This window comes from Cryptomeria japonica, chromosome 9 (genome assembly GCF_030272615.1).
Source record: "Cryptomeria japonica chromosome 9, Sugi_1.0, whole genome shotgun sequence".
Taxonomy (NCBI): domain Eukaryota; kingdom Viridiplantae; phylum Streptophyta; class Pinopsida; order Cupressales; family Cupressaceae; genus Cryptomeria; species Cryptomeria japonica.
The window spans coordinates 299,169,579-299,457,936 of NC_081413.1; the positions used below are offsets into that span (position 1 = coordinate 299,169,579).

At 38.0% G+C, this 288,358-nt stretch overlaps 1 protein-coding gene across 2 annotated transcripts; it reads left to right on the forward strand.

Moving 5' to 3' along the window:
- The first annotated feature begins 35,655 nt into the window (after positions 1-35,655).
- LOC131079581 (uncharacterized) lies at positions 35,656-226,979 on the forward strand. 2 transcript variants are annotated; one of them, XM_058017570.2, is made up of 17 exons: positions 35,656-35,943; positions 37,859-38,018; positions 80,459-80,536; positions 80,627-80,694; positions 80,824-80,898; positions 81,077-81,179; positions 81,304-81,383; positions 81,557-81,650; positions 81,738-81,854; positions 82,152-82,265; positions 113,608-113,775; positions 114,294-114,373; positions 138,283-138,322; positions 138,482-138,589; positions 197,389-197,469; positions 226,496-226,618; positions 226,701-226,979. In XM_058017570.2, exons 1-17 carry the CDS (start codon positions 35,723-35,725, stop codon positions 226,764-226,766), a joined length of 1,776 nt encoding a protein of 591 aa, XP_057873553.2. In that variant the 5' UTR covers positions 35,656-35,722; the 3' UTR covers positions 226,767-226,979. The 2 variants fall into 2 exon arrangements, with proteins under 2 accessions (XP_057873553.2, XP_059067043.1); XM_059211060.1 differs by lacking the exon at positions 197,389-197,469.
- The last annotated feature ends 61,379 nt before the right edge of the window (positions 226,980-288,358 follow it).

Genomic DNA, 288,358 nt, shown 5'->3' on the forward strand with positions numbered 1-288,358 from the left:
AAAACAATAATCACCAAAAAGCAAATATCAAAAATTTCTTTCGAAGGCAATTTACAAACATTGGTGAACCCCTTGGATCCGCATTAAAAATGCTTCTTGCAAACAAATTGATTACTTTACCAGAAGAAAGAAACTTTGAACCAAAGGTAAAACCTGCGTGGTGGAATGACAACCATTATTGTGATTTCCATCAAAACGAAGGACACCAAATAGATGCTCGTCATTTATTAAAACATGCCATCCAAGATTTGATTGATAATGGAGTGATAACTATGGATGGACATACAACAAATGAATCTCACACAACTTTCAAAAGTCTGCTTCCTAACTATGAGAGGGGTGAATCATCAACAGGGCAGAATGGCAAAGGTAAAGCAAAGGTAAACTATGCTCATGCATATGACAATGTGGTAAATGTGATCGTGGTTAAAGAGCAACAACATCAAGAACCCACTCATGTTATCACACAAAGAAAAGCCAAAGTGGTTTTATCAGGTTGTACAATGAACACGTCATCCACTACAAAACAATACAATCTAGTGGATCAATTATCTGCACAAATATGCATCTTATAACTTTTAAAGCTTTCACCTGCACACAAAGAAATTCTAGAAAGAGCATTACTCGATACAACAGTGTCCAAAGATCTTGATATACATCAATTCCAAACCATGGTGGGACACCTCACAACCCCTCATTGCTTATCATTTACCAACGAAGATGACATGTCCTTGCAACATCCCCATAACGCTCCCTTGCATATTGAAGTCCTCATTCACAAGATGCACATTAAATGTGTCCTAATAGATGGTGGAGTTGGCTTAAATATTTGCTCATTGAGTCTTGTCTGTGCTCTAGGTTATTCAGAAGATGCTGTTGATCCTCAAAAAAAGATCACCATCAAAGTATATAATGAAGAAGAGTGTTCCTCTAAAGGAATTGTGATATTACCCATTAAAGTGGGACCTTTGCAAAAAGACACAACATGCCAAGTTCTTGACATGGACTTATCATACAACATACTCTTGGGAAGACCATGGATACATGACATACAAGTTGTTCCATCCACATATCATCAGTGCCTAAAATTTCCCTACAATGGGCAGGAAATCTCGATCTCGACAGATTCAAATCCATTTCAATATTGTAGTAATCTCAAACCAGCTCAAGAAGTCATTGTTCCTCATAATAGGGAGGCATCATCTTCAAACACACAAACTAAAGAAAAATCATTTGCCTCAATTTTGTCAAGTATGGAAAAACAAATGCAGCTAAGAGATCAAGGGAACGAAGAATATTCAATATCCCAATTACCACTTTCTCCTAAATCCTATGGAAAACCATCAAAATCTAAACAACAACCAATTGTGAAACATCTTCCAATATTTGATGGAGCATTTGTTAGTGCTGGAACCTTATTAGAGGAAACATAAGACAAACATGTGCTATAGTGGCTATACAAAGATGAAGAAGTCCAACAAAACATCAACAATGTCAAAATACCCACAGAGGAAAAGGATTTAACATTCTTCAAAAAATGGGATACACTAGAATAGGTCCTATAGGAAAAAGAAAAGAAGGTATCTCAGAACCTATCCAACCTCATACTCAGCAGGCTATAGACAAAGCAGGCTTAGGGTATGGACAAGTTACCTTACCAGAAGACACATCATCTAACCAACAACAACAAGAATATGAAAATAGACAAGAACAACTTGCAATTGAAAGGGAAGAAGCATCTGGAAAGCAACAAGCACAAGAAAACATGAAATGGAAAAAGAAGCAATCTCCTAATCAACAAGACAAACAAACCAATGATACCTCCCAATCAGCCTTAAATCTCAATCAAAACAAGCATGAACCTAGTACTAGTCAAGGAGAGCTCATATCAAAGTTGACAGAACTCAATCTCAATCCAGAAGAAGTTGAATATGAAAGAAGAAAAGATATAGGAAGAAAAATAGAATAAACACATCAAAAGCTAAATGAACAAATTTGTAGATTGCAAGCTGCAAGTGAGACAGATTCTATTGAACGGGAATGGGATTCCTATCATTCTGAATAATTAGCTGAAGAAAATTGCTTTGAAGGAGATGTAGGAGTTGATGTAGTTCACACGTATGCAAAGAAAATGTTAGGAACTAGCCCACTTGAAATAGAATCACATTCAACTGACTTGGACTAAATTGAGGATGATTAGGAACTCCTTATGCGAGGTCATTCTGATGAGGGTACCATTCTAGACATTGATATAAATATCGAAAACTTTGACATATCTATCATGACCCTTGATACCCTCAAAACATCTCAACCGAAGGATCCCTTGCCTCTAATCCATCCTGAACTTATTGATTGGGAAAATGAAGAGCATACTGCCATTGATACCTTTCCGAATGACCATACCATATCTGTATATCTTAATGCAATCGAACCCGCAATAACTTTCACCAGGAATTTCAGCAACGCATCTTCTAGTCAAGTGGGTGCCAAATCTCCCCGTCACAAAAAGGAAAATAAAGAAAAAAATATCAGGTCTAATGTTGAAAAATATTTCTTGGCAACATTAGATCAAGAAAGAGTAAAAAGAAAGGACGCATCTAACAGTGAAAACCTCCTCGAGGTGCCGAAAGATGGGAGATTGGACACTTTACCTGAGTACTTTCAAGAAAGGTCATCAATCTTGATCGAAACAAAAGAGGTAGTTAACATTGGGACAATAGAACAACCAAAGATCCTACATCCAACAACTTCTCTGTCAGAAGAAGAAATGCAACAATCTATAGAATTCTTCAAACGATGACAAATCAATTTCACCTAGTCATATGCAGACATGCCAGGATTGGATCCAGAGCTTATTATGCACCACTTAAATGTTAGTCCAGAAGCTAAACCAGTCAAACGGAAATTAAGGAAGATGCATCCACATATCTCTCTCCTGGTCAAAGCAGAACTAAAGAAATTACTGGATGTAGGATTCATCAGACCTGTAGCATATCCTTAATGGGTATCAAACATCATTCTTGTTTCAAAACCAAACAAAAGTATCAGAGTATGCACAAACTTCAAAGACTTAATAATGCATGTCCAAAGGATGACTTTCCTTTGCCTGACATTGACATCATTGTAGATTTAACAACTAGACACTCCATGTTTTCTCTAATGGATGGTTTCTCCAGATACAATCAGATTAAAATAGCACTTGAAGATCAAGAAAAGACAGCCTTCACATGTCTGTGGGGTACTTTCTGCTGGAACGTCATGCCTTTTGGACTAAAGAACGTAGGTGCCACATATCAGAGAGCTATGACAATGATATTCCATGACATGATGCATACATTCATGGAAGACTATGTTGATGACATCTTGGCCAAATCATACAACAAAGAAGAACATATAGAGATACTGGAAAAGATCTTTGACCGGTTAGAATAGTACAAGCTATGATTAAATCCTAAGAAATGTGCCTTTGGTGTCACTTCAGGAAAGTTATTAGGATACATTGTTTCAGCTAGAGGTATCAAAGTAGATCCAACTAAGGTCAAAGAAATCATGGAAATGGCATCTCCCAAGAATATAAGTCAACTCAGATCACTCCAAGGAAGACTCTAGTCAATCAGAAGATTTGTTGCTCAACTAGCAGATAAATGTCAACCATTTACTCATCTATTGCATAAAAATGTTCATTTCAAGTGGGACCATCAATGTGAGGACGCATTCAACAAGATCAAGGCATATCTCATGCAACCACCCGTCCTAATGTCACCAATTCTAGGAAATTTGTTGTTACTCTATGTATCAACCACTGAAGTATCATTAGGATTCATGCTCTCACAACAGGATAATGAAGGAAAAGAGTAGGCCATCTACTACATCAGCAAAACACTAGTGGGATACGAGCTCAACTAGTCCCCAACAGAAAAAGCATGTGTGGTGGTGGTTTTTGCTTCTCAAAAATTAAGACACTATCTACTATCTCACTCCATCAAGTTGACAGCTAAAATCGATCCATTGAAGTATTTGCTCAGCAAGGCAACATTGATAGGACGATTAGCAAAATGGATCATGATCCTGAGTGAGTTTGATATTGAGTATGTGGATAGAAAAGCTATCAAGAGACAAGTCATTGCAGACCAACTAGCTAAGGCACCACTTCAAGATAATCGTCCTTTACACATTGAGTTTCCTGATGCTGATATCCTAATAGTCACCACAAAAACATGGCAATTATACTTTGATGGTTCATATACACATCATGGATCAAGAGAAGGTATTCTATTCATCACACCACAAGGTCATACAATTCTGAAAACATACAAATTAAGCTTCCCATGCACCAACAACACAACAGAATATTAAGCTTTGGTTACAGGTATCAAAATGGCTATAGAATGGAACATTAGACAACTCCAAGTCTTTGGAGACTCTCACCTCATCATCAATCAAATTAATGACGATTACCAAATAAAGGATGACAAATTAATGCCTTACAAAAAGATGGTAGATGATTTCAAGAATTATTTTGTCGAAATAACTTTTGAGCAAATTCTAAGGAATGACAACAAAGTAGCAGATGCCATGGCAACACTTGCTTCTCTACTTCAGACACAGGAAAATCAAGAGCGTTATGAATTCCTGGTGGAAGAGTTGTTTTACCCTGCTCATAATTATTATGATTCGCAAACTATCTGTCACCTTGTTGGGCATGATTCCTCCCGCTATGGCCAAACTTACACATCCCTGAAAGATAACACCCTACCTCCTGATTTATCAAAGAACCAAAAGAGACTTTATTCACCAATCCTCCCATTATATTCTTGTCATGGATACCCTATTTAAATGAGGTATAGATGGTACTATTTTAAGATGTCTCGAACAAGAAGAATCTGAGAAGACCTTAAATGAAGTCCATAACTGCATTTGTGGCACTCATTCAAGTGGGCTTACCCTTTTGAAAAAACTCATACGCTTGGGCTATTATTGGCCAACTATGGAACGAGATTCTTTTCAGATAGCTAGAACATGCAAACAATGTCAGATCCATGGGAATTTGATTCATGCACCAGCACAAGAGCTTCATGCTTTGGCAACATCTTGGCCTTTCTGCCAATGAGGTCTTGATCTAGTGGGAAAGATAAATCCTTCTTCATCCAATGGTCACAAATTCATCCTTGTAGCTACAAAATATTTCACGAAATGGATTGAGGTAGTACCTCTCACAAATATCACAGGAAAACAAATTGCTGCATTTATCTTGAACTACATCATCTATCGCAATGGAATACCCATGACCATTATCACTGATAATGGGTGACCGTTCAATAATCAGGATGTACAAGAGCTATGTGAGAAATTCAAGATCCAACACAGATTTTACACACCCTATTATCCACAAGGGAATGGGCAAGCAGAAGCATCAAACAAAACTATTTTGAAAATCCTCAAAAAGACAGTGAATGATGTTGGCAGAGATTGGCATATTCAATTGAACCCTACTCTATGGGCCTACCGTACTAGTATCCACACACCAACAAGTGCCACACCTTTCTCTCTTGTTTATGGATTAGAAGCAATACTGCCAATCGAAGTAGAGATACCTTCTCTATGAGTATCATTAAAAGGTCTTATCCCAGATGAAGAACAACGAGTATCTAGATTGCAGGAGTTAGAGTTGATCCATGAACGAAGACAAAATGTCTTTGATCATTTAAAGGTATATCAGCAAAGAATGTGCTGAAGTTATAATCACAGGGTCAAACCACGAGTCTTTCAAGTTGGGGAACTAGTACTAAAGGAAAATCCATGAAATCAGTCAGATCGAGAAAAGAAAGGAAAGTTTGAACCAAACTGGTAAGGTTTGTTTGTGGTCAGAGTAGTATTTGGGTCAGGAGTGTATCGGCTATCAACACAGGATGGGGATCAGCTCGACGAACCCATCAATAGCATGCATCTAAAGAAATTTTATGCCTAAAAAAGAAGAAAAATCAAAAAACGATGAAAAAGTAGAAAAATCCAAAAACAATGAAAAAACAGAAAAATCCAAAAACAATGAAAAAGCATAAAAATGCAAAAACAGTGAAAAAGGAAAAAATCCCAAAACAGTGAAAAAGCAGAAAAATCCAAAAACAGTGAAAAAGTAGAAAATACAAAAACAGTGAAAAACAATGAAAAATACAAACAAAAAAAAATCAAATATGAGAAAAAGTGCAATCAAAATAGATGGTGAAAACCTGGCAAACAGACGCTATCTGTCAGCTAGCTCTTCCATCTATTGGTTCATGCATCCTTCTACTTGCATTCTTTTCTATCAATGTTGTTCATATCCATCATAAAGCCTTTGTACATACGCAGGCATCCCAGGTGATTTCTCACCATGGTTTGGATCATTGTATATATCATAATAAGGTTTGTTTCTAGACTGGGGGCAAAAGTTTTGATCATTTTGACCTTAATCAAACAGGTAGAACAACAGTTAGAAAACACTTGTCAAGCGAAAAAACTGAGACACATCGAACGTTGAACATAAGATCACATTGTCAACCATTAACTATCACATATAAATATAAACATGACAAAACACATATCAATGGATGATATATCTTGACTCATGATTTTAACACTTTGACAATAATGGTTCAACTATGTTATTTTGATTTTCGCTATCATGATTTCTGAGTAACTCTAGGATGTCTTTGAATAGAGGAACAAGGAAGGAACATGATATTTTTCTTGTCTGCTGTCTGTAAATTAATCGCTAATATGTGCAAAGTTGTCTCAGGACATGATCATCAGAGTATCATGGAAGGCATTTTGGACTTGCATATAGGAATGGTTAATACTGCCTGTTTTGCACAAGCAACTTTCAGATCATCTTGGTTCAATTATACCTCAATGCTTGTGCTAACTTGCAATATCAAAACCCAGGAAAGTAGTGCTCAGGTCATCATGGTTCAATTATACCATTGATGTTTGCACTCACTTCCCACATTTTAAAGGCTCAATGATGAAACAAAGCAATGACTCCATGACCGGTCCGATCGCCACATTGCATTTCATTTTGCATTTGCATTTTTAAAGTAGATTTGCATTTCATTTTGCATGGGATCACAACGCTCATATTTTCCAAGGCCAAAGACAAACATGGTGTTATCTCTCTTATTACGTGATTGAGTACATTGGACAATAACAAAAATAATCAATTCATTTATCTTGAATGATAAGTTAGTTCATCTCATGTAACCATTGCATACTAAGGCATCATTCATATAAAGCATCCAATCATTCATTCATTTAGTTAGATCATTGCATAGCATTTATCTAATCTCAAATCATATAAAGTAGCATCATTGCATTGCATTGCATCCATCTCATATTAACACGCATGAGAAAATTAAAAAAAAATCATAAACATAGAAAGCATTGCATTGCGCATACATCACATAGTGCTTATAAGCAACACCATACATATTTGCATTTGCATACCATCATGTAAATACTGCATCATCATATATCCATCATATAGAATCCATAAGCATGTAGAAAATAAAGCATACATCATGAAAGTAACTGCACAACATAATCATATATCAAATAGAATGCATCCGTCATCTCATAGGTCATGTAGAGCAAATAGGATCGACTACATATCATATCATCAAAACAAAATCAATGTCCAAGGTACAATGATATCACAAAATATATGAGATATATCACAAATATACATCGCGGGAATCATCAATATCTCATCACAAAAATGTATGTACATGAATGGATCAATGTCCCATATCAGTGTGACCACTAGGACGTAGAGCGGAACTCTGTCCTGATGTGGCAGGTATAGTAACAAAGCTGGTACCCCTATACCTGGGTCCCCACCGGGGGGATCTCTCTGAAGTGGCCCCATCACTCCTTGACTCTCAGTCTAGCTCTATCTCGATCTCTTGCTCAATTGTGAAAATCCTAGAACCCTCCGATTAGAAGGAACAATAGTAAAGTATAAGGTCCTGTAATACTCAGCCTCTCGGATCCCCTGGCACAACATCTTCAGAGCAGTCTTCCCTGAAATAGACTCTCCTGACAACTGTACCTGTGTCTCGACCTGCCAACACCTATCCCTAGCTGCATCTCTCTCGACTATGAGAGAAGACATCTGAACCTCTAGTTGGGCCATATGAAAGTCCCTCTCTGCTAATCGACTCTCTAGTTGTTGAACCTAAGCCTGTAACTCTGTAATCTGAGCCTATTGTTGATGAGATGACATCCTAATGAAGATATGTTGAGGTGCCTCTGCCTATGGCTGCTCAACCTGTGATACTGTCATAGGTACCTACTCAACCTGGGGAATCTCCTACTCTGGGACCTGATGCCCCTGATCCCCTGAACCTGATCTCCTCCGTCTAACCACCCGGGCCATCCAATCTGTATATACATCTCTGGCATATCTAGAACTACTAGCTCCTGGTATGCCTGTCACTACCACTGCCACTGCTCGACCATCTCCCCCATCATCATCTCCCCCATCCGCCCCATCATCATCTCCTCCATCGTCATCTCCAACACCATGATCTCTTACATCTCCTCCATATCAATCTCCATCTCCACCATCATCTCCGCCTCCACCTCCTCCTCCCCCATCATCCCTCCATCATGTGGGAGCTCTGCGTCGTAGCCTCTCATCATCCTCATCTAAAACTGGCTCTGGGTCATCTAGACATGTCAGCCTCAGAAACTTGTGTACAATATAGTGCACGACGTACTCATTTGTCATCCCGCTATCCATCACACCTGGAAGATAATCCCAATCCAGTGGCCCCAATGATTGATACTTTACACATGCCTGGTCATATAAAGTAGAGGACCCCCTAGCCACATCCAGTCTCTTGCGAGCATAGTGAGTTGTACCCTATAGTATCCCCTGTATCCTGTCATATTGTCTCAACACCCTCGTACAAAGGAATCACTCGATGACATAGGGTGTTGATCCAATCAGATATCACATCATGAATACATACGACATCTCCATTGCATCCTTAGACCAAATCTCACAATCCTTGTATGGTCTCCATATCACAGTATCCAGATCATCCAAGGTCCGTCGTCAGTACTCCAATTTGCCCAGCTTTCGTTGGATAATGATACCTGGATACCCGTCAGCATAAGGCCTACCTACAAGTCTATCTTTGTCAGTCAATGGTTGTGTGATAGGAAGGTGCTCCCAGGCCCATATTTGAAGCATGGTCACCCATGCTGATAATGCAGCTGATCTCTGGTACACAACTCAGTGCAGGTCATGATACAAGTGCGCCAGTATGCATGACCCCCATGCAAATTGGGTCCCTTGTGTCACCATCTTCTCAAGAAGACAACCCCATCCAATAGATAATCCCTTTGACCTATGATCAGGACAAAGGAAACCTCCAATGAATCCGGCGAGAACAGTGGGTAATGTGGCATAACCTAGCACTAGCATCTCCTTCCACACAATGTCATATCCACCTATCTCATCATCCTCGAACACTCGACAAAGTGCATCTGTCCCACCTCGCTCACTGAGATCATAATACACTAGCTCGCCCATCATAGGGATGCGCAGTATCTGGTATACATCCCCGGGTGTCACCGTCATCTCGCCCGTCGGCAAATGAAAAGTGTTGTGCTCACTATGCCAACACTCTGCTAAGGCTATCAATAATCCCCGATTTATCAAGGGTCAGGGCATGTCAAGAAGGGAAGATAAACCACACCTGCCAATGTGGTCTCACTCCACCTAGCTGAGGCGGGGTATCAACATCCATGTCTTCGGGAAGCGCTCTCGAGACTGGAGAACACTAAAGTGCTCCTGCAATCAAATCATTTCATCATATCAATTTCTTGATTTATCTATCTATCAAATCAATTTATCTATCGATCTATCTTGCTCAATTGAGATTTTTATCAAATCTCGTTGGGTCCCTCTCAATGACGCTCATCTATCATGAGGTCATTATCAATCCTATCTCATCTTGTGCAGACATCAAGATAATCAGAATTGGTCATCAAATTTATCAATCAGGAGCGTCTAATTTTATCAATTAGATAGCTAATCAAATCTTACCCTATCGAAATCAAAAATCAAATCAAATTGATAGCAAATCCAACCTCTTTATCAAATCAATTCATCAATTATCCAAATTTCAATAAATGGCAAAAAATCGACAAATCAAATCATTTTCTCAAAATCACCCAAATCGAAAAAATGCAAAAATTCTCAATAATCGAAAAAATCATCAAATAATCAAAAAATCACAAAAATCAAATGAAATCATCAACAAATCGCAAAATCTCGAACAAATCAGCAAATGGAAAAAAAAAATCACCAAATAAATTCCAAAAATCGTCAAAAACTCGAAAAATCAAAAACTTCGAAAAAAAAATAAATTTTTTTTTTTGGGTTGGGTCTCCCACCGCCCTGCCCGCGACACTGTCGGCACCTACGGTGGTGCCGCCCACGGTGGGCACCTCCACTCTCCAAAAAATATTTTTTTTGAAAAATGGAATTTTTTTTCAAAAACACGATGAATGCATAAGTAAAATAAATTTTTTGGGGGGGATACGATGAATTTTTTTGAAAAATCCTACGAACCCATTTTGTAAATCAAAAAACCCATCTCAAAAATGTAATTTTTTTACAGACCCATCTGGTGAAAAAGCTAAAAAATGATTTTTTATATAACTAGCTAAATTTTTTCAAAAATCAACTAAAAATTCACAAAGCTAGGTTTTCTCAAACTACGTACCAGTGGACTGTATGCCGGAGGACGCTCGTGTCGTCGAACTCGCTCGAACCTATGCTGGTGGTACGGGATAACCATTTCTTCCTCTAGAGCAAATTTTCTCAAACAACTGAAGTGCACAAATGAAGAGTGGTAAAAGGAATTCACCTTTTTAAACTCACAACGGGGCATTTAAGTGGGATTTTTATTCCACTGATTTTTAATCATCTAATCAACTAATCAACTTGGTAGAGTAGTGTTTTCAAATTTCTTATCGGGAAATGAATCAGATTGACTCTGAAAATCTCTAAAAATCATAAAATCATTAAAAATCGAAAAATTTCAAAATTTTTAAAAAAATCGTGAAAAATTCAAAAACATTCAAAAATTATCTGATTCATCTCCCAAGGGGGCATCCTCGCATCAATATCTATCAGTCAGCGTCTGGGGCATCATATCGAGATTTATCATCTTAAAAAATCGAAACTGCATCAAATCTGCATCATATCAAGATGTATCATCTCAAATCAAATCAGTATCATATCGAAACCAAATCCATGTCAAATCAAGATCAAATCTGCATCTTATCAAAATCAATATCAAAAACATCATCAATCGAGTTTTCTTTGAACCAACGTGTCATCACACATCGCTTCAAAGAGGGGCAAAATGTATACACCTAAAAATGGTTTGAAGATGGTTAATTAAATACACAGTGATTTGATTAATTCCCCTTCCCAATTAATTGAATTCACAAACAATTTGATTAATTTCTCTATTCATCTACTACTAAATAAATCTACATGATTTATTTATATAGTTCATTTCATATCCCCCTTTGATTAATTAATTCTAAAATAATTAATGTCTCCCCATATTAATCAATTCTTCTAATCCCTAATTAAGATTAACAAACTCAAGTTTGTTGAGATTAATTATCATTTTTCAATTATTTGAATTTTTAAATTCAAATGAGCACATGGCTCCTAACTTCTAACCACCTAACTTAACCATCCCCTAACCTTACCCATTCCACCTAACCCTAGGTTTAACTAAGCCTATCCTATCTTGCACATTTTAACCTCCCATGGTGTGGATATTTTCCCCTTGAGACACATGGCACTTTTGCCACATGTCTCCTCCCTTAGACACTTTCCCTCCAATGAGCAAGGCTTCTTGACACTTGTCACCATAGAGATGACAAGTGTCTCTTCTTCCAACCTCTTCTTCAACTTCCTCAATCTTGGCCCTTGATATCTTCATATCAGATCTGGACCATCGATTCCTGCCACCTCAGCTTTGGCCTTGGAATTCCTATAAATATCCCCCATTTTGGAGCAATAAGGATCCCTTGCATTCATATTGTTAGCATCATTACTATAGGCATTTTCATTTCAATCACCTAGTAATTAGCATTTTGGATTAATCATAGCATTGCATTTTATATCATTTGCATAATCAATCATGATCAAGTAGCTATTAAACTCTTGAGTTGCCACTTTAGAGGTCATTGCTCCGCTGAGAGCCAATCAATTCAACACCTTCAAGGTCCTCAAGAATAGAGGAAAATGGGACATTTCAAGGAAGGCTTATGGTTTGCATTTTTAATCTAGTTTTCAATTAAGCTTTTCATTTATGTTTTATTGTCTCATTATATGTGTATGCCTTCTTATATACCACATTTTTAGCATCACACCTGTAAATGTATTTTCGCATCGATTCTTATGTAAGTTTATTTGTTCTTCCAATTTGTGTTATTAATCTCGAGATAACACTTTCATTAAATATATATGTATGCATGTGTGGTTCATGGTTGCAGGAGATTGTAGGTACAGTACCGCATAGGTATGAGGTTCGTCTCCACCTGGATTTGCAGGTTTGAGTGTACCTCATTGGTCCTAAGGAATTGGATTAGGTTGTCATAAGACCCTCATTTTACCCTAGTCATGCTCAAGTGAGCATCGTCTGTCGTCTGTCAGTTTCCCCTTGGGTTGGGTATGCAGGTCGTGTATCTAGTTGGCTTTCTTGGGTTGCATGTTTTGCATGTGGTAAAATTGAGTATTTAATCCTTAGTATTTAATTTAATTAAATGTGTTCTTTTACGCATTAGTAAATTAAGGGACTAAATTAAATAGGACCCCTTTTTGTGTGATTAATCATTAATTAGAATTGCTCGATTCCTGTTTGTAGTAAATTCGATTAAATGGTTATTTAAAATGATGAATTAATTAAGTTTGTGCATTTTGAAAGGAAATGTTAAATTGTATTCGAAAATAGAAATAATTTACCCTCTTTGGCATTTTGAAATAAAAATGTCAGTTTTAATTAAATTAAGAAAAATAATTTTTAGAAGAAAAGCAAGTCTTTGCATATTTGAATTGTTGGGAAAAATAATTTTTCATTTTATTTGGGAAAAAGTATTTTAAATTCAAAAATATGAATTTTTGGTCAAAACATTTCCATTTAACCTAGGTTTGGAAAATATTTTTGGGGAGATTATTTTTGGGAATGAAAATTTTGGGCATTTGGAGGAGAAGGGTTTTCTTGAGCTTGCAGGTTGGGCTCTTCATCAAATCTTTCCAGGATTGCTCAGTAAGGTAGCATTCTTGTTTATCTCTTTGGTTTCTTTGTTTAATAGAGATTGTTTGGTTTTTGAAGAAATCCAGTTTTGTATGTTGATAGTCTCTTATGTTTTGTGGAAAATGGAAGAGTGGTAGTTAAATCACAAACTCAAACCCTCCTTGCTTCTTTCCCAACCTCCAGATCGAATTTGGGTTGCTCAAACTAATTTTTTAAAATAAAAAATTGGGTTTGATTGTTTTCAATAAATTTTTGTTTAAACTCCATTGAATGTTTTCAGATTCAAGTTTTAATTTAAGAAATTAGTTTGTTTTCGGCAAGATTGGTTGAATGGATTGGATAAATGTGTGTAAATCAATCTTATTTGCCAAATATGGTGTTTGGTTGGAAAAATTTACCTTTTCTGGGTCTGGCTATTCTGAAAATGTAAATATTTTGAAAACCATGAAGTTCTGAAAATTGTTTTTTGGGGCTCAGTCTGTGACTGTGCATTATTTGGGGGTATTCTATTTTAAATTTTTTTAATAAAAATAAATAAATATAATTACCCTCACGTGGGATGGTAGTAGTGCTACCAATGGTAGCGGATTGCTACCGTATGGTAGTAGCGCACGCTACCAAGGGTAGCGGACTACTACTGTATGGTAGCAGCTCCCTCCCCCACTAAATCTTTTTGTTGTGAACCAATTTGTCCACGTCAACAGCGTGAACATCGAAAAAAAAATAAAGAAAGATATTTTAATATATACTTTTTAATTTTAATTTAAAATATTTTTAAATTGATATTAAATTTGTATATTTTAAATATAGCTTGTAAAAAAATAAAATAACATATGTTTTTGATGAATTTTGCAAAGTGAATTAATTTATGTTATTTAGTAAATTTTAGAGAAATGAAATGATATATTTATATTATTTGGAAAATCTTAAGAAAGGAAATAGTATAGTATTTGAATATTAGAAAAAAAAATAGTATATTATTGGTTAATTCTTGGAAATTAAAACAATATATTAGTTGGAAATTTCTGGGTTTTAATGATATGTTAATTGGAGAATTTTGAAGATAGATGGATAGAGTTAGAGAATTGATGACATTTTCTCCTAACGAAATATGGATATTAGATGAGAGAATATATTTAATTTAATTTTTTTTTTATGTATTGGATTATAGGCACGATCATATGATTGCTATTTTGGTATTGAAATTGTTATGTAATGGTGATTTTGTCTAAAACTGTATATGGAAATTAGAACTATTAGAAAATTGGGTCGATTGTTGTGTTTAAACAATATGGAGGAAGATTTTCATTTCTGATTTATGCCTATGCATGTTTAATTTCTTGTATTTGCATTTGATTAAGAAATGGCAAGTCCTTGATTGTGAATGTTGGATATTGTCGTATGTTGATTTGGGTACTTGCTTATGTCCTTGATCTCGAGTATTTACTGTTTTCATGTGATGGTTTTGTATTCGGTCATGTCCTTTATGCGAGTGTTGAAATGTTGGTATGTGGTTGACCATAGTTGGTCATGTCTCTAGTCAGAGTACCGTCAGTCAGTGCACCTTGCATGAAGACTTGTTTAACCATGTGGGTATTCCTACCGTATTGAACTTCGTATGCTTGTCCTAGTGTATTCCTTGGTTTAGGAGTTCATATGATTATGGTCTAGTGTTATATGAGAAAGTGGCTTTCGAGTGGGGGTCACGTCCAAAGTGGTTGCAGGGTAACCCATCGAAAGTGTGTCTAAATAAGTGATAACCTAATCGTATATTAGAGAGTTTAGTTAATGAAAACACTAAGTAAGATAATTGTGCCTCACGCATGGGATGAGTGCTAGTACAAACTTGACATGCAGTGAGAAGACTTGAAATGGCAAACCAACAACCTTGTCTTCACGAAAGGATGTGTTGGGTCCACATGATACTTGGATGGTCTGGAGGTTCGGGAAATGTTGACAGGGTAACCTAATAGATGAGGTCGGAACCTATGGAGGCCTACCATGGTAACCATACCAAGTTATGTGATGACACTTGTCCCTTATGTTCGCTAGTGTGTTGTTTGTGTTGTCTTTGATAGGAGCATTATTGTGGACTCGTATCTTGTTGTTTATGCCCTTGTGAGAACCTGTTATTCATGTTAGACCATGGGTTGCTTATGATGGGTTGCGAAGACCTAATCTCGTGGGTGCTCCAGTTGATCTTTTGTAATTGCTTCTTATCATGTTCAGTTGGATCCTTTTCCTATTCAGGGATCATTCAGGTATCTATTAGACCGATATGGTCGTATGCATTATTGGTTTATGTATGCCTTAATGGCAAGATGTAAATGATGTGAACCCTATGTATTCTTGACCCTATTATTTATCAGAGGGGTCTTGCAATTGAGCAGACCCAACAATGTAGCCCACTAGGGGTGAACTCCGATATCGTTTCGATGTTATGTGGTGTTTGTGTTCTTCTATTCCCTCTTTATTTAGCATGTATGGATGACATTATGGTTAAAATGTATAATATGGATTAGATGATGTTAATCTTAAATGCATGTATGTAGTCATCTTATTAAATGCAGTAATTGGGATCATGAAGCATGTAGGTTGGTATAATGGAAAGTATTCATTAGTTTTTAATGCAATTAAAGTATATAAGGAAATTAGATGCATGACATATGTTTTATTGTAAGTTTGAACAAAATGTATGGTTAAATTGTAATGGATGAACTTAATCATGTTATCTATATTTTTAACCTACCGAACAAATTTATCCTTTGTTAGTATTATCATGTCATTAAGTTAATCAACTTAATTGGATTAATTAATTGGTAGTTAAATCACAAACTCAAACCCTCCTTGCTTCTTTCCTAGCCTCCAGATCAAATTTTGGTTGCTCAAACTGATTTTTTAAAATAAAAAATAGGGTTTGGTTGTTTTCAATAAATTTTTGTTTAAGCTCCATTGAATGTTTTCAGATTCAAGTTTTAATTTAGAAATTAGTTTGTTTTGGGCAAGATTGGTTGAATGGATTGGATAAATGTGTGTAAATCAATCTTATTTGCCAAATATGGTGTTTGGTTGGAAAATTTTACCTTTTCTAGGTTTGGTTATTCTGAAAATGTAAATATTTTGAAAACCATGAAGTTCTGAAAATTGTTTTTTTGGGGCTCAGTCTATGACTGTGCATTATTTGGGGGTATTCTATTTTAAAAGTTTTTAATAAAAATAAATAAATAAATAAATATAATTACCCCCACGTGGGATGGTAGTAGTGCTACCAATGGTAGCGGACTACTACCATATGGTAGCAGCTCCCTCCCCCGCTAAATCTTTTTGCCGTGAACCAATTTGTCCACATCAGCAGCGTGAACATTGAAAAAAAAAATAAAGAAAGATATTTTAATATATACTCTTTAATTTTAATTTAAAATATTTTTAAATTGATATTAAATTTGTATATTTTCAATAGAGCTTGTAAAAAAATAAAATAACATATGTTTTTGATGAATTTTGCAAAGTGAATTAATTTATGTTATTTAGCAAATTTCAAAGAAATGAAATGATATATTTATATTATTTGGAAAATCTTAAGAAAGGAAATAGTATAGTATTTGAATACTAGAAAAAAAAAAAGTATATTATTGGTTAATTCTTGGAAATTAAAATAATATATTAGTTGGAAATTTCTGAGTTTTAATGATATGTTAATTGGAGAATTTTGAAGATAGATGGATAGAGTTAGAGAATTGATGACATTTTCTCCTAATGAAATATGGATATTAGATGAGAAAATATATATATATATATATATTGGATTATAGGCACGATCATATGATTGCTATTTTGGTATTGAAATTGTTATGTAATGGTGATTTTGTCTAAAACTGTATATGGAAATTAGAACTATTAGAAAACTGGATCGATTGTAGTGTTTAAACAATATGGGGGAAGATTGTCATTTCCGATTTATGCCTATGCATGTTTAATTTCTTGTATTCACATTTGATTAAGAAATGGCAAGTCCTTGATTGTGCGTGTTGGATATTGTCGTATGTTGATTTGGGTACTTGCTTATGTCCTTGATCTCGAGTATTTACTGTTTTCATGTGAAGGTTTTGTATTCGGTCATGTCCTTTATGTGAGTGTTGAAATGTTGGTATGTGGTTGACTATAGCTAGTCATGTCTCTAGTCAGAGTACCGTCAGTTAGTGCACCTTGTATAAAGACTTGTTTAACCATGTGGGTATTCCTACCGTATTGAACTTCGTATGCTTGTCTTGGTGTATTCCTTGGTTTAGGAGTTCGTATGATTATGGTCTAGTGTTATATGAGAAAGTGGCTTTCGAGTGGGGGTCGCGCCAAAGTGGTTGTAGGGTAACCCATCGAAAGTGTGTCTAAATAAGTGATAACCTAATCGTATATTAGAGAGTTTAGTTAATGAAAACACTAAGTAAGATAATTGTGCCTCACGCATGGGATGAGTGCTAGTACAAACTCGACATGCAGTGAGAAGACTTGAAATGGCAAACCAACAACCTTGTCTTCACGAAAGGATGTGTTGGGTCCACATGATACTTGGATGGTCTGGAGGTTCGGGAAATGTTGACAGGGTAACCCAGTAGATGGGGTCGGAACCTATGGAGGCCTACCATGGTAACCATACCAAGTGATGTGATGACACTTGTCCCTTATGTTCGCTAGTGTGTTGTTTGTATTGTCTTTGATAGGAGCATTGTTGTGGACTCGTATCTTGTAATTTATGCCCTTGTGAGAACCTGTTATTCATGTTAGACCATGGGTTGCTTATGATGGGTTGCGAAGACCTAATCTCATGGGTGCTCCAATTGATCTTTTGTAATTGCTTCTTATCATGTTCAGTTGGATCCTTTTCCTATTTAGGGATCATTCATGTATCTATTGGACCGATATGGTTGTATGCATTATTGGTTTATGTACGCCTTAATGGCAAGATGTAAATGATGTGAACCTTATGTATTCTTGACCCTATTATTTATCAGAGGGGTCTTGTAGTTGAGAAGACCCAAAGATGTAGCCCACTAGGGGTGAACTCCGATATCATTTCAGTGTTATGCGGTGTTTGTATTCTTCTATTCCCTCTTTATTTAGCATGTATGGATGACATTATGGTTAAAATGTATAATGTGGATTAGATGATGTTAATCTTAAATGCATGTATGTAGTCATCTTATTAAATGCAGTAATTGGGATCATGAAGCATGTAGGTTGGTATAATGGAAAGTATTCATTAGTTTTTAATGCAATTAAAGTATATAAGGAAATTAGATGCATGACATATGTTTTATTGCAAGTTTGAACAAAATGTATGGTTAAATTGTAATTGATGAACTTAATCATGTTATCTATATTTTTAACCTACCGAACGAATTTATCCTTTGTTAGTATTATCATGTCATTAAGTTTATCAACTTAATTGGATTAATTAGCATGAGTTGAGTAAGTGTTGAATCAAGTAATCATGTTGGGAAACTCTTTAGGTGTTGTTTAAGTCTTCTGTTGTGTAATCTAAACTTATGATAACTCATTGTATCATTATGTTGTGTTTAATTTTAAAATATATATATTTGCACTCTATTCTTGTGTTTTAGCTTAATCCCTTCGGGGTTTCCTAGCGGGGCATTACACCGATTGTTCCTGCTTCTAGTGCAGGACCTGATGGCTCCACCGATTGTTCTTGTCGATTGTGTGTCTGATCTCCTTACCCATCTTTTCTCATGTTGTTTTTTTATATCTTCTACCTTTGCCTTTCCCTTCTCATCTACTTTTCCATTAGTTACCGGTGGGTTCTTACTCTAGCAATATTTAGCAATATGTCTGATCTTGTTGCATGCATAACAAACAATACTGTTCTTCTGAATTGCTTTATTAAACCCTTGATTTCCTTTATTTTCCTTTGATTTACATTGGTTAGCCATATGTCCAAATCTACCACATGCATGACATCTTACATTTCCAAGACCAATGACTGATGCATTGTTCTGATTATTCCTATTTCTGCACTGACTTGCTATATGACCATATTTATTGCAAACAAAGCATGTACCATTGATATTTGTGAGCATTAGGTTGTCTTACCGGTGATTTCTAGTTCTGATTGTTGGCATGATTCTTCTTTTGACCGGATGATTGATCTTGTTGTGCAGTACCAAAGCTTTCTCCTTCTTCATAATCAAGACCTCTCTTGTCATTAGCATCTCTTTGACTCTTCAGTAATTCATCAAGTTTGGAAGAGCTAGCTTTGAATTTGTCCTTGTACTCATTTATAGTGACTAAGTCATCTCTCATGATTATGATCTGTCTCTCAAGTTCCTATTCATTATTCTGGGACTAGATCAAATCAAGTCTCAACATGTCATTCTCATGTGTCAATCTGTTGCATTCATCAGATCTATCCTTCAATGCTTGAGCTAGGTTTTCTTCATTCTTCTTTCTGTCTTCAATCTCCTTGCACATTCTCATGGTTAAGGATTGCATCTCATTCTTCAAGATAGTGTTCTCCTGAGTGAGTTTCTGACATTGATCCTTCATAACATCTTCCTCATCACTATTTTGATTTTGCAATTGATCACTGAGTTCCTTCCTCTTAGCTTTAACAACTAAAAGTTTTCCCTGTAATGAGATGATGTGTTCTCTGGCTTGCATTAGTTCATTCTTTAGTTTACTGTTCTCCATCTTCTCATTATCAAGATCCTCAAGAGCAAGTTGAAGTTGTTGCTACATACCAGTTTCCATTGATTCCAAGTTTCAAATCTTCCTCAAGTGGTTAAACTTGTTCCAAGGAACTGGGCTCTGATACCAATTGTTGGAATCCAAGAACATTGAGAGGGGGGGGGGGGAGTGAGTCAGTGTTCTATCGGTAAAACTAATTTTGAACTTATTGCTTATGAACTGGTTAACAATAAAAAAAATTAAAGTGCATAAACCAAATAACACATAAAGAAGCAACACCATAACACCAATATTTATATGTGGAAAACCCTGCAAAGGGAAAAACCATGGTGGGGTTGATACCCACAATATCTATATACTTGATCAAGGTATACAAATATTACATGGAGGGGATTGCACATGCAATCAGGTTCACTACTCAATCAGAAGTCTCACTGACTTACACAACAATATACAATGATTACAAATAAAAATGAGCTCATAAGATGCATCTGACCATGCTGGATAAGTTCTAGTTTAAGCTCTGTTAACCCTCTCTGTGTACCGGTTTATTGATACTTTGCTTTGCTACCTGTTGAGACTGCACACATGAAACTGAGCACAAAAGCTTCCTAATGCTGACCAAAAATCATACCACCAATTTATGACTTATTCGCAACCAAAATCGCATTCCCACTCTTATTGAATCCATCGCTAAAAGATCTCCTTAAATACCCTTTTAACTTGTTGAACATGTCGGCCTCGATGAAGAATTATAAAGCTATCGACTTCCAGATCACAAGGTATATCATGCATAATCTTGATGACCATGTCGTCCTTGACACACTACCAAAAATTCCATGAAATAAATTATCGGGGTCACAAGATATCTTAGCCAAGTCCTATCCTTAACCGGGTTCCAAATACACGTTACCGGGACCAAGACTTAGTCAGTTGTAAAGCAAAGTGTATATATCAGTTGTGTGTAGTGAATACAGATTGACCCAATCAAAGAAAAATGATAAATCAATGAATCCTGATAGAAAATATTTACACTTGAAGATGAGTTGCCATCAATGACAACCCTAAATGATGTTTGCCTTGTCGGATGAGTGTCAATTGCCAACAGCTTCGATAATCATGTTGAAGAAATGATTCAAAGATATTTGGCTAGGTAATTCTTAATGATTATGTGTTATGTTTCCTTGGTTTGACCTTTGTCCTTGATTCCAAAGGGGAAGGAGGATACAGAAAAATATCTTTATATTTGTGTTGGAGATGTTGTTGTTAGTGAGTTATTATTCAAAAGTTAATTGTGAAAACAGTTTTGGTTGTTTGTCATCAATGACAGAGGGGGAGATTGTTACAGATGTGTGTTTTTTTGTCATTGATGTCAACAATGTGGTCCAAATAACTTCTGGTCTGAACATCAACAAAGTTAAGCTATAGTGTTGGAGTATTTGCAGTTATGTTTTGGACTGGAGGTTGCTATGATTGGTTCTATGGTTTAATTGTATTGGTAGTTGATATCAATTTGATAGTGAGTATAGTTGGAAGCTTTATCTTTGTGGTCTGGATGTTATTTGTTTTGGTTCAAACTCATTCATAACATGATTGGTACATGCATTAGGTTATATTATCAAAGTTAGAAGTGTTGGCAATTTGGAGGAGTTGTTATGTGTTGCATTGATGTCAACACTAGTTGTTTTGTTGTCTACCGGGTTCTGGTAGAGTGGTTGGTTTATAATGTTGATCTAGAGATCTTCTCTGGTATGTTCCAGCTTGTGGAATTGGTTTGGATTGGTTATTCATGTGTTCCTGATGTGTATCACATTCAGTTGGTTCAAGATTTGATGATTCAAAATCTATCATTTGTTCTAGTAAGCCTTTTGGTTACTGGTAAGGGTTTTACCAGAAGAGCTTTATTGAAGATATTTTGATGAATTCGATAAGTGGTGTTGGTGCGGCTTCTAGAAGGTTATCAAGATGTTGATGATTATCTTGTTCATGTTCCAGTTGATCAGTGGTGTTTCATTTGGCTTATGGCGACCTATTTTAGGTTCGGTGTTATTCTGCTAGGTTATGGACCGATTTATGTAACGTGTTGGTTGATGCTCTCGATGCGTTACGGGTAGGATTTATTGATTGGGTTATGTTGTTTTGGTCTTAGGCTAACTTGGTTTATCATTGGTTTGTGAGATTATGTAACAGATTTATTGTATTATCTTTTAGGTGGTCGACCTAATTATTTAGGTCTCAGGTTGGTATAAATATGATGTAAGATCTCTTTGTAGATTGTGGTATGTGGGTTATGTGATTATCTATGTGCGAATAAAGTTGTAATCATATGCAGAGGTTTTGGTCGATCGTAGGTGATCGAATTGGGTTTGTGTAAGAGGTTTAAGACCTCTGGTATTGAGCTTAACTGAAACTGTACTCAAGCATATGAGATGTTATTCTTGCAGTTTATTCATCTTTTCGGATTGCAGTCTGGATTTCTTTTGTAGACAGTGAGGCTCCTTTTGTGATGAGAAGTGTGCTCTAGGTTGTTGGCCTTCCTGCATGTGCAAGCCCCTCTTATTGTAATCACATACTTACTATAGAAGTATTATCTGACTGTGGGCAGGCTTCCCACCGTGTTTTTTCCCTTTACCGAGATTTCCACGTACAAATCTCGGTGTTATGTGTTGTGGATGGATGGTAATTGTTCTGTGATTTATGTTTGTGCTTAATTGATATATCTATTATTTTGGTAAAAGGTTTTGTGTGCTTAAAGTTTCATAATCTATTGACAACTGATTCACCCCCCCCCCCCCCCTCTCAGTTGTCAATCGGTTATCCTAACAAGATGTAATCATATTTCTTGGTCCATTGATTGTGTGTGAAGTATTCTTTTGGTCTGGTGTTGCTTGTTTAGGTTCAACTTATGTTCTATGCACTTTATATTTTGGTATGCTGGTACATCTTGGGTAAAAAATATGCATACATGTTTTAATATTTCTTTTGGGCCAACTTCATGAGGACATTTTATTTCATATTGGTATATATATGTGATGATTTGTTGAAAAGAAATAGAGGAAGTCCATGAAATGTGTATGTAGAATTCAATAGTGACTTGATGTAAGGATGTCGATATGTTTGCAGTTGCTATATCAAAAGGGTTTGTAGTGTAGAGGTGATAGTTGATATCAAAGCAGAGATTTAGAGACTTGGAGGTTCGGATATATGAGTAAGGTCAAAGACTATGCTATAACAGAGACTATAATCGGCATAATGAGATTCTTTTATTCATATAGCTCTATTTCTAAAAGTGGTAATTTTGTATCTTGCCCTGTTGGAGGTTTGCAAGTCCTCTTGTTGTAAATTTCCCTATTGTAGTTAGCTTCAGGTTTAAAATTCCTCTTTTTGTATCTTGCTCCAAGACAAGTTACCCTTGGTTTGCAATTCTAGAGTAGTGAGCTCCATCTTCTATTCAATATGGAAGAGACCAAAAGAGATCTCAATGCTTTGCATCATCCCCAAGTAGACAACACAAGGGACAACAAATAGAAGAATTGAGAAACAAATAGAAGAATGTCACAATAGATTTGACCTCTTTATTACTTTGCACCAACGAAGTGACAAGGGTCATCCAAAGAGAACCTAACATAACAAAAAAACATCACGAGGGAAACAAATTATGAACAAGCAAGAGACGAGAGAGAAAATCTACAACACTAATGAAGGTAATCAAGCAAATCATCCACCTCCCAATCTTGGTGAACTTTTTTTTCGAAAAATGGACAAGATGCAAGAGGAGAAACTTCAAGAATGATATATGGAGCTACTGCAAGTTCCAAACAAGGACCGTGCTTTAATGATGAGTCACTTTGTCTGTCACTAGGAGCTAGGATTAATGCTTTTGAAAATTGTTTACATAAATCATTGTCAATATCAACAAGCTCATACAAATCATCATAATCATTATCATCAACATTGTTATCACGAACAACATTTTCATCCATTTCTTCATCAAGATTAATAAAAATAGGATCTCTAATACAAATAGAACATGAACCATCATCTTTCTTAATCATTTTTAATCTTGGTAATTTAGGTTGAACTTCCTCCCTAGGGTTAGGCGAAGGCTCGACAAATGGGACTAAGTAAATATTTGGTGTGTTTGGAGAGTAAATGGGTTGAGAATAAAGTTCACAAGCCTTAACACGATGTATATGTCAGTGTTCTCTCCCACAATGGTTTCTTTTAGTTTTAGCCAAGGGTTGTGAAGGTTTAGGATCAATGGACATAGACTTATTTTCTTCCTTTAAAGGAGGAGGAATGGGAAAAGGTTTACTAGATTGAAAAATAGGAGATGTTGGACGCTTCCCTTTGTAAGATGTAGGAGGTAAAACAAAGACATATATAGGAGGAGTAGAAGGTGTTGGAAGGATACCAAGTCCATCATGAGGAGGAGGAACAGGTCCAGGATCTCTAGGCTTACTCGAAGATAAGATCATCTCATACTTCCTCTTTTGATAAGATTGAAAAAGAGAATCACTTTGAGGCTTAAGAGGCTCAAATTGTTTAAGAGAAAAGTAATCAAGGGTGACATCTCCACGCCTCACCAAGGGTTGATACATATCATGATTAATTGTTATGATTTTTTCATTATGAATAAATTTTAGAAATTTATGAATAGTAGAAGGAATTGCTTTCATGGAAGAGATCCAAGGATGTCTCAACTTCACACGAAACTGATCCTATGTAAGAATGATAGCAAAAATTACTTCTAAGTACTTAGTACCAACCTCAACGGGAAGAGAAATAGAAACAATAGTAGGGCAATAGAAACCATCATACACCTTAACCACTACACCAAATTTATCATATGTTATTTGATGCAATTGTAAAGTACAAAGGTATTCCTCAATGATCACAATCACCATACATGTTGGATCAATGAGCACCCCTTGTGAGAGTTTGTCTTTAATATTCACAATAATATATAGTGGGCCATCAGGGGCAACGATAGTCCCACTAGGACCAAAGGTAATGCACAGGTTCTTAGGACGTGTAGGTTTATCAACAAGATTAACCAAATTATTAGACTCAACACCAAGGTCATCGGTAGAATATATGAGAGGCTCAAATTCAACCACATTAGTATAATGGGAAGGTAAATGATTAGTAAATATTTGAAGGTTTTGATTAAGAGGAGCTACAAAAAAATTTACTTTGTCATTCATACCAGCTATGGATATGGTATTGCTATCAATAAAGTCTTGAATTCTACTCCTTAAGGTATAACATTTCTCAATATCATGATCGATAAATTGGCAAAAGGATATGGGATCATGATAAGGTGGCAAAGGTTTGGAGGTATCAATTGGCTTGATGGGAGGAAGTTTCAACATATTTTTATTTATTAATCATGTCATTATACTATGCAAAGACTCGGAAAGAGAATTTGATGTCATGGCTGCCACTTGGGTATTGATGTTGTCATTGATCTTGATGTATCCCTTGTCCGGTTTAAACTTCACAAAATATTGTTGAGCACTCTCACTCTTATCAACCGAATCCATTGAAGGAGATGATTCAAATTGATTCACTTGAAGTTGATAATTATGAAGAACTATGCACAATTGCGTAAAGGAAGTAAACTTTGAAAAGAGAAGAATATCCCTAATGTATTTTTGTAAATTAAAAATAAAAATTATTTAAACATCTTGATCAAGCATATGATAAGCAATTTGAGAATAAAAATGTTTATATCTACCAATAAAATAAGTCACTTTTTCTTTAACACTACAGTGAATCAAATTAGTCAAAGTAATTTTAGGACCAATATTATTGTGAAATTGTTGAATGAACGCATTAGCTAATTTTTGTAATGATGTAATAGAATAAAGAGGCAAAGAACAATACTACTGTAAATCTTTATCCCTAAAGGTTCGAGTAAACAATTCAACCACAAGTCTTTGATTATGAGCAAAGTCACTACACAAGGTTTGAAATGTTTTTGCATGAGTCAAGGGATCACTTTTTCCATTGTAAATCTCTAATTGAGGGACTTACATATGTTTAGGAGGGACAACATGAAAAATTTCATTGGATAATGGGCTCGCTACATCAAATCTGGGCACATCAAACTTGGATTGGGTAATGGAAACTAATCATCATTGTAAGGATGAGACAATTTGAGCTAAGTTATTGATGGTTGCTTCGGTGTTGAATTGGAATTGGACATATTGGATCATGATGGAGGAGTAAAATTGTTGTATGTAGGTTTAGATTGAGAGTAAGGAGGTGGAACACTATGATATGTAGGTATGGGAGATGATTGGGTTACAAATGGAGGACTCACGAAATGAGGTATAAAAGAATTTTGATTAACAAAGTTACCCCATTGACTAAAATGTGCATGATTAACATTTTTTGTGGAAGTAGTCATGATAGAAGATGTGAATGTAGGCACACTAGGCATAGGAATGGAATGATTGACTTGACTAGTGATTTGAGTGTAACCAAGGACTTCGACACAACTTTTTATAGGCATGATATTAGTGTCAACAATATGAGCAAGGCCACACAACAAATCAACACCAATTTTGTCACTTTGAACCATTCTTTTTATTCCTTCAATCAATGGGATTGCCTCATTTTCTGAGTATTGTTGACTCATCCAATGTTGAAGATTTTCAAATTCATTATCAATCTTCTCCATTTTGTCAATTGAAACTCTAGTTAGTGATTCATCCACATGATGAGAATTATGAAAAGAATGAGGATAAATGACATCATTTGTTGGGTTAGAGGAACAACCAACATTCTCATGAAATAAGTTATCCAAATTAGGCTCCACATCCTTAGTAATTAAAAATTGTGAAACCTTAATTCTACAACTTCTTCTTGTGGGACTATTGTAGGTAGGGCTAATGGTAACAAAACTCATGCACAAAGGAGGAAAATTTGAATTTGAAATTGAAAATTATGATTAAACAATGTAAAATTTTGTAAAAATGATTGATTAACCAATTAATTAAGCAATTTGATTTGTGAATTTAAAAGATAAATGTCTCTAAATCATAGCATAACATATCATAAAGATCAGATCTAAAAAATAATGCAACCCACAAGTAAATTTGAGAATTATAAATTAGTGTTTTTATAAATTCAACCACTAAATTTATGCACGATTCAATTAAAAATGAGTTCTATGAGTGCAAATTTGAATTTTAAATTGCATAAATAATCAAATCTAAAATAATTAATCCAAATTAAGTAACTCACAAGTTCAATTTTAGAATTAAAAATTAGGTTTTTCTTGTGAATTTAACCTCTAAATTTATGTAATTCAATTGAAAATAAAACTTGCATATTCAAATTTGAATTTGAAAATGCATGAACAATTAGATTTGAGAACATAAATAAAAAATTAAGGTGTAAGATGTCAAGTTTACCATTACATGTAATAAGACCACTAATTTTTGCTTAGGGACCACTGCATTAGGGAAAAATGGAATTTGATAGATGTAAGCCTAAAAGACCAAGATTTTGATCATATTCCAAGGGTTTTATATGTGCCTCTTCTTTCCCTTTAAATTGAATTTATTTAAATAATAGAGCTAAAACTAGGTTAAATGTGTGTTATTCGAGGCAATTATGCATAAATAGTGAGCTACATTCATCAAATAGAGCCACAAACTTGGATATGAGCAATATGTGAATGTTCAGATCTATTCCCAAAAGGTTGACCTGAATTGTCAGGACTAGAATGTCAATCACTCTGGTCCTCTGAAATTTTCATCGTCTAAAAGGGAACCTGTTTGTCTCTGCGAATAATGTTGATCCTGAAAATTACAGCTTTGTACCTGTCCTGCACACAATAGAGAAGAGAAAATGGTTGGAAATAAGGGGTTGCCTTAGGTCAAGCCCTAGTTTTGGAATTAACCATGAAATAAAATTGAAATATAAATGCAACACTGTAATGGAAATGCTTTCCTTTTGAGGGAAAGACTGAAAAAAGTCCGAAACACTAATGATATACCTTTTAATAAAGTTTTATTTGTCTTCGCAAGGAATTAGGGTTTCATGTGGATAGTCTTCATAAAATATAGAACATGAATGTCATCTCCAATGCTTGAATCTTGACTTTACTTCTGCTTCAATGCTTGAAAGAAGATTGATTGCTTGCTCACATGAATTTGTTGGATGTAATTGAGAACTTGAATTTTTCAGATTGATTATCAAAATGAGAGGGGTAAACCTCCTTTTATACATGCTAGTCAAAAAACAAATTAATTTTCCAACATGAGCTGACATAGGATCTAGGTTCTCACTCAAATCATGTTACCATTATGAGGCCCCAAAATGGGCCCTTTTGGAGAGGACCAAAGCACTGGGTGCCCTGGTACTGGACATCAGGGTCCCAAGATCTTGGGGAAGGAAATGCAAATTATGAATATTTGAGCGAAATACATAGTGCGAGTAGAATTAGGGCTTCAATTAGACCTTAGGAGACAAACACCAAAGTGATGGCCCAAGTGAGGACACAATTGTAAAGGAGTACAATTTAGGATGCTACACCTTTATCTCTACTTTATCTTCACACCTTGTAACAATGATATACTCGCTAAAGTGGGAGCAAAATGTAACATTGTAATTTGCACCTCGTGCAATTAAATGCTAGCTTTATGCTGATCGGGGATTATCTTCACCTTTTTGTCCTTTTTGCTCGCTTGTCTTTCCTGGTCGGCTTTCACCCTAACCTTTTCTTGTCTTCTTTGATTTTTGACTTGTGGACACTAGAGCATTGTGGAGACATTCGTGTGTTGTGCTAGTGTTGCATGAATCTATAGAGTGAAAGTGGTTGTTTGAGCATTACGCTTGGGATTAGTAGGGTTTGTAATGAATTTATATGCACCCACTGACGTTGGATTCAAACCTGGCTAGTTTATCTTCCCTTGAGAGCTTCATTTTTCTCTCTCTAGCAACATATTAGACTCTCCTTGAACATTTTGAAACTCTCTGCAACTTCTTAATTATTATTCTTGTATTCCACCATCGTCACACACCATTTTATTTCATCACCATCTTTGCAGCTATGTATCAGAGGACTCTTGGCAATTGCCTTCATGCCAACAACCTCTTGTTCTCTTGGTGTTGAAGAGGAGTTGCTTTCTCTCTATTCCCATCGTTGCATCTCCATAGCATATCTCTTGTTATCTTGCCTTCAGAGTTTACTTTATCATTTATCAATCTATCATCTTGGTTGTCCATGGAGGTGGAAACATTAAAACAGGGGTTTGATTGTGGCAGACCTTTATATAGCACCAACATTTTTTTCTCTATTTTGTGTGCAGGTTTTCAAGATAAGCTTAGGAGTTCGCTGGAGGCTTCAATCATGGACCAATTGTGAGGCATTTGTTCTTGATTCTCCCTTTCAGTACTTAATATTATAGTCATTTTTACTTTTTGATACTCTTTTATTAGTTTAAAAGTTCATTTATTATATCCACACGTTTCTTTGTACTTTTTGTGTGAGTTTCTATGTTTCTATCCATACGAGACGTTAGCGCACTACATTATGGTCTTCAACCTGTGCACGTGTCCTGAAACAAAGACTGTGTAGAGACCACCAAAGAGTCTCTATGACCTGTGTTTTCAAGTTCGGTAGTTCAACATACCTTCTAACAAGTAAAACTCCACCTTAGGTTTGGTTAGTTAAGTACTATGTATCTCCTAGCTTACCAGAGTGCTAGTTTAATGAGGTGGAGAAGAATTATTTACTCCTTTGAAATTTCATCACCTAGAGGGTGTCGAATTTCCTCCTCCACACATACTAACGAAGATATTTTGTGTAGTGTGAAATTTCTAACACTACAATATTTAAAAATTGTTTTTTTATAATATTAACATAAGGGGAAAGGTTGAGACAACATTTCTCATTAATCAATCTAAATTTCTCTATAATAACTTCCAAGGTTTTTGGTTTAAATATGCGAACACAATTATTAATATGGCATTCAAACCTCTCACAAAGCATTGCACAAGAATCCCCCCATCCTTAACTAAACTCACATACTACTTAAGTTTTAATAAGAAGTTCTCATATTAATTCATAGTCGTGCTGAGCTACCTAAATTAATGAAACTCATTTGTATGTCTCTAGCTATAATGGTTGGAAAAGTAATGTGAACAAAATATCTCTAGAAATATCTCACAAGATATCATGACAATATATAAGTGATTATTTTTCTCCTAATGCTAATAGGTAGAAGATAAACCACATAGGTGTATGTTGGCACATCAAGCATTGGTATTTCTACCATAGGGATGCATCGTAAAAAAATTTTGAGGCCCAAGAGCCAATTTTAAATATCATAACCTCTTGTAGAATCCTCAAGGACAAGTGGATTCAATCAAATAAGGTCTCTCATATGCCCTACCAACATATTATCTGCATTCACTACATACCTAGCCCCTTGATGGTAAGAATCTTGTAAGGATACATACTCCAATTTAAAACAATGAGAGCTACTAGAATGCTCTATCTCCAAGATGGGGCTACTTCTCCTTTCTTGAAAGGGATATAAATGAACTAAACATGATAGATTTTGATGAGGATGAAACTTAGCTATAATCTTTTGAAGAAGAAGAACAACATACAATGCACTAGAGGATCTTCAGTTTGAACCTGTCTAGCAATAGTGGATATCAAGAAACCAATAATTAATACTTGTGTTTCTAATATAACAATTGTGATAGGGTATATGATGCATATTCCTTCATAAATAATTGTGTGGGTTAGCAGACACACACACACACACATAACTATTTACGATACCACAATAAGGCACATAAGTCGGGAAATTTAAAAAATGTTATAGAATAGTAAGCACTTAAACATCCATGCTTCAAGAACACATAAAGCACACATCAATCACATGAGAAAGAACATAAAATAGAGATCTCAATATTTAAACATGTTTTCTAATACCAAGTGTAATGCCTAAAACCTCACACCTAGGATATTGGCCAAGAAAATATATTTTTTAAATAAAAATACAAAATTGGCTCTTAGAAAAAGAGACATGACATTGAAATGTCACACTACATACAAATGTGCACGCCAAGTTTTGTTTTAAGAACAATGACACACAAGAATTCAAAAACTCTAGTAAGACATCACCATTGTTCCAAGCAAGGTGGAACTTGGGAAGAATTTTCTATTGTGTGACAAAGACACCATGACAAATCCGAGAATGGAATTGTGACAACATGATGATTGGATACTAACCCATGGTCATGTTTTCTCATGAGCACAACACAAGGGTATGATGAGGGAACCATCAACCTCAAATCCACTCCCTAAAAATACTTGACGTTACTTGCAACATAAAGGTAAATCTATACAAGAGGTGGGATAGATAGAAGATATCACATCTAAATATATGATGTTCACAAATTTACTACAAGAATGTTCACACTTAACAATACAAAGGTAGGATATCTACTAATCAAGATACCCACACATAAGTGATAAACCTTCACAAGAGGTTATCCCACTAGGAGGTACAAACCCTTCATCAAATGGAATGATTAGTCATTTTTGTGTAAAGGCACACTTTCTAATACAAAATGTATCATCACCTCTATGAGTGATGACATTGGAAGACTTATAAGACCAAGGGGAACAACTTTTATTTACAAAGTCTCACTTGGAGATGCTTACTATTTAACAAAATGGAGGACTACAATGCACTAGAGGACCATAACACTAAAAAAATAGACTAGTACATTATTACTTAGGTATCCTAATTTTGTGTTGAAGTCCAATTTTTTTGCTAAAGTCCAAGTATTAAGAGTCCAAAAATTGTTATGGTCCTATTTTTGCATTATAGTCCTTTCAACACATTGTAGTCTTGACCATAGACTAAATTGATGGTTGTTTCTACTTCTTGTAGTTAGGGACAACACCTAGGATTCACAACTAATTCTTGTAAAAAATAGTGATAAAATTGGTCATTTTCTTTCTTTATGATTTTGTGAAATTTTGACTATACCCTGGATTGAATGCTTGACTATACTTTTTAAAAAGAAAAAAGAAAAAATCTCACAAGTTTAGATAGATTATTCAAAGAGTGGATATTTTTCTTTATTCAGTAGATAAAGTAGAGAGGTATGAGAAACATTTGTTGAGCCTTATCTTGGAAGAGGGTATTGTAACAAGAGAGTGGCCATGTGAAGCCTTATGGTAAGAAAGAGAGATGGGGTATAGGAGTGGCCACAACCACTGTACTATATTATAATTTTACATGCAAGCTGTAATTAGCTAGATAAAGTTGATAAGTTTATAATTTTACCTCTATTTGCTTCTATTTGTGTGGGTGGTGTGAAATGTTTATGTGGGTTTTCCTTCATTGGAGCCTTAGTCTAGTTTGCATTAGATGCAATCGATGTTATTTTTCTCACTAGATATTTGAGGAGAGTGATTCAAGTTATAAAGGAGATGCTATGGATGATGGATTGTGTTTAGGAAGGGATTTAGAATTTTATTGTAGGTGTAAGGAAAAGTCTTGTAACTAAAGGTATGGTGTGTGTGTGTGAGAGAGAGTAAACAACCTCAATAAGAAAGTGTCATGTGCTAGAGTGTATTGGTTGTCCTTCAATAAAAATAGTGCTAGGTTGAAGGTGTAGGAACATTTTTCACTATATGGAAATTGGGTAGATGGAGTTATAAGGTACATCTTCTAGTGTTATTATTGGGTAGAGGATATGTGCAAGTTATTAAGAAAATTGGGTATTGTTTGTGAGAGTGTCATTGTGAGTCAAGTTGTGTGAGTTTTTTGGATAGTGTGTGTAGGTGTAAGAACATAGGAGTATCCTTAGGAAGGATCATAAAAAGTTTTCCTTTAAAAAGATAAGAGAAAGATCTGCTTAGGAAAGTAGTTCAAAAAATATTGAAATCATGTATGCTAATTTAATTTTTGAGATGTTAGGACTTGCGAAGGAGTGAAGAGCTAAGATGAGTAAGAAGAGAGAAGATGAAAATAAGATGGAAGATGTTGAGTCCCATTATTTATCTAAAATTATTTTTTCATGTAGGTAGAGATGAAAAAGATGGAGCAAGGTGTCAAGTAGATGATATAAAAGAAGAGATACTCATGCAAGAGGAAAACGAAGGGAATATGAGTAATTATTTGGTTGGGTGATGGGAGAGGTTAGTGAAGGAAGATGAGTTATAGTAGAAGATAGGAGTGAGATATTAGCCATTGAAACATGTCTTTTTTAGGATATACAAGTGTTGAATAATATAAATGTATGTGTGGATAAAGTTGTAGTGGAGGAGAAAAAAGAGTTTGTTGCAATTATATTTTATTTGGAGGGCATGGTAGTGTTGTAGATGAAATGAAATGTAATAGAGCATATGTAGATTTTTTGGCATGTAGGTTAAAAGGAGTGTGAGAAAGTGGTGAATGCAAAGGGCATGGTGATGGAATTTCATTATTTTTGTAATATCGATAGTGCTAATTTGTGTATAGATGAAGTGGAGAGTGAAGGATGACGAAGTGACTTTTGGTGGAGGAGGAAAGGCATTGGTGGATTAAATCCCACAAAATAATTAGAAGAATAAGGGATATTTTTGGGGATAGATGGTTAGTGGAACATTGAAACCCATAAGAGGAGAGAGAAGGCAGAGAAATATTTGGAGGAGGTTGATTTACGAGAGATAGAGGTCCACAATAGGAAAGAAGATTAACCAAGCATGGTGAAAGAGGATGAGAGATGTCCTAGCTAAGTGTTTGAAAAGGTGTAGGAATAAAGTTTTAAATATGTTTGTTACAATGATGGATTTTTGTTGTTGATTGTTTGCACTATAGAAGGGTGATTCTAACCTCACTCAACTTCATTTTGGGAGGTCACGAGCTCACAAAATTTTCTCACCCACTATGTATGATATAGGAGAATTATGTCTACATGCTATCTTGCATCATAAAAACTAGGAGTTAGTGATTTTATCTTTAGTTTCTTGTTCGTCTCAACACATTTTTTTACTTTGCAGCTTTCATCAACTTGCTTCCTTGGGAAAGTGTTACATGAAGGATATCAATTCCCACTGGTTCTTTAGACTTGTAGTATGCTACATGTTGCTTTACGCATTCTCTTAATAATCATAAGATGATTTATGGTATTTTTAATTTGCCTTGGAAAGCGAAATATTGATTGTGCAGTTTGACTACATGACAAGTGTGTTTTAAAGTGCTTATACCTTGGTGTTAGGTGACAACACGAATTTTAAGAAGGGATACTTTGGGGTACTAATGCATGCTAAATTGTATATTTACTATGCTCATAAGATGATTTTTTTTTACTTTATCAAATATATTCATACATAATGGGGATATGTTTGAGCTCTTCCAATCACAAACCATTAACTTCTAAACTAAGGGGTTGTTGCCTTTTTAGTCACTAAGTTGGGTTATTCAAAGTGACTAAACTATTGATTTCAATAATATAGTCGATTTAAAGACTTCGTTCTTCTAATTATTTATATTTTTGCACTTGGTGGATGATTATGTGGGGTCATGCTTTTCTTATTTCCCTCTAGTTTAGTGTGGCAACTAATTTTGGGTTTTTTTGCTTGATTTTTCCCTATTGGGGTGATTGATTATATGGAATGATTTTCTATAGTGTGACAATATTCTAACTTTCTCTTGGTTGCCTTGTTCCTCACTATAGGCCGATGATTTATCCTTTCTACATTTCTATTGTTACATCAAAGTTGTATGCCTATTCCTTGGCCACTTTTATATTCCTTTCCTACATTTTGCTATTGGAATGTCTTTTAACTGTATAGTACCATAGCTATTTCTTACTTCTAGAAGCTTAGTTTTACTCCATGGTTGCATTGCTCATTTCTTTCCTAGATCATTATTCTTATCTATTATTGCTCGTGATGTTTGTCTCTTAAGCGTTAACATGGCATAATTATAATCGGCCTTCTCTTGACTATATCATTCTTTTGGTGTGGGTAGTTACTTCTCCAAGAGACAACTATTGCTCGTGGCAAATTGGCAACAAGATTGGTTATTATCTTTCTTTCTAATTGTATCATGAATGAACAACCATCCCTTGGAATATATGGTTTCATTCCTTCTCACCATGTTTGGTTCTTAGATCTTGGTGGTAATTACTCTCTAAGGTTATGTGATTTTTTTCCTTTACAATTAGTGATAGGAAACTAAAATTCTTTTGGTTAAGTTGTAGTCATATTATATATGACTTTTTTTTTTGAAAAAAAAGAACTCTTACAAATTTAGAAAGAGTTATTCATAAAAAAGGAGATTACTCTTTATTTAACAAAGAAAGTAGAAAGATTATTCACAAAAGAAGATATTATTGTTTATTAAAAAAAAAGATTATTCAAGAAAGGAGGTTATTCTTTATTCAATAACAAATGAGAAATCATTATTATTGAATATACAGTAGTTTCACAATAAAACATTCATAAAATAATATTAAATATAAACCAATTTAAATTTTATATATGATAATTATTAATAAAATTATAAATATTTTTTAATAATAAAAATAAAATTAAAACGATTCGTCCATTGACCATAACATAAAAACTTCGAAATATTTATTAATTCCTCATAATTTTGAAAGAAAATTTTGCTTCTGTAGTATAATAACGATAGCCTTTTTCTGGTAGAGCATGTGAAAACATGGAGGTGGCAGAGGAGGTAGGGGAGTATGAGAACGTGTTGCAGAAAATAATGGATGCTCTGTTAAAGGGAGGATATTTCCGGGCGAGAATTTCTTCCCTTTCTCCTTTCGATAAATTAACAGGGGGGTTGGCCTGGTGCATCATCGCTTCCAACGCTGACATTCACATTCCTTACGATCTCCTCTTCTACAGTGACGAAGCTACTCTTGGTGAAAAGATGTATGTACGACTAGGCTTCCTCCCCCTGTTTGTTATACTTTAATCCTCTATGGATTAATTATAATTTGAAAATTGAGGGATAGAATCAATGGCTAGTTTAGTTCGGGGTTTGGTTTTACATTCTCAATAATAATGCAACCAAATAATTGAAAGTAGACGCTTTGCCTGCTCATATAAGTAGAATTTATTCAGAAGCCAGTATACATTCATTACAATGTAAGGTAAGGATAGCTTTTAGGTTCCCCTCCAGCTAGAAATCAACTTAGTCTGTGAGATGAAGCTCATAAGGAATCTGGCTTTCCATTTACCGTATATTTTGTTTTAGGTAGGTCTAAAATTCTACCCCACTTTGGATTCGAACCTTTGACCTCTTTTGTAGACTACACACGCCGTCAACATCAGGTCCACTGTGGTATACAGTCATAAATACAGGTTTGATTTGGGTGCCTGTGCAGGAGGGCCTTCAAAATAGGAAGTGGGGATTTGGCTACACGTAGAAGTTATCAAAGATACAGTTGGAGAAAATTACTTATAAATTGAAAACAGTGAAATGAAAACCTAATTTCTTGAAATTTAAAACTCTTACATGTTCAAACAGTAAAAACCTGATTTCTTGAAGATTGAGACACTCACATACTGAACCAAAAAAATACAAACTTGAAAAATAAATACATCACTGATCACAGGATGATCAATTCAGTCTGCTACAGCGATGAGCAAGTCTATTCAAACTTATTGTTTTGCATATTCTTCAAGACTTTAACTGGCCATTAAAAAGAGGCCAGAAATCCCCTTTATAATCTCATTTGAACTCGTTTCCAAGTGAATAGATCACATCCGTACATGACATGAAAAACAACAAAGGTCACCATATATACTGCTTGTATATTGCATTTTCTGTAGTGAGTGCATTGCAACTCTTTTTACCGTTTCTCTAAATGAACATAGAAATTGGGTGCATTTTGGATTTTTCGAGAGGCAAGTCAGGTGAGTACTGAGAGTTCAGAGTGTCCAAGAATATCTGGGTGCTGAGCTGCAAATCCTCGGAGAAGAATCTGGTGACACTGTCTTCAAGCAGTTTGGAAATTTTTGAGAATGCCCTTACAGCGATTCTGCTATATATATAGCTGTTCATCTTTCAGAATGAGTTGTAAGGGTTACAAGGCTCTTTTTGTCTAAAGTGATTTTTGGACATTGCACCAATGTCCAGAACTACATCATTTTGTAAAGAAACAGCTATGCCTACATAAATAAGGTCTGGGCAATGGCAAAAAATCACTTTTAACAGAAAGGGCCATGTAACCCTTACAATTCATTCTGAGAATGGACAGCTAAGGTAAGAAAATAGCACCCAGCTATCTGATAGGAGCCTAAAAAGTAAATGATTTGTGATGGACTGTAAAACAATCTCCTTTTTTGATACAACATTTGGATGAGAATCCACAACCCCTGAGTATTGTTATATGGCTACTATCAGAACTGCCACGCTATGGATTTCTGCGATGATCCAAATGGAAATTATTAGCATAACACCAATTTGAATGGGCACATAACACCATTGTTTTCAAGATACATGGATTGAAATTAACAAAATTATAGTACGTCAGTTTTTTGCAAGCATTAATGATCATATTATCTTTGTACTTAAATGAGAAAATTATACTTTTCTTGGGTATGGTTGAAAAGTATTTTCGTTTGAATAAACACAAGAAAGGCAGTTATTAAATTATGCCCATCTTTAGTATGTCTCACTTCTTATGTTTGGAGGAAGAATGTTTATAAATTTTGAGTTGCATCAGTGTTCAAGAATCAAGAGTTCATTTTAAATGTCTGAATGCAATTGACAAATTTGGAGGGTCTTAAAATGCATAAATTGACTACTGTGCCTAAATTGTATTTGGTTCTAAGAATGCAGAATAGTTGGAGAGTCTATAGAAGCAGCTTTGAAGAATATGGAATGCCCTTACCCTCTTCAAGCACATCAGATTCAAGGTCTAGATTACCAAGCTGTATATCCTGTCGTCCAATGGCTTGTTAAGAGAGTTTTAGCGATGCGGGAAGCTCTTGGAGATGAGGTATTCATTTTTTATATCAATATTTTAATCTTTTACATTGAAACAACGAGTGTAAATTTTGTTCTGGTCAAGTAACTGGTTTTGTAATTAATGAAGGTTAACAGTAATTTTATACATAAGCTCTAAGTTACCGATTCGGGTACGGATTCATGGATTCAGCAAATTTTTTTTTTCTTGGGTACGGGTACGGGGACGTCCGTACACACACACACACACACACACATATATATATATTTTAATTATATATATATATATATATATATTATATATATGCATATGTCATATATTATATATATGTTCAAACATCAAAATTATATATGTTCACAGTTCAAACATACAAATATGAAACATACAATGTAACTTTCTCATACAATGATACATAAATGATAACAGATAAATCATAAGTCATAAATCCATAATTGCCAATGCAATAAATAATCTGTATTCATACATCGTAAATGTAATATCATATTCATAATTTGCAAAAAAGATAATATTCAAGTTTGAAGTTTCAAACTGATTCAAGTTTGTTCATACTTTTTTGAATTTTTTGACCTATAATTTTCATGTTTGGTTATAATTTTTTGACTTTTATGACCCGTGGGCCCCGTTTTTGGGAACCCATGGGCCTTGGTTCTCCCGGGTCCGCCTGGGTTCTCCTTGTGTTCCACCCGGGTCCTGCCCAGGTGGCCGGGTTCTCTGGACCCACAGAGAACCCAGCCACCTGGGCAGGACCCAGGTGAAACACAAGGAGAAGCAGGCTCGGACCAGGACCCGGACCCAGCCTTTTTCCCCAAGAACTGGTATCTGAGCATAAGCTTATTGTAGAATAGAATAGACGAATTTTAATGACCATGAGGCTAAAGATAGCCTAGGGGACAGAGTCCAAGTGGGATTAAGTTTCATTTGTTGTAGTGGAAGCAAAATATCTAGAAAGCTTTTCAAGTTGCGATGACATCTATAAGACTATAACAGATTTGACATATAGGTGGTTAGTGAAAACTTGGAGCTTTTCTATTCAAATACTAGTAGGAGTGATTATTTCTTGGGAAGTATTTGGGTTGTTTCTGATACTAGTAGGAAATCATTGGGCAATGTAAACCATTTGATTTAAAGCCTGCATCTTTTGTAATTCAAATAGTTCAATTGAGTCACTGATGCCCATTTGATGCCGAAATTTTACTGACACTGGTTTACTGTTGCCAGCTTATCATCACTGGTTGAATGACACTAGTTTGTTGCCTTTCTAACATAAAGTTGTAGCTGATATTGGCCCTGCTGTGAGTCGTTTCAAAATTTTGCTTGGCATGTTATGGTTCCCAACAACATTCAATTATGGATAAAGCCTATTTCATTTAGGGGTTTATGGTCCCTTATAAACTGTATTCAACTCCTTTAGATGTCATCATGGATTTTTTCTTGCAACCTAATCTGATAAATACATATTACTTGTGGCATCTATTTCTTTGTTGTGCTGGATTGTGAGGTTTGTTGCTCCCTTTACTCCTATTCATATACACGAGTAACTTCTTTCTTGATTATGATCTCCATGTTGAATTCTCCCAATTGCTGTATGAGTAGTAGTTAAGCTAAATATAAGTATTAAGCCTCAACCAGTGATCACTGCTAACATGTTAAACATATTGCTTAGACAGCAGAGTAAGCAGACATTTCTATTAGTACTCAATCTAAGTATAACTTCCAAGCATCAATCAGGGATCATCACTAAGATGTCAAAACAGTTCTCATTGATGGCTTATACCTGTGGTAGATTTGCTTTTGAGGGTAGTAACTTGAGCATATCTGTGTTTTTTGTTTTATCTGTTTTGTACTTCCTTCTGTTAAGTTTGGAGATGGGTTCTGGTGTTTTAAAACTATTCATCTTTCTCTTCATATTATCTGTTGGATTCTTTTTTGTTATCAGGATTTCTGATTGCCACATCTTCAACATTGCAAATTTTCAATTTGGATGTATTTTTCTATGTCCTTTAAAATCAATTTCATTTTTAATTGATTAAAGCAGAAATTTGTTTTCCCTCCATCCCCATTTGTAGGTTTCATTTGAAAATTTTGTTTATTATGTACATTGATCTAGTGTTCTGCATGATCACATTTGCTTGAAGAACTAATTTACCACTCCTGGCACTCCAATGTAGTGATTCTGCCAGACAGTGTCAATTTAAACTTTCATTGTACTCTTGGAAGAAACTCTTACATGTGCAAAGATAATTGAAATAGCTATATAATCCTTATATTATTAGGGAATTTATTTTTTGGTTTGAGTATTTTCATATCTGGTATAATAGCTGATATGGAATATGTTGAAATTCTGATAGAACAATCCTTCTGTTGAATGATTTAATGATTGAAACACTATTATTCTCTTTCATATGGCTGGAAATTATGTTTCTTGCTTCCAAAGTTGCAATCTGGTACTAATCCCAAATTAATTTAATTAAAGGTTCAAACTTCAAACTGGGTTCATTTTTATTTATTTTTTGTTTAACTTTTTCCTTATTTGTCTCTCCTCGCTAGTCGTGCAGCTCCTTCCCACTTAAACCAACTCTTTTTAATCTCTTAGATCTGCGACAGTCTATCTTTCTATTTCTTGAGTATTCTTTCATCCCGATGATGGATCACAGAGTGTGATCTGAAACATTGATGCAAAAAATCACACACAATCTAAACCAGAAACAACAATAAGAACTATTATTCTCTTTTGTGTGGCTGGAGATTATGTTTCTTTCTTCCATATTTGCAACCTAAACCGTGTTCAGTACCTTGTTATTAATAACTATGTTACTAGATTTTACTATGGTATCTCTTAACGGTAAATAAATACGCAGTTTAGAAATAATAGAAATATAGGATATCAAATAAACACTCAGATTGTATACAAATTTGCACAGATATCTGCTACCGAATTAGGAGGTTCCCATGAATTTATATGACATAATGCTCATGATACATGGAAGAACTAGTTCTTATTGTCAATGGGATGGCTGAACACATAGACTACAATGCATATTCAGATCTATGCTATGCTGTGAATCTAAATATACAAATCAGTTACATTTTCCAACTGACATGTCAGTTTTCTATCCTTAATTTCATGCCAAGAATTTATCTGAATTTTTGGATTTTTTTTTGACTGATAATTCTGAAGAATTTCTAGGCTGGATTGAACCTGTTGAAGTCACAAAGGGGGCACCTCATCCTCTAAATTAGCACAAGTTGTTTAAACCTGTGAACTCAATGGCCCAGTGGGGGCACAAAGCCTGTGAACTCAATGGCGCAGTGGGGCCACAAAACCTGTGAGCTCAATGGCCCCACTGGGGTTTGAACCTTGGTGGGAATAACAACAGCAATGCCAAATTATAACCAACACACCATGCCCTTAATTACAATTTCTGGATTATTTTTATTGCATAACTCCCAGATTATAATAATTGCATAACTCTCATAATCTAATGATTACATAATATAGGCCTTCCATTATATTTATGACTTTTATGCCTACTTCCACGATACTGATTCTCACAATATTCCAGCCATCGATTCTATCTATCTTGTGTCTCAGTACAGAAAATCTGAAAGATGAATCCATTGCACTGTTCTATTGTGCAAATCTGGATTTACAGCTATAAGAATCGGCATCAAAGTCTGTTTTTTATAGCACACATCCCATCATATCAGACTGCATGCATGACCAAGCTGTTGATTTTAGTAATGAGATTTAAAGTAAATAACAGAAACTGAAAATGCAACACATTATGGCACAAAACAACACAAGAACAACACAGCAGTACCCTGGGAAAACCTCCCTCTTGGAGGAAAAACCCAGCATCAAAGATCCAGATCAAATCTTTTATTCATAAGTGTTGTGCGAATCGCACACCCATCCCCGTCTTGGACAGGGACCCCCTAGTTTGTGCCTTTTGTCTTTGCGGAAGAGGAAGGGGATATGAAGGGTCAAGTGCCGCTAAATCCAAATTTGGCCTCTAAGGGCTGTTGTGACGTATTCACACATCGCCCCATAAATGGGACCCCTGCTTTTTGCTTTCTGGGGTTTTTTTTTTTTTTTTTTAAGGTTTTGTCTGTTAGCCTTTGCATGATGAGTGCTGTCAAGGGAGTCGCTGGGATGGCAGGCTCTGCTTGAGCCAGGGTGAGTCAATAGGGCCCCAGAATTAGGGTTTCTTTGAGAGTCTTCCTTAGGGCCTGGTTTTGCTCTTGTTGCTCATTGTGTCTTGCTTGGTGAGTGAATATCATCCTTGAAGGTCTGAGTTAGGTCAAGTTGGCGAGTGATGGAGTCTGGAATGTCATCTTGATCTCCAAATGCCCTGAAATTTGACTAAGTCTAGAATGTCCTGATCCTGAAATTTGGCTAAGTCTGGAATGTCCTGATCTTGAAATTTGACTAAGTCTGGAAAACTGAGGAATCCTCCAAAAACTAGAATTTGCAATATAACTCTTGGAGGTCCGAAACCACTCTCAAAAATCCTGAAAGTATATATGGAATATAACTTAAAGTATCACTTATACTTAAATGTTATATTCCATAACATGATCCTTCGGCGAGATCTTGACAAACTCGCCCAAGTGCCCAAGCTCGCACTTCTTGAGGAAAAAGTTTAAAATCCCCAAATGCCCAAAGGGGCGAATTTCGGACCCTGGGGCAAAAATTGGAAACTGCGAAATATTGCAAAAAGCCCCTAGAGGTCCGAATTTCACTTAAGTCCTCCAATTTCGAACCCTAGGGCCAAAATTTAAAAATGCTTGGAAAGTTGCCAAAAGACCCTTTAGGTCCGAATTTCACTTAAAATGCCCAATTTCGGACCCTGGGGCAAAAACTGGAAAAGGTTCAAAAGTTGCCAAAAGACCCTTTAGGTCTGAATTTCACTTAAAATGCCCAATTTCGGACCCTGGGGCAAAAACTGGAAAAGGTTCAAATGTTGCAAAAAGACCCTTTAGGTCCGAATTTCACTTAAAATGCCCAATTTTGGACCCTGGGGCCGAAATTCAAAGTTGTATAAATTTGCAAAAAGGTGGTCTAGGTCCGAAAATGCCTCTAGTTCACTAAAAACGCTTAAAACTCCGAAATTCGCCAAAAGGCGTTAAAGGTCCGAAAACTCCAAAATGGGCAAAAATCGCGAAAACTCTGAATTTGCAAACATGTTTAATGGTCTGAAATTTCTCCGATTTTTCAAAAATGTGCTAAGGGTCCAAAGTTTTCTTTAAGTTGTGAAAGGCGTTAAATGGTCCAAAAATTACCCTTCAACTTGCAAAACTCCCCAGGGTCCGAAATATATCCAATCGCAAAAGGCGTTCATGGTCTGAAGTTTGTTTTAAATTGGCGAAAATCGCAAAAACTCCGAAGTTCTGGTAAAAACGCCAAAGTCGCAAAGGGCGCCCAATGGTCCAAAGTTCACCCTTAGGGTTAGAAAACATAGTTTAAAGTTTGCAAAACAGCGCCATAGCTCCGAAATCCAGAAAGGGGATGAGTGTTAGGATTTTCAAATTTGCAGGAGCTCTTCAAACCTCCAGAATCGCGCTATAAGAAGTTTTCAAACGCCATAAACCCATTCAAAACGCCCAAGACTCCAAAGGTAAAATCACGGAGAAGTAAATCACCCAAACACTATCAAGACCAAGGATCAGATTTCACATTCGAAGAGAAAGGAGAAGCATTTTCAAGATACATCTCACAAAGAGCTTCTCAAGCCAGATGTCGTAATTAAACTTAATGTTTGTTAAATTAAATTATTTAATTTTTCAAATTGATTTATTAAAATGAAATTGATCATTCGCAGGTCGCGGGATGTCATTGAAGAACCAGGAGAAAGACCTGAAACACAAATCGAAGAAGGATCGCAATCAAGGCCAGGCGCTGAAGACTGGAAAAGAAAAGGATGTGCGAACACGCTACAGGAGCGCGAGAGCAACCAAACATTGGGAACCGTGCCGCTGAACAAAGATGAAGTCCACCATCGGGACCAAAGACCAAAGAACAAAGACAACTCTGAATGCTGCAAGTTTATGCCTTCTCAAGAAAAGGCACACAGTTGGATTTAAGTCCAGAAGTTCAGTTTTATAACTGAAACGACTTTATTGTAAACTGCCCATGGGTCCCGCGCAAGATATTTTTGTGGATAACTATTCCCAACCACCAAGAAGATTGGATAGACCTGAATTAAAGACAAATAGTGGCAGGTAGTTGAGATAGTTGTTGGTTGGATAACTGAGAATTAATTCGGCATGGGTTAAAGCTGCCAGCTTCTGGAAGGCAGACCAGGACCCTTGGATGCAGTCCATCCTAGCCTTCGATTCAAAATTGTAATATCTATAAAAGGCAGAGGCCTTTCTTTTGTAAAGGGTTAGATAGTCGGATGGTTAGATAGTTAGAGATTGTTAGATAGTTAGATTTAAGAGTTAGAATAGGTTAGATCTTAGCGGTAGCATAGAGATGTTGCAGAAATTGTTGTAATAGGTAGCTGAAATCAATATATAGACATTGAATTGGTGTTTATTGTCTTGTTTTCATCTTGTTTGCATGGTTTCTCTCAGCATTTTAGATAGATCTTTCTATTTTGGGTGTGCAGGTATTTGATAGATTCAAGCTCATACCACTGAGGATATACTGATTGTGTATCCTTTTGTGTGGTTAACCTGAGCCTTCGATTGTGCTTAGTTCAATTGCAGGTGTCCATCTGAGCTGCGCCAGAATTGGGTGCTTAGCCGTGCGTCGCCAGTCTGAAAATCTTCCAAGTCCCTTTGAAGATTGCACCGTTCCTGCAAGGTTGTGAGCTATTCTGGTCAAGCAGGAATTGGTTATGTTGAATCTGTCTACTCGCATACCCGTGTTGTTAGTTTTAGATCTCCTAACCCTTTCCTTTTGCTCTTTATTGCGTAATTCGAGAATCACAGCAGACCAGTTTGTTGCAAATCGTAAGTCCCCTTGTATTTCCAGCGTAAACACATCAGACCACTAAGAGATCCCGCAGTCAAGACCTGACAAAAGAAACCTTGAGGTTGCCCCCTTTGATCAAATATAAAAAATAGCATTAGGGACTTCCTTATCTCAAGAGAGGATAGGATACTCAGCTGGTTATTCTATTCTGTGTTGGCCGTATGGAGTTTGCAGCAATGCGATTTCAGACACGTCAACAATAAGCAGATTACATGAACAGTATAGATCAGATTACTTATCTGATTGTGGTATCAACCTAGGGCAGATTCACAGAGACTTGGCCCAACTCAAATCAATGCATATGCTGATGTAGAATATCAATCTTGCTGTCTCAGAGGGGGCAGAATATCGGCGCTACTTGGAGAGGGAGATCGCAGCAGTATGAAGACACCAATTCGCCCAGCAAGATGCCTAACAAGTTCGCTCAAACTGATTATGCTTGTCGTGGATCAGATTCGCTCAAGATGACAACTTGAATGATAGGAGATTTAGTTCGCATAAGGCACATGAGAAATTCGCTTAAATGAAAATGTTATGTTTGATGCATGAAATGAATCTTGTTTATATACAAGATTCATACTCATGATTTATTGAAGTTGGCTGGGCAAGATTGCCGCCCTTTTACATAATTTTGCAATTTGCCTTTTAGCGCTCAATTTGGGGCCTACATAAATATTACAAGTTATAATGCGTTCAATTTTGGGCCCAGCCCAATAGTACATGCAATCGCTCATGTTATTACAATATGATTAAATTTTGATTGCCACAAGGCAACATTAAAATATAATCCGAACTAGCTATCCATTTCAACACAAGCAACTGCCAAGTCTATAGGGAATGGCACTGTGTATGTGAGTATTCACATCCAATCCTTATTTTGTCACTTTCCTTGATTGACTTCTTTCTGTTTGTACACAAATGCACATAACGGGCCAATATGCAATCAGAGTTATTGCTAACTCTATATCCAATATGTTCCCTTATCAAACTCACTCAATTACCAACCTCAAACCACCCTGCTACTTCCACCTGTCTGCAACCTATTCATTCCTCAATCATCTGTGCCATCTTAATAAGCCGCTATAACTAACCTTTTACTATGTTACAATGAAGTAAAATATATAGGTCTGTAGTGTCAACTTCTTGCTGTAAAACTGAAATTTCATCTCTTTGTTTTTCTACAGGTTCACAGGCTTTTCTAATCAAGCAATCTCTCCAGGACCATCTAATTAGATGGACTCAACACAAAGCATGCAGACCAAGACACCCAACAGAAAAAACAACTCACAAGTCAAAAAAAGAAAAAAAAAGAAAACACCACTAAAAATGAAAAATGAAAAGCAAATCCACAATCACCACACACACACTAAGCAAGGAGACGAAGATCACCAATAGGACTAGATCTCATGAGGAAGGAGGATGCTTATAAAGCTATCATTGAGGATGACTTTTTGTCTTCCTCAACTGGCTCCACCTCACTATCTGTTTTCCTTCCAAAACCTATCGATAGCAGGTTGGAATCTTGCTGGTGCATTAGTGTTGATGTGTGTTTTGTTACACTTCACAACATAGAATAAAATATTAAGTATTCTATCCTCTCTTGAATAAGGAAACCTCAAATGCTAAAGATATGTTTAAATAAGGTTACCTCAAGGTTCCTATTGTCAGGTTTTGACGTGCAATGGATAGTCTCAGTGAGATGACGTGATTGCTGTTTACACAAAGGGACTTATGCTTTTCACTTCTACAAAGCTTAAACTTTGAACATCTGATATATCAATTCAATTGACGCTTTCTTCCTAAACTAACTTAAACTTCTACCAAACAAAGATCAAAAGGATAAAGGTTAAAGAAACTAAGTTGAGAACTATGAACAATGACGATGATGGATAGTGCTTTAGATAAATGGATTCCTTGAATCAAGCTTTGCTTCGCCATGATAACAACAATTACACAAAACTGATGCAATCTCCAAAGGTAGTGAAAGATTTTCATATTGCAAACATCCATCTAAATACCCAATGCTGGTGCAATCCAAACGAACACCCACAATCGAACTAGGATCATAATAAGGTTTAGACTAACTATACATTGCAATTTGCAATCAACAAACTACAAATGGTATGAACCAAGGACATCAAATATCTTATCTCCACATTTCTCCATTAAAATCAATGGACTTCGAGTAAAACTTGATAAGTAGAAACCATGCAAAATGTTGAAACATCACACTAAGATCCACCATATCTTCAATGAAAATTATGTATTTATTTCGACATAGTGTTGGCAACAATTTCTAATCTCCTCCTCCTCCTCCTACTTGCTAACACTATTCTTTACTTCTAACCCTTTACAAATGAAAAGGCCAAACGTTATAGAGACTTTGAGTTACAAAATGAAGGGCCCAAATTGATTCTAAATCAACAGCCAAGATAATTCAATGAAACCCTAAGGTGAGGTTAGTTATAATTAACACCTCTTACATTTAATGCCATCCAATGAGAAAATTATACAACTTTGAATGCATGTCCTTATAGGGAAAGGACCAATGAAAAATGAGTTGTGCAATCATATTAAATGTAATTCCACATGCCAATTTCCTTCTTTGTAGGAGTCATGTTCGATGAATCTGGACATGTTGACCCTAAATAATTTGATTGTTTGAGATGAGTAGACACCACCTCAGCTCTTACATGCCTTGTAAAGTTTCTTCTTTCTCAACTCCACCTCTATATCATCATAAAGAAGTCTTCGCATCTCTAACTTTGATTAACTCTTCTAAAACTTCAAAATGCTCTCCTTGATCTTTCCTTTCGCATTGCATCTTCATTTTTGCCATCCTTTGTCATCTTCCTCTTGGATATCTTTGACCTTGATCTCTTGTCGCAGTTGTATTATCCATTTTTTAATGTTCTTCCTTATCATCATCTTGAAGTGTGTTTCTTTGTGTTTCACCATCCTCCTTTCTGGATATCTTTGACCTTGAGCTCCTTCAAATTGTTGTCTTTTCATCCTATTCCATTTGCTTCCTTGCATCAATCTTGAAAAAAGAGGAAATTTCTTGGATTACAATTATGAATGAAACCCTAGGTTAAATTTGGGAATTCCTTAAATGAAATGCAAGTTGTTCATGATAAGAAAATGGAAGCTCAATGTAATGTCCCCTAATTAGTTATACTTGAAATTAACCTAAATTTGCCCAAATCTAAAAATAGGTAATTAAGTTTATGGGAGTACCTTTGCATACTGTTTTCCCGCAACACAAAATTAGGGAACACATATGAAATAAAACAATACTTATAAACTGAAACATATGCTAATGAATTAGATTGAATGACATACATTTTAATGTATTAATTACCATTAGTACTATATTTGTTAGATGAGATCAGATTGTAGGTTAGTTGCCATTCTTTATTATCCAATTCTTAGTGCATTGGGTTAGGCTAGTTGGATAGGGTGTCCAAGAGACCCTCCAGCCTAGGCCTAAGAGCAGATGCTACATCCCTCTTGGCTCCATGTGGTAGGTGTAAGGGGCTGCTGTCTCGGGGAGACCAGTATGCTTCTGGGGTTGTAAGTCCCTTGTTATTCTCAGCAGGTGGAAGTTGTGGTGACGGACATATGGATATGGCCAAGCTACAGATGTGTGAGAACTGGACGAAAAACTTATATAGGGGGAAGCAGAGTACCCCGACCGTTCACGAGAGAACGTATCTACATTGTGCTTTACTTTCCCACAGGCGAAGGTTCATGGTGGAGAAATCCAAGGAGGACCAAAACAGCATTCCAGCGAGCAAAGGTGTTCAGAGCGATTGCAGAGCAGAGGTGAAGTAGGAGCAGCAGCAGAGTAGCAGAGCGACTTGGAGTCCCCTTTTAGGGAGGGGGCCTAGGTCTTGTACTAGGTAAGTCGTCGCGGGCTCACGAGAGAGTCAGTGGTGCGCCAGGTTGAGTTCCAAAGGAGACAGGGCCTTTGTGGATCAGGAGTTTACGTGAGAAGCTACAGCCAGGGGCGAGGTGCAGTGGTATTTGTACCGGTGTTTCAAGAGTGGACGTTGATCCAGGGGCGGGAACTTGTAATCGGGTGCTGGGGAAGTACTCGGGGTAGTGACCAACGACATAGTTGGAATTGTTTGTAGACCGGGCCAGGGGCCATTCTTCAGATCAATAAAGCTATCTTATTGCCCCAACATTGTGTTATTGTGTAAGGATTCCGCTGTGCAAGTTTGTATGTGTTGTGCAAGTGTGTGTGTGCAGGTTCTGGAGCTTGGGAGTGCTTATAGGCGTAGTCCGAGTTCTTGGAAGTGCTTGGATCTCACAGACAAGTACCTAAAAGATTGTCAGTGCCACACGGGAAAACCTAGCCCCGTGACAGTTGGTATCAAAGCACAAGGTTTTGATACCCCAAGCTAGCACACTAAAAGGGAGTTCAGTTTACAACAGTCATGACGAAGTCAAGAGCGGGGGATGCTGACGAGGAGTCAGAGGGGGAGCAGGGCTCGCCCCATATTCATGTCACTGAGAGGTCCAAGACAAAGGAGCGACTTCTTGAAGTGAGAAACCGGTTGGAGGCTTTGGAAGAGATGGAGTTGCCGGCGCGCGCGGAGGCCGCCGAGGTAAGACTGGACGTTGCTGAAGGCGAGATCAAGGATCTCCAGGTCCTGTATGGACATGAACAGCAAGAACGAGTTAGACTCGAAGATGAGTTGAAGAAGGATCTTCGGGAGATCGAGTTTGTCAAGAGTTGTGTTTCTCAAGCAGGGATTACCAAGGGTGCAAGAGTGACACCACCTGAAAAGTATGAGGGTGATCGAGATGACAAGATCATGGAGAATTTCTTCTTCGACATGGGTAGGTACCTGAAATCCATGAGGGGATTGACGGACGAAGAAAAGGTGGAGACGGCCACAGGATTCCTCATTGGAGCAGCAAAGCTTTGGTGGACTAGACTTCAGGACATGGAGGCTGGTAGGTCGGTAGTCAAGGTAGACACATGGGATGAGTTGCGGGACGCACTCAAGGAGCAGTTCAAGCCAGAGAATGCAGGTTGGACCTCCTTCAAACAGCTTTCAAACCTGAAGCAAACAGGGAAGATCCGAGATTATATCAAAGCTTTCCGGGTCCTTATGTTGGAATTTCCAAATATGGATCAAGATTTCAAGTTGTACCACTTCTTGAAGGGTCTAGCATCGTGGGCTCAGAACGAGCTACAGAAGCTGAAGGTTCCAAATGTCGAGGAGGTCATTTCAGTCGTGGATCGATTGGTTGACTACAAGGATTTGCCGAAGGCACCGGGTGCATCGGGTGGATCCTATCCGCCGAAGAAAGACAAGAAGCAGTTCCAACCCAAGGATGATGGAAAGTCTAAGGGAAAGGGGGACTCTTCTAGCAGCAGACAGAGCGGGACAGGGAAGTCCTCATCTGGTAAAGGTTCCAGCAAAGGTTCGAGAGACGCCGAGTCAAAGACTGACAAGAGAGGGTGTGGGTGTTTCATCTGTGGAGGCTCAGATCATTGGGCGAGAGAATGTCCGCAGCGGCAGAGGTTGAACTCTACACAGATGTCAGCAGAACAGGATGGTCAGATTGCAGCGATGGGTGTGATCCAGCGTTTGGGTGCAATCAATGCTACCGAGCAGCCTAGGGCAACGGCTGCTGAACCTGAGAACCGTAATAAGTTGTGCTACGTGGAGGCCCAGTTGAGTGGGAAGTACACAGTGGCTATGGTGGATACAGGAGCTACTCACAACTTTATCTCAGCCGGGAGAGCTAGAGATTTGGGGTTGAAGGTGCAAGTAGGTGCATGCTCTTTCAAGGCGGTGAATTCCCCATTCAAAAGATACATGGTATTGTCCGGGACATACCACTGAAAGTCGGCTTGTGGCAGGGTCGCATGGATCTGACAGTGATCGAAATGGACGATTTCGAGTTGATTTTAGGTCAAGAGTTTTTGAAGATCGGCAAGGTTGCGGTGATACCTCACCTAGATTCATTGGTGTTTTTAGATCCGAAGCAGACATGCTTGGTGAAGATGACAGAGAGGCGACAGTTTGGGAAGGCTCCGATGATTTTAGCATTGGGAATGAAAAAGGCGGCCAAGAAGCATGGTAAGGAACCGATGTTTTTGGCAGCGCTACTTGGAGGTTGGGATGAACTTGAAGATGTGCAGGAGACACCCATTCCACCTGAAGTAGAGGAAGTCATTCTGGAGTTTGAGGACACTATGCCAGTCAAACTACCCGCCCAACTCCCAAAGAGGAGAACTGTAGATCACAAGATTGAATTGGTACCAGGGGCGAAGCCACCAGCATAGGCTCCGTACAGGTTATCTGGTCCCGAGATGGTAGAACTGAAGAGGCAGTTGGAGGAGCTGCTTGAGGCGGGTTACATCAAGCCATCCCGTTCTCCGTATGGGGCACTCGTGTTGTTCCAGAAGAAGAAAGATGGAACATTGAGGTTATGTATCGACTTCAAGGCCCTGAACAAGTTGACCATCAAAAATAAGTATCCGCTTCCTCTTATTGCTGATTGTTTCGATCGATTGTCTGGGGCAAAGGTCTTCAGTAAGCTTGATCTTAAGCAGGGCTACTATCAAGTGAGGATTGCAGCGGGAGATGAGGAGAAGGTTGCATGTGTGACCAGGTATGGGTCATACGAGTTCATGGTGATGCCATTTGGGCTATGCAATGCACCTGCAACATTTTGTACACTCATGAACGACGTGTTCCGACCTCTGTTGGATAAGTCTGTGGTGGTGTATTTGGACGATATACTAGTCTACGGTAAGAACATGGAGGAGCACAAGCAAAACTTGGCAGAAGTATTTCAGTTGCTCCGGGAGAACAAACTTTTTGTCAAGAAGGAGAAATGTGCGTTTGCTCAGGAAGAGGTGCACTTCTTGGGGCATATCACTGGAAAAGGTTTCATTCATCCAGATCCAGAGAAATTGAGAGCAATCCGGGATTGGGAACCCTTGCAGAATATTCATGAAGTGAGGTCATTTCTTGGTTTGGCGAATTATTACAGGAGGTTTGTTGAAGGGTTTTCTAGATGTGCTGCGCCCTTAACAGAACTTCTAAAGAAGGACCGGAAGTGGAAGTGGTCAGACAAGTGTCAGACGGCCTTTGAGACACTCAAGGAGAGACTCACGTCGGCGCCAGTGTTGGCATTGCCTGATTTCACGAGGCCATTCGAGGTTCAAAGTGATGCTTCGGACTTTGCAATCGGAGGGGTGTTGATGCAGGATGGACATCCAGTGGCTACGAGTCAAGAAAGTTGCAGGATAGGGAGAGGAATTACCCTGCCCATGAGAAGGAGATGACCGGGATCATTCATTGTCTTCGAACTTGGAGGCACTATCTCTTGGGAACACAGTTTGTGGTGAAGACAGACAATGTTTCCTCAACATATTTTAAGACTCAGGCGAAGCTCACTCCAAAGCAAGCCAGGTGGCAAGAGTTCTTAGCAGAGTTTGATTTTGAGATTCTCTACAACCCAGGAAAGAAGAATGTTGTAGCGGATGCTCTGAGCAGGAAGGGACAATTAGCTGCTATTGAAGGGGACCAAGAGGCATGGCCCGGGGCTAGCCGAGTGGAACTATCTAGCGAGGTGTTGGAGTCTATCAAGGAGGGGTACCTGATGGATCTTTAGGCGGCGGAGCTGTACAAGCAGGCTAAGGAGGGTAGGACTCGGAAGTTCAGCATCAAGGATGGGTTGTTGTTGTTCACCCAGGATCGAGTTTACCTTCCGAAGTGGAAGAATGTGAGGAGGGAAGTTCTTAACGAATGTCATGATAGTCTATGGGCAGGCCATCCAGGACAGAAAAAAACCCTTGCATTGGTTGAGAGAGGCTTCTACTGGCAGAACATGAGGAAAGATGTGGATGAGTATGTCAGGAGTTGTCTCATATGTCAACAGGATAAGGCGGTGACTAAATCTCCGGGAGGTTTGTTGTAGCCCTTACCCGTACCAGTAAGACCGTGGGCGAGCGTGAGTATGGATTTCATCACAGGGTTGCCAGAAGTGGACGGGTATAGTAGTATCATGGTCGTGGTTGACAGGTTCTCGAAGTATGCTGTTTTTGTACCGTGCAGAGCCGAGGACGTTGCCGACTACTTCAAGAATGTTGTGAAGTATTGGGGTGTTTTGTTGAGTATCATTAGTGATAGGGATGCTCGCTTTACCAGCAATTTCTGGAAGGAGATGTTCAAGCTAATAGGGACAAAGTTGCTCATGTTGACGAGTCATCACCCAGAGACAGATGGACAGATCGAAAGGATTAATGGGGTCCTGGAGGACTATCTGAGGCACTTTGTTTGGTCGGACCAATCCAACTGGCCAAAGTTGTTGGACCTAGCGCAGTTTAGCTACAACATGCAGAAGAGTGCATCGAGTCAGTATTCACCTTTTGAATTGGCTACAGGTCAGCAGCCATTGACTCCTCATACTGTTTTGAGTGGATATGTTGGGGACTGTCCGGATGCAAAAGATAGGTTGAAGGAGTGGCAAGATCGAGTGGATCATGCAAGGCATAACTTGGTCAAGGCCGCAGAAAGAATGAAGCATTATGCAGACTCAAGGAGGAGCAATGTGGAGTTCAAAGTTGGTGACAAGGTCTTTCTCAGGATGGACCCAGTTCAGTTTAAGACATCCAAGGGGTTGAGTGCATCACTTGGTCGCAGGTTTGACGGACCATTCACAATCGCAGGGCGGATTGGGAAAGTTGCATACAAGCTGAAGTTACCAGCGCATCTTAGAGTCCACAATGTTTTCCATGTTAGCCAACTCCGTCCGTATCATCATGATAAAGAGGACAACAACAGGAACATACCAACCCGAGGACCAGCATTTGTCAAGGACAGGCCGGGACTAGATGTGGAGGAAGTGATCGCTGTAAAGGAGCGAGGATTTGGAAACAGGAAGTGGAAGGAGTTCTTAGTTCATTGGCAGGGCCAGTCCCGAGAAGAGGCGACTTGGGAGAAGGCTGAGAACCTCTGGAAATATGAAGCCAAGGTTTTGGAGTTCTTGGAGAGGAACTCGAGCCTCCCCTTCTAAGTGTAAACAAAGTTGGGGGCCTCTGCAGCATAATCGGGACTGTGTTGCCGACGTCGAGGACGTCGCCTATTTTAAGTGGGGGAGGATGTAAGGGGTTGCTGTCTCGGGGAGACCAGTATGCTTCTGGGGTTGTAAGTCCCTTATTATTCTCAGTAGGTGGAAGTTGTGGTGACGGACATATGGATATGGCCAAGCTACAGATGTGTGAGAACTGGACGAAAAACTTATATAGGGGGAAGCAGAGTACCCCGACCGTTCATGAGAGAACGTATCTACATTGTGCTTTACTTTCCCACAGGCAAAGGTTCATGGTGGAGAAATCCAAGGAGGACCAAAACAGCATTCCAGCGAGAAAAAGTGTTCAGAGCGATTGCAGAGCAGAGGTGAAGTAGGAGCAACAACAGAGTAGCAGAGCGACTTGGAGTCCCCGTTTAGGGAGGGGGCCTGGGTCTTGTACTGGGTAAGTCGTCGCGGGCTCACGAGAGAGTCAGTGGTGCGCCAGGTTGAGTTCCAAAGGAGACAGGGTCTTTGTGGATCAGGAGTTTACGTGAGAAGCTACAGCTAGGGGCGAGGTGCAGTGGTATTTGTATCGGTGTTTCAAGAGTGGACGTTGATCCAGGGGCGGGAACTTGTAATCGGGTGCTAGGGAAGTACTCAGGGTAGTGACCAACGACATAGTTGGAATTGTTTGTAGACCGGGCCAAGGGCCATTCTTCAGATCAATAAAGCTATCTTATTGCCCCAACATTGTGTTATTGTGTAAGGATTCCGCTGTGCAAGTTTGTACGTGTTGTGCAAATGTGTGTGTGCAGGTTCTGGAGCTTGGGAGTGCTTATAGGCGTAGTCCGAGTTCTTGGAAGTGCTTGGATCTCACAGACAAGAACCTAAAAGATCGTCGGTGCTGCACGGGAAAACCTAGCCCCGTGACAGTAGGTGTTAAGCATCCATCATGGAGTGGCATACCTAGTGAGGTCTCTTATCGCCGTTCCCCCTCATCACAACCACCTCCTCTCTTAAGCCCAAGAGCAGATGCTTCATCCCTCTTGGCTCCATGTGGTAGGGGTTAGGCATCCACTATGGAGTGGCATACCTAAGAGAGGGTCCCTAATATACAATGATCCATTTGTGATATTCTAATGAAGTTGTATTTGTTATTCGATTCATCTCATTATGATAATCAATTATATTTGACATAATTATCATATTTCATTATATTACATTAGTGCCTTGTATTAGATTGTCATCAATGCTTTCTGTTAGTATTATGTTGTATCAGTATTAATAATTTATTGTCATTATTCCATTAAAATCAATAAATTATTCCTTATATTATTAGCATTATATGAATTTGCAGTATTGCAATAATTTGTACAAATTGAATTTGATTGCATTATGTATTCTTGGATTTATGTGCATATATATATATATATTGCTGACTGTTATATTCTAATATTAAATCAGAAGTTAGTCTTGTACATACCTGTCACTGCTGGCTCCTATTTATCTCTGCTGGCAGCCTTGAAGATTCCTTGCTTCCTTATCTCCCTAATTGGCACGGGAGGGTATTTATCCTACCCCCCCCAATTGTGGTGGAAAGCCAAGATGCTTCTTATGTGGTAGCGCCCCTTTTTGAAGGGTCACTACCCTATTACCTACGGAACTATCCATGAAACGATTTTGGAGATCATTCAAACAAGCCACTGTTTCATATGAGAGATTATTGGGCCTTTGGGGAATTTGGTCAGCAAATATAATATATATTTTAATACAATGGCATCATTTTAATATAATGTATATTGTTAATATAATAACATCATTCAATATATAAAAATGTAAATTAATGTACATTGTTCATATAATAGCATTATTCAATATTTAAAAATGTAAATTGATAATATGATATCATTTTTATATCAATGCAATATAAATAATGTAATTTTAGCAGACTTTATGGCAAAATTTACACTAATTATCTCTGCTATAAATGGGGGGACATGACAGTCCTCCCTTCCGGAGACTGCTTGCCCTCAAGCAGTTTCAAATTAGGATGGTCAAATATTTCAGGCCCCTCCCAAGTTGCATCCTCCATTGGTAATCCTTTCCATTTGACTAGGTATTTTTCAATAGTTTTGTTTCTTAGCTTTTTTTCTCGTACATTGAGGATAGTTTCTGGTTCCAAGATCAACTTCCCTTCATCGTCGAAGGGTGGCAATTCGGGACATGGGACAGTGTGCTGCCCGAACACCCCTTTGAGGCGGGATATTGTGAATTTTGCTATTGGGAGAGAGTTCCAATTCATAAGTCACTTCTCCTATCTTCAGTATCTTGTAGGGCCCATAAAATCAGGGTTTATGTTTTTCAGCTCCATTGACCTTGATGGATGATTGCTTATATGGCTGTAATCTCAAAAAGACCATATCTCCAATCTCAAATGTACGTTCAGTCCTTTTCCCGTCAGTGTACACCTTCTGCTGATTCTGAGCTTGATGAAGGTTGTCCTTGAGTGAGTTCATGATATCCACATTTTGTTGTATGAAGTCCTTGGCTCCTGAGGCACGACTCTCTGTTCGAAACAAATCTCCAAAAGATGTGGCCTGATATCCGTATAGTGCTCGAAAAGGGCTCATCCCTATAGACATATGGTGGGTAGTATTATAGCAATACCCTCCAAAGTGTAACCATTTAACCCAACCATTCTGCTGCCCTGTGCCATAATTTATCAAATATCCTTCCAACCATTTGTTCACAATCTCATTCTGCCCATCTGTTAGGGGATGATAATTGGTACTCGGGGTTAATTCTGTCCCTGCTAATTTGAATAATTCTTGCCAAAAGATGCTAAAGAAGCGGCTATCTCAATCACTAACAATATTCCAGGGAAGACCATGTAGCCTGAAAACCTCCTTAAAGAATATCTCAGCCACTAGGGGAGCTCTGAAATCCATCGGTATAGCCATAAAGTGTGCATATTTGGTGAGGCGGTCTACCACCACGTAAATGCAATCCTTGCCCTGCACCTTGGGCAACTCGGTGATGAAGTCCATAGAGACGCACTCCCATTTTTGGTCTGGTATGGGCAAGGGTTGGAGTAGACCTGTTGGGAAAGTGTGCTCTTCTTTGTTCTTCTAACACACAAGACACTCATTGGTGTGTTTTAACACATCTCTCTTAAGTCCCTTCCATGTGAATCTTTCCTTGATTTGCTTGTAGGTTTTGAAATATCCCTGATGCCCAGATAAGGGATTGCCATCTTAGGTTTTCAAAATCTCCTGCTTTAGTTGAGACCTTGGGGTGATGTAATTCTCCCCTTGTAGAGGATGAGACCCTTAACGATTTGGTATTTGTCATCTTGAATTTTCCCTTCTATCAGATCACTTAAGAACTGTTCCTTGGCATATTTAGTAATCAGAGATGTTTTCCATTCTACGGATATTGCTGACATGGAACCAAGATATGGTCTTTGTGATAATGCATTGGCTACTACATTGTTCTTACCCTTCATGTACTCAATGTCGAAATCATATGCCTGCAACTTGCTCACCCACTTTTGTGTTGATTATAGTTAGGTAGGAATGGTGGATTCCAATTGCCTTGGGCAACATTGGAATCCGCCCAAAGGGCTAGCCCCTCCTTCAATGTATAGGGCTAGGCCCTCTCTCACGGCACCTCTAAAACCTCACGCTACATTCAAGGTAACGTGCTCCCATGAATAAGGCCGACCCTATAAAGCATTTCGGTAAAAGAGACATAAATAAATTAAAGGTTATTAATTTATTAAAAGCCGACATTCCTAGATCTTGCACCACATATAAATAAAGTCATCTTCACCTCATTCAAACACAACACAATATATCAATTCGCGCAAAATATATATCTGCCTAATGCTAAGTCAGAAGAAGGAATGCATGCGAGTTATACCTGCCATTGAAGGTGCTAATATCAAGTACTTACCATCATAAAGGAGTGCGAACTGCTCCAGTTTCAAGGCGCTGTTGTTACAGACCAGTTTCAAGCATAAGAGCAGACTTAAGATGCACTAAAAGTGCAGATCTAGTGCATGAACCTGATTGCTGGTTGGTGTGCTAAAGGGGCAGATCTAGTGCTCATGAAAGTGCAGACTTGTTGAAGATTTCATCAGCCCTAAAGAGTAAACATCTCAGACCTCTACAAATACTTGAGATAAGTATTGTAATCAGAATATTGAATCTAATACATAATCAGATTTGAGGATCTTTTCAGGCTGGGTTTTTCCTCCTAGGAGGTTTTCCCAGGGTAATTGTGTTTTGTTCTTATTTGTTCATTTTTATGTTATGCCTAATCTCTAAATTCTACAACAAAACATCTAATTAGAAGCTAAATTCTGATTTCTGAGTTTTACATTAATCTGAAAGTATAAAATTCAATATTTTGTTGCCCGTCATTCAAATCCTTTTGACTTAAGAAGAATCTAAGGCTGTTGTGATCTGATTTCACAATGAACCTCCCACAGATTAAATATTGCCTGAATTTTTCTAGGGCATGCATTATAGCTAACATTTCCTTGTCATCTACATCTTTGAGTTTCCTGCTTTTGAAAGCTATGGGATGCCTATTCTGCATCAATATTGCTCCAATGCCTTCTCCAGAAGGGTCACCATATAATTCAAAGGGTGAGTTGAAATCAGGAATTGAAAAATAGTTGAATAATTTATTGAACGATATACACGTATATATAGAGTTTACAAGACGACGTTCTAAATTAAGAACCAGTTGTTTAAGTGAAAACTAAAAAGCTAAAAAACTTAAAATAATAAATAAAGCTTAAAAAGCTAAATAATAAAAAGCTAACTATGCGTCTTTATTAAAGAAGCAATAGTTTCACTTAATAAACTAAAAAAGCTAAAAAGCTAAATGACCATTAATAAAAGAATAAATATAACTAAGTAAAATATAATTAAATATTCTAATACCCTCCCTTAATGGTCATTCTATCTACTACACCAAGTTGCCCTCTAAATTTGAGAAACTTTGCCGGGCTGAGAGACTTGGTAAGGATATCTGCAGTCTGATCTTCTGTAGGAATGAACTGCAATATCACTGATCCATCTTCAACATGCTTGCGGATAAAATGACAATGAATCTCCACATGCTTTGTGCGCTCATGGAAGATCTGGATTTTTGGCTAATTTCAGAACCCCTTGATTATTACAACACAAGGGAGTAGGTCCTAGTTGAGACATGTGCATGTCCACAAGCATCCTACATAGCCAAATTGCTTCACATGCTGCCTTAACAGTTCCTCGAAACTTTGCTTCAGTCGAGGAAAGAGCTATTGCCTGCTGTTTCTTGCTGGTCCATGTGACTGCACCTATGCCCAAGCTGAAAACATACCCAGAAGTTGACTTTCTGTCATCAACACAACTTGCCCAATCTAAGTCTGTGAAACCAACCAGCCTAGGATCTTTGCTTCTGCTGTACAAAATGCCAAAATAAGGAGTGCCCTTCACATATCTTAGCACGCGCTTCGCTGCAACCCAATGTTCAGCTTTTGGGGCTGACATGAAGCGAGAAATATAGCTCACAGCATAATTGATGTCAGGTCTAGTGGCAGTGAGATAGATGAGGCTACCCACTAGTTACCTGAATGAAGACTCATCCACTACAGGTGAATCTGATTTGGCTAATAATTTCAGCCCTATCTCCATAGGTGTAGATGCAAGTTTGCAATCTTGCATTCGAAACTTATCCAGTAGGCTCTTGGCATACTTTGACTGAGAAATGAATATGTGGCTATCAGTCTGCCAAACCTCTACACCAAGACAATAATGGAGAAGTCCCAAATCTGTCATATCAAAATGCTTGCACAAATTTTGTTTGACCTGCATGATCAAATGTGCTGTACTGCCAGTACTGATGAGATCATCAACATAGACTACTAGAAATAGAATATCATCACTAGTATTCTTGACATACAAATTGGGATCAAAAGGACTCCTTTGAAAGCCTTGATCAAGCTTATCATCACTTATCAATTTTTATGTACCATGCACAAGGAGCCTGTTTGAGGCCATAGAGTGCTTTGACTAGTCTACATACCTGGTGTTCCTTACCGGCAACCTTGAAACTTGGAGGCTGCGTCATGTAGACTTCTTGCAAATCACCATTGAGAAAGGCACTCTTGACGTCCATTTGATGGACTTTCCATCCAAATTGAGCTGAGAGAGCAAGGGCAAGACGAATGGTACTCATCTTGGCTGTGGGAGCAAATGTCTCCTCATAGTCGATGCCCTCCTTTTGTGAAAACCCTTTTGCTACTAACCGAGCCTTGTACTTATCAAGGGTTCCATCAGCTTTATACTTGACTTTAAACACCCAATTGCAGCAAATGGGCTTCTTCCCTGGAGGAAGATTTGACAATACCCAAGTGTTGTTTCTTAGAAGATTATGTTGCTCAGCTGCCGTAGCCTGTTCCCACTCAGGTACACCTTTAGCCTCTGTATATGTTTGAGGCTCATAAATACTGTGAATGTTGGCCATAAGAGAAAAATTAACTGTGTTTTGCTTGTTCTTCCCTCTAGCTGATCTACCCTCAATGAGCTCATCATTATGAAGATCACCAATGGTCTTGGCCCACCACTTAGGCCGGAGAGTAGAAGTACCAACATCTATTGCAGGATGAAGAATATTACCTGGAATGTCTGGAGCAAGCTCCTTTGGATGTGGATCTGGAAGGTCCTGAGGAAAGTCGGGTGGTGCAATGTCATGCCTGGGAGACTCCACAACTGTAGAGTCAACTAAATCCCTCCCATCACGTGGAGCTAAGGGAAGGCAAACACCCAAATCTGAAGCCTCTGGAGGCTGATCCTCAATGCTCAAATCAGGAGAAGGTTGAAAAGGCCCTCGTTCTTCATCAAATACTACGTCATGACTGAATATGAGACGATCAGTGTCTACATCAATCAGTTGATAAGCCTTATGGTTGTCATTGTAGCCGGTGAACATCAATTTCTGACTTTTGGAATCCAGTTTGGTGTGCTTGGCATTTGGAATCCAAACATAAGCTGTAGAAAAACTTTCAAATGACTGATTTTGGGCTTCTTGCTAGACCAAGCTTCCTCTGGAGTCATCTTCTTAATGACCTTTGTGGGAGACGGGTTTAGAAGGTAGATTGCAGTGAAGACAGCTTCCGCCCAAAACTACTTTGGAACATTTCTATGCTCCAACATAGACTGAGCTATCTCAGTGATTGTACGGTTCTTGCGCTCAACAACACCGTTCTGTTGAGGAGTGTAAGGTGTGGTAAGCTGATGCTTAATGCCATGTGAGGCACAAAAGTTGGTGAACTTTGTAGATCAAAATTCCCCTCCATTGTCGGATCGAAGAGTGACTATGTGACAGCCATACTTTTTTTCCACTAAGGCCTTAAACTTCTGAAACGTGCTAAACACCTCTGATTTTTGCTTGAGAAAATACACTCACATGCGTATTCTGAAATCATCAACAAACAATAGAAAATACCTGCATCCAATGACTGATGGTGTGTGCATGGGACCACAAATATCTGCATGAATGAGCTGCAAGACCTTGGATGCTTGCCAAGTGTCTCCATCTAAAAACGTAGTCCTATGCTGCTTTCTAGCTTGACAAGCTTTGCAAACTCCGTGATTCTGAGTTTGAATCTCAAGTAATCCTACACCTAGATCCTCCCGAACCAACTAAGAGAGATAGTGAACATTCAGGTGCCCATATCACCGATGCCAAAGAGTGCTGATGGAAGTACTCCTTGCTGCCATGGTGAGCTCCTGAGAACTAGTAGAATCAACAAGTCTATAAAGGCCATGATCCTCAATGCCAATTGCAATTGTAGTGCGAGTCTCTCTATCAAAAATGCTGCACTTATGCAACCCAAAGACGACATCCAACTGTGGTGAATGCTCCATAATTTGACTGACTAACAGTAGATTGAGCTTCATACTAGGTACAAAGTATACATTGATGAATATCAAATCCCTCCCACTAGATGAAATCTGAACGTTGCCCTTGCCGACAACAGTATTCTCTTCGTCGCCTCCAAATATCACTGAATCAATGAAAGGCATGTACTTTGTAAACTAATCCCGACGATGGGTAAAATGCCGAGAGGCTCTAGAGTCAATGTACCATGCTAATGATTGAACATCATCAGATGGGGTTTGGGCCATGAACGCATAGAACGCAGATTCCTTTTGATCAAGGATGCGTGGTAGAATTGGCTTTCTACTTGGACCCTCCTTGTTTGGATTGCTGGGATGCTATCAATTTCTTGCAATCTTTCACCAAATGGCCAAACATATGACAATAGTTACACTGTAAGCTCTTCTTCGAAGACTGCTGAGGTTGACCTTGACCTTGTCCGTTCTGCTGGAAGGACGGAGCTTTACCCTTGTTCTTATTCTAAGTTGTGGCTGTGAAGGCCTGTTCAGTGGACGAACTAGCGCTGTGTTGACGTGTTTTTTATGACTACGTTGAACACAGAATAAAGTTGCTTAACGGTCACTTCACTCTCTCTTGATCAAAATACGATTGCACGCTAAGGTTGCAAGAAGTTCAAACAATCGACTCCAAGGTTCCTTTATGCTATGGACGTGACTCAGTCGACTGATGTGATTGCTGGTAATCCAAGGGGCCTTACCTTTGCATCGTTCTTTCACTTCTTTGCTATGGCTGGAACTCCATCATCAGATATGGCAATTCTACGATGCTGCTGCTTTGAACGGACTAAAATGAATTGAAAGTAAAAGGGAAAGGGTTTAGAAGGATCTAAATCTACTCCTAAGGGCAGTGATAACAATGAATAGTGCTTTGGTGGACAAATTCCAAATAAACCAAGCTCTGCTTCGCCAAGATCAACTACAACTCCGCAAGAACCGTTGCAATCTTCTGGGGATGGTAGAGGATTTTCAAATCGAGAAAGTACATTTGAATACCCAAAAACGACGCAATCCAAATGACTATCCACAATCGAACTCAGCACAAATTTAGGGGGCTCAGACTAACTTTACATTGCAACTTACAATCAACAAGATGCAAAAAGTATGAACCATGGAAATTCATCAGACACCATTACATTCTCCATTGAAATCAAAGCACTATACTACTACTCTAAGTGAGGAATGTGAAACCATGCAAGCTTTGAAAAAATAATTTAAGTGGACACCATCAGAGAACAATGTTTCACTGTTATTATCTCAAAACTAATCACAACAATTTCATACAAGGCTCCCTCCCCTTTACAATGAGGGGGTCACCCCTTTATATAGGCCTCAGGGCATGCAAACCTTAATTAGGGTTTGCCCTAAAAGATTCTCCACTCAAGATGCAACAAGGTGCGAATCTCCAATTAATAACCCATCATGCCCATATACAATTAATTCAAAAGTACCCAAAATAGCATCCATTGCTATTAATTACATTCCATAAGTGCCCACTATGCAATGAATGTACCCTCATGCAAAAATCGCCCGTGATGTCATAAATGCACCATCATCTTCTGAATGTGACGAATGCATGCAGAAGGAATATGTCATAATGCCATAAATGTGACGGCTGCATGCATAGAGATGCTTCATTAATTCAACGTCCGTTGACTTGGCTGCCACTTGGCGAGAAAACCTTGGAGAGAGAAAACTTTAGGTGAGAAGAATTTGATCCATGAAGAATTTTTTCTTGAAGTTTCTCGAACTCTCCTTGCTCTGGAGGAGATTTTCAACAGTTCTCCACCATCTCCTATTTTTTAGGAATTTCCACAATTTTAGGCTTTTGGTCCAGGAGAGAGAGAATTCTCTCACGTATCCATATCTTCAAAAATTTCTAAATTTGGAGGTCATTTGAGCCCTGAAAATGGATTTTTCAAATTTTTCCCGGGGGGGGAAATTTCTTGTTCAGTTCATCCATGATTCCTTCCTTGCCTTATAAATTTTATCTTCAATTCATCCTTGGGTGTGATTTCTTGTTGTGGAGGAATTCTCCTTTGGAAGGGAATTTGTTCCTTACCCCGAGGAAGGAAATTCTTCATGCCTTAGCCAATTTTCATGATTTCCAAGAGCTATATGTCCTAAAGGAAGAAATTTCAAACACTTAGTCAATTTTTTTACCTTTCCTGGAATTCTGTCTTGAAGGAAGGAATTTCCCAGGTGTTAGGGTGGAATTCTGCATAGGTGGTGGATTCTCACAATTTATCCATTTCTCCTTGCCTTCTCCATTCTGGTGCCCAATCACTTCCTGGGGCGGAATTTTCACTATGTGAAGGATTCATGGAATTTTTTGTGAATCCTTGAGACCCTCATTTTGGCGCCCAATTGCATCCTTGGGCGGAATTTTCACTATGCCATGGATTCATTGAATTGTCCATCTATCCTTGCCTGACCCATTTTGGCGCCCAACTGCATCCTTGGGCGGAATTTTCACTATGCCATGGATTCATGGAATTTGTCCATCTGTCCTTGCCTGACCCATTTTGGCGCCCAACTGCATCCTTGGGCGGAATTTTCACTATGCCATGGATTCATGGAATTTGTCCATCTATCCTTGCCTGACCCATTTTGGTGCCCAACTGCATCCTTGGGCGGAATTTTCCTTATGCCATGGATTCATGGAATTTGTCAATCTATCCTTGCCTGACCCATTTTGGTGCCCAAGTCCACATCTGGGCAGATTTTCACCTGGGCTGAGGATTCATGAAATTTGTAGTTCGATTTTCCAGACCTAGGACAATTTGACCCCTTTGCAATTTTGGAATGACTTCCTGAACCTTGGTGAATTTCTGAGCTTTCCATTTTAGGTATAGGCTTCCAGCACTCGATCAATTTCTGGCTTTCTCTGTCTGCTGTCTGACTTTCCGGAATTAGAAAAGTCTGCGAACGTCTAATCCTTGTTGCCTTATCTAACTGACCGTGCCAGTACTGACTTTCCAAAAATAGAAACATTCAAAATGTCAGTGTTAGACCCCTAGATAGGGTGCATGAATGGCTTACTATAAATAGAAACTTACTAAAAATAGAAATTACTAAAAATAGTATGCTTGATTTTCGGCAAAATTAGACCAATCCGGGACTCAGTAAAATCCCTAAAAAATAGGAACTTTCTAAAAATAGAAAGTTGCTCCGTTTTGGCTCAAATTTTACTGGGAGGTTCCTTGAAGGGTCCTAATTCCAGTTGTATGTTTAGTTTCTTCAAAACCCTAACCGAAACCCCTAAAATCTAGGACAAAAGGCATAAACCCCCAAAAAAGACAAAACAGGCCCTAGACTTCACCAAACTCGCTCAAATGAAAAGCAGATTTAATCAATAGGACCCTCAAACACTTGCAAAGAGAAGAGACTGACGAGACTGCTGCGAAAAGACCCCAAAAAATGCAAGCCAAAAGACCGAGAGGGCCTAAGAAGTAGGGGGTCCCCATTTGGAATGGGGCAATGTGTGAAAACATCACAACACGCTGCTTGCAAACTGCTGCTTCGATTGATCCTGCTGTAGAAGCTTGTTGCAGAGATCAGGAAACTTCAGATCAACACTAGTAGATGGGATATTAAGCGTATCAATGAAATGCTTGTAGGATCTAGGAAGGCTTTTTAGCGTGATCACTACCATATCCTCTTCCACCATGGTTTGACCTATAGCTTCCAACTTGTCACAGATGTCCTTGATCTTCGTAAGATGTGCATGGATAGATGACTTCTCATCCATCATAATAGAAAACAACATATTCTTCAAAAAGAAAGCTTGGCTCTTGTTGGACGTTTCATGAAGATCCTTCAAGAGATCTCTGATCTCTGTAGTTGTTTTACCTGAAGGCACTTGAGGGAGTTGATCATCTATGACTGAAAGTTTGATAAGCATGACATCCTCTCGATTTTCGCATCATGTTTGTCTTGATCTTCACTCGTTGCTTTAGGATGAGATTCCTTGCCCAAAACAATCTGATCAAGGCAACGATACTCAAAAATGGTCAACATGCGCTGTTTCCAGGTGTTGTAGTTGCGGCCGTTGAACTTCTGACTGTGTTTCAACATGATGTTGGTCAAAGATGCCATCACAAAAACCGAGGTTGAACGAGGTCAATTGAGTGAAAGCAAGAGACAAAAGAATTTGATTAAAAAAAATCATAATAGTAGCAAAAAAAATTTGAAACCCTGGAGCGGAATTAGAGGCACGAACCCCAATGCACGAATTTCTAGGTTTGGGAGAAACCCAAAAATTAAAATTTTCTGCAAATTTGAACTCTGAATGTTTTTGCTGAAAAAACCAGAAAATAATAATCTGCAAAAAAATATTGATTTTTTTTATTTTATAAAAAAACTAGTAAAAAAAAATATTGATTTAAAAAAAAAAATCAATAAAAAAACTGTAAAAAAAAGGGGCAAAGAACAAGCCCATGAATTCTACCAAAACCCACAAAATTTGCAAACAACAGAAAATCACCTATGCCCCAAAAAATCCTCCCGTGTAGACTCTAGCAGATCGACGGAAATTCACGGAGGTAGCCGAACAAAAATAAACGCGAACATAAAAAAGGTGATGCCGCCACCAAAAATCTGTATAAAACGCGAAAAAATCTCAACTATGCCAAAATGCAGAAAAAAGTCCGTGAAATCGCGGAAAAGATGCGTGCAGTCGCGAAAATCGTAGAAAACCTAAAAAACTTCCACCCCCCAAAAAATCTACCTAGTAAAAAAAACTCGCGATTTTTTAAGACATGAAAGTAGGAAACCCTCATGACCCAGCAAAAAAATTTCTGCCAATCTCTGTAAACTTCACGCCCAGAAACCCTAGTCGGATTCAATTTGCCCAAGATAAAAACTTCAGAAAAATTTCACTAAAAAAATTCCAATAAGAAATTATTTTAGAATTATAAATTTTTCAATTTTTTTAAATCATGCTCTGATACCATGAAAAGTAATTGAATAATTTATTGAACGACATACACATGTATATATAGAGTTAACAAGACGACGTTCTAAATTAAGAACCAGTCGTTCAAGTGAAAACTAAAAAGCTAAAAAGCTTAAAATAATAAATAAAGCTTAAAAAACTAAATAATAAAAACCTAACTATGCATCTTTAATAAAGAAGCAATAGTTTTACTTAATAAACTAAAAAAGCTAAAAAGCTAAATGACCATTAATAAAAGAATAAATATAACTAAGTAAAATATAATTAAATATTCTAATAGGAATTGCCAATACAAGGCATGAACTCATCACTTCCTTCAATCTTTCAAAAGTTGCTTGTGCCTTTTCATTCCAAGAGAAAGCTCCCTTTTTGGTTAGATCAATGAGTGGTGAGGTTAGTTTTGAGAATCCTTTCACAAACCTCCTGAAATAACTGCATAGTCCCAAGAATCCTTTGAGGTGAGTTAGGGTTTTGGGTTTTGGCCAACTTCAAATAGCCTCAATCTTCTCCTCATCATCCTTTACTCCTCGAGCACTGGTTTTATGGCCTAAGTACAAAATTTCCTTCATGCCAAATTCGCACTTGGATTGTTTAGCAAATAAGGAATGTTGCTCTAGTATGCTTAGCACCTCATCTATATGCTTCAAGTGTTCTTCCCAGGTTCTGCTGTAGATCAATATATCATCGAAGAAAACCACCAAGAATTTTCTCAGCTGTCCTTTGAAAATTTGGTTCATACAAGATTGGAAAGTTGCTGGGGCATTAGTTAAACCAAAAGGTAGGACAAGAAACTCAAAATGTCCATAGTGGCACCGAAAAGCTGTTTTTGGTATGTCCTCCTCCCTTAGCGTGATTTTGTGGTAACTTGATCTTAGATCAATTTTTGAGAAGTAGACTGCCCCATGGAGTTCATCTACTCGAGGATTGGGATATCTATTCTTAATTGTCTTTTTGTTTAATGCTCTGTAGTCGATACACATCCTCACAGTGCCATCCTTCTTTTTCAAGAGCACAATTGATGATGCAAAGGGGCTGGAGTTGGGTTGAATGTGCCCCATCTTTAACAGTTCTTTTATGGTTTTCTCAATTTCTTCCTTATACTTACGAGGATGACAGTAAGGAGTGGTAACAACTGGTTTTGTTCCTTCTTCTAGTTCGATGGAGTGCTCAAAGCCCCTTTTTGGGGGAAGTTCGGGTGGGATATCATTGAAGATCTTTTTATGTTTCCTTAATATTGGTTGTATGTCAATGTGGGCTGCTTTCCCCTTGGGAATTGTTCTATCCAAAATCAGACACTGAGCCACCCATTCAACTTGATTATGTCTAAGGGCCTTCTCCATTTTTTTTTGATGAAATCACTGTAGGTAATCCGTTAGACATTTCGTGTAAAGTAACCTTCTTTCCTTCATGTACAAAGCATATTTCTAGTTTTGGGTGGTAAAAAATAAAATGCTCCAAGGAATGTATCCATAGAGTTCCTAAGATTACATCTGTGTCACTTGTATCTACAATGTAAAAAATGTCTTTAATTGAATGCCTTCCCAAAGTGATATTGAGTTGAGAAATCTTCTTCCTGCTAGAAGTGGTGGATCCATCGGCTAATGTCACATTAAATCCCTTGAAATCTTCAGTTTCAAGACCCAATTTTGCAACTAAGTTTTGATCAATAAAATTATGAGTTGCTCCACTGTCAACTAGGGCTGTTACCTTTTGTTCTTTAATTGTCCCTCGGATCCTAAAAGGATAATGTTTGGATGCTTTTGAAATGCAAGCTAGGGTTCCTTCTTCATCATTCATCCTTGTCCTTTTGCATGGATTCACTTCTTCTCCTGTTTCTTGGAGCATGGCCTCAATATTGTCAACTTGACTTCTTTTCCCACCCCTGTGTCCTGGTTCTCATTTTTCTTTGCACTTGAAGCATAAGTTTTTCTTCCTAAGATCCTTTTGGTTACAAACATGTCCCGGACCCCATGGTTCTTTGCACTTAAAACATCTTTCCCTCTCCTGTCCTTCCTTTTGCTTACACAAATGACCTGGTTTCCACTTTTCTTTGCAGTCAAAACATAGACCCTTTCTTCGTAGTTCCTCCCGATCTTTTATAGGAAGGTATGGCTTTTTCTGTTTGTCCTTCTCATGGAGGTGTTTGTTCTTAGTTGATGCCTTACTTGAGTGGGATTTTCCATTTGCTTGGGCGACATCTAGGCGGGTGGTTTTTAGGATTGCCTCTTGGAGTGAAGAAGGATCTAAGGCACTTACCAGGCCACAAGTGCTATTGGATAAACCTTCTACAAAGAGGTAGGTAAGTCTTTCTTTGGATGTTCCCAGAACCATAATTGCTAGTTTTTGAAATTTGGAAATATACTCTTTAAGGGTCCCTCTTTTCCTTATTTTAGTTAGCTCCCTAAAACATTTTTGGGGGTGTTTGATCAAACTGTTCAATAAGTTTCTTTTTGAAGGTCTCGTAGGTTTTTACGTTTTTATGATCTTGTGTGATCAGCCCATGATGCCACCAATGATGGTGTTGTGATGTATTCACACATCGCCCCATTGCAAATGGGGACCCCTACTTTTTGCTTTCTAGGGTTAGTTTTCTTGGTCTTCTAGGTTCTTGTCTATTAGCCTTTGCATTTTGAGAGTTGTTAGAGAGATCATTAAGATAACAGGCTCTGCTTGAGTTAAGGTGGGTTAGTAGGTGTTCCAGGTTAGGGTCTTTTGAAAGCCCTCCCCAGATCAAGTTTTGTTTTTGTTGCTAGGTTATGTCATGTTGGAGTTTGAGGAGGTCAGTGAAGCCTTGTGAGTGAATATCATCTTTGAGGGTCTGAGATTGGTCAAATTGACGAATGATGGAGTCCTGGGTATTGATTGATGGGAAGCTAACCTATTTATCCTTTGGGGACGCCTTCGACAAGTTTGGACTTGGAGATTTGATGAAAAGGTCAAAATTTGAGCCTAAAAGATGGATTTCGCTCCTGACCCTTCCAAAGGGTCTAAAGCGAAATCCTTGGAAAAGACCTAATTTGTCATTAAAAAAAAACATTGAATTGATATCACCTTGAAGGTGAATGGACCTGATTAAGATGAAGGAACGATCTAGCAACCAAGTCAGAGGGCAAAGTTGAGGGGAAAATGAGAAAATTTAGCCCAATCCATGAATTTCGCTCTTGACCCTTCCAAAGGGTCTAGAGCAAAATTCTGGGATAGGTCCTGTCCTTCTAGGGGTACTTGGGTGAAATGGTTAAGACGTCCTTGTAATCCAATTCTTTTGAGCCAGGAACTCTTCAAGGTAATTTGTTAAATGGATGGCAAATTGACTTGATTGTGGTGAGAAGAAATTGGATAAATCAAGTTTGAAGTGAGTTGACGAGATAAGTGTGGAATCAACCCAAATCATGAATTTCGCTCCTGACCCTTCCAAAGGGTCTAGAGCAAAATCCTCAACTTGACTCTCTTTTTTGCCTAATGCATTAAAAAGACCTTTTTTTGAGTTAAATGGATGGCAAATTGACTTGATTGTGGTGAGAAGAAATTGGATAAATCAAGTTTGAAGTGAGTTGACGAGAGAAGAAGTGTGGAATCAACCCAAATCATGAATTTCGCTCCTGACCCTTCCAAAGGGTCTAGAGCGAAATTCCTCAAAACACCTATTTTCTCCTTGTGTGAGGTCAAAACCTTAGTTCCTATGGCGTGGTTGAAGGTAGATTGGTGTATTTTTGCCTTGCAAGGTGGATTGGAGTTAGAGAAATGAAGGATTTTGGCCAAAAACTTGAATTTCGCTCTTGACCCTTCCAAATGGTCCAGAGCGAAGTTCTTTATAGATCCTGTCCTTGGCCATGGTCTGGAGCGAAATCCTCTTTTTAGGCCTTCCTGGGGGTCAAATAAATGTTGTCTTCATGAGAAAGGGATCCAAAGGTGAGAGTCAAAGGAAAACAAAGTAAGAAGGAAGAATTCAACCTAAGGGATGAATTTTGCTCCTGACCCTTCCAAAGGGTCCTGAGCGAAATTCTTGAAAACATCTAAATTACCCATATTTGAGATCTAGATTTGGTTTCCTAAGGCATTGGTGGAGCAAAGATTAATGTACACTTGCCTTGAGAAGCAATTTGGAGCAAGGAAGGGATGGAATTGTGTCTTAATCATGAATTTCGCTCCTGACCCTTCCAAAGGGTCCAGAGCGAAATCCTTTGAAATCCCTATTTTCACCTCGTTTGAGCTGGGCAAAGGGCTAGTTGTGAGATCATGGTGGTAAGAGGATTGAAGGGTTAAGTTCAAGATCGTGAAATGATGAAAATGTGAGGTCTAATTGAGCAAAATGACAAAAATCGCTCCTGACCCTTCCAAAGGGTCCAAAGCAATTTTCCTATAGGGCCTGTCCCTGGAGAGGATCCTGAACATATTTCATTCTAATGCCTTCTTATTGATGATTTAAGGTAAGAAATGCCATGTTAGGATAAACATATTATGTATACTTAATCATCTTTTTGTTTGTTTTGCAGATGGAGAAAGATCAAGCCAGGACAAGGATAACCTATTCTGGTTCCATCATCATCAAGGATACTTCAAATGCATAAAGGAGGACTCAAGGTGTTTTGAAGCGTTGGAAGGCTACAAGTGTTCGAGGAGTTGCAAGCTATCTTCAAAACCTTCATTTTGCCACACAAAGGAACCACATGATGACAAAAAAGAAAGAAAGACTCGACCGTGTAGAAGCCTCATCAAACTCACATGGGAGTCAAGGAGGTATGCTATTCATCAGGTACATCAAATTGAGTATCAAAGAGATCAACCAAACAAAAACATCAGACAAGGTGGCATCCCAGTCACTGTTCCTCTAACCAGATTGGTCCACCTCAGCATGTCCAGATTCAATGTACTTGACTCACCAACGATGGCACAAACTTTGAGGCACCTACCCCTGCTTCCTATTGGTTCTCAAATTTTGAATGTAATTTTATCATTGGCTAAAGGAGTTTGTTGTAACAAACCCTAATTAGGGTTTCCATCTTGTAATCCTAGCCATTGATTCTAAATCAATCAGAGCCATTGAAATGTAAAGAGCTCTCTATATAAAGCTCTGGCTCTTCATTTGTAAAGGTTAATAGTTAGTTCATAGAAGTTAGAGTAGCTAATGTTTAATAGCAAATAGAATAGCAATTAGAGTAGATTAGGAGGAGAAGGCAAGAAATTGTTGCCTAAATTGTAAATGAACTCCATTTTCATTGAAGTTAAGGTGAAATGTGTTCTTTCTTGCAATATGCATGGTTTCTTGTTGAATCTTCAATTTTAAATGGTAGATAATTAGATTGAATGGAGAAAAATTGTTGAATGCACTCGTGTGGAATTTGCCTAGTCCAAACCACTAGCCTCTTACTAATTGTAAGGGCGCCCTATGTAGTCAACTGGCATCGAATGAGCTTAATCTCAAGTCGTTACGTGTCTATTGTTCATGCATTAACTTGAATGATGATCAGTGTTTGCCAGTGATGATTTGAACATCTTCAGAACTACCCTAGAAGATTGCACTGAGCTGGTGTCGAATTGTTCAGTTTGATGGTAAGACCTAGCCCAGTAGGACTCCACCTAGTCGTCCATCCATCTTCTCGCATTCTAGGTCTCGGAGTAGACTTTCTGAGCCCTGTATCTTTTGATATTTCTTTATCTTCCAGCCAATAGATAGGATTTGAGTTCCAATAGATTAAACACTTAGGCTATCAAACGTAAGTCCCCTTGTGATTCCAGCATAATCATATCAAACCAAATTGAGCTTATTCACACGTAGAGACCCTACATATAAGAACCTTGGAGTTATTTCGATTGATCCTTAGGCAAATCTTCAGCATTCGGATAACTTTGTTCAAGAGAGGATAAGATACCTTGGTATTTTATTTTGTGTTCGCATGTGCATAAAAAGAACATCAACAGATGGGCAACCCCATCTAAGTGCAATATGGCAAATGTTATGGCATCTTCTTATGTCATGGGGCTAAGGGTTAAATAGGTTTCCAATTTTTGGATCCATGCATGTGTTGTGGTTTTCCCTGTCCCATCAAAATTTGGAATGCTCAATTTCCCTATCTTGTTTTGGATCTCCCGGTTTGGGTGGTGGTCCCTTCCCCTTTGGGTCATCTTCATTTTAGCCTCACAGTAGGCTGGGAAGGGGATGCTCCTTTTGATTTCTGGTTCAAGCCTCGCATATTCTACGACAAGTGTTTCCAAATTTAGGTTATTAATCTCTTCGTACTCTTGAGAATCTTTCCCTGGCTATAAAAGGAGGCACAGTTTTCTCAGGGGTGGTTCCATTGTCACTTACTGATTGGCTGGAATTTTAATCCCTATTGTTTTCTTGATTTGGTCTTAAGTTACGCATGTTATTGCTTATGTTTTGCAAGGCAAGGAGCATGGCTTGGTTTGTTTGTTCATTTTTCTCCATAAATGTTCTTAATTCTTGCTCTGTGATCCTCTTTCTTTCTCTTTCAAGTGCCCTTAAGGTTCTTTGACTTGGTTGCATCAACTATTGACCCCCCCTAGGCTGGCAGGATGATGCTCTGATACCACTATAATTTCCCCTAATTAGTTATAGTTTAAATTAACCTAAATTTGCCCAAATCTAAAATAAGGTAAATAAGTTAATGGGAGTACCTTTGTATATTGTTTTTTGTGCAACACAAAATTTGGGAACACACATGAAACAATACTTATAAACTGGAACATATGCTAATGAATTAGATTGAATTTTTAATGTATTAATTACCATTAGTACTATATTTGTTAGATGAGATCAGATTGTAGGTTAGTTGCCATTCTTTATTATCCAATTCTTAGTGCATTAGGGTAGGCTAGCTGGATAGGGTGTCCAAGAGACCCTCCACCCTAGGTCCAAGAGGAGATGCTACATCCCTCTTGGCTCCATGTGGCAGGTGTTAAGCATCCATCATGGAGTAGCATACCAAGTGAGGTGTCCTATCGCCGTTCCCCCTCATCACAACCACCTCCTCTCTTAAGTCGAAGAGCAGATGCTTCATCCCTCTTGGCTCCATGTGGTAGGGGTTAGGCATCCACTATGGAGTGGCGTACCTAAGAGAGGGCCCCTAACATACACTGATCCATTTGTGATATTCTAATGAAGTTGTATTTGTTATTCAATTCATCTCATTATTATAATCAATTATATCTGACATAATTATCATATTTCATTATATTACATTAGTGCCTTGTATTAGATTGTCATCAATGCTTTCTGTTAGTATCACGTTGTATCAGTATTAATCATTTATTGTCATTATTCCATTAAAATCAATAAATTATTCCTTATATTATCAGAATTATATGATTTTGCAGTATTGCAATAATTTGTGCAAACTGAATTTGATTGCATTATGTATTCTTGGATATATATATATATATATGTTATGTCTGACAGTATTGTAATTTTAATGTTGTTTGAATAATTACATATAATTTGCCTCTCAAATTAATATCATATTAATGCCACCCATTTGATTAAGATTATACACAACAGTTATATTTAATGATATACAAATAAGATTTTAATATATTTATAAATTGCTGACTGTTATATTCTAACATCAAATCAGAAGTTAGTCTTATACATACCTGTCACTGCTGGCTCCTATTTATCTCTGCTGGCAGCCTTGAAGATTCCTTGCTTCCTTATCTCCCAAATTGGCATGGGAGGGTATTTATCCTAACCCCATTGTGGTGGAAAGCCATGATGCTTCTTATGTGTAGCGCCCCTTTTTGAAGGGTCACTACCCTATCACCTACGGAACTCTCCATGAAATGATTTTGGAGATCATTCAAACAAGCCACTGTTTCATATGAGAGATTATCGGGCCTTTGGGGAATTTGGTCAGCAAATGTAATATATATTTTAATACAATGGCATCATTTTAATATAATAACATCATTCAATATATAAAAATGTAAATTAATGTACATGGTTCATATAACAGCATTATTTAATATATAAAAATGTAAATTGATAATATGATATCATTTTTATATCAATGTAATATAATATAATATATTTTTAACACGATTTTAACATATTGTATGGCAAAATTTACACTAATTATTTCTACTATAAATGGTGGGACATGACACTCAACCTCGCATTTCTAATTTATGTTGAAGAATTCTGAAAGAATTTTCATGATAATCAATCTTTAAACAGAGTAGCCGAATACTCCTCCCTTCCCTTGGCATCTGTATCCCCATATCCAAAACGGATACATATCTGATACGGCCCAGATACATGTTGAATACTATGCCCACGTGTGCCCAAAAAACCTTGATTTTCCAACCGTGCCACATACTATGTGATTTGATTTTTTAAAAATTTGATGTAAATCTTCGTAAATTTAATTTAAAAAAACTTCGTTCATGCAATTAATAAAAAACAAAAATTGGTATATACAAAACCTACAATAAATGAGAAAGACAAATGAAATGTTTTTCTATTTCAGCGACCCATTTTTTTGGGTTATCTTCCAATACAACTCTACTATTTTTGCATATTGTAAATTGTTAAATCAATTTATAATATTTATGTAGCAATTATGTGTCTATTGCTTTTGAAGTAATGAAAATCTCTTCTACTAACCTAGAAAATTGTGTTGAAGTTATGTGTATGTTTTTTTTATGAATGTCGTATCCAGCTGTATCCATATTGGGGGTCTTAAAAGATGGCTGTATCCGTATCGGATACCGTATCCATAATTGCATCCGTATACATGTCCATGCAACTTTGTCTTTAAATGAAACAAACCTATCCTAAAACAACATCAATAATTTTAAGAAATGCTTCACAAAATGACTTACAAACCCTTGCTTTCACCTCTTTTTCAGAAAAATGAATCTCAATAAATTCTGATTTTACCCTTAACTTGGAAATTCTGGAAATGAGGTTTCAGTTCTGGAAATGCATAAAACTGTGAAGGAAAATACTCAAATCTGGATGTGAATAAAGATATAGAAATAAACTTGCCAAGAAAGTTATCAATACTCTTCAACAAAGATGGTAGCCAAAAATGCAAGGGGAGGTTAAGCAACCTAACCCAAACTGGAAGCACATAGAAGGATTTAGACATGTTTTAAATCTGGATACCAAGGCTTCACAAAGAGAGAACCCTCCCTCCAAAACCAAGGACCCTTTAAAAGAGTTAATTCCCAATTCACAACCAACTCACAAACAATTATGAAAACACCTCGAGGATAGGGATAGATGACAATTGCTTTAGAGAGGAAAGGCTTCCATTTGTAGGATACCCAAGCATGTAAATTTGGAAAATGTCCCTCATCCCCAAAATGTCTCATATAGGGGATAGGGGCTTGAAATGTAGGGGACACCTCCCTTGGATACATAGCATCATATACAAAATCAATAATGACTAACACAAACATCTATTTAAGTATCATTATATAAAGCAAAATAGTTTCACAATGTCTAAATAGGTACATGGTTTGCGTTAGGGACCTTACATCCCCCTCCCCTTAAATTAGGTTCCCTATTTAGAAGCCCTCAAAGAGGTGGGGATAAAGAATCTGCAGTTGATTAACATCCCTTCAAGTGGTTTAGTCTCATTGTACCATTTTTGTTGGACGTTGACCTGGTGTTGTTCTCATTATCGAAAATCTGTCCTCCAATGTGCCTAGATGTGAAGAAACTCCAGAGCTAATTGCCTTCTTGCCTCTACCTATTATGCATTCAATCCAAGAGGTGGGAAATATCATGAATATTTCACCTAAAAATATAAATATGAAAAAAGTCTTTGATTTGAGACAATCTAGGTGGCAAGGGTAGATGGTAGGTGGTAAGATTAGATGGTAGGTTAATGGTCCCACTCACTCCAAAATATTCAAAGGCCCCACAAAACAAGGTGTGAGAGAAAATATTTTGTAATGGATTGAGCACTTATATGTTCCTACTCTCAAAACACTTTATTGCTCATTGGGAAGTGTTGATCCAATCCCTTGATATCATCATGCTTCTTTTGGCAATGGTATGCCTTCTAAAGGAGTTATCAAATCAATATCACTTGCTTTTCTATATCTTGTAATATTGTAGGGCCGATCGTGACATTGTCCTAGATTTATTCCCTATTCAGTGGTGTTCTACATAGTTGACCATGCAAGGCTAGAAATGGTGCTTTCCTCAAGGCATTGTGGTGATTGTGATTTGTTGTTGTATGCAATGGCCATAAAATTGAGGTAATCCTCCCACCTAGATTGTTGGTCCATCACACACATGTGCAATATATCTCACAAAACTTGTTTCACTCTCTGTGTCTTGCCATCTATTTCAAGATGATAATTTGCATTGAAGTTGAGCTAGGAGCTCTATGCCTATTGCAAAGTAGTCCAAAACGTGGATGTGAAAACAAGATCCCGATTTCATATCATTATACAAGGAATTAGGTGCAATTTGATGTCGTCCAGTAAGATGCTTACCATTGTTGTGGCAATGTAAGTGGTCTTTGTGGGAGAGAAGTGTGCAACTTTGGTCATTTGTCAACCATCACCATGGTGGCATCGTGGTGTGTCATGTCCCCTCCATCCAAGGGATATAACATTAATTTAATCATAGTGTTTTCTAAACACTATAAACAATAATATATGAAATATGATAATTATAATATTAATATTGTTAATAATAAAAATAAATTTGGCTCCCAGCAGGTTGGTGCCAAGATGAATTTAAATTTAAAAATCAAGGTTGGCCTATTTTGGTAAAATTGGAATAGGTATTAATAGGGGCACTGAAGGTTCATGTGGGGCAGGAAGGGAGATTTCGAATGAAATTTCAAGTGACAGCACCCACAGCATGAAAACCTTGTTGGTATGATCAGGTTGGAATGAAAACTCTAACCTGTTTGACACATTCGTTTATCTCTGCAAACTGTTAATTATTCCTTTCAAACTGTGTAGGGTTTGGATAATTGTGAGTAGAATTTATTTGGTCAGACAAGCTGGTAGAGGGCAGATTGTTACCACTAGGCGGCACAATTGTTAAATACTCCTATCATACCAATCATTGGAGGAACTGTGAGCCAAATTCTGTAGTTTGCAACATTGAAGGAAAGAAATATTAGATCCAATTATTATAGTATCATTTAACCTGGGTGCCAACTGTTCCATTTTGTAGTCTATCAGCAGCTTCAAGCAGGATGTCTTTTACCCTTCAGGGTTGAGTGCACCATTATAGAGCTACTTTGAGGCAGCAGATCACCAGGGGCAGCAACAAGAGTTATTGAGTACCAGATCTGGGCTGAACTCTTTCAAGGACCTAGGTGGCAAAATAAATCAGTCTTCACAGGAAAAACTGCACACCAGCATTTTACCTACATCTCCCCACATCAGCAAGTGGGCTAGGAAACCCTAATCATGGGGCCTACACTGTGATACAGAAGTGAAAACAAAGATTAATTACTAGTAATTTTGTTGCTGATACTAAAAAACCCTAGGGATATTACATGGGGACACACTGACATAGGAAGACTAACAATAAAGTCTATGAAAACGATGTCCTATTTCCACTCTCAAATCTTATGATAGTTAGAATTCTCGTTGAATATTGGTGCTTGGCCTTGACCCTTGGACACTCAATAATTGACAAACTTGCAATGCCTCTTCTCAAACCTGCCCAATGATACAATTGTGAAAGGTTTGCGTGCATCTTCTTCACCTCTCGATGTGTTGCATTGGGTGCTTAGTGTGCCTTTGTCAGAACCATTGTCTGAAGGTCCCCTATAACTGATACAATATTGTGCCTATTGTGTTACAAACTTATATCTAACTTTAAAGTGTACCCCAAGAACTTTTCCTTGAGATCCCTTTGTGAGGGAAAGGAGATCCATATTTCAATTGGATTGCCAAGGATATGTACGCCATGTTTCATGTGGAGATCACTGTTTTTATAAGGAAGTGACATAATGGGCAGAGAATGTATAAGCATAGGTGCTCGCAAAGGTGGAAGTGCCAAGAAGGGTGTCATTACATGATGATCATGCTATTCATGAGGATGCTATTGTTCTCGAGGAGGAATTATTGCCATCTAGTTTGTCCTTCGGTGAAGGAAATTTTTTTAAATTTTTTTGTTGATTTTTAATCTTCTATGATCATGTCAGCTAATCAATTGTCATATCGTATATGATGTATATTGTATACCTTTTTTGTTCTAAAACCACTACAAAGTACAAACACTACTTATGAATTCTTGATATTTAGTTTTTTCAATTTTACATGTCATTTAAGTTTGTTTTGCAAATTTTTTTTTTTTAATATGCTAAGTTTTGGTCAAGTCCAGTCTGAGTGTAAATTTTTGGCTTGCTGAGTCTCGAGTTCTTATAGACATCTGATATCAAAATCTTGTCTATATCTTGTTTTTTTTTTTAATTGAAACAATGTACATGATGCTACTATACAGGGGAAAAAGAAAAGAAGTATAAGAAGTCACAGAGTCATGTATTGCTGGTATAACAGTCATCTTATTATGCATCTGCTGCTATCATTTGTCCATTGATTAATGCAGTTGTCTTTTGTTACGAATAGAGCATATACAGCCCCACAGTATCTTCAATGTGAAATTATTCATAATGAAATGCTCTTAATGGTTGTAACCCTTCTAAATTCATTCTCAGTCACATGGTACAATCCACGGTCCCATGAGCTTGAAATAATTTTCCACTACAGATTTGTCTCCATCAACTTAATATTCATTGCATCATTTGTCCACTCTCATCTAATTTGAGCATTGAACTCTTGAACTCTCACAACTTTGTAAGTTCACAATTTGCCCTTAATGAGCTACCTTTGCATGGAGGAGAGAGACAGGTGTGAAGGTGGGTTACCTTAATGGCCCTTGAATGAGGGTGCTATGTTGCCATTATCAACTATTTGACACAAATACCAAATATATTTAGCACTACAAGAAATAGGTGGGCCACACATTAAACAAGGTGGCAGCACTCATACAAATTTGTATTCAAAACATGTACAATATATAGTACAATGGATATCAACTACCAACCAACTGATTTAAACCTCTATATGATTAAAACAATAACTGAGATATATATAAGATAACCGAGGAACATTTATAATATCTAATTTAATATATGTTTTAGGTGGAATGTGGTATAAGTTAGATTAAGACTAGAATAAGGCAGTCACATAGTGTTAAGACTTCTTAGTTTTAGTAACAATGGATCTATCTTTTGACACATCGATTTTTATTAGGTTTCTTTATAACAACAGTTGTTTCCTGTTAGTTACATATTAGAGTTATTTTCTTATCTATTGAGGTTGTAATAGGATCATATAGCTATCCATTAGAAATTGGAAGAAGCAGAAATTATCTAACTTTGATGGTTAAAACATTCAGGCATAAATGCAATTAAATTCTATTCTTTTTCTATCGTAATCACTAATCAACTTCATGTCACCTTTATTTATGCTTTCTCTGTCGCATCTATAATTTTGTTCTTATTGTTTTATGCTTCAGCTACACAGGTTTTCACATCTACAGTTTGAAAAGCATTATCAGCTACCTACAGAGACTGCTTTCAAACAGGCATTGGAGGTACTTGTTCAAGTTGCTGTAGGGATGAAAAATGAATGTTTACATGAATGAGGACTTTGAATTTGGCAGCTTCATCCACATTTTTGACAGGAAAGACTCAAGGGACTTAGTAGCATAAAAATATTACAGCAGCCCAAGCGACTTTATCGACGATCAAGGTAATTTTGATGTCTTTATGCAATTTTGTTCCATAACCCTTGCATAAGAAATGTCTGCCATTGCTAATAAAATAGTTTTGGGTATTGTTTCTTACTGTGCTTTTATGTTGACCATGGGGGTCATTGCAGAACTGCTACCATTGAACAAGACCCAGCTGACAGTGTCCACGGCACGCTGCTGGAATATGGAATCGATATTAGCAAGTTTGCATTATAAATTTATAATACATCGTTCTTTTTTAGTGATTTCATATTTAATAGATGAAAGTGATGGTTCATGGTTTATTAGTTCTTTAATATTTTGTAAACACTGCCTTTGAACTAAATTATGTTGCTTCTGTTAAGATATTATAGAAATAGAGAATATTTTATTGTGAAACAGGTCTGTTTGCCCGGCTGTTCAGGAGGATACCGTGATTTCACATGATTCAACTTCCCTTGGAATTCACAATTCTCCCAAAGAAGAAAAGAGTGCAGGAAGACCTGTAAATCTAATTCCCACTATATTTCTATTTTTCTTTTCTTACATTGGGATCTAAACTCATAGAAAAGTACAGAATGGTACATTTGTTCATACACATCATATCATTTGACATTTTCTGATCTCAGGGTTCTTACTTTTTAAACACTATAATATCAGATTTGGTATTTTCTGAAGTAGATGATGGCTTCATGTCCAAATCAAAAGTGTGAGATTCTCTGTTAATACTTGTTACTTTGAACTGCAATTTGCCTGTCATATCTTTTGCAATTGCTGATCATTGTTCTTCAAAGGTAGATGTTGGTTAAATAAGCTTTAACTATAACCATAGGAAGGATCAAAGTCCATGCACCTTATGAGAGATGATTTTGTGGAAAACAGTCGCCAGCTATTTGATTTATGTGGAGAAGAGATTCAAAGTGCAAGCGCAAATTATACACTTAGTCATGATAATCATGTGACTTGGAAGCAAAAGGTAGCATTTTTTAATCTCAAGTTATGTAGACTGGTGAACATAACATTAGGAAGTTCTAGAGAAGTTCTGACATACTTCTCACTTTAGGCTGCTGCTCTTCTAAAGAAGATTGAGAAGCAGGAAATAACTATAGAGAAATGTGAGGGTGAATTGAATATGGCTAAAAGTTCATTAGAGACACTTGATCGGAGCATCATGGAACAGGTTGGTGTTATCTTTATCTTCTATCTTTCAGATTGGATCATATCAAAATATTTTTCTTTCTTTTCTTCTAATGTGTCATTTTCTAGTGTCAAGGTATGCTGTTTATTTTCTGTTAGTGACTTTTATTCTTTGTAAATTTCATTGTTGGCTAAAACAAAATGTCTTTATGTTTCTCAATGCCATATAATGATATAACCTTTCACTGTTTCAGTAGTTTTCCCTCTTTATTGGTACTTCCTTTTGTAAATGTTCTCCTGCATTATACTTATTCCTGATGAAATTGTTTGTATGTTTTAGGATCTTAAGTTTGGACAGGTAAAAATCGAATTGAATCATCTGAATGAAAAGGTTGAAATGGGAGGTGCTGCTTCAATTGTAGAGACACTGCTATCTCTGTTGCAGAAGTTGAAGGTGATTCTTTATAATTAGATAGTATGTTGACCACGGATCTTTATATTTTGAAATTTTGTACATGCTGTCTAGAAATATTTCAATACAATACCTGTAGGCTGCATGTATACAGCTCATAGAAATATCTTAGTACCTGGTAAATCTTTTCAATTTCAAACTAAATTAATAAGTGTTTGTAGGTCCTCAACAAATGTATTCTATTCATTGTAGATATTTGCATTGGTAGTCCCTTTGCATTTATTTTCTTTTAGTTTAACTGCCTGATTGCAGGTAATTGCCTATTTTTTATTCAGCTATTTGTTATTGGTTTGATTTAACATTTGATATATTATTGCCACATGGTTTCTTATTAACATATAACAGGAGGATAAATTTCATTGTTGATGATTATTATTATTCTAGCAAGGCCCTGCTGTTTTAAGCGCTAAATCCTCTTAAAGATCTAAAATATAAGTTACAAATATCTTTATATAGGTGGTATTTTTGTAGTGTATCAAAATATGTGATGATTTATTGGGATTCAGGTGTATCGTTTCAAGTCAATCTTCCTTGACCCATATTTTATGAGTGTTGGTTCACAAGAATTCATCTTCAATGAACAAGGATGCTCCACTTAGCACAGATCTCTTAGTAACCTGCCTAGAAATTTTGATGGTTATTGCTTCATTTGGAGTGACTAGAGGCGACCCTTGAGAGTACTATTGGAGGAATCCTCTAGGATGGAGGAAACATGACCTGGTCTATTATTAAAGAATAGACTTAAGCACCAATAGTTGTGCTGAGACCATAGCAGTGATCAAAGGCACACATTTAAATACTAAGCTTCGATTCCCCTATCTATTGTTTCAATGAGATTCTCTCTTAATGCTTAATGAGGTTAACAAATTATGTGAAGACTCAAATGAATGTGGTCCTATATCTAACTGGACACTACATCCTATCACCAAGTGAATATGTACCCTTCTTTTTAACTTTTGAGAAGTGCAAGTTCAAGATGTTCCTCATGGTAGTGTTCTGAGTTGTAATTCCCAAATACCTAAGGTTGGAGTCTTCTAGGTGCCATGGGTGTCAATATTGGGAAGAATACCGCAAAACCTATGTTCAAGTTGGGCAACTGAGGACCAATTGTTGAGGTAGGTAGGACTTCCTTCACTTTTGGTTTTGCATGATCACTGGAGTTTTCCCTAAGGTGCTGAATTATATGATATTACTAAGACTGAGCAATTATCTTGTCATAAACTATACCCATTGCATGGTGTACCCTTATTTTGGCTGTCACAACATACCTACGTGCTGATTGAGAAATGCAAAGCTATACACCTTCATATAGTAGAAAAGGATTATCATGTAGAGTGTGTAAACTCTTGGTAAAGAAACCCTAGTGCTGTTGTGCACTCGCATATGGAGCCATGGACAAACTATCACAACACACTCACACATAGAATCATGGACGAACTAACACAACACAATTTAAATAAATTGGTTATGGTTTAATTGTTTTAGTGTGTTGGGGTGATGAGAAGTGGAGTTGAGCAGACAGGTGCCATTTTTAATAGGGCAACAGAGTCATGGGTTCATTCAAAACATGTAATGACTGAAATCTTGGTGTGATTCCGTATTGAAGGTCTCACTGAAGACTCCGTTAGAATACACAAGTAAACTAGGTTCTATACATACATTCATATAAATAACTGAATTTTCAGAATATTAAATGATTCTACTTAGTAATCCATGGACAAACCTAAACATGTACTTTGTTATTGTGAAAAGACTCCATAAAGCATTGACAAATCTAACACTTAGCCAATTTTTCTTCTTTTGATTGTTGGTGAAACCTGTCAGAGGTTGAATCAATTTCAGTTATGTCATGCCCTGCCATGAAAAACAGAAATTGCAGCCATTAGCAAGCACTTAGAAATCACAGCTTCTATTTATACTGAAACTGGGCAATAACAAATTAACGGAGGCTGACCTCATTCAAGGAAATGAAAGCAAGGCTGACTGGTGAAAGGAAAATATAATTTTTAATTTAAGGTAATGATAGCAACGTGTTTAAGGCCAACCCAGAATAAAAAGAATTAAAAATGGCAGTGATTATTTCGAGAGAGCTGACTGGGATTAATCAAGGATTATTAAGGGGCATCAAACAACATATAAAAGTCAGTGATTAATAGTTAAGGGATGTATCCCTTGTAAAGGATGTGATGTTAATAAAAGGTGTGACTTTTCCCCTCCCACAATGAAGGATATAAAAGGGAAGATGGGACTCTTATGGGGGCTTGAAGGAATAAATGATTCCAATAGAAATAAGAATAAATATCAATGAAGTGAAAATTCAAAACTAAAAAAGGAAAAATTAATATAGGCAGAAATAAATATTATCATCAGCAATAAAATATTGTGAGATGAGTTTAAGAATAGAAATAGATTATAAATATATAGATGCATAGATATACCTTGGAAAAATTAAGTAATTGCTCATAGCAAGTAAATTAATTGCATTTCCTCTTAACAATAATTAATAGCAAATTCATATAGCTAATTGGGTTTGAATTTATTAGGAATGGCTTGCAAATAAGAAGGATAATTGGCCTTTCAAGTTCATGAGAGGCGAAGAACCGACAATTCCTTCATCAAGTACGCCACCCCAAGTTCAACGCTCATGGAGTAGGAGGCATATGAGTGCTCCCAAGCTTGGTAAGGAAGGCAATCTTCATGCTTCTTATCAAGCACACCACCTTGAGATGGACGTATGGAAGATCTTGCAATGCTCGTGGGTTGGGAGGCGAATGAGTGCTCCTAGGTTTGATCTAGGCGGATGGTGTGCCTCAAAGGTGGATTGAGGGATGGAGTGGATTGAGATCCTGCCATATTCGTGGGCCAGGAGGCAAATGAGTGCTCTTGGGCTTGAGGGAATTTCAAATACGCTGCCTTGAAATGCAACGCTCGTGGGTTTGGAGGTGTATGAGTGCTCCTGGGCTTGAGTATCTTCCCAAGTATGCCATCTCGAGATGGATGGATGAGGATCCACCCATGCTATCGCAATACCAAGACAACCATCTTTGGGATTGCGGTTTGCTAACGTTTCTAACAAATTCCATATACAGTTATTATAGGAATATGCCTTGGAATAATTATTTTTTTTGGTCAGACCTTGGAATAATTATTAATGCTGATAAGGTATTTTGAATTAAATATGAATGATTTTTATATGGATGCATATGTTATCATGAAATCTTGATATTTATGTTAATGCTTTAGATGTTATCATATTTTCTTATTCGTTAATGATTATTAATATTGTTGTAGAACCTAAACCAGGATTATTGTAATTGGTGTATCGCATTTGACAATATTTTTATTATAGTTATAAATGAATTACCTTCTTAGACTTAAGTGGAAATTGTTATTCTAGGGTAAAAATCAGGAAGATCCCAAGAAGAGACATTACAAGTAATCTAGGGTGGTTCTAGAACCATGCCCAATCTCTATGAAAACCAAATCACCTTTTTCTTCTTTCCAAAAGTTTCAAAAAGCTCAGTAGGCTCCAACAAGGTTAGGAAAACCTTGTCGAGAGCTGGAAAAGGTTCCGAAATCCATACAAGTCATCGACTCTACTAGAAATGTTCTCTTTCATGTTCAACAAGCTTAGAAAAACCTTGTCGGGCCTTAACACAACTTTTAGAACCTCTTCAAATTGCTGACACACAGAGTTGTAAGCTTTTCCTTTGAAAAACAAAGAGGTTAGATAAGTACCATTGGGCTTTGGCAAGGCTTTCAAAAACCTTGTCGGCTCTCGACACTAATTTTAGAACCTTTTTAGTGTGTTGACAATCTTTAAACAGAACACCTGCAAATTGAGCCAAAACTAAAGGTTTTTAATCTGTGGACAAAATGCTGATGCACGAAGGCATTCACTCAACATAACTACATAAGATGCCAAACATGGGAGATAAGAACAAAATGCAATGACTTGCGGAATAGAAAAAAGCAAAGAGACTTAACAAATTGGGGTGCCAACACCTCACATATTCAACCAATGGTGTAGCCAGCAATGCTTTGTACACCCCTCATGAATAAAATGGCATCCTCACTTAGGTTCATTAGTACTCACTCCCAACCAAGGTTAAGCATCCGGTTTAATGGAACTAGTCACCATGGCTGAGCTCCATGTTCCAAATATAGTTGTGTTGATGGTGTTTTGATGCACTATCGAACACAGAATAAAGTCTTGAATACTCTATCCTCTCTTGAGTAAAAACTCTCAAATGCTGAAGATTCGCATAAGGATCATTTGAGATGACTCCAAGGTTCTCTTATGTTAGGTCTTAACGTGTTGGATAGCTTCAATGGTATTGATGTGATTTGTTGTACTTGCGAGGGGACTTACGTTGAACATCTGAATGCTCAAATGATTGCTGGAACGTGGGATTTCAATTGACTTGATTAAAAAAAAAGTAAAAAAGGATAAGGGTTGAGAGAGATTTAGTCTAACTCTAAGAATGTAGGAGCAATGAATGATCTTTGATGAAACTCTAGTGTGATCTTCTAAGGATAGCTTTATGATTTTCAAATCATCACCGAAAGCATAGACAACATCATGTTGATGCATATCAATGAAGGAATGATAATTGAAGTTAAGTATGGGCTAATATGGATCCAGTTGACCACGCGAGGCACTTTACCATCGACAAAGTGTTAGTAGTATGGATTTACGAATTTCACCATTGATCATACAAATTTCTTCCATTCATCTAGTAACATGAAAATTAAATTGAGAAGTATAGAGACCATGCAAATTGTTGAATCAACACATAGAATTCACCATTTCTTCAATGAAGTTTACATGTCTTTTGCAACAATGTTTTGGCAACAATCTTTGCCTTCTCTTTCTACTCTACTCTAATAGTTCTTGAAATACTAACTATTTTCTAACTATTGACTTTTGACTATTAACTATTAACTATACAAATGAAGAAGTGAGGCCTTATATAGTGCTTCTCATTACATTAAGTGGCTCAAATCAATTTGAGATCAATGGCCAAGATTACAAGATAGAAACCCTAATTAGGGTTTGTTGAACCCATTACAAAACATTTAATGCTTGACCAATGATATGTTTACATTTGATAGGACACATGTCCCTTTTAGAAAATTTGACCAATAGATGACGAGGGTAAGTAACATCGAACTTTGCGCCCTTGTAGTAGTCATCTAGATGAGCTAGGTACATTGAATCTAGACGTCTTCCCTTGAAATAATGTGATTGGATGTAATGATGAATAGGCGCCACCTCAACTTGCTTGATCTCTGTAACTCATCACAAGTGTGTAATTGAATGCGACATCTCTCTTGATACTCAACTTTTCCAAGTGCTTGATGTGATGATGACTTCGCTCATGTCAACCTTCTAACTTTGATTAACTCTTCTAAAACAATCACATGTCTTGATCATCATTATTCATGAGCTTTTATCTGACCATACTGGCAATGATTCTTGGATTTCCAAAGGAAATTCAAGATTGTAAAAATTTCTTTGAGTACTTGATGTTGATAGTTGATCCTCACGCCTTGATGTAGACCTTGCCTTGCCATAGTCCTCCTTTACCTGTGAGAGATGCTTAAATTAGTTTTGTAAAATGACAATAATGTTTACAAGTAAAAGCTGATGTTTTAAGTTACAACATCTCTACATTAAAGCGGAAATCTTTTCAAAACCTAAGCCTTAAGTCAAAACTTAATGCTTTGTAAATTTTATTCTTGACTAAATGCTTCTATCCACACCCTTGACATGAAACGAAACGATCACCTCTACAAATAATGAACCCCTATAGATGATCAAAAGATATTCGGAATTCACTGAAGGCAATTCTATGTTGATCAATTTGCCAGTGTTTGGAAGAAAAAAATTCATTACCCTCTTCAAAATCGCAGGTCACACTCAAATGTCTTCACTGTATCCTTGGTATAATCGTCCTTTTCTCTGCTCAGATTGTTATTTCCAGTTTGAGTCGCTGTCAAAGTAATGTATCAATTTGGAATTACCTAAGTAAGAATCGCACCCATAGTGTATGCGTTGTGACTGTGTAAGTGATGCAACTTGTGGCAGAATCGTACTCTCAAAATGAACTCGTTGTTGCTTACTATAGCTGGCAGAATTCATTGATATATGACAATAACAAAGTCGCCACCTTCAAAGACCAGTTCACTGTGATTCAAATTGATTAGTTTGCTGTAGTCGTTGATGATTGATGAAGTTGCTGATGCTAAACAATTACAAGATCGCCACCTTGGATGGGAGAGTTACTTCACCTTGGGCCAAATCGGTGTTGAATGATGATCGACTTTCCTAATCATGATCAAAATCGTGATTAATAATGAATGAACTCTCTGTCAAATTTGTTGATAGTGCAAGTGGAAGTTGAATCACTTCCTTAAGGAGACCAATTGCCACATCGATCTTGTGCCAAAATCGCCCCCTTGGCGAAGTAATTTGCTGACCAAAGAAAGTGAGTTCGCTGTAACTCAGGGTGCAGTTGAACATGATCAATCATTACTGAATGAAGTCGCTGCCTATTCAGATGACTTTGCTGTGGATCAAGATGCAATCGCTGTAGGTGAAATATAAACTTGTTGTCCTTGATGATGATCAGCTCAAAGTGCAATCGCTACGGATGGTAGATGAAATCGCTGAACATGAAGTGTAATCGCTGAGTTGAATTGCTGATGTCTGGAATCAAAATCGCTACTTTGATGCTTGCCTCCAATTGAAATCGGTGATATCAGATTAGAGTCGCTTGCCTTTACATGGCCAAAATATGATCAAAACTTGATCGCTAATGTCTTTGCTGAGTATCAAGGCGAAATCGTTGATATTCAATCAGACCCTAGTTGCCTTTTGCCAAAATAAGACCAGTGACTATAATCGCTGCCTCATAGTTCAATCAGAATTGTAAATCGTAGCTGTGTGTGATCCGATCTCAAATAGATAAGAGCAAATCGGTTACAAATTGATCAAATGAAATGATCAATTTGAAGGTAATCGATAAGTCATCACATCCTTGGGCGAAATGTATTTAAGGAATTCAAATTGGGGAAACAAACATATCGACCACTCCCAATTCAATGCCAAATCGCATAAATTAAATGACATATATTGTTTCTTGAAAATCGACGGGCATCATGCATTAAATGTCATTTGGTCAAATTGTAACATTCTTAAGAATCGATTAATTAAATTTGGCTCTCCAAGCATCATCTATTAAATGCGACCCAATGTCAATTGTATCGTTGCTAAGCTCACCATCTTTCTTAAAGTTCCAATTGTCATGTCGTGGCATTCTTTATTGCAATCACTTAGTCACCCATTATTTGACATCTAATTGCCACCTTTGATACTTGTCTTATTCGTTGTTATTACTCTCCTCAATCACTCCAATCACTTCATTTGTTGCAAAAGATGTATTGAATTTATCCTTCATTGTGCAATTGAAACTCTCAAAATCTTTTTTTATTAAATGATCAACAGTTATCAACATGCAAACTAATATCGACCCTTTTTATTTGATTTAAATGAAAAGATCTCGTCCTTGGGTCTTATTCATATATTCTAAAGTGATCATTAAATGTCTTCTGGACTTGCATCATGGGAATTTTTGTTGGTTGAAAATTTTGTACACTTGGGGAAATATACAAAATTGTAGTTTCAACCACAAAACACGAGTAAAAACTCTCCTAATTCAGGGAAGGCTCCCCCTATCTAACTAAAACTGAAAATAAAAACAGGATGGTACAACAGTCATCCTTCTTTCTTCAAGAAAGACAATATCCTTTTCTCTTCACAGAAAAGGATAGTAATTGAATATGAACAGCAGTAACTACTTTCAAGTGAAATGAGAGAAAGGAAATGAAGTTTCCTGAAAGCGCAAAGACTTCCGTCACTTCCTTTGGGACGGGACAACAATATCAAGCTCAAAGACTTGACTATTGGAAGTCCTATCTACCCTTTGCTATACTAAATTTTACAATGAATAAAAGATAACAGCTCAAAGACTAGAATAATCTATTCTTTCAACACAAAGACAAGAACTAATGCGAGCTCAAAGACTTGCTGCTATTTCTTATCAAACAGTAATTTTTCCTCAAGAATAGACGCAAGCTCAAAGACTTGCTGCTCCTTCTAAAGATTTTCCTATTTTAATTAATCTTCTCTACTTGTAGCTCAAAAACTTCAAATCAGATTGGACTAAGCTCCTTTAGAAACACTTTGCATAGAAGAAATAAAAAGATTCAAACTCAAACATGTAGCTCAAAGACTCAAAATTTGAGTAATCCTTCTTTATTATTCTTCAAAACCTTCAATTCACATACATAAGCTCAAAGACTTCTTGCTGTAAATTTGGCAGAGTTTTTGCTTGCTTTCCAAAAGATAAAAATTACAATGGACCCTCTCTTCTATTTATAGGAGAGGAGCCTTGAGAAAAAGGTGGGAGGATCCTAACTAACTTGAGAGATTCTCTCAACTACCAAGACTCATTTAATAACTAATTGAGACTTCAATAACTAAGACTTATTCCAACTACAATCCTAATTGGACACAACTTGTAGTTGCCTTACATGTAATTACAAAAGTGCAAGTAAGGTGTAACTTGCATTTTATAAAAAATACTTTTACATGTAACTTGTCAAAACTAAATTACAACTAAAGATTACAAGAGGGAAAATTCAACTAAGTATTGAAAAACACTTAAGTTGCATTTTGTGAAGACACAAATCCTTGAAATTTCCGGATGCTCGCTTGTAGTTCCTCGGGATTCGGTTTACGAGTGTTCTTGGCAACAACCATAGTCTTCACAATAGTGTCGTGACAGCGGAGGAGCCCAGAATTGTTTTTATCCAGGATTGTCTGGATTTCATGTAGAAAGGCTTGGTGTTTTATCAATGCTTGAATCGAAGCTGCCGAGAATTGTTCGCTCCTCCATTCATTATGAATCCTCATCTGTAAATCAGCAGGAACTTCTTCTTCTGGAATCAACTCTCCATCCTGACTTACTATGTTGCAAGTGGCCCTTTCACAATGTGAGACAATATCTCGGTAAACTTCGCTCCGAAATCTCTTTGCATCACCGATTTCCTCAATGAGAGATTTAAGAACAAGGGTCTTGTTTTCCAGGAGTTCTTCAAATTCCAAGTACATGACCCTGGAAGAGATGATGGCGTGCTCCTGTAGAACACTCAGCTGTTGTTGGGGTATGGTATGCCAAATTGTCAACTTTCTTCAACACTTTCCAAATTCTTTTTGAAAGTATTAGAAGTTTGATCTAGTTTCTCCTCAACAGTTTCCAATTTAGACATAATTTGAAAAATGTCTTTCATTACCTGTACACATTGATCATGAAGTTGATCAACCCAGGAATCCAGTGCTTGTACTTTCTGATCAGCCCTTTCCACTCCATGAATTGATTCTTGGGAACCAGAAGAACCTATGGAGTTACTCCCTTCAGTAGCAGGTTTTGTAATTTTATGAATGACCGCCATAAGTTGTCGGTTTTCCTCTTCTAGCTTGTCTTTCTTTGCTAGAAGGTCATCACACCTTTGCACCAGTGAAGCAACAGAAAACTGAGCATCATGTTTAATAACCTCATGCGTTTGCTTGCCCAACTCTATCCTTGTAACCTTATAATCAGCAGCTGACATTTCTTCAAGTGGCTTATCTGCAATAGGTTCCACAATTTCAGCTACCTTCATCTTGTTGCTATCAACAGTTACCCTAGAGATAGTCTTGGCCTTCTTAGCAACTTTGGATCTGGACTGTTTGACTTGCTAGTAATCAAAGGCATTAGGTGAGATTTCTTGCTTCTTCCTTTTCGGGGTAAAAGAACTAAGCCATGGAGGCAAAGTCATCAACTCTCTTCCAGTAGTAGCCGTAGGCAAAGGAGAAGCAATTTTTGTTTGTATCACCATGGTCATCCTGGGAGGAATATTTGTTTGGACAGCGACCACAGTTTGTTCAGTTACCAATGGGCATGAAGATTGCCTCATGAATTTTTCAAAACCAGAAGTGGAAGTATCAATTTCTGATAACTGGATGCAATTAGGAATATCTTCAGGAACTTTCAACACACTTTCTTGTTGATGATCAGGAGATGGCTTGTATGCTGAAATGGGAATTGCATTATGAGGAAACTTATCCACAAGCAAATCAGGAGGAGAAAGAGGCGTCTCAATGGAAACTGGAGGAATGACCTCATGAGGCGAGTTTGAAACTGGAGACTTAGGAGCATCATCAGATTGCTGTCCCTCTTTTGGATTATCCAGATCAATTACCTGTACATGGAATCATGATTTTTCCTTCCCACGAACAGTCGTCTCCTCAGGAGGAAGCACTACTGCACGACTGACTCGTAACTTGATCCTTGTGCCTGAAGATGAAGCACCCTCCTTGCTGTCAATCTGAATCTTAGACTTCCGTCCAAGAGGCCTCGTAGAATCATCTTCTTTACCAACTTTGATTTTGATAAGTCTAACAACATTACTTTTCAGCCATGAGTTAGTGTTGGCCAAGATAGGCTGAAATCTGTCAAGGATGGAGATGCACTCTTTGTGCGACCATTGGATCAAAGGAAGTGGAGCTTCCTCAACCCTCCGTGAAGTGTATTCAGGATCAAGTATATGCCCGTCATCAATCATCCCTTGTGGGATATCCACTAAGTTCAAATCAACAATTTGCTCAACAGTGAGCCTGTAGTAATCCATCTTGAGGACTTCGGCTTCTGTGCGGATATCTACCCAGATGTCTTCATTGCGATGAACATGCACAAAGGATTTCTTGATCTTCTCCTTCATACCTCTATAATCAAAATCAGCTCTAGGTTTAAACCTTTTGAGCTTGATTTCCTGCAATTCAACCTCCATTGCCTTAGCCTTCACAGATGTGACAAGGGAGTACCGACCAATTTTCAATGGGTTTGTGGTAGAGATCCCCATTCCAACCTTGTGCTTAGCAGATTGAAAAGTGTGAACAACCATGATCTGTCTTCCCAACTCCATAAGAATTATCTTATCGGTTGGGTATCTCGGAAGCATGTATAGCTGACTATCATAGCATCCTATCCTCATATAGGTGAAGGTGGGAAATTGTAGAAACAAACACCCATACTCAGACACCTTGACCCATGCCTCATCTAATACTCTTTTGTTCCTGAGATTTCTGTCAAACTGACACATGAAATATCCGAAGAATGCATCTTTGATCCTTCTAAAATGCAGTTTGCTGGGTCTCAATGGCAACTGGTCATAATATTCCCAAACTGGTATAAGCGAGCGATCACCCTTGGTAGAAAGATCTAGAAAGTGTCTAGGTGATGCTGCTAAATATACCAAATAAGAATTCATGAAGAAGGTCATGGTGGTAGGAACTGCTGCAAGTCGTTCGCACAAGGCATCGCTGATGACTTCCCCCATGAAATGTGATGTGACTGCCGTATGAACATAATGAACTGATACATCCATGGCTCAAAGACATTGGAATGCTCAAGGCCCATCATCCTGCTGAGAAGAGTGATGGTGTCTCCTATCTCGCATTTGAAATCGCAGCGGTACAACTTCGCCCACCTTGAGAAGGAAGGTCGTGGTTCTTGAATCCACCTATTGATGTGTCGTTTGCAATCTTTTTCCCTTTTCACACAATACTTTGCTGCACTTTCTTTGGAGATTTCCATATAAACAGGTGCAGGAGGTATTCTGAAGACCTCATTGTATCCGCATCGAGACGAATTATAGCTTCACCATCATCATTTTTGATGACTCTTGACTCTTTGTCAAAATGATGGGCGCATGCAAGAACGAACTCAGGTTCTAGGGCTGCCACTGGGAAGGAAGATGCATGATGGATATGGCTGTCCAACAGCCGCTGCAAGTTATTATCCTATGGATCTTCTACCCTGTTGACGAATTCTGCCATATCAATGTGCCCTATCTCCGTGTCTTTGATGCGATCCAAAGGAGAAGAAACCTGGGAAGGTGCAATTTCATTCTGATATTTGTCATATTTGTATTTCATTTTCTTTGGAGTTGGAGATGCCGACAAATCTGTCATTGATTGTGAACCTAGAATACTGTGATGAAGACTTAAAAGGGTTAAGGCAACATCATAGTCAGCTGCAAATATCATTCTTCCTTCTCCAAATGGGTAAAACTTTGATTCTCGAACTTTACGATTTTGTGAGAGGAAGAGGGGAAATATGTAGAAATGGGAAAATCTTGACTTTGACCAATTTCGGATCTTGGGAGAATTTTCTCATGTATACAAGTTGGAAAGGACATACATGTAATCGGGGTTTTAAAACCCGAATACAAGTACACTTGTAAATTCGAAAATGGAGAAATAGACGAAAAATGAGATTTTGACTTGCGGGAAATGACGGAAATGGAAAGTATGGATATGGGGAACATGAATGGATAGAAATGGGAAAATTCGGGAAAGTCATTTTCATGAAAATGGGAAGAACTCTTCAACATGTAATCCGGTTTTCAAAACCCGAATTTGCAAGGGAGGGGTATTTCACACTTTTTAACTTGGAATTTTAACCAAAAATGGTTAAATTCCTTAACCGTAGGGGAAGAACAAGAATTTCCAGCGAACTTGTAATCGAGATTAAAATCCCGAATACAAGTAAAGAGGGAATTTTGGGAAGAACAATGCAATTCGAAAATTGCATTACCAAGGAGAAAAATCCTCTCACAAAAACTGATTTTTGGGGGAAGAACAATAGATATTTACAAAAATGCAACAAAGAAAGCAAGAGAATAATAAAATGAAGGAGAGAAAGGAAAGAAGCCATACCTTTCTTGAAAATGCAAATGCTTCTCCAAAAATGCAACAATCCTTGGAATGAAGAAGCAAAGCCAATCATAAACCCAAACCGTAATGCCAAAACCTTAACACGTTTTTGCAAAAAACGTCTTATATGGAAAAACGTGGCAGCAAACAAGAGCAAAATGTCATAGAAAATACTTGAATACTTCTTAACCCTCAACGCCTTGGTACTCCAAGCCAAAACGATTCATGTCCTTGAAGATTCATGGTATTAAACACTTCCAATATGCAGCCATAATGATTCACGTGGAGGAAAAAACATGGCAACTATTGCGTATTGGAGGGCATCATTAAATAGCTTGAAACTCCTCCCAAACTCCACGCCTAGGTGAGAGAGGGCAAAACGATTTAGGAGTTTGCAGTTTGTTGAAGATTTAATCCCTCAAAATGTGGCATTAAAGAAAAACGTGGTTGCTGATTTAGGGCAAAAAACCAATCAATGCATCCTCCAAATGTCATGAAAGGTGTACAAGAATGCATGAAAATAGGATGCAAACCAAAACGCCTCCTTCCTCCAACAATCTCTCCACAAAATTTGCCTTGAAATGGTCAAAAATCTTTTTTCCTTGCATTTCGGGTTTTTTGGAGCAAAAGACAAGTTCGAATTTGCATAAGGGAATGCAAATCGGGTTTTTGGGAGATAATGACAAGTTTTAATTTCACTTTTTTCACTTGCCAAGCCAAATTCGGGTTTTTTGGAGCAAACTACAAGTTTTATTTTTGCTTTTTCACTTGCCAAGCCAAAATCAGGTTTTTTTAGACAAACTGCAAGTTTTAATATTGTCAAAATGCACTTGCAAGGCAAAATCGGGTTTTTTGGAGAGGAATACAAGTTTTATTTACTTGTAAAAGGGAAATAAAATCCCTACAACAAGTTAGAAATACTTGCACATATGTAATGGGGATTTAAAATCCCTATTACATGTAAAAACCATTAAAGTAGGGGTTTTTAGACCAAACTGCAAGTTTACTTGTAATTGAGTGAAAAAATCCCTATTTTAACTAAACATGACCAAAAAACAATTAAAAATAACAAAAGAAGGAAGGAAAATTTAAAACCAATTGCAAGTAACATCTTTTAATAAAAATGCACATGTGATAAGCTAAAAATTCCCCTACAACAACCAAAACAATGAATATCATTAAAACTTGTAGTTTGAAGAAAATTCTCCACCTGCAGTCGAGGTTTTAAAACCCGAAATTGAAGGAAAGACATAGCAAACGAACCCAAAATTTGATGAAATTTGAAACGTAGTTCGAGGATAGACTGAAGATTAAGCCAATCCAAGGATTAGTCAAAATTTTGCCTCGGGAAGCATGCCATAGAGTAATTTTTTTCATTTTTTCACAAAAATTTCTTGTAGTGGTCCTTCATTTTTGGAAACAAAAATGAGGACAACAATTTTTGAAGGCATTGTTGCTCAAGCATTCGTATTGCGTACTTTTGCCACCTTCAGTTATCCACTTGAACTTACGCTTTGCTCATTGTGCAAACGGATATTAAATTTTGAGCGACTTTACATTGCTAGAACCAATGATGAGCAATACACGAAGCGTGCAATGCTTTCAAAAAGCAGTAAAGATGCAAATAAGCACCACTGAAAAGCAACAGTGTTACCTCTGCTAAGCAGTAGTGGCATCGCTGGGAGGCAGCAGTAGCAGTGCTGGGAAGCAGCAATGGCATCACTGGGAAGCAACAGTGGGAGTGCTACTAAGTAGCAGTGGCATCGTTGGGAAGCAGCAGTTCTACTGAAAGGCATTGCTTATTTTCCATGCCTTAGCCAAAATTTCATGATTTTCAAAAAAATATATTTTTCACATTTTTTTAATTTGTTTTTAATTTTTAATTTGACATTTTTTTGGATTTTTTAAAATTTTAAATGTTTTTTGGATTTTTTGGATTTTGAATTTAAGAGACACACATTAAGCTATACTAAACTATGGCACCTATTTACAACTATGCTAAGAAAAGAGGGATCCCCATTTGCGATGGGGCTATGTGTGATTTGGTCACAACAAGTTGACCATGGTTAGAATCAGTTATGATATACATGCTCCTGCCCACTTTAAAAGGAGACTTTGTTTACTGTTACATATTTTTTCCCAGCCTTCTTTCTAACCTTTGTTAGATGAAATGAATGCACAAAGATCAAGAGAGATTTTGTGTGCTACACACTCAAATGTGGGTATACTTTATTTATTAATGTATTGGGAAACTTACATTGGTGGTTGTAACTTGGATAGTATAAGTTGTCTTATTGGTTGGATATGATTTATGTGTGTTATTACTCATCATCATCATCATCATCATCATCATCATCATCATCATTCAATAAATGCCTGTTTACATATTAATTTTAATAGCATATTACAAGGAAGCAATAATCATTTGGGGAATTAATCGACAAAACAAAAGTATAAGATTTTTTCAAAAAATCGGGAAAAAATCGGATTTACAAAAAAATGTAAAAAATTGCAGAAAAACAATCGAAAACTACTTTTTATATATATTTTAGGGCATTTCCATAGCATAGAGATATTGTAGGCAAATAAAATAGACACTTGAACACATGAATTGCAGGAAATTATGTTCTAATTGAGATTAAGTTTTTTTCACATGTTGGGTTCTCTAAATCAGAAACTATGTTCTAATCAGCATAATGTCAGATGTGAGATGTTTTAATCAGAAATTATGTTTAATCAAAAATCTGTGTTAGGTGATAGATTACCTACATTACCTGTTATTGTATTGTTTTTTAAAATCTGAAAATTACTGCACAAGAGAGGTTTTATGTGAGGCCATTGAAGGAGGAAGGGATTGTTGAAACTCCAGGTTATTGTCAAAATCCCGAACAAATTGGCAATTTTTCTCAAATTATGCTTCCTAGGCATTTTGTCAAACAGTTTGTATGCAACCTCTTTTGTTGAATTTTCTAACCATAATTGTTATTCAAATATTCTTAATGGTTTGGGAATGTACCTGCATTACAAAGTCATCTTAATCATCCGTAACATTTAATTCATAATCCCAAACAATGACCATTCAACATATACATACATAAAAATATTAGTTTCATACATACATAAAATAAAACATACATGTGCAATAATGGCAAACTTCTTAAAACATATACATACATAACAATGGCAAACTCATATTAGTTTCTTAATTTATACATAAAGAGGTTTAATATTAAAACTAAAACATATATCAATTTTAATCTTAATTTATACCTAATCTTAATATATCATTTACCATATAATAAGATAGCATTTACCATAGCAAACAAACTGAGACATATATTAAAAATCTATGTTTTAACATATATTAATTTATAACTAATCTTAAAACATATATTAAAAAATATATGTTTTAATCTTAATTTATACCTAATCTTAAAACATATATCAATAATCTTAATTTTATTAAAACTAAAACATATATTAAAACATACATTAACAATGGCAAACATATTAGAGAGTGTTGGCAGCATTATTGTACACGAAAGTAAGACTAGTTAATTATGTGTAATTGTCTTGGTTAGTTGGCAACCGAAGGGTGGCAGTTGTGGTGCGACAGTTGGCGCTCGCACCCCCTCGGTATCTTTATATACTTCGGAATGTAACTTGCAACACACAATTATGAATGGAATAACATCTCTTATTTGATATCTATGGCATTATTATTTTGCATATTGGGCTTTATGTTTTAAGTTATTCACCCGAGAGGGCAAACATTTGGCGCCGTTGCCTAGACCTACTCGGGAACGGAAGACGCGGATGGCGCATGGACACGATGAGCCTACCCGTTGGATAAGGCCAAAGTCGGCACATGGCCTGACCTGAAGGAGTTTGGGATAGAGTTCCGCTTCCTGAGAGATGACAACGAAATAGTCGCCGAAATCAATGGAACAAAGCAAAACAAGAACGAGACTGTTCGAGCCTATAGTTGGCGGCTGAAGGAACTATTGGGAAAAATGGAGAGTCAATCAGCGGATGGGTTGAAAAAGAGATGGTTTGTGGAGGGACTGAAACACTCCCTCCGAAAGAAGATGAAAATTGTCCCACCGACATCGTACGAAGACGCATACAATAGAGCGATGGATCTTGAGAGTGAGACCAAGACATCGAAGAAAAAAAAGGAGGATAGCTCGGTCGAGAAGGATGACTCTTCACAGGAAAGCAACAGTGACGACGACGCTGGCAAGCGGGTGCAAGCGCTCCAGAAAGACATGGAGCGAATGAGGAGAGAGTTCAAAACAATGAGAAACACCGGTCGGACTGAAGGGGACATATGGTGCACTGAGTGCAAAGAGGAGGGGCATACAAAGGGTACTTGCCTGAAGAAAGCATTCTGCGAGATTTGCCAAGTGATGGGACACTCCACCAAGGAGTGCCCATACAACATGAAAACCCGAAGTACGCAAATGAACTAGGTGCTATTCATGGAGCAAGCCACGAAATCCGCACCAGCGGGTACGGGCCAACAAACTAACACAACGACATCATTTGGAGGATACCGGGATAATAGACGCGGCGGCGGAAGAAATAACAACAATAATAATAATAGAAACCGGATCCAGTATGATGCCAAGGGCCGACCAATGATCCAGTGTAGGGCATGCAATCAGTGGGGACACTTCGCCCGCGATTGCACAAAGGAAGCCAACCTTAGCACCTCTGCCGATGGTGCGGCCAAGCGACCATGAGGACGCAAATTGCCCGAAACCTGGTGTAAACCTCCTAAACATAGAACCCACGAAAGCAGAAGTGTTGGCAATCACAAGGGCGCAGGCCAAAAAGGGTGCATACCCAAATCCCCACACGAAGACAGCGAGAGTGTGGGAAGCAAGAGACGAGATCACAAAGGAAATGGCCGCACAAGGACAGAACAGCCACCAGACCTCAAATCTGCCATGAACGAGGGGAGAAGAGGAATTCTTACGGCAAATATTGTAGATGGAGGTACCCGTGAGAATACAAGACCTCCTGGAGACCATGCCACAGTTAAAAACGGCTATCTTAAACTCTGTACCCTCATAGGTGAAAATGAGGGAGGTCGTGAGCCCCATAGCCGACCTGCATTAAGGGAGGTCCTAAGCCCCATGGTTGACCCCATGTTGTTGGTAGTCAACAGCGGACGCCAACCGGCGGTGGTAGAAATGAGCATACTGGGGAATACCTTGACAGACACTATTGTGGACGGAGGGTCAGTTTTAAATGTGCTCCCAGAAGCCACATGGAAAAAACTGGGAAAGCCTACGTTGTGGCCCCCCACGTTCAACCTACCAGGGGCAGATCAACATGGGATTAAACCCCTTGGTACCCTCATGGGCCAGCAAGTGATGATTGGCATGTAGCCATTCGTATTGGATTTCGTAGTAATTCCCCTAAAGCAGAAAGGGTATGACGCCATTCTCGGGCGTGGGTGGCTCATTGCAACAAAAGCAAACCATAACTGGAAGCGGAATACTCTTTCCTTGGAAAAGATGGGGAGGAAATACGTGATCGATCTTCGTACGCAGATGGTGAGTGAGGAGTTGGCATCCTCCTCCGACTCGGAATCGGAGGGAGACTAGTTGGGGGAGGGCGGAGACGGACGCCGCATGGATCCTAGTGACGAAGGGGTGTTAGAATTGGAGGCATGCTCAGGGGACAACGGGGACTCCTTGAATGGCCTCTTCCATTGGCAAATGGGAGATTATGAATTATTTACACCCTCGTGCAATGTATTGAGCATCGAGGAAGAACTGGATATATTTCCCCCAGAATATGGCGAGTACAAGGAAGGGGAGGCCTCGGTGAATGAGACGTCGACACACCAATTTCCGAAGGGGGAGCCCATTAAATATCAGGAAGCCAATTTAAAGGAGACAAATCTCGGGGGGACGAGTGACCCCAAGATCATCCTTGTCGGAGATGACTGGAATCCAGTGTTGAAAGCGGCGGCCTTCAAAATTTTCCTGGAATACAAGGATGTCTTTGCATGGATGTACAAGGACTTGAAGGGCGTGCCCCCAGAGTTGTGTGTACACCGAATAACATTGGTACCAGGAGCCCAGTCGGTAAGGAAGCGGCCTTACCGTATGAACAAGAATTATGCTGCATGGGTGAACGACGAAATTGAGCGGATGTTGGAAGCGGGCATAATCTTCAAAGTTTAGACAAGCGAATGGGTGTCTCCCATTGTGATTTCCCTCAAGAAAGAGGCCAATCAGATCCGGACCTGTGTAGACTTCCGGTGTCTGAACGCTGTCACTATTAAAGACCCGTTTCCCATACCCTTCACGGACAACATCTTGGAGGAAGTAGTTGGACATGAAATCTATTCCTTCATGGATGGGTTCTCTGGGTACAACCAAATATCCATCGCGGAGGAAGATAAGTTGAAAACAACCTTCGTGGTGGAGGACGGTGTGTATGCATACAACCGAATGCCCTTCGGTCTATGCAATGCACCTGCCACCTTTCAGCGCATCATCTTGCACATCTTCGACAAGATGTCGGTGGGGAACTTCAAAGCCTTCCTGGACGATTGGTCTATTTATAGCGGACAGGACATCCACCTAAAAACCCTCGGGGAGTGCCTAGAGAGATGTTGGAGGGCACGGTTGGCCCTCAACCCGAAGAAATGTAGATTCATGGTACCACAGGGAAGATTGTTGGGACACATTGTGTGTAAAGAAGGATTGAAAACGGACCCGGACAAGATTCGGGTAATAGTAGAAATGGAACCTCCTACGGATGTCATGGGGATAAAGTCCTTCCTTTGTCATGTGGGGTACTACAGGAGGTTCATCAAGAACTTCGCTGAGGTGTCCCACCCGTTGGATAAGTTGACACGGAAAGGGGAACCATACATCTGGACAGAGCCACAGAGCAAGGCCTTTGAAGAGCTAAAGACAAGGTTGATGGGAGTATCCATACTGGCATACCCGAATTGGGATAAGGAATTCCACGTTCACGTGGATGCCTCAAACTATGCCATCGGGGCTACATTAGCCCAAGTAGGAGGACACGGGTTGGACCACCCCGTTTATTTTGCCAGCAGGTTGCTCTCGAAGGCGGAAAAGAACTACAGTACCACAGAACGCGAAGCCCTCGGTATGGTCTATGCCATACATAAATTCCGTCATTACCTCCTGGCCACACCATTCACATTTTATGTAGACCACCAGGCACTCATGTACTTGGTAAACAAGCCTATTATTCAGGGAAGGATAAGCCGTTGGCTATTGCTGCTACAGGAGTTCACATTTTCAATTGTGGTAAGACCGGGGCGAAGCCATGTCATAGCCGACCAGCTGTCTCGGATTAAGTCGGGGGAACCTCCAAAGGGAGTAAATGATGATTTTTCGGATGCGCACTTGTTCCAAATAGCCGTACTTCCTTCGTGGTACAAGAAGATTGGAGAGTACCTATCGACGTCCCGATTTCCGGAGGGTATGCCCCTAGGGGAACGGAGAAAGCTTGTATTAAGGAGCAGGACTTTTTCGCTCATCAACGGGTTACTCTACAAAATGTGGCCAGACCAGGTATTAAGGCGTTGTGTCATGGAAGAAGAAGTCTCGAGTGTATTAAGGGAGGCACGCGAAGGACCTGCAGGTGGACATATGGGCCCAGACACTACAGCTCGGAAGGTGCTTCTGGCAGGACTATGGTGGCCAACCGTACATCACGACGCCAAGGAGTGGGTCGTGGGGTGCGATACTTGCCAACGGGCGGGCAAACCTCTGAAGTGGGACTTCATGCCCCTCAACCCGTCGCACGCACAGGAACTCTTTGAACGATGGGGACTCGACTTTGTAGGTCCTCTTAAGGCCAGCCGCACACGACGGTGCCGGTACATTGTGGTTGCGACAAAATACTTGACTAAGTGGGTGGAGGCGAGGGCTCTCTCGGATAACTCGGCAGTAAGCACGGCAAAATTTATTTACGAACAAATCATTACACGATATGGTATACCTATTCAGTTGACCAGTGACCGGGGGGGCCACTTCGTGAACCATGTCATACGGCTGTTGACCTCAGAGTTTAAGATTTTTCACTCATTATCGAGCCTGTACTACCCACATGCCAATGGCCAGGCCGAGGCCACAAACAAAATATTGGTATCGGTAATTTACAAGTTCTGCAGGGTAGAAAAGGAAGATTGGGAGGAGAAGTTACCCTCTGTACTATGGGCCTACAGAACGACCTACAAGGTGACCACGGGTCAGACTCCGTTCCAACTCATGTACGGGCAGGAAGCGGTGGTGCCAGCGGAATTCATGGTGCCAAGCCTTCACATTGCGGTAGAGAACAGACTCAGGGATATGGAGAGCCTAAGAGAGAGACTGTATGGCTTAAGCAAGTTGGACGAAAAAGGAATGATGGCACAATGGGCCACAGAGACAGCCTAGCAAAGACGGAAGGTCTGGCACGACAAGCATCTTCGACAAATGAAGTTTATTCTTGGGCAATTAGTGTTGAAATTCAACGGGAAGAACGAAATCAAACCAGGAAAATTTAAAGTGCGATGGCTAGGGCCCTTCAAGGTACGCCAGGTCAATGCCAACAGGGCGATCAAGTTATGGACGTTGGACGGGAAGGAGATACCAGACACTGTCAATGGGTCAAAATTAAAGGTTTATCACGAACGGAGGGAACCTGGACCCTCCAGTCAGGATGTTTGTCAGTCTATTAAAAAGTAATGAAAAAAAAAATAAAAAAATATAAAACAAACGGGGGCCACCGTACGGTGGACCACCGATGGTGGAACCACCGTGCGGTGCTAACACCGGTGGTGGACCATCGACGGTGGAGCCACCGTGCGGTGGGACCACTGATGGTGGAGCCACCGTGTGGTGACCATCAACGGTGAAGCCACCGTGCAGTGGCACCACCGTAAGGTGGGACCATCGACGGAGGATACCACCGTGCGGTGGCACTCGCACTTTAAAAGCCCCGCAAAAACAAAAAATGCAAACAAAAAAAAAACCTCGCAGCACAGCCACACTAGGAAAAAAAAGAGAAGGAGAAGGAAACCCACAGCCGCCATGCACGAAGAAAGACACGCAGCCCAGCTTGCACAACAATGCAGCCATATACAACAACCATACACAACAGAAGGTGGTCGTTATGAAGGTGTCCAACGACCGTACGATTTTTAACCAAAAATCAGTTATACCAAAGATTAATGGATTCAGTGGGGAAACGAAGTTGGAAAAAACAGCTGCAGGCTTTGTCCAGTAGCAGCCAGAGTGATAGCAATACTAGGGTATTATCGTCAGGCGTACGTGTTGCAGGCAGCACCATGGATGCCAGCGCTCGATAGAAGCAAAAGCAGAAAGCACCACAGGCTGCCATAAGTGGGAAAAATACATTAACACCCTAGAATATGACCTTTGAAGGCCTAAATGGGTCGGAATGCCGAAAATGGTGGCAGGACACTCCTGACAATGATCTGGTGAAGCAAAACCTCCGTAAGGCAGAAGTGGAGTGGGCTATTTGGATGCCCGTGTTTCCTATCCACGAGTATGAGGGTGCCCTATGGTTCATGGTGGACACCTTCGACAGACACACACGCACCAGTACTTTTGAATACCTCGGGAGGGATGTTACCATATCCTTCAAAGCGGTGGACTTCATGAGAGTATTTGGCATTCCAGGCAGGCAGGGCAGAAAAATAGAGTTGAAGGCTAAAAAGATGAAGCGGGAGGAGAAGGAGCGGTGGATTAAATTAATCTCCAGGAACTTGATGGCAGCAGAGCTGGACAGCGTGGCTAATGCCACGAAGGGTCGAGGGATCCGTAAGACCTTTGTTGTAGAGGGCCACTGGCGGTGCATTATGGATGTCATTAAGAGCAGATTGACAGGATCGGGTAGGGCGTTGGACATCGCCCTCCCTCAGATTATGCTCATGAATGGGTTGATGAATGGCATTGTGTATGATTGGGCCGCGTTACTAGCGGAGCGCATGTATGAGTTCTTGACGATGCAGCATCGCACATTCTATATGCCCCACTATGCTATAGGGTTGTTCCTTGAGGCCACGTGGGAAGGAGTGCTGGAGGCAGAGTTGGAGGTTCGGCCACATTGACCGTTGGCAGCGGGTGAGCCTCCTATCATGTATTGGAGACACTTGGACATTGGGCACTGTTCCGCGAAGCGGAAACGGGTGGTAGATACGGCCTCGGGGGAACCTGACAGCGAGAGGGATTCCAGTAGTACAGTGGATTCAGAAGCGGAAGATGAGGAGGATGATAGCAGCAGGGCGACGGAGGAGTGGGTCCTTTTTGCCCCACCCCTGCTACCGATGGGCACGCCTATGATATCATCTGGAGTGGGCGGCACCTTTATTCCGGCCTTTGGGCAGAGCCGCACGCCAATTACACTTGGCCCCATCCAGCAACAGGTAGCATCATCGTGATCGGGCCCAACCACGGCGGCACTTACCGAGGACATGGCCGAGTCAGGGATGGAGGAGTCACCGCATCGGGTGGTGGTCGCTGAGGAGCAAGGGTTGAAGGAGGTGGTGGATATGGAGCCTCAGGTGCGGTTGGACGTTGTGGGGACTGAGGCAGTGGTGATTGTTTCTGTGTCTTTGTTGGAGGAGCCGATGACAGCGACCCATCCCCCGGTTGTAGAGATGCGTACCGAACCGTCGATCGTGGCTATGGAGAGTTGGCTGACACAGCGATTTCAGATGACATTGGTACAACCTGAGGGAGCTGTTGTATTCTCACCTTGTCGGGAGACTAGAGCAGAGGTAGTCGACTTGGAGGATTCCTCTCGCGAGACTCATGCACCAGTAGTTGGGCACGTGGTAGGAGAGGTCGTCTCTGCCATCCAGGAGTAGGAGGAGCAGGGGGATGTGTTGTGACGTTTTCACACATCGCCCCATTGCAAATGGGGATCCCCTCTTTTTGCTTTTGTTTTGCCTGTTCTTCTCTCTGCTTTTAGGGTTTTGAATGAGTGAGTTGTCTGTCTGGGCTAGGGCTAAACCTTAGGGGTTTCTTTTGGATATTTTTCAAGCTGAGTCCAGTCAAATTTTGAAAGTTATTAAGCGTCCTCCCGAGGATTGAGATTGAGTCGATAAGGTGAGTCTGTCAGGAAGTCAGATATGTCCCAGGTTAGGTCTAGATTCGGGAATTTTTTGGGGTAAAATTCAAATTTTGTTTAAGTGTTAGCATTTTGAAGATGAAATTGTATATTCTTGCCTAGGTAAATTTTGATCAAATTTCGGAGGCAAGATGATGCCTGAAACAGAGAAAGTACTCCTGTCCTTCACTGGAGGTCCAGGGCGTATTTCATTCCAAGTACAATTTCTTGTTTTGTGAGGGCTTGCTAACTGATTCCGGGCCTTGAAGATGACCTAACTCTGCCTTGTGAAATGATTGGAGACCTAAATTTTGAATATTTTAGCCAGAAAGGACAAAAGTGCTCCCGTCCCTCTCCAAGGGACCAGAGCACAAATGTTATTTTATGCATATTTGTCACTGACTTTTCTATTTTGTTTTGTGCAAGGTCTTCCGGAATGATAATTGGACATGACTTGATACTTTTGAAGATTTTGAAGGCACAAAAATGGTGAATTTTGAAGGTTGAAGGAAAAAGTGGTCCCATCCCTCTCCAAGGGACCAAGGCAAAGTGCTCCCATCCCTCACTGAAGGACAAAGGCGAAAAGGCTTATTTGAGCCATTCTTGGCCTTGTTTGGTTAAATTGAGACATCATAGGCATGGTGGAGGACGAAATGAACATGATAAAGCATCCAGACTTGATTGAAGACAATGAAATGATGAAGTTTTTGCCTAGAAGGTAAAAAGTGCTCCCGTCCCTCACTGAAGGACCAGAGCACTGTTCTTTATATGCACAATTTTAGACCTTTATTGGACATTAACTTCTATTCATAGCATGAAGTAAGATGAAATCTTCCCCAGCAAAGAAATTTCGAGGTGAAAAGTGAGACAATTTGGCTTAGAACGCAAAAAGTGCTCCCGTCCCTCACTGAAGGACCGTGCCACTTTTTTCAAATTTGCACTATCTTTGCAAGGTTAAGGCGATTTTATGATTTGAAGAGGTTAAGGGAAGCATGTTTTGTCCATTGAATATAATTTAAGCAGTCTACAAAGGAGTAAATCAACCTAAATGACAAAAGTGCTCCCGTCCCTCACTGAAGGACCATGCCACTTTTTCAAAGTGCTCCCGTCCCTCACTGAAGGACCGTGCCACTTTTTCAAGTTTCTCTTCATTGTTCGATATTTCATGATAAAACTTGACTTGGATGGGAAAAACGAATGATGTTTTATGCCTTGGACGCAATTGAGAGGTTTAAAGAGCAAAAAGTGTGCCAAAATGACAAAAAAGTGCTTCCGTCCCTCACCAAGGGACCAAGACAAAGTGCTCCCGTCCCTCATTGAAGGACCATCCCACTTTTCTAAAAATACAAATTTCTTGCAAAGGCAAGGCAAGTTGCGTGATTGAAATGAATGAGAGAAGGCAAGATTCATCCATTGAAGATAATTTCGAAGGCTAGCAAAGGATAGATAAGCTTGTAATTGCAAAAGTGCTCCCGTCCCTCACTGAAGGACCATGCCACTTTTTCAAAGTGCTCCCGTCCCTCACTTAAGGACCATGCCACTTAATATGTTATCTTCCCTTTCTCACCAATTTTGGACAAATTGAGACCAAGGCGCAAGTTTGAAAAAGTGTTTAAAATGCCTTGAAGTTGAATTGAGATGCGAGAGTTGCAAATTTTGACGACAACTGGCAAAAGTGCTCCCGTCCCTCACTGAAGGACCGTGCCACTTTTTCCAAATATGACCTTTTACCTTGCATTTTGAAATAATATTTTTATTACCAAGGCTCAAGATGGTATGAAATGTGATATTCTACGCCTTGAGGGTAAATTGAAGATTAATATGATCAAGAATTCATGCAATGGACTCAAAAGTGCTCCCGTCCCTCACTGAAGGACCGTCCCACTTTTTTTGAAAACAACAAATTCCCTCCGAGATTATGCTAAGGCAACGTTGTATGAGATGGGAAGAATCTTCTAAAGCATGGTGAACAAAGGTTTGACTTCAAAAAATTGAGAATCCTAGCCTAAAAATAGAAAAGTGCTCCTGTCCCTCTCCAAGGGACTAGAGCGCTTAATATTGGCATTCTTTATTTTTGCCATATCCCAACGTTGACATCCTCCAAATCGCATGAAATGCCAAAATCATTAACTTTGAAATATTTGAAAAAATTAAATTAAATTGGCATTTAATAAATTAATTTTTAGCCTAAAAAAAAATTGATTTTTTTATTAGAAAGGCATTTAAATTAATTTTTATTAAATTAAAATTGAAAAAGGAGCGCTTGAGGTATTATTTTTATCCATTTTATTAGGTCGGCCTCATGGGTAAGTGGAAGGTGAGCGCTCTATATATTGGAGGTATTGTTTCACAATTCAAATCATTCACTCATTACTTCAAGTGCGAATTTGGAGAGCAAGAAGAAGGTGCGAAATCTAGCTGGAGTGGAGCGAATTTCTACTAAGTGTGAAGACTAAGGAGGGCGAAATTCATCTTGAAGGCTATTGGAGAGGCGAATTTCTTGCTAGATTGGAGGATAATTTCCAGATTTTTTGAAGACATTTGAAGGCAAATTTCCAGATCTTGAAGAAGCTAGTGGAAGGTGGAGTTCTTTTCCAAGCTAAAGGAGGCGCATTTTATCCAAGGGAGGCTATGATCTACACTTTGCCTAGCGAAATTCATCTATTTTTGCATCATTTCTTAGAGTTTAATACTCAAGGGAAGGTATGAAGAATTACTTTTTTGAAGATCTCATTCAAGACTTATTGTGATCCCATTGCAATTTTGTAAAATCTAAGTCTTGAGAATCCAATTTCCATTCATGATTAATTTGAAAATGTATAATTCTTGATTTATTGTGACTTTTTTCAAATTAATATCTTAAGTTTTACCTTTGAAAGGTCTTAAATTTCATGCTTTGAGGTTTGATGCTCAAAAGACTAACTTTAATATTTTGTGTAGGCATCAAATGGAGATCCCGGAGTTGTAAAATCAAGCCAGATCAAGGACGGTCTCCTCCAAGAAGATCAAGCAAGGACAAGGGCAACCTCCTCCAGTCTAGCATCGACAAGGACGACCTTCTTCGATCAAACATCAACAAGGGCGACTTCTCCAATCCAGCATTCTAGGGCGAGGTACATCAACATCTTGCACATCAAGGACACAAGAAGTCAGAGCAAGGGTTCGTTGAAGAAGCAGATAGTTCCAAATGAGTTAATTAAAGCTAGCTTCTCAACAACATCAAGTTGAATATCTACCAAGTTACAAGTGTCAGATGAGGTGGCATCCCAGTCATCACTTCTCCAGTCGGATTGGTCCACCTCAGCATGTCCAGATTCAATGTACCTAACTCATGGAAGGTGGCACAAACTTTGATGTACCTACCCCGGCTATCCATTGGTGGAATTTTCTAGAGAGGACATGTGTCCAAGCAATACAATTATTTCATTGGTCGAGCATTAAATGTTATGTAATGGTTGTAACAAACCCTAATTAGGGTTTTCATTATTGAATCTTGGCCATTGATCTCAAATTGATCTTAGCCATCGAATTGTATTGTGGGCACTATATAAGCCCTGACATTTCATTTGTAAAGGTAATAGTAAGTTGGAAGCAGTTAGAAGACAGATAGAGAGTAGATAGAAGGTGATTAGCTAGTTGATAGAATAGCAATTAGAGTAGAGTAGAGAGAGAAGGCAAAGATTGTTGCCAAGATGTTGTTGTAAAAGACTTGTAACTTCATTGAAGAAATGGTGAAATTTATGGGTCGATTCGACAATTTGCATGGTCTTTATACTTCTCATATTTGATTTCATGTTATTAGATGAGTGGAAGAAATGTGCTTGATTGATGGTGAAATTCGTATATCCATACTACTAGCAGTTTGTTGATTGCAGACTTGCCTTGCGTAGTCAACTGGAATCGTTCAGCTTAAGCCTAACTTCAATTATCGCTTCTTCATTGATATGCATCAACTTGATGGTGTCTATGCCTGTAGTGATGATTTGAACATCATAAAGCTTTCCTTCGAAGATCGCACTAACCTTGTGGAGATGTTCTTGTGATGTCAAAACAAGACTTAGTTAGAATTTCATCAAAGATCATTCATTGCTCCTACATTCTTAGTATTAGGATTAGATCCTTTCCTCACCCTCCTCTTTTTTCTTTTTTTTCAAATCAAAGCTAGTAAGAGCCTGTGTTCCAGCAATATTCAAAGCAAATCAGAAGTTCAGTCATCAAGTGTAAGTCCCCTTGTGATTCCAGCAAATCACATCATACCACAGAGAGCTTATCCACACGTAGAGATCCTACAACGAAGAACCTTGGAGTCATCCTGATTGATCCTTTTTCGCGATATCTTCAGCAATCAGAGGCTTTACTCAAGAGAGGATAAGGTACCCTTGGGTATTTTATTCTGTGTTTGATAGTGTACAAAATACACGTCAACAGGATGGTACACCTCTAGTGATGGAGGAGGTACCTTCATACCCGCAGGATGCGGTTGTGTCAGTTCCGCCAGAGACTTCACAGCCTTCGGAGCAGGAGGGGGAGGATATTGAGACCTATCTAGCTAACATGGTGACGAGGGGTAGGCAGGTGGTGGCCACTGCCCAGACGCGAGCATTGCAGCAGGTTGTGGTGGAGTTGGAGAGGGCCCTACGGTTTATGCAGGTGGGCTGCCCCGCAGTCTTTACTACATGCTTTGAGTCTCGGGGATGGCGGACTACTGAGATGGAGGAGATGCTCCAGGCTTGGATGGTGCGTCAGCCTGTTGTGGAGAGTCGGGTGACGACAGTTGTCCGAGAGATTGAGCAGGTCTATCGGGACGCCTACTATGCACTACGACGTACACAGCATGAGTCTGCGGTCCGCGAGGCTGCTAGAGTCGCATTGGAGAGGGATGTGGCCACTCAGTAGGCCTCCTGGGCAGCAAAGAGGGCCCAGTTGTTGGCTCACCTAGAGATGACCCGCGCAGAGAAGGCGTAGGTAGAGACTCGCCTATCAGCAGAGCAGAGTGCGAGGAGCCTCGTGCAGCAGGAGTTAGAGGCAGTCACTATCGAGAGGAGCCTGTTGTAGAGTTGGTTGGTCGGTATGATAGCGACAACGGATACCAAAGAGGAGGAGCTGCTGGAAGCTGCGCATATGGTGAAGACAGCTTTGGAGAAAGTATTGGTGGCGGAGCGGGATGTGATTGCACGTACTCAACAGGTCTATGAGCTCCGCGCCCACTTGGCGGCCCAGACACTAGCGTCTCAGCCTTCTACTGCAGGGACGCTTCCCCAGCCCCCTCAGTTTTTTCTGATGTATATATTGTATAGGTTGCATTGTCTCCGTTTTTGTTGTTAGTCGTCGAGAGACGACTTTTCTTTTTTGGGGGATGACGTTGGCGGCATTGTTGTACATGAAAGTAAGACTAGTTAATTATGTGTAATTGTCTTGGTTAGTTGGCAACTGAGGGGTGGCAGTTGCGGTGCGACGGTTGGCGCTCGCACCCCCTCGGTATCTTTATATACTTCGGAATGTAACTTGCAACACACAATTATGAATGGAATAACATCTCTTATACTTGTCTGATATCTATGGCTTTTTTATTTTGTATATCGGGCTTTATGTTTTAAGTTATTCACCCGAGAGGGCAAACAGAGAGGTTTTAATATTAGGTTTCCCACAAGTCTCCATTCTTAAAAACCCTCTCTTGTGGAGTCTCATATTAGTTTTAATATGAGTTTCCCGCAAACATATACATACATAACAATGGCAAACATACAGAAAATTCAGACATGTAGCAATTGTTTCCCGCAAGTCTCCATGGTCAAGGAATTTACAGTTTAGAATCTTTGGAACTAGTATAGGAAGAATCGTAAATACGAAATAGAAATACCTGAAAATTTGAAGTCGCCGGTAATGCCCTGTCGTGCGACCAAAAAAAACCTTCTAATTGCTTCCTTTCGTCTTCAACTTTGTCTATTTATCAATTTTTGTGGACATTCTAGTGTTTTCGCGGTGAGTTTTTTTGGTGGGATTTCGCGCAGTGATTAATCGCGTTTTTTTTGGCGATTTAAAATGGAAAAAATCGTTGAAAATCGAAAAAAAATCGATCAACGATTTTTCCGATTTTTTGGGGGAATTGATCGGGAACAGTCCCGATTGCCAATTAATCGGGTTTTTTTCCCGACTATTGCTTATATTATATATAATGCCCCCGTAATGACTAAACTAGAGACAACACCGAGTTTGTCCCAAATTTTCACAAACAACATATAACCAGTAGGTTTAGTCATTATCTTAGTAGATTGCTCCTAGGATTTGTAGTATTGTTGGAAAGTAAATTGGTCGTTGTGGTTAGATTGTTTTGCTGACTTTCTCAATGGGCAGCAACATGCACTTGCAATAGTGGAAGAAGTCACCATGTGATGGGTGATTTTTTTGTGTGTTTGTTTTTTTTGGTTTTTGTGCACTTTAAAATGGAAAATACAAAGGAAATGAAAAACAGGAAAAATAATGGCAAAGCAAAAAGGAGAATACTCTGAATGGAATAAATGTAGAGAACCATTAGGGTTCATAAAAAGGAAAAAGGAAGGGTATATGCAGATTCAAATAGAAATTCATAGTTCAATTCTTACATACACAATTAATAGATGAATATGGATTGACTAGTTTGCTTTCACACAAAAATGTGAGGAAAACTAAAGAAATGATTTCATACAACATACAAATATGACCACATCCACAACAAAGGTCCTGTTTTAGGAAATTGTACTCTATAAAAATGTGACAGTTTTTATCTTTTTATTATCGGTTAATCTGGAGGCTTATGGCCTTCATCAAGCTACATGTTACACCAACTTGAACATTCTTGTTGTAAAGGTATTTATGGATTTCAGTCTCAACTTCTGCCACTTGCCCTTTCATGGTAAATACAATGCCACCTCTTACGCCCTAGCTCCATCGAACTGGTTTTCATGTCCTAGTTTCTGAAGGCTTAGCCAGTATGGTCAGCAAAGGTCATCAGGATTGCTCCAGCCTGGAGGCAAGACTTTTTCCCATTAAAAATTGAAGCATCACCACATATGCATGTCTTTAGTTTTATGATCTTGGTTCTCACATTCATTTCTCTGGGAATGAATTATTTTCCTGGTCAATTTAATTGATTTTCCTTTACATGATGAATATACTTGATCATAAATCAAGAATTCTTCTTATATTTACCTTCTCTCTCAGTAAGTTTCATCTAAATCCATTGGATCTTTACATTCTGTTCTGCCATCCCTGATTATGATTTTTATATAAAAAAATTAGATTTATGCCCATTTACAATATTGTTTCTCTTGCTTATGATGTAATGAAGTGAAATACTTTTCAGATCATATCATAGTAAAACTTTTCAAAAATTTATTGCAACAGTCTCTAGAAAGGGAAGAATCGGACTTTAACAATCAGACAAGTGAACAGATGGAAGTTGAAATTATCAAGCTGACAAGCCAAACTTTGAAGCCAGAAAAGAATGTTGAATATGAAGAACTTAAAAGCATTCTAAATTCTGACATATCAAAGTTGGAGGCTCTGAAGACTGTAAGTGTCATTTCTCCTTTCTTTCTTTGTGTGCATTGATTATATACTAACATAAAAAGTAGAGATTTGTCTGGCCGATTAATTTTCATTTGTAGTCTTTTGTTAAGATCTTATGATTATTATGGAACAATGCATAGTTGTAACTTGTGACAATTAGTGTGTGGCAAACAAGAAGATGCCCTGCAGAATGACAAGTATGCTCTACCACCAGGACATTAGATAGATAATTTTGAAACATCAAACTTGCCTTTGGTTTGCCTCCATTGAGAATTTCTAGAGACTTGTATTTATCTTCAAATTTCATAGCACTTTCCAATAATAGAAATATATGCAGCCACATTAGTTGTTTGCTTCTGAGCCTATCACAACAATTTTATGCTGTTTCTTCTGTTAATCAATTTGAGCAGTATTACCAAGTTCATTTTATGTTTTACATTGAAGTTTAAGCTCTCAATGACCGTTTTCTTCTCTCCTTCATTTGTTTTCATTGCTAATAATGTAGATTGTTGGTTTTGTAGGAGCTTGCAAAGAAACACCGAGCAGTAGCATTGCTTCAGCGCCGGCTTGATGACATACCAACTCAGACTGAATTAGTACAGTATGTATATTTAATGAGTAATTTTTCCTATGTGATAATTTTTTAGGAAAGGATACATAACAGAGTTTTGTAAATATTTATAAAGCACGAACCTAATTTATTTTTTCAAGCTTTTGAAGTCCTTGAATCATTTCATATATAGATTTGGTATGCAGATTGATGCAATTCCAATAAAACCGTATCACTTCAGTATGTACAATTTATTGGATCCATTCTTATGCAATCATGATGTAGGAAGAGTTTGTCATCATTTTTTAAAAATGAAATAAAAAATAGTAAAACATAAATTGTAATGTCCCCTTCCTTGTGATGTTGCATTCAGTGGTCCATTGGCTTATTCCGGAGACCCGTAGGCTATGTGGAAAGGTGAATTAAGGGTTCCCATATTCCTTGGAGTTCCGACCAGACTTTTCAGGGGTGGAATGTGAACTTACTATTTTTAGTAAGTTAGGGTTTGGCCATCGAGATGGTACAAAGTTGCTAAGCTCGCCAAGCTCTTTCTTTGGTTGCGAAGATAACGATTTTCGGAGCATTATTTCATGACTTACTATTTTTAGTAAGTGGCAGTTTGGGACATTCTATTTTTGGTAGTCCTGGATTTGGTCTTGTTCCAGCACAATTCAGTGATCCTCATTGCTCAGCCTCATCCGGATTCTGTTGATAATCAGTACTGGAGTTATAAGCAATTTAATTAAATATTATTCCTTATCCTAAGGTTATTATTTAATTATTTTATTACTGATTGATGTTATGAGGAATTGTGTAGAAATTGATATTTTTCCTAAGTCTTGCCTAGGCAAATTATTTAACGGATATAAGGAGACTTTATTTTCAATATACTCCAAAGTTATATCATGTCAAAATCGTGGTCTTCTTCCTAGGCACGATTTTTGGACTTGGGAAGTGGGCGCCACTTTGGGTCCACCACATGAAATGAAACGCAGTTGAATGAGGTGAATTTGGAGGCAGTTTCATTTGAATTTCAGAGTTGAAAAGCTATATAAACAGGTGTTTGGCTCTTCATTTGTTCATCCAGAGAAAATATATCATTATGCTGTTGGAATGAGACTAGACTTCTTCGAGGGTGAATACCTCCTAGATCTTTCCTTCCGGTTTCGAGTGTGAGATATCACTCCTAGCTGTGGTTCGTAGTTGTGAACTATTTGGTGACTTTTGGGTGTGTTGGTGAAGAGTTGTGTGCTGCTGGTTTTTTTGGTGTTGCCGGTGTGTGCCGACTGGAAGTGTATTTTGCTCGTAGCCACCTGTGTGTTGAGTGCATCATTCTAGGTGAGGGCTTGTTGGAAGCGTATCAGAGAGACAATAATTCTCCTACATTGGTGTGGCATTTGGAGAACTCTCCAATTTACAGTTGCAGATCGAACTATTAAGCCAAAACGCCATTTGTAGAATTGCCTTGGGTTGCGTGCATTGCTGTTGTTGCTCTCCAGTTGCAGTTTCAAGGTATTGTTTTGTTTGCTTATGTCATATGCTTCATTTGTTTTTGGTTTGGCATGATTCTATCCGATTTTGAGAGAGTTACAAGCATTTTAGTGGGTTTCGGGATGGTTGGTTCTGCGTTTTCCTTGTATCTGATTTCAAAACAGCAAGTAGTGTTTATGGTGGGAGTGTGTTATTGAATTCTTGAGATATGTGCTTCTTTCTATCTTCTTTCACATCTCTATCTTTGTAAGAATTGCTTCAGTAGTACTGACCAATTCATTCTATGCTGCATTCCCCCCTGAACAAGTGGAAGAGGATGGCTTAGCCGCCTGTATGTTTGTAATTCAGTTTTGTCCTCCCACTGAGCAAGTGGTTGAGTAATATTGTCCTCCTGCTGAAATATGCGGTTGAGTGATAGTTTTATGTAAAAGTCCTCCTGTTGCATAAGCGGTGGAGTGATTTGGTTCTGTTATGCTCTTGTTCTTCATCCCGCTGAAAAGTGGAAGGGGCTGGCTTGCCACCCAACATTGTATTTGCTTTGTAAATTCCAACGGATTAGTGAGCTAACGAACCCCTTATCACCGTATACTCTCACCTTCCCACATTGGGCTCTTGGTGATCAGAAAGTGGAAGGGTCACTTTTCTATAGCATTTGGATTATATTTCCTAACTTTAACGGGTGCATTGTAATATTTGTTGTGCTTGAAAATCGAAAAAATAAGTGGGAATATTACATAAATCTATTTTCATGCTAAAGAAGGATTTCTCTTGGATCTCTTCACATTTGAATTTGGTATTGTTAGGCAAGTTTATGACAATTGATCACCATTGGATTGGATCCACCTGAGTGATATTTACTCTTTAGTGGACACAGTTTTTTCGAAAACAAAAATGAATTATTTCTATTTTAGATAGATGATTGTGTTTATGAGAAAACCCAATGTCGAGGAGCAATCCGTGGTTGTATGGATCTGTTACCAGTTGATTTAAGAGATGAGTAGATGCCTCCTCAATGTTGCAGCATAGACATCCTTTTCATTTGGGCTTACACACTAGCATGATTTGGGTGAGGCATGTCGATTTGGTATCATTGGATGCCTCCAACTTTGAGTTATAGAAATTAGAAATGTCTGCTTCATTTTTAGTGAAATCTGCTACCAATGTGTAGAAGTGTAATATTTTTTTAAGGTAATAAGGAACAAGGAATCTGCTCTCAACTGTAAATTCCAACAAATTATCCAAGCATCATGCTTGACCCAATAATTTTGTAGTAGTTGGAATGAACACTCTTTTTGTTTCAATAAGATTGGCTCTACAAAATGCTTTTCATTGACTATCGCTACAAAATTCTTTTCATTGACTATAATAGGTCACTAAGACTTTTTAACTTTGAATCTTAAACAAGGTTTGGTGTAATATATATAAAATGATAAGTTATATTGAAAGATTAACTTACTGATTTGGTATTGGAGGATGGGCAAGTAGTGAGCTAGTTCATGATGATGGCTACCCCATCTGTGGGTCTTTTGACTTTTGAGTGTGGCATACGGGTTATCTCTTTGTTATAAACATAGAAACGAGACTCGGACTTGGCTCGGACTTGGCAAGGGTGACTCGGCTCGGGAATCAGCAAAAAATCTCGGCAAGACTCAACAAAGTGAAAAACCCAAGAAATTTAGAGATTTTTAAGGATTTAAAACTTGTTTCATGCACCCTTTATTAAATAAAACTTAAAGACACAATAACATCATCAAATAGAAGCTAATTTGATCACATACACAAATATACATCCATCACATTAGTATAAACTATAAATGCAAATTTTGGCTGAAGGAAATAGCAAACTTAGATATATAAATATTGTCAAATGTATACAAAACTCGTGGAATGTGAAATCCATGACATCAAATGTTCCACACAAATATCAAAACAACAACTACAAGTCATGGCTCAGAGGAGCCTGCATCTCTCCTATGAAGGCGTCTAAGGTAGGTCCTGGATGATTCAGCAGCCATAGTCTCTGTCCGTGACTCCATTCCACCCTCACCAACATCAGCTGTGTCTATGTCTGCTCATGCTCTAACCTCCTCCTTTGCCATGGCTATAGCCTCAACCTCTCTATTTGCTTGGGCGATCCAATCAAGGTCCTCGTCACTAAAGACAGGTTTTGTAGCCTCAATGATCCACTCAGGATCGACCTCCTCTAGCATGATCGGGGTGGAGTCATGGTCCAAAACCTGTCTTTGTCTAAGAGGGAGGTTGTAATGAACAAAGACTAGATCATTCAACCTCTCCACAGATGGTCTATTGCGCCTCTTGGAGTGTATGTGCTCAAACATACTCCAATTGCACTCACAATCGGAAGCACTGCATGGTTGGCTCATAATGCGAATGTGTTAAATTTAATGATTAGATTATTCAGATAGAAAATTCACACAAAATACATATAGTATACCCTGGGAAAACCTTCCTCTTGAAGGTTAAAAGCCTAGCAAAGAAGTTCCTTATTATTTTATTAATACACAAGATGTCTTTACAATGAATTTGATTCACCCCTTTAAGCTAGTATCCACTCAGTTCAACATACAATCTGAAGGAAGTAAATTCAATCTGCAATAAGAACAATCTACTTGCTGTCTATGATGTCACTGCTGTGTGTCTTCAGAGATCTGCAGAAGATAGAGATATCACAACTCATAGAAGACCATGATTTGTATGTTGAAGATAATAGATAATTTTCTGAGCAAAGAATACGATTTGCAGTATACAAACTGCTTAATGGATCACCACAATTCGCTGGAGTTCGATTTGCCTATATAATCCGAACTACTAAGAGATAGTTGTCTTAATTCGATTGCCTTGGAAGTGAAAGAGAACACGAACTATATACCCACGCATTGGTGATGTCAAACAACACAATCCTTTAAGGGTCGACTTCTAATTAACAATTATGCCTCTTCATTAGTGATCGGATATATCTTAACCAACACGTTTTTTGTTAATGAAAGATTACATTATAATTACACGTCTTCCAAGGTGGCAGATCCAACAGTTTCAATATGGAAATCGGAAACATATATAAATCGAACACATTAAATGTGTAAGGCCAAAAAGGCCCTTCACACATTTGATGGTATAGTCAACTCAGAGGATCCGACCGAAGCTATCCATCAACACTCCCTCTTAGCTAGGGAGGAATCGTTCTCGATAAGTGAGTCACATAGTGACATCCACCATGGCTACTCCCAGAGGGTGAATACACACAAGTGCAAAGTCATGGAATTGTTCACATGACATCCACCATACCTACTCGTAGAGGGTGGAACAAGGGCTGGAACCTCAAACTTCTCTCACAAAGAAGAATGCACAACAAGGGCTGATACCTCAAACTTCTCTCATAGAGAAGAATGCACAACAAGGGCTGGTACCTCAAACTTCTCTCACAGAGAAGAATGCTCAACAAGGGCTGATACCTCAAACTTCTCTCACAGAGAAGAATGCACAACAAGGTTTGATACCTCAAACTTCCATCACAGAGAAAAATGCAAACAAGGCATATTTAGTAATTACTGATGCTAAGACTCCCTCTCAACAAGGGCTTCTCTCCACAACTCCAAGCTTGTCTCGAAAATGCACAAATTTCACTTTCGCAAGAGGCATGGTGAAAGTGTTAGCCGTCTGTTCCTCAGTACAAATGTATCTCAACTGAACAACATTCCTTTGTACCATATCTCTGATATAGTGGTACTGAATCTCAACATGCTTTGTTCTGTCATGGAATACTGGATTGACTGAAAGCTTCACACAGCTTTGGTTATCACAATGAATAGTAGTAGGCTCTAATGATTGTCCAAACAATCCTGCATGGAGCTTACGAAGCCACACTGCTTCATGAGTTGCCACACATGCTGCAATGTATTCTGCCTCTGCAGTGCTCAGAGCTACTGAAGTCTGTTTCTTGCTACACTAGGAAATCATAGCAGATCCCAAGCTAAAACAACAACCAGAGGTGCTCTTCTGATCAGTAACACTCCCTACCTAATCAGAATCAGAATATCCTTCAAGAATCAGGTTCACACTGGAAGAGTATGTCAAACCATATCCAATTGTGCCATGCAAGTATCTCAAGATATCCTTGGCTGCAAGTAGATGTATCTGTCTAGGTTCACTCATGAACTGGCTAAGTGCACTCAATGCATAGCAAATATTAGGTCTAGTGTTAACTAGATACATCAAGGACCCAATCAATTGCCTGTACATAGTAGGATCCACAAGATCAAAACTAGCTGCAACTTCCCTCAATTTCTTCAAGTTAGTTTCCATTGGTGTGGACATAGATTTACAATCTGTCATTCCAAATCTCTTCAAGATATCGGTGGTGTATTTTCCTTGACTTAAGATAATCTCATTGGGCCTCTGCCAAACTTCCAACCCTAGAAAGAAGTGCATGAGTCCTAAGGCCTTCATCTTGAATTCGGAAGTCAACTCCTTACATCTATCAATCAGATGATCTTCTTCGGTAACAAATAGGTCATCAACATAAAGTACCAAGATCAACATATCACCATTGAATACCTTGAAGTAAAGGTTTGGATCAGCATCATTCTTGCAGAAACCCAAACCTACTAAGTATCTATCAATTCTTTCATACCAAGCCCGAGGAGCCCGTTTAAGACCATATAGGGCTTTCTTCAATCTACACACATGAGACTCTTTCCCATGAATCACGAACCCCTCAGGTTGCTTGATGAAAACTTCTTCAATCACTCCATTGAGAAAGGCAATGTTCACATCCATCTGATGCAACTTCCATCCCTTAGCTACTGCAATGGCAATGATGGTTCTAATGGAAGTATAGCGAGCAATAGGAGCAAATGTTTCTTCGTAGTCTATTCCCTCTTGTTGAGAGAAGCCACGAGCCACCAATCTAGCCTTGTGCTTTTCAATGCTACCATCAACTGCATGCTTTATCTTGTACAACCACTCAGAAGATACAACAGACTTCCCTTTTGGTCTAGGCACAATATCCCACACATTATTCTTGAGAATGGATTGATACTCCTCATCCATTGCATCTTTCCAAACTTCTTGTTTTGAGGCTTCCTCTATGCTAGAAGGTTCAGACTCAATAAGATTACACATTAATGCAACATAACTAGAAAATCTTTGTGGTCTTTGTTCTCTCTGAATGTGCCTCTAGGAGCGGCAAACTGTTCTGCTTCCAACATAGTGTTTCGCGCCCAAAGAGGTCTCTTCCAAGACACAACAATATCTCTGGGCCTGTCAGTGGGATCCAAAGGTTCAATTGGGTCATTACTCATATCAGGTTCTATAGTCTCCCTCTGGATCTCAAGAGCATGATCAACATCCATGTCTTGAGGAGTTTCATCATCTATCTCCATGCATGAGCCCTTTGATTTCCTGAATGCAACATCTTCCTCAAATGTGACATCCCTGCTAACTTCTATTTGCTTCTGGCCTGGAATGTAAATACGATAGGCTTTGGAGGTTTCACTGTAGCCCACAAATATTCCTCTCTTGCCAGAGGGTTCCAACTTGGTTCTCTCGTCCTTTGGGATATGAATATACACAGGACAACCAAATATTCTTAGGTGGCTGATATCAGGCTTGATGCCTAAAAAGGCTTCTTCAGGAGTCATATTTTGTAATATTCGATGAGGACATCTATTCTGAACATACACTGCTGTTCTAGAGGCCTCTGCCCATAGAAAAATCCGAAGGTCTTGATCATGAATCATAGCTTTTGCAGCTTCAACAATAGATTTGTTCTTCCTTTCAGCAACCACATTTTGTTGAGGGTTGTAAGGAACACAAAACTCCCTTTTGATCCCTGCCTCAATACAGAAATCACGAAAGCTACCCGAGGTGTACTCACCTCCATTAATAGACCTTAAAATTTTAATTTTCTTTCTAGATAAATTTTCCACAAGAGCTTTAAACTCTTTAAACCTACCTAGGACTTCATCAGACTCTTTAGACCTTAAGAAATAAATCCAAGTCTTCCTAGAGTAGTCATCTATAAAAGTTACATAATACAAACATCCACTTAGGGATGGAATTGACATTGGACCACATAAATCTGAATGTACAAGATCTAGTATTTCTTTAGACCTACTTTCACTGCTATGAAAAGGATTTTTAATATTTTTGCCCATAGCACAATCTTTACAAGTACCACCATGTACATGAATAAGTTTAGGAATACCTTTTACCATCTTCTCCAATGATGGAAGAGCCCTGAAGTGGAGATGTCCAAGTCTTCTGTGCCAGAGTTTGCTGGAACTGGAAGAATCATGAATAAGAGTTTGAACAGGGAGAGTGGAGAGTTTGTATAAACTCTCATGTCGATTTCCGATCACACGAGCAGTCTTGATGTTGGAGTTCTTAGGCCAAGCAAGAACTCTTCCTTCGGAAAATGCAATTTGATAGCCCTTATCCTCCAAGGCTGAAATAGACACAAGGTTTCTCTTGATCCCTGGCACGAACAATACATCACTAGGTGTAGAGAAACTCTAGATTCAAGGTTTAGAGATGTAGCACCAACTCCTCTTACAACATAGCGTGCATCATCCCCAATAATAACTTGGAGATGTGACTCTTTCTCCACTAGATCAGAAAGGTGCTCCCAATAACTGGTGATATGTCGAGAGGCTCCACTGTCAATTAGCCATGTATCACTGTCCATAGGAACATTGCTTGATAATGCTGATATGAAAAGAAAACCATTGGAGTTATCTTCAACCTCCTTCTGAGATGAGAATTCATTGATGTTTGCTCCTTGATGATTAGGTCTTGTCAAACAATCCTTTGCAAAGTGACGAGACTTGTCACACCTAAAACATTGGATGCGAGAGAGATTTTTCTTCCTCTTCCTAGAATCAGGTGCAGAATCTGATTTGAAATCTCTATTCTTTTTGCAGTTGCCCTTTTTCCAATACTTACGTTTCTTGGTAGATTGAGTGGCAAGAACATGTGTATCTTCATTTTGAGAACTCTTGATAATTCCTCTAGCGGTCAATCTTGATTCTTCTTGAATACAATCTGCACGTAGTCAATCAAACTTAGGTAATTTGGATCTTCCACTTATGCTTTGGATAAATGGATCCCATGAATGAGGTAGACCATTCAAGGCTAGCATGACAAGGTCTTTATCAATCACTTGATCCCCAATTGCGCTTAGTTGATCTTTCAATTCTGAAATTTTCATGAAGTAGGTGATGACTGAATCTCCTTTTGCCATCTTCACTTGGTGGAGTTGCTACCTCAAGGCAAGAGCCCTACTTACGTTGTTAATCTCATATAAATCTTCCAAGGTTTTGAACATATCTCTTGCAGTTGTCATCTTGGAGATGAGTGGCACCAAGTGATCCCTCATGGAGTCGATTAATATCTTCTTTGCTTTGATGGCATTTTTCTTGAATTGAAGTTTCTCCTCATGATCTTCAGGTTCGGATAAATCCTTTTCCTCTACGAATTGAAGAAGATCATTTTCTTCAAGTGCAATGAACACTCAAAACTTCCATGAGGTGAAGTTAGATGCGCCTTCAAGCCTATCTTCGACTTTAATACCGTTCACCATTTTCGAGACTTAGAGATACTGCTCGATGGAGAGAGAGAGGAGAGAATACTTAGAAGTTGTATAGAATCTGATCACGATCTTCTTTCACCGTGGCTCTGATACCATGTTAAATTTAATGATCAGATTATTCAGATAGAAAATTCACACAAAATACACAGAGTATACCTTGGGAAAACCTTCCTCTTGAAGGTAAAAAACCCAGCAAAGAAGTTCCTTATTATTTTATTAATACACAAGATGTCTCTACAATGAATTTGATTCACCCCTTTAAGCTAGTATCAACTCAGTTCAACATACAATCTGAAGGAAGTAAATTCAATCTGCAATAAGAACAATCTACTTGCTATCTATGATGTTGCTGCTATGTGTCTTCGGAGATCTGTAGAAGATAGAGATATCACAACTCAGAGAAGACCATGATTTGTATGCTGAAGATAATAGATAATTTTCTGAGCAAAGAATACGATCTGCAGTATACAAACTGCTTAATGGATCACCACAATTCGCTGGAGTTCGATCTGCTTATATAATCCTAACTACTGAGAGATAGTTGTCTTAATTCGATTGCCTTGGAAGTGAAAAAGAACACGAACTATATATCCACGCATTGGTGATGTCAAACAACATGATCCTTCAAGGGTCGGCTTCTAATTAACAATTATGCCTCTTCATTAGTGATCGGATATATCTTAACCAACACATCTTTTTGTTAATGAAATATTACATCATAAATACACGTCTTCCAAGATGGTGGATCCAACGGTTTCAATATGGAAACTGGAAACATATATAAATCGAACACATTAAATGTGTAAGGCCGAAAAGGCCCTTCACACATTTGATGGTATAGTCGGCTCAGAGGATCTGACCGAAGCTATTCATCAACAGAATGGCTATCTGTTGAAGATTTGACATTTTAGGATCAAACATCTGCCACCATCTATCTGAGATGACAACAAGAAAAGAAAATCAATCTCTTTTCCAACTTTAAGATTGAATAATATAAAATTAAAATTATGCCCTGAAAATATATTTTTACCTGGCTGCACTTTTTTCCGATTGTCTTTGCAAATTTGATGAAAGACCTTCCTTTCTGCATTAGAAAAGGCCTCTATCTCGCGGATTATAGTGCTACTATCACCAGGTGACATCCACTCTATCATTGAGTAGAGCCCATTAAGAACCTCCTCATCCGCCTTGAAATTAGGGCATAAATTCTCCATCTATGACAAAGAGATGTTGGCTATAATGCACAAGGTTGAAAAACTCGGACTCGGCAATGACTCGGGATACCCAAAAATTTTAAAAACTCGGGACTCGCCAAAAACTCGGGGAAAAACTCGGCAATAACTCGGCAGATTTATCGAACATTTGAAAATATATAAATTTTTTGAAATAGTCTTCAAAAAGATACATATTATTAGATTTGCACAACATATAACCGATTCCCATCATTTATAAATCAAAATTAGATACCATTTACATATATATTAATGGTGATAATTGATAAGTATAATCCTTAAAAGAAATTAATATAAGATAACAATTATTTTCATTTTTTGAAACTTATAAAATATCTATTTGATATTCAATAAAAAGATATAATATTTCAAATAACAAGGTTAAAGACATTCAAATTATTTTATTTTTCAAAATTAAAAACAAAATCAAAATTAAATTACATAATTAAATAAAAATAATTATTGAAAAACAAAAAAGATTTATTTAAAAGTAGACTATGTGACTATATATCAAAATATATTCAAGAGTAATATTGCTAATAAATATATTATATAAATATAATGTATATTAATATTAAATATATAAATTATAAATAAAATAGCTCTGAACTTTCCCTTTGCTTGGTTCGTTGACGGCCACTCTGTGCACTCCTAGCCTCTGTTCATGTTCCCTTGGCAACCACAACTCGTAGCATTTGGGAGGTTTGTTTAGCCGTTAGCATATGAAATTATGAATTATGGAGAATTCATGGCCGTGCCCTAACGAAATCACATTACTGTGCGCCGGAAATCTAAGAATTCGAGTTGTGTGCTATCCATGGTGTATTTTGCGTCATAGGTGGTTATAAACCTCCGACGCGCGACTGTGGAATGAATGAAATTTTTTAGGTTTTTGCAAGTTTAAGTTTTTTTTTTGTTTTAACCACTGATTTTTTGCCTGATAACATGCGAATTTTTGCGATTTTCAGCTGTTTAACTCGCGGCGAGTTAGGGCAAAACTCGTCCGCGAGTGACTCGCGACCAAAAATGGCATGCGAGTGACTCGCGGCCAAAAATGGCATGCGAGTACTCGCGAGTTTTTTAGAAAATCATAGAGTTTTTCATCCTTGATAATGCATGCTCTAAATAAATTCAGGGAATACTTTGTCTGCAATAAGTTTGTGGTCAAGACTGATCATAACAGTCTGAAATACTTTCTCAGCCAAAGGGACTTAAATGACAGGTAGCAAAAGTGGGTGAGCAAGATTCAAGCTTATGATTTTGACATAGAGTTTGTGAAAGGGAACAGCAATGTAGTGGCTGATGCTTTGTCCAAGCGATCTCATTTGCACTCTATCACTGATATAACTGCTGTTTGGAGGTCTTTGATCACAGCTGAATATGTTAAAAATCCATTCACCAATGATATTTTAGAAGGCAAGGTGTAGGATGACAGATTTAAGACAGCAAATGAATTGATCCTTTATAAGGGACGGGTGTTCCTTACATCCTAATCTAAGATGAAGGACAAGATTTTAAAAGCTTGTCATGACACTCCATTAGCTGGTCATCCGGGCTTCTACAAAACTTACAAACAAGTAAGGGAACATTTTTCATGGAAAGGATTGAAGAGAGATGTCATGCAACACGTAAGGGGATGCAAGGAATGTCAGCTCAACAAACAAAGAAGTGTTTCCAGTAGGATTATTACAGCCGTTACCCATTCCCGATCAAAAATGGGAAAGTATATCTATGGATTTCATCACTAGGTTGCCCAAGGTCTAAGGTAAAGATTGCTTGTATGTATTAGTTGATAGACTTACAAAATTTGCACATTTCTTGGCCATATCATCCGATTATAAAGTCCCTCAAGTGGCTGAACTATTTCTTTAAGGAGATTTTCAAACTCCATGGTCTTCCCAAGACAATTGTGAGTGACAGGAACAGCAGGTTCTTAAGCTTGTTTTGACAAGAATTATTTTGTTTGACTGGGACAAAATTAACACCTAGCACCAGCTATCATCCCCAAACAGATGGCCAAATGGAAATAGTCAACAAGTGGATTGAAGGATATCTTAGGAGTTATGTAACAAAGCAGCAAACAACATGGATCAAGTGGCTGCATTTTGGGGAATATTGCTATAGCACAACCTACCACATGTCAATTGGCATGTCTCCCTTCAAAGCACTCTATGGGTATGACACTACTTCCTTTATGGACTTAATTCTTACAGATAGTAGAGTTTCTAGTACTAAGGATGTGGTGCAACAAAGCAAGGACATTTTGGAAGCCCTCAAGGAGAATTTGCAACAAGCTGAGAACTAGCACAAACTTTATGCTGTGAAGCACCGAATTGAGCGAACTTTTGAAGTAGGAGATTTGGTGTTCCTTTGTTTGCAGCCTTTCTGACAGTCATCAATTAAGGGCAGTGGAGCTGAGAAGTTGAAACCACGATTCTATGGGCCTATGAACTAGAACTACCACCTAATAGCAAAATTCATAAAACTTTCCATGTTTCATGTCTCAAGAAGGCTCTCGGACAGCAGGTCACTCCTTCAACAGAGCTACCTACTCTTGACTTCAAGGGAAAGCTCATCCTAGAATTTGAAACCATGCTCAATGTCAGGGAGAAAAGATTAAGAAATAAGGTGATAGTGGAATATTTTGTAAAGTGGAAGGGACTCTCGCCTGAAGATGCTACCTAGGAGGGAATTGGGATATTTGAACACCCTAGTCTACAATTGCTTGTGGTCAAACAATTTGGGGATGGGAGGACTGTCATAACACCGATTTTTAAGGCCTAGTTGGCCTTCCTTGCGGTGCTCCTTAGTACTCGTTAATGTTTTCTTGGTTTCATATTATTTTAATAATTGGGGATTTTTTTTAATATCCTTTAGTCGACTTTTATTTAAGTTTTTTGTCTTTTTTGTTTCATTAGCCTAAGGTCAGCTCCTCCATAACATGGCACACCTATTCTATTTAAGGTTGATCATGGCTGTTGTGGAGGCATGCTTGGAATTGGATATTTTCGCCTCTTTGCATGAACGGAGTCTGGGACAGAACTCTCAAATTTCCAGCAAGGTGGGATGCACATCTCATCTTTGCAAATCTAATTACCAAGATTGATCACAACATTGCTAACCACTTCCAAATGCCTTGACTATAGGTAGAGTTCGCTAAGGAGGATTGTATAAGGGAGAGACACGATATATTTGGCTTGCCGGTGTCTTTGACAAGGGAAAGCCAAATCAACTGTGGACACTAGCCATCATTGCTCAGAATGAGCTTACGCGGATAGCTAACCTAATCTTTAGACGTGGATCTCATCACGGGAGCAGCAAGTCATGGTCGCAATACCTACCGATGCATTAAGCCAATATTGAAGGAATCTGTCCCCAATAAGGAATCGGTCGGTACAACATACGGTGGCAAAATAACCCCTGAAAGGATTGTTGGCGACTTCCAATGCCAATATATTGTGAGCCTGTATTGGGTTGTATAGAAAGACTCTTCTGGTCTTTTTTAACCATATTTTTTGTAAGTTCTAAGTATGTACTCTTGAAACTCAATATTAATAGAGATTAATATTTTGGTGAAAAATTGTAAAGGTTTTGAACTGGGTTTGAGTTGTATTGAATTCAAGTGTGATCTATTTTCCAGTTGACATCTGAGATTGAACTTGAGATATTGTTATAGAGTAGAAAGAGGGATATTACACAAACATCTTTCATGTCTCCATTGTAGTAGTTGCATTCCATGAGATACCTCAAAGGCATTTTGTCAAAAAAGTTAGGTGCTCTGTCTATGATTCCACATTCTGGATGTATGTATACTAGCGCAACTTGATGAATGTCCACACCTTGTTTCAATACATCCAGTTTGATGAATGTCCACACTTTGATAGATGTTTGTACGTCATTCTAAAGTTCTCATTTAGTATAGGTTAGTGTGCCACTAGCCTATGTTGCATCTGCCTAAAAGTTTCAAAACATTTTCAACGAATCTTTTGTGTGCATACCTTGTGATCATTGCATGTCATGAGATCACATCTCTTTGAAGCATTCCATCAAACCATTCATGTACTTGCTAATGTGTATAGATTCAGCTTTTACAATTTGCATATATGCCTGTAATGGGTTGTGTTGCCAAAAGCATGTGTTTGAAAGTTTTTAAAGCTAATTCAACAAATCCTTTCTCTACATATTTTGAAATGATGTCTCTTTGAGGAATTCTGTCGAGTGGTGCATTTGTCTTGTCCACGCTTTCACATTTTGCAAGAGTGTCTACCAAGCATTTCAAACTATAATATTTGACAAAGATCTTCATACCCATTATGCTTTGATACATGTCTATAACCTGTTCAAAGGCTTCCATTTTGCGCAAGTAGGGAGGACGTTGGCAAAGATTGTTAGATTCGTCTTTATGCATGCCAATTGCATTTTATCAAAAGTTTTTGAATCCTTTTCAACAAAACGATTTTGTGCATATTGTGCAATCATGGATTCCATCAGATGACATTATTTCAACACATTCGGTCAAATGATGCAAGTGTATTGTCCATGATTCCACGTTCGGGATGTGTGTCCACCAGTGCATTTTCTTTTAAGTTTCTTAAGTCATTCAAGAATACTATTTTTATGAATATCTTGCAATCATTGCATTCTTGAGATGACATCTCTTTATGACATTGTCTAAACAGTTTGAGGTTCTTGCATATGGTCTCAACTAAAGGTTTTGAAGGCTTTTCCTGAACAAATTTATATGCTTTTGCATTATGCATATGTTTTTGACAAGGTGACAACGACTACCACACTTGACAAATATCCTTCATGCCAAACGGTTCACATGCCTTTGTACATTCCATGCACATTTTGTTTTAAGGTATTTTGTTAAACAAGTCACATGCCTGTCAATGATTCCACATTCTTCATTCATATCTATGCGGGCTGGCTGCAACTACAACATTTGATAAAATTGCTCTATCACCGATTCTTCGCTGGAATATAAGAAGATAAAGATATGGTAAGAAAGGTAAGCAATTCAAAAAAATATTTGAACAGCCTTATGGATGAGAATAGAGCAGATTTAAGTAGAAGATAAGAGCAGATTTATGGAGCACATTGGAGAGAATATTTGAGCATATTCAAGGAGAATGGAGCAGATTTATGAAGACTTTGTGGGCATATTTATGATGACATTATGGGCAGATGTATGAAGATCTAATGAGAAGACTTTTGAAGAATTTATAGCAGATTTTGAAGGTGGTTTAAGGGAGAATTATGGCAGACCTTTCAAGGTGATTTATATTAGATTTCAAAGAAGATTTTAGTAGATTTGTTGGAGCAGTTTTTGAAGAAGACAAGGAGCTTGCTGCGGTTGAGGTTGGTGCCTCCTATCAAAAGAGATTGATGTCTCTTGTTAAGTCAGTGTTCAGTTGTGGGGATTGGTGTTTCCAATGGGTTGGTGCCTACAAATCATTTAAGAGGGGATTGGTGTCTCTAGTAGGTTGGTGCTTGCAAAGTTTGTGAAGAGAAATATAAGCAATATTTTGTCGTGTTTTTTTCCCAAAAGCGTTTCCACGTAAATCATGTGTTCTTGTGTTTCATAATCGTTAGATCTTATGTGAATGGTATTGTGCAATTGATATTATTGTGGTTGTTAGTTTGAAAAATTAAAGAATTGTCTTATACTGATTCACCCCCCCTCTCACTATGCTCATGTGCTCATCAATTGGGGTCAAAGCCAATTACTTTCGAATATAGTTTAACTACTTGAAGGTTGATCTCAAGGAGCAAAGGAAATACCGAGTAGAGCATCAATCAACAAGTACCAACAAAACCAAATGCAAATGATGATAGAGAAGCAAGTAAAAGTGATGGGGTGACAAATGGATCACACATGGCAACAAAAATGAAAAATTATACCTTTGAAAGAGAAGATGACTTTGTGAGTGAAAGAAAAAAAGAGATGGATTTAGAAGAGGAAGAGTATGACGAAATGGATGTCGAAGTTGATTTGGAAGAACTCATTTGTGCCCTAGATGAGATCGAGAGGCTTAGGATGGACAATTCAAAGCAAAAATTACACATTCAAGAGGATAGTGAATCTAAGGTAAAATTGTCACAAAATCTTGAAGAGTCAAAGAAGATGACCATAGATATGAAAGTTCAAATTGTGAGGCAAAGAATATAGAGGAAGAAGTAAGAATCCAGTTGAAGGAAAAGGAAGAAGAGTGGGAGAGGTTTGGATCCAAAATTGTTTTTTTGAGGAAAGAGTTAGTAAAAAACAACGGCTAAGCTAAACAGGACCCTCAATTTTGAAAAGAGTACTGTGATTTTGGATATGTAGACAAAGCCACTTGATTTGTAGATCTAAGCTTATTGTACTTGGAAGGATAGAATGTGTTCTTCAAAACTATGACAAGTTGATCCCATGTGTCGATAGGGTTTTGAGCAATTTCATGTTTAGTGATCAAAACCTTAGTGACACCATAAAGCTTCAATTTTGCAAAGGGGACATCTTCATTGCTGGGTGATTTAGTTGTATTCAAACCGTGTCTGCATGTCAAGAATCCAAGTGTAGAGGACTTCACACTCTTAGGATCCATCAATAGATCTTGACCTCACATTTGGCTAGATTGATATGGTTTGGGGGGAGGATGCTTCTAGACAAAGATTCCATTGACCTTATTAGTCAATGTAGATGCCATGCCCACAGGGTCAACAACTCTCAACCAGATTAGCAGTCATGTTATTATGGATTAAAGCCAATGAAGTAATTTATGCCTCCTAACAATGAAATTAACAAGAAATACAGGCAAATATTCTACTAGACTCGGGATTGAAAAAAAGAATAAAATTGAGAGATGTGTTAGAGCTGGAACAAAATCAATTTTTAGGGATGTTTGAGACAACACCAGACACAGTTTGGTAAATTTTTAGGATAAAAATCCTTATGATCTGAAAAATATTAAAGTAACAATTTCTTTTCAACAAATTGCAAAAATAATTATACTAGAAGTTTAAGAAATGCTGGAGCAAAACAAATTTGACGAGATTTTATAGTTTTACTATACACAATTTGACCAATTTTGAAAGAAAAATACCTACCCATTCTTAAGTTACAAAATTAGTACTCTCATTAGTAAAATATTTTTGGAACATTTGAGAGAACTTGAGATGAACGTCTTTGAAATTTATAGGAAAAATCATAAAATAAGTAAATTAGCTATAATAATTAAATGTCATGTTTTGGGGCTCAAAACAACCAACAAAACTGCTAGCTTTTCCTTTTTACTCAACAGCCGCTACAGCAGTATTAAAATATGATAACTTTCTCCATACAGAACAAAATTCAAAACTGTAAAATTATCTAGAAAGCTTAGATTGAAGTGCTCATAATATGGAAGCTGTTTTACACCATATTTCCTGAGTAAAAAGCAGTTTATGAAACAACAGCACGTGTTTTGAAAGAAATTTAGGAGAAAGTTTTCAAAGAAGAATTAGCGTTTTGCAAGAAAACACCTCAAAATTGTATTTGATGAAGATTTCCTTTGAGTGTGAGTGAACAGAGCTTCAAAAATCAAATCAAATAGATTTAAAAACTAAATTGAAATCCACGGATCATAAAATGCTTTGACACCAATTGATATGGGAACCAAGCAAATAGCAGCAATCAGAGATCGAATTCAACATAAGAGAGACATTAATCTCTGCAAAATAATATTGCAAATTTGAATTCCAATGTGTCCTACGTAAAAGAAAAATAATTATATAAGCATGAATATGCCTGTTGTGACGTTTTCACACATCGCCCCATTGCAAATGGGGACCCATGTTTTTTTGCTCGTTTTGTTCGTTTTCGCTTTGCTTTTTCTAGGGTTTTGTTAGTTTGTTAGTTGTCTGGATTTAGGGTCAAGCCTTAGGGTTCTAATTACCGTCTTTTCGGACCAAAATCCAGTCGTTTTTGAGGGCTTTTGAGTTTCCTTTTCTAGAATGCAAATTTTGAATGAAATGAATTCGCCAAAATGGTCTAATTTTCAATTGGAATGTTGATGCAGAGCTTAAATTTGTCTAAGTGTTGAAGATGAAATGTGAATTTTTGTCCAATTGAATATTTTTGACCAAATTTTGACTTTTTTGAATTTTGATCCTAGGCATTTCAAATGATTTGTTTTCGCCTTGTGAAGTGATAAAATGTGTAAAATCATGATATTTTGGCCTGTAGGAGCAAAATTGCTCCTGTCCCTCAGTGAAGGACGGGAGCTCGTTTTCAAATATCTTACTATTCTTGCAGGGTCAAGATGAATTACGAATTGGAAGTGATGGAGAAAGGCGAGATCTTTCCATTGAATATAAATTGAAGATTTTCATGAACACAGAAATGCCTCCAGGGGAAAAATCGCTCCTGTCCCTCAGTGAAGGACCGGAGCTACAAATCCAATTTTGCTTTGTCCTTGCAAGATTTTAACGTCTTGACGATGTGAAAAGGTCCAGAGAGGTGCATTTTATCAAATGAATATAACTTGAAGCGTCGCCCAGGGGATCACATAGGATAGCAAGTCCGGCCTGAGTGAGGTCCTGATCCTGAAATTTGGCTAAGTCTGGAATGCCCTGATCCTGAATTTGACTAAGTCTGGAAACTGAAAAAACCTCCAAAAACTAGATTTTGCAATATAACTCCTGGAGGTCTGAAACCACTCTCAAACATCCTGAAAGTATATATGGAATATAACTTAAAGTATAAGAAAGAAGAAACATAGAAGGAAATGTCACTTATACTTGAATGTTATATTCCATTAAAATTGTCCTGATAGAGAGTTCGAAAAGTCAAATTTCGCTCGTGTCCTTCTCCAAGGGTCCAGAGCGAAAAGCGCTCCTGTCCCTCTCCAAGGGACCAAGGTGAATCGCTCGTGTCCCTCACCAAGGGACCAGAGCGAAAATGATTAGTTGAGCCATTCCTGACCTTGTTCGGACGAATCGAGACATCAAAGGCATGGTGAAGGACGAAATGAGCATGATAGAGCATCCAGACTTGATCAAAACAATAAAATGCTTAAGTTTGCTCCTGTCCCTCAGGAAGGGACCAGAGCGATTTTTGTTATAGATGATTTTCTCGCCAAGTTATGACCGATTCCAAGGCATGGATGAATGGAAGGACGCATTATGAACCCGTTGAATATAAATCTGGAAGCTAGCAAAGTGAAGTGAAGCATACAAAGCCAAGATCGCTCCTGTCCCTCTCCAAGGGACCAGGGCGATATGATGATTATATTGCCGTCCCTCCAAGATCAGGACACTCCAAGGCGAAGAACAAGGTACCAAGGACGTTTCGAAGCATCTCCATCAAGCACAAAGTTACAAGGATCGCCACATTGAGGGATTTGCTCTAAAATATCCTAATTCTCTCCTGTCCCTCAGGAAGGGACCAGAGCGAAATTTCCATAAAGACCAAGATTTTGAAAGTTTAACAAGTATCAAGCCACCAAGAGGAATCAAGGGACGTCATTTCACGCATTGAAGGTAATGGCAAGTTGAAGAACGCAAGGACAAGCTTAAAAACTTGAAGTTCGCTCCTGTCCCTCAGGAAGGGACCAGAGCGATATTGATTATATTGGCCAAGTCTCTCAAAATTTACGTCAAGCCAAGGTTTTGCAAGATGGTAAAAGGTCTAAGGCGTCTTTTGAAGGTGATATACCAAAGTGTTGAACGTTAAAATGCTACCAATTTGCACAAAGAGCCTATATCGCTCCTGTCCTTTGGACAAGGACCAAAGCGATTTTTACTAAAACACTCATGTTCCGTCAAAACCAAGACAAGGCAAAGATAGGCATGGTCAAGGACGTCCTTTGGAAGACAATGAATGAAGAACAAAGATCAAAAGTTTGCAAATTTGAGCCAGGACACTAGGATCGCTCCTGTCCCTCAGGAAGGGACCAGGGCGATATTACATCCAAAGGCACTCATTCACACATGCAAGTCAATCTAACTCAAAGGACCCAGCTAAAATGGCGATTTGGACGTAAGGATGAAGACCTTGGACGTAAAAATTGCAAGAATCATGACCAAATTGATGGATTGCTCCTGTCCCTCAGTCAGGGACCAGGGCGATGAGGTACGTATCTTCTCACTTTTTCATTTTGGCGCTTAAAACACATTTTTTAAATTTATTTAAATGCTAGAAAAAAAATCGATATTTAATTAAAAGCATTTAAATAGCGCATGGTATGTATTTATTAATTATTTTTTGCCTTTGTAAAAAATCTAAATTTATTAATTAAAAATAAAGGCATTTAATAATTAATTATTGATTTAATAAAAATCAAAAGGGAGCGCTTGGGTTTATTTTGTCAAGGTCGGCCTTTATTATTTATTTAAAAATCGTTTTAATTGCTATATTTTGCAAAAAGTCGGCCTAAGGTCAATATGAAGGTGAGCGCCTATAAAGGAAGGTGTTTATTTCATTTTCACATCATCATTTATCATCTCTCATATGCAACTTGGAGAAGGCAAAAGAGGAGCGAATTTCATACAAAGGAAGGGCGAAATTATCATTCAAGAAGAGGGGCGAATTCAATCAAAGGTGGTGCGAAACTACTATCCAAAGGAGAGGCGAACTTGAAGTTTCTATTTGAGCGAAGTTGCCTAGGACGTCAAAGACATATCAAAGATGGCGAAATTGCTAACTTGAAGAGGAGATCACGTCCAAGACTTGAAGGGTGGCGAAGTTGATAAGAGGAACGTTCTTTTGAAGATCACATCAAGACTATCGAATTTTGATTTTTGCCTAGGCAAATTCCTCATTTTGCATTCTAGAGTTAGCTCTCTAGTGAGGTATGGCGATATGGATTTATTGTTTTGATTTTGATTGTTAATCGTCATAGCTTAGATTTTGAAATTTTGAAATTTTGAATTCCTAGCTCAAGAGTCGTTTTTAGGAAATGATTAATAAAGGACTTATCATTAAGTTTCCTAAAAAATTGCTCTCTAATTTATGTTATGTATTGCAAAATCATGTTACTAATTTTGAAATGTTGTGTAGGCGTCAAATGGAGGTCTCTTCAAGGAAAATCAAGCCAGATCAAGGACGGTCTTCGCTAGGACGGTCTTCGCCAGGACGATCAAGCCAAGACATGGGCGACCTCTTTCAATCCAGCGTTCCAAGGCGAGGTACATCGTCATCCTGCACATCAAGGACAAAAGGAGTTAGAACAAGAGTTAATTAAAGATAGCCTCTCAACGACATCAAATTGAATATCTAGCAAGCTTCAAGTGTCAGATGAGGTGGCGTCCTAGTCATCATTTCTCCAATCAGTGAAGTCCATCTCAGCATGTCCAGATTCAATGTACTTAACTCATGGAAGGTGGCACAAACTCCGATGTACCTACCCCGGCTATCCATTGGTCGATTTTTCTAAAAGGGACATGTGTCCAAGCAATACAATTTTATCATTGGTCAAGCATTAAATGTTATGTAATGGTTGTAACAAACCCTAATTAGGGTTTTCATTGTAAAATCTTGGCCATTGATCTTGAATTGATCTAAGCCATCAAATTGTATTGTGGGCACTATATAAGCCCAGGCATTTCATTTTGTAAGGGTTAATTTTAGATGATTAGAGAGAGTTGTAAATAGTTGGAAGAGTTAGAATATAGTTGATAGAATAGCAATTAGAGTAGAATAGGAGGACAAGGCAAGAAATTGTTGCCATTGATTGTAAACAAACTCCATTTTCATTGAAGTAATGGTGAAATATGTCGTTTTCTTGCAATTTGCATGGTTTCTTGTTGAAGTCTTCAATCTTAGATGGTAGATAATTAGATGAATGGAGGAAATGTGATTGATTGATGGTGGAATTCGTACATCCATACTACTAGCAGTTTGTTGATTGCAGACTTGCCTTGCGTAGTCAACTGGAATCATTCAGCTTAAGCTCAATTTCAATTTGTCGCCTCTTCATTGATATGCATCAACTTGGATGGTATCTATGCCTGCGGTGATGATTTGAACATCATAAAGCTCCCTTAGAAGATCGCACTAGTCTTGTGTAGATGTTCCATTGATGTCAAAACAAGATCCAGTTAGAGTTTTGTCAAAAATCAAATCATTGCTCCTACATTCTTAGTATTAGGATTAGATCCTCTCTTCGCCCTTATCCTTTTTCCATTTTTTTTCAAATCTAAGTTAGTAAGAGCCTGTGTCCAGCAAAGCAGATCGGAAGTTCAATGTAAGTCCCCTTGTGATTCCAGCAAATCACATCATACCACTGGAGCTTGTCCACACGTAGAGACCCTACATCAAAGAACCTTGGAGTCTACCTAACTGATCCTTTATGCGAATCTTCAGCAGTTAGAGACTATTTTCTCAAGAGAGGATAAGATACCCTTAGGTATTTTATTCTGTGTTAGGCTGTGTACAAAACACACGTCAACAATGCCTTAAATGAAGGATTTGGAGATATTTTCCAAATCTTAAAATAAAGTAGGAAATAGAAACAAATTAGAAATTAGCTATTATATTGTAACTTCCTAACAACTTGGAAATAACTTTTGACTATTATCATTTAACCTTTTACATAGGTTAAAAACCAATGAAATAAAAATTTACCCTTTGAATCCTCATCATATGTCTTGCAACTTGAATCAGGTGAGATAAGGAAGTTTACTCAAATTGGCCATCTTCAAGTAAAACTTGTGCCTGCACACTCAATAAAATATCAGGCATGTCTGCTGCATACAGGATAGCTGAAGCACAACATAACATCCAACAAGCTATAATATAAATTAAATAATATCAATGAACTGAAATGATTGGAAACCATCTTAGACCACATGATTTAGAAACACAATGCAGAAATCAGTAATAATCATAAGCATGATGCTGAATTAGATAGTATAACCAAATCACATAAAACAAATATAGTGAAAACAATGAAATTGAAAAATTGCAATAGTCACAACATATGCATCCTATATTACATAGTCGGACACTAGATCCCATTGCAAAACATCATCAGTAATGTTCATCGATGGTAATCATAAACATCACATATAGTGATAAATCACATAAAATCACAGAATAAATATCCAAGGTACACAATCAGAACACCTTGATGGTAATACAAGGCCCAACCAGAAAGTTTGGTACAATGATCATAGCATACGTGTCCCATAGCACTGTCCAATCACATGACAAAAAATATGATATCAAAAATTGAATAACAAGTAGGCTCATGCGGTAGTGAGTATTATAGAGAGCTTATTAAACCAATCTTATTAAAGTGTGTTTTGTTTTGCTGGGAAGATTTGTATTGGTTGAAGATAATTGCTTTCCTTTTTGTCATAATTGCTACATAGGTCAATTTTAGATATGACACGTTGATCTTATAGAAGTTGTGCATACCTAAGGTGGTTCATTTTATGTTTTCTTTTGATGTATATGGTGTCAATACACTTTGAAGTGAGCTATAGAGGAAACTATGTACACAAATTTTACCTTCTTTGCCATTCGTTTTAATAGGGGAAAACATTTCATACAGATAATCAATTTGCCTTTGAGTGCTAAGCTATTAAAATCATTTAATCAAATCTAACTACATTTCATATATTACTTAGTGGCTTCTCATGATATTAAATTGTAATGGGTGCAGGTTTGAGCATCGCTTTGTTGAGATTTATGAACATATTCAGGTACTTTTTATACATCCTGTAACCATGGTTTCTGTGGCTAATGTTTAGAAGTAATCATTGAATGCTTTTTGTATCATTTTATGCATACAACTAATGTAGAGTTATACAATTCATTTTCCTTTAAAAACAGGTTTGTTGTTTGTATTGCTCATTCTGCAGGCAAGACTTAGAGAAACTCGTAGATACTATGGAACATATAATGCTTTAGCAGAGGCCAATGAATTGACATTAAAGGAGATCTCTCTACTTAACTCCATTAATTCTCAGGTTAGTTTCAACTGAAGAGTTTTCATGGACAAAACTCCTAATCTCTAATGCTTTTTCTGTCTCAGAAAACATTGCATTATGTTATTCATTTGCATTGTCATCAAAATGGTAGGTTTCTCTTCCATTTTTCTTAATACATAAATGAGGGATTTGATTGGATGCCAATGTTTGAAAAATCAAAAGTTTACATAGTGTTACCATGGGTTATGTATGGAAGTGCAGCCAATGAGAGCTGCAACTAGACATAGAAGACCAAAAATGATCATTGAGGAGCCATAAGCTTTAAGATTTTAAATGATTACAAATTGTGCCCATGGACCACATATTGGACATGTGGCTGAAGGAAGCTGCATCTAGACCAGAAGATTGATGCCTTTATCAAATGGTCCTATTAGTTATTTTACAACAAGAATAAAACAAAAGTAGAGACTATCACAAGATCATAGGTTCTGTCCCGACACAAGCATGGGATAACTCAACCCATTCCAAACCAGACCCACCCTTTAGAATAGGAACACCAACGACATCATCATCTTCACTTTTTAATTTTGGATCCTGTTGATGTGCGTTTTATCATTCACCGAGCATCAGAATATAATGTCCAAGGACACTCTACCCTCTCTTGAACAAAATCACTACATGTGCTAAGATTGCATGAAGATCACACGACGACTCCAAGGTTTATATATGCAAATGGGCGACTTTATGTTGGATAGCTTCCTTGGTGATGTTTGCTGAAATACAAGGGGGACTTACGCTCAACTGAATCATTCACAAGTTAGGACTAAGACGAATTTTAACAATAAATTGGATTTTAAATTTTGGATTTCAAAAAAGGATAAAAAGGAGAAAGGTTTAGAAGTTCTATACTACTTCTAAGAACTCGAGAGACGGTAAAGATTAGGTGAAACTAACAACGCTTTTCTTCACCACACTAAGGACAACTACACAAAGTAAGTGCAATCTTCAAGGGTTGTGCTAAATATTTTCATACTATGAATAATACCATCAGTTGAACAATATTTATCCAAAGTAGAAGTTAAAGCACCCACAATATAAGCTCAGGCTAACTTTATACAATGAACAAAAATCATTTGTTCAAAAAAAGTGTGAGCAATAGTTTCACCAATCTATACTATCAAATCTTTCATTCATCTAACAACTTTGTAAAGCAAATCTATTCTATGTTGAAGAAAGTATGCAACCATGCAACCACATGATAATAATAAGGTTTCAAAGCGAAATGCAAATGAACTTTTATTATCAAAGTAGCTCTTAGCAACAATTTCATAAATCTCTCCACAAAATAAAATGAGAGAATAGGAGTTTATATAGAGTTCGGGAAAACAAATGAAAGGTCGAGATCAATCTAAGATCAACGGCTGAGATCAAAACACCAAAACCTTAATTAGGGTTTCCCATAATAGCAATAAGAGCAAATGCATGGAAGACAAGTGGCGCGAGGAGCTATCTTCTAGGAAGGTGCATCCTTATCCTCTTGAGTGGCAATATGTTCAATGAATTTGGACACGATCGAGCTGTCCTCTTACATCGTGACATGTGGCAGCATATTCATCTTGAATTCCATTCCGTCCAAGTCATCTGCATACATGGCAAAAAGCATTCTCCCATTCCAACTCTTGTTTCTACAAGGTATCTCAGATGGACAATAAATTCGACGCCTTAGTCAAATTCTGTTCCAGGATTGGTCTGGTGATGGCAAAGAAATTCTCTTGAGTTTTGAGCTTTAGATTTTCCACCTGCATATCATTTTCTCGTATAGTCTCTTTCCCAAGTATATCAGCAGCTACGAGGAAAATCTTGTTTTGAATTTCTCTTATCTGCTCCTCAACTTTGATACCATCGGCGTTCACCTTTTTTAGGACTTCACTTCGTGCAACCAATGCCCAGTACCATGTGTTGAAATCATATGCGGCCCCTACTGCAATTACCTTTACATCAATTAATTCTTGCTTTGGAATTCCTTTCAACACCCTTAGGCATGGGATTATTCTATCCTGAATATTATGAAGGTCGTCCCAAGTTTCTGCCTTGTTTGCAATTTTGAAGAGCAAAGAAGAAGTCTATTCATATGCCAACATTAACTTTTCCACAAATCTAGTTGCTTCTTCTTTGTTGCTTGCCATCCATTCTTTGGCCTCTCTGGCTGTCACTTTTTCTTCTTCAAAATCTTCGATTGCTTCCTGTGAGAGATTCAAAGGTGGAGGAGCTATTGTATCGCCTTGATCAAGAGGCTTGATCAAGTGCTGAATATACTTCTTCAGACGCTCAATTTCTTTCTTGTATTCTCTTTTCTTCCCTATTTCCTTACCCAACCTTGCCTTGATGGAAATGATTGAATTGTCTAGGTCTTCAACTTCTTGACCCTTTGTGGTTGGTCCCAAGTTGATAGTGGTGATTTCATAAACCTGAGGAGCAATGTCTTCCTTTGCCTTGTCCACTTTCGGCACAACTATTTGAACTGTACGACAACCTGTTTCATCCCTTTGAATTGTGGAAAACTTCTTGGCTGTCTTCTTTACAACAAACTTCCCTAATCTAGCCAAGAAATCAGTTTTGTCGTCCTCTTCTTGAACTTCCACTGATGCTTTTATTTTCATTCTTTCTTTTAACCGATCAGGAATTGTGGGTTGTTCAACACCCCCTTCTTCCTGATTACTTTCCTCACATGGAATATCTTGAACTCCTCGAAGAGTGGAAATTATTCCCTCTTGAAATTCCTTGTCCAAAATATCCATCTCATTCTCTGACTCAAGTATCTCCATGTTTGAAGGAGATGGAGGCTCTTGATCCTCTTGATGAATTAATTCAATATTCTCCTCATGGATTGGAGAAGGGATCCTTATCTTGGTCAGTGATCCATCCTCAAGAATCATTATACTATCCAAACTCCTAGATGTAGCAGAATGGGAGGGGCCTAATTTCTGCCTCTTTTGAGCAGGTTCCTTATTCACAACTTTCTTCCCTTTTGACCTTGTAGAGTCATCAATTGCTTCCTTCCTTTTCCTAGAATTAATGCTTCTAATTGGCCCGACACTTTGAGATGCTCCTTCATTGGAAGAGTGATTCTATCACGACCATCAAGTTACATGTGAGAGCCATATTCTTTCGCTTCAGCCCATGGACTTGATGATCAACCTATTATTGTGAATACTTGACAATTGGCCACATCAAGGTGGCTAAATCTGTGAGCTTTGGTTCTGACCACCTCACAAGAGGAAGAGGCCTATTTTCGTCAAAGTGTGGCTGAGTATACTCTCCATCATCCTCTAGCTGGTCAGGTACATGGAAAAGCTCGGTTGTTCTGATCAAACTCATAGGTAATCTAGACCGTAGTCTTTTTCTGTCATCAAATTCGTTCGCAATGTTTGCCCAAAAGTCCTCGAGATCCCCTCTATGCCTGTACTTCTCTCCATTCATTGATCCAATGTGATTGTGGGGATCAAAGTTAGCTCTGGAATGGTAGAAAACAAATGGATACCATTGCATCTCCAGCCTCGCACTTTTAGCTGCCTGTGCTGAGGGGCAGGACTCTAACATATTTCCAATAAAGAATGGAAAGGAAATGGCAGTCTTCTTCTTTGCTCTTTGGAAGCCCTCATATGTCTCCAATTGCCTAAGAACTTCAAGCAAGATCATTCTATTGGTGGGATAAATCAGAAGCCGGTAAGGACATCCGTTAAATCCCCGAACTCTTACGTATGTGAATCTTGGATATTGGATAAACCAGGATCCATACTTGCTTATCAAGCTCTTGGTCTCCTAAATCAGCCTCTGATGAGTTCCCCCTTGCATAATCCTAGCGATGTACAGTAGAAATGCATCATTCACCCGTTTGAAGTGAGCCTTCTTGCTAAGCTGCAATTGTGTATAACAGTCACAGGCTTTGAATTCGTTCTCGCCATTACCTAATAGAATATTAAAATAATGTTAATTTTAGTATTAATGCTCAATAGTGTATATTCTATTTTAGTTAGATCGTCTTCGATCTTCTCAGCATTTTCTTATTAGAAACTTGCTATTCTTGTAAATATTCTTGTATTATTTATGAGCGTCTTGCTCATTCTGTGAATAACATCGATTCTTTGAAATCCATATGCTTTTGCATCTATATTATGGTATCAGAGCTATAGGAGAAATTTTTTCGAAATTTTTTTAATTCTAATTTCCAATTAGTGGAAATTTTCGAAATTTTTTCTGGTGTTTAAAAATCCTTCTAGGTTTTTTCAGTTGCCTAGCTCCTGTGAACTACCTCGGGTTTGTACAGTCGCGTTTTGTTTCTTGCGACCTGTGTTCGGCGGTGTTCGGGTTGGTGCGCGACCTGCAGAGCCGGCGCGACCTGCAGAGCCGTCGCGACCTGTGTTCGGCGGTGTTCGTGTTGGCGCGCAACCTGCAGAGTCGTCGTGACCGGTGCTCCCCCTGTTCGCGACCTCCGTGCGTCTGCAACCTCCGGCGTCGTGCGTCTGCAACATCCGGCGTCGCGACCTACAAACTTTGGCTTCAACACCTTCGGCGTCGCAACCTGCACCTTCGGCGACGCGACGCGACCTGCAAATGCGTCGAGACCTGCACCTTTGGTGACGCCATTTTTTTCTGAGAAAATCATGGCTTCCACGACCCTCCAAAATTTTCGATTAAGGTGTTTACCTTCCAGTTTCCATCAAAAATAAATTATTCTTGCAGATTCTTGGTGGGTTTTTCGAACCCTAATCTGGGTAGTTGTCATTTTTTTTGGGTGCCTTGATTTTCGTGCCTCGATTTTCGAGCCCGTGGATCCAGATTCTGACAGCAAATTCCTTTTGGGTTTTTTGCACGAATTTGTGGGTTGTCTTTGGATTTTTCTGGGTCAGCTAGGAATTTTTTGGGAAACGTGCAAATGGCTTCTCTAACCAACCTGATGTTAGAAGGCAGTCAACGCTTTAATGGCAACAATTATAACATCTGGAAATAGCGTATGTTGACCATTTTTGAATATAGGCGTCTTGACCAGCTTGTTTTGGGAAAAGAGCTCAGTCTTGATACACCTGGTGTAGATTAAGATAAGTTTGATGAACGCAATCGGGAGGCAGTTATGCTTCTCAAACTCTCAGTGACTGATGATCAGTTACTGCAGATTCCTTCCGGCAAGATAGCTTCTAACATCTGGAAGCATCTGAAGGAATTGCATGAGACATCCGACAAGAGTCGAGCATTCTTTCTAAAGAATCAGCTGTTCTCCATTATGATGGACGAACGTATGTCCTTACAGGAACACCTCACAAGGATTAAGGACATTCGAGATCAGCTCGAAGCTATTGGTCGGACTATGGAGGAAGAAGACATGGTAGTAATCACTCTGAAAAGTCTTCCGAAATCGTATGAACACTTCATTGAGACCCTCAATATTACTTCCATTAATGTTGATCTGAAGTTTTCAGAATTGTGCACCAAACTTCTACAGCAGGATCATTGGAAACAACAGTTTGGTAGTGGTACTACATCAGCCTCCTCGGAAAATGCTTTCACAGCCCAATCCTTTCACAAGGATAAAGGCAAATTTCAGTCCTCTCAGTCTTCTCAGCAGAAAGGCTCTTCTCAGACACAGGATGGAGCTAAGAAGAAGAATGTGCAGTGCAATTATTGTCACAAGTACGGTCATATGAAGAAAGATTGCCGTCAGAGGCTCGCTTCTGAACAAAAGAAGCAGGGAGGGTCACACCAGAAGGTGCATGTTGCTGAACATTCTGAGCAGAAAGAGTCTGCCTTTTATGCCTTTATGGCTAAGAGGTCTTCAGATCATGCCAGGTCTTCTGCTTGGTACATCGACTCTGGTGCATCATGTCACTTTTCTCATCGGCGTGACTGGTTTACAGACTTCTCACCTTTCAGTGATTCCGTTGTATTTGGCGGAGGTGAGGAGTATACAGTTGTTGGCAGAGGCACTGTTCAGATACAGTCTGGTGGCAGGACTCTCCTTTTTCTGAATGTGTACTATGTTCCTGGAATGGAACTTAATTTGCTCTCTGTCAGCCAGATTATGAGGAATTCTCCTCAGCTAGATGTGGTGTTCAGTGCTCACAAATGTTCCATCATTGATCGGGAGACTCGTCTTACTGTTGCTGTTGGTCTAGAGGATCATGGCCTATATAGGCTTCTTGACACTAGTGATTCTCCTGAAGTGGCTCTGGCAGCTCGTGTTTCTCCTCTCAGCACTTTGTGGCATCAGAGATATGGACATCTCAACATTCAGTATCTCTCTCAGCTATCTCGGGAGGGACTTGTTTCAGGGTTACCTAATATTCAGACTCAGCATCTTGGAGTATGTGGCGCCTGTCAAGCTGGCAAACAGCATCGGACTTCATTCACACATGGAAAGTCTTGGCGCGCATCTAAGGTACTTCAATTACTTCATGCTGATATTTGTGGTCCTATGAATACATCTTCTGTTACTGGTTGCAAATACTTTTTGCTTATTGTAGATGATTTTAGTAGAAAGATGTGGGTGTACTTTCTTAAACATAAATCAGATGTATTTAGTATCTTTCAGAAGTTAAGTCCTTTGTTGAAAAAGAGTCTAGACATAGTATCATTACTCTTAGGACAGATAACGGGGGGGAATTTTGTTCTGCTGCATTCTCCAACTTCTGTGATACCCATGGCATCAAACGCCAATTGACTACACCCTACACTCCTCAGCAAAACAGTGTTGTCGAGCGTCGCAATCGTACGGTTGTTGAGATGGCTCGCTCTATGTTACAACACAGGAGTGTTCCGAATAAGTATTGGGCTGAAGCAGTGTTTACTGCTGTCTACCTACTTAACCGTTCTCCTACTCAGGCTGTTAAGGGGAAGACTCCAGAAGAGGTTTGGTCTGTTCGGAAGCCTAAGATCAGCCACCTGAAGGTTTTTGGCTCTGTTGCCTATGTTTGGATTCTAGATGCTAAGCGCTCCAAGTTGGATTCCAAAAGTCAGAAACTCATGATGACAGGATACAGTGATCACCATAAGGCCTACAGACTGATAGATATAGACACTGAACGTCTTATCTTCAGTCGTGATGTTGTATTTTATGAAGACAGAGGATTCTTTCAGTCACCTTCTTCTGAGCAGAGTTCTGAGGATCAGCCTCATAGTGTTCTTATTCCATTAGGTTCGCCTGATGGGAGGGATGATGCAAAATCTATTTTCGATGATGCACTACCTGAGTTCCCTCCGGAGAACAATCCTCCTGCTGCTCTTGATCCTGAGCCTCTTCCAGCTCCTCCAGATGTTCGCACTTCTACTCTTCGGCCTAAATGGTGGGCCAAGGCCATTGGTGATCTCAGGGATACTGAGCTCATTGAGGGTAGAACCTCCCGTAATAAGAGCAAACAGCAGCATACAGTCAATTTTGCTCTCATGGCTAACATACACAGTGTTTTTGAGCCTCAGACATACTCAGAGGCTAAAGGTATACCTGAGTGGGAATAGGCTATGGAAGCTGAGTTCCAGAGTCTTCAGAAGAATCACACTTGGGCCCTTTCTGATCTTCCTTCAGGGAAGAAGCCCATTAGCCGCAAATGGGTGTACAAAGTAAAATACAAAGCTGATGGAACCCTGGACAAGTATAAGGCTCGTCTTGTTGCTCGTGGGTTCTCACAGAAAGAAGGCATTGACTACGAGGAGACTTTTGCTCCTACAGCCAAAATGAGTACCATACGGCTCGTTCTTGCCTTGGCAACCCAGTTCAGTTGGAAAGTCCATCAGATGGACGTCAAGAGTGCTTTTTTGAATGGTGACTTACAGGAAGAAGTCTACATGACGCAACCCCCAGGATTCAAGGTTGCTGGTCAAGAACAAAAGGTCTGTAGACTAGTCAAAGCACTCTATGGTCTGAAACAAGCTCCTCGGGCTTGGTACATGAAAATTGATAAGTATCTGACAGATCATGGTTTTCAGCGGAGTCCATCTGATGTAAACCTGTATATCAAGCATACTAGTAATGATATTTTGTTTGTGGTTGTCTATGTGGATGACTTAATCATTACTGGCAGTTCAGCACATTTGATCATTGGGATCAAACAGGATTTGTGCCACACCTTTGATATGACAGATTTGGGACTTCTACATTACTGCTTAGGAGTTGAAGTCTGGCAGACTGAGAACAGTATCTTTCTCTCTCAGTCCAAGTATGCCAGAAGTCTTGTGGACAGGTTCAGAATGCAGGATTGCAAACCTGCCTCTACTCCTATGGAACCCGGGCTCAAACTTTCAGCTCAGTCATCTTCACCAGTTGTGGATGAATCTCTGTTCAGGCAACTAGTGGGCAGCCTCATCTATCTTACTGCCACTAGACCTGACATCAGTTTTGCAGTGAGCTACATTTCACGCTTCATGACAGTGCCCAAGGCTGATCATTGGATAGCAGCGAAGCGTGTGCTGCGTTATGTGAGTGGCACTCCTGATTATGGACTTCTGTACACTCGGAGTTCTGATCCTCTACTCAGTGGTTACACAGATTTTGACTGGGCAGGTTCGGTTGATGACCATAAGTCTACAACAGGGTATGTGTTTAGTTTGGGATCTGGTGCTGTCACATGGACTAGTAAGAAGCAGCAGGCAGTGGCTCTCTCCTCGACAGAAGCAGAGTATCGGGGAGCAGGTAAGGCATCTTGTGAGGCGGTTTGGCTTCTACGAATGCTTGCGGATATGCATGTCTCCCAGGCAGGTCCTACTCCCTTGTTCTGTGATAATCAAGGAGTGCTCAAACTCGCCAAGAATCCAGTCTTCCATGAAAGAACCAAGCATGTGGAAACTCATTGTCACTATATTCGACAGCTGGTTGAAGACGGATCCATCCAGTTGCTGTATGTTCCTACCTCGGAGCAGCCAGCAAACATCTTCACCAAGCCCCTTGGTCCTGATAAATTTGTAAAATTCAGGGGGTCTATAGGTGTAGTTAATAGATTGAGCATTAAGGGAGGGTAATAGAATATTAAAATAATGTTAATTTTAGTATTAATGCTCAATAGTGTATATTCTATTTTAGTTAGATCGTTTTCGATCTTCTCAGCAGTTTCTTAGTAGAAACTTGCTATTCTTGTAAATATTCTTGTATTATTTATGAGCGTCTTGCTCATTCTGTGAATAACATCGATTCTTTGAAATCCATATGCTTTTGCATCTGTTTTATTACCTACTATGCCTTTGCAAATCAGCCCTGTATATTTGTAGTTCCTTGCTAGTAGGTAAATAATATAGGAGCTCATGTAAAAGGACTTTGTCTTTTCCAAATTTCTCAGCTGTTCATCTAGGCTATCGCTGATTATCCGGGACCAATTGAACATTTTGACACCTGAGGTGATCTTGTCAATAAAGTAGTACATCCAAGGTTCAAATGGCGCACTTTGAGGGCTGCCCATTACTCTATTCAGTAACAAAATGATGACCCCATAATCCTCCTTGAAATCAGTGCGAAACAATTTCTTTGGCACCTTTTTGAGGGTGGGCCTTGGCTTCTCTAGCCACAACTTATTGACAGTTGTCACGCAAGGCTCAAGCTGATCCTCATAAATTCTTTTGGTTTCCTCCTTGGTTTTAAATGAAGTCCGGTTGTAACTTGGTATCCCGAATGCTTCCTGGATGGCCAATTCTTCGAGATAAGCCAACACTCTCAGGTCTAGTGCAATGATTTGCCTCTCTTGGGCATTATAATGCATAGCACAATCAACTATCAGCTCAGCGCATTCCACAACTGGTGGGAATCCAGCTGCCTAGACAAGTCCATTCCTCATTGTTCGGTGAGCAATCGATGTGGTAAGAGTCCATCTTGCCCGTACATTCTGCTTTTAAAATCTTTGAAGTCTACGTGTCCAAGGTTGGTGTCTCCAACCTTTTTCCACTTGGAATTGATTTTGGATTTTGGCTGCAACCCTTCGCTGGCAAACTTCATCTGGACTTTTCTCGAGAGTCCTCCTTGATTGGTCATCAACCTACAAGAAAACATGGAAAATTAACATTATTTTTAAGAAAACTTAAAGTTTTACCCCTGATTTTGGACCCTTTGCCTTAAAATCTGACCTTTCAGCCTGTCAAAAAGCTAAATTTCTGTGAAAAATCAGACTGAAAAATGGACGAAGTTGGCCCAACACAGCAAATTTTGTGAAATAAATGATGAAGACAGAAAGAGGACGAAAGAAATTAGTCAAACTCAGATTTTTGAACCTTCGAAATTATACTTTTGATTGGATTTCTTGATGAAAATCTGCCTTCACTTCTGGAAATCCTTGGTAAATTCTGTCCTTTACTCAGAAAATTTACTTTATCCTTCGAAAATCCTTCTTCCTTGACCTTGGGAGAGAGAGAGCTCTTCAATCTTCAAACTTGAGAAAGAATGAAGTGAAAATGAGAAGTTAAACTTGATATAAGGTTGGAAAATTCGACCATTTTGGCAACTTCACATTTCACCTTAGATTCATCGAACGTAGTCTCTTTCGATTCTTCCAAAATGGCAACTTAATCTTCTTCGAAAGATTTTGAAAGAAAGTTTATAATTTTGCTCTTGTGGCCCCACTTTATACTGAGCCAAAATATCTTCTCTTTGTCCATGTGTTGGCAAGGAATCTTCTAGATTCTTCTTGTGTTCAAATATTTCCAAAGTGTTGGGCAAAAAATTATTTTTTGAAAAATATTCTAAGTGTTGGATAAATTTTCCGACCTCCAAACCTAGCCAAACCTTTAGTCATGGCGGACTTTGCCATTTTGCATTTCTCTTTGGCAGATTTATTACTTTGTCATGCCATTTTCATTTGTGTTGAGTGGACTTCCTCATTGTTTTGCCATTTTTCTATTATGCTTGAGCGGACTTCCTCATTGGCAAGCCAATTCTTGTTTGGGAGGTGGCGGAGTTGATGATTGTCCAGCCATGTCTTGGTGGACTTGACCTTTTACATGTCATCTCCCTTGGGCGGACTTTGCTTGGCTTAAGCCATTCTTCTTTCTTCCTTGGGCGGACTTTGAATGATCTTGGACATTTTACCAAGTGTCAAGGCGGAGCTCATCATTGTTTGGCCATCCTCTCTGTACTTTTCCCATGGCGGACTTAGTGATAGGTTGGACATTTCTTGATTTTGGCCTTGGCGAAGGTCACCCTTGGCCATTTCTTGGCGGAGCTAAGCATTGTTTGGATGTTTTGAATTTATAGCATGACGGACTTCACATTTTCCATGCCATTCTTACCAACTGCTAGGTGGAGTTCGCATGTTTCATGCCATCATGGACGGACTTTACATGGAATAAGCCATTTCTTGGCGGACTTGACACCTTCTTGGACATCTCCCTTATGCCATGGCGGACTTTGGATTGGCCATTCTTGACCAAGTGCCAAGGCGGACTTCACTTGGCTTCAGACATTTTCAACTTTTGCCATGGCGAACTTTGCCATTGCCCAAGACATTGTTTTTTTGTCAAGGTGGGAATTGTGATTGCCCGAGACATCTATGCTAGGGGAACTTGCTCCATTCAATTAAATCCATTTGAGCAACTATGCCAAGACCGATTGTAGATGCCATTACCACATCAGTACTCAACTCTATGAGGTTGAGAAGTGATTTAGAGAGGTCATTCATAAGCTACAACATGTTTGTGGGACCTTTACCATCCATCTAGACTTCCATAGAAGGTGGTAGAGCATCCAAGCTCCATTTTGCAACTCTACTACTCATTAACTTAGGAGGCATTTGTGAAAGGGAGTTGGCACAAAATGGGTCTTGGAGAGACACTAAATAGATGGTGGCTACTATCTTCATCCGCTTCATTTGACCAATTAGCGTATAGTTTAAAAACTGTAGGTAGTGGAATTTTGGAGTACCAAGCCTACACTTCGAGACAATTCTTGAATCAAAAGGCTAGATAAGATAAGATAGGTAAGATAAAATTATTAATGTCCAACAAGTGACCAAAAACAGGTGAAAGGGACTGGAGGTTACAAACAAGGAGGACCGCCACCAACAAGGACACCAAACGGTGCCCACAAAGAACAAAACAACAACAACAACCGAGGCCAACAAGCCAATCAAGCAAACTCTAAGAAGCCGGAGCAGTGGAGAAAAACTTCAAGACCGAGGGGTAAGTTGTAGGACGATGTCGCTGGGTAATCCGAGTCCGACTGGAGGGGGACCGATGTGTGACCGCTCTACGGGGCTTCATCGATCTGGAGTGACTGGGAGAGGTATCCAACTGTCTTTTGGTACCGCATGTTTGGTGAAGCCCAAAGAAGGAGGAGGTAATGAGCTAGCAAAACTGAGGGTGTGAGGGGCATTGTAGCGAATGATCCTGGAGTCTAAAGGTCTCTTGAAAGTAGAGAGCAAGGCATCTCTGGTCTTTGAACTTGAAGAAAGTGGAGAGAGTCTGAGTCTCTCTAAAAAGGCAGTGGAACCTCCCTTCGATCTCATAGTAAATAGGACATCAAAAGATAAAGTGCTCCGTCTTGATCTCACTGATGTCACAAAGCAGACAAACTCTGTCCATTTTGTCCAAATGGTGATCAATCTCACCCCGAAGCCGATGGGACCCCACTCTGAAAGTACCAAGGGGGATCTGGAGGGAATGAGACCAATGGCATAAGATGTAAGAAGGATGAACAATGAGCCCGTCTTGCAGCTCGAGAAAGTGCTCTGCATAGAATGCCATCTTGGGGCGAAGATCCCCATGAGGTTTGACCCATGTGGTATGAATGTACTGTCTGTAGATGTCGTCTCTAATGCACCTGTTCAACTCATGTTTGGAAGGGAGGAGATGGTGAGGGGCATCAAGAGAGTACTAGAAGGGGAGGAGACGACCAATCTCAATCCCGATAGAGCCAAGGAGGGCCGAAACCCCAATGAACCAACAAGGAGCTCCCCCAAAAGGGGCCAAAGATGCAATAGCCTTTGAAGAGCAGTAAGCAAGGTAAGGGTATCTGTGATGCCCAATGCCTGAGTCCGCAAAATCACAGAGATGGTGAAGAAACCAAATAAGATCAAAGATGGCCTCAAGTCTGAAGGGGTGGGCACCAAACTCAGCCAAAATGATATTGTGGGGAGTAGACTGCTTACATTTGATGATGCGCCGAAGGAGTATCTGAACTCAGCTAAAATGATAGAGTGAAATGTCCCAGAGTAAATTTGCGTGCATAAATCTGATGTGAATGGCTAACAAGTAAATATGAAACCTAAAATCCACAGTTATAGCATGCTAACTGAATGGGATACTATTTTATTTTATTTCTCAGTGAATCTGAATTGTTTACAAATAACCATATGCTCAAAAATTATGCAGGCAAAGATCAGCAAACTGAAACTTGAAACAATGCTGATAATGAACTACCATATGCATTTTGAAGTCACCACAAGAGACTCCAGTCTGAATACATTGTCTAATACAAGTGGAGATTTTCATAACTTCAATTACAATCTACTCTTAGTATTACACAGTCTTGCTGTCCTCAAGTCGTTGATAGGTAGTGGCCAGGGATGACCAAATTATTTCTTGAAATGAATGATGAAGACATGGACATAACAGCAATGACTGGAGAGTTTGGTAGCTTGCTCCAGATCTGCAATCAAAGCCCTGTTATTTCTACCATAAACATTTGTTATAAATGTCGGATAATGTGATGTCCCCATCCTAGTCAGGGCTTTAGAGTTGATGAGTTAGATTATTTCTTGGACCCTTGTAGGCTAACAGGGTATGGACAGAGGGTCATGGCTTAGAGTGGTTGGAGGATAAAACCTGTGATGCCCAAAATGCCGGTGATGCATATAAAATCCCCTAACCCTCCAGGATGGCAGGATCAGAGCTTTGATACCACTGTGATGAACCCTTGCTGGTTCAATTCTTCAACCTGCTGTAATTTATTATTCTTTTTATGTTTTTGATTATTAGAGATGGTCTTTCAGAAATAGATAGAAGTTGTAGAAAGGGTTTCTTTAATTTTCAACACATATTGACATAATACATGAAATTAATCGGCTGAAACAATAAATTGGAGAATTTAGAAGCATACCCGTGGGTCCTTAGCCAATTTATTGAATAAAAAAGATTCAATCAACAACTTACAAAGTTTTGATTTTTTATTCAGGAAACAATTCAGAATTGCTCTTATTAAGAAACTTGATGCCCAAACAACATGAAAGATGGCGCCAAAATGAGCAAATTGTGAGTCTTGGGAAAGAGACACCCAACTCACAAAGAAACAACAACAACAAAGAATTAAGTCCTATCACAGATCTGCCTGAAGAAGTCAGATCTGCCTGCAATAATCACCAATTTGACTTTTGAATGAAGCCAACCACAGCTGCAACAATTCAACTGATCTTTCATAATTTCACCATTACCATGCACTGAAGAATGGACGTTCTCCAATGAAGAATCTAGTCTGAAACCCTCAAGCTCCAAAACCCAGAGAGGAATGAGATATCAAGTATTCAACAATTAATGAATTTGATTTCTCAAAAGGGGCGGCTTTATGCAAAAACCCACGATTTGCAATTAGGGTTGCTTTTAGGGTTATAAAAATCTAATAAGTGTTAAAACACTTTTCAATATGGGCGCCCAACTATAGAGAAAATAAATAAGCCACTTAAATAAATTTAATTGAAACATTTTATTAAAAAGTCAATGTGACTTTATAATAAACGTCATTAATTAAATAGAACCTATAATTCACTAAAAAATTAATATCTCTCTCAATATGACTCCAAAAGATGAACCGTCAGAAGTTGGAGATAAAGCTCACAAAACCCATGTGACCAGGGGCCTGTCTAAAAATAGCCAACTTCCCATCTATAAATAGCCAAAATGCTATAAATAGCAAATCCCTCAAACGAAGTCAGAAACTGCTCAAATGAAGCCTGAACTGAACCCAACATTGAACTAAAGAACATCATCCTCCAACCACTGTAAGCCATGACCCTCTGTCCATACCCTGTTAGCCTACGAGGGTCCAAGAAATAAGCTAACTCATCAACTCTAAAGCCCTGACTAGGATGGGGACATCACAGTCCGCCCTCCCTGAATTTGCTTGTCCTCAAGCAAACTCAATGCTGGATGCTGTAAAATGCTATCACTCTCCCAAGTAGCATCCTCTATCGGGAGATCCTTCCATTTAATAAAAAATTCCTTGATGACACTTCTCCGCAAATGATGCTCTCTGAACTCCAGAATGGCCTCAGGTACTAGCACTAACTTCCCCTCATCATCTAGGGGTAGTCAAACTGCAGAAGAAACTCTATGTTGTCCCAATGCCTTCTTAAGGCGTGACACATGGAACACATTATGAACCTTATTATCTGCTGGTTGATTGGATGAAAACCCATTTCAGCAAACCTTGGTGGATTCAGTGATAGGGATTTGTTTGCAGTTGTTGGCATAAGTGCTTTCAAGTATAAATTTATTAGGATTTGCAGGAAAAAGTATGTGTTGTGTGTGTATGTGTCTGGTTAAGGGAATAAATTATATAAAATTGATTTCAAGCAACTGGCTTTACCAGCTGTACACTTTTCAGCCTCTAAATAACCTATTGTACATTTTATGCAAGCCGTACGTGCTAATCAAAAGGGTTCAAATAAATATCTTGGGGTTTTAAAGCCTTGTCAGCACTAATCACAGCCTTAGTACATGTCGTACTCCTCTTTTGAGTGTCATACTTAATGGAGACAGTTGTGCATTTGTAAGGGGAGTTGAAGAGGCAGATTGGATGTTGAATATTTACATTGAAAGCCTTACCATTGGTCAATGCAGCATTTGAAGGCTTAAACATACCTATTGTAGCATCCAAAAGGAGTTACAACTATTGTAGAAGTTGTCGTACAAGTTTGTGACTACTATTTATCACATGGAAGTGTCATACAGCCCCAAAAGACAAAGTATGAGGAATGAGTGCTGATGTGGTAGTTTAACCAGTCAACAGCAGATTGGCAAGCACCTCAAGCACCTCAAAGCACCTCAATCAGGTCAACCATTTGGAATATAAAATATTGATGATTTATTTAATGATATTGTTGATGCAATTTCTAAGTATATGAACTTTGTATCAGTAGTGAATAGAATAGAAGGAAGAATTGTCAATGCAATATATGATGCAATAACTTCACATTTTAGACATAAATTTCAATATTTGAATCTATGGATTTCATGCTAACATCATACTCATCAAACAAAATTGCATAAACACAATCTGACCAGCTGCATACCAACTGTTTGACAAAACGTTTGAGTGAAAAATTAGAAAATTTGCATGTATGTTAAAAATATTTGGGTACAGGATATTACAAATATTCCTTGCATCTTCAACTACATTCTTCACCCAACTTGGTTTCCCTATGTCCTCAAGGAATAGGTCAAGATAGTGGGCTACACAAGGACTCCAAAATAATGTTGGGTGCCTTGCTTCTAGAATTTTATTGGCTGCCAGATATGCAGTTATATTGTCGGCCACAATTTGATGAGTACATAAAAGGAGTTAGGGAAGGAACAGGAGGATGATAGACCCATTGCAAAACTCTCTAGCATTCAACGAGAGGGTTCTTTCAAGATTCAGGGAGTTCTTGGTGGCCAGCGTGTAATCACTTTGTTGGATACGATTGCTACACATTATTTCATCGATGAGGGGTTAGTGGCCAGAAGAGGGCTTAAGACTGAAGGATTTGATGGTTTTAGAGTGAAAGTTGCAGATGGTTTCACTCTCTCATTCAATAGAATGATTCCCAACTTGACACTCCAATTGAATGATTATGTGTTTCAGGCTTACTATTATGTGGTATGGGAGAGTTGGACATAGTATTGGGCATGAAGTGGCTTCATATGATTGAGGAGTTTTACCTCAATGTGCACACTATGGAGATGAGGTTTGAGGTAGATAGTAGGAAACACGTGCTGAGAGGGATGACAGATGAGAGCCTTGAGATAGTTTCTTTGAGGAGGATGGAGAGGTTGATCATACATGATCAGGTAGGGTGGGCTGTAGGGTGTGTTTTGATGCCTACAACATTGGAGCAGCCGAAGCAGGATTATCCTCCGGACCATAGTTGAACTACTTGCCAAAAGCAAAACTCGCCCATACCCCCCCCAAAAAAAACTTGGTGAAAATTCGGCAAGTAAAAAAATTGCTTAAATTTAATTAGAAATGTTTTTTTTTTTGCAAAATTCAATGAGATGCATCCAATGAGTCAATAAATGAGTACACAAAAGAAACAAGCCGAGTCTAGATATATTTGATTGATTTAAATGCAAATTGGGTACTGTTGTGACCATTTCACACATCGCCCCATTGCAAATGGGGACCCCCTCTTTTTGCTCGTTTTTCGCTCGCTTTTCGTTTCGCTTTTAGGATTTTTGTTAGTCTGTCAGTTGTCTGGATTTAGGGTCTGGCCTTAGGGTTTTAATTAACGTCTTTTCAAGCCAGAATCCAGTCAGTTTTGAGAGCTTTTGAGCCTCCTTTCGTTGAATGCAAATTTTGAATGCAATGATTTCGCCAAAATGGTCTATTTTCAATTGGAATTTTGAATGCAGAGCTTAAATTTGTCTAAGTGTTGAAGGTGAAATGTGAATTTTTGTCCAATTGACTAATTTTGACCAAATTTTGACTTTTTGATTTTGATCCTGGGCATTGAAAATGATTTGTTTTCGCCTTGTGAAGTGGTAAAATGTATAAAATCATGTTATTTTGGCCTGTAGGAGCAAAATCGCTCCTGTCCCTCAGTGAAGGACAGGAGCTCGTTTTCAAATATCTTACTATTCCTGCAGGGTCAAGATGAATTTCGAGTTGGAAATGATGAAGAAAGGCGTGATCTTTCCATTGAATATAAATTGAATGTTTTCACAAACACAGAAATACCTCCAGGAAAAGGATCGCTCCTGTTCCTCAGGAAGGGACCAGGGCGAAGTACTTTGTAGCTCCCGTCCCTCTCCAAGGGACCAGAGCGATGTTCTTCATAGGGCGAGATTCAGGCGAAGATCAAGTCAAGTTTATGTTTGAGGGCAAGGAAGACGGTGAAATGAATTCATTGAATACAAATTGAAGATTTTGAAACGTCAGCAAGGACCCTAAATGCTTAAGTTCGCTCCTGTCCCTCAGGAAGGGACCAGAGCGATTTTTGTTACAGATGATTTTCTTGCCAAGTTTCAATCAATCTCAAGGCATGGATGAATGGAATGGAACATTGCGAATCCGTTGAATATAAACTTTGAAGGTGATAAAGTGAAGTGAAGCCCACAAGAGTAAGATCGCTCCTGTCCCTCTCCAAGGGACCAGGGTGATATGATGGTTATATTGCTTCTTATTCAAAGACGAGGAACAAGGTGGCAAAGGCATTTCAAGACATTTCGATCAAGCACAAGGTTACAGAGGTCGCCACGTTGAGGGAATTTGCACTAAGACTCCCAGTTCGCTCCTGTCCCTCAGGAAGGGACCAGAGCGAAAGTTGCATAAAGGCATAGATTTCAAAAGTTAAGCAAGTTTCAAGCGACCAAGGGGAATCAAGGGACTTTATTTCACGCGTTGAAGATAATTGCAAATTGATCAAAGCAAGAACAAGCTCAAAATGTTGAACTTCGCTCCTGTCCCTCAGGAAGGGACCAGAGCGATATTGAATGCATTGGCCGATTCATGCAAAAATCACGTTAAGACAAGGCTTCACAAGGTCATACAAGGTTCAAGGCGTCTTTTGAAAGTGATATATCAAAGTTTGGAACGTCCAAATGTTATCGATCAAGCTAAGGAGTCTATATCGCTCCTGTCCTTTGGACAAGGACCAAAGCGATTTCATTAAAAACACTCACGCTCCTTCAAAATCAAGACAATGCAAAGATAGATGAGGTAAAGGACGTTATTTGGAAGGCAATAAACGAAGAACAAAGGTTAAATGTTTACGAATTTGAGCCAGGACATGGAGATCGCTCCTGTCCCTCTCCAAGGGACCAGGGCGATATTTGCCAAAACACATGATATCCTTTGAAGATCACGTTGAGATAAAGTCGCACATGGTTTTAAACACCATTTGGAAGGCGATGCAAAAGGAAATGGACGTTCAATATCACCGATTTGAGCTTAAAATGGAGAAAAGACAAGGATCGCTCCTGTCCCTCTCCAAGGGACAAGGGCGATGATCCTTTAAACATCAAAATGCCTTGTAAAATTCAAGCAAAATGAGCGTGGAATGAAGGAATGACATTGTTTGTCCATCACAACGAAGATTGAAGTTCGAAGTTACAAAGATTAAAGAGAAAAGAATGGATCGCTCCTGTCCCTCTCCAAGGGACCAGGGCGATATTACATCCAAGGGCATCCCTTCACACATGCAAGTCAATCAAACTTGAAGGACCCGACAAAAATGATGATTTGAACGTAGAAATGCAGAGGTTGAACGTCAAAAATGCAAAAATCAAGACCAACATGATGGTTCGCTCCTGTCCCTCTCCAAGGGACTAGGGCGATGAGGTACGTGTACTTCATTTTCAAAATATTTTGGCGCTCAAATAAACATTTTTGAATTTATTTAAATGCTAGCAAAATCGATATTTTAATTAAAAATGGCATTTAAATATTGCGCTTGGTATTAATTAATTATTTTTTGCCTTGTAAAAAAAAATCGAAGTTTATTAATTAAAAACGATGGCATTTAATAATTGATTATTAAATCAATTAAAAATCGAATGGAGCGCTTGGTTAAGTAAGTCGGCCTTGTTATTTTATTAAAAAATTGTTTTAATTGCCATATTTTTTATAAAAGTCGGCCTTGGGGGTGAATGGTGAGGTGAGCGCTATAAAGGGAGAAGTGAAATCTTCATTTTCACATCATCATTTTACCTATCTCATATGCGATCAAAGGGAGAAGTGCGAATTTGTATCCAAGGAAGTGCGAATTGTGTTTGAAAGTGCGATTTGGAGTTTATTAATCAAAGGTGGTGCGAACTATCAATCCAAGGTGGCGCTAGTAACTTCCAAGGTGGTGCGAATCTATATTGAGCGAATTTGCCAAGACGAATTCTGAAGATCACGTCAAGGACACAAAAGGTGGCGAAATTACTATCTTGAGGAGATCACATTGAAAACCATTTATACCTCAATTTTGCCTAGGTGAATTTAGTTCTTTTTGCATTCTAGAGTTAGCTCTCTATTGAGGTATGGCGATTTGATTTTGTTGTTTTATTTATTCATCGTCATATTTTAAATTTTGAATTTTGAATTTTGAATTCCTAGCTCAATCATTTTTTTTTTTAGGAAATGATAACTCAAAGACTTATCATGAAGTTTCCTAAAAGTTATCCTCTAATCTATGTTATTTATTGCAAAATCTAGTTCTCATTATGAAATGTTGTGTAGGTATGGCGACCCCGAAGGCAGGGGCATCCACCAGTCGCTCAGCTCTCATGAAAGAAGATCAGAAGACCGAAGAAGTGGAGACCAAGATCGTGTCGAAGTGGAGCAACATTGGAGATACAAACTTGGGTAACTTCAGCACGAAGAGGTTTCGAGAGATCCCTTACATTGGCAAGCCATCGCCTGTCGCCCGGAGAATAATAGAGAGTGGCATCATTAAGGCGGCCGGCTTTCCTCCAGCTGTTCAGTGCCATGAGTTGATGATCGAATGTGCTCGTCACTATGATCCACAGTCCAGAACGATCGTGTCCAAAGAGGGAAACACTTTGGCGTACCTTTCAGAGGAAGCTATAAGTGAAGCTTTCCATCTTCCAGAGCACAGGGACATGATATACAAGAGCATAGAAGGAGCCAGATCAATGTACGAAGATGATCCAGATGCTTGTCTAAGCATTATCAATAAGAACTGGCTACTTAAGAGCCGTCCCCGTCTGAGCAAGGTCCCGAACACACCACACAGGATTGATTTCCAAGAGGAGTACAGAGATTTGATTACCATGCTCAACCGAGTTACAGGAGCCCCTCATGCCTTCTATTTTGAGAAGTGGATGTTTTACTTCATCCAGGTGATTGTTCAAGGGAAAGGTACGATACATTGGGCTAGGATGATTAGCCATTGCTTAGACGTACAGTTGAGGAGACTCAAGGCTACTAAGTCCTTCCACATGAGTTCATACGTCATCTATGCCTTGATTAGGAGTGTTGAGTACGCAGGACTACCTCACAGAGGAGTGATTGGAAGAGGACCCGGCGAGGTCAGAGCTTGTGATTCCTATGCCTACTTGCATCATCCGCCAAGGAGCAACTATAAGTTGGTTAATGATACTTTCACGATGAACATCACAAGGACGTTGCAAGGTGGAATTCACAACAGGTTATCTCAGGATGCCCAAGAATTCATAAAGAGGTACGGTGCTTGGTTCATTCAGTTTCCCAAGTTCACTTATATTAGAGTGCATGGATGTCCTTTACCACCATACATGTTGCCGAGATATCCGACAGACAGAATTGTGTTACTTGAAGTAACAAGACAGTTGGCAGCATATGTGAAGGCATTCGGACACAGACATCAGAATGGAGTTCCAGTACCTATCATTTTGGGTAATTCAGTTGAGGTATGTCCTAATGCTTTAGCTATGGATGACGCAGAGAAGGAGTTAGCCTTGTATTCTTTCTCATCTTTTGCTTTGAGAGAAAGCTTTGATCCACGTGGACATTTAGAGGAGACAGTCGGCAGGAAGTTTAGACATGAGTATCAGATTGAAGATTTTATGATGAATCTCTTAGATGATCTTGAAGTGAAATGAAAAATGCATTCTAGATTACCTTTGGATTTCATCAGGAAATGCAAGATTTATAGAGTGGCCGACCAAGCTCAGGACAGTGGCAGATATATTCAGTCTTCCTATGATCGAGAAAGCAAAACAATAAGGTTAGATTGGAATGAGCCCGAGGTCGTGGATTTAGATACTTTGATGGCACCAGTCTTGTCTTGTACTCGCAGATGGGTTGACATACAACATCAGAAGTTGAGAGAACAAGGCATAGCCATGACTTTCACTTTGGAAGAGAAACCTGCCGAAGGTGGAGCTAGTGTGAGTGAAGGCAATCCTAATCCTAGAAATTCAGGTGAAGGAAATCTTCGATGTGCCAGTGAGGGCAATCTCCATCCAAGAGGTTCGAAGAGGAAAGAGAGACCTCGAAAGGGAGAATCTTCCAAGAGGAAACAAGAGGCTAACAGAGATCGATCATCCGGTACTTCTTCTAGACCTGAGAAAAGAACAGTTCAAGTAGAAGAATCCATGGAGTCTACAGTACAGAACGATAGGCAGGAGGAAGGACAGGCACGACATGGGTCACCAGATGGGTCTCTCCAAGACTATGAGTTAGGTGAAGACAAAGAAGACAATGAAATGACATCTCCTCCCAGACAAGAAGAAATAATGCATAAAGAGATTCAAGTTCAAGAAACAAGATCGATTATCCCAGATTGGTTGAAGGAAAGATTAACTAAGGTGATCGTAGTAGAGGAGGAGGACAATGCAATTGATTTAGAGAGCCTTGTTGGATGCTCACATGAAGTAACAGAAAAGAAGAAGGCTACCAAGATGTCCAAGATGATTCGAGATGAGACTGGATCCAGGAAATTGCAGATAGCTACACCGGCAGCAGACAAATATGAAGGTGAGATCCTAGCAGAAGAATATGATATACAGACTTTTGAGTTAGGACCATCTACTGCAGAACAGACTTTAGATGATGCTACCGATTCATTTGAAGCATTGAAAGACAAGCTTAGAGAAGAAATGGAGAAGAATAGGAAGCTTGAGCGAGAGGTCGGTGCATGGAGGACATATTTCAGTCACATCAATGAACCTTTGGGACGTCAGGATCCAGTTAGATCACCAGTACAAGCATTGCCGCTTCAATCAATCAATGAAGCAGAAAGATTCAGGAACATGGTTCAACGTACAAGTAATTGGATGGATAGATCTCATACAGTGGCTATAGAGTTTGTAACAAGGATGATGAAGATTATTCATCAAGCTATCCAGGTTCTTGAGATGATCCACAATTTGATGATAACAGTAGCTGCATTCGCCCATACCAAGGATGTTATCATTCCTGTCTTGAAAGTTATTAGACATACTTCAAGGAAGATTTTAGCGCAGGAGAAGATCTTGGAGGGAGAATCTCACAGTTTGTTCCATTGGTCAACCTTACTCCATATGAAGAATGTTTTCTTTGAAGACATCAGTACTAGATGTAGCCAAGTTGAGGAGGTGATCAATCCGATCCAGGACAGAGTATTTGAGGTACTTCGTACCATTCTTGGCAGAAGGATCGAGGTCGAGACAGATGTGGATATGCAGGAACTAGAGGATAGAATCAAGATCATCTTTTGCAAGGACGCAAATGTTACAGATGAGCAGTATGATCAGATGTTTGCCACCATGCTCCTGATTGAAAAGACGAAGGAACTTGAACCTTCATGGGACGCAGCTCTTCTAGATGCATTCGATCAGGTCATCCACTTAGAAGAGAGTATGAAGAATCTTCCCGAGATTCCAATCGCAGAAATCGAAGGAATCGTTTCAAGATTCATTGCATATGCTAAGAAAGAGAATTGGAAAGGGAATAAGATTCTAGATGAAAGGTTGTTACAGATGACATGACATCTTATTTCTCATTGGTTTATGTCTCCTAGGTTTTTGTGCCAAAATTTAATATTTGGCTATGCATTTAATATTGTTCAGTAAAAAGGAGGCCATTTGTAACAAACCCTAATTAGGGTTTAGGTGTCATGATCTTGTCCGTTGATCTACTTTCAATCTGGACCTTTCATTGTGATTGAGGATGCTATTTATACCCTCATTTTTCATTTCAATAGTAAATAGTGTAATAGTCAATAGTTGATGTAAGAGAGATTAGAGCTAGAAGCAATTTTATTTTGTAGCAAGATTGAGTTTTGAAGAGAGGAATTCAAGCAATTGTTGTACATGATGATTTGGAAATCAATGAAATATTGAAGTTATGGTGTTTTGTTGCAAATTTCTTGAGTTATCTTCATGGTTGTTTGATTTACTTGAATTGTGCTCAATCAAAGTAGCTTGTTAGTTTGAAGGACATTGTGTGAGACTTGATCTTTGGTAGGATTCGTAATCCAAACCACTAGCTTCTTGCTGATTGTAGGAACGCCTTGCGTGGTTGACTGGAGAATACCTTGAATCCCTTAATCTTCAATCATTATCGTATCTTGGATATGTACCTTCGTGGTAGTGCCCATGATCTTTGATGCGTTGAATGTCATTTTATTACCCTAGAAGATCGCACTAATTTCAATTGAGTTGTTATCTTATGGCAAAATTGAAGTTGGTTGAATCTTGCCAAGTCTTGTCTACACAAAGTCATTCTTAGGGTTAGACTAGATTAGACCTCTTTCAAACCCTACTCCTTTTGTTATTTTTTGAATAGTTTCTTTAGTTTAGCAAATCTTGAACTTTCGGAAAACGTAAGGCCCCTTGGAGGAAACAGCAAATCACATCATACCGCTGGAAGCTTGTCCACACGTAGAGACCCTACTAAAAGAACCTTGGAGTCTACCTAACTGATCCTTTACGCGAATCTTCAGCAGTTAGAGACTATTTTCTCAAGAGAGGATAAGATGCCTATTGGTATTTTATTCTGTGTATGATGGTGTACAAAATACACGTCAACAGGTACACAATAGCATCCTCTTATAGAATGTTGATAGCTGATAAACTGAAACAAAATGAAATAGCAAATTGTTCTTGTAAAACTAGAAGTAAATACTACATCAAAACATTTTACATCTTCCTCTTCCCAGCTCTAGTGAAAACCAGGGGAGAGATAGAACTAGAGGGTCTAGTCTTAGGAGTCTGATGTGGCTCCTCCACCTTGCCAAAATTAGATTGAGGGTAGCACCCTGCGAAGGGATTTGAGGGTGAGAGAGAGAGAGGGGTAGAGAGATAGGTCTAGATCTTGGGAGAGAGGAGAGAGTGAGATATAGAGTGGTAGAGAGAGAGGATAGAGGAAGAGTGATAGGGAGATAGGTAGGTCTAAAATTTGAGGCAAATAAAGTGAGTGAGATAGAGAGAGCAAGAGAATGTTGATAGGAGCCTACTGATTACTGAAATTTGACAGTCTGAAAATTTAAAAAATCTTCTAAAACCTAGAATTTGCATTATAACTCCTAGAGATTTGAAACCACTCTCAAACATCCTGCCAATATATACATGAAATATAACTTAAAGTATAAGACTTATACTTAAATGTTATATTTTATGTATATATTTTGATGAAGAGAATGAGATTGACTTGAAAAAAAAAGTTAGATAATTTTTTGACATGTTTGGGCCTCTTTTTCTTATGTAGCCGAGTTTTTGCCAGAGACTCGCCGAGGTTTTGTGAAAAAATCGCCAAAAACTCGACCCCAAAAACTCTGCGAGTTAATGGCGTAAATACTCACAAGTTTTTCAAAACTTGTTGAGTACTCTGCAAGTATTCCATCTATGCTCCAGACATTCAGAGAATCTTAATTAAACACAATAAAGTGTTTAGTGACTTACCACCTAGTAGACCTCCAGACAGGGGCATAGAGCATATTAATAAGTTGGAGAAGGGTGCCAAACCGGTCATCATTACCCCATACATGCACCTTGAGTGGCTCAAAGATGAAATAGAGAAAACAATGAAGGAACTGCTCGAGATGGGGTCACATTTGAGCTAGTAAGAGTCCATTTGCATCAACAATTGTATTGGTCAAGAAGAAGGATGTGACTCTTCGCATGTGCATTAACAACAGTGGCTTAAACAAGAAGACAATTAAGAATCGGTACCTGTTGTGAACATTTCACACATCGCCCCATTAGAATGGGGACCCCCTCTTTTTGCTTTAGGTTTTGCTTTCTCTTTGCTTGTTTTCTCTCTGCTTTTTAGGGTTTTGAGTGAGTGAGTGGTTTGCCTGGGTTGGCTAGATTAGGGTTAATCCTTAGAATCTCGTTTTAGGGTTTCTTTCAAGCCGAGTCTACCTTGTTTTGGGGAGTTGTTAGTCGTCTGCCTGAAACCTCAAGTTTACCAGAATTAAGCATGCCTTTCAAGAGAGTCAAGTTGGTTAGATCAGGGGACAGGGTGAATAGGTCTCATGTCAGGTCAGGACTAGATTTGAGGGTTTTCTTGTCAGAGTCCTGTTTGTTTCTCGGTCTGAGTCAGTTGAGTAGAGTCGCTGGAGAAAGGGAATTGATTTGATCAAGTTTGATGGAGAGTGAAGCGAATCAAGGTAACATCTAGCCTAGAAATGTCAAAATCGCTCCTGACCCTTCCAGAGGGTCCAGGGCGAAAATCATTGTAAACCTCTTTTTCTCCCCATTTTTGACTAAGTGATACTTTCTAGGGCACGTTTGGAGGTGAATTGATATGTTCTTGCTTGGAGAGGGATTTGATTGAGTTTTGAAGAGCAAGATGATGCCTGAAAGAGGATTTTCGCTCCCGACCCTTCCAAAGGGTCCAGAGCGAATTTCATCCTAAACACTATTTCTTGCCTTGGATAAACTTGCAATTTTGTTCCTAGCTTAGAAAATGAACTGACTTTGCCTTACGAGGTTGTTTGAAACATGAAAACTGAGCAATTTAGCCTGGAATGGAGATTTCGCTCTTGACCCTTCCAGAGGGTCCAGAGCGAAAATCTTATTAGAGCTTATTTTTCACTAACTTTGGCTATGTTTTGATGTGCAGGGTATCTTGGAAGGAGGATTGAACGTTCCTGTCACATTTGAAGATTTGGAAAGCATGAGTAAATGAAGAATTTTGGACAAATGAAGAATTTCGCTCCTGACCCTTCCAAAGGGTCCAGAGTGAAATTCCCAAATGCTCTCATTTTGCAATGGAGAAGATCAAGTTTTTGGCATGAATGAAACAAGAACAACTTGCTTTTGCCTCTTGAAGATGTTTTAACTTGAAAAAATGAAGGATTTTGCCCAAAAGGAGAATTTTCGCTCCTGACCCTTCCAGAGGGTCCAGGGCGAAAATTCCTCAATCACCTATTTAGGAGACATTTCTTGCTCAGTTTGGTCGAATTGAAGTGTCAAAGGCATGATAAAAGGGAAGAAAGAGCATGTTGAAACCCTTGAAGATGTTTTAGAAGTAATGAAAATGAAGGATTCTGGCCAAGAAAGACAATTTCGCTCCTGACCCTTCCAGAGGGTCCAGAGCGAAATTCCTTATAAACACATTTTTAGCCTTTCTTGGATATGAAACCTTAATCCTAGCATGATGAAACATGAAATCCCACTTGGCAAAGAAGTTTTAAGGTGAAAAACTGAAGATTTTTTTGTCAAGATTGTAATTTTCGCTCTTGACCCTTCCAGAGGGTCTAGAGCGAATTTTCTCAAAATCACCTTTTGCTATCAAATTTTGTTAAGCCAAGTATGGGATAAGGTCAAACATAGAAAGAATTACCCCTGGGAGTGAATTGAGGTTGCAAGAAATCATCAAAAAGTGAAGGAATTGAGCCAAATGGTGAATTTCGCTCCTGACCCTTCCAAAGGGTCCAGAGCGAAATTCCTAAAAACACCTATTTTCTTGCAAGGTCAAGGCAACTTTTTAGTTTTTATGGCTTGAATGGGTGTGAGGAAGTGTGTTATGCCTTTTGAAGATGATTGAGATTGTCAAGAGGAAGCAATTAAGCCTAGAACATGATTTTCGCTCCTGACCCTTCCAAAGGGTCCAGAGCGAAAATCTTCAAAACTATCCTTTCTTCCAAATTTTGGGCAAAGCTAAGCTTAGACATGGGTGTGAGAGGACTTTTGAAATGCCTTAGAGTTGAATTGGATTGCCAAGAATGCAAGTTTTGATGCCTAGATGGAAATTCGCTCCTGACCCTTCCAAAGGGTCCAGGGTGAAATTTCCAAATCCTCCTATTTTCCTTGCAGTTCAAGATAAGACTTTGGTTTTTAGGAGTCAAAGAGGAGTAAGGCATGATGTTCTATGCCTTGGAAATGAATTGAAGTTGAAAGGATGAAGGAATTGCCCTAAAACCTAAAAATCGCTCCTGACCCTTCCAAAGGGTCTAGGGCGAAAATCCTAAAACCAACATGTTCCTTTCAAGTTTGTGCTAAGGCAAGACTAGACCAAGGTAGAAGAGTCCTTTGAGACCACCTTTGAGTGGATGTTTGTTCCAAAAAATGATGATTCTAGGTCAGAAGAAGAAAATCGCTCCTGACCCTTCCAGAGGGTCCAGGGCGAAAATCTCAAAATCCCCTATTTTGCTTTGCAAGAGCAAACCAAGCTTGGGTGGAGTGAATGAAGGAGACCATTGCCTAACCTTGAGTGAAGGATTCAAGACAAAATGATGAAGGAGTAAGCCTAAGCAAGAAAAATCGCTCCTGACCCTTCCAAAGGGTCCAGGGCGAAAAACCCTAAAATCACCTTTTTCTTCCAGATTTGAGTGAAACTAAGCCTGGACTTTAGTGAAAGAACCCATTTGGAATGCATTGGAGAGGTTTTTGGACCTTCAAAAATAAGAATTTTGAGCTCTGGAGAGAAAATCGCTCCTGACCCTTCCAGAGGGTCCAGAGCGAAATTCCCAAAAATGCAATATTTCCTTCAAAGTTTTGATGAGCTAACCCAGTGATGGAGATAAATGAACCCTAGAGATTGCCTTGGAGAAGTTTAATGATCAAACTAAGGTGAATTTTGGCCTAAAATGTAAAAATCGCTCCTGACCCTTCCAGAGGGTCCAGGGCGAAATTCACATTTTCACCTAATTTCCTGATGTGAAATACCAAAATTTGAAATGCAAGACTTTGATTATGTCAAAACAAACATGAACTCGCCTTCTGGGAGATTTTGGAGTGAAGGGAATGAGGTATTCAAGACCTAATTGGAAAAATCGCTCCTGACCCTTCCAAAGGGTCCAGGGCGAAATCATCAAAAAACCTATCATTCGACCTCGTTTGATTAAGTCTAAGGCAAATGGCAAGATTGTGAAGACAGAGTCATGGAAAGTTGCAAAAATAAGTTGTGAAGTTTTTAACTCATGAAGTGAGTAAGTCTAGATAAGGGGTTCAAACAAGTCTTGAAGTGAATCTAGACCTTCATCAATATGAATATTTCAAAGCCTAAGGAGAAAGGAAGCTTCATTAAACCTCAATCAAACCTCAATTCTCCTCAATTTTCACTAAAATTGCCAAAATTAAGACATTTGGGGAGGTTAAATTAAGTTCGCATAATTTGAGGCCTTTATAATTGAATTAATTAATTTTCAAAGCCTTAAAGCAAATATAAAATCCACCTTGGAGGCCTTGAAATTCATTTTAATTTAAAAAAATTAAGGAGAGCGCTTAAAATACATTTATTTGCTTTTACAAGCAAGTCGGCCTCCTTTTAAGTGGGATTTTATCTTATTTTATTGCTAAATACCTAGGTCGGCCTCATGGTTAATTAGGGTGAGTGCCCTATATAAGAGAGGAGTGTTGTAGCATTTTCAAATCATTCATTCATTCCTTCTTATGCAAATTTGAGGAGCAGATCATAGGAGCGAATTTTTGCTAAATTGAAGGCTAATTTCCAGAATTTGCTAAGTGGTTGGAGGCTAGTGGAAGGTGAACTTCTTTTGAAGGTTAATTAAGACATAATTCATCCAAAGGGAGATCAAAATTCAATCCTTATCCAGCAAGATCTGATCTTCTTTCTTCCATTTTCCAAAGTTCATAGTTAAGCTTTCAAAGAAGGAGGTATGAAGAATCGAATTTTTGAAGTTTCTATTCAAGACTTATTTTACTTTCATAGCAATCTTTTAAAGTCTAAGTCTTGAAAATCTAATTTTCATTCATAATTAATTTGAGAATTTATAATCCTGGATTTATCATGTCATTTTCAAATTAATGTTTTGAATTACTCCCTTGAAAGGTCTTAGATCTTATGCTTTAAGATATGATGCTTAAAAACTAATTTTAAATTTTTTGTGTAGGCATCAAATGACGACCCCCAAAGCCGGAGGATCTACTAGTCGGCAGGCTCTCATCAAGGAAGATCAGAGGAGCGACGAATTGGAGACCAGGATTGTGTCCAAGTGGAATAATATCGGAGACACCAACTTAGGAAACTTCAATGTGAAGAAGTTTCGAGAGGTCCCCTACACTGGCAAGCCATCACCTGTTGCAAGGAGGATAATTGAGAGTGGCATCATCAAGGCTCCAGGTTTCCCTCCCGCAGTCAAGTGTCATGAGTTGATGATTGAGTGTGCTTGCCACTATGACTCACAATCAAGGACGATCGTAACCAAGGACGGGAACATCTTAGCCTACCTTTCAGAGGAAGCTATAGGCGAAGCTCTTCATCTTCCGGACCATAAAGACATGATCTACAAGAGCTTGGAAGGAGCAAGGTCGATCTATGAAGATGATCCTGAGTCTTGTTTGAACTTCATCAATAAGAACTGGTTGCTCAAAAGTTGGCCTCGCCTGAACAAGATTCCCAATACACCACATAGGATTGACTTCCAAGAGGAATACAGGGACTTGATAACTTTGCTCAATTGAGTTACGGGTGCTTCTCAAGCCTTCTTCTTCGACAAGTGGATGTTCTTCTTCATACAAGTGATAGTCCAAGGAAAAGGAATGCTTCATTGGGCCAGAATCATTAGCAATTGTCTGGACGTACAATTGAGAAGGCTAAGACCCACCAAATCATTCCACATGAGCTCATATGTTATATATGCCTTGGTCAGGAGTTTCGAGTATGCAGGGCTACCTCATAGAGGAGTGATTGGAAGAGGACCGGGAGAAATAAGAGTTTGTGATTCTTATGTCGAACTGCATCATCCGCCGAGAAGTGACTACAAGTTAGTCAATGACACCTTCACGATGAACATTACCAGGATATTGCAAGGTGGGATTCACAATCGACTGTCTCTGGACGCACAAGAGCTTGTGAAGAAGCATGGTGCATTGTTCATTCAGTTTCAAAAGTTCACATACATCAGAGTTCATGGGTGTCCTTCACCTCCCTATATGTTGCCAAGATATCCAATAGACAGGATAGTACTACTTGAGGTGACCAGACAGTTGGCAGCATATGCGAAGGCATCCAGACACAAGCATGGAAATGGAATTCCCGTGCCCATCATACTAGGGAATTCAGTTGAAGTGTGTCCTAATACTCAAGCCGCCGAAGATGCAGAGAAAGAATTATCTCTATACTCATTCACACCTTTACCTCGAGAGAGAATTTTGATCCTCATGGTTATATGGAGGAGACAGTCGACAAGAAGTACAAGCATGAGTTTCAGGTGGAGGACTTTTGGATGAATGTCCCATGCGATTTAGAGGTCAAAAGAAAGATGCATTCCAGGCTACCCTTAGATCTCATCAGGAAATGCAAAATCTATAGAGTAGCCGATCAAGCCTAGGATAATGGTAGATACCTCTAGTTATCCTATGAGAAAGAAGACAAAGAAGTGAAGATAGATTGGAATGAGCCCGAGGTTTTAGACTTGAGAGCTTTGATGGCTTCCGTTTTATCCTGCAATCGCAGATGGGTGGATGTACAACATCAAAAGTTGAAGGAGCAGAATGTATCAATGACATTCACCTTGGAAGCAAGACCAGAAGAAGGAGAAGCAAGTGTGAGTGAGAATACTTCTCATTCCAAAGGCTCAAAGAGGAAAGAAGGACCTGAGAAGAGAGAACCTTCCAAGAAGAAGCAGAAAACAAATCCTGATCACTCACCAAGTACATCTTCTAGGCATGAAAAGGAAGCGAGTCAAGGGGAAGATCAGGGGCAGATAGTATATGAAGTTGATGAGTCTATGGAATCCATGGTACAAAATGATAAACAAGAGAAAGGACATACGCCTCAGCATTCATCAAGTCAATCTCCCCAAGTTGGTGCTAATGAGCAACACGAAGAAAAGAATGATGATGAAGCGACATCTCCTTTCTGGGAAGATGGACCACTACCTAAAGAAATACAAGTGAGGGAAACAAGATCCGCCATTCTTGATTGGCTGAAAGAGAGACTGACAAGGGTAGTTGTGGTTGAAGAAGAAGAAGATGTGTTTGACTTGGAAAGCCTTATAGGAAATTCTCATGAGGTAATGGAGAAGAAGAAGACCACAAAGATGTCTAAGGTAATTAGAGATGAGACAGGATCCAGGAAAGTGCAGGTAGCTACACCAGTGGTGGACAAATATGAGGATGAGATTCTTGCATAAGTGTATGACTTAGAAACATTTGAGCTTGGTCCACTTACCTCCGAGCAAGCGATGGAAGAAGCAACTGATTCATTTGAAGCACTTACAGACAAACTTAAAGAAGAAATGGAAAAGAATAAGAAGCTTGAGAGAGAGGTCAGTGCTTGGAGGAATTATTTTAGTCATCTTAATCAGCCCTTGAGACGTCAGGATCCAGTAGTATCTCCTTTACATGCACTCCCTCTTGAATCAGTAGGTGAGGCAGAAATGGTGAAGAGCTTGGTTCAACTTATGAGTTCTTGGATTGATGAATCTCACAAGGTAGCCGTTGAATTTGCAACGAGAATGATGAAGACAGTTCATCGAGCTATCCAGGTCTTTAAGATTATCCATAATCTAATGATAACTATAGTTGCATTCACTCACACTAGAGATGTTATCATCCCAGTCTTACAAGTGATAAGAGAAACACCAAGACGGAATCTGACACAGGAAAAGATAATGGATGGAGGAACCCATAGCCTCCTACAATGGTCAGCTCTGCTCCAGATGAAAGAAGTCCTTTTTGAAGACGTCAACACCAGATGCAGCCGAGTGGAAGGCATCATTCATCCAATTCAAGATAAGGTGTTTGAGGTGTTGTGTACCATCCTTGACAGGCGGATCGAGATAGAGACAGATGTGGACATCCAAGAGTTGGAGGATAGAATCAAGGTCATCTTTTGCAAGAAGGAGAACATCATCACAGATAAGCAATGAGATCAAATGTTCACTAGTATGTTCCTGATTGAGAAGACTAAAGAACTCGAACCTGGATGGGAGATGATTCTTCTCACTGCTTTTGATCAAGTCCTTCACTTGGAAGAACGAATGAAGAATCTTCCTGAGATTCCCATTGTTGAGATTGAGGGAATTGTGTCCAGATTCATTGAATATGCTAAGAAAGAGCACAGGAAAGGGAACAAAATTCTAGATGAAAAGTTGTTATAAGATGATGTGGCAACTTAATTCCTATTGGTCTATGTCTCCTCGATATTTGTGCCAATTCTTTATTGGCTATGGATTAGTGATGTTTATCTAAATGGGGACTTTTTTGTAACAAACCCTAATTAGGATTTAGGTGTCAAAATCTCGGCCGTTGATCTTCTTTTGATCTTGGCCATTCATTGTATTTGAGGATGCTATATATGCCCTCACTCATTTCATTTTAAGGGGTTAGAAAGGTTAGAAAATTTAGAAAAAGAGAGAGAGCTTAGAGAGAAGAAAGTTAGAAAGTTATTATTGTAGCAAGGTTGAGTAGTGAAGAAAGAATTTTGAACAATTGTTGTCCATTTGGCTATGAGATCAATAAAATATTGAAGTTATGGTGTTTTATTGCAATACTTGTGGTTATCTTCATGATTGTTTATCTTCTTGAATCACTCTCAGTTGAAATAGCATTTAGATTTTAAGTTTGAAGGGCGAATTGTTGTGCTTGACCTTTGATAAGATTCATATTCCAAACCACTAGCTTCTTACTCATTGTGAGAACGCCTTGTGTGGTCAACTGGAAACATTAAGATTGATTAAGAATTCAATCATTATTGGAAGTATTGATATGTATCTCTATGATAGTATCTATATCCTTGATGATTTGAAAAACCATTGAATCCCCTTAGAAGATCGCATCAATTCCAGTAGAGTTGTAATTTCTTGGCGATACTGAAATTGGTAGAATCTTATCAAGTCTAGCCTTCATTGAGTCATTCTTAGGAATATTTTAAGTATCTCTTCCTTGAAACCATTACCTTTTGACATTTTTTGAAAATCTGTTAGTGTTAGGAAAATCCTGTTCCCTCATTTGAAAGAAAGTAACACGGACAAGCTTTCTCTGAAAGTATGTAAGGCCCCTTGAAGAAACAACATATATAACGACCACTGGTGCTTATCCACATGTAGAGATCCTACAACAAAGAACCTTGAAGTTATCCCGATTGATCCTTTTCACGACATCTTCAGCATTCGGAGACTTTATTCAAGAGAGGATAAGATACCTCTGGGTATTTTATTCTGTGTTTGGTCGTGTACAAAATACACATCAACAGTACCCCATACCTCGTATTGATGAGCTGATTGATGAGTTACACGAAGCATGTTACTTCTCCAAGATCAATTTGAGATCTAGCTACCATCAGATACGGATGAGAGAGGAGAATGTGGAGAAGACAACTTTCAGATGCCATTGTGGACACTTCGAGTTCTTGGTTATGGCCTTTGGCTTAACTAATGCACCAGCCACATTCCAGTCCTGCATGAATAGAATCTTCCAACATCAATTGAGGAGGTTCGTTTTGATCTTCTTCGATGACATTTTGGTATTCAGTCAGGATTGGGAGGAGCAGTTGAGACACCTAGAGGAGGTTCTAGGCGCTTTGGAGAGGGAGTCCTTGTATGCCAAGGAGTCCAAGTGCGAGTTTGGGATGACTGAGTTGTTCTACGTGGGGCATATTATCAACTTAGAGGGAGTCAAGGTTGATCTGGCCAAGATCCAGGCTATCATTGATTGGCCCCCACCCAAGAATCTTACCCAGCTTAGGGGATTCTTTGGGCTTTGTGGTTTTTACAGACGCTTCGTTAAGGGGTTCTCACAGCAGGCAACACCTCTCATAGACTTGATGAAGAAGGGGGCCTTCATTTGGATAGAGCAGACACAATAGTGTTTTGATCAGTTTAAGCAGTTGATGAGCTCGTGTCCGGTCCTTGCATTACTCGATTTATCTAAACCATTTGAGCTACAGTGTGATGCCTCGAGAGAGGGAATTGGTGCAGTATTGCTGCAGGACAAACACCCTACAACATTTGAGAGTCGACAATTGAGGGGGCCTGAGTGGAGTTACAACATATATGACAAGGAGATGTTAGCCATTATGCATGTAGTGGCTAAATGTAGGCAGTATTTGGTGGGGAGCAAATTTGTAGTTAAAACGGATCATAACAACTTGAAACATTTCCTTAGTCAGTGGGACCTCAATGACCGTTAGCAGAAGTGGGTGGGTAAGCTAGAAGCTTACAATTTTGACATTGCTTATTTGAATGGCAAGAAAACATTGTTGGTGATGCCCTTTCGAGGAGACCCCATTTATGCTTTATTGGGGAGATTGCAGATGATTGGCGAGGGTTGATCTGCTTAGTATGGTAAGGACATGTGGGCCGCTAGTATTATTGATGGGACGGTATAGGATGATAGATACACAGTTGTAAATGAGCTCATCATTTACAAGGGGCTGATCTTCTTACTCCCAAGATCAGAGATGAAGAGGTGGATATTGAGAGCTTTCCATGATGCACCTATGGCTGGACATCTAGGGTACTTTAAGACATTTTGACAAATACGAGAGAGGTTCACTTGGAAGGGTCTCAAATCAGAGGTCCTTAAATATGTGCATGTCCTACTTGCCAGTAGAATAAGTAGGAGCACACTTTTCTGACAGGTTTATTGCAACCCCTACCCATTCTGAGTAGGAAGTGGGAGTGTATCTCGATGGATTTTATCATAGTGTAATGGTGAAAAATTAGGGTTTCATCCAAAATGTAGTAAAATCACTAATTTGTGCTTAGGGACTGTTACATTTGTGAAAGATAGAATTTGGTGGATCTAAGCCTAAAAGACCAAGATTTTAATCAGATTCCAGGGGTTTTAGATGTACTTCTTCTTTCCCTTTAAATTGAATTCATTTAATTAATAATGCTAAAATTAGGGTAAATAAGTGTAAATTGAAGTAACTATGCATAAACAGTGAGCTACAGTCATCAAATGGAGCCATGAACCTGGATTTGAGCAATATGTGAGTGTTCGAATATGTTCCCAGAAGGTCAACCTGAATTGTTAGGACCGGAATGCCCGTCGCTCTGGTCCTTCAAACTTTTCGCCGTCTAAAAGGGAACCTATTCGTCTCTGCGAAGAATGTCGATCCTGAAAATTGCAGCTCTGTACTTGTTCTTGCAGACATTCTAGAAGGGAAAATGGTTGGGAACAAGGGTTTGCCTTAGGTCATACCTCGGGTTCGAAATAGAATGTAAATGTAAATGAAGTGCTATAATGAAAATGATTTCGTTTTGAGGGAAATGCTAAAAATGACTAAAACACTAATGTTATACCTATTTATGAAGTTTTGTTTGTCTTCACAAGGAACTAGGGTTTCATGTAGATGGACTTCATAAAACATAGAACATGAATGTCATCTCCAACGCTAGAATCTTGACTTTACTTCTTCTCCAATGCTTGAAAGAAGACTGATTGCTTGCTCACTTGAATGTAGGATCTCAATTTCTCTCTCTTGAGTGGATTATGAATTCGAATTGATTGATGTCAAAATGAGAGGGGTAGACCTTTTATACATGCTAGTCGAAAAAAAACCTAATTTTTTGACATGAGCTGACACGAGATCTAGGTTGCTGATCAAATCATGTTACCATTATGAGGCCCCAAAATGGGCTCTTTTGAGGAGGACCAAGGCGTTGGGCGCCCTGGTCCTAGACATCAGGGTCCCAAGATCTTGGGGAAGGAAATGCAGATTATGAAAATTTGACTGAAATAAATAGTGTGAGCAGAATCATGGCTTCAATCAAACCTTAGGGGACGAACGCCAAGGTGAGGGCCCAAGTGAGGAAAAAAATGTAAGGGAGTACAATTTAGGATACTACATTTAGCCCCCTCTATAGCAGGAGTATGAGACTAAGCATGCTCACGGTAAAGGACAAAGGTTTGCATTGAAAACTTTAATCAAGATATCAAAGAGACAAGACACACTAAGCCCCCAAGGGTCTTTAGGATCTTACTACTTCAATATCAAGATAAAACGGACATCAAAAGAAAGAGGAAAGAGAATCATGATTGCTAGCCTAGTAAGGTTCGCTTACTATGAGTCATGAAAAAGAAAAATACCAAATTACAAAGCAAAAGGCTTGGTTTGCAAAGTAACCTGAGTATCGAGACATGTGATAGTGTGTGCATAAAGTGAAACATTGAGCGGAGTGTATGTCCCCACGTTAAAGCGAATGCATACGCCTACTCGGGAGCAATTGCTTTAAGGTAGCATACATGCATCAAAAAGACAAGCACGTTACCACAATGATATGCGCCCAAGAAATGACGAATCAAAGGATAATGGTCACAAAACATAAAACACATAAGGGATCCACTAACTCTAGGGTCAGTATGCTCTTATGATAAATAATATATATCATGAATATGTTTGTATTGAATTGACCTCATCCCCCAAAGTTAGTTGAACCACGAGCACAATGGAAGAAGGGAACATGTGTCTTTTGAGTAAACATGGAAGAGACCAAAAGAGATCTCAATGCTTTACATCGTCCCCAAGTAGACAACACAAGGGACAACAAATAGAAGAATGTCACAATAGATTCGGTCTCTTTATTACCTTGCACCAACGGAGTGTCATGTGTCTTTTGAGTAAACATGGAAGAGACCAAAAGAGATCTCAATGCTTTACATCGTCCCCAAGTAGACAACACAAGGGACAACAAATAGAAGAATGTCACAATAGATTCGGTCTCTTTATTACCTTGCACCAACGGAGTGACAAGGGTCATCCAAAGAGAACCTAACATAACAGAAAAAAAAACATCATGAGGGAAACACATTATGAATAAGCAAGAGAGGAGAGAGAATCTACGACACGAATGAAGCTAATCAAGCAAATCATCTGCCTCCCAATCTTGGTGAACATTGTTCTAGAAAGGTGGACAAGATGCAAGAGGAGCAACTTTGAGCAAAGTAGATGGAGCTACTGCAAGTTCCAAACAAGGACCATGCTCAAATGATGAGTCACTTTGTCTATCACTAGGAGCTAGGATTAATGCTTTTGAAAATTGTTTAGATAAATCATTGTCAACATCAACAAGCTCATACATATCATCAGAATCATTAGCATCAATTTTCATCCATTTCTTCATCAAGATTAATAAAAATAGGATCTTGACTACTAATAGAACATGTACCATAATCTTTCTTAAGCATTTTTAATCTTGGTGATTTAGGTTGAACTTCCTCCCTAGAGTTAGGCAAATGCTGGACAAATGGGACTAAGTCAACATTTGGTGTCTTTAGGGAGGAAATGGGTTGAGAAGAAAGTTCAAGAGCCTTAGCACGACGTCTTCGTTGGTGTTCCCTCGCACAAGGTTTTGTTTAGTTTTAACCGAGGGTTGTGAAGTTTTAGGATCAATGGACATAGGCTTCTTCTCTTCCTTTAAAGGAGGAGGAATGGGATAAGGTCTACTAGATTGAAAAATATGAGATGCCGGGCGCTTCCCTTTGTAAGATGTTGGAGGCGGAACTGCGGCATATATAGGAGGAATAGAAGGTGTATGAAGGAGACCGGGTCCATCATGAGGAGGAATAGGTCTAAGGTCTCTAGGCTTACTCAAAGATAAGATCATCTCATTCTTCCACTTTTGATAAGATAGAAAAAGAGCATCACTTTGAGGCTTAAGAGGCTCAAATTGTTTAGGCCAAAAGTAATCAAGGTTGACATCTCCACGCCTCACCGTGGGTTGATACATGCTATGATTAATTGTTATGATTTTGCTATTAGAAGAAAATTGTAGACATTTATGAACGGTAGAAGCGATCGCTTTCATGGAAGAGAGCCAAGGATGTCCCAACTTTACATGAAATTGATCCGATGTAGGAATGATAGCAAAAATGACATCCAAGCACTTAGTACCAACTTCAACGGGAAGAGTAATAGAACCAATAGTAGGGAAAGAGAAACTATCATACACCTTGACCACTACATTAGATTTATCATATGTTACTTGATGAAATTCAGTGGTCACATTCACCATACACGCTGGATCAAAGAACACTCCTCATAAGAGTTTATCTTTGATCTTCGCAATGATATATAGTGGGCCATCAGGCGCAATAATAATCTCACTAGGATCAAAGGTAATGAATAGGTTCTTAGGAGGTGTAGGTTTATCAACAAGATTCACCACATTATTGGACTCAATACCAAAGTCATTGGGAGAAAAATCAAGAGGCTCAGACTTAACCACATTGGTAGAATGAGAAGGCAAAGGATTAGTTAAGATTTGGAGGTTTTGATTAGGAGGAGCTACGGATTTGTTTCCTTTGTCATTCACAGTAGCCACAAATATGGTGTTGTTATCAACAAAGTCTATAACACTTTTCTGTATCATGACCGGGTTGACGATGAAATTGGCAAAAGGCTTTAGGATCATGATATGGTGGCAAAGGTTTGGAGGTATCAATTGGCTTGATGGGAGGAAGTTTCAACACATTTTTTATTTATCAATTGTGTCATCATGCTATGCAAAGAATCAGTTAGAGGAGTGAATTCTTTTCTAAAGTATTTGGATAAAGTGGTCACAACTGATGTCATGGCTGCCACCTGAGTATTGATGTTGTCATTGATCTTGATGTATCCCTTGTTTGGTTTAAACTTCGCAAAAGATTGTTGAGCACTCTCATTCTTATCAATTGGAGCCATTGAAGGAGGTTATTCAAATTGACTCACTTGAAGCTGATAATTATGAAGCACTACGCACAACTGCGTAAAGGAAGTAAACTCGGAAAAGAGAAACTTATCCCTAATGTCTTTTTGTAAATTAGCAATAAAAATTCTTTGAACATCATGCTCAGGCATAGGATAAGCAATTTGAGAATACAAATGTTTATATCTACCAATAAAATCAGTCACTTTGTCTTTAATACCTTGCTTACGATGAATCAAATCAGTCAAAGTAATCTTATGACCAATATTATTGTGAAATTGTTGAATGAAAGCATTAGCTAATTGTTGAAATGATGTAATAGAATAAGGAGGCAAAGAACAATACCATTGCAAAGCTTTATCCCTAAAGGTTCGAGTAAACAATTTAGCCATAAGTCTTTGATCATGAGCAAAGTCACTATAGAAAGTTTGGAATGTATTCACCAGTCAAGGGATCACTTTTTCCATTGTAAAGCTCCAATTGAGGGATTTCCATATGTTTAAGAGGGACAACGCAATAAATGTCATCAGATAATGGGCTCGCTACATCAAATGTGGGCACATTAAACTTGGATTGGGTAATGGAAGCTAACCGTCGTTGTAAGGATGAGACAATTTGGGCTAGGTTATTGATGGTTGCTTCAGTGGATGGATTGAAATTGGACATATTGGATTGAAATGGAGGAGTAACATTGTTATATGTAGGTGGAGGTGGAGAGTAAGGAGGTGGAACACTATGATATGTAGGTATGGGAGATGATTGGGTCACAAATGGAAGACTCACGAAAGGCGGTATAAAAGAATTTTGATTAACAAAGTTGCCCCCTTGACTAACATGTGTAGGATGAACATTTTGTGTGGATGTAGTCATGATAGAAGATTTGAATGTAGGCACACTAGGGAAGGATGTAGGCATAGGAATAGAATGATTGACTTGACTAGTAGCTTGAGCATAACCAAGGACTTTGGCACAACTTTTGATAGGCATGATATTAGTGTCAACAATATGAGCAAGGCTACGCAACAAATGAACACCAATTTTATCACTTTGAACCAGTCTTTTTAATCCTTCAATCAATGGGATTGCCTCACTTTCTAGGTATTGTTGACTCATCCATTGTTGAATATTTTCAAATTCATTGTCAATCTTTTCCAATTGATCAATTGAAACCCTAGTTAGTGATTCATCCACATCATGAGAATTATGAAAAGAATGAGGATAAATGACATCATTTGTTGTGTTAGAGGAACCACCAACATTCTCATCCTTAGTAACTAAACCTTGGGAAATCTTAATTCTACAACTTCTTCTGACGGGAATATTGTTGGTAGGGCTAATGGTAACAAAACTCCTGCACAAAAGAGGGAAATTTGAATTTAAAATTTGAAATTTGTGATTAAACATTGCAAAATTTTGTAAAAATGATTGATTAACCAATTAATTGAGCAATTTGATTTGCGAATGTGAAAGATAAATGCCTGTAGATCATAGCATAGCATATCATAAAGATCAGATCTGGAAATAGATTTGAAAATTTATGCAACCCACAAGTAAATTTAAGATTTATAAATTAGGGTTTTTGTGAATTCAACCACTAAATTGATGTAATTTAATTGAAAATAAGATCTAGGAGGGAAAAATTTGAAATTTAAATTTTATGAATAATCAGATCTGAAATAATTAATCCAAATTAGACAACACACAAGCTCAATTTTAGAATTAAAAATTAGGGTTTTTGTGAATTTAACCTCTAAATTTTTGTAATTCAATTGGAATTTAACTTGTAAATATAAATTTGAATTTTAAAATGTATGAACAATCAGATCTGAGAACATATGTGATGTCCCCAAACTAAAGAGCATTTAAGTGACAGTAATATAAACGAGTAATCATTCATAAATCATTATTGTTCGTGAAGGTTGAGAGTGACTTAAATGTCATACACAACAACCTATGCTCATGCTCATAAATGAATGCACAACCATAGTTCGAATATGCAGTTATGAATAATAGGTAACATAGATCAATATATGAATCATTGTGATCACCCTCAAATCCAATAATCAGCAGTGGATATTTGATGTTTTCACCGATCAAGGAGTGATGACTCAAATACGATAAGAGTATCTAAGTTGAGTATATCGTAAACACTTGCAAATTTGTGGGAGTTGAAGAAAGGCTTTCAGGATGCAAGACTGTGAAGAGTATCATCCAATGAATTTAATTTGCCTTAGTCGACGTGGCATTCAAAGCAATAGAAAATAAATGATAAACGAACAACGACTTATGGAGCAAGTTTGTCTCTTCTAATTGGCAACAAAGACGTATTGCCAACCACGTAAATAATGACTTGGCAGAATCCAAAAGTAACTAAGGCCACACGTAGATGATAAACAAAAACTTATATTATCAAGTTATAGTCAAGGATTAGTTGCCAATAATTATATGAAGTTACCAATAAATGGAAGACATGAGTTTGGTGACAAATGACAACGCTCACAAGTTATAACTAATTGGTATTCTAAGGGACATCAAACATGACACTTGGAGACATCCCATCCACTTGCAATGTATAAGAAGGTGTCTGCATACAATCAGCAATTGTTTTCGGAAATAAGACATCGAAGACCTGTTAACCCCATCGATCAATTACTATGCCTCAAATAATGATGACATGAAGATATACGATTACAGGTGTGTTGTGCGTTGCACACACTCCTCGTCGCCGACAGGCCCCCCCCTCTCTTTTTTCTTTTTTGGTTTTCATCTCGCCCCCGGTGTGGGATTTTGATTTTTGTCCGCCATTAAGGTGCAGCGGGTAGCAGTGAAGAAATGATCCTGCAGGAGAGTGAGCCCGCCCTATTCCTTAAGTCCTGAGGAGTTCGTAAGAGGTCAGGAGTGATCCCGTCCGTAATGAGAGGGTTGAATCAGGAGCCGTGCAAGGAGATGGGGCGTCTGTTAATATAAGTTGCAGGGCCAATGGGTGAATTTGCAGAGAGTCGCAATTTTTGATGTTCAAAATTCTTCCAAGGGAGACCAGTTTTCACTTGGGTTTGAAAATCGGCTAAGCAAGCAAGAGTGTCAGTTGTCCATGGGTTTTGCAAAAAGGCCTTTCAGGCCGAATTTGGCTTTAGTTTTAAAATGAACTTTTCGAAAGGCCTCTTTAGGCCGAACTTTCAAGCATATTGGGAGGTGCCATCTTTAAAACTTTTTAAACTCCCTTTCCAGTCGAAAACGCGAACTAAAGTTGAAGGCATCATTTTTGTAACTTTTCAAAAAGTCATTTTGGCCCGAAAATGGGCAAACATCCAAAATAGACATTCAAGATTTCAGGAACATGTATACTCTCCAAACACCTATGGCAAACCCAGGCGGATGATGGAGAGTGGTATTGCTTAGGTAGCTGGTTTCCCTCCGGCCGTACAGAATTATGAACTAGTGGTTGAGGCTGCTAGACATTATCAGCTAGAAACCAGATTGGTGGTGCTAGCTGATTTCACACCTGAAGCCATTGGGGAGGCATTTGATATTCCATTTCCAAATAATCCTATTGCTGCAACTATAGATGAGCAACAGATCGCTTATGACATGAATCCTGCTAAATGCAAGACATTGATAAACAAAGAATGGTACAAAGAAAGAAGACCTCCAAGCATTAGGATCAATAAAAAGACCCCCAGAAGTGATTTTCATAACGAGTATGGTGATATGGTCACCTTACTCAACCGGGTTATGGGACTCCCTCAATCTAATTTTTTTGAGTAATGGATGTTCTACTTTACTGAGCAGGTCTTTGCTGGGAAGTCCAAGTTCGACTGGGCTCAGATCATCAGTGACAATATCCATACACAGCTGATCGAGCTTGAAGAAAAGAAGTACTTTACCATGACTTCCTACTTGATTTACATGTTTGCCCGACACCAGCCACTGATAGGGTTAATCAAGAAAGGTGAGATCGGGAATGGGCTGAATCAGGTAAAGGTGTATGAATGCTACCCTCAGCTGCATTATTATGACATTGCTCAAAGAGAAAAGAATAACATTGCCTATGCAATTGGTCAGTATGAGCGTGTCAATGATGCCTTTACAATGCGCATAGTCAGGTTGATGCAAGGAGGATTGCACATAAGGCTTTCAGAGCAGGCTATCATTTTGATCCAGAAATATGGTGCATGGTTTATCCAATTCCCTAAGTTCACTTACATCAGAATAGCAGGCTTTGAGGGAGCACCATTCCGGCTTCCACGCTATTCGTCAGATAAAATAGTCCTCATGGAAGTTGCAAGACAGACACACCCTGCAGGCAGTCTACTTAGAGATAAGAAGAAGTCCGGGTTCACCATCCCCATGATTTTGGGTACCCTTGATGTGCATTTCAAAAATTCGGTGCAAGCTGAGGAGTCGTTTACTGAATTGGCGTCCTACGGCCTATAGGAACATTTCCCTAGGAAGTGCTTCGATCATGATAAATTGGCAAAGAGAGCCTATGGCAGGCGCTACAGGGCGAAGGCATCAAATGAGGATTATTGGAGCAACTGTTCAGATGACTTTGAGGTCCGGCGGCGTGAGTATTCTAGGCTAAGTATCCAACAAATGCGGCTTTATGAGTACCGTTAGGTCCCAGATCAGGTGACGGATTTTGGTAATTGCTTGCAAGTTTGAGAATTTGAGGCGGTTAAATACTTCTTGCCAGACATTGACTGGACTAGGGACCCAATCATTGATTTTGAGGCGGTCATGGAAGCTCCAAGGAGGTATACCGATCACTGGTTATCCCAACAAATTGAGAAATTGACCTATGAAGGGACCCAATTCACATACAATCTGATGAGTAGTCTCGATTCCCAATCTTCGGAGGATGAAGGAACCTCAAGCGCACCAAAGGAAGAGGTTGAGAAACGAAGAAAGAAGAGGAAGAAAGCCAGAACCAATAGAGGGACTCGGACATCAAAAAGAACTAGAAGGGAAAAGATCCCTATCAGGAGGTCGGAGGTTAGTTCATCATCCAGAGACCCTAGTTCGGAGGATGATGTAGTTGAACTCGACTGCATACCCGCTCCGCCTTCACAGAGTGATGTTGATGCATTCGAGGCAAATAATCCTCAGGCACAAGATGAACAAGATGCAGAGGTAAGGGTCGTTGGCCCTGATGAACCTGGAAATCAAGTTGAGGAGGGGGAGATTGCCCCTAATCAAGAGGCTGGTAAGCATGAGCTCACACAGGGAAGTAGGCATGAATTGCAATTGAATAGCGGCGGCAAGAATGACACCACCGTTGAGGGAGAACAAAAGGAGGATGAGAGTCAGGAGCTTGACAAAACTAAAGAGCAACCATCACAAGAGGATACCCGACAGTTGTTCAGTGAGGTAGGAGAGAACTCAGCCATGAGTAAAGGATTGGATCCTGCATCCATTCCTTCTATGACCGATCAATTGCAGGTAGGCAGTGAGCCAGCTGAAGCCTCCAAGGAACAGAGTGGGAATTTGGCAATTAGATCTAGATAGACCATCCCTCAGGACTGGCTAATTGCTCGTGCACTGCGAAAGGCAGCTATCAAGCCACCTATTAACCTGGAGGATATCTTCTCTCACATAGGAGAAATAAAATCCAAAGGTAAGAAAAAGCCCAAGACCTACTCCAGGATCACTAAGGATGAGCAAAGGAATCGCACCATTCATATTACCACCCCACCTGCAGATAAACTAGAGGATCAAATTGCATTAACTGATTATAGTATTGCAACCATCCCAATAGGGCGAGCCACCAAAGAGAAGGAAAGGGAAGAGTTCAAAGGTTCCGTGCAAAATATGCTCAGACAGCTCGACGAAATGACCACTGAGAGAGACATATACTGAGCTTGTGTTGAGCAAGCTGAGGGGTACATTGATCACTTGCTGAGGCCGCTGAATCCCATGTTCCCCTATTGGCATTAACACAAAGGACCACAACTGAATTTGGCGGAGTGCATGATATCGTCAAGGCTGTCAGGGAATGGATTCAAGGCCTTAAGGAAAAGGGAGAGCAAATCTTCAAAGATCTACGAGAAATGGCTCTCCATAGGGAATCCACTCTTATCAAAATGTGTAAGTTGAGGAAAGAATGTTATAACGCTCATGAGGCAATTGCCAAGGCATTACCCCTTATAAGGGCTCTATTTTGGACCTGCTCTCAAATCCCCACACTTGATATTATCCTAGATCCCTATGATGTCAATACCTTCAAGGAATGGTATTGGATTCTCAGCATGAAGAACGACATGAAGGATAATATCAACAAAATGCAAGATAAGTGCGATGACGCTTTGTCAAACGTGAAGGATCTTGGTGAAAAGATCCTCAGATCAATGGTTCCTGGTTGGAAAAGTAGTATGATAGACAATGAGGCGCAACCATAGTGGGAGGACAGTTTGAAAACCAAGGTCACCTACTCTATGGAGGACTTGGAATTTGCTAGTGGGCTACAGGAGGATATATCGTGCTTTGAGAATCATAGATCATACTGGAGAGAAGAGCTGGAGAATGTAGATAGCCTCCTAGAGGGTATTCATTATAAAATGTTTAATCCTCCTATGCCTCCAACAACCAAATTGTTCAAGTTGTGCCTAAGATTCCAAGACTACGTCCGGGTAAAGCATGCAACTGATCGGGATATCTAGGGAGAGTACTTGCGCGACGAGGTCAAATTTGTGGGAAAAGAGTCCACAACAGGAAAAGAAAAAGTGCTTTCCTAAAGTATATGTTCCTTTTTTAAAATCGTAAAATGCACTTTTTCAGGCATAAAGTTCATTCCTAACTACCAAAGCTGTTGTAAATTTTGAGCTCCGTTCATGTGCACTTTTTGGAGCAGCTTTTTGGGTAGTTATTGATTACCGTTTTGGTAGTTATCGTTTCCCCCTTTTGTTGTTGTTGATATTTTGCCTCCCATTTATTGGTATGGGCAGTTTTGATAGAGGATGAATCTGGCCCACTTGTCTAAGTTTAATATTGGCCATTCATCCATTTTGAGAACTCTATATAAAGGAGTTAGTTTCTCCTTTATTTCATGCAGAAAAAAAAGATTGTTGCAAAAACTTTGGCAAAATATATACAGAATTTAATGGATGTTAAAGCTGTCTTTTTTACTATGAGTGCATGGTCCTCTTCTCCATCTATTTTATTTCTGCAACTGTATTTATTTTCAGACAGTTTATTTATGCATGTATTTGATGGAAATCTTGATTCATACCATTAGGAAATAGCTGATTAGTATTCCCTCTGCATGGTTAGTCTGAGCCCCTTTTGTGATAAGTTCGGTTATTAGATTTGAATGAGTGGGTGTAAGAGTCCATCATTTGTATTTAGCAGCTTGAAAATTCAAAATCGTTTGATGATTGCACTAGTTTTTACCTAGTTGCGCTCATTAGCTGGCAAAGTAATTTCTAGTTATTTTAAGACTTCCGTCTATGTGTTCAAATATGTTGTCTTAGTTAAATTAGCTAGCAGTTCTTATTTGCTCTTTATCCTTATCTCCCCCTTTTTTCCCTTTTTATTAAAAGAAGCCCGCAAGTCAAGCTGAAGTTGTATCAATTAGAAGCAAATCGGATGAAATAGGACTGTAAGATTTTAGGGAACCTGTACGAAACCAATTCCATCTAACCGTAAGTCCCCTTTGTGTTTCCAGCAAAACACATCAGCTACTAAGCTATCCTGCAGTCAAGACCTGACAACCGAAACATTGAGGTCATCCCCATTGATCAATTTAACACAACATTAGGGATTTCCTTATCTCAAGAGAGGATAGGATTCTTAGTATTCTATTCTACGTTGGCTCGATGAAGTCGTAGTTCCGCGATTTTAGACACGCCAAAAGAGTGGAGACGATTGATATAGAAACAACGATTTGAGGTTAGATAGTGGTAACTAGTTATTGACAATAATTTGTCAAGCCTAATATAAGTCGGCAGCCATGTTTAGATGGTAGTATTTGACTAATCACCCAACTAACGATAAGCAAAGGATTGATATTGTTGTGGCATCGATTTGACTAAATCGATAATTAGTCTCGGCATAAATAAAGTATGAGAAAGCGAAAACAAATGATTAAGATGTGTGACTAGTTTCATAATGGGAAGGCACGATCATTGGAAGGAAGAGTCAAATGATTTAAAGATACAAGGGACATGTCTCTTAAAGAAGTATCTACTCTACGGAGCATGTCTATAAGAAATAGAAGGTATATGAAAAGGAGCCTAAAAGGTGAAGAATCTATCTTATTATGACTCTAATCTGAAGGTTCAGTTAAGCAACAACCTTGTATAACTGTGAGGTATATATCTCAAGTATACAAATCAAAGGAAGTTATCAAGATAAGTCCTATCCTCGAACTATTCTTACAATTTTAAGTTAAATATCATAATTAAATGTCTTTAGTTTGGGTAAATTTTGTGTTACAGTTCTCACCTTAAGTTGAAATTCTTGTTTCAGGATTAAGTTAAGGAAATTCCCAAATGGGGACATTACAACATAAATCAGAAAGTAAGGTGTAAGATGTTGGGTTCACCAAAATGTAATGGTGAAAAATTAGGGTTTCACCCAAAATGTAGTAAAACCACAATTTTTGCTTAGGGACCATTACATTATGGAAAGATGTAATTTGATAGATCTAAGCCTAAAAGACCAAGATTCTAATCAGATTCCAAGGGTTTTAGATGTGCCTCTTCTTTCCCTTTAAATTGAATTGATTTAATTAATAATGCTGAAATTAGGGTAAATGTTTGTAAATTGAAGTAATTATGCATAAACAGTGAGCTAAAGTCGTCAAACGGAGCCACGAACCTGGATCTGAGCAATATGTGAGTGTTCGGATCTGTTCCTAGAAGGTCAACTTGAATTGTCAGGATCGGAGTGCCTGTCACTCTAGTACCCCGAATCACTGTCCAAAAGAGAACCTGTTCGTCTTTGTGAACAATGTTGATCCTGAAAATTGCAGTTCTGTGCCTGTTCTTGCACACAGTAGAGAAGGGAAAATGGTTGGAAATAGGGGTTTGCCTTAGGTCAAACCTCGGTTTTGGAATTAACTATGACATAGAATTAAAATGTAAATGAAGTGCTGTAATGGAAATGATTTCCTTTTGAGGGAAATGCTAAAATGTTTGAAACACTAATGTTATACCTCTGGATGAAGTTTTGTTTGTCTTCACAAGGAATTAGGGTTTCATGTAGATAGTCTTCATAAAACATAGAAAGTGAATGCCATCTCCAATGCTTGAAAGAAGACTGATTGCTTGCTCACGTGAATCTAGGGTCTCAATTTTGCTCTCTTGAGTGGATTATGAATTCGAGTTGATTGATGTCAAAATGAGAGGGGTAGACCTCCTTTTATACATGCTAGTTGAAAAACAAATTAATTTTCCGACATGAGTCAACACGGGATCTAGGTTCTTGCTCAAATCATGTTACCATTATGAGGCCCCAAAATGGGCCCTTTTGAGGACTCCCAGGATCTTGGGGAAGGAAATGCAGATTATGCAAACTTGAGTGAAATACATAGTGTGAGCAGAATTAAGGCTTCAATCATGCCTTAGGGGACGAACGCTAAGGTGAGGGCCCAAGTGAGGACAAAATTGTAAGGGAGTACAATTTAGGAGGCTACACACAGGCTTGCCCAAATACCAAGGGAGAGATTGTATCTATGTTGTGATGGATAGGCTTACGAAATTTGCACACTTTTTCCTGCTAACTGCTGCATATTCAAACTGATGGGCAAACAAAGATAGTAAATAAGTAGGTGGAAGGATACCTTTGTAATTATATATCGGGGCAGTAGAAGGCATGGGTTAGGTGGCTATTTGTGTGAGTATTGCTACAATACGACCTACCACATGTCCATGCAAAAGTCACCATATAATTAATTCTTTTAGTCAGTTACCTTTTTAGTGGTTCTATTAATGGTCATTTAGTTAATCATTGAGCTTTTTAGTTCGTCATCTTAGTTGTCGACTTATTTAGCTTTTAGTTCATTTAGTCTTTTAAGTTCAACTATTGCTTCTTTTATAAGAACACATAGTTTGTTTTTTAGTGTTTAGCTTTTTAGCTTTATTTAGCATTTTCAGCGTTTTAGCTTCATGTTGAAGCTTTTTAGATTAACGGTTCATTCTTTTTAGAACACCGTCTTGTAATTCTATTATATATGGTTGCATGTTCTTAACTAATTTATTCGATTATTCAAGATCATTAGATTATTTTCATGGTATCAGAGCGGGCTGATGGGGTTTGTCAAGATTTGACGAATTTTTTAATAAAAAAATCGTAGGCCTTTTACCTGGAATTCATCTCAGAATTTTTTTTAATTATTTTTATATGAAAAAAACGTTTCTGCAATTTTCTAGATGATTAGGGTTTTTGTTCAGAATTTTTTGAGTTTTTCCATTCTAGTTCTGAGCGACGGAAGTGTTTTTTTTTGGGTGTTTCTAAGCCCATGATTTTCGCGATTTTTCGGGTTTGATTCCCGACGGTGGCAATGTGTTTTTTTCCGAACGACCATATTTCTGCCCTTTCCTGTCAGATTTTCAAGGTGCGATTTCTGTTTTTCCGACGACACATTTTCGGTAGCGGTGATTTCTATTTTTTCGACGACACATCTTTTTCGTGTGCGATTTTCATGTGCCCACCTCCTTTTCGCAACCTGTGGGATTGTTGACTACAGACTTGTGGTTCTTCCGACATGTTCTAGGTTAATACGGATTTCATGATTTTTCTCTCAAACAATTTTCAAGATTTCCTACACGCAATTTTCACAATTTTTTCTTGGTCTTATTTGCCTAGCGCTTAGGATTTCTGCCAGTGACCTATTTTTTTTAACAAAAAAAACCATCTGTTTTTTAACTTTTAAAAAATAAAAACATTATTTTCTGCAGATTATTATTTTTTTGATTTTTCTTAGAAAAATTCCAGGTTTTAAATTTGCAGGAAATTTTAATTTCTGCGGTTTTCATCAAACCTCGAAATCCACGCATTGGGATTCGTGCCTTGAATTCCTCTCCAGGGTTTCAAATTCTTGTGCAGTTTTTTCTATTCTAATTTTTTTATCAGATTCTTCTATCTAGTTTTTTGTGCCTTCACAAGGTTGACCTCGTTCAACCTCAATTTTTGTGATGGCATCTTTGACCAACATCATGTTGGAACACAGTCAGAAGTTCAATGGCCACAACTACAACACCTGGAAATAGTGCATGATGACGATATTTGAATATCGTTGCCTTGATCAGATTGTTTTGGGCAAGGTCTCTTGTCTTACAAGTCCCAAGGTTTTCACGATTTTTCTTGAAAAATTGTCTGAGGGTTTTGCTTGATTTTTTCCTCAAAATTTAGGGCTTTTCCGCATGATGTCTGGTGTTTTGTCACGTGACATTTTAGGGTTTTCACGATTTTTTCCTCAAAAATTGTTCGTAGGGTTTATAATTTTTCCTTAAAAATTATCATCTGTAATTCGCGAAGTTAGCGTGGGATTATGGTTATATAGTTTTTACATTTTTTTCCACAAAAATGATGATTTGTAAAACTAGTTTTTAGGGTTTGACGGTTTTTTCCACAAAAATCGTGCTTTGTTGCAGTCTGTTTTGGGTCGCACCTAGAGTTACTGGGGCAAACATCTGCGATCGTGGTATTTTGCAATCTGTTTTGGAGTTGTCGGAGCAAATAGTGCTCAGTACTCTTCTGCAAAAGTTTTTGCGGTTTTTTGCTAAAATCGTGTTTGTTACTCATTGGAGGGTTTGCCAATTTTTCCTCAAAATTGTGGTTTTAGGCTCAATAATTTGCGTGTGACAGTTCTACAATTCTCATGTGAGGGTTACATCAGTCGGACGAAATCAGCTATTCCTGGGCATTAACACTTTGTAGATCCTAGGAGGGTCTCTGTAGCAGTAGAGTGTTCTTGCGTTTGTGATCAAAAGACCCGTAGTGTCTTCTATCGTGTACTTAGTTGATGCAGTGACTATTAAGGGAGGGTATTAGAATAATTAATTCTTTTAGTCAGTTACCTTTTTAGTGGTTTATTAATGGCCATTTAGTTAGTCATTTAGCTTTTTAGTTTGTCATCTTAGTTGTCAACTTATTTAGCTTTTTAGTTCGTTTAGTCTTTTAAGTGCAACTATTGCTTCTTTTATAAGAACACATAGTTTGCTTTTTAGTGTTTAGCTATTTAGCTTTATTTAGCAATTTAAGCATTTTAGCTTCATGTTGAAGCTTTAGATTAACGATTCGTTCTTTTTAGAAAACCGTCTTGTAATTCCTTTTATATACGGTTGTATATTCGTAATTAATTTATTCAATTATTCAAAAGTTCATTCAATTATTTTTCACATTAATGGCGCTATATGGGTATGACGTGCCCAACTTTCTGGATTTGTTATTTGGCGACAGCAGGATGCCTAGTGCCAAGGACCTATTGCAGGACAGCAAGGATATCATGAGGTCCTTGAAGAACATCCTGAAGGCATAGAATTAGCAGAAGCAACATGCCAATGAGTGCAGGGTTGAGCATTCATTCAAAGTTGGTGATATGGTGTACCTCATGTTGTAGCCTTATCGACAGTCCCCTCTCAATAAGATACTATGGACCGTTCAGGATCATTAGGCACGTTGGTGAGGTGGCTTACAAGTTAGAGTCCCCAACAAATAGCCGAGTACACAATGTCTTCCATGTGTCTTGCCTCTTGCCTCAAGAAGGCGATTGGGCATAATGTAATCCCTTCTATAGTGCTGCCACCCCTTGATGAGGAGGGGAAATTGATCCTTGTCCTTGAGGCCATTATTGATACCTGAGAGAGGAGATTGAGGAGAGATATCAAGGAATATTTGGTGAAGTGGAAGGATCTATTAGTGGAGGATGCGACCTAGGGGAGTGAGCAAATTCTGTAGCACCCAAAATTGAGGTTGCATGAGTACAAGTAATCTCGAGGAGGGTGGACTGTAATGTCCCCTGCTTAAGCGCAATTGTCTTTAGTAGGGATTAGCCTATCATTAGGGTCCTGTAGGCTAATACATTGGTTAGGGAGCCCATTTAGGGAATCAGGTGACTTTGGGGAGGCTTGTGAAGAGTTTTAGGAGCTTAGAGCTAGTTTCCTATTTTTTAGGAAGTACTCCTATTTTTGAGGGGATTGGCAGTTCGCTTGTTGACCTCCTAGAGCTCGTGGAGCCTTGCAGGTGGCTTTATAAGCCCTTTCAGATGATCAAAGACAATTCCCTATTTTTTAGGGAGGTGACTGACAATGGCTTGCTTTTTTCTGACATCGCCCTGGGACCCGTTGCAGCATTAGTTTCCAGTGGCAAGGATGGGTGATGGTCTCACAATAAAAATTTGGAATATTAAAGTAATAACTTTTATATTTTGATTGATTTTAATAAAGTGCTTATTTGATAAAGTTACTTTATATTATTTTAATAAAGTAACTTAATAAAAGGGCCACCATGAGGGTATGGAACCTAGGAAATAAATTAAAGGGGGGCTTCATAAGAAGGTTCGATCAGCCTAAAGAGGAGAAAGGGAGATGAAATAAAGAATTAGAATATTCCATATAAAATTCAAGATGCCTCCCAAAAAGAGCTGGATTAGGGTTGTGGTCAATAAAGTAACATTTGGAGTCTTCTTTTTGGCATTCATGAATTTATTTTTACAGCAGCAACTTGGATTTGGAGCTCTGGAGCAAGGGTTTCAACAGGAAATCAAACTTTGAGAATGAAAACTCTCAAAGTATTGAGAGCCTTCTTTTTGGCATGCATGAATTTATTTTTACAGTAGCAATGGATTTGGAGCTCTAGAGCAAGGGTTTCAGCAGGAAATTAGACTTTGAGAACGAAAACTCTCAGAGTATTGAGAGCCTACAGGTGTGGAAGATCACCCAAGGGAATTCTCAGAAGTTATTATTCTATTTTCAGATTTATTGGTGAAAGAATCAGAGATCAGCAAGGGTGGAGGGCAAGTTTGGAGAAGTAATTTGCAGATCTGAGCCAATTCGCACCATATATCAGCAAATCATTGGTCTTTACAGGTAGCCGTACCTTGGGAGCATTTGCAGCCAATTCCTAGCTAGGACGTGGGGTTTCAGACCTTTATTGGAGCTGATCAGACCTTTTATGAGCCTGATAATGCGGATCAGACCCATGGACAGCGTTCTTGGGTGAAATATCTAACTCATCAAGGCAAGTTTGCTGTTCCGGATTTTGTATCAGACCTGTACATGCTGATCAGGGGTATGTAACCAGCAAATCACTCAATAAAGGCTCATAAAAAATTATCTATCGTATGTGTTTGTTTGCTGTACCATTTCCTTTCAGCATTCTTTAAGTATTGCATTTCTTCTTAGTCAAAACCAAGCAAAAACTAAAATGGTAATCAGAAAAACTACACAAAACACAAAAAAATCAGAAAACCAGAAAATTTCCAAACAAAAAAATCAGACTTGCATTAAAGATCCAGGGGTGGATCGTTTCAACTTTTGAAAAGGGTGGCTGACCTATGTGTTTATTGCATTGAATTTTGGCTCCCAAAAGGTATATATAAAGTAGGGAGTTTTTTTGAGTTAGTGTGTGCCTGTGTGGTGATGTACGAAAATGCTCCATCATTCTAAGAGCATAGCATATCTATTTCTGATACAAGTAGATGTTTGTCTCAGTATGTGTGTGCTCATTGGAAGAAGATTTCAAATGAACTATTGGAAGATACATTCTAGTGCTCTTTTCATGCAATGCTTTTACAAATAGTTTGTGACTTCTTTGCATGTCACATCACACTAAGCTACTAAGTACAAAAATCTCCATAGATTGCTTTTACTCACCATGAATTTAACCATCTTCCTTCTTAATACAACCTTCTTAGTCATACTACAACCTATATTATTTATACGAACAATTGGTTTAGTTCTAATACTATATCTTGGATCACATCTATGCTTGAGTCATTATTTAGTTTAATATAATTTCCATGTAGTTGTGATATTTATCCAAGTCATTTGGTCGAATTTAATCTAATTGCAAGGCGAATAAATACCTATTTTACTAGTCTGTGTCCATATCATACCAATTGTGTGTGCATTTTATTTAGTTTGAATAATTTATGCCTATGATAATGCCATTTCTTTATAGTTGTCACAAAAAGATAATGAACTGCAGATGCAATGTTTTTATGGTTGTTGTAAACAATTAACAAACTATTCTTGGCATATCTCTATGGTTATAATCGAAATTTAATGTAACTATAGTTGAATAAATGAATTGTGTATGCTTGATAGATCACCAAGCTGAAACTTAAAACATGAGTCATGTGCAAGTGTAAATATTTTGAGTCTGTCTTGGTAAAATAAAAAAAGGGAAAGAAAAACCTATGTTATCACACTTTCAATTGTGTGCCCCCATGCCCTAATTTGTTGCAGATGCTCAATCACATTGCAAAAATGGATGAAATTGGTTAGAAATCTTCTAGGTTTGGGGTAAAGTAGGTTTTATATCAAATTTGGGTGAGTTATTGATGGGTTTTGCAAGAAAAAATGCGCGTTTTTCTGTTTTTTTGATGAAAAATCATTAGGAGTTTTTGGAAAACTTGGCAACGAGTTTTTAGGTAACTCATTGCTGATTTTGGCTCGCGAGTTTGTGAGTACTTGCAATGTTTTTGAACAGTAGTGCAAACCTTATAATCAAATATGATTTTAATTCCTTTCTCAACTAATTGACCAACACTCATTAGATTATGACTTAGTTGTGGTGAATGGTATATGTCAGCAATTTCTACTTTTCCAAGCTAAGTTACCGGTACCTCCAAGTTTTCCCCCAAATCCGGGTACGATACGTGTCGGATTCGGATTTGACTTGGAATCCCTGTGGAATCAGACAGGGTTCCTCTTTTTTGCTCCTGAAACGTATCCCCATTTTGACCCACGAATCCCGACGAATCTGAGGTCGACATGGCGATTCCATGGAGTTTTTTTGATGAATCTGTGTCATGCACGAGGGGTTATTCATTGACTTAACGCATTTCGCTTGTCTTCGGCGGAGAAAATGGCACGACGCACTTGTCTTCAGCAGAGAAAACCAGTGACGACACAGAGGTAGACCAGCACAGAGGTAGACGGAACAGAGGTAGACCAGCACAGAGGTAGACGGCATAGAGGTAGACTAGCGAGGGCGCGACGGCACACGCACACGGGCACACGCACACGGCCAACTGAAATAAATTTTTTTTAATTTGTTTCTATAGTATTGTTGATGTCTTGTTTGTATTTTTATTTTGTCGATTTATTTTGTTTATATTTATTTTCTATACTTGTATTCTTTGTATTTTTTATTTATATTTTGTATTTTTATTTTTTATTTTTTATTTTAAACAAAATAAATGGAGCCTTGATATAAATTTATTAATTTATGATTTATATATTAATTTATAATTTTATACAAATAATAAATATTAAATATTTATTTTTTATTTATGTGAAAATAAAATATTAATTACAAAATAGTTAAAATAATAATTATTAATAATACAAATCAAAATTAAATATAATATTTAATTTTAATCTATAGTAACATTATTTTAAATATGAATATTTTTTTATTGTGTAACTAATATTTTATTTTCACATTAAATAAAAGTTAAATATTTAATTATAAGTTACTTTCATAATTAAATTTTAATTATAGGTTACTTTCATTATTAAAGTTTGTAAATATTTAAATATTGTTATAGGGTACTTTCATAATTATAATAATTTCACTTTCACTTTAAATTAAATATAAATATTTAACATGTATAATTTATTGTTTAATATTAAATGTTAATAATTATTTTTTAATTTGTTGTAGATAGCATAATGGCAACCACTGCTAGCTCTATTCCTCAACGGACTTTCAAAACCAATCCAAATTCACCCATATGTGTATATATTTATGATTTTTATATCTTTTTGTACGGATGTACCTAGACGTACCCAAACCCCCCCCCAAAAAATTGCCGTACCGGCGTACCGTACCCACGTACCCATACCCGTGCTCGTACCCGTACCGGCAACTTAGTAATTCCAAGTTCTAATCCAATTTCTTTTTCCACAAACTTCAAATACTTTATTTTCACCCAATCTTATATCACTTCAAACTTTTCATCAATCTTTGAAAATGCTTTTCTAGAACTTGTCATATGATTAGAACAAATTGAAGCTAGAAAACAAACCTCATTACTTGTGTTCTCAACTTCTCTACATGAAAGAGAGTAGCATGTGGATCTTTATTTTCACCTTGCTCTGGACCGTCATTTGCATTCTGTGTATCCTTGCATATAGTTTGCTTTTTCTTCCTGATTTAAATTCTTGAATTCTCAATCTCTCTATATGACTCTTTTGATAGTAATACTGTACTAGCTACCTTTCTAATTAAATTTTCCTTTGTCTCTTGAGAAGCCGTGTTCTCTACTTTGTCCTTTTTCACTGGATTTAGAATTAAACCCTTAAGATATGAGTTCTCCTTCTTATTGCCTAGAGGAAAACTAGTACCACGGCCTTTACTTTGTACTTTTTCTTTGGATTTAGAACCAAGCCCTTGATATGAGTTCTTGGTCCTTATTTATTATTTATATTTGCCTCTGGTATAAGAGCTTGATCTAGACCACCCATAGACTTTACCTTATCTTCACGAGTAAGCAATGATCCAATAAGTTCTTCAACCTATGAAGTATCTAAATCTTTACACTTTTCTAAAGTAATAACAATATGTGTCCACTTGGGTGTAAGATATTTCAAGATCTTTCTCACAACCACATTATCTTTCATTGCCTCACATTTGGTCTCATCTTATTCACTATGTTTGTTATTCTAAGCTCATAATCAACCTTTTTGTTGTTTTAACTCTTAAATTCTCAAATTTTTTTCTTAGTCTTCGAACCTTTGCAACCTTTATGTAATGCATACCTCTATATGAACTCTCTGAATCTGTCCATTCTTCTTTTGATGTCTTGCAACCTGCAATTCTTGAATAAATACTTGGATCTGTTGCACTTTGAATGTAGAAAGACACTCAAGCATCATTTTTCTCTTCCTGGTTCTCCAACTTGTGTTTTTGCATTCAGTGTATTTGGATCTTGAGGTTCAACATACCCACTTGCTACTATGTTCCATACTCGTTTCCGTATTAATACCATTTTCAACTAATCTTTCCAATAATCAAAATTCTCAACTTTAAACTGTGGAACTGGCATTGTACCATTGTTTGTTACCATTATAACAAATCAAAAAAAGCTACGGTTTCTTTTAAAGTATTAGGATCTTGAACTTTGGTAAAAGAGCTTTAAGATTGAACTTGTCTAGTGTAATTCTTACCTACGCTGATAAACAATTTCATGGATAAACCTTGCTTTGATACCACTATTAAGAAATTTTGTTAGAACAAAGGCAATACTAAAAATACATGAAAAAAGGTTATTCTCTTTTGAATCAACTTCCCTTGAATAATTTTTGAATTTTTCTCTTGAATTACTTATTACAGATTGAAATAGATCAATATGAAGTTCTCAAATCCTGAAATAGGTAAAAAAAAAATGGTTAAAAATGAAATCCTAAATAAAGTTGCCACACATGTATTAAACATCCTGCTGTTTAAAACTAGGTGATGAAGCTAGAAAAAATAAGCACTAAAAATACTACAAACTGGGTGTCTAGATTTATAGTTTGAGCGCTCTAACAATAGTTGCTTAATCTCCAAAAAATGATCTCCTACAAAGCTATGACTAACATCTTCTAAAATAACTTATTAATAAATAAAAACTTGGGCTCCTGGAAAGTAAAGCCTACAACTAAAATATGATCTGCTGTTTTGAGCTGCACCAAAAACTTCTAAAGTGGCATAGGAGTTCATAAACAACCGTCTATTATCTTTGTCAGCAATTAATTTTAGCAGCAGTAGTTCAACTTTGTCAACATCACTTCATCAACATTCTGCTGATTTGACATCATATTTTTGTACCCTTTCATAATTTCTTACTGTTGTCATTAAACTCAGAAACATTGTTGTGATTATGAAAAACAACAATAATTATGTTGAAAATACATTTTTTTTAGAGAATAAAGAAAACCAATGTTGCTCTATGGTATTTGACATACTCTTTTTTATTATTCCAACAATTAATTAAGGCATTGGTTCCTCTCTATGTAGTTTGAAGGTGCCATGATGTCAGCATCTGGACAAGCCAAACTTATTGAATCTATGGATGGAATTGCAAAAGGGATACAGCAGGTGGTATTCTGTTCTCATGGTATTTTTTGTCATGTAAAGTTTATAGATGGATTGTATGACAACAGTAGGTGCAGATTAAAAAATAGATAGGAGATCAAATTATTAATTTTCTAAGTGTCAAGAATGAAATGAATATTGAACAAAATAATTGACAATTGAGTCATTTTACCTTTGCCAACAAAATTGGTAATGGTGTTCTTTCTCTTCTCTGCACAATTTTACTATCAGATGTTGTATGTGATGTGTTGTGATGGATGGTGATGTTTTTGGTCCTTCTTCAAGCTTGATTCAGATGTGTATGAGAGTGCTGGTCCATCATCATTAATTCTTGTTTTCCATGAGGGGTACCCCTTTACATGATTGATTGTCTTTGTACTTGGATAATATATTAGGGGTTTTATGCTTACCTCTTTAGGTTTACACCCCACTAGTTTAGATTACAAACTTTTTAGTTTATTTTCTATCTCCTAGGGTTTTATACCAAACTACCTTTTTATTCCAATTGCATGTGTTTATGAGTCTCGTTGGTCCACATTGTTTACTTGTGGACATCAATAGACTTGCATTGTGACCAGAACTAAGTTCTCTAAGGATGAGTGAAGTAGCCTACTCAAAATGTGAACTAAAATAAAAACCACAATTATCCAAAGTATTGAGAAAAACTCTTATTAAAGTTTAGATGATGCTGAAGGGATTCTGTATTGGAAGATGTTGACCCCTTTTTCTTGAGTTCCTGTTGTATATGTTGTCTACAAGATTGATGTGAGAAGAAAGATTAGACGATGCTTTGAACCTGTCATGTTGATCCAAAAGTGCAATTAATCCCCTACTATATCCCTTTATTGTCACACTTACAATCTAGGGTTAGCTATTTACAATGCATTGGCTCAGCAGTGTTCTTTTACAATAATGAGAGAATATTCAGTATACAACATCAAGCATACAAATTTTACTGATGTACAACAAATATTCAACTGTGTATTGCTATAGAAGGAATTGCTGGATTGATACCAAAGTTCCACCATAAATACAAGACAAAATTTATCATTAAAGGCTCCATCTTTTTGGTGTTATCTGTTCAAAAGTACGCCTCTCTCTCTCTCTCTCTCTATATATATATATATATATATAATTCAATCATAAAACAATAATACAACTGATAAACAAGTATTTAACTATCTATTGCAAGGGAAATCGACATTGATTGATTCCAAAGCTCCACCATAAATAAAAGCCAAAGGTTATTTCCTAAGGCTTCAACCTTTGGTGATACATGTTCAAAATCACTTAATTGTATTTTCATAGCAGTATCATGTACCCTAACCTGAGCTCATAGGGAGCTTCACTACGAACTATTGAGTAGATAAGAAGGAGCAAAGCCTAACAGTGGATAAGTCGAGACGAGGTTCAAGGTGCCCATAGTGAAATACATGTCATTCCTTGGTTCTTTGGTGGGCTGATCATGAAAACAGCATGCTGAGGCTAAACTATAGCTACTAGAAGAGTTTAGGGTGTTCCCACCCGCTTGTCATGATCTCTTTCATCCTATTCATGCAGGCAGTTCACTCTGACACTAATTCAGGCATAGGACTGTTACAGCTTAATATCCCTCTCGCTAGGGGGCGTATTAGCTGCTTTACTTATCTTACAGTGATACATGTTCAAAATCACTTAATTGTATTTTCATAGCAGTATCATGTACCCTAAGTCTGACCCATAATATTCCCTGCTTCTTATGCTTTTGATGTTACTTTGTGTTGGGACATTTTACACTGAATGTCAACCAGGACTTTTTATGTGTGTGGATGGACATGTCAAAAGGAACATTGATACCTTAATTCTTAGGTGTGGTACCAGCAAGTCACCCTTTTGAAGCCAATCGTTTTTGCTCAGATTTTGACATGACACATTGTATGTATTCTGCTCTATGACATATTTTATGAATTTTTCCACATTGGCACTATGTTATAATTTACTTTGAGACAACTAAGGCCCATTTCCTGACTTCATCGCAACCCTTGTGCTTACTGCTTACTTTAGTAAATAGTAAGTACTTATTTATCAGCCACATCTATCCTACGTTTGGTCAACTATGAGTCTTTGACATTTTATGTTTTCAGTTCCTACCTATCAGCTTCTAACTGTCCACCTCCCTTTTAATTTATTTCTATTTAAGGACCAGTAACAAAATTGTATTTGGATTTTACTAATAAATAACTTAATTGATTAAATATAGTGGATGTCCTGATTATTCCTACTGGCTTAGAAAAAATTGTCTCCGATTTCTACATGAGATCTTAAAATCTCTTGAAAACTGACTTGGAGAATCACTTTTCTTGTGTTAGTTAAATTTCTTTGCAAATGACAAGGTATGTAGCGGTTGATCTCTTGGATGTGAGTCCAAATATGTGACAACGTGTCTTTGGTGAATGGCTATTGGAGATCATGCAAGTTGAGTTAGTCACAATAATGACATCATGGATATGAAGCAGATTTGGAAGATCAAGTTGAAAAGTATTAGGTTTGAATGGCTGGGATTAGTCTACCGTTTGTATTTAATGGGATTCAACTTGTGATATGTGCAAACCCCTGTTCACCCAAGTGAAGTCAAACATGATCACCAACTTGGACGGAACAAACTCCTCAATGTTGGTCATGAACTGCCTTGATTATACAATAGAATACCTTACTGTTATGTGTTAAGTTTGGCCAAATTTTCCACACACGGGTGCCTTGTCTTTATCCTCACAGTGGGACGTATTTGGAGTTGGAAAATCAATTGGAATCTCATAAGGCGACAAATGTTGGAAACCATAACAAAATTCATAAGGAGAATGCTTTGTAGAAACACGGGTATCCCTGCTGTAGCTATGTTGCATGGCATTCATCTAGGTGTCCTTTTTGCTTACTCTTCTGATGAGAAGTGCAGCGAATGCAAACTAAGGTGTGATTAACATCATCAATCTGGTTATTCTTCAGTTTAAACTGGAGAACTGCAATTGACAACCTTGAAACTCCTACAATGATCATCAAAAGTGAGTCAACAAATTTTAGTCATAATTTGAAATGCCAATGAGCAACAGCTAAAGTTTCACTAAGTAAGATTAGAAAACAAATCTGCAACTTGTACAACATCAATGCTTTTGGAGCATGTTGTAAAGCTAGCCATTTTCTAAAGCCAACAAACTACTACAAAAATACAACCATATTAGCAAATAAGTAAATAAAGTCCATGGACATAGATTTCCATGGTCAAGAAGGTACTCGTAATGGTTGATAGAATCCAAGATATCAATTAGAAGGCTTAGAGTACCTTCAGAGAAAGCATTAGTGCATGTCATCTTGAACCTACTGCATAGAAGGTCAATAATAGTTTAATTGAGCATACTGCTGTAATGTCCCCTAATTAGTTATACTTTAAATTAACCTAAATTTGCCCAAATCTAAAATAGGTAATTAAGTTTATGGGAGTACCTTTGTATACTATTTTCCTGCAACACAAAATTAGAGAATACATATGAAGTAATACTTATAAATTGTAACATATGCTAATGAATTAGATTGAGTGATACAATTCTTTGATGTATTAATTACCGATAGTATTATATTTACTAGATAAAATCAGATTGTAGGTTAGTTGCCATTCTTTATTGTCCAATCCTTAGTGCACTAGGGTAGGCTAGCTGGATAGGGTGTCCAAGAGACCCTCCACCCTAGGCCCAAGAGAAGATGCTAGATCCCTCTTGGCTCCATGTGGCAGGTGTTAAGCATCCATCATGGAGTGGCGTACCCAGTGAGGTGTTCCATCACTGTTCCCCCTCATCACAACTACCTCCTCTCTTAAGCCCAAGAGCACATGCTACACCCCTCTTGGCTCCATGTGGCAGGTTTTAAGCATTCACTATGGAGTAGCATACCTAAGAGAGGATCCCTTATATACAATGAGCAATCTTGTTTATGATATTCCAATGAAATCATATTTAATGTCCAATTCAGTCCATCACAGATATACAGTTACTATAACTGTTTATACTTAATATTGTTATCACAAGTTCCATTATATTATGTAAGTGCATTATATCAAGTTATCATCAATGCTTTATGTTAATAATATCTTGTTATCATCATTAGTCCTTCATTTGCCATCATTTTGTTTATACTTAATATTGTTATCACAAGTTCCATTATATTATGGAAGTGCATTATATCAAGTTATCATCAATGCTTTATGTTAATAATATCTTGTTATCATCATTAGTCCTTCATTTGCCATCATTTCATTATAATTGTTATGTTGTCCCTTATATTATCAGCACTACATTGAAGTACGGTATTATTCCAGGTAGATTTTGGTGGTATTATCCATCCTTATATGGTATTAATGAAATCTATCTTAATTAGGATCATATGTAGCAATTTAGTTTTAACAATATAAATGACTTTAAGATGGGAATGTATCAGCTGTTACGCTGCAATGCTAAATCAGAATCCTCACATACCTGTTCCCGATCCTATTTGCTGGCAACCTCCCTATCTTACCTGATTCCTTTCTTCGATTCTTATTCCTGCAGATTGGTTCTCTGTCCGTTTCCTTCAATTGCTTGGAGGCTATTTATTCCACTCCATTCGTGGTGGAAGGCCACCAACCAATGGTCACGACTTTAGTGGCAGCAACCCATTTGAAAGGTCGCTGCCTTTCCCTCTATTGTTACTGCTTAGTCGTGTCAATCATTATTGGTTGTTTGTTTAAGGATCTTATCACTAATTTAACTAATCATTCTTCGATCTGATTGTTCTTCCTTAAGGCAGCAATATCCTTAATTTCAATCATTATCAGTTGTTCATAATAAAATGTGAATATATTCAAAACTCCTCTAACCAGAATATTGGGGGGTGATATGACAGTATGAACATTATAAGGTTTCGTATTAAGCATACATATTAAGTGCATTCCTATGCATACCATCAAGAACAAAGATGTTACTGCCTGTAACTTAATAACAGTTCTGATCTGAACTAATTGATGGTGATGTTACTAGATGCTTTGATGTAATGTCCATTACTTTGGCATCTCAGACTTTAGCGGAGGTTGGCCTACTATTAGGGTCCCGTACGTCAGCAGTGTGATTTGGGGACCCAACTGGGGGTTGTGAAGCTTAGCAGGGAGCTTTACGGGCCTTTTAGATTGGAGTTTTGGGGTTGAATCCATGTTAAAATTGAAATATTAAAATTGGCCTTAAGGGAATAGCAAAAAGTGAATAGTAACAGAGAAACATAAGAGGAATAGTGAAAAGTTCCACCCATCCTAGTAACTTAAGTTGTTTTTAAAAGGGGGCCAAGTTCACAATGAGGAATTAGACCCTCAATGTTATTTGATGATTTTTAGGCCAAATAGTAACCCCAAAATGGATAGAACTTTCTTGGAGAAGATAAAAAAGCATTTTGTCTATCATTTGGATTCATTCTTATGTCTTCAATTTTCAGAACAACAACAAGCTTGAAGGTTTGAGCAACTTGGAGCTTCCAGGAACGCAAACTTTTGGGAGAATTTGGAGATTTGGATGAAAACCCATATCTTCTAGTGACAAGTTTCATCAGTATTCAGCTTCAGTGTGCAGTTGGCAGCCTTCATTGGGGTTTTGAGTGCAGATTTATCAATTTGAGGGTAGATTTTCTTCAATTAATTGCAAGGCAGACCTTCTAGAGGTCAATTCTACTAATTTCCAGCTTATTCTCAGCCAACCGCTCCATTTTGGGAAGAAGGGCATCAAACCCTAGGTTGTATTTGGGGTTTGTAGCTAATATTGGAGCTGAGTTTTTATATTCCATCTGCTGGAAAATTGTATCAGACCTATATGCTCAGTTAATGGTATGTACATTGGTCTTTTTAAGTGAAAGAAAGTTATCTTATTTGTCTTCTTTATGTGTTATGCATCATTTTAGTTTGTATCAACAGTTAGCTTCATTTAGTATTCAAGAATCTTTCAAAAACACTCAAAAAACCAAACAAAAACAAGAAAACTAGTCAAACCCCTTTCATCATAAGCTGGCCAAAGATTTTATCAGCAAACAAACAATTGCAAAAACATCAGAGTTTGGATCAGATTTGGTAAAAATTGGGTTGGGGATCTTTCATTTGATTCCTTTCCTTTATATCTCTCAATGTGAGGGAGAGGTCACACCTCTTCACCATGTATGTCCTTTGGCAAGAGACACACCCTTTCACCATTAGCACTCTTTGAAAGAGTGCAACTCTTCGTTATTTCTACTTTTTGAAAGGGACACAACCCTTCACAATCAGATCTGCACTTCTGATTTCCCAAATTATCCCCTCTCAAATGAGGCTCTCTTCTCCCTTTTATACCTCATATTTGGGAGAGTCACAACTTATCATTTCATGCCTTTTGTCCATTTGTTAACTTAATTAAATTTTTAATTATATTCTTTTATATTTTCCTTTTAATTTTATTTTTATTCTTTTTAAATCTTAATATTATTATTAATATTTACCATTAAATTCTATTTCAAAGTGGGGACATTACAACTGCAAGATCCTGTGTACCCATAAATGCACACCTTAGAGGATAGCAGAATTTGGCTAGCAGGGCTCATGGGAACATGAAGCTAAGTGATTTTTTACAACTACTAATCCTATAAACTGTATCTAGGAAAGGTTTTTGGTTCACCACTCTCCTATGGAAATTTTCAACAATTGGACCAAATTCAGTATCCATTGGCTTTTGAAAATGCTTCAATATGTTGAGCTATTGGATGTCCTCCCCTTAAGTACTGCACATAGGGCACATTGCCCTTGTACTGAATTGTCTAACAATCCATGAGATACAACACTATGTACTAGTGGCTTCTTTGTTCCCTTAGAGGTGGACATGTTGCTCTTAGTAGAATGGATGCTATATATGTGCACAAATTAAACTAAACATCAGATGGACCAATTAACCTCAACATAGAAGGACCAATTTATGTTAGCAATAGAGGAACTATCAACTTATGAAAGGAGGCAAGTGGAAAGTGATCATGGCATTGTTAAGCCCACATGTATCTACCAACATCCTCAAGGGTCCTTTTGCCTAGGGTGAATTTGTCTATGTTTCCTAGCGACCTTTCTCTAGCTTGAGAAGCTAGCAAATACATTTTGTTCCTCTTAACCTTAATTTATCTCATCATCCATAGAAATGACTCTCCCAGGCCTTTAGACGACTCATCTAGAATTAATTGCATATAGTTATATAGTCACATGTAGAGGGTGTTCAACTACTTCCCACTCCACCAAGCAATGGATCAAACATGATCATGATAGGATACCAAGGTGGGGTATACGTCATGAATTAGACCTCCATCTATAAAGTGTGCTATCAACTCTCAAAAATCTCCAAGGTTAGGAGTGTCTGTGTTCACATAACTATTGAGCATAAATAAAGGGAAACAAAGGAAAAATTGCATCTCAAATCTAGTAGTTTGCAGAGTTACACATGAAATAATATTATTCTATTTTGTACTTTCAGTCAATAATACATATTACATATATATATGAAGAGTTGTCTAACTTGTATAACAACACTACCAACCTCTCACACTAATCTAGGTGGGTTGTTCAACCACCTTAATTCTCTCCCTCCTATTTTCACTCCCAAATCTCTATGTGAGTTGTGTTAACAACTCACATTATTATGCTCACTTACTATAATATAATATTAAGTTCTAAATACAATCCCAACCAATTTTTCTCACACCTATAATAGCTACACTTCACCTTATTAACTTTAACTTAACACACATTATTATTCTAACCCATGTGAACACTAACATGAATTCCTAACAGTATCTTTTCAAAATGAACATCGGAATGCCATATCCTCCACTTTCTTACCTTGTTTTGTCTAGGACTCCCTCGGCCCAGTCCACTTCTTTTGTCTTAATAATAAGCTGTAAGGACTCTTTTAACCATGTATCCTATCTATTTCAATGAAATAAGGTGTTTATTTTATCTCAACTGGTCTGAGGAATTCCTTACTCAAATAAGATTGAACAATACAAATGAGTTGTGGTTGCATATGAAGTTAGTGTCTTTTGAGCTCTTGTTGCCACTTGGTTGACCCAACCAATTTTGATAGTCGTTTCATTGTGCATTTTTCATTGCATGCAACCAACAAGGGATTCAGATGATGTGCCTTGTGTAGGGTCATCCGAATTTGTTGTTGGCTTTCACTCTAAGATGTATCTCTAACTACTTGCACAACATTGGTAGGGCCCACCTCCTCTATAGTATCCTGCAAAATCTAAAAGTTACAATCAATAGCTCCAAGGAATTAAGGAAATGCTTCACATGGGATGATAATGTTGATGAGTGGGTAGTGCCCAATGGTTGTCAACCGTCCATGACAATAGAGTAGCCTAATTTCACCCGACTCACCTTCGTATCTTCCATAAACAAATTAACTTTTGAGGTTTTTTTTAATGAAGGTTCTCAATTTTGTTTCTTTAGTAGTCACCAATGTTCCACGATCGTTGGGGACGGGGGAATGCAGGGACAAAAGGCCTAAGTTTGGGGATGGTGGTAGGGGGTGGCGGGGTGGTGGTGCTGATATAGTTATACATATATTTATAGTACTTGAAAAACAGTCAAGATCCCTCAAACTAACACCAACCAGCCCCGCATCTGAAGTGGTAGGATCCTCATCAAATTGTGATGGCTCCTATGGGTCTACATCCCATCGTGCCGCTAGACTCTCTTTGTACACAAGCGTCTTGCAGTCAATGAGACGCAAAGCACTATGTACTACCACAAGCTTCTCCGCTCTCTTAGAGGTAAGTCTGTTCCTCTTAAGAGAGTGGATGAAGCTATATCTAGACCAGTTCCTCTCAGCAGCTGAAGAACTAGAGCCCTCAAATAGCATACAGATAGCTAGAGTGGTAGTCAAAGATTTCTAACCATGACAATTCCCCACAAAAGTGGGTCCTCTTGTGCCATAGTTTCTATATCCATCTTTGTCGCATCTTAATAACCCCTAAGAATGGCAAATTTTGTCCACTCAGTGCAAATTATGCCGACATCTCTAGAATCATACATCTTTATGCACCTAAAGAACCTCGCCTTCACCTCATCATCTTGAATCAGTGTGTTACCCTCATTTTCCTGAGGCATTTTGTTCTCACGTTATTAAAAAATAAGGAGTGTTTTATTTAGTCTGGGCTTGTGTAAGTCTTGGTTTTTGTTTTGTTGAAGTTTTTTCTTGAACTGAACCTCTCACTTGAACCTCATCCAAGTTCAAGGTTCAAGTTCAAGTGGAGTATGTTGTATCACGACCTTGTTTTTTTAAAGAGTTAAAGGTCTTTGTAACAATTGTCATTGAACTTGAACTATTGAACCTTTTCAAAAAGCTCAAAGTTCGGGTTCAAGGTTCGGGTTCAAAGTTCAAAGGTTCAATGCGCAGGAGAATGCAAAGGAAAAGTGATTAATGAAGCATACTATGGGCGAACTTTGTAATTTTGAACCTTTTGATTGAACCCCGTGGTTCAAGGTTCAAGGTTCAACGGTTCAGTCTGACAGTCTAATTCTGTACATATATCCACCAACCAAAAAATGTAGCCCAAACAAAGTTGAAAATTTTAAAAATCTAAAGACAACCCACCTAATATTTTGGTCTCAAATGCTCCCAGAAAAAATTCATGACTATATGAGCTCATATGATGTATTTTTTAATATTTTCTCAGTACATGCAATATGGTTGGCGGGGTCAATTTATAAAGGAAGTACCCTGATTTGGTGAGTTGTTCAAAAACAATTAAAAACCCATTTGTAATTTTAAATATCATAACTGCTCGCAAATTTTCATGGCTCCAAGATCCTCGGTTAATCCGGGGTGAATTTTGTAAAAAGTGGCTGCAAGAAAAATTAGACTTTCTTACTTATCTATTTATAATATTTTAAAACATTTTTAAGATGTTTTAAAATATGTTTGAGAGCAGCAATTTCACGGGAATGTGAATTTTATTCCCTTTATCAAGAATCAGTTATAAAACTGAAAATCTCAAACAAAAAAGGGAGCTATATATATGTAACAGAGAAGAGAAGAAGGGGTTAATTTTCTTGCTGCAAAATTTTCTGTTGTTATTTTGCTGCTGTAAAGGAGAAAGGGGGGGGGGGCGCATAATTTTCTATTTCAGACATGATTTTTGTGCAGAGGGAGCATGGTCTTTGAGCCATTTGTTATGTATTTGAAGAAAGGAGGAATTATATATTAAATCTTTGAGTTTGAATGTGTTCTTGCAGATTGAGATAACCTTTGAATTATCTAAGTTGTCTTTAAATGCTTTCCTGTCTGATTTAATTATGCATATGTTTGTCATAAAGTCATTCATAAATCTAAAAAGGAAAATATCAAACCTTCCCTTTGTCTTTCTGTGGTGGAGAAGCTGAGTGAATGGTTTTTGTGCTATTTGTTTTTGTTTCTCTTTGTCTCTCACTTCATAACCGCATATGTGCCATGGTGATGGGCAGATGTTAGTTGGCCTTTTCTGCTTTCTGGTTAAAAGCATACCCCAGAAAACTTAAAATAAATCTTACGAGGGAGCTGTACCTCTAAAATTCAGAGGAAGATAATCTCTCCAACTGTTGGTACTTATGCGTCCTTCCTGGGCATTGTGAGTCATTTTCTATATTTTTTTTGAAGGACAAATCTGTTAACCAACAGTTTTTTGGTGACTTTGTTGGGGACATCGAAAACAAAAGATTAGTCATTTCTTTCCTCAGGTTTTAAATATCTCTGTGTATGCAGGATTGGCGACTTTGTTAAATCATCATGCAAAATCAAAAGGTTGCAAGAATGGGGAAAAGACCAAATCCCACCATCTTGGAAATTCTTGAGATGGATGATAAAGTGTTGCATGACTTTTGGGATTGCTGCAAAGAAAGTATTATTGAAGCGGTATAAACAAAGAAAAGTATGGAAGATGACCATGTATTTGCACTCTTATGGATGAGCCTGTGCGTTCGGTTTCACAAGTTGAAAGAGCTGGAAGAAAGAACAAATTTGTTGCATGCACATGAAGAGATAATATCACAACTTAAAGAGGAATTAAAAGTTGATGATGAGGATGCTCCAGCTATTTCATTTTCTTATCATTCTTGCAACTTTCCAATCTTGAGTGAGCAAGAAGTCCAAGGAGTAACGATTTAGCCTCGTGAAGATTTAACATTATTAAGCAAGAATGACCAAGACAACATTGGAGGACTTGTGAGCTTGAATGATAAAGACTCGTTGAAATTTTTTTCCTCTCCAAAAGTAGAAAGTTTCAGTTTTGAAATTATTGAAAGTTAGCTTGTCCCAGAAAATTTTAAAGATGAAAGTTTTTAGATCAACACATAGCCAGAATATGTAACCTTCAATTTTATAGAAGAAGATGGTAAGAAAGATTCTTTGCAAGATTTTAATGAATCTATTCTAGAGTCATTTCACTTTGAAGATGCAATAACGTTGTTTGAAAGTTGTTTATTTAATGAGACTTGTGTTAGATATAAAACAAAATCTTGCTCTGTTGAAGATTTTTCTGAAAATATGAAAGAAAAAGAAGCTTTTGAAATGAATCTAGAGCAAGAAAGCAGCCAAGTTGTTAAAGCGTTGCAGTTTCCAGAATTTTCGAAGGTTTTGGAAGATATTTCTTTCTGTAAAGAGGAAATCATATGTCATTTTTTGTGATCCATTGAAGGAGAAGCTCTTCTACAGTAAGCTCAGGTATTAATGCATTTCATGCTTTGGTTGTGGATAGGGAGTTTTCAGATCTGATTGCAGTAAAGAAAGATGAAGTTTTTTCAGCTAGTGTAGATCCTATGCTTGATGAAGTCTTTCTTTATTCCAATCTTGGTATAAATGCTCAAAATCCTTTTAAGAGCGATGGTTTTAATAGTAGAAATTCTAAAGATGATGCAACCATTCCTTCAGAAATTTCTGACTGTTATTATTTGCAATAAAAAATAGAAAAATGCTTGAATTGTACCATGCAGGCAGTTCAAGAAAATTCAGAAATTAATGATGAAAGTGGGCTTTTTGATGAGCACATATACAGGTTTTTCTTGCACATCATTAATCTGAGAGTTAGCAGTGAAGCAGTCGTTAGAGGGTCATTATCCTTTGCTACATTTCATGGCCACAATCCATTGCTGAGGAAGGGATCATATTTTTCCCAACCAGTTAACGACTTTGCTTAGCCATTTGGGAATTGGTTTTGCCGCACCTAGTCTATGTGCGTAAGGGTTTTAGTTTCGTTTTCCTTGTGGTTAGTTTAGTTGGTTTTGGCTTTCTAGTTTTGGCTTGTTAGTTTTTAGTTCTTGTCCTGTTCCCCTCCACCCCTTTGCAAAACAACGGCGCCCTTTTTTCCTGCAATTTATTTGACTCTATTGCCCAATGGATAAAGCACTGATCTCAACCAGAGATTTTGAATTCCTCCCTAGCCCTTTACAGTCCTGGTCCTGAGTCAGAGCTGATGTTACCCTCATTTTCCTGAGGCATTTTGTTCTTACGTTATTAAAAAATAAGGAGTGTTTTATTTAGTCTGGGTTTGTGTAAGTCTTGGTTTTTGTTTTGTTGAAGTTTTTCTTGAACTAAACCTCACTCTTGAACCTCATCCAAGTTCAAGGTTCAAGTTCAAGTGGAGAATGTTATATCACGACCTTGTTTTTTTAAAGAGTTAAAGGTCTTTGTAACAATTGTCATTGAACTTGAACTATTGAACCTTTTCAAAAAGTTCAAAGTTGGGGTTCAAGTTCAAGTTCAAGTTCGAGTTCAAAAAGTTCAAAGCTCGGGTTCAAAGTTAAAAATTCAAAGGTTCAACGCGCAGGAGAATGCAAAGGAAAAGTGATTAATGAAGCATACTATGGGCGAAATCTGTAATTTTGAATCTTTTGATTGAACCCCGTGGTTCAAGGTTCAACGGTTCAGTCTAACAATCTAATTCTGCACATATATTGGCCAACCAAAAAATGTAACCCAAACAAAATTGAAAATTTTAAAAATCTAAAGACAACCCACCTAATATTTTGGTCTCAAATGCTCCCAGAAAAAATTCATGACTATATGAGCTCATATGATGCATTATTTTAATATTTTCTTAGTGCATGCAATATGGTTGGCAAGGTCAATTTATAAAGGAAGTACCCTGATTTGGTGAGCTGTTAAAAAACGATTAAAAACCCATTTGTAATTTTAAATATCATAACTGCTCGCAAATTTTTATGGCTCCAAGATGCCCGGTTAATCCGGGGCGAATTTAGTAAAAAGTGGCTGCAAGAAAAATTAGACTTTCTTACTTATTTATTTATAATATTTTAAAACATTTTTAAGATGTTTGAAAATATGTTTGAGCAGTAATTTCACGGGAATGTGAATTTTATTCCCTTTATCAAGAATCAGTTATAAAACTGAAAATCTCAAACAAAAAAGGGAGCTATATATATGTAATAGAGAAGAGAAGAAGGGGTTAATTTTCTTGCTGCAAATTTTTCTGCTATAAAGGAGAAAGGGGGGGGGGGCATAATTTTCTATTTCAGACATGATTTTTGTGCAGGGGGAGCATGGTCTTTGAGCCATTTGTTATGTATTTGAAGAAAGGAGGAATTATATATTAAATCTTTGAGTTTGAATGTGTTCTTGCAGATTGAGATAATCTCTGAATTATCTAAATTGTCTTTAAATGCTTTCCTGTCTGATTTAATTATGCATATGTTTGTCATAAAGTCATTCATAAATCTAAAAAGGAAAATATCAAACCTTCCTTTTGTCTTTCTGTGGTGGAGAAGCTAAGTGAATGGTCTTTGTGTTATTTGTTTTTGTTTCTCTTTGTCTCTCGCTTCATAACCGCATCCGTGCCATGGTGATGGGCGGATGTTAGTTGGCATTTTTTGCTTTCTGGTTAAAAGCATACCCCATAAAACTTAAAATAAATCTTATGAGGGAACTGTACCTCTAAAATTCAGAGGAAGATTATCAATCCCATGATAATCTCTCCAACTGTTGGTACTTATGCGTCCTTCCTGAGCATTGTGAGTCATTTTCTATATTTTTTTTGAAGGACAAATCTATTAACCAATACGGTGTAACTCTACCAGGCGTAGCCTTGTACCACTTAGGATTCAAGGCATAGGTAGTGTTGTGACGTTTTCACACATCGCCCCATTGCAAATGGGGACCCTTTCTTTTTTGCTTTTTAGGGTTTGTTCTTTAGGTTTTTTAGGGTTTTGTTAGTTAGCCTTTGCATTTTGAGTGCTGTCGGGGAGATCAGTAGGATAGCAAATTTGGCTAAGTCTGGAATGTCCTGATCCTGAAATTTGACTAAGTCTGGAAACTGAAAACCCTCAAAAAACTAGATTTTGGAATATAACTCCTGGAGGTCTGAAACCACTCTCAAACATCCTGAAAGTATATATGGAATATAACTTAAAGTATAAGTTTCTTATACTTAAATGTTATATTCCATTAAAATTGTCCTGATAGAGAGTTCGAAAAGTCAAATTTCGCTCCTGTCCTTCACTGAGGGTCCAGAGCGAAAAGCGCTCATGTCCCTCTCCAAGGGTCCAAGGCGAATCGCTCCTGTCCCTCACCAAGGGTCCAGAGCGAAAAGGCTTAGTGGAGTCATTCCTGACCTTGTTTGGACAAATTGAGACATCAAAGGCATGATGGAGGACAAAATGAACGTCATAGAGCATCCAGACTTGATCAAAAACAATGAAATGATGAAGTTTTTGCCTAGAAGGTCAAATTCGCTCCTGTCCCTCACTGAAGGACCAGAGCGCTTTTCTTTATATGCACAATTTTAGACCTTTTTTTGGACATTAACTTTTATTCATAGCATGAAGCAGGATGATATCTTCCCTAGCAAAGACATTTCATGGTGAAAAGTGAGGCATTTGGGCCTGGAGGACAAAAATCGCTCCTGTCCCTCACTGAAGGACCGGAGCTTGAAATCCAAAATTGCCTTGTCCTTGAAAGATTTGAACGATTTCGCGAATTGAGGAGATCAAAGGAGATACATTTTATCAGTTGAATATAACTTGAAAGCGCAATCATGAGGAAAATTGACCCTAGAAGCAAAATCGCTCCTGTCCCTCTGCCAGGGACCAGGGCGAATTTAAGTGATAGCTCCTGTCCCTCTCTCAGGGACCAGAGCGATTTTCCCTATAAGACAGGTTTTGGGCGAAGATCAAGTAAGTGTTAAGTTTGAGGCAAGCAAAGGAGGCGTAACGAGTCCGTTGAAGATAATTTGAAGATTGCAAAAACGCCAAGTGAAGCCCATATTGTCCTAGGCGCTCCTGTCCCTCTCCCAGGGACCAGAGCGATTTCTTCCTTAGACAAATCTCTCGCCAAGATGAAGCAAATTACATGTCAAGGATGAGTGAAGGAAAGCATAGCAGATCCATTGAAGATGGTTTTAAAAGTTAGCAAAGCATGATTGAGCCTACAAGTGAAAGTTCGCTCCTGTCCCTCAGCCAGGGACCAAGGCGAACTCAAGGTTATTTAATATTCCCTCCAAGCTTAAATCACTCCAAGCTAAGACACAAAGGGGCAATGATGTTTGGAACGCCTCGGAGAGAAAGTAAAGTATCAAAGACCGCAAAGGTGATGGAAATGCCCAAATTCGCTCCTGTCCCTCACCAAGGGACCAGAGCGAAATGTTCAAGTGTGTCCAAGTTTAAGTTGCCATTCACATTTCAAGTGTTCAAAAGGGAGTAAGGAACATCATTTTACACCGTGAAGACAGTTGCAAGTTGATATAAACAAGGATGAGCACAAGGAACAAAGGCAAGTTCGCTCCTGTCCCTCACCAAGGGACCAGGGCGAAAGTACTTTAAAGCACACTCCTTCCACAAAAGGGACGAATTAAGCTCAAGATTCCCAATTAAAATGCTATTTTGGACGTCTAAGACATGACTCTGAACGTGAAAAACAAGAAAAACAAGGCCAAAATGAAGGAGCGCTCCTGTCCCTCTCCCAGGGACCAGAGCGATATGGTTAGTGTCCCTTATTCCTCCCATGCTTAGGCGCCAATATTTTCGAATTACATTAAAATGCCAAATTCGATAAAAATGTGAAAAATTTAATTAAATTGGTATTTAAAAATAGCGCATGGACATTCAATAATTAATTTAAAGCCTTTAAAAAATCGAGGTTTTTAATTACAAAGACATTTAATTAATTATTATTAAATTAAATTTTAAAAAAAAGGGAGCGCTTGGGGTATTATTTTGCAAGGTCGGCCCCCTCTTTTATTAAATTTTATTTGTTTTTTGGGCCTATTTTCCAAGTCGGCCTAGGGGCAATTATCAAGATGAGCGCCTATATAAGAGGGGTGTGTTGAGCATGTTAATCCATCTTTCAATCATTTGTCCAAGTGCGATTTTGAAGGAGCAATAAAGGAGTGCGAAATCTGGTCCAAGAAGGAGTGCGAGTTGAAGGCTAGAGGTGGAGCGAATTTTCCTCAAGATGTTGAAGGCTAGAAGTGGTGAAGTTGATAGAAGAAGCACATTTTGAAGACTTTGATCCACATTTTGCCTAGCAAACTTGCTTAATTTTGCATCTTTTCTTAGAGTTAATTCCCAAGTGGAGGTATGGCGAGATTCTCCAAGTCTCAATTTTGAATTTTCAATTTTCAATCTCAAGTGGCTTAGTAAATTTAGGAAATGATGATTCAAAGATTTATCATGAGGTTTCCTAATTTAAAACTTAAATCCTCTTTCTAGTCTGTATTTCCACATTGCAAAATATATTACTAATTTTGAAATGTTGTGTAGGTATCAAGATGGCGACTCCAAGCTCGAAGGATCTGCAAGTCGGAAGGTTCTCCTCAAGGAAAATCAAGCCAGATCAAGGACGGTCTCCTCAAGGACGATCAAGCAAGGACAAGGGCGGCCTCCTCCAATCCAGCGTTTCAAGGCGAGGTACATCATCATCCTGCAAATCAACGACACAAAAAGTCAAAGCAAAGGGTTCGTTGAAGAAGCAAATAGTTCCAGAAGAATTAATTAAAGCTAGCTTCTCAACAACATCATGTTGAATATTTACCAAGTTACAAGTGTTAGACGAGGTGGCATCCTAGTCATCACTTCTCCAGTCAGTGTGGTCCACCTCAGCATGTCCAGATTCAATGTACCTAACTCATGGAAGGTGGCACAAACTCCGATGTACCTACCCCGGCTATCCATTGGTCGAATTTTTTCAGAGAGGACATGTGTCCAAGCAATACAATTATTTCATGGGTCAAGCATTAAATGTTATGTAATGGTTGTAACAAACCCTAATTAGGGTTTTGTTGATGTGTATTTTGTACACCATCATACACAGAATAAAATACCTAAAGGCATCTTATCCTCTCTTGAGAAAATAGTCTCTAACTGCTGAAGATACGCATAAAGGATCAGTTAGGTAGACTCCAAGGTTCTTTGATGTAGGGTCTCTACGTGTGGATAAGCTCTTCGTGGTGTGATGTGATTTGCTGGGATCACAAGGGGACTTACATGTGATGATTGAACTTCCGATCTGCTTTGCTGGACACAGGCTCTTACTAACTTAGATTTGAAAAAAGAAAAAAGGATAAGGGCGAAGAGAGGATCTAATCCTAATACTAAGAATGTAGGAGCAATGACTTGATTTTTGATGAAACTCTAACTAGATCTTGTTTTGACATCAATGGAACATCTACACAAGACTAGTGCGATCTTCTAAGGGGAGCTTTATGATGTTCAAATCATCACCGCAGGCATAAATACCATCCAAGTTGATGCATATCAATGAAGAGGCAACAAATTGAAATTGAGCTTAAGCTGAACGATTCCAGTTGACTACACAAGGCAAGTCTGCAATCAACAAACTGCTAGTAGTATGGATATACGAATTCCACCATTAATCAATCACATTTCCTCCATTCATCTAATCATCTACCATCTAGGATTGAAGACTCAACAAGAAACCATGCAAATTGCAAGAAACGACACACTTCACCATTACTTCAATGAAAATGGAGTTTGTTTACAATCAATGGCAACAATTTCTTGCCTTGTCTTCCTATTCTACTCTAATTGCTTCCAACTATTCTCTAACTATTCTAACTATTTACATACTATCTCTAACAATTGCTAATTAACCTTTACAAATGAAATGCCTGGGCTTATCTAGTGCCCACAATACAATTTGATGGCTTAGATCAATTCGAGATCAATGGCCAAGATTCAACAATGAAAACCCTAATTAGGGTTTGTTACAACCATTACATAACATTTAATGCTTGACCAATGACAAAATTGTATTGCTTGGACACATGTCCCTTCTAGAAAAATCGACCAATGGATAGCCGGGGTAGGTACATCGGAGTTTGTGCCACCTTCCATGAGTTAAGTACATTGAATCTGGACATGCTGAGGTGGACCTCACTGATTGGAGAAATGATGACTAGGACGCCACCTCATTTGACACTTGTAACTTGGTAGATATTCAACTTGATGTTGTTGAGAAGCTATCTTTGATTAATTCTTCTAAAATTATTTGCTTCTTCAACGAGCCCTTGTTCTAACTCCTTGTGTCCTTGATGTGCAGGATGATTGATGTACCTCGCCTTGGAACGCTGGATTGAAAGAGGTTGCCCATGTCCTTACTTGATCGTCCTGGCGAAGACCGTCCTGGATCCGGCTTGATTTTCCTTGAAGAGATCTCCATTTGATGCCTACACAACATTTCAAAATTAGTACCAGGATTTTGCAATACATAACATAAATTAGAGAGCAAATTTTAGGAAACTTAATGATAAGTCCTTTATTAATCATTTCCTAAAAACGATTGAGCTACGGGAAAACAAATTTTCAAAATTCAAAATTAAGGCAATGACGATCAAAATTCGAAATTAAAACAAGAGATCTTGCCATACCTTACTTGAGAACTTAACTCTAAAATGCAAAATGAATAAAATCGCCTAGGCAAAATTGGCGAAAGATGGTTTTCAACGTGATCTCCACTTCAAAATAAGAAATTCGCCACCTTTCAAATCTTTGACGTGATCTCCAATGCTTGACAAGTTCGCACAATTTAAACTTTAAGTTCGTATCTCCTTGGATAATATCTACGCCACCTTTGGATATATATTCGCACCACCTTGCTTGGAATGAAATTCGCACTTCTCTAAACACAATTCGCACTTTCTCCTTCAAGATTGCATGTAAGAATTGATAAATGATAATGTGAAAATAATGATTTTCACTCTCCCTTTATAGCGCTCACCTCACCATTCACCCCCAAGGCCGACTTGTGTAAAAAATAAGGTAATTTAAATGATTTTTAATAAGTAATAAAGGCCGACCTCCATATTTAAGCGCTCCCTTTGATTTTTAATAAATTAATAATTAATTATTAATCAAATGCCTTTGTTTTTAAATTATCAAATTCGATTTTTTAAAGGCAAAATAATTAATAAATGTTAAGCGCAATATTTAAATGCTAATTTAATAGGATTTTCAAACTTATCGAATTTTCTAGCATTTAAATAAATTCAAAAATGTGTTTGAGCGCCAAAATATTTTGAAGATGGAAAGATACGTACCTCATCGCCCTGGTCCCCTGGAGAGGGACAGGAGCGATCCATCAATTTGGTCTTGATCCTTGCATTTTTGACGTCCAAAATCTTGATCCTTACGTTCAAATCGGCATTTTAGCTGGGTCCTTCAAGTTTGATTGACTTTTCCTTGCGATTAAATGTCCTTTTGTGGTGATATCGCCCTGGTCCCTTAGAGAGGGACAGGAGCGATCCATGTGTTTTCTCCATTTCAAGCACAAATTGGTAATATTTAACGTCCATCTCCCTTTGTATCGCCTTCCAAATGACGTTTAAAACCTTGTACAACCTTGTTTTGACGTGGTCTTCAAAGGATTATAAGTGTTTTGGCAAATATCGCCCTGGTCCTTGTCCAAAGGATAGGAGCGATATGAGTTCCTTGCACAAATTGGTAACACTTTGACGTTCAAAACTCTTGCATATCATCTTCAAAAGACACCTTAGACCTTTTACCACTTTGCGAAACCTTGACTTAACGTGATTTATGCATGAATTGGCAAATATGGTGTATATCGCTCTGGTCCCTTCCTGAGGGACAGGAGTGAACTTCAACGTTTTGAGCTTGTCTTTGCCTTCTTCAACTTGTAATTGCTATCAACGAGTAAAATGAAGTCCCCTTGATTCTCCTTGGTCGCTTGAAACATGATCAACTTTAAAAATTTAGAGCTTCATGAGGATTTCGCTCTGGTCCCTTGGAGAGGGACAGGAGCGAACCTAGGTTTTTAAGTGCAAATCCCTCATTTTGGCGATTCTTGTAACTTTGTGCTTGATTGAGACGCTTTGAAATGTCCTTGCCACCTTTCTCCTTGACTTGGAGTGGTTTGAATTTGAGGAAAAGGCAACATCACTAAGATATCGCCCTGGTCCCTTGGAGAGGGACAGGAGCGAATTTGTACTTGTAGTCTCCATCACACTTCGCCAGCTTCCAAATTTATCTTCAACGGTCTCGCCATACTTCATTTCATTCATTCATGCCTTGAGATCGGTTGTAACTTAGCAAGAAAATCATCTATAACAAAAATCGCTCTGGTCCCTTCCTGAGGGACAGGAGCGAACTTAAGCATTTTGGTCCTTTGATGGCATTTGGTAATCTTCAATTTATCTTCAATGAGTTCATTTCACCTCCTTCCTTGCCTTCAAACATAAACTTGACTTGATCTTTGCCCAGATCGTACCTTATGAAGAATTTCGCTCTGGTCCTTCAGTGAGGGACAGGAGCGAATTTGACCCTCTAGGCAAAAACTTCATCATTTCGTTGTTTTTGATCAAGTCTGGATGCTCTATCATGCTCATTTCGTCCTTCACCATGCCTTTGATGTCTCGATTCGTCCAAACAAGGTCAGGAATGGCTCAACTAAGCATTTTCGCTCTGGTCCCTTGGTGAGGGACACGAGCGATTCACCTTGGTCCCTTGGAGAGGGACAGGAGCGCTTTTCGCTCTAGACCCTTGGAGAAGGACACGAGCGAAATTTGACTTTTCGAACTCTCTATCAGGACAATTTTAATGGAATATAACATTCAAGTATAAGTGACATTTCCTTCTATCTTTCTTCTTTCTTATACTTTAAGTTATATTCCATATATACTTTCAGGATGTTTGAGAGTGGTTTCAGACCTCCAGGAGTTATATTGCAAAATCTAGTTTTTGGAGGTTTTTTCAGTTTCCAGACTTAGTCAAATTCAGGATCAGGACCTTCCAGACTTAGCCAAATTTCAGGATCAGGACCTCACTCAAGCCGGACTTGCTATCCATGTGATCCCCTGGGCGACGTTCAAAATGCAAAGGCTAACTAACAAAACCCTAAAAAACCTAAAGAACAAACCCTAAAAAGCAAAAAAAACATGGGTCCCCATTTGCAATGGGGCGATGTGTGAAAACGTCACAACAGGTTTTCATTGTAAAATCTTGGCCATTGATCTCGAATTGATCTAAGCCATCGAATTGTATTGAGGGCACTATATAAGCCCTGGCATTTCATTTTGTAAAAGGAATTAGCAATAGTTAGATAATAGTTAGAAAGTTGAAAATAGTTAGAATATAGAAATAGAATAGTAACTAGAGTAGAGTAGAGAGAGAAGGCAAAGATTGTTGCCAAGATGTTGTTGTAAAAGACTTGTAACTTCATTGAAGAAATGGTGAAATTTATGGGTCGATTCGACAATTTGCATGATCTTTATACTTCTCATATTTGATTTCATGTTATTAGATGAGTGGAAGAAATGTGCTTGATTGATGATGGAATTTGTATATCCATACTACTAGTAGTTTGTTGATTGCAAACTTGCCTTGTGTAGTCAACTGGAATCATTCAACTTAAGCTTAACTTCAATTGTCGCTTCTTCATTGATATGCATCAACCTGATGGTGTCTATGCCTGCAGTGATGATTTGAACATCATAAAGCTTCCCTTCGAAGATCGCACTAGCCTTGTGGAGATGGTCCTGCGATGTCAAAACAAGACCTAGTTAGAGTTTCATCAAAGATCAATCATTGCTCCTACATTCTTAGTATTAGGATTAGATCCTCTCTTCGCCCTCATCCTTTTTCCATTTTTTCAAATCTAAGCTAGTAAGAGCCTGTGTTCCAGCAAAGCAGATCAGAAGTTCAATCATCAAATGTAAGTCCCCTTGTGATTCCAGCAAATCACATCATACCACTGGAGCTTATCCACACGTAGAGACCCTACATCAAAGAACCTTGGAGTCATCCTGATTGATCCTTTTTCGCGATATCTTCAGCAATCAGAGGCTTTATTCAAGAGAGGATAAGATGCCTTTGGGTATTTTATTCTGTGTATGATTGTGTACAAAATACACGTCAACAGGTAGCCATATGAAAGGGAGTGTTGAGCTTGTCCCATATGTGCTGAATGATTGGCAAAATGTGCTCATTGTAGAATGCTAAAGTGGGGTCCTTCACTCACACAACAACCCTCATCTAGTCAAGCATAGAATCGATGCACTCATACGCCTCTCTAAGGTTAGGTGCATCCCCATTCCCATATCTAATGACCTGAAAAACTATAGCAACAATGGAGACTATGTATTTTGCATCAATCCAAAACACATTACTCTTGACTATCTCCTTCACCCTTCTCCCCTACTATGTCTTGGCCTCAACCCACCTATTCCACTCTGTTGTCATAACAATGAGTTGTAGTGCCTCTTGCAATTCAATCATTCTCTCCAAGAGAATGAAATAGGATGCATATCTGGTCTCAACTGGTTTCAAGAACTCCTTCGAGAAGGTCAGATTGCATGTGAAGTGTGGTGGTTGCAGAGAAACATCTGCACATCTCTCACATTGCTGACCACTCCTCTAATCTAGTCAATCTTCCCCATGTCCTTGAGTCCATTGTTCATGGCATGCACACAACATGTGGTCCACCAAATATGTGTATAGGCTGCCTTAATAAGTTTCCCTGCTGCTCCACACACACGGGCTACATCTGTCACTACTTGGACTACATTATGTGGCCCAACCTCCTCAATAGCTTCCCTGAGGACCTCAAACTGAAAAATCAACATCTTTGCGATGTCTTGTACAATCAATTGCTTTGAGAAAGTATGGCCCCTCTGCACATGTGACCATGATGTTTATGAGTGGACGATGGCTAATGTCCGTCCACCCATCCATAACCATGCTACATCCAAAGGCCACCCAACATGCCTTCATCTTCTCCATCGAAACATTGATCTTGGAATAGCTCTTATCCAAGATTGTGGTCCTCAATTTGATCTCACCTGGTGGCACATATGACGGCCTTCCCTTCGCCACCATCAACATCATCTCCCTATAATAAGGAGACCGAGCTACATGAAGTGGGATGCCATTGGCAAAGAACTTGCCAATGGAATCATCTATATCATCCTTCAGCTGGACATTGAACAAATCAGCTGTGGGGTTACTTTGCATCTTGTGTTAACCTGTCCCTTAATGTGATGTCCCCATCTAAATAATCAAAATATGATAATGCCGCTCTAAAATAGAATTTAATAATAAATAATAATACAATTAAATATATATATAGAATGAACTAAATAAAATCTTAATAATAATAATAAACAAGATTTAATATATAATCTATATTTATTAATTATTAATATAAATTGTGCAATATTATATTATTACAAAACACAAATAAAAAGTTCTCACCGTTTCCTTGAGCTTGATTGCTGCTGCTATTTATGAGTATCTAGCATATGAAATGGTAATCTTTGTGGCAGACCAGATCTGACACATGTCAGAATGGTCTCCCTTGCAATAATATAAAGTCTTTCCAAACTCTTCTAAAGTGAAATACGAACCACTCAACGAGCCACATCACCTCTTGTCTCCATTCACAGGCATATCATTTCCTCTGCTGCCAATATAATAATCTTCAGAAATATTATTGCCCACACTCAATTATTCATTTGATGCCATCTTGACAAGCCCGATTAGTGATGAAGACTTGTTAATTAATGAATAGCAATCTGCATTAAGACAATGCTAATCACATGATTAGTCAGCGATGATTGAGAAAGGAAAGAACCGTTAAGGTATAGCACCTTGAGCATTACGGAGTATGTGATGAAAAGACACGTACTATGGGGGAGTGATTACAAGAACTAGTGATAACAACGATTATGATTCTTTGGTCAAGCAAATTGACAATTATGAAAGAAGTCGGTTATGGATAGGGATGACTCATCGAATCCAAAGGATGCCACCTTTCAGTTTGAAGGGGTATAAGATGCAAGTTCAACGCATTCTACAAGGGGAGAATACATGAACTACAAGAGGAATATGATAGGAGGACAACATCGATTTATATGTTAATCAGTTTACAGCAATGATATAAACCCATTCCATCGTGGAGGATTACAAGATTGTTCTAAGGGATCTTACAGCAGAGTGCGTAGGCTGTTGAGCAGGAAAAATAATAATGTGGAAATAGTGGACAATTAAATCATAGTGCCAGAATTCACTGAAATTCTGAAAATCATTTTGTAGCTTGTTTCGGGCTGCCATCAAACTCTTATACATCAGTATACCACATTCCTATAAGCTGGTGTTGATCATTATTCAGACAGACGGAGAATATATATTCTATTCTGCTAACCATTTATATCGCTGACATATTGATGTAGACATAAGAACATACAAAGTAATTATTCTTCCAGCTTGCGTCTAGTTATGGGGACACTTCCTGAGAAGAATTGCATAGGCTATAGATACGGGGAAGATGGTAGTGTTGCGTTTGTGCGGTTTGAAGCAAGGATAGCAAGTCTCAATTTCATTAGTTCGAATGCACATTGAGTGAACAGAGATTATATATTATATCGATTCTTGTGCCAGAGTAGCGTGGATGCTGTTGTCAATAGAAAGATAAATCAATGTTCCTGATCATCTGTAACTACAGACAGATTTATGAGCCACTTATATCACATATAAGGAGTCTTATAACAAATTTGTAGTGAGGAACTTACTAGCAGATAGTATGAGTTTATGGGAGATTTATGATCAGCATAAGTCGATTGTGAAATCAGAGAAAACTATCAAGATAAGTTTTTTTTTCCAAGAACTATTCTTATCGTTATGAGTTAAATATTATAATAAAATGACTTTCGAATTGTTGAGATGATATTTATAAATGTACTACGATTCTCACTTTAAGTTAGAATTATTGTTTCAAGACTAAACAAGGTAAATCCCAAATGGGGACATTATAGTGGTATCAGAGCATGATCTTGCCATCCTGCAGGGAAAAAAGTTAAATCAAAGATTCATTTCAGTCAATAAGAAGGAAACTAACAATATGAGTAATGAGTGTATGCTCCGTGCTTGCATATATCCATATGTATGCTTCGTGTTTTCAAATGTATGCTTTGTGTTTGTACAAGTGTATACTTGTGTATGCTTAGTGTCTTCATGCATTCATATGTATACTTCGTGTTTTCACATGCATGGAAAATACTATCTGTATAAAACTCCTCTTATGGGAGAGAGCTTGAAGAGTAAGAGATCGGTTGCGAGGGGCTCGTAAGTAACCTAAGAGCAGGTACTTACAATTGAGGAGTCAAGTCACCCCCTTACGTCTTCCCCCCGATCCTGCAAGAGGAAATGCATAAAGATTGATAGAATGAAAACCACCTTGTGTTGTGGGCCTGAGATGCAACAAAGTGTTGACATTCTCCCCTCAGCTTCACAAATGTTGTGTTGTGGGCCTGAGATGCAACAAAGTATTGACATTCTCCCCCCAGCTTCACAAGTTTGTGTTGTGGGCTTGAGATGCAATAGAATTTTGACATTCTCCCCCCAGCTTCACAAGTCTTGTGTTGTGGGCTTGAGATGCAATACAGTTTGACATTCTCCCCCCAACTTCACAAGATGACAAATTAGCTGTGGGATTACTTTGCATCTTGTGTTAACCTGTCCCTTAACCTCTCGTGATTGGGCCATGGCATTGGAAGTGGAAGTGGATAAAGGTCTAGACATCACTCCTCTCGTTTGCAATGTATGAGAAGAAATATGTTGCACTTGTTGGATCTGTTGAAGGGCTGCCCTAGCAGACAAAGTAGTAGGGACTACAACTACATTGTCATCTGGAATGCCCCAAAGCTTCTTGATCTCAATTCTGTATTGTATGTTTTTAGGTTCTTCCAAAAAGCAACATGGATCCACGCCTTTTCCTTTCCAAAGAAGGAAGTGTGCATTCACTCTAGTGATGCTACCAAACCATGTAAGACCACAAATGTTGCATTGCCACTTCCTTGTGCCCCCACTTGTCCCTAATGTGCCTTGTATTTTTGAAGCGAACTGTTTTAGAGGAGATTTAGGATCATAAGGACCCCTAGCATACTGTGCGAATAACTCTAAATGGCAACCTGTACTAGCTAGTGCACTTGCCATGGAACTAGACTGGGCTCCAGGATCAACCCCATGGTCACCCCCCTTAGCCTCAAGTTCATAATCTGAATCATTTCCACTATGAGAATGGATTTCCATCTCATTCTCACTCATATCATGAGAGCTCATTGTGATAGTGACACTACATTTCACAAAAATAAAATAAAAATAAACTCAATAAGCATGTAATTTCAGCTTGGTTTAACAAATAATAAATTTGAAATTTGAAATTACAATTTTTAAAACAAAATTTGATGTTGAATCTTGAGGGCAAAATGGTGAATGATTCATTCATCATTTGACATTTTGCCTTCAAGATTCAACATCAAATCAGATTTTGAAATGAATCAAAGAAAAAACAAGTTTAAACAACAAAAAAATTGAAAATCAGAAAATGAAACAAACAAAAAACAAGAAATAACCTACCTTGTGCTTGAAAAATCTCTCCAAAATGTAGTAGAATCTTCTTCCTTCTCTTCTTGCTCCTCCTCACTCCTCTTACACTTACACTCACTCTTTTTACTCCTTCAGTCACTCTTTTCTGAATTTTTTCTCTTCACCTAGCTGGTAAAAAAAACCAAAATTAGAAATGTGAGCAAAATCAATAGTTTTAGGTTTTTTGCAATGCATTGGGAGAAGGGGTGGGGCCCACGTCAAATTAGGATTATTCCCAAACCCCAAAAAAACACTCAAAATAAATTTTTTTTACAAATTTTAAACACTTTTTGACGTGTTTGGACGGGAGACTTTTGCACATCTCCCCGCCCCTCGAGAAACACCTAGATGTCTCCCGAGACTCCTTGGAGTCGTCGAGATGTCTACAAGACTCCAACGGCGTACCGATGGTGGTGGCGGGACGGTGGGGCCATGTCTGCATCTCCCCGTCTCGGAGACATGGGCCTGAGGGGGGAGATGCGTTTCTTTGGAACATTGGTAGTCACATAAGATGAACTTACTCTGCATTGCCTTAGTAAAATGCTTGTAAAAAGAAGACTAAGCAACATGAAATGGAATACGATTGGAAAATTAAAGCTTGCAAATAACATCATCTATGTTGTCACATGCCCGTACATTAAAAAATTCTGTAACCGGTTTGCTGTATATGAACCCTTTTTCAAATGCACTTGACAAGTTGGAACCCAGAGATCTAAACAAGTATCCCTATAATCATGCCCAGAAGAAGTCCTAGACATAGTGGTGGAGCTTGTAGATATAACAGGAATAGAACTGTGTTGACCATACAACCTTTGTATTTCAGCACTCAGCACTGTATTCAATTTTAAGCTTTATTACAAACACCAATCCCATTACCTAGCAGGTGTAATCAATCTGTACTAACCCTAGTAATGATACTTGCCAAATCAATCCTGCTAGAATAGCATTAACAATGGAAGCAATTGGTGTGCACTGAGTTTAGTAATGCTACCCTTCCAAACATTCCTGCCAAAGTAACATTTCCAATGGCAGCTTTCCCATGAACGATTTCCCCTAATTTGTCAAGAATCTTTCCTAAAGAAACCCTTGCAGCAGATACTGTGCAGCATATTGGATTGTGCTTCCCCAACAAACCCTATGGATTTATTAACTTGATCCTTTTCCATTGGGCACTCACCATTTGGAAATGGGGAACACTTTGTTTTACTTTTTTTTCATTGTTTAATTTATGAAGTTTGAGTTATGCACAGTGTCCCATGGAGATGCATCCCCCCCATAAAAACCCATGTCTCCTGTAGGGGGACGTTTCCAAGACTTGGGGACTTGGGGTAAACGTCCCCCCACAGCACCACCACTTCCACCACCTCTGGCAGGGACACTGTTGGGTTGCTTGCTACATGTCACATGCTGTTACATATTGATTGCAACCTTTAACTTCGTGAAAACTAGTTGGCCTTTCATGGGGCACTCATAGAGATGTTATATTGCAGATTTTGCCTTGAAGATTTCAATTTACCTCTATTTTTTATATCAGCACCACCCCCCACCACCACTCCGCCACCGTCCCCCCACCATCCCCTCGCCGTCCCAAAATTTAGGCCCTTGGTCCCCCCGTCCCCGAAACTCATCCCCTAGTCAGGAAACTCCATGGAACACTGGTAATGCATGCAATAGAACAATAGATTCCTGAAAGAACTGAAAGTATCAACATGCCTTTTCAGTTTTCCTAGACTGATAGAAGGTTCAGAATAGACTTTTTTAAATACAATATCAGTGACATTTTTTTCAGCAAAACCAATCTCATTTCTTTTTCCTAATCTTTTCAAGCACAATATCAACTTACATAGAGGAGTTTATAGGCACTTTGATAAGTAGTTGGCTAAACTCTTAGAGATCTTTTACATCTGATGAGACTTTGAAGCTCCTTTGCTCAGTTTCTTATCAAAATATTTATGCCTCGTTTTATTCATCTTAGTTCTTGTGCAATATTGTAGGCCATTCGAAATTGTAAAATTCCTTCTATGACCTTTTGCATATTGTTTGTATTTTAGCTTTACATGATCATAATTCTGTGTGGATTGGTTTGTACAGAAGTTGGGAAAAATGCAAGCTACGTTTCAAGCAGAGCAAAGTAAATGCAACGCATTGAAAGCAAAATATGGAGTATTATTAGCTGAACAAAGACATTATTCTGCACTAGTTAAATCTTTCCAGGTAAGATTTCTTAGCTTCTAGTTCTTGCTAATAAGTAATGTTGAGATCTCTGTGTGGAGTGTCTAATTTGTTGTGTTAACAGGATGAATGTGCCAGAAATGAGAAGCTACGTATGGATTTGAATGGCTTGAATGCTCCATTGCCTTAAGGCTTGCTAGATTTGTTTCTAATGGCAACATGAACACCAGAACAAAGGGCATTTGCACCTCTAATTTGAGTCGCAAGTAAAAAGTACATAGTTAATTTTTATTTTCTTCCTTGAATATATATTTATCCTATTTAGATATTTGAAAGTCCGATATTTATCTATTCTTGTCCTGTCTATTAATATTGAATTTTGGACAACTTCATTGAGAATTTTCATCTAAAAGAGGCATTTCTCCACCAATAATTTACTAGGCTTATTACTGTTCTTTCTAAACAGCTCATATAAAACTTTTGCTGACACTAACATCAGTAATGCAATCTGAAATTGTCAAAAAAAATTATTAGAATGTTTTAAAACAATATTTATTCAGTATCTTCTGCAGCTTCTTCATTACACAGTTAAGTCATTTGCCTGAGGAGAAGATAAGTCTATACTAGAATAATTGAGAATGATCAATGCAAACAGAGACTTAACCACAAAATCCTTCAGAGGCACATAAACTTTGGAAATATAAAGAGCAAAAAAAGAAGATTTAATTACTTTCAGCTATAGATTAACCATGATTGCACTTAAACATGACAAATTATGTTAATCATGCCATATCAAAATATGCAATTGTTAAAAATTGTTTAAAGCAGATGAATAATGGATTCTATTATAATCAAAGTTGTTGGTACTGAAATTGCTCCCTCTAAGACTAATGTTTAGATTTGAATAATTGTAGCCAAGTCATAGGTATAATGTTAAAACAACCTTGAGGTATATCCTGGAACTGATATTTTATTTGGCTGTAATCATATAACAATTTAATCAGACAAGCAATTTAAGAGAAATGATCAATTGATTGCATGTTTTTGTCATAAAAGGCAATTTTATGTTTTCATTCATTATCGTAACGTCCCCTGCTAGGTTTAGGCCTGTTTTAACCATAATTAATCTATTTCAATATACTAAAATTGATTGAGAGACTAGTCATGAAGCCAGCCATTGATATTCTTCAAATTATTAATAATTTACAAGTGCCTATTTATTTTCCTCATTAGATGATTAATTTCATTATTCATAGTTCTTAATATAGATATCAGGCCCTGCTACTACTTCAGTTTTAACGGTGAAGGGTCTATGTATGTTACCAAAGCGCTTAGAGACCAAATACAATAGGTTCCTTCAGTTTACAGATCCAAGACCTTACCTATCTTGGGTCTATACCCTCAAGGCTTATGGGCTGCTGACCCCCTCCCTATCTTGGGACTTAACCTATTACTTGGATTTAGACTACCCCTCTTTGGAACATCTCAATCCCCAACTTCTTAACTACTGACAATAGTAACAAGCATTACATATAAACATATTTTTCTTACTGTTATTAACTTAAGGGTTCTTTCTGATTTACATTCTAATATTGTTATTTGTCTGATCTCTCTCTCTCTCTCTCTCTCTCTCTCTCTCTCTCTACATATATATATATAGTATGACTGCCATACATATTGCAGTCTATATTAATATTACTATTAAATTCTGCATAAGAACATTATCAAGCTTAATATATTAAGCATACATATTAAACACATTCCCATGCATACCACCAAGAACAAAGATGTTACTGCTTATAACTTAATAACAGTTCTGATCTGATCTGATCCGTGGTGATGTTAGTGGAGGCTTTTGATTCCTTTCCTTTATATCTCTCAATGTGAAGGAGAGGTCACATCTCTTCATCATGTATGCCCTTTGGCAAGAGACACACCCTTTCACTATTAGCACCCTTTGAAAGAGTGCAACTCAGCAACTCTTCATTATTTCTGCCCTTTGAAAGGGGCACAACCTTTCACAATCAAATCAACACTTCTTATTTTAAATCAAATCTGCCCTTCCGTGTTTGAGGGGGTTACAACTTTTCATTCCATGTCTTTTGACCATTCATTAACTTAATCAAATATTAATTATATTCTTTTATATTTTTTATTTTAATTTAACTTTATTCTTTTGCATTTTAATTTATTATTATTATTTACTATTAAATTCTATTTCAAAGTGGGGACATTATATTATCATTCATGAAATGACTACCCATGCAGATTTGGGCATTTATATATTTGGCCTCTCAGAATATGCATTGTGCATTACCAGACAAATACTTTTTTTCAAAATGAGATAGGGTAATTGACCACTTCTTACTTATTCTTACATGTGCTAGTGTAAGTATTGTCTCATGTGCATCCTAACAAAATACAAAAGTGAGAGCAAGAGCAATATATAAACATTCTAAAGTGAAAGCTCAAATCACTAGATAGACAAAAGGGCATTGTTTCTACAAGATTTAGGATACTACCTATCTCATGATTTACCTTACATCCACCCATCTATCACAATTGAAAGATTGATTCAAATGTAGGATTGTGGTATTCTATGACAAATACTTCTACTTTAAATGAGGAACAAAAGGGCTCATTATATTTATCGGGTTTAGGTCACCACCTGTCTCATCTCTCTATGTACTTGCAAAATGTGTTAGCCTAACCAGAAATCTCCTTTAACAAAGAAAAAGGAAAATTGAATGATCTTCACAATGTTTATAGGAAAACATGTTTCAAGGACCAAAGTAGACAACTATATAAGAAAAGGTCATGAAAACAGGAAACATTGCACACCAACCAAAATTTACTACGAAAAGAAAGTCAAGTATTGTTGAGCATGAGAATGAAAAGAAAATGTTGAAACAAAAATTGAAACTATTGAAGTGGAAAACTGCTTTGGAAAACTGCTTCAAAAACAACTAGAACTATCGAAAACCAAAAATGCTACAAGAAACTAGGAATACTACCAAGCTAAGAAACTGGCAAAATGTGAGAAACAACAAAATCCCTACCTACTATGACTTAGAAGTGGCCATATAGGTGCAAGGTCTCAAAGACCATCCTACATATGTCATTAACACTATATTATTGTAGAGAAAACACACTCTCTACTATCATTGACACTTTTTTTTATTATTGATAGAGTAAAGATGTCACAAACTAGTTTGAGATTACCAAGAGATTGATTTATACAACACCACCCATTTTCTTATGCACATTGGTTGTTTTGTGTCTATTTCAACCCATATGAATGTGGGTAGTACTGTAAATATGAAATGCAGTGGAAGTGATATAATATGTAACAACCTTTTTATTCTAATATGACTTTGCAAACTTTAACCTTGCCTTGTGAAAAATAATCAAGTGAAAATTTATAAACAATCATATATAATTAAGGGGACTAGAGTGATGGGGTAAAGAATATATAGTGGGCAAGATATCGACTTAGTCCACATTGACTATTTTCCAAGAAGATGAACAAACATCTTTTAGCTCACAAGTTTATTGTAATCTTAGATCAAATTGTAAGAAACAATGCTTGCAAACCTCTTGGCAACTAAACTTGAAACAAATTCCAATTACTAAACATACAAGTATTTTTGCAAACCTTCGAGGATAATATTATAAAAATTGTCTACAAAAAGTTTGGCAACATTTAACATTTTAAAAACACTTAAAAAGGAATAAAAAAGAGGAACAAAAACAATCACAAGAATACAAGAGACACAAATATACCTTGGGAAAACCATGCATGCAAAGCACCACACAATTTTATGTATCATCCGTAAACATGGTTACAATTAGGCTTCTTTATGCAGTACTTTAATGAAATCAATATTGTTGTCCCTTTGGAAGAAATCTAGAAGCATAACCTTGGGAAATACATTTCGTCTACTCTTTATCCTATGCCTTGAATATGCAGACTTAAGGAGGCCCATAAAACCACTAAAAAACACTACCATAGACCCAAATAAGTTCTCAAAATATTTTCATGACCCTTACATGTGTGGAGTCATTTTGGAATAGAAAATAACTTACAAGCATATTTGACTTCTATTATACAAGATGGCATGAGTAACTCTCAAACACTTCCCTTAAAGTGCTCATTACATCTCACACCAACTATATTTCCATGTCTCTAGTGAACACTAGATAATTGCATGCCTCCAATCTTACATGGGTGTCCAATTTTACACACTCCATGATTCTTGGACATGCATACATAATAAATGTCTATGAACAATATGTTGCATTTACCTTAGTGTATACAAGGTGAATAGTATACCTATCTTAACATTATTTAATTTGATATTCATATTGCAAAAGGTGAGGGGATCTAACAAAATGAACAAACCACCAAGGGTATAACCACAGTACACCAACTCTTGTTTGTTCACAAGCTCAACAAAGCAATATCTACCAAGTGATCACTATCTTGACCACAACACTATAATCATCTATTGTACCCAAGCAAAATAAATAAAAAGACAAATCCAAGATCACACTTTAAATGTCACACATCAACTAGAGCATATAAATTGATTTTCATCTCCAAAATAAGACCAAGTATATGCTATATATACTACTCGATAGTTTAAATATGATGACAATATAATTACAAGCACCTCTAACTTACCTACCTTAAAACATGGTAAATGCATTAAAGGTAGCCTTGCTACTAACATATCTAGTCTAATCCACAATCACAAGTCCATAAATATTTACTATTTTGCACGAAGTTTATCTCCATTGATGATAAACAAATAGATGTGTAAAAATATTTGAAGACCTTTATATTGTAGTCCAGTTACTTGTATACATCCCTAGGACTCCCAATATAAGTGCAATATCGAGCTTGGAATTGACAAAATTAACCAAAAGTCTATAAGCAACACTCTCATAAAGGATGTGAGTAAAGTCCTCTATCATATGATGTCAAAGGGGACACATTGATTTGCAAATGTGTAAAAAAAATTGCTTCAAAATGTCTTCACTAATCATCTTTTAAGAAACTTAGATTTTATAGGTTCTTCGCATCGTAGTAAAGTAAATAGTAAAAAGCCCGATCCATAGTATCGTTATTTCCTTGCACCATTTTGTTCAAAGACTTTTTACAAGATTTTCTCATTATTTCCCTCTTGTCAAGGTTGGATCTGACCTTGACAAGGAATTTTCCTTGTGTAGGGATCATGGAATTTTCCTTGTCTGGGGATCAAATTTCCATGCCTTCCACACTTATCATTTCAAAACCCTAAATCCTTAGCAATTGACGCTTACAACAACTTAACAACATTTTTTGCAATTTTTAACACACTTGACAATATTTTGCACTTTTGACAATTTTGACAAGATTTTGCAACTTTTCTTGCTTGATGAACTTCTTAGACACTGCCTGTATGGCCATCAAAAAAATGAAATGGGTTGTATAAAATGGCAGGCGATAGAATGCCAATTCCCTTGCCGCACTCTCAGCGGCCTCCAAGCCTGGGCATATTTCCATGAAGTCACCCAAGACAACTAGGAATTCAATTGATTGCTTCTTCTTCTTCTTCTACAATTGATCATAGGTAGTTAACTGTCTCATGAGCTCCAATAATATGAGCTTGTTTGATGGATATCTTGGCAATTTGTATGACTAGAATGAGAATCCTTGCGTCCTGATGTAGGTGAATTTAGGAAATTGCAAGAATGTGGCTCCATACTTCTGGACCAAGGCACTTGCTTGCAGCGACACCCTTATGTGCAACTTCTTCTGCATAAGTCATGTCAAGTACATAGTGAAGGTGTCATTCGCCAACCTGTAAGAACTAACATTGTGAAGGTGCAACTGGGGATAACACTCATGTACTTTCAGTTGTGCTGGTCTGCAACCCATGATTCCTCTTGCTGGCAAACCATCAAATCCTCCCCTTCACGCAAGCATATAGAACAGGTAGGAGCTCATGAAAAACGATTGGGACCTTTTTTCTTTTAAGTTTTTCAACTATTCGTGCAAGTAATGACTGATCAATCTGGCCCAGTCAACTAGCCCATTTGCATTCATGATCTCGCCTATGTACAAGAACATCCAGGTTTGAAAACCAAAGAAATTGATTCGGTTAACTCTATGCAAAGTCCAACTCAAATATTAAAGGAACAAAACCTCTAGTATAAGGAACAAACAATAAAAAGAAAACTTGGAAATCAAACCATGCCCTTTTGCCAACACCAACACATCCTCTCACCATGACCAATAAGAATTTCCAAGCCTTGAACAAAAAAGGCATTGACATCTAATTGTTCAATCTAAATGTCAAACATAACAACAAATGTAATCTTTTGTAATGCCCCCATTTTTGTCCCTTCCTTAGTGTTAGTGTTTTTAGCAAGGTTAGCCTATAAACAATGGTTCTCGTAGGCTAATATAGTGGATAGGGAACCCATTTGATGTTTGGTGGACCTTGCAGAGCGTTTTATTTGGCATTTCAGGAACTCAAAGTTGACTTTCTATTTTTTAGGAGGTATTGTTATTTATAGGTGTCACCAATAGACCACAAGTGTAGCATCCATAGTTAGTTTCAATGGCCAAGAGATGATTATGAATAAATATTTAAATATTAAATTTAATGTAAAGTTAACTTTAATGTTTTATTTAAATAAACTAAAGTTACTTTGTTTTTAAATGACTTTTTAGATAAATTATAAAGTTACTTTATAAAATGATAATAAAGTAATTTTATAAAGTCACATAAATTGTCAATAAAATGGTGCCCCTTTGGAGAAGTTTAATAAAAAATAAATAATAAATTTAATGATTTGTGTGTGGGTTTTGAGGAGAAGAATATAAAAGTTTGCTTTGGAGAGCTATTATTTCATTATTCTTGAATGCACAAAATTGGAGTTTGAGGAGAAACAAGGGTTTCTGGAGAACTTTCAATCTTTGAGAACAAAATCTCTCATAGATTCGTGTATCTGCAAGTGTGAGAGATCACCAAAGGACGTCACTACATGTAGCCTTAATCAGAGGTTCCATATGAGCTTTCAAATACAGATTTTGATCGAGGATTCAAGAATTTTAGAGGTTGCATTTGAGCTTTCAATTATAGGTTTTGGTTCATATCTTTCAAAGGAATCTCTTTTTGGTTATGGGTAATGTTTTTATCATCTTTTTGTAGTTGGACAATAGAGATTGATATATCATGCAGGGTTATAGTGCTGCTTGAATTTATTTTAAGGGTTGTCAGACAAGATTGCGAAGCCATTCAAAAGACAATTTATTTGTTTTTTACAAGGATTTATAGGCAAAGTATGGATGCCATTAATTGCAAATTTTGATGAAGTATTTCGAAGGTTTTTATCAACTGATCGGAATGGGATTGGGAAAGGCAAATTTATGTCATTTATTGTGCTCCCAGACCAACCGTACTATCCCTAAGGTCAGTCGTAGCCAAGAGGCCAAATGTACAGTTGTAGGGGCTTGCATGAGAGCTAAGTGCAGATTTTGGAAGGGGTTCAATTCCAAATTAGATCACATAGATTTATTCTAGCTGGTTGTCTCAACTTTAACCTTCAGTCTTTGCATCTCGAACTTGTGTGTGGAATCTGGAGTTGCCAATTGGAGCATGGATTTTGCATTGGACTAGCTTCTTTCATGAATTTTTACTATTGCCTATAGCTGATCAGATTATTTTCAGCTTTTGTATTGACTCCGATATTACCTATCAAACTTGTTATGTTTGATAATTTAAATATCGCACTTGGCAGTCAAGGGTTTGGAATTGTTAAAAGGGTGTTTAATTATAGTTTGCATTTTTCTTTCGTTAATTATTTCCAATTCTTTGTATTTTCAATTCAAATTTGAAGACACAAAAGCAAAAAATCAGGAAAAACAAAAACAACAGAACACAAAAAATATCCCAAATTCTAGAAAATTAAAAAATACAGATCAGGAAGGGGAGGGGTGTTACAACTTTTCAAAAAATAGGAAGATCAAACTAATAACTATTCCTAGAACAAATAGTGTATGCCTAGAGCTGCTAATCATCTCATTTACTCTTCAAATTGGTCCTCAAAGTTGACTACATGACTCAAGATTGAAACATAAGATGACAAACAATAACATAGCATGCATGTATTTTTCATAAACTAATAACTATAGTGCAAGACCCATGAATGTGAGAAAACAAGACACACAAAAAAGGATGCATTTAAAGTTTAAACACTAGGTGGGTAATATCTATTTGATCATTCACTATCAAGAGGACCAAAAGTGGGGTATGAGATTGTTTGGCTAAATAAGCACATATTCTTGATAGATCCATGTTGAACTCGTTTCCAACTCTAGGTGTAGGTTCTCTAGTCTTTTAGTTGGAACTAGGTCAAGGGACTCATCATTCCAACACAACAACTCCAAGGAACAAGAGATATCTAGCCTCACTCAAATTTGATATAGGTGCACAACTGATCATCTTGTGACTACCAAACTCCAACTGCAACTTTATAATATTCAAAAGCTCACAAGAAAATAATGATTGGAGTGCCCATTGGTAACTTACCACAAATCATTGCTAAAGCTCCCATTGCATGATACAAAGTTCAAGAGCATACGCCATAATTACAGCTCAACAAAAAGTTGTAAGAGCTCTCCATTGCAATGAGATATCCACATCCTTAAAAAAACAAAGATAACCATCCTTTATTGATAAAACGAGGAATTGCCAAAGAACTATTATTTCTTGCATGAGGTTGAATCCAAGAGTGCCTCATGACACCAACATTTATAGTAAAAGATTATCCATCACAAAGTGACACATCCACATAATTGCCAAAGATCACACTGAAAGTGAGCTTGAGCTACATATGGCAACATGATAAGCATCTCTTATTGGAGGTCACTCGTAGTTCTCATATAGTAAAAAAACTAAATTACAATCTTCCACCACAAAAGGCAAAGTAAACCACAATCTCCAACCAAGAGGATACCAACATGTAACTACACAAATATGTCAATACAATGTGATTTGCAACCTCTCATGACACCATATTCAATTGTGATAGTTTCTAAAGTGCAACTATCTCAAGTACTCTAAATCCACCTCTCTTGAACAAACATACCAATGCACCATGATGATAAAATAGGACTAAATAGAATTTGTAGCTCCATAATATTGGATTAATCTACAACAAAAATGTGTTGCATGTGATACCATCAACACTCCAAAGATGTGTGGTTATATATAAGGCACGCCCAAGTTATACATCAAACTTGTAGGTTCAAACAACCCACAAAATCATATAATGTATAGTTCTTTAACATAGAAATTCAATGCCATATCAATAACATTCAAAACAAAGAACTAGATATCACATATAGATTTTCCTTGACTCTAGTATAAAATCAAATCTAGATCGAACTTGTTGCAAATCCATATAAGCATAGCCACAATTTAGGAACTCAAGAAGCAACTACCATAAAAATGTGTCAAGAAAACTCCAATCAACCTCTTCAAACCATGCATGCAAACTTGCAACTATCTCCATCTAAAAAACCTTGAACAATAGTTTCTTCATAGATCTACAAAGTCACATATTCTAATTAACATGTGAAACCATATAAGCAAGTTTGAATTTATTTGAACATCCAAAAACTCATAGATATGAAAACACTAAATCTACAAACCAAAAAATGAAATATCACATATAGCACAACTACAAATTAAGTAAAAATTCTACAAAACCCATATACTCAAACATGTATTTGCACCAAACAATTACAAATATTCAAAAGGATTGGAGAGTTGTCTAGGAAACCTAGGCCACCAAAAGACCAATTCCACAACCATAATCACATACATGTAGGTAGAGAAATTAGGTTGTCTAAGAACTTCCACGTCGTCAAAAAACTAACTCGATAAACCACATGTAACCAAGGGCCAATCATCTAGTGTTTCTTGAAACCACCCATATAATGTAAGAACTCTAAATAGTTGTTCACAACTAGTGCTTTCCCATGTGAGTAGGGAACCAAAAGAAAGCACCCAGCTTAAATGTACTATTTTAGTGCATATGACCACAAGATAAAGTAATAAAACTATATTTTGGAGGATAGACCTATACTACTAAACACAAGCTCTAAATCATAACCATAGAACATGTGAATGCATGATAAACTCCAAGATCTTTCACCTTGAGCATCCAATGCCTAATGTTGGTTCTATTGAACCTCTCTACTATTCTACAAGTGCTTTCCATAGTATTTATTGAAAAACCTCACATTTGAAAGTGGACGTAAAATTAACCTTTCACTTTTGGATTTGGGATCTAAAATAAATCATTATCTTTTAATCCCCAAGATCTACTTATATATGGTTCCGTTCATACCCTTGAGGGAACTTGAGAATAAAAAAAGGTGATCTTGTTTTCTTTTATAAGGGGTTTGCCTAGGGAGTTCTTCATCCTAGAGGATGACCTCAACTCGCATGTTCAAGTGGAATATAAAGAGGGTGAATCCAAAGACACACCTCTTGGAAGTCAAATATTGTCGATCTAAGCTAAACCTCTAAGAAATTTACACCTTCAAGAAGTGAAAGTGGAGAGTGGGTTACCCTTTTCTCTTCATTGTTTGGGAGTATTTTATTTAATCTTCAAATTAGGCCTCACGTACCCTTGTAGTACATAGAAGATACCCTTTGTGGAGTTTGTGGAGCCTAGTTGAGATATTTTGGCCATCTTTTTCTGTGTTACCTTGTAACTACAAGGATTGATAAACCTACTTGAGTAATCTTGTTCATGTGTTTTGTGTGTTTGATTATTTAGACTACCTTCTCAACTTGAAACCAAAAAGGGGACATTTATCTAAATCAAATCATAAAGAAAACATCTATTGCATTCACTTCTTGTGTGTGCTTTGCATTTTTAATAAAAAAATCTACTAGAAAGTGTAGACACCTAAAATGACCTCAATTAAATAAATTTATTATTTATTTAATTATTTTACCATTATTCATCTATTAATTAAATGACTATTTTAATTAGTTCCCTAGCCTTTTCCTCTATCAATTAAATACACATTTTTATCTATTTAATTAATTCATTAGTGCTTTCCTTCCTTTAATTAAATAAATATTTATTATTGATTTAATTATTCTAATCCCACATTTTTCAACTCTTAATTAAATAAATGCTTTTATTTATTCAACTAATTCATTATCCTCTTCTATCTAATCTTAGTCCTCCAACTTGTTCACATGGATCATAATATAAATCCGTAGTCATGTGACAAGTGCCTCCCCTTCACATGCCTTATCACTCATTCATTGAATGCAGACACTTTTTTCTTACTAAAAAAGAACCCATCTTTTAATCTCATTCCTTCATTAAAATTAACCTCTTAATCCTATTCACTCTCCCCCCACCTCCTAATCTTATCCCTCCATCCATTTTAACCTCTTAATTATATTAATTCTCCTTTAAACTCTTAATCGTAGTCATTCATCTTTTAACCTCTTAATCTAAGCCTTTGATTCTCTTGGAGATTTCTATAAAAGAAGTTTTTCCTCCTATTTTTCACTTACCTAGTATCTACCTACTATGCATATAGATTACTTGCTTAGGGTTTCATAGTATCCATTTATCTATCATTGCTTTCTTTATCATATTTGCATCATCAATCAACACACTTCATTCTTGTATGGCATCTTGTACTAGTGCTTAATGATGAGAGAAAATACTATTATTCGCAAGATTGTAAAGGACTGGAGAACAATGGAATCAATCTTATCATGTGTGTGAAGGTATACTTCCTTTATTTATTTGCATAGACTTGGTTTCTAGAGCTCTATTGGTGTTCTTGTTTCGCTTGTAGATTCTAGGCTTGTGGTTGAGCTTTTTATGAGTTTACAATAGAGTTACATTTCAATATATATAAAAAGAAAAAAAAATCACAAAAATAAAAAACAAGCAAATACTTTATCTTTGTTTTTTAGATGTTTGGTGCTTTTGTAAAATCTTTTATATCTTGAAAAGGTCACCAACCATCTTGTTTGATTGTTTACATCTCTTGCAAAAATAAAATCTTCATAATATATTGTGAAATCAAAAAATTAGCACCTTATAAACATAGTTGTGTTATTGACCTAAAATAACATGCATTTGATTGACAAAACATCGCTTTTGACATAGTTTGTTGTGCATTTGAATTACCATTTTGCACATTTGAGCGACATAATTTTGGTTCTAAAACATTCTTGTGCATTTTTTTTATGTATCTTGTTGCGCATCTAATTTATTATGTTATGCATCTGATCAGCGAAATTGTGCTTTTGATTCGACCTATAACACTTTTAATCGATCCTAAGTTATTTTTGATCAATATCAACATCTCCTAAAATTTCCAATAACAACAACAAAGACCACACTTTTAGATTGCAAATATCAAACTTTCAAAAAAATAGACTTGAAACAAACTTGCAAATTTGAGTGATCAAATATCTTGTGCAATTTCATCTAAGATTTGGAGAAGAATAAGAGCTCTTGATAGCATGTCATAGCATTATCAAAATATTTTGAAGTCTAATTTAGATCTCTTATCTTCTATCTCTATCTTGTCTATTTGCTTGGAAACATACCAATCTCAAGTAAGGTGTTAACATATATCATTAGTGGATATACTAGCTTAAGAACTTTGGCTACTTTTAAGTTGGAAACTTCTACTCCTTATAATTCTACTTGGAGTCTAGTTCAAGTAAGAAATATCTTTATCATTTAGCGATCTAGCTTAACTTTGTTATATTTTGGTTTTATCTAGCAAGCATATCTTATCTATCAAATCATTCAAAACCAATCTTCTCTAAGGTCTTGCATTTGCATATGCTAATTGAGCCAAGGGAAAATCTATGTAGGTGATAATGGTTAGTACCAATTAATGCGCCCCTTCCTTGCTTGGTTGGATTGGCTCTTGATTTGGATGGGGAATACTCCCCACTTCAACAACAAAAAAGGGATTTTGCTTGATATGTGGAGTGATGGATGGAAAATGAGTATGTGTGGGATGATTTGGGCATGATAAGGGTATGAAGGATGATTTGCTAAGCACACTTGGACAACATAAGATTACTAACTTGATGGACGTGGAAATGAGGGGAGGAGACTCCAATTTATACAATGGAGGAGGTCAAAATGGAGGGTCAAGATTAATTTGAAAATGAGGGTGGATATTGAAGGAAAGTGATGGGAAGGATTGAGAGGACAAGGTGTGGAGACCAAGAGATTTTCCATAAAGGCAATTCTTGTCTCCACACTCCTCAAGGTGCATGGGGAAGAGATCCCTAGACACATTGGAGGAATAAAAAGGAATTAAAAACTCCTTGGGAAGGGACAAGGGAATTAAAAAATCTCAAATATAAGATTGCATGGGAAGAATAAAGAAGAAAAGGAATTAAAAATTCCTTGGGAAGAGAGGGCATGAGAATGTGTAAAGGATTCGAAATCCTTTGACATGACCAAAGTAGGTGCATTTAAGGTTTGGAAGATGGAGGGGACAAACCATTTATGGCAAATGGTTGACTTGCTCCTAATCTTGAGGATTAGGGTTGCGCAAGTTATTAAGAGAGGTGATTAGATGGGTTTGTGACATGAGGAGAGAGAATGAGTGGAAGAATTTAAAATTGGAGGATAATGTTAATCATGGTTCTAGAAAATTTAATTAAGCTAAGTGAGGATTAGAAGAAGTGATTTGTAGGAATCACATGGTTAAGTTAATTAATTATAATTAATTAACTAAGAAGAATTTTAGCAAAATTAATGATTTGGATGACTTTAAAAGAATGGAAAATAATTAATTTATTTGATAAATTAACTATTGGACTATAGTGATAAAACTAATTAAATTTGATTTAATTAATTTTTAGAAGAATAAGGATAAACATAATTAAATTAATTAATTGTGTAGAAAGACTAAATTAATAAAATATTTGATTTAATTAATTTTAGACATCTACATTTTGCCCCTCTTTTACACGGTGACAAAATTGGCGGTGTGTAAAAGACAGAAGAAGATGCCTTGGCATGAAGATGCGGGTGGCACATGCCACCTTGATAATTTAACCGGAGAATTTTTGAAAAAAATTTAAGAAAATTATCGAAAAGAAAAAAATAACGATAAGGAGAGAAGGAGAAAAAAGGAGAAAATGAAAAGAAATTTGGAGGAAACAAAGGATGAGGGATGGGGAAAGGGCGAGAAACATGCGAAGGGAGGTCCTATATAAGCCACACGGGGCCCAAGGAGAGGTCATTTTCATACACACAGTTCAAAGAATCTAGAGAGAGAAAAGCGAAGGAGAGAAATGGACCGCATTCCATGCCACCAACATCGCGTAGAGAAGGTCCAAAGATGCCAGTAACCACCTGAGTATTGTTGGCAAATGCACACTCCAATGAGAAATTGTAGGTGATTGAAGGTATTGTCATTGATGGCAACCTTAAAATCATATGATACCGGCAGGCACCGACACTGGCTTACAATTCACCGACACCAAAAAGAAAGATTACTAACACCATGGCCGACATGAATTTTGTATAAATGTATTTTGTATTTAATTGTAAAAACTTTTGTAAGCCAACTTGGCAGATTGTAATATGACTTATATAAGTATGAGATCATTGTAGATTATTTATAAGTAGAGAAAAAAATAGGAAGGATTAATGCAGACCTAATATGTGAATTGTAAGGCAGATATTGGATAAGGGTTTATGTATATTGCAGAGCTTAAACCGGTACTGAATCTGGCATAGTAGATGCTGATCTGAAGTAGTACAAGACATTGGATTTGTATAATCCATTTTTGTAAGTCAGTGAAACTTCTTTTGTAACTGAGCAGTGAGCTCTAGGCACTTGGCCTTCCTACATGTGCAGGCCCCTATTGTAAACAGTAATATTCCCTTATTGGCCAGTAAGCGAATATTGTGGGTCACAAATCCCACCGAGGTTTTTCCCACACCGGGTTTCCTTGTTAAAATATTGTGCTATGGTGTTTCTTTCATGTTGTGGTTGTTATTCTTATTTACTGCATTAATTATGGTTTACCGGTACATAGTTTTGAATTGCTTTTCATGTTATAATTTAAGAAAGTTCTATTACCATTCAAATACTGATTCACCTCCCCCTCTCAGTATCTTTAGGAATCCTAACAATTGGTATTAGAGCCTGGTCCTCTATTTTCAAAAGCCTAACAGCTTGAGGAAGATTTTGACACCGGTAGGGATGGAAAACTTGAGAAAGCAATTGGAAACGGCTCTTTCAAAGTTTGATGCAGAAAAGGTGAAAAATATCAAACTTGAAGATGATCTAAAGGCTGCACAAGATATTATTCGAGGACTTTAAGAAAATCTCACTATTGCAAGGAATAAAAGATGAGAATTTTGTGAAAAGATGCATAATGATGAAGATGAAAAGGAAACTCTCAATGATCTAGTGAACAAACTAAGACAAGAAAACAATACAATGAAGAATGAGGTGCAGGACATGACTATGAGATTTTGTAAAGAAATTGAAGATAGAAAGAAGAATGAAGATGACTTGGCTAGAAGACTAAATGATGTTGGAAATGAAAACTGAACTCAACTCTAAAGACAAATCTAATTCACTTAGAACATGACAAAACTGAACTCATGAGATGGAAAGATTTCTTGGAAAATGAGTTGGCTACTAGAAATCAACACAAGGAGAAATTCAAGAAAAGTTCAGAAGAACTTGTTGACATGCTAAAAAATCAAAAACCTAATGGTGATACAAATGGCCTTGGCTTTGAAGTTGGTGAAAGCTCTGGTACTGCAAACAATCATGATCACAGCAAACTGGTAAGACAACCTAATGCTTACAAATTTAATGGGAAACGCTTTAACTGTAACAAGTATGGTCATAGAGCAAATCAGTGTAGATCTATAAATTATCAGAACACTAATATATCCACCGGTCAATGTTCTAAATGCAACAAAGTTGGTCATAATTCAAAAAATTGTAGAATGAATGTAAGATGTTATGTTTGTGGAAGATTTGGACATATATCTAATCAATGCAGAACACATACCGGCATAGGATATGGGAAAGCTATTCAGAAAAACAATGTGACTTGTTATGCTTGTAACAAAATTGGACATATTGCAAAATTTTGTAGAAGCAAGACATCACTGACAAATAACAAAGGACCCAGCCTGAAAGGTAAAGAAAAAGTTGAAGAGGTAAAGCAAGAATTCTCAAAGAAATGGATCAGAAAGTCATATCAGAATGTTGATGGGAATACTCCTCCACCGACAGAACAAAGTATCACTCCACCGGCAGGAGACTCTTCATCTAACTGAAGGAAAATCCTTTGGGGGTTTAGCAACAAATTGAAAAACATGCTAATATACCCTCGGTTGATGGTGAGAAGTTGGATTACTTCTTTACCGGCAGATGAGTTAAGTTGTGACTTAACCGACAAGCATTAAATGTGGTAGTTGGAGAAAATAGCATTATAAAGTAAGTGTTTTGGCTCCATTTTCATTCACCGAACATTCAAATCTCCCAAGAGCGCAAAAATTATGAGCAAAGGCATCCATAGCGAGAAGGAAGCAAATCATTCAAGCACACATACCTAAAGGCAAATTAAAGTATTTATAACCATGGCATCCTCCTTTGTTCCTAAATTCATTTCAAACCCTATTATTGTAGAAGAAGTTAAACGCCCTAGACCTATGTTTAAGATCATTCATGACATTGCAAAGAAAGATGATACCCTAGGGGCATTCTCTCAAATTCCTACAGGAGTAGTATATGTTGAAGACCCTAGAATGTACATACATTGTCACATAGAAGAACTAGGAGATGAAGAAATCAAGAATATGTATCAGATTGTTTTATGTGATGAATCTAGAAACATCAAACCAGAACATAAGATAGTGGAAACCCTAGGTTTTACTGAAATCCTTAGTATCCCAGATTTTCCCAAGGATGTTATAAGTATTGTGCTAAGCAGAGTGCATGGAGAATTCTTTTGGTTGGATTCAATTCATAAGATCACGAAAGAGGTAGTTAGGGCAGTAACAAGCTTACCCTCCACTGGTAGCAGGCTTGTTAAAACTAAGAAGGTCTCTAATGACACTGTAACGAACTTAACCGACACAACATTTGACAAGAGATCCCTTAGAGTCAATGATGTTAAGGATGAAAATGTCAAATTCATTAGCATGGTACTTGGCTACAAAGCTACTCATACAAACAGATTAAACTCAGTCTCTAGCTTATGTATTAAAAGTGCTTATGACTTAGTGAACAACAATGCTAAGATTGACATTTGTGAATGGCTGAAAGATGAACTAATAGAAAACCTAAAGAAAATCAAAGGTGACAAGAAGGGAACCTTCAGATTTGGCAACTTACTTGTAAGCTTAATGTTGTATATCACCAAGGAAGTACCCGGTACTGGCATAAAAGACTTTGGATTTGATATACCGGTAGGAAAATAACTACTAAACCTACTGAACAACATGGGAGAAAACAAAGATAAGAACATCAATGAATATTTCCAAGCATTTAAGGCAAGGATGAAATCTAGAACAAGACTGTCCCAAGCAATTGTTGACAAATACAAAGATGACATATGCTTTGTGGTAAAGAAAGATGAAATCTAGATGGAAGCAGCTGTCCCAAGAACTATTTGGGTAACCGAAATGGGATATGAAGCCGATGAGAACATAATTGAGACATATGCAAAAGCTCTACTTGAGGCACCAAGAAAACCGGATGAGAAATTCTTTGGCAATGCTGAAGCAATTGAGAGTGGCATTCAATCACATAAAAGAATTAAGAAAACTGAACAAATAGTGAGGAAAGGTACAAGACAAGCAAAAGCTATCAAAGAAGATTTACTGAACAAAACTGGTATTAAGGAAAGTGAGTTGGAAGGACTTCAACCGAAAGTTCACCTTTTGCCGATTGCAACTTCTTTTGAAAGTGATATACCGACTGAATTCAAAAGGGTAGTAAGGAAAAGAAAACCCTCATCGACACCCTCACCTACACCCAGAAAGACAAGACAAAAGCAACAAGCAGTTAGGCCTCCAGTTAAGAAGTTAACTCCAAAGAAGAAGAAGGTAAAACAGGGTATTGCTCCACTGGACAAACTTCTAAGTGAAATAACTGAGGATGGAAAGTTGAGAAATATTAGAAAGTTGTATAACACACTTTCCACTGATGATAAAGAAAGCGTAGAGAATAGTGTAATCTTACACTTAGACATATACAAGAAATTTTTGATGGAGATTGTTGATGATATACCCACTGATTTATACAGAAGACTAGAAGCTAGAAGGGTAGCTATTGTTGAGCTAGACAAAAAGATAAAAACAGAAAAATTACTTGCAGTTCACCCAGTGAACTCCACTAAAGAGATAGATCAATTAATCAGCGAGGCCAACTGGACAGTATTTTCAACTGGTCACTGGCATGTTGCACTTATGGCAGGAAGAGTGAATGAAATTTCAGAAGAGACTGCGGATTAATGGGATATATTCTTTGTTGCAAAAGAGGAACAAGAAGAACTTAAAAGACCTAAGACCATCAGAGTCTTCCAAAAGGACAGGGATAAGGGGAAAGGTAAGGTAGGTGGACCTCCAAACCTAAAAATAACTGATAACTTACCCCCACCTCTTTCTGATACTCCATCGATAGAAACCGTTGACACACAACCGACAACAGAGAGTATGGAGACTCCTCATGAGGATACAAATCCTGAGTCTGAAATTTTGTACACTATGAACATAGACACCCAAGAGGTAAATATTGTGGTAGATAAGGAATCAACTGAAAAGACAGATGTGGCAACAGAGCCACCGGCTAAAAATGTTGAAATTAATAACATTGGAATTGGGGAACAGCGACAAACTGAAGAATCAAATGATCCCCCAAACACTGGGAAGACAGAGACCACAAATGTGCATATTGTTGCATCTACTGAGCCACCAGCAACTACATAAATTGAAAAACCAACTGAGTCACCGACAGTAGACAGTGCAGAAGTGAATACAGAGAAACCAACAGTGCATAATGAGACTACATCAGAAAAACCGGCAGTTGAGAGCACAAAGAAACCCACTAAGGCACAAGTTGAGAAACCAGAACAAAAACAGTTAGAGTCACAGGTTCAAAAAGAGACAGTGCCCAAAGTGGAAATGAAAACTCAAACAGATCCTCCTAAGAAAGAGGAAAGTAAAGCTATCACTACAACCGGTGGACTGCAGACTGTAAAGTCAGTTGGACAGTCATCCGACACATCAATGACTGAATTCCGGCCAACAAATGTGACAGAGGTACTCTTGGACTCAATAAAGAAAATAATAGAGTGTAATGCACAAGCTTACAAAGCTATAGATGACCCTTTACCAATTTTGAAAATGATAGCTCCAAAGTGTAACATAGAAAATAAAGATTCTTTGAGCCAATTAGACACATTGTCTAAATAGATAACCGGCAATCTAATTACACTAGACCAGATAAATGAAGACACATTCAAAGAGAAAATGAACAAGGAGAAAGAAAAATTCTTTGAGGAAATAGTGAAGAAGAATAAGGAACAAATGGAAACCTTATTACTGGCACTAGGTGAAACAATTTTGGATTTCAAGAAACTATACAGAGATGCCTGCAAAACTGATATTTTGACAGAGGACATAGATTCGGATATCAACAAATCACAAGAAGAAATTAACAATATTGCTGACAATTTAATAGGAACATCAGATCCATTTTTGGAGATTGAAAAGAAGATTGCGGATCTTGAGGAGAAAATTGAGAAGTTAGAAAAGATAAAGACAAGACAAAGGTTAAGGCAAAGGATTTAAAATGCAAACTAGGTCCTAAACTAGATTACCTCATTTCTTTGAGAAAAGAAATTTTTGAGGCTCTGGTTCCAGGACTTAAGACACCGGAAGAGAAAATGCACATACTCATCAGTACAATTCAGAGAACACAAGTGGCATTAAAAGACAGCAAAAGGTTCAGTGACAGTCAAAATTTTGCATTGGTAGACATCTATCAGATTGTAACCCACCGGTTACAAGGATCTAGGCAGGGACCACACTCCACTGATAGTGAATGACAACCTTTGTCATTGATGTCAAAGGGGGAGTAGTGGAGATGAGAAAAATGATCAGAAGAAAGATATCATCAGCTCAGGGGGAGCACAATTTTTGATAACATAGTTTTGGTAAGAAAATTTTGGCAAACCATTTTTGGATAACATTTTTTGATATACAGTTTTGATTTTTCTCATGAGTGTTGCCATCAATGCCAAAGGGGGAGATTGTTGGCAAATGAACACTCCAATGAGAAATTGTAGGTGATTGAAGTTATTGTTATTGATGGAAACCTTACAATCATATGATACTGGCAGGCACTGGCATCGACAGACTCAACACCGACATACAGTTCACCGACACCAAAAAGAAAGATTACTGACACAATGGCTGACAAGAATTTTGTATAAATGTATTTTGTATTTAATTGTAAAAACTTTTGTAAGCTGACTTGGCCAATTGTAATATGACTCATATAAGTATGAGATCATTGTAGATCATTTACAAGTAGAGAAAAAAATAGGAAGGATTAATGCAGACCTAATATGCGAATTATAAGGCAGATATTGGATAAGGGTTTATGTATATTGTAGAGCTTAAACCGGTACTGAATCTGGCATAGTAGATGTTGATCTGAAGCAGTACAAGACATTGGATTTGTATAATCCATTTTTGTAAGTTAGTGAGACTTCTTTTGTAATTGAGCAGTGAGCTCTAGGCACTTGGCCTTCCTGCATGTGCACGCCCCTATTGTAAACAGTAATATTCCCTTATTGGCCAATAAGCGAATATTGTGGGTCACAAATCCCACCGAGGTTTTTCCCACACCGGGTTTCCTCGTTAAAATATTGTTTTATGGTGTGTCTTTCATGTTGTGGTTGTTATTCTTATTTATTGCATTAATTCTGGTTTACCGGTACACAGTTTTGAATTGCTTTTCATGTTATAATTTAAGAAAGTTCTATTACCGATTAGATATTGATTCACCCCCCACTCTTAGTATCTTTGGGAATCCTAACAAGTATGGCCCACTGGTACGTACCCTATCCCTGACTTTGAGGTTTAGTAGGATAGCATTAATTAGGGGTATTAATGGAGGGGAATTCCTAGTGAGGCGCAGACACCAATCGTTGTTTCAGCGTCTGTAGGGGCGATCGTCATCTACAAAGATGATCGGCATCCGCGCAGACGGACATTGTCTACACAGACGTTGATCGGAGGATCAATGTCTCTATGGAGGGGAGAAGGGGGAATAAGGCCAAACTATGGATCGTCATCTCTACACTACGGATTGACGCAGGAGCCAAGGTTTTAGCATCTCTGCCTAAGAAGAAACATTGTCTCCATGTAGGGGAAAGTGGGGAAAGAATGGGATATTAAGGAAAGGTTATGGGGTGTCAACAAGATGCCCTGAGGGTAGGATTAGGCTAGAATAGGCCAAAAAAGAGGGTTAAAGGGGTGGTTTGATTGGGTGCAAGAGGATCCGAGATTTTGGAGTCACGCAAGCATTGTCCACCCACTATGGCATTGTACAGAGATTTAAGGGGGATAGAGCGGATACTCCTAGCATGGTGCAGATTAGGGTTCATAGCACAGTGGCCTCAAATTCGATGCCACATAGTCATGATGACCTCCCTAGTTGAGCGATGGAACAATGAGACCTACACGTTCCATTTACCGACAAGTGAGGCCGCCATCACTCTCCTTGATGTGTGGTAGATCCTGAAGGTCCCCATCAGAGGTGTGATTCCTGAGTATCGATTAGAGCATGGGGAGGACAATCTTTGGAGGATATGTTGCACAGACGATCTCCTTATGGATCACACACTGATGGTTTTGAGGAGGGCGATGGAGCGGCACCGAGGGATTCCTCATCTAGTTTTGTTCATATGCGGATTGATTAGCGGGCAAGTGATGCTAGACCTTAGCAAACATGCATTTTCTATTGGGTGGAGCAGATGCTTATATTATATGCTCGAGGATGGCATAAAATATGCTTGGGGGGCAACTATGCTAGGGTAGTTGTTCCATGATATGCACATGTGCATTTAATGGAGGCAGAGTTATCCATACATAGACAGGTACCAGGGATTGCTAAACTACACATAGGTTGGCACCATTTGGTTCTGGAGGAGCATATTTGATGAGATGATGGATTTCACATGGTACCCTTTCAGAGATTGTGAGCATTGGTGGTGATATTATATGCTTGCATGGGTACAGAGCCAATGTTGGCTATTTGGTAGGACAGTTCATGTGATTGATTAATACGTTTCGCATCGAGTTATGCGGTAGTTTGGGCAGCTGCAGGACATAGTGGGGCATGAGCATACACACCCACAAATCACTATGGATACGACCACCTAGGAGGATACCATTGGACCTTTCGTAGTGTGCCTCAACTGGATAGGGGCAGAGATAGTGATGTGGCAGGAGAGGCCAGAGATTGATGATGCAGGATGCACAGGGGCCTATGCTACATGGTGGGAGGCCTATAGGCCTATTTGATTTACTATACCAGGAGCCCTTAAGGCATATGAGATATCATTAATTGTAGATGAGATAGTCAAAGGGAAGGGAGATATGGTCGGGGAGGGAGGAGTAGCAAGAGGACTGAGGGGTCGGCGATGAGTGCCCAAGAGAGGGGGGAGGAGACAAGTACCAACAACACAGGTAGAGGTGCCCTTATAGGTACACGCTCTCATAGGGAAGATTGAGGCACCTCAATAGGAGGGGAAGCCAAGAGGGGGAGGATCAGAGTCGATGGATATACCCTTGGGAGAGGGAGGAAAAGATAGGGAGGAGCAAGCTGGAGAAAAGGTCTCTCAGGCCATTTTGGACGAGGCCATTTTCGAGACGGACACAAAGAATGCTCGCGAACAGAGCTTGGAGGATCAACTAGTAGAGGAGAGGAGGAGGGCAGAGTAGGAGAGGGCCAAGGCTGATAGTGAGGAGGGAAAGAAAATACAGGCATAATGGTTAGTAAGATAAATCATAAAACAACAAAACATTCAAATACAACCATTATACCTAAAACTTCTTGTCTTCTTCCTCAATTTGAGCCTTTGGTGAAGCCAACAATGTGCCCCTCCTTAGCTTGATTGGATTGGCTCCTTGTAGGATTGTGGATTTATCTCCACACATATAACAACACAAAGGTGGATGGATGATGGATGGTTGAAAATGGATGACTAAGGATGGATACCTAGTTGTCTATAATGGAGATATTATGGAGATAATTCTAAACTCAAATGGACAGCATATGATTGCATGAAGATGATATGAAATTGAAGGGGAGGAGACCCCAATTTATAGTTTTGAGAGGAAGAGAATGGATGGCAAGGATTGATTTGAGATAGAGGTTCAAGATTGAAAGAGAGGGGTGAGGTAGATTGAGAGGACAAGGTGTGGAGACCAAGAGATTTTCCATAAAGGCATTTCTTGTCTCCACACTCCACAAGGTTCATGGGGAAGAGATCCCAATGCACTTTGGAAGAATAAAAGGAATTTAAAATTCCTTGGGAAGGGGATAAAGAATATAAAATTCGAAAATAAAAGATTGCATGGAAGAAAGGGAAGAGAAAAGGAATTAAAAATTCCTTGGGAGATGAGAGTGTATAGGAAAGTGGGAGATCTTGAAATCCTAGAAATGACCAAAGTTGGAGCATTTAAGGTTTGGAAGGTGAGAGGAGAAAAGCCATTTATGGCAAGTAGTTGACTTGCTCCTAATCATGGTGATTAGGATTTTGCAAATGATCAGCAAGAGGGATGAAGTGAGTTAATGAATAATTAGAAGGCAAGTGGATAAGTTAGGAGGATTTGACAAAAGGAGAGAGAATGAGTGGAGGAATTTAAAATTGGAAAATAATAATAATGAGGCTTCTAGAAGAATTAATTAGGCTAAGTGAGGATTAGAAGAAGTGATTTGTAGGAATCACTTGACTTAAGTTGATTAATTAAAATTAATTAAGGGAACTTAGAAGAATTAATTATTTGGATGACATTAGAAGAATAGGGAATAATTAATTTATTTGATAAATCAATTATTAGACTATAGTGATAGGATTAATTAAATTAGATTTAATTAACTCTGAGAAGAATATGAATAACATAATTTAATTAATTAATTAATTATGTAGAAAGGATAAATTAATTAAATATTTTATTTAATTAATTTTAGACGTCTTCATTTTGCCCCTCTTTTACGGAACGACAAAATTGGTGGTGGGTAAAAGACAAAAAAAGATGCCCCAACGTGAAGACGCAAGTGGTATATGCCTCCTCAAGAATTTAACCAGAAAATTCTAAATTTTTGAGAAAATTCTTGAAAAGAAGAAAATGGCAGGAAGAAGATAAATGGAAGGAGTTAAATGAGAGAACAAAAAAGGGTTCGGATGAAAGCAAGAGAAAACTGGGAGTGAGAAAGAAAATGGGGGTCGTAGGAGGCCCTATATAGGCCACATGATGCCCTAGGAAGGTCATTGTAACACACACCTTGGATATTTGGAGAGTCTAGAGCACTAGGAGAGAGATCACACACATCCCACATCACGAGCACCATATAGAGAGAGTTAGATGCTTCTAGCGATCGGTCAAGTACGGCCCATCGGTATGTACCCCAAACCCACTTAGTCATTTAGTAGTTTAGGGTATTTATTAGGGTAATAAATGGGGGTACAATTGGTCGAGGCACATACGTCAATTATCGAATCGACGTCTGTGTGGGGGATTGACGCATGTGTAGGTGATTAACGTCTATGCAAATGACAAAGAGGCTCAAGCAGGTCGATCCCCGCCCATGCAGACAAATACCGTCTACACAGACATCGGTTTGTCAGGATAGAGGAAAAGGGGAGAGCGATTGAGGTTCGAGGTCTCTGCCATGGAGAAACATCGCCTCTGCCTAAAAGGCAAAAAAGGGGAAATGGGGAATAAGAAAGAAAAGGGGAATAGGTTTGGGGGATCAAGGTATGTCCTGGGGGTAGAATAGGCTTAGAATAGGATAGAATAAAAAGGCTAACGAGGTGGTTTTGCTGAGTGTAGGCAGATCTTGATTTGATTACCTCTCGAGAGCACTAGTCGTTGATGATGGCGTTGTACAGGTAGTTGGGGAGAGACAAGCGAGAGATGCTCAGTGCAGTAGGGTTGGTGTTCGTGTGCAGATGGTCACGGATCCAAGGACATACAATGATGATGACAATGCTTGTAGAGCATTGGGATAGAGAGATGACCTTTCACTTGCCTATAGGAGAGGCCAACATCACACTGCTTGATGTCTGCAGATCGTGAAGGTACCTATTAGGGGCGTGATTCTGAAGTGCAAGTTAGACTATGGGAATTACTACCTTCACAGCATATGTGAGTGTGAGGATCTACTAATGGATAGGACCAGGATGTGGCTAGGAGAGGCCATGCGGATTCAACAAATTCCTTGCTTGGTTTTGTTTGTGTGTGGATTGGTGAGCAGGTGCACGATGCCCGACTTGAGTGGTCATGGATGTTCAATTGGATGGGACCAATGTATATACTACATATTTGAGGAATACGTAGAGTATAAATGGGGGGGCGCTACGCTTGGCCAGTGTTATCATGACATGCATATGTGTATCTACTGAGGTTACAGGAAACTTGACACATGAGTTACTCTATTACACATTTGGGTTTGGGAGCATATTGCAATGGCATGACCCATTGGAGTTCAGGATTGATGACGACAATTTCCATATGTTGACTAATACAGGGGTCTATTGCATTATACTCGAGCTGGAGCACTATGGTTTTGGAGATGTATTTTTATGAGCTTATGTTTTTACATGGAGGCCCTTTTTGGATAATGAGAGGTGGAGAGGGGATTGGGTGTTGGCTATTCAGTCAAACCATACACCATCAATCAATACCTACCTCATCAGGTGATGAGACAGTTTGGCCATGTACAGGATATCGTTGGACATGAGCGTATCCACCCGTGGATCACACAAGAGACAACCACATGGGGATAGGTGGTGGGGCCATTGGAGGTGCGACTTAGCTAGACAAGAGCATCGATGATCCCATGGGAGGAGAGGTTACAAGCAAGAGAGGATCCAGGTTGTACAAGAGCGTGCACATGCTAGTGGGAGGCCCACAGGCCAATTCGACTCAGCATTCTAGGAGTTTTGGAGCCTGATGAGCTCGCACCATCAATCGATGAGATTATGGGAGGCAAGGGAGATGGTCCTGGAGATAGGGCAGCTGTTGAAGGGGGTAGAGGGCAGGGATAGAGGTAGGCAAGAGGAGCCAAAGGGAGGAGACATGTACCACTGAGGGGGAGGAGGGGACAGGAGGCACCATGAGCAGAGGTGCCCCTACAGGTCTAGGTAGGGCAAATTGGTGTAGGGACAACACTAGATGAGGGTGGGGATGGAGGAGTAGAGCCCATGGATATTCCAAGGGTACAGGGATAGGTTGGGTAGGTGTCTCAGGTAGATTTTGATAGGGTTGTTACCAAGCGAGACACTGAGAGGGCGAGGGCATAGAGCTTGGATGATCAACTTACAATAGAGAGACAAAGGGTAGACCAAGAGAGGGCTCAAGCGGATATCCTATAGGTAGAGGTAGAGTGCTTGAGGAGGGAGGGGGACGAGTTGAGGGAGGACCTACAGATTTCCCTTATAGATGGAGATGATCTGAGGAGGGACAGGGATGAGACAAAGCAGTTATTGGAGGAGGCTAGAAGTGGAGTAGCTATAGGGAAGCTCTGAGAGGAGATGTCACAGATGGATGACGAGTTGAATACACTCTGATTTTGATTGAGAAGAGCAGAGGCAGATCTCACTAAGCTCAGGACTGAGAAAGACATCACCCGATAGTTACTAGCTCTTGGCGAGTTAGGGCCCCTCCTATCTAAGATCACAATGGTGAGGTAGCAGGCAGAGAGGATGGGGAGAGAGATGAACAGTACTATCGAGATCTCTTCCATCAGGCCGTACCCAGAGATTAGCAAGCACCCTGCTATGTTGAGTATCAGGTCCCACATGACATAGAGCCATCAGTCAGGTGCCTTCATGGGGATGATGGCACCATGACTAGCATCTGGTGGACCCTCATGTGCAGGTGGAGGAGACAGAGAGAGCACATGCTAGTGCTCATTGATGTATATGTGACATATTTTTTACCCTTAGGGGCCTATATCATTGTACTATAGTTAAACACATTGATGTTTTGAGATATATATATATATATATATATATATATATATATATATATATATATATGAGATGGATGCAATTTTGGTAGTGAGATGCATGTGTATTTATTATGGACTGTACATGGACTTTTTATGGACTTTTATTATTATTTATATGTGATGGATGATTACTTTGATGTTTTATTATGATGATGTACTGATGTTTTGTGATGCAAGATGAATATATGCATGTATATGTATGTTTATGATGTTCTAATATTATTGTGAATGCAGGATGCATGTGTGGGATGTATGCCTATATGATATACTATTTTAACTGGTCATGGTGTGATTATATTTATCTTATGTGGATAATGATTATGGATGTGATGCACATGGATGTCTTATATGATTACCTTATTATTTCCACTTATGATTTGTGCATCATATCTTGGTTATATTCACGTGGAAATGGTACTAATGATATGCTCATGATTTTATCTATATGATTCAATGGATTATATGCGTAAATAGAATGAATACCATGTCTAATGAATGCATTTATGTACAATTGAATGAATGCAAATAATGAATGGACCTAAAAATGAAAGATGCAATGTAATGAAAAAAAGATTTATAATGAATGCAACTTATTAGATTGTGAATGAATGAATGCAATTACAAAATGGCCCTAAATGGTAATGCAAATGCATTAATGAGTCTATATAATGAATGATGATGCTGAAACATGTAAATATGGGATTAAATGAAAATGGTAATGGTCGTGAAATAACAAAAATGTAATAATGATGACAAAAATGAAGCCATAATGGTGATATGATAAAATGCACCTAAAAATTAATATGCAACTATCTAAATATATAGGTAATGAAATGTGCAACTATATGAAAAAATGCAACTACATGATAATGGGATGATTTTTTTATAATGTGTCAATTGTAATACAATGATATAGGACTAGAAAGAAGAATAGGGATAAATGAATAAATTAGGGTCTCCAAAATGAAAAGCGTGATGGGATAGAATGCAAAATGAAGTGAATGGAGTGGGGAATTTGTTGTTGTGTATATGTGGAGAGAAAACCTAATTTTGATATTGCCAAGGATAATCTACATCACTGATTATAGGAATCAGGATGTTGTGAAAATCTGAGGCGTGGACTAAACTCTCAAACAATAGGTATCCCTTGCATGCAGTTGCGCAAACACCATGATGATGTAGATACGAGACTATAAGTTCGTACAAGAGAGACCGTCAAACACGCCATACCACAAAAACATGCCCCAGTATACACCCATCAAAAATGTGCCAAGATATAGAATGATCTTGGCAGTCGTAGATAGGAGTAGTCATAGGACAAAAAAGATACAAATCAAAGCAACAGACCAAATCATGCAAACAACATACACAAGGCTAGCTAACATCTCTTGACAAGAGTAGGACTAGGACTAGGGTGATATTGTCGGACATGGGAAGGATGCATCCTGATGGGCAAGGTTGACTGATAGGACTGACCATGCAATAGAGTAGATGGATAATACAAGTGCATGTGGATGTGAAACTGACTGCATGGGATTGGTTAAGCACATTTGGATGAGTGTTTGGATGACGTGCAAGTCAAGAAGAAGCTTAGATTGATGGGATAAGCTCAGATATCGGGGGAAAAATCAATATGGTGGTATAAATCTTAGTTTGATGGGGTTATCCTTATTCATATTTTGGACAAAGACTCATCATCTCGGGTTTGGAAAGGGGGATGGGGCGGAGCGGATGGGGGAGCGGACTTCGGTAATTCAGATATCATTCCAATTCCATTGTGGATAGGCGTTGATTGAAGCAGACTAGCAAATGATGGATTTGGAGGCAAATTAATTCCTAAGCTCACTAATCGAATATGGAAGTCTAGAGGGGGGGAATGCATTCTTGAAATTGGTAATGAAATATGGAGTCAGCACTGGGGGGAGGATAAATGGTAAAAATGGACACACCCTACACAGGTGAGAGTGGATAGGTAAATGGTGACTTGGAAGAGAATTAATGGATCACATTACTAAATAAATATGGAGGCTAGATAAGCAGTGCATTTGGTGGGGAAAGAAGGCACCCAATTAATGGCTTACGTGAAAAATATGGATGCCAATTGGGAGGGCAGGAGCGGAATATGTTGTGGTGGGAAGAGTTAGTTTGTCCTATAAGATGGCGGATCTAGCTTATTTACCTTGACACCTGAAACAAGGTTTTCACCAAGGTAATTTCACATAGCACCACATAGTGGTTTTCACTGATGGACGGATTGATTTTTCTTGACTTTTTTTCTTTTTTCTTTTTTTTTTTTTTTTTCATTTTTCTTTTTTTTGATCTTTTCTAATTTTTGACAACTGGTAACCTCTAAAGACTAGGCATAGAATCTCTTCAAATGGATGATTTCCCTAGGCTCATCCAAAGGATCTCCTTTAGGAGTGGTCAATTGATAAGCACCTAACCCATATTTTGTTGTGATCACATATGGTCCAAGCTAGTTAGGCTCAAACTTGCCTTTCTTCTCACGATCTTGTATATTTCTTTGATTTTCCATAAGCACAAGGTCACCAATGTCAAACTCTCGAGTTCAAACCTTTTTGTTATAGCTTAGCCTTAGGCAATTTTGATAAACCCAGAGATGATTTAAGGCCTTGAGGCACCTTTCATCTAGTAGTTCTAGCTCTTGCAAACTGGCAACTCTATATTCTTCATCAGGGAGAATGTTTTGCAAGGAGACCCAAAGTGAGGGGATCTCAATCTCAAGGGGGAGGACGACTTTGGAACCAAATACTAGGGAGTATGGAGTGGCACTTGTGGGTGTGCGAATTCTTGTGTGATAGGCCCAAAGGGCGGGATGGAGTTGCAAGTGCCAATTATGACCAGCTTAATTGACTACTTTCTTGAGGATTTTGATAAGGGTTTTGTTCGGAGCCTCATCTTGACCATTACCTTGCAAGTAATACAGAGTGGAAAAAAGGTGTTCGATGGAAATTTATGGCATAATTCTTTAACCTCTTGGTTTTTGAAAGGTTTTTCATTATCTGTGATGATGACCTTAGGGATTCCATAGCGGCAGATGAGGTAATTTAGGATAAACTTGGAAATTTTTTTGCTAGTTGTGAAGGTGAGGGGTATAGATTCTACCCACTTAGTAAAGTATTTTGTAGCAGTGATTATGAACTTATGGCCATTGGATGAGGCGAGGTGAATTTTCCCTATGAGATCAAATCTCATTGCAACAAGGGCCATGGTGTGATTAACAACAACAAATCCTGAGAAGGTGCTTGAATTTTGTTGTTGTCATGCTTGTAACAGGGATACATTTCTTCATATAGTTATATGCATATTCTTCCATTGTACGCTAGTAGTATCCTATGTGCAAGAGCTTCACACCCAATGTAAGGCCACTTGAGTGTGCCCCGCAGATACCTTTGTACACTTCGCATAGTGCCCATTCAACTTCCTCTTTGTCTAGACACCTTAGGAGGATCCATCAAAATGCCTTCGAAAGAGGGTGTTGCCAAGAATAGTGTATCGAGCAAAATGGTGGATGAAGGTTTGTTGTTGGGTTTTAGTGAGGTGTGGGGGAATGATGTTGTCTCGAAGGTAGGCAAAGGTTTGTTGATACCAAGGGGAGTTAGAACCAATGAGGACCCACACCATTTCAAATTCGGGGACATCATATGCCAAAATTAGGAGTTTCTCAACCAAGAAATCACACTTCTGACTATTTGTCAGCATCTAGAGGGAACCAATTGTAGCCATGGCATCAGTAGCACAATTGTTCATCCTAGGAATTTGATCAAACTGGATAAGATTGAAATGCTGCTTGAGGTCTTCTACCATGATGCGATAAGGAAGTAATTTGTCATCCTTTGTTTGATACTCATCATTTACTTATTTTATGACAAGTTGGGAGTCACCATAAACCTGTAGCTCAGTTATCTTCGATTAGATGGTGAGGTAGAGCCCAATGATAAGAGCTTCATACTCCGCGATGGTGTTGGTGCATGCAAAGGTGATCTTGTATAACTTCGAGATGCAATCTCCTTGAGGTGTTACAAGCAAGATACCTACCCTTGATCCATTTTGTGTGCAAGAGCCATTAAAATACAACTACCATTTTGAAGATGTGGTGACAGTCATAATGGAATCATCAGGGAATTTTGTGATAAGGGGGTGATCACCTTGAAGATGAGCATCAACCAATTGATCTACTATAACTTTTCCTTTGATTTCTTTTTGGTCTATGTACTCAATGTCAAGTTCACTCAAAAGAATGACCCATTTAACTGTACGTCCAGTGAGAGCTGCTTTGGATAGAAAATACTTGAGAGGATCAATCTTTCCTATTAGCTTTGTCTTGTTGTTGACAATATAGTGTCACATTTTTTGTGTGCTAAAGACCAATGCAAGGAAATCTCTTTCTATGGGGGTATAATTCAGTTCATACCCTACAGAGGGCGGTTGATGTAGTAGATTGCATGTTTTTTACCTTAGTTATTTGTTTATGCTAGCAATGCCCCCAGTGTCACTGTAGTTTTCGATAAGTACAAAGGGAGGGGTTGTCCTAGGATTGGTGGCATTAATACTAGAGGGGAGGCCAGGTATTCTTTTAACTTATCGAAGGCCTTTTGACATAGACAATACCATTTGAACTTGGTATCTTTCCTTAGGAGATGTGAAAATGGGTGACACTTATCTACCAGTTGTGCAATGAATCTGTGGATAGACTAGAGTTTCCCTTGAAGGCTGTGAAGTTGTTTCAGTGTCTTAGGAGGAGGCATTTCCATTATAGCTAACACTTTTGTGGGATCGACCTCAATACCTCTATGAGAGACTATAAACCCTAGGATGTTTTTTGATGTAACTCCAAAGACACATTTCTTAGGATTTAGGCGTAGCTTATATTTTTCAAGTCGCTTGATGTTTTTCCTTAAGATTGGAATGTGTTTATCTCTTGTTTTTGACTTGCCTAGGAGATCTACATAGTCTTCCATCATTTTGTGCAAGAGGTCATGGAAGATAGTTGTCATTGTGCTCTGGTAGGTTACTCCTGCATTCTTGAGACCAAAGGGCATGAATTGATAGCAAACAGTGCCCAAACGTGTTGTAAATGTTGTCTTATTCTTATCTTCTTCAGTTATCCTTATCTGATTGTACCTGGAAAAACCATCCATTAAGGAAAGAACCTCATGTCCGACCGTGAGATCTACGATCATATCTATGTTGGGAAATGGAAAGTCATCTTTCAAACAACCTTTATTAAGGTCTCTGAAATCGATATAGATTTTGATGCCCTTAGCAGGCTTGCCAACAAGTACAATATTTGAAACCCACTTAGGATAATCAATGGGTTTTGATGAAACCAACATCCAACATCTTTTGTAATTTTGCTTTGACCAGGAAAGTAATCTGGGGATTCATCTTATGTAGCTTCTGCTTGACTGGTTTGGCCTCTGGGTGAACAACAAGATTATGTACTACCAAGTCAAGATCAAGGCCTCGCATATCAGCATATGACCAAGGAAAATTTATTTTTGTCTCAAATAAAAAGCTCATGAAGTTTTGTTTTTCTTTATTCGTTAGAGACTTGGCCATGAGCACATTCTTCAGAGTGTATTTTGTACCCAAATTGATTGTGTATGTTTCTTCAATGAGGAGAGGGGATTTTTCCTGATGTGGTGAAACCATGGTAGGGAGGTCAAGTCCCTCATCTTCTAGCACATGTTCTAGGGTTTCACTAGAAGATGAGTCCATTATTTTTTCTTTTTCTGCATCCGAAGGTGCTTCAGAGAGGTTTTTACCAGGGTTCTTTTGATTTTTCTTTTCATTTTCATTTTTGCGACTCAGGGAGTTGACATGAATACCAAAGTAAGCTTATGGATGAAGCTAAATCGCATTGACAGAAGTGTGATTCTCAAGGTATTGCATGTTAAGTAATGTTAGGAGAGCATCGTCATCGGCAGAGATGTCAAGAACTAGTTGTCTTTGTTGGCCCCAATCAATAAGTTTAGGGTATACAAGTTTAAGCTCTAATGGAGGGGAAGGGATGACGAGGGTGATGGTGTTCACGTGGGCATCATCAAATACATCGTCAAGGTATTCGAAAGGAATTTCATGAAATTCCTCTTTGTTAGAGTCTTCAACTTCAATAGGAGGATTTATTGGGGCCCCAGCGATAGTGATCTTAGGCACTAGTGAGTAATACAAACCTCTATTGTACTTGTAGGAAATCGGGGAGATGCGTGCCTTTCTTCCTTTTTCTTCTAGTCCAAGACTATATCCTTTGTAACCCATCTTATCTACCATAGTGGATGCCTTTGGGTTAATCTTTTTTGGAATATTTATTGGTTCTTCATCTTCTTCTCGATATAGCCAAGAGGTGACATTGTTGTCACTTTTTTTACTATTGGGTGATTTTGTTCTATAATCCATTATAATCTGCAAAAAATTGTGCTTTGCACTTCATCTCTACCTCTAAGGGTTTTTGGTCTAAGGGTTTAAGGTTCTACAATTTGTTCTTTTCTATCATGAAGTCCACGCATTCTATTTCCGTGTTACTTTTTCCACTTAAGTGGAAGGGTCGATCTACCATGAAAAGAGGTCCCACTCTTTTTGTATTTATGCTAGGCAAGTCCTTAAATATGTTTTATTTTTTACGCCTTCCCCTAAGTTTCATTTCCTTGTCGGGTTTCCTAAAGATCATGCAGGTTCTAGTTGATCTAACAGTGCGCATGATCTCGTGAAGGGAAGATGCGCGAAACATACCCTTCGCGAAGTGGCAAAAAGGTGATGTGGAAATTAAAGAGAGTGCATCTTGAAGTAGATCCAACGGTCCATGCTATTTCGATGGGCGAAATAGCATGTTTTTTATCCTTCACAAAGTAGCAAAAGGATGGTGGGCCCGATAGATAGACAGTTCCTAGTTTTTAAAGACCGATCAACTTGGAGTTGATCGGATGGCCCACGTTGATTTGCAACCAGAAGCAACACAAAATTTACCTTTCGTGAAGTGCCAAAATGAGCTAGCAGTTACATGGCAGATGATGTGGCAGAATAGTTGGATGGCTGGCTGAGGTAAAAGGTAATCTGCCAGACACACATGGCTCCAAAGCATTGTGAAGGGTCCACTTTGATTGAGCGGCGATGGTGATGGAATTCATGGCTAAAGGAAAATATGCGGTAGTTAAGATGTGGAGTCTGATGGAGTTCTTGGATGAGTGAAGAGCTAATACGTAAGAGCTATCTGTCGAAAATCAATAGGGAAAGATGATTCCATGCAGAGGGCCCACTCTGAAGGTTAAGGGATGTTAAAGGCCGCACATCTCGAAAGTGATCCAATGATAAGCGTTGTTTCGTAGCCTAAAGATGTAGGGTTTTTAACCTTTGCAAAACAGCAAAAACCTTTCGCGGTGACGCTTGTATGCAGTTAGTGAAAAAGATTAGCGGTTACCATGGAGAGTAAAGATCGAGCGAATGGTAGAAGATCTAACGGCTAGCGTTGTTTTGCATGAAAGAGATGTGCGAGGTTTATCCTTCGTGAAGCAGCGAAAGGAAGGTGGAGCCCATTTTTAAGCAGGATGACCCAGGTAAGGTAAGAGACGTGCATGTTCTTCAGGATCTGATGCACAGCATTGTTTTGCATGGCAAAGATGTAAGGTTTTTAACCTTCGCAAAATAGCGAAAAGCCAAGACACTGAGAAATTCTTCGTCTTCCGTTGGAGCCTTTTTTCAAATTCAATTGTGAATTGATTGACGAAGCATGTGGATTAATGTCTCAATTCAATGCTTTGTTGCTATATTAAGCCTCACATCAACTGAATTTTAGAGTCATTTCAAAGAGTTTGCAGAGGAACCATTGCGTAGAGTGAATTTCTTCAGGCAACAAGTAAGTTCTGCATTGTTTAAAAGTTATAGTTTGAATTGATATCATTGGGTGCTCAAATTCTCAGAGGTCGGTTTAAGTGTAAATTGAAATAGTTGTAATTCAAAGATGGAACCTCGAAGAGATTTCACAGGGAAGGTAAATTATCAGGATAGAGCTATATGTGATGATTTCCTAGAACAATTAACCATGTCTACAAATGTTGCTGCTAAAATAAAAGAACTAGTGCCCAAGGCCCCGTCTAAGAATTGGAGACAGATTATATGACAAAGGGAATTGGTTGAGGGATTCACAGATAGGGATATCAGGTCTGGGGCTTTTCAAAGTAGGATTTGGCCAAAGACATTCCTCTGCTCCAATGAACAGTATATGGGAGTTAGATATGGGAAAACTCATAGTCCCTAGGATTTTCATGGATGTAGATTTGTTAACCCAGATTGCAAATAATTATGACCTTGTTGCTAAATGTGTGAGAAATGTGAATGGGGGGTCATTGATTGAGGTAAATGATGATGAGTTTAGGAAGGTGTTTAAACTCAGTGAGGTATCAAATTATTTAGAGCCAATCAATTTTGATACACTTGCACAGGTCTACAATGTGCAAAGAGCACCTCAGGAGTGGCCCCTTGAAAGAATGTTTTGTCAAAATAGGAGGATTAACTGTTGTAGGCCCCAGTATAATGGAACTCTTCTCTCTAAATCTTTTTACTCTAAGGGCTAAAGGGATTTATTGGTCATTATCTCATATTTTTGGAGAAGATGTTGAAACAACCATGCCAACTCACTACATGCTAATGATAGCACAGATTTTGAACCCCTCTCTAGCAGTAACTTTTCATTTTGCACCTTCTCTCACTGATGCAATTCATACAAGGCTGATAGGGATAAAAATGGTAAGGTAGACAGACCTTTTGGGTGGTACTCTCTTCTTATGCACATGCTTTTATTTAAAGGTGTTGATTATTTTGCAAAGGAAATGGACCTAGTTAAGGGAAAGGATGGTGAAGAGATGCCTGTGCAATTGTGGAGCACAATTTTGTCTTGGGAGAGAGAGGATGCCATCTACTTGAAATTTGATAGATGTTTTACATCTAGGCTTAGGATCCTCTTGTGCCCACAAAACCCTAGGATCCCTAAGGCTCTTTTAGAACTCCTTAGGCCTAAAGAATTTGTTGAAGGTATCAAGATTGTTCACAATTGGGGTGATATATACTTATACCCTGTCTCTACTATGTTCAAATTTTATGGTTTCATAGGTACCCCATACTTAGTCCCCTATCAATTCCCATTAAAGATAGGAATTGCAGAGATCCTGAGGCAAATTGGGGGTGTGCAAGAGGCAGAATTAACAAATAGGGGAAAAGGGACCATTTTCCCAACTGTCACCATGGCTCATCAATTTGTAATCACCAAGGGTGGTTGAAAACACTTTGATGATTTCTTTCAACCATATAGGTTGTCTACTGTAGTATCAAGATTTGTTGACCCTGAAGATTTCTTCAATGGCATGTTCAAAAAGAGAGCAGTATGTAAAGGAAGAGCTCACCAGTTCCATTTTCCTAAGGGTTTTATTAGAAATGAATTCAATCTAGATGAGAAGGAATTGAGAAAAGAAAAATGGGTAGCATACAAAAAGGCTCTTGATTTTATCCACCAATTTGATAGTGGTTATGATCCTATGTCTAGTTTTACTCCCATTGAGGAAAGAGCCAAATTCTTGATTATTTATTTTGAAGATGTAATGCGGACCTTAAAGGAGAAGAGGGAAGCTATAATGAGAAATAATCCTAAAAAGGCTAAGCTAGTTCTAGCTAATCCTGCCTTTGCTAAGGCCATCCATCTAGGTGATTATGTGATGCATAAAAATCCAAGATATAGTGTGCTAGTACCGGTAACTGGTGAGCCCTCTACTTCAAAAGGGAAGAGAGAAATAGAAGATGTCATTGACATTCAAGACTCCCCTAAAAGGAAAAGGGTGGGCAAAAAGGTGCAAATAGGTGAACCTTTATACTCTCCATCCCAATCCCCTATCAATGTGGGAGATGAATAGGTAGTGGCCGAGCAATTGTTGTTGTTAGGGAGTCTTGGGGAGATTGCTTACACATATGAGGAAACACAAGAGGGAATGCTTGAAGAGCCACCTAGTGCCGAGATGAATTTGACTGTGAATGAGTTCAAAGGAAAGGAGTTAGAACTTGCTAACAAACCAGCCAGTGAGGAGTTCCTGGCTGATAATAATTTTGTTACAACAGGGTCCTTTATACAATTTGTTTGGAAACAAACATTGAGCAATTTAAGGCAAGATGTGAGAAGAAAAAGAATGAGAAACCTCACAAAGATGCAACTACCATGGACGAAGAGGTGAAGCAAGAAATGATGGCAGAGTTCAAGACCAGTGCTCCTGAAAAGGGGAGAGAAATGGTATCAAAGGTTGGTGTGCTAATCCTTCCTGAATGGGACATAGCAGATGCCTTAGTGTTGGAAGCAGTAAGGAAAGAAACCAAGCCCCTAGAAGGAGTGACATTCAGCAAGGAAAATGTTGCTTTGGTCATGTGGTCCCTAAAGAGAGATGAGAGCAGAAGAAGGAAGGATACTTCAGAGTCTAATTACCTTGGAGGGATGATTGTTAAAAGAGTACAAGATACAAGGGTGGTAGAAGCTACCAGCATAGTTCTAGAAACTACAAAATTTAGTGTGGTAGTGGCTGAGAAGGAAGCTAAGGAGAGGGCTGATCTCCAGGTAAAGCTAGAAACAATTTTAAAGGCTTATAATGAGTCCAAAGGAGAGATAGCCAACCAAGATAGCATCATTGCCAAATTACAGAGTCAATTGGCAGGGCAGTACCAGAAAGGTGAGTCCTCTACTTTAATGATTGCATCTTCTCCAGCAAGACCCCCACCCACCAGTCCTATCATCGAATTTCCCCCTTCTCCTATGTCTTTTGGTTTTCAACTAGCTGAGACCATTCAACATGAATTGGAAAAGCCGAAGCAGGCTCAAGCCATGTTTGCAAGCAAATATGAGGAAAAGGTTAGGGCCACAATTTTGAGTTTTGTTGTCACAGTAGGAGCCTCCATTGTGCATATGAGCATGAAAAGAATTTTGGATATTTTGATTGAGCTGAATGGAGACAAGGCTACTCTAGAGCCGATTTTGAATAAGGGGATGCCTAGAGAGGTGGATTTGGAACTTATGTGTTCATCCTATGATGAGGCAGGGTCTAATGCTAATATTACATCCACTTGTGAGTTAGTCAAAGGCATGACCAGGTTGGCAGAAGGAAGAGCTGGTGTAGAGAGGAAGGATAACTTATAGAGGAAGGAATACACTGAACATAAGTTTGAACTTTTTCCTGGGGGATTTGTTAGTCCAAATTAGTTGAAGGATAAAAAAGTGTGGCTTGATGAGCTGGGAGATAACTTTTCTCAGAGGGTGAATGAAGTCATCAATACAGATGACACATCTTTGTTTGTCAAGACAATTGAAGAAATAGCGAAGACAAAGTCACATTATAGTTTTTTGGAATCAGAGGTTAAGCAAATTAGAAATACGTGGAAAAGGTTGGATAAATTGAAGAATAAAATTGTTAGCTTCTCCTAGCCTACTGATGATGTGTTCCAAGAGTGGACAAGAAAATATACGATGCAAGAAGTAGAGGTTCAAGAAGATGCTACAACGGAATAACAAACTAAAAGGCTGCTAGGATTGAACATGACTTGTAATTTCTTTTTGAAGAAAAATTGCAGTTGTAACGAACTATTCTTAGGAAAGTTCGAAGCTTGTGTTGCATCCATATTCTTATAAATGGATACCAAGACTTAAGGATAGGATATCACAAGAATTTTGTAAGAAAGCTCTAGCAAAATATATCTAGGGTTTTCTAGTTATCTCAGAAATTGCCTTGAGTTATGTAAAATTTTCAAAAAATGAATATGAATATACAAATCAAAGTTTTTCAGGCCTAAATCTTTGTTGTCTTCTGGTGTGCATTCATTACTTTGTTGGTTTCATTTGAATAATTTAGGGTTATTAGATTGATCATGGATTGTAAGGCAGTCTTATAGATATGTTTCTAGCTTTTCTCTTCAGGAGAGAAATTAAATATGCGTGAAATATTTATGTTAGTAAATCAATTGTTTGCTACTTTGAATTTGATAAACGATTTTAGTTTAAAGGGAAAGAAATTATATATATGTTAGGCATGTATAGGGTTCATGAAAGCCAAAGTGATGAAATGTATGAGAATGTTCAGTTTTGGAACTCTTGCTTGATTTAGGTGACTCTTTAGCCTGGATAAGGCACTGATACTAGTTGTGGAATTCTTTCTATCTTTCTTGGGATCAAATACTGAAAATGAGGATAAGTTCCCCTTAATGTTTCAGTTTTATTGAGGTGATGAAGTCCATAGGTTTTTAGCATTTGTTTACTGTGGATCTTAATTTAAAAGTGTAAAAGTATTCACAAAAGGTATACCCACCTAAGCTTTGGATAAGTTCAAAGTGTAGAAGGTTTTGTTGAAACCTTGTTATATGTTATTCTAAAATTCTATTTTCTTGGTGTCCTCTTCATATGCAAACAGAGTTATCAAATTTTCTTAGAGGGAGGATAGGAGGGAATCTGAATTTGAGAACAACGAAAGTGACGACTCTGTTGGGGAGAGTCATAGTGGAATCTGTGTTACAGATCTAGTGTTTATAATTGTCTGGGAGGTTGTTTGAATTTTGTGTGTATAATCCTTATAGCAGGCTGTTTCATCCTTGATCTGTGTTACTTCTCTTTACTTCTCTTTCTCTAAAAATCTTCTTGTTCTATAATCTTCTGCGAGTGATTTGTCAAGCTTGTTTTCTTACTTTCCCATAGATTTGGGTGGCGACTCTGACATAAAATAACCAGTGCTCTTTAATAAGCATAATTCATTTTTAAGAAAAACAAGTATAATACAAAGAGGACGGAACACCAGGTCATTCATGAGGAAAAATCCTCAACAGATGTTGCAAGAAGGATTACCTGAGAAAGCACGAAGAGGCCATAAAAGATCAGTTGCACATGAGCCATCTAGTGCTACATGGGTACAAAAGGGCATTCATATGGGTAAGTCATCTGATAGACCCATATATGCAAATTCAAATTCTTCTTCCCGTGAATCTGAGCAGGACATTTTGGGTTTTCATTCTGGTTTGTTTGGTAATAATGAGGATGTCCAAGTTTTAATTCACAGGGTCTCTCATGCTAGTTTATCTGGGAAGGATAGGAACAGTTCAAATGTTAAGATGGATTCTATACCTAGAACAGTAGATGGAAACATAAGTCTGATCGATATAGATCAAGTTAATATATCAGATTCTGAAGAGATGTTCCCTGATGAGGATAAGGTATCCCAAGAAATTGAGGTTCTCAGTAGAAGAGTTCATCATTTGATCTCCCTGAGGACACAAAAGGAAGCAAATAAAGAAAAGGTAGTTAAAGCCAAATTGATTAAGAGAGATAGGCTTCTGAGACAAATTGATGATCTTAAATTATTCACCCAAGAGAAAACTAAGAGTAAGGATGAAGGTCTAGTAATTAGAGAAAATTTGACTGTCAAGATCAACCCTACACACAAATTTGTTGTGCCACCTAGTAGGGAGGTTTTTAGTGACCCACAACCTGTTAGAAATAATGTTGACAAAGGAAAACAGAAGTGCATGGAAGATGGATCTGGGTCTAAGGCTACAACAGAAATTTCTCATATGTTGTCTGCACATGAGAGAGAGATAGATAGGATGAGGAAAGAGAAGGAAGACCTACAAAGAGAATTGGAAAAGGTTGAATTAGAAGTAGCCAATCAAAATGTCAAAAGAAAAATTAATTATCTAAAGGCTCCTCCCATAATTTTTCCTTCAACATACCTAGATAAACCTTTATCTCAGCATGCCTCACTCCCTCCAGTCAAAATTCAGTCAACTCTGCCTGTGAGCACTGTTCTAGCTAATCAAGTCCCTATTACAAATCAAGGTAACCAAATCCCTCTGACTCATGGTCCTAATGTGAGAATGAACATGGGAAATAACCCTACTAGTAACTAGTTCTAGAGAAGACCCATTAACTTGGAATTATACAGACAAATTTTCTTTGAAGGAATCTCGGGGTACCCTAACCATGTTCCTACCGAATTGAGGGATAGGCTTCACAAGGTTTCTAGCAATAATGCTATAAGTGCAGAAGAGCATCTAAAATATTTTGGTGACCTGATAAATGATTATGAGATAGTAGATGAAGATGTCATCGTGAAACTATTTGTACAGTCCTTGGTGGATGATGCAAGGGATTGGTATAGAGGTCTGCCTATGAATAGCATTGGTTCTTGGGAGGATTTTAAGAATTGCTTTCAAGAACAATATGGTGACAAAACAAATGTGAGCTTCATGCTCAATGAGTTCAATAATATTAGGAAGTTTGATAATGAAATTATCATAGATTTCAATGCTAGATTTTAGAAAGCAATGTATAGGCTCTATCAAGTAATGAGATTAGATGATAATATGTGTTTGAACACTTATTATAACGCTTTTGATTCTAAAATGGCCTACATTCTAAGGGATAAAAAACCCACATAGTCTGAGAGATTCTTTTAGAATTTCCATTAATGTGGAAAGTAATAGGAAAGCATCTGGAAAGGTGGGAAGGAGGACCAATGGAAGGTTGTGGCAAGAATCAAAACAATAGCCAAATAAAGTTGCTAAGGAGGATGACAAAATAGAAAAGTTGATGAATGCCATGAAAGATCTTACTGGTAAGGTAAGTAAAAATGATAAGCCTCATTACAATTGGCAAGATAGGCCTCCTAGATTACATGATATGCCTTATAACACTACTTGGAAGGATGGCAAACCTCATAATGATAAGTTAAAAAACACTCAAAGCCAAGACACCTCGGATCCTTTGAAAGGAGGAAATGTACACAATATGGAAAATACTCCTTGGTGCATGGCATGTGATGGACCACATTCTCCTCATCAGTGTGTTGTAGCTCAAGCTCTTGAAGAGTCCATGAGAAAAGAGGGTGAGCCTGATATTAACATGTTTGAAACTGTTATTGAAAGTGATAATGAGTCTTCACAGAGTAAATCTAGTGAGTGTGATGTGCTAAATTGTAATAAATATTACCAAGGGCAGCTGACACTTGACTGGCATCCCACTTTGAATCTGGTAACCATTGAAGATGAAGAAGTTCATCTTCGAAGACCCAGTGATGAAGAGGTAAAAAATCTTACCAAGGCTGCTATAGCCAAAGCCAAGCACAATTATAATCTGAGAAGTAGTAGAAGGGATGGAGATCAAGGTGATTCTCATTCCTTGTTCATGAAAGAAGTATCTCAGAAAGGGACAACAAGTAATGGCACCTTGCATCAAGATGGTCAGGCAAAAAGTGACCAACCCAAAGATGTAGCCAAGAGTGTAGATAATAACACTACTGGTGATTCACAAGGGACTGTGACTGCTAAGAAGGCAAATCAGCCTAAAGCAGAAAAGACCAAAATGAATACTAAATTAATTAATGGTTCTACTTTTGATATGACTCAGGCTCTGACCCAAATGAAGGTTATAGTCCCATTGGTAGAATTACTAAAAATAAAAGAACATAGAGAGGCTGCTTTATCTTTATTTTCTAAAATATCTGACAATAGTGCAGCTTTGCCTTCAGGTACAATGAAGGATGAAATGGATCTTGAGCTACAAACTCTAGAGGTATATGTTGGAACAACTATTACACAAGAACCTTCATACGTTGATCCTTTCTATGTAACTTTGTTAGTGAATAACTGGTTAATTAAGAAATGTATGATAGATTCTGGTGTTGCTGCAAATGTGATGCCATATGGTGTCATGAAAGAATTGGGACTGTTAGTAAGTATAGTGTATGGGAAGTGTTATGCTATGGATAACAAAGAAGTACCAGTAATAGGTACATTGAAGAATATAGAGGTAAAGATAGCAACATTTCCTAAAGCAACATATAAGATGGATGTCATAGTAACTAATACAAAACCTCATTATGGCATGCTATTATCTAGACAATGGGCTGCAGTAGTGGGGGGGAATGTTTAGTTAGATCTTTCATATGCTACAATCCCAATAAATGGAAGCCATGTCAAGTTTTATAGAGAACCGCGTGCTCCTAGGGTGCTTGAGAAGATAGACCCTAGTATGTTGAATTGCATGATTGATGTGGATCTTGATAACTTCATAATACAACCAATTTTACCACAGTTGAAAAATATTGATCCTATTATTGGTGAATTGGAATCTTAGCAACAAGGTTTGTGGCACATGTATTTTGATGGAGCTTTCTCTAAGGAAGGATCCAGAGCAGGAGTTCTTTTTGTGTCCCCATCAGGTATAACTTTCAAATACTCTTTTTTGTTAGCTTTTCAGTGTACAAATAACACTATTGAATATGAAGCCTTGTTATTGGGGCTTGAAGTTGCAAAGAAGCATGGAATTCAGTTGTTAAGAGTATTAGGGGATTTAGAGTTGGTTGTTTCTCAAGTTAGATCTAAGTTTGCATCTAAAAATGATCACTTGAAAAGATATAAACATGCAGTTTGGGATGTGATCGAGCATTTTTGTTCATTTTCTATTAACCAGATAGAAAGATAAAAGAACATCAAGGCTGATTTCTTAGCTAATGTTGCATTAAAAAATGATGATGTAACACTAACCGGTGTATCTACAGTTGAGATAAAAGCTAGGCCTTCTATTCCTGATAACATATATTGTGCAAGTGTTTGCGGATGATGAAGATATTCTTAAATTTATACAATGTGTTGATGACTATGATGGACAAAAAATTGATTGCAATGTGTTAGTAGAAGTGGTGGAAAATAGAGAAACAATGTTTGGTAATGACATGGTCCAGTTGGAAACTAATGAAATCCCCGGAGGATTGGTAGAATTGGAAGGTATGTTCAGTCATATTGATAGCCATCTGCATCAACAGTCAACCACCAAATTAGAAGAATTGAAGGAAGTGAATTTAGGGATAGAATTATCCCCTAAGTTGGTCTACATTGGAAAGAAATTGTCTCCTCACATCAAAGCTAACCTTATTAATTTATTGGAAAAGTATAAACATGTTTTTGCTTGGTCTTATGAGGACTTGAAGGTGTATACGCAAGATCTTTTTCAACGTGAAGTCCCTTTGCATCCAGATGCTAAGCCTTTTAGGTAGAAGCAAAGGCCTATCAACCCCCTTTTGGAAACTAAAATGCAACAAGAGTTAACTAAGTTGAGGGAAGGGGGGATCATCAAACCTATAAGACATTCATCATGGGTGTCTAACTTAGTCCCAGTTAGAAAAAAGAATGGGAATATAAGGCTCTGTGTTGATTTCAGGAATTTGAATGTTGCTTCTCTAAAAGACAACTATTCTTCTCCCAATATGGAGGCAATGTTGCAGAGAGTAACTGGTTGTGACCTATTGTCTATGATGGATGGCTTTTCAGGATACAATCAGGTATTAGTGAAGGAGTCCAAATAGTTTAAGACTATTTTTACTACCCCTTGGGGGACCTATGTGATAGTTCTGATACTTAATGCTAAGTACAGATGCCAAGCTAATAAGATGAGAGGGGGGGGGTGAATCATACAAACTTAATCTTCCATAAAAACAACAGATTCAACCTCGGTAACATATACTTCAGTAATATAACCAAAACTATTAAACATGCAAACTCAAAAGCATATGAACATCATAACACTCATAACACCAAATTTAACATGGAAACCCAAATAGGGAAAAACAACTATGGGATTTCAGACCCACTAAGAAATATACTCTTCTAGTGTATGCTCAGTTAAAAGCAAATCCTGTTAAAGATTACAAACACATTGCTAGATGTGACTCGGTTAAGGGATTTCCCTCATATCTGTTAGGATCTTCACCTTGTTAGAAGCGACCTTGTTAAAGGATTTCAAACACTCAATCAGAATGTCACCTTGCTAGAGGTTTTTACAAATAAAACTGTTAAGTCCACTCGGTTAAGAGATTTTCTATCACTTCACAAAATAACAGTAATAAAAATCTATCTGCAACTTCACATCTAAAATGATAAAGTAGATTCTTATTTGCTCAATACAATATAGACATAGAACTAATCTTGTCCATCTGCTAGGCTCTATACTCTATTATTCAAACAGGTCTTCAAGCTTCAGTGCTCGATAATCACTATGTAGCATCCATGTGCATACACTTGCCCGCATGCATTGTTTATCAACAGTTCCTTATTTATAAACAATTCACCAACTGCTTAATCTCCTTGATCACATTTCCCATGATCAATCATAGCCATCAGATCTTCAAACTTGACTAGGTTCAATGTATCCTTCGATCTGAAAACATTTTACCCCACCTTGGAACTTGCATACATTTCTTGGAACTTGTGCTAGGGTTTTGCAGTTTAATCTGAGTTGTAGATCTTCTTGCCAATTTTCCTTTGCCATAGATTTTTAAACAAACTTCATTCACGGCATACCAATCATTTAATCATAGCCAGCTCATCAGCTTCCTTCATTAAATAATGCTTTTATTCATTCAATGCATTCTGTTATTATTCGGTTGCAACTCGGTAAATACTAAACTTCACTCGGTAGACTTACCGCCTTCATTAACCGATAGCGATAACCTTAGGGTTTACCGACTAGGTTCCTTAGGGTTTATCGACTAGGTTCTTTGCTCAGTAACATAGTATAGTATTAACCTTACAATCAATAACATATGCATGATATCAAAACAATCTAAACATCATGATCTCATCATTGTCTAACTCGGTAATAATTGCCCATTGAATAACTTATTTCTCCCCTTATTCATCACATTCTTTATATGTCTTTTACCGACATCTTTATACTCATCAAATCATACTTCTCAAGATATGGCAACATCATACTGAATTAGAAAATCAATTTCTTGACATCAATGACAAAATAATAATATTAAGATAGTAAACATCCTTAATCAGTTATATCCATAATCATCAACAACCTTCTCAATATCCTTATTGAAATGCCAACAATCTCTCCTTGTCTATTATAATGCCAAATGCCAACACTATGTATATGTAAGGATGCCATTTGGTTTAAAAAATGTTGGAGCTACCTTTCAGAGAGCAATGGATGTAGCGTTTAAGGAATTTATCAATATTATCATGGTTGTGTACCAGGACAATTTAACATGTTTCTCCAAAAGGGTAGATGATCACTGCAGGCATTTGGAAAAGGTTTTCAACAAAGCTCTGGAGTTTGGTGTCTCTTTAAATCCAAGAAAGTGTCATTTTGTTGTTACTGAAGGGAAGCTGCTTGGGCACATTGTCTCCAAGGAAGGGGTTAGGATAGACCCTGAGAGGATTGAAGCCATAAACAATGTACTTGAGCCAAAGAGTGTCAAAGGTATCCAGTCTTTCTTGGGCAAGGTGAATTTTGTTAGAAGGTCCATTGCCAACTTTGCTAAAATAGTCAAGCCTATTGTTAGATTTCTTAAGAAAGATGCAAAGTTTTATTGGGGTGAAGAAGCTTCAAAGGCTTTTGGTCAAATTAAAAAGGTTATTCAGGAGGCACTAGTGTTAAAATCCCTTGATTATAGTAAGCCCTTTTCATTGTTTTCTTTTGCTTCTTATCATACAGTGGTTATAGTCCTTCTTCAAAAGGATGTTGAAGGATATGAACACTCCATTGCTTTTTATAGTAAATCTCTACAAGTTGCAGAGATTAAATATGAAATCATGGAGAAACAAGCATATGCTTTGGTCAAGGTTGTAAAAGCATTTAGGCCATACCTTGTGAATGCACAAGTAGTTGCTTATGTCCCACATGCGGCTGTCAAGGACATTTTATCTCAGTCTGAGGTCACTGGTAAAAGGTGAAGATGGATAACCAGAATTCAAGAGTTTGATCTAGAGATTAAGATTACTAAATTAGTAAGAGGTTTAGGTCTTGCTAAGTTAATGGTTGAATCAAATCTCCTTGATGTAGATGTTAATAATGTTGAACTGAGAATATTCTAGTCACAAGTATTGAGACATAGCCCTGGTATTCAAAGATAGTACAATTTTTAAGGGATGCAACATACTCGGAGGAATGACTCCCAATCAGAGAAGGACATTGAGACTAAAGTCTTAAAAGTATGTCCTTGCTCAGGGTGATCTATATTGGTGAAATAAAGATGGGGCATTGTTGATGTGCTCAGACAAATCCCAAGCTAAAAGGATGCTAATTGAAATGCATGATGGAGTATGTGGAGGCCACTACTCTGCTAAGACCACAGCTGGCAAGATAGTCCGGGTTGGATACTATTGGCCTACTTTGTTCAAAGATGCCCATGAGCATGTCCGGAGATGTAACCCATGCCAAAAAAATTCTTCCAAATTAAAGTACAAAGGAGCTTTGCCTCTTAACCCAGTTACAGTGGAAGCCCCTTTTGTCCAATGGGGGATTGATTTTATTGGGGAAATAATTGAGAAGTCAAGAAGAGGTCACATATGGGTCATAGTGGCCACTGATTACTTCACTAAGTGGATTGAAGCTATACCTACTAAAAGAGCCACTAGTAAAGTTGTCATTGAATTTTTTATGGATAATATTATAACAAGATTTGGTGTTCCTGTGAAACTGATAATGGATAATGCTATGAGTTTTAGATCAAAGGAGTTCACTTAATTGTGCACCAGTCATGGAATAATCATGTCTTATTATTCACCATACCATCCACAAGATAATGGACAAGCAGAATCTAGCAACAAAAGCCTTTTGAATATTATCAAGAAAATCCTTGAGGAAAACAAAAGGTCTTAGGATCAGGAATTAAAATTGGCCTTATGGGCAGATAGGATTACTGTTAAGAAAGCAATTGGTATATCACCATTTGAATTGGTTTATGGCACACAATCTAGGGTGCCAGTTAATAACCTTCTTCTTGTATACAAGTTCCTACAAGCTGAGGATATGGAGTTGTCAGAACCCATGGAAGACAGAATGATTCAAATGGTATAACTGGAAGAAATTAGGACTTTAGCCCATAAGAGAAATCTGAAGATTCAGTTGCAATCCAAATATCTGTTTGAAAAAAGAACCACATTGAGAAAGTTTCAAATTGGTGACATGGTTCTTCAGTGGAACGTAAAAGGGCAAGATAAAGGAAAACACAAAAAAATTGAGTCATTATGGATAGGCCCTTCTATTGTTTGTGATTTTAATGGAAAAGACTCATACTTTTTGGAGACAATGAATGGTGAGGTACAGGAATTTCCAGTGCATGGACAATTCCTGAAACAATACCTCTCTTAAGTCCATGCACAATAGGTTTTAGTCTGTATATAGTTAGGTTTATTTCTGTTGGTTGCTTTTGGGCTTTGTTTTGGTTTGTTCTCTTGAGTTTTTTGTGTTCTTGTATTGATCTTGCAATCAACCATCCCCAATCAGAGCCGTTGTTGTCACTTCTTTTACTATTGGGTGATTTTTTTCTCTAATCCGTTATAATCTGCAAAAAAATATGCTTTGCACTTCATCTCTGCCTCTAAGGGTTTTGGGTCTAAGGGTTTAAGGTTTTGCAATTTGTCCTTTACTATCCTAAAGTCCACGCATTCTATTTTCATGTTACTTTTTCCACTTAAGTGAAAGGGTCGATCTACCATGAAAAGAGGTCCCCCCCGCAAATTTATCCTAGGTAGGTCCTTAAATGTGTTTTATTTTTTACGCCTTCCCCTAAGTTTTATTTCCTTGTCGGGTTTCCTAAAGATCATGCAGGTTCTAGTTGATCTGATGGTGCACGCGATCTCGTGAAGGAAAGATGCATGAAACTTACCCTTCACGAAGTGGCGAAAAGGTAGTGGGCCCAACGAAAGGGTGACATGGAAATTAAAGAGAGTGCATCTTGAAGTAGATCCAATGGTCCATGCTATTTCGATGGGCGAAATAGCATGTTTTTTATCCTTCACAAAGTAGCGAAAGGATGGTGGGCCTGGCAGATAGACAGTCCTGGTTTTTAAAGACCGATCAACTTGGAGTTGATCGGATGGCCCAGGTTGATTCACAACCAGAAGCAACATGAAATTTACCTTTTGCAAAGTAGCGAAATGAGCTGACGGTTACATGGCAGATGATGTGGCAGAATAGTTAGATGTCTGGCTAAGGAAAAAGGTAATCTATCAAACACACGTGGCTCCAAAGGATCATGAAGGGTCCACTTTGATTGAGCAGCGATGGTGATGAAATTCATGGCTAAAGTAAAACACGTGGCAATCAAGATGTGGAGTCCAATGGAGTTCTTGGACAAGTGAACAGCTGACACGTAAGAGCTATCTGTCGGCAATCAATAGGGCAAGAGGATTCCATGCAGAGGGCCCACTCTAAAGGTTAAGGGATGTTAAAGGCCGCACATCTTGAAAGTGATACAATGATAAGCGTTGTTTCATAGCCTAAAGATGCAGGGTTTTAACCTTTGCGAAACAGTGAAAACCTTTAGCGGTGACGCTTGTATGCGGTTAGTGAAAAAGATTAGCAGTCACCATGGAGAGTAAATATCAAGCGGATGGTAGAAGATCTGATGGCCAGTGTTGTTTCGCATGAAAGAGATGCGCGAGGTTTATCCTTCACGAAGCAGCAAAAGGAAGGTGGGGCCCATTTTTAAGCAGGATGACCCAAGTAAGGTAAGAGACGTGCATGTTCTTCAGGATCTGATGGATGACGTTGTTTCACATGGCAAAGATGTGAGGTTTTTAACCTTCGTAAAACAGCAAAAAGCAAAGACACTGAGAATTTCTTTATGGTTCGTTGGAGCCTTTTTTTAAATTAGATGGTGAATTGATTGCCGAAGCATGTGGATTAATGTCTCAATCCAATGCTTTGTTATCATATTAAGCCTCACATCAACTGAATTTTAGAGTCATTTCAAAGAGTTTGCAGAGGAACCATTGCACAGAGCGAATTTCTTCAGGCAACAAGTAAGTTCTGCATTGTTTAAAAGTTACAGTTCGAATTGATATCATTGGGTGCTCAAATTCTCAGAAGTCTGTTTAATTGTAAATTGAAATAGTTGTAATTCAAAGATGGCACCTCAAAGAGATTTCATAGGGAAGGTAAATTATCAGGATAGAGCTATATGTGATGATTTCCTAGAACAATTAACCATGTCTACAAATGTTGTTGCTAAAATAAAAGAATTAGTGCCCAAGGCCCCCCGTCTAAGAATTGGTTGACGGATTCGCAGATAGCGATATCTAGTCTAGGGCTTTTCAAAGTGGGATTTGGCCAAAGATATTCCTCTGCTCCAATGAACAGTATATGGGAGTTAGATGTGGGAAAACTCATAGTCCCTGGAATTTTCATGGATGTAGATTTGTTAACCCAGATTGCAAATAACTATGACCCTATTGCTAAATGTGTGAGAAATGTGAATGGAGGGTAATTGATTGAGGTAAATGATGATGAGTTTAGGAAGGTGTTTAAACTCAATGAGGTATCAAATTATTTAGAGCCAATCAATTTTGATACACTTGCACAGGTCTACAATGTGCAGAAAGATCACCTCAAGAGTGGCCCTTTGAAATATTTTTTTGTCAAAATAGGAGGATTAACTGTTGTAGGCCCTAGTACTATGGAACCCCTAAATCTTTTTACTCTGAGGGCTAAAGGGATGTATTGGTCATTATGTACGATTTTGGGGGAAGATGCTGAAACAACCATGCCAACTCACTACATGCTAATGATAGCACAGATTCTGAACCCCTCTCTAGCAGTAACTTTTGATTTTGCACCTTATCTCACTGATGCAATTCATGCAGGGTTGATAGGGATAAAAATGGTAAGGTGGACAGACCTTTTGGGTGGTACTCTCTTCTTATGCAAAAAGGTGCAAACAAGTGAACCTTTATACTCTCCATCCCAATCCCCTATCCATGTGGGAGATGAACAGGCAGTGGCCGAGCAATTGTTGCAGTTAGGGAGTCTCAGGGAGATTGCTTACACATATGAGGAAACACAAGAGGGAATGCCTAAAGAGCCACCTAGTACCGAGATGAATTTGATTGCAAACGAGTTCAAAGGAAAGGAGTTAGACCTTGCTATCAAACAAGTCAGTGAGGAGTTCTTGGCTGATAATAATTTTGTTACAACATGGTCCTTTATGTAATTTGTTTGGAAAAAAAACATTGAGCAATTTAAGGCAAGATGTGAGAAGAAAAAGAATGAGCAACCCCACAAAGATGCAACTACCATGGAGGAAGAGGTGAAGCAAGAAATGATGGTAGAGTTCAAGACCATTACTCCTGAAAAGGGGAGAGAAATGGTATCAAAGGTTGGTGTGCTAATCCTTCCCTAATGGGACATAGCAGATGCCTTAGTGCTAGAAGCAGTAAGGAAAGAAACCAAGCCCCTGGAAGGAGTGACATTCAACAAGGACAATGTTGCTTTGGTCATGTGGTCCCTAAAGAGGGATGAGAGCAGAAGAAGGAAGGATACTTCAGAGTCCAATTACCTTGGAGGGATGATTGTTAAAAGAGTACAGGATATAGGGGTGGTAGAAGTTGCCAGCATAATTCTAGAAACTACAAAATTCAATGTGGCAGTGGCTGAGAAGGAAGCTAAGGAGAGGGTTGATCTCCAGGTAAAACTAGAAACAATTTTAAAGGCTTATAATGAAGCCAAAGGAGAGATAGCCAACCGAGATAGCATCGTTGCTAAATTACAGAGTCAATTGGCAGGGCAGTACCAGAAAGATGAGTCCTCTACTTTAATGATTGCATCTTCTCCAGCAAAACCCCCACCCACCAGTCTTATTATCGAATTTCCCCCTTCTCCTATGTCTTCTGGTTTTCAACCAGCCAAGACCATTCAACATGAATTGGAAAAGCTGAAGCAGGCTCAGGCCATGTTTGCAAGCAAATATGAGGAAAAGGTTAGGGCCACAATTTTGAGTTTTGCTGACATAGTAGGAGCCTCCATTGTGCATATGAACATGAAAAGAATTTTGGATATTTTGATTGAGCTGAATGGAGACAAGGCTACTCTGGAGCCAATTTTGAATAAGTGGATGCCTAGAGAGGTGAATTTGGAACTTATGTGTGCATCCTATGATGAGGCAGGGTCTAATGCTAATATTACATCCACTTGTGAGTTAGTCAAAGGCATGACCAGGTTGGCAAAAGGAAGAGATGGTGTAGAGAGGAAGGCTAACTTATACAGGAAGGAATACACTGAACATAAGTTTGAACTTTTTCCTGGGGGATTTGTTAGTCCAAATCAGTTGAAGGATAAACAAGTGTGGATAAACAAGTGTGGCTTGATGAGATGGGATCTAACTTATCTTAGAGGGTGAATGAAGTCATCAATATAGATGACACATCTTTGTTTGTCAAGACAATTGAAGAAATAGCGAAGACAAAGTCACATTATGGTTTTTTGGAATCAGAGGTTAAGAAAATTAGAGATACATGAAAAAGGTTGGATAAATTGAAGAATAAAATTGTTAGCTTCTCCTAGCCTACTGATGACGTGTTCCAAGAGTGGACAAGAAAATATTTGGTGCAAGAAGCAGAGGTTCAAGAAGATGTTGTAGCGGAATAACAAACTAAAAGGCCACTAGGATTGAAAATGACTTGTAACTTCTTTTTGAAGAAAAATTGTAGTTGTAACAAACTATTCTTAGGAAAGTTTGAAGCTTATGTTGCATCCATATTCTTATAAATGGATACCAGGAATTAAGGATAGGATATCACAAGAATTTTGTAAGAAAGCTTTGGCAAAATATATCTAGTGTTTTTTGGTTCTCTCATAAATTGCCTTGAGTTATGTAAAAATTTCAAAAAAAGAATATGAATATACAGATCAAAGTTTTTTAGGCCTAAATCTTCGTTGTCTTCTGGTGTGCATTCATTAGTTTTCTAGTTTCATTTGAATAATTTAGGGTTATTCGATTGAGCATGGATTGTAAGGTAGTCGTATAGATATATTTTTGGCTTTTCTCTTCAGGAGAGGAATTAAATATGCGTGAAATATTTTTGTCAGTAAATCAATTGTTTGCTGCTTTGAATTTGATAAATGGTTTTAGTTTAAAGGGAAAGAACTTATATATATGTCAGGAATGTATAGGGTTCATGATAGTTGAAGTGATGAAATGTATGAGAATATTCAGTTTTGGAACTCTTGCTTGATTTAGGTGACTCTATAGCCTGGATAAGGCATTGATATCAGTTGTGGAATTCTTTCTATCTTTCTTGGGATCAAATACTGAAAATAAGCATAAGTTTTCATTAATGTTTCAATTTTATTGAGGTGATGAAGTCCATAGGTTTTTAGCATTGGTTTACTGTGGATCTCAATTTAAAAGTGTGAAAGTATTCCCAAAAGGTATACCCACCTGAGCTTTGGATAAGTTCAAAGTGTAGAAGGTTTTGTTGAAACCTTGTTATATGTTATTCTATAATTCTATTTCTTGGTGTCCTCTTCATATGCAAACAAAGTTATCAAATTTTCTTACAGGGAGAATAGGAGGGAATCAGAATTTGAGAACAGCATACATCAATTTTCAAACTTTCTTCATCAAGTGGGCCCCACTGTTGGAAGGTGGTTTTGCTACACTTTGTGGTGGGTTTGCTTTGCTTGTTGATTTCTCTTGGATTTCCATATGTCTTGGGAGAAGGTGGGAGTTGACCCACATAAAGAGTATTTTGAAGGGTATAGTCTCCACAGCCATTATCAATGATCTTGACCTTGACCTCAGGTTGGGATGAAGTGGAAGCGACATTTGAGGGATCAAATGGGGATGGTGGAGTGGATAAATTAAGTGGACAATGGTAAGGGTGCTTCCCTTCAAGAATTTTTCAATATTGGAAGGGTTGCGGGTTAGTGTGAATGGTGATTTCCCTACCATTGAATGGGAATTTAAGGCATTAGTGATATGTGGAAGGGATGGCTTGAATAGAATGGATCCATGGATGGCCAAGAAGGATATTATATGGGAGGTCAAGGTTCAAGACTTGACATGTTGTTTCCACAATAGAGGGACCCACTTGAAGAGGTAATGTGAGTGTACCTTTTGAAACCCTTTTTGCATCATCATAGGCTTTAATTGTGATCTTTCCTGATGAATCAATCAAGTCTTCAGAGATTCTCAATTGCTTAATTAACTTGTATTTACAAATTTTTAAACCAGATCCACCATCTATAAGGATCCTTTTGAATTTTTGGACAATAGATTCAATGTGGGGAGGCTTATTGTGAGATGGGTCATTTGCAGGTGCATCTATGGATGTAAATACAAAGTGATGTTGCACAGCAAAGTTACCAATAAGGGTCTGGAATTGGGTTGCATTGATATTGTTAGGGACATGGGATTCTAAGAGGGCTTGCTCAAGGATCTCTTTGTGGACGCGGGATGTTTTGAGGAGCTCAAGGATGGAGATCTGTGTAATAGTTTTCCTGAGATGATCAAGGATATTATATCAGTGTATGGATGACATGGAGGATTGTGGAGAAGGTGGAGGAAATCCTTGAATAGTCACTCTTCCTCTATGAGTGGTCACAGTGCAGTCATTCTGAGAATTTGAAGGTGTGGGGCTATCCCACATTAATGGTTCCCACTTTTGCCAATGAAGAAAATTGGCAGAGGTGGGGAATTTTTTATTTTTATTTTTATTTTTTGGGGGGGGGTTCGAACAAACTAGGGTGTTTCGATCGAACCCACCATCAGACATGGGTTTCGATTGAACCCATTAAAATATTTATTTTTAACGGGTTCAATCGAACCCCTTTTAAAAAAAAAAAAATGAACTTCTATAAAAACCGAAAACTCATTTTCAAGTTTGTAGTTTTCTGTGTCTAGAGGGGGTTAGAGAAAACCCGATGTCAACACCATGTCACCGTGCCCTGTCAACATCAGCCAGTGCATCTCACCTTTCAACTTTCGACCTAAATTACTTCAGGTGCACAAAATAACCTTTTTTTTGTTTAATAATGTTTTTTTTATTAAATTTAGTTAAAAATTAATAAATAATTTGTTTGTTAATTTATTTTTTTAATTAAATAATTGTATATTTATTGTTTTTCAACATTTTAGAAAAATGTTTGAAAATTTAATGTTTTGATTTAACGTCAATTTGTTTTTAAAATTAAATAGCTGTATATGTATTTTTTTTCAACTTTTTTAAAAAATGTTATGAAAAACTTAGAAAACTAAGGTAGTAAATTAAAACTTAGAAAAACGTTAAGAAAAACATTAGCAAAATAAAAAATTAGAAAAATGTTACAAATCTAAATATAATAAATTAAAACGTTAGAAAAATTAATAAATTTAAATTTAAAAAAAAAACATTATAAAACTTAGATAACAAATTTAAACAAATTAGACAAAATAAATCCTCTTCATGACCCCTTTTCAGATCCTATTACACACACAACATGACCCCTTACGACCCCTTAAGACCACATATGCCCCTGATGATACTATACGTCCCCTTAGGACCATAGAGGATCTCATAGTGGACCCTAAGGGGTCATATGTGGTCCTAAGGGGTCACGCATGTGTTCTAACACATGTGTGACCCCTTAGGACTACATGTGACCCCTTATAAAATCCTAGTGTGTATGACATACCCCTTAGTCCATCACATAGTGTCCTAAGGGGTCATGCATGTGTTAACAAATGCATGACCCCTTAGGACCACATATGACCCTTTATAACATCCTAGTGTGTAGGACATACCCCTTAGGATCATATAGTGTCCTAAGGGGTCATATGTGGTCCTAAGGGGTCACGCACATGTGTTCTAACACATGTGTGACCCCTTAGAACCATATATGACCCCTTATAAAACCCTAGTGTGAACAACATACCCCTTAGTCCATCACATAGAGTCCTAAGGGGTCATATGTGGTCCTAAAGGGTCACGCATGACAACATATGACCCCTTATAGCATCCTATAGTATACAACATGTACCCCTCAGGATCACATAGTGTCCTAGAAGGGGTCATATGTGGTCATAAGGGGTCATGCATGTGTGTTATAACATTGTACATGTGTAACCCCTTAGGACCACATATGACCCCTTATAACATCCTAGTGTCTACGATATATGATCACTTAAGATCACATGTACAGTGTCCTAAGGGGTTGAATATGTGGTCCTAAGGGGTCACGCATGTTTTCTAACACATGTATGACCCCTTAGGACCACATATGACCCCTTATAACATCCTAGAGTACATACGACATTCCCATTAGGATCACATAGTGTCCTAAGGGGTCATATGTGGTCCTAAGAAGTCACGTGTGTGTTCTAACACATGTGTGACCCCTTAGGACCACATATGACCCCTTATAACATCCTAGTGTACATACAACATTCCCCTTAGGATCACATAGTGTCCTAAGGGGTCATATGTGGTCCTAAGAGGTCATGTCTGTGTTCTAACACATGTGTGACCCCTTAGAACCATATATGACCCCTTATAAAATTTGTGTGTATGACATATCGGTCCCTTAAGATCACATACATTAGTATCCTAAGGGGTCAATAATATGTGCTCCTAAGGGGTCATGCATGTGTTCTAACATGTGTGACCCCTTAGGATCACATATTACCCCTTATAAAATCCTTATAGAACCGCATATGACCCCTTATAACTATTGTATACAACATGTACCCCTTAGGATCACATAGTAGGTATTTGTTGAGGTTCATTGTTAGATGAAACCAGACTACCTTGATATTCTAGCATATTATGGACAGGGGAGAGGCAAGATTGTTGATAGAGATGCATATCGTAGGCGTGATAGAGCTCTGCCTAAACACAGGGACCTTATTAGCGAGAGATTTTTGGCGGTAGTCCCAGCCCTCGCCCCTATAGCGGATCACATTGTGATTACTTCTCAGAGAGAAGCAATTGATAGGATTGGACAGATTGCATCAGTAGCAGCCACCATATCATCTAACAGGTTGGGCAAATATATGATGAGCCAACCACATTTGAGATCATCCATAGATCATACATCTTCTAGTCATGGGGTGGCTTCAGATTCAGATGATCGGTATATTATTGTTGGCATCCCCTCCCCAGATGAGGTAGCATTTATAGTAGGAGGTGGTAGACATGTACAGATGTCGCAGTATGTAGCCGAGGACCTGCTACATTCCTACCTTTTTATTTCATCTCAACTTGGGATACCATTGGCTGTTGTTAGAGAGGATATTCTCAAAGACGGACATGCTACCGCTACATCGATGCATACCCTGAGGTAGTCACAATATTCTCATCACTCTATGCATGCTCTCGGCACTGACCCACCTACAGATTACTATGTTGCTACAGAGGAGGAGATATGACCTTATTAGGTCCATATCACAGATGAGGGCTTGGATTCATTTGAGGAGCAGCTGCAAGGTTTGAGCCATACTGGGTTTATGGATATGCTACTACAGTTAGAGACTTCATCTACGATGCCTAGTCACCTAGTTAACCCCTTACACTCCTCAATCATACGTACAGCCAGAGAGAGATATGCAGGCATGAGTGATGTGGTTGATATGATCACAAGACATGATCAGACTATACAGCCTAATCTTGATACACAGGTCTGTATATGTGTGTTTAATTTTTTACAAGATGTATATGTTGTAATGTATGATAATTCTATACATAGATCATTTAATAAATAATAGAAGTTAACTTGTATCATTTAAATTGATCCTGGACTAATCCTTAAATACATGTATATGTATATATGTATAACAGTTAGCTCATGTCACTCCTAGCTTGAGCTCTGAGCGTGTGTGTAGGAGAGATTCTTTCGATGCTACACAGGTTGTTAGTGGACAGGTTAGTTATGGTTTTTTGTATATATGTACATGTATGTATGTGTGTTACAATTTATATTTTAATTTAAATTTAACTAGTCGGATAATTTGATTATATTTAAAAATATGCACATATGTATATATGTGTCTAGAGATCTATATTTAATATTTAAATAAATTCTACTTTTGCAGGGGTCTATTGGACATCCAGACTCTCACCAGGACTCTCCCTTAGATGGTCACTCTATTCGTGGCCAACATGATGCATATTGATTGGTTGGACTTTATAGCTCATTTGTTTATCTTTTTATATATGTACATTTTAGACTTTCATATTATATATTCATGCATGTATGAAGTTTCTAGATTATACTTTATACAGTTTGTGTTTGATCAGATTATATATTTCATGCATGTATGTTAGATTATGTACACTTTATACAGTTTGTGTTTGTTCCTAGATTATATATATCATGTGCATGTATGGTTAGATTATACTTTATATGTATAGTTTGTACATTTGATCCTGGATTATATATCGCATCATTTGTTGGATTATTCTTTTAAATTATATAATATAAGATCATCTAGATTGAATCGGTGTAAATGTTTAATTTAAAAAAAAAAAATTAAGAGTTCTCTAAAACTTTCAAATTTATATATATATATGTCATTGAATTTGTGTACATGTAGATAGATTAAAAAAAGATTAAAAAGTTTATAGTTTAAATTTTAAATTTTACCTCATGTAACATGTATATGTAGATATGCAATGAATTTGTGAATAATATATCCACTCCACTATGCAAGCCATGAACAATATAAAAATCACACTTGTTCATATAAAATGAACAAACTCAAGTTAATGAACATATTCAATAATTTAAATTCTAGGTGTACTAAATAGTTCACACCATGTACTTCTAGGTACATACTAAATAGTTCACAACACATCAAGTGGTTCAGACCGCTCTTCAATTATTACACACATGTCCTAATTTATTATCAAATTTACACATACATCCTAATTTAATATGCATTTTTAATTAAATTTACACATGTGCATTTTTAATTAAATAAATACATGTCCTAATTACTTTACATACATGCTAAATTATTTTAACAAATTACAAATTGCATATGTATACATGCATTTAGAATTAGATAAACTATGTACATCCTAATCAAATGCATACATCGGGCCTTAACACATTTTCAACTCATCCACATGTCCCAATTTACTTTACATACGTGCACGTAAGTATTATTTAACACATCTACATTAACTTCATACATCCTAATTTAATATAATTGAAATTTTCATATTTAACTAAACAATATATGGTCCACACAAGCCATGTATCTATCAAATATTAAATTCAAACACTTTAATGTAAAAATAATAATTTATCCAAGTTTCAAAATAAGTTAAGTTCTAATTTATCAAGTATTAATTCAATTCATGGGTTGAAACACGTGTACTTTGGTTTACTAAATAGTTCATACCACATCAAGTGGTTCAGACTGCTCTTCAATAACACTTAATATTTTCTCATGATCTTCACTATCTAGTCTCCACTTTTGAGACCGCCCACGATGTGGAATTGTATGAAGAATTAGGCCAACAACAATGACCAAGTGGCTATACTGATATACCTTGTTGTCAATTTGGTATTCAGTGAAATGAATCCTATGTTGAACAATTTTAACTTGTTTGAAATATGTCCCTTGCACTACAACTGAGCCTGCACATGTACATGTATATAAGAAATGATAAATTAAAACTTTGCACGTAAGCGAGTTGTGTACATATAAAAATTAAAACATGTGCAAATGTGTGCATGTTTAAAATAAATTTATTTAAAATAATTTAAATGTTCAAATCAGTTCAAACCTATGGGAAAGGACATTCCATCGCTCATTTCAGAATTTGTTAACTTATTTCTCTCTTCTGTGCAACGCAATAAATAATAACTAACACCTTCTATATTTCCATCTTCTGCTATGACTGCAAAAATATCTCCTGCAATTTGAAACAAGTTAAATAAATTTAAAACATGTATGTACTTGATTTAAAACTTATATAATTTATTTACATGTACGCAACATTTTTAAAGGAAATAAATATATATAATTTAAATATGTGTGTACTCATATACCTTTTTTAATCAATCCTAAAATATGGTCATAATCACCAGAAATCAAAGGAATGTCTTCAAATATTTTGTCCTCGTTTGAATCCTCGTATGTATCAGAAACATCTAGTGGTACCAATTTCCATTCACTAACATATCCAAGCTCTTGGCTTTTGCAATCAACATAGTTTTCCAAAATGCAATCAGAACAAAAACATGAATAATCCCTAGTGTACAATGTCCATGGGCGATTATTTGTACTCATGACACAATGCAAAGGTCTTGTCCTCTCCACGCTCTTGCATCCATGCATTGATATTCTATCCACGTCTACAAAATGTACATGTGTACATGAACATAAATGTAGACCAAGTTGTTAAATTAAAACATTCGAACTAGGAACATTTTAAAAAATTAAAAAAACATTTAAATAAAACACTAAAAGAGAACACGTATCGGTTATCTCCCAAAACACTCTATATGGAATGGGTCTATATGTTCTCGATGATGATTCACCAGGATAATTAGGTTGCACAAAGTTTTTCTTACACCATTCAACAACATCATGTGCATCGTTTATATGATCTCCCATATAATTTATTTGATGCTTTCTTAGAGCACGTTTGATACAATCTCCTTCACCATCATGTTCACCCTTTCCATGACCACTCTCAAAAAAACTCCAAACATGTGGTATTTTGTCATTTCGATGATATCTACATAGTACATAAAATGGCCTTGAAGATTTGAAATGTGTCGCACATCCATCTGACCAAACAAAATATTTAAATATTGTTATGCCTCTCTCTTTCAAATATTCAAAAAACTTCTTAAAGTAATGTTGTACAAAAAGTGTGTCATTCTCCTTATCATCACTAATATATAAGTGGTACTCTTTCTTAATGACATGATTTTAAAATGCACTATCAACACCATCCAAATCCATTTGTACATGTCGATAACACACATGCACCATAATAGTGATTTTCTTTGAAAAGTAATACTCTAATTGAATCTCTTTTTGATGTGCAAAAGAGTAATTTTCTGCGAAGTCCACTACGGATAGAATAGTTCCAAGTGGGAAAGTGTATCTTTTAAATTGTTCTGCTTGCCACTTCGCAAAAAAAGCATGGCATATGTATGGTTTTATCAACTTACAAAAATTTTCCATAAATGTTCCAATAGGTATTTCCTCTTCTACATAATCTAACCTTGTAGATTCCTTTCCAAATTTTGTTTCAAATTTTTTGTACTTGTAACTCTTGCAGTTTACCATCTTCCTCATGTCAGTATATTCATCTCTCAAAGGCAATTTAGCCAACTCCCTGCATGTTCCACAAATTCCTTTTATGTAATTTATTTGATCAGTTGCATTATCATCTGATTTATCACATAAGATGGATGTTATGAATTGACTTGTTCATTTAGGAGGAGCTTTTTCATAACCATCACTATCTTCTCTAATATTTCGAAACACCTGATAGTATAGATCAAATTCGATGTGATAACGACAACAACAATTTTTTGAAGACTTTGTTTACCTTCACATAATATGGCCTTAACCGTTCAAACATGGTTTGTCCAATCTTTA

Coding starts and splice junctions, on each gene's coding strand:
- LOC131079581 (XM_058017570.2), top strand. CDS start 35,723: ATGGAGGTGGCAGAGGAGGTAGGGGAGTATGAGAACGTGTTGCAGAAA. Junction 82,266..113,607: donor CTCTGTTGCAGAAGTTGAAG/GTGATTCTTTAT, acceptor TTATTGCAACAG/TCTCTAGAAAGGGAAGAATC. Junction 138,323..138,481: donor AGATTTATGAACATATTCAG/GTACTTTTTATA, acceptor CTCATTCTGCAG/GCAAGACTTAGAGAAACTCG.